This window comes from Manacus candei, unplaced genomic scaffold, assembly GCF_025592945.1.
Source record: "Manacus candei isolate 608988 ecotype Guabito, Panama unplaced genomic scaffold, ASM2559294v1 h1tg000015l, whole genome shotgun sequence".
In the NCBI taxonomy this organism is placed as follows: Eukaryota; Metazoa; Chordata; class Aves; order Passeriformes; family Pipridae; genus Manacus; species Manacus candei.
The window spans coordinates 31257-287859 of record NW_026138063.1 but is presented as its reverse complement, the minus strand read 5'-3'; the positions used below and the strand labels follow the sequence as shown (position 1 = coordinate 287859).

Below are 256603 nucleotides of genomic sequence, written 5' to 3'. Positions count from 1 at the left end.
AATCTGATTATAATTAAACTACTAGCTTTGTTTCCTGGCAAAATCCACATCAGAAAACCCTCTCCATGTACATGCAGTTTATTGACACAGAAGAAAATGTATCTTTCTGCAAGTTAAATTAGTTATGCTAAAAAAGCATGTTTTGTGCTGGTGTGATTCTCAGCACTGCCCTGTGCTGCCCTCCTGCCTTGAGACAGCAGAGCTGAGCTGCTTTTGCTCTGCAGCCACTCCCTGTTTCAGCCCTGTTGGCCAGGTCATTGTTCTGGGCTGTTGGCAGTGTGCACACAGGGACTCAGGCTGACAGAGCTACTCCAGAACAACTCAGGCCAATAAGATCACACTGTATTATAATAATTTCTGTATTTCTTTTTGTAATTCTGGACTTAACTCTGAAGCAGCAGATCAGGTCCCACTTTATCTTACGTGACTGTTTTGGGACTTACTAATCCCACTGAATTTGGCCAAAAATCATCTTCCAAATCTGCCTTGAGTAACTGAAAGTCTGAAAAACTGGCAGGTTTTTTGTCCTTTAAACATTGCCACCGTTTCCACAAACGAGAATTCATTTCCTAATTCATTTATGTGTGAAGTCAGCTATATTAGCAAACCTCATTGTCAGCAGCACTTAGAGGTGCCTGAGACAAACCAGTGATGGCCTGTCTCTGTATTTGTTCCCCTGTCTCTTGGGAGAGGGCACACTGAGTTCAGTCAAACAGGCAGCTGGAGCATGGGGACTTCTGACGTGGCTTCAGCTGTTTGCAAACTCCACAGTGCAGCTTTCCTGGGATCCCCACGGCAGACCCTGTCACCTGCCTTTGCTGGGGAGGAGCAGTGTCTGCATGTCCCATTCTGCTGGCTCTGCTCTAAGGCACAGTCTCTGAGACTCAAACACTGCTGCAATTTTTTGGTTAGAGCAGCTGTTTCCAAAATGAATGTCTGAGCAGTCATCTACAGAGATGTCCACACAGCTTGCTCGCCAGTAAAATTACATCAACTTATAAAACAACATGAACTGAGCTGACAGAATGGGGTTTTTTGCTAGCAGCCTGCCCACACCAGAGGTTTTGCTGTCTGAGGAGGTATATGCTTATACAGCTGCTTTGAGGAAACTCCTAACAGACACCAGGTTTTTGTATTAAATAAACCACAGCACAGTTGCCTACATAGGGCATGCTCTGCGTGCATCCTGAGATGCCAGCCAAAGTCTTGAAGCTGTCAGTCACCTGAGGAACAAACAGCTGGGAAATGCACACAGACAAAAAGAAGCATTGACCCCTTTGTTAACAAACACACTGTATTTACTGAAGTACACTTTTGCAGAAGCCTCTTGAAAATTAGATTAATACAGAACTACTAGCAAGAGCAGAATACACAAAAAAGTTTATCAAACGATACCCTGTAGCCATAAGAACAAATAAAAATTATTTGCATGACAAATTGTATGTTTTTAGAGTGTATGTGTGCACATATATACCTTTTTATAGCCAAACTCCATGAAACATGTTTACTGTTCCATTGTGTTCCTTCTTCATTATTTAGTTTGAAGGAACACAAGTCTTCTGTACCTATATGGCTTTTCAACTGACACACATGGAGCACCCAGCAGTGGTTACTGCCCACCCAGAGTCTCCTTGCACAGAACAAACTCAAAGCAGGGGCAGAGCCCAGGCTGTGCTGTGTCCCTGTGCCTAGGTTACCCAAAAGCACAAGGCTTGCCCAGGGACCCTGAATGTTTTCTTTTCTAACAGATATCACACATGCAGCTTCACCTATTTGGGCTTTCTCAGAAAAATTAATTTATGTAGGGCTTTGACACAGGGCAGCAATGGATCTGGATTAAAAATTACAACATGTGGTATTGTTTCTTTTAACTCATTAGATGCTCATCATCTAAGGGAACATTTAAAAGTGCACTTATTTCTTCTGAGCTATTTGCTTGGGTTTCCACTGAAGTATAGATTGAAGTTGCTCCTAGAAAATCCACAACAAGTAGGGTATACTCAAAGTACTGGACTTCAGTAAATCCTTCAGTTGAACAAAAAAACTCCGTACTACTCAAAAACATTTGAACAGCATATTAAATTGAGAAAAATAATGTTATTGTCTTACTTTTTTACAACATAGGATCTTGTAACAAGAATAAAAAAGTAACGATAAGGAGCCTTCTATGTCACATTAGTGGTTTGGTTCCTATATCACTTAATACAATCCCATTGTGATGGAAGTGTCCTTGTCTCCTATGGACTTGAACATATTGAATCATTTGTTCTAAAAGCTGGTGGTCATATCTTTGTGTCCAAAGAAGGAAGTTAGTATTTCTAAATAATAATGACAACAATATGAGAATGTATTCTTACAGTTCTAATCACTTTCAGATTTGTGGAGAAAAATTCTTTAGCCTACACCAAGTGGTACAATAGCAGATAATTGTATTATTCAGTAAAAACTGCAGCTGAAATACATCTCACTGAAGACAGTTCTAGCTGTAATAAATGCTGCTTAGGTTTAGAACAAATGTGCATGTCCTCACAGGATGCCACACTCTCTTATGAAGGTGGTCTAATTAACACAGACAACATGGCCTCATGAATGAGACTGTCAGAGCCTTCCCTTGAACGGGCTTGTCACCCAGAGAGGACTGGAACAGGTAGAGGGGTGTGGGGTGTCTTTACTCAAGGATACAGAGGCCTGGAGGAAGCAAAAAAGCCCTTTTAAAGGCTGTATGAAAAATCACTCACGTTCAGATCATTATCTGTGCAATAACCACGTGCACACACAATCTCATATCCAAAGGTTTTAAATCAGGAAACTGCAGGAAAGAGAAAAAAGATATGTAATGTCTGCCTAACCCTGGAGAGTGGGTGCTGTGATGAGCACAGCTCTCTGAGCTTGTTGCAGCAAGGAACACAGTAAGGAAGCAGCAGGAGAGTGGTACAAAAGATAACATGGAAAATTCTTCGGGAAGGGAAGCATAAATAAGTCTCAGGAGTACTGGGTTTCCTGATCAGAAACACAGCATATATGGGGGGAAAAAAAAAACAAAAAAAGAACACAAAACAAAGAACAGCAAAGGAAACCCCAAGGAGGAGATCTGCTGAGCCAATGGAAACATGGACAGGAAATGTGAGGAAAAGTAAACGAAAGGGAATATTTGTTGAAGCAAGGCAATCAGGAAGTGCACAGGATCTGTTCCACAGAGCTAGCTGATCCTGATCCAAGTTCGTGTACAGGCTTAAACCACCGCTCTCAGAATCTGCATTACCAGTATTACATGTAACACTGATTAAGAGACAAATGTGGTTAGGTCAAGATCAAGTCCTCTGCTGGAGAAGCCAAAAGCAGTTCAGAAAAGTTCATGATTCTTTTTAAGAAATAAGTATGTTCAGAAAAAAAATTACCTCAGACTTTTCTGGTGTAGATTCTGATTTGTGAGGAGGATGTATTCTTATCGATCAGCATAGCCTGGAGTCTGTCCAAAATGCAGAAATAAAATGACAAAATGCATTACTTAAATTAATGTGTTTGTGTAGCCAACATGTTATATCTCTATATGGGTAGTCACAAAAACACTGTATGCTTCCTTCTGTAAAAACCAACAGTGAAGTTGGAAAGTGAATAACACTGTTCTTTATTGACACAGCTACTGAATTTAAGCTGGTCATATCACCATTCAAAAGTTGTTCCAAGTGCACCAGAAAATTAGACAAGATTTTAAAAAAATTATATGTATTAATTGTAGAAAACCTCAGCAATGCATTTTGATGACAGCTCTGGTTTCTAGTATAGACTAAACCAAGGACAAGTGACTGTGAACAGGCAATCAGCAGAGATCCACAAAGCATCACGTCTGCATTTGAAACAGCCCCTACGGAGAGGGAATTAGAAAATACATGATACAGCTTTGCACTGGACTCGTACCTGACTGCAAAGGGCCAAACCTTACCTAAACTACAGCGACGTGGTTACAGTCCATGTCACCACCAGTGCTGCATTCCTCCCTCTCATCACTAAATCATGCCATTAAGCTTGTATGCAAACTAAGTTATGCATCATTTTTCTTCCAGAAATTAGCATAGCCTCTGAACTTCCTGAACGATGGTTTTGGAGCAAAGCTCACTAGCTTGGCAGAGACAAAGCGCTCCGAGGCTCCCCAGGCCCCACGGCCCCGGCGCTCGGGCCGGGCCGGGCCAGCCGCTCCCCGCGGCTCCTCGGCGGGCGGGGGCGCGACGGGACAGGACGGGGTGCGGCGACGAGGGAGAGGAGCAAGGAGGGGAGCAGGAGGGGAGCAGGGGCACAGCAGGGCGGGCTCCGAGGGACCCCCCGAGCCCGGCCCGAGGGCCGTCCCCCGCCCGAAGTCTCCGCGGCAGTTGCATAACTGCGGGCGGGGCGGGGCCGGGCCGGAGCCGCCGGGGGCGGGCGGGAGGGGCCGGCGCTGCCCCCGTCCCGCCGCTGCCCGGCCCGGCCCGGCCCGGGGGCCGCCCCGCCCGCCCGGGACACCGGCGCTGCTGGCGGGGCCGCAGAGGCGCTGCCCGCCCGCCTCGTCCGCTCCGCTCCCGCCTCGCCCGCTCGGTCCGCGGGTCACGTCCTCGGCGGCGGCCGCCAGCGGGGCCGGCCCGGCCACCGCCCGCCCGGGACGGTTTGCCCGCCGTCGGGGCGGAAAATGAACCCCGCGGCCGCGGCCCCGCCGCCGGGACAGCAGGTGATCCACGTCACGCAGGACCTGGACACGGAGCTGGAGGCGCTGTTCAACGCGGTGATGAACCCCAGGCCCAGCTCCTGGCGGAAGAAGATCCTGCCCGAGTCCTTCTTCAGGGAGCCCGACTCGGGCTCGCACTCGCGGCAGTCGAGCACGGACTCGGGCGGGCCCCCGCCGCGCCCCGCGCCCGCTCACGTCCGCTCGCACTCATCGCCCGCGTCGCTGCCCGGCGCGGTCGCGGCGCCGCAGCACGGGCACCTCCGGCAGCGCTCCTGCGACGTGACGGACGAGCGGCCGCTGCCGCCGGGCTGGGAGATGGCGCTCACGCAGACCGGGCAGCGCTACTTCCTCAAGTGAGTGCGGCGGGGCCCGGCCGGGGTCGGGGCGGCCGGGCGGGAGCTGCGCTGCCAGGCGGCGGGGGGACCTCCGCGTCCGAGGGGGATGCGGCATCCCGGGAGGAAACTCCTTCCCGGGGCAAGAGGGAGGCGAGGGAGGGCCGGGGGGCGCTCCCGAAGCCGGGCGGGAGCCCTGTCGTGCCTGTCGCTGCCGTATTCCTTTCGTGCTTGCCCACACGTCCAAGATTCTGAAACCATTTTTTTTTTTGAACGAGTTCATTAACAGTTATTCCAGGGAGTTTCCGGCATGTGGGAGCGGGGCTCTGCGTGTCCGTACCTGTGGGAGGCAGCGGGGGCTGTGGGCGTGCGGGGGCTGCCCGGCCCGCTCCGGCCTCGGGGTGTTCAGAGCATCCCCGGCCGCGGGGACACGGTCGGAGCCCGCCTTGTTCTGGTGACAGATTTTGAGAAATGTGGTAACACAACTGCCCATATCCTTTCTGGCTGGTCATGTTTGCCAGAGTGCTTTATTTGTTACGTTTGGTATTTGATTCAAAACAGTCTAATAGGCCTGAAAAAATGTAGTAATTGTAATACGTGGTAAGGCAACAGTGCCTTATTTTGGTAGATTTGTAACTCAGCTCCAGATTCATTGCAAATTAAGTGGCACTGCATTAACCTGGTAAATAATGCAGTGACAAAATGTTTGCTAATGAAATAAAATATTTACTAGTGAAGCTTCTGCCTAAAGGTGTTGAGGGAGTTCCATGAGGTCATTTCCTTGCTACAGCCTTCTCTGTCAGAAGAGTAAACCACGTTCATATTAGACCACGAGTAGGTATTCAACCATCATAAATGGCTTATAGACAATGTGTGAGGGGAAAGAGAGACAAAACTGTTTAGAAAAATGAAAAAAAGTCATAATTTACATGATTGTATAGTGATTTCTTTGCATCGTGGGTTTGGAATCTCCAATGGATTACTCAAGAGCCCAGTCTTTAAATTACTCTGCGCAGAGTTTAGATTTTTTACTTTTGTCACACTCAGAGCTACCAGCAAAGCACGGAAATACATTTCTGTCTGTCTCTGTATATCGTTTGTGATACTGAGTGGACGTGTCCAAGGGTCCAAACTTAGGAGTTTGTTATTGATCTAGTTTATCACCTATATGAGAAGATCTTGTGTCTTCACACTTTGCATGTATTTTTCTCGAGAGAACAAGGACAGAGAAATAGGTGACTGACAGGAGCACTGAAACAGACCATTCATAGATAAATATTAAATATGAATTCTTGCTAGGGTTTGGCTAGGGGGTGTTTTCAGATACCTCTGCCTAAAAATTGCATAACATAATCTTTGTCTGCTCTTTGTTTTTTGACTAATACCAAATATCAAAATGAGTTCATGTGGTTTCACCTTCCTGTCACGCATTTCTGACCTAGAGACAGAGTTTTCCAAGTAGACGGATTCTTGTTGCTTAGGCTAAAAATGCAAGGCCTTTATTAAATAGAAAGCATGGGTAAAAACTCAAAATGTGTTTATTTTTTTTTCCCAAATCATATCAGCAGTAATACTCCAATTAACCGCATCCTTTTTGATATAAAATACAATATTCAATTTGTTACCCAAGATAGTCTTTGTTTTGTTTCCCCAGTTTTACCTATCCAACAGAAGTTCCCTCATTTATCTAAAAATTAATTGGAATCATGCATTTCTTTACACGTGATGTATTTCTTTATACCCCAATGCTTTGGGGAGTAATATTTCGCTATAAAATACTAACATATGAATTATAGTATTTTATAGTGGTGTAATGTTTTTCAGGTGAAAATATAGTTTTCTGCAGAAATTTAAGATTGTTTATGGAAAACAACATTTAAAACTATGTTCAGTAACATATAGGATTCAAATCAGATGATGTGCTTGAAAATCATATTTGGTTAAACCAGGCATACAAGGTTACATTTCCTTATATAAAGAAAAAAAAGCCAGTGCTTTCCAGCTTGATGATAAAGATTTGTTTGTAGGCATTAGGAAAAGAAAACTAAAAAATGAACTAAGAGTAAATAGCTAAATTAGGTCCTGTTAAAGCCTTTATTATCTGTTGAAGCTTATAATGCAATTTGTTGTATTTAAACATATTTTGATGAATTATTAAACAGAAGTACTAGTGGGAGTTTCAATGAACAGTGAGCTGACCTTGTTGACAGGGAACCAGCTACAACTTGAAGCAGTTGCACTCCTGCATGTCAGTTCTTGCAGAAATTTTCTGGCTGTGACTGGAAGAAACATAAGTAGCCTGGGGACCACTCCACCCTGTAATTAAATACCGAACAGCACAAGTGGGGGGTGGAAAACAGACTCATTAACACACACTTGCAGCAATGTTATCTAAAGCATTTTTCTGTGTGTGCATGTGTGGAAAAAAATTTAAGTGTGATTTATTTCTGATAAAAAGAGTTTCTGGAAAGACAGGCAAACTGCCTTGCATAGCTCTTGTGCTGGTGAGTGGGAATATCAGTGGGAATATCAGATCCTCATGCTGGGCTGTGTACACATATCCTGTAAAAAGAATGTTTCAAGTATTACTTTCCACCGATTTGGGTTTAGGTGGTAAAGCTTCATATTTCAAATGAAGACCGAGGTTTTAATGTTTCCTCAGTGTATGTAGAGAGCTTCTTGCTCAGACTCTCCTAAACAGAATATGGAGAGTTTGGTGTCTGCACTGCGCAGATTTGTAAAACCATTCCCACTGTTGTCTTGGTCACACTGTTATTTTTAAAATATTACAAGGAACATTTACCTTACCAGGACATATTGGCCATTAAATTCTGCTTGAGTGAAAGAAGGCTAATTCCTTGCAATATTTGATTTAATCAAAATGTTCAAAAATTTTTTTACTGGTTTTTGTTGGTGGAGAAACTTGATTTAACACATGATCAGTTTTACAAAACTGAGCATGTTCAGCAGGACAGCAGAAGAAAAGTAATATAAATAGAATGAAAATACCTTTTTCCTGAGAATGACAAAACAAATAATGCTAAGACAGTTGACGTACTCCAGTGATTTTCAAATATGGCTTTTCCCTGAAAGCCATTTGTGTTAATTCTGTAGAAACTTTTATTATTTTATACTGGTGTTGTGCTTCATCATAGAGAAACTTTTCCATCTCAGGAATGTAGTTACACAGCTGGAAATGGGGGAGGAGATGGACAATGCATGAGGGTTACTCAGTTAAGTTCCCATAAGAATGTGGAAAGCACTAACACCTTTGTAGGACATGTTTGCAGTGTTGTCCCACAGTTGTGGTCACAGTCCCATGTCCAGCAAGGGGGGACTTACCTCGCTGTGGCTTTCCTTGGTCCTTGTAGAAGAGTGGTGCAAAGCAAGAGCCTGTGCATCCCTGCTGGCTTTGCTGTTGTGCATTAGAGACACATTTCACAGAATCGTGCAGCTTTTGGAGCATTTAATCCCCACCTTGAGGCATTTGCTTTGTTCCCCATCACCAGTGGTTGTTTGTCTGGGACTTAGTGCCCGAACTGCTCCCGTTGCCAGCATCCCTTTATTAAAAATAAGTTATAATGTGCTAGAAAGTACCAAGATATATTACTACCGGTGGCTTTTATCTGGAATTAGTGAGTGTATTAAAGAGTTCCTAGCAGGCAGGAAAGCTGTGATACAACATGAAGGTTTAATTAACGGAAATTCAACTATAGCTCACCTTTGTAACTCGTTTTAGAGATGCTCAGGAAGTTTTGAGATTGGAATGTGCACATCAAAACTAAATTTTCAAGCTGTGATTGTCTGTAATTCAAGTGCTGATTTAGTGATGGTGGTGGAGTTCCACTTAAAAGACTACCATGGATCTATGAGCTACTTTTTCTCCTCTGAATTTGGCAGTAGGAGCAGCTACAGAGTTTCTGATGAAAGCTTATATTTATTAATTTTCTGGTCCAAGATCATGTCTTTTCATGATCAATAGACTGTTTTCTCAGAATCTAAAATCATGTTGCCTGTGATGCTTAAAACAATTTAGTGGTTAATGTGGGGCTTATTAAATCTGAGGAGAGAAGCAACACTGGAATAAAATTGCTTCAGGGACACATTTTGGTTTGCAGAATGTGATCCAGTTCCCTCTCCCACTGAGTTTTCTGAGTTAGGAAATAAGCTACATTTTAGATTCATCTGTAACACATCGGTGAAGAAAGCTTTAAGTAAGACTGCAATGACTCTGGAAGTGTTACCAAGAATGGCTTCTTTTGAGGAAATATTTAATAAACTTATTGTAAAGGACTGTCTAGACACAGAAGTTGCATTAAGTTTTTGTGTATGAATTTCTGAATTATTTAAGGAATCGGTGATAACACACTGTTGTGTTGATATATAGAATTTGATATATTGGACCGATGTATACTTTTAAGCTAATAAATTAGTAATGAACATGCAGAATTGTGTTGGTTTAAAAAAACTTGTCTTAAACTTGTCCTTTAGTTGTAGTGTTAAACCCAAAATCCAGGAGTATTTGTGCATTAATGAATGACAACTGTCATGCATTCATCTCATGATGTGAGCTGAAAATACAATTGCTTTATGCATTAGTCATTAGGAAATAATATCAATTAGCATATTCTTAGAAAGACATGTATAGAATAGATACTGGTGTTAATTTAAGAATGCTACCATGAAAACCAGATGTTTTTTCTGATACCATCTGAAAAGGTTTTGTCTTTACTAATGGTTTGGGTTGTTCAAGGAAAGAAAATGAATAGTAGGCTTATTTTTATCGTGAGCTGCTATAGTCAACATCTAACAGTTGATCTGCCTGGCCATCTGTATTCCATAATTGGTAAAGGACAGTGTGGAGAGCTGTCTGCTTCCAAAGGTGATGGATGTGTCCAACTTTGAACAGGCTTGACAATGTAGGATCTGTAAAGTCTGCCCTTTCCAGCTTTTTGCTGTTCGCTCCTTCAAATCGTGTTGGAAGAGCTGGAGTTTGGGCTTTGACTTGTTTCCTTTTGGAAGCTTTGGTTAAAGCTGAAAATTCTGTCTCTGATGGAGGTTACTACAGGACAAGAGCTTCTTTGTAACAGTGTATTTGGGGCTCGGGGGCATTGCGTGACTAGCAGATACAAATTGTATGGAAGCAATTAAATCCAGAGGAAATGTCATGTCGGCTGAATTTCAACATACAGACTTTTGGCATTTTCCCCCTTCGTTTAGAGAGAGAGAGAGAGAGAGAGAGAGAGAGAAACTGGCATGATGTAGGATGGAGGTGGGGTTTTTTTTGCTTTGGGGATCTTTTTCTTTTCATTGATTGATAACTCAAAGTCCAGACCTAGAGTGAATGCTGCTGCCCATGACTGTTGTGTGAACTCTTCAAGAACAGAAATCTTGGGAACACTGCACTGTCCCACAGTATTCCCTACCTTTGACTGTTTTAAAGGCAGATGTGATGGAAGCTACACTGCAGAGACAGATACAGGCTTGCTTAGAGAACTGAGCAAAATGTATTATGTTAAGATTGAAATCATTGCTTAGAACGTCACCAGAACCGAATGCAATATGAAGGGAGATGTGCTAGAGGAGTAGGCTGTCTTGCACCTCCTTCTGGCTGACAGCATCTGCATCGGCTGTCAGGCTGCAAGCACAGCAGTGGTAGAGAGTCCAGGCACTGGTTTTCCCACAGTGACTTATTTGTCTGCTCATACATCTGCCTGCCCCTCAGTGTTTTCATGGTCAAAATGCTCATTTTTATTCACTGGGTATTGATCTGTCCCTAGTCATTTTTGGGTGCAAGATTCTGACAGTCTTCCAGGATTGAGAATAGCAGGGCACTTCCATGGTACCTTTGAGTCTTTTCTTGTATGATGAGTAATCCTTTTTTATTACCTGCAATCAGTTTTCCTAGTTTGGCTGCTGTTGTTGTTTTTGTAAATGTACTACATTCCTGTTTTTTGGTGTTTGATTGGTGAGCAAAGGTGCAAGCATCATGAAATGCAGTAACAGTCTTTGGTCAAGCAAGTCTTAAATTGTATGAAAGTCTTTTGCTTCTGAAACAAAAAGTAGTATTTGAACTGTGAGCCTTAAATTCATGTGGGCTTTTAAAGAAGTTCTCAAAACTTCTTGATTGAGGTGTTTTCTTAGTCTTCACCTTCATTGTGAAGCCCTTGACTGCAGCAGCATCTGAGCAGAAGGAAGTGCAAGTCAGTGGGAAGCTGCCCTGGGCGGGAGGGAACAGTGGCTCGGTTCCTGTTGTGCTGTGACTCTGCGGAAATCACGGAACCTCTCTGTGCCTTCGCTTCTGGGCTTCATTTCAGCATCTGGTCTTGTTCGTGAGAAACTTCTGTGTATTGAAGCAGACAGTGTACAGGAATAAACCTGAAATATCGCTCCATGGAAGTTGTTTCTTACAATGTAAGCTTACATCCTTTTGCAGTGTTATCCAGCAGGAGTTTGTTAGATTTTCAGACCATACTTCCAAAGGTCTCTTTAACTGATAAATCGTTTGGGAGATGTGAGTTTGGAGTCACCTTTTTTGACAAAGGAAGAAAGAAAGAAAGAGAGAACAAAACTAAACTGTTTATTGTCACTTGTTTGTCTAAGCAGCCTTTTGTAACATTAAGGTAGAAATGCCAGAGTTGTTTTCAGAATTTTCTCAAACTACTGTATTTTCAAAAGCTTCAGGAATAAACGTAATTGCCACTTAAGAAAGGCTTTGTGTTGTCTGCTTAGTCAGACAGTCTGGACAAAAGCAGCTCTTCTAATCTTGACACATGTTCCATGTGGTTTCTTCCAGAGAAACACAGGCAGTCCTGTCGTGTGGAAGCCTCTCTCTGCAGCCTCCTGCCAGTGCCCTCACCTGGGTGAGATGTCTCAGAACTTGAACAAAGCAGGCTTTGCATCAGTAAATGAGTGTGGCCGTGCTGTGTGGGCAACACCGTGCAGCTCTGCAGGAATGCAGGAAAAGGTCAGCGCTTCGGAGCTGACAAGAGCACAGTTTAGTGGGGGAGTTCTCCACAAAAGCTTTTTTTATTTTGCATTTGGTTTTGATACTGCATTTCCCTAGTCATGTTTTACTCATTCTACTGTAAATATTTAAACAGAAATATAAGTGCTTTTGCCATGAGAGGTTGGGAAAAAATATTTTTTTGCAAATGTATATGGCAGAGTTGCATCAGCACATGCCAAAACTGAGGGTTTGACGTGAGTAAGGTTGATGTGAAAATTGTGGACCAGATTTTAATGTTGAATAAATGTGTGTCTCTACAACCTACAACTCCTCTAACTGACATTAGGACGGGTACAGTGATGCCAGCAATTCTTGCCATCCCTTCATACTGCAGAGAATGCACCTAGTGTAATGTTTTGACAACCATTCCTTTAATGAAGACTGTTCCAGTCATGGGATGATATTTTCACAGATGCTGCCATCACTGTCTCTCAGCCCTGACATCACCCTAAGAGTATATTAGAATTTTAGATAAAACTTAGTTTTTATTAGAAGTGGTGAACGGTTCTACTTCTTTATTCAGGTTTTATAGCTGCCATTTCAATTTTTGTCTGCTACTGAAAGAATTTATGGCAATGGAAAATCAATGAAATTATGCCATTGCAAGAGAGCAGACAATGTAAAACTTAATAACTAGCATAAAAGAGATTTCTAGTGAGACTATTTGTGACTTACTGAAAGTGCAACAGTAAATCACTGATAAAAGAAATGAAGGTTTTGCTAAAGATTCGGCACTGAGAGTATCAGTAAAGGTATGTTGTAAAACATACTTAGTCAAAGCTAGGAAAGATCCTTGTTTGAGGTTTGTAACTTCACAAAAAGCTTTGCAATTCTAGTCCATGTAAATAAAAAAATAGCTCTTGGTATTAACCATGCCAATGCTCATCCAAATCTATGAAGAAACATTATTTAAGCAGTCATCTGCAGTGACAGAATGATGCACATTATTAGGTTGATTTTATTTCTATGATAGACTTGCTCTGAGGACAGAGGGTAGATCTAACTTTGATTTCTTAAATTCTGTGTATTGTATGTCTTGTGAATTATTTGGCAGATTTGCCATGCTCTTCCATTGTCAGACATTTGGCTGAAGTGCCGTGCTGCTGTGGCAGGTCCCTGGTTTGTGTTGCAGCATGGAAATGGGTGAGCAGTCTGTGGCACCAGAAGGGGTTTCAGATGCTGCACATTCCAGAAAGCAACTCCTGTGTCGATTCTCTTGTCAAATAGTTGTCAAAACCTAGGTATTGTAATTGATCCCAGTACTGGTGCTATATATTTATAGTCAAATACTTCTCAAAACATCCATTACATTTTGGGAGTTTGACATGCTATTTTTTACCAATTACTACAGATCTTTATTATAAATAAGAGTCGGACAATAAAATGTGAAAGAGAAGCATAACTTGCAGATAAAACAAATGGGGATGCAATTAAGACACAGGAGCACTGTCAGTTTCCATTTTGTCCCACTTTTCCTGTAGATACAGACATACATGTTTGCATTTATTTGAGTAGCTTTGTGGTACTGTCTGGTTTGCTTTACTAAAAGCATGCCTTCTGCTGAGGATATTGTCTCATGAACATTTCCTTTTTCTGTCAGGATGGCTTCTACTAGAACAATATTTTCAGTGGTCTTTTTTTATCTTGAAGAAACAAATGTCTGATTCATTTTTCTAGAAAAAACAGGAAGCTGTAAAGAAGACAGACTGAAAAAGAAATGCATGCTGTTACTTACAGTTTAATTTATAAAGGTATAAAGCAAACTGGAAGTAACTCTTTGTTAGATACTGAAGGGATATTGCAGTTTTGCTGTTCTCCTCCCTGTTATCTGAACCTCATGTGAAGAACAATTTAAGATGATCTTGTCAAAAAAAAACATACAAAAAACCACCTACACACACGAAAACATCAAATGAAAGCAGCTTCAGCACAGCAGTGTGTATTTTGAGAGCATCCAGCCTGTGCACCTTTGTGAGCAATGTGTTCTGTGCCCCTGTTCAGTGCTGCTGCCCTGGGGCTGGCACAGCTTCTGACCACAGCTGAGTACTTCTCAAAGCAAGGGAAAAGACCAAATGGGGAAATTTTAGTTGGGAGTTCTTTCTGGCCTATAGGAATGACATAATTAATGGATAAAATGTTCCAATTAATTTTAGTAGACTGAAAGAAACATGCATATTAATAATCCAGTTACCAAGCATGGCTTTTTTTTTTGCTATAGAAATCATTAATCCTAGAGACAGATTTTTTTTCAGATTTGCATACAGATCTGTTATTCTGACCTTCCTGGGTACTGGACTTACCTACAGACATTTTGCACCTGTAAGAAGCAGAATGACTGCATGCAGACAGGGAATTAAAAATCCCATACCAGAGGAACCACTGCAGTAGGATTATGGTTCTAAGTACATGCAATCCCAAGCAATAACTCGGTGATGAGGTGTTGGTGCTGTGCTGTATCACTGGTTCTAGTCTTGACCTTGCTGTGCATAACCTAGTCCTTCACACCAGTACCTTTGCTACTGGTCTTTTTGTCTGGGGCCAGTAGTCTTTGTTGTTGCAGTAAATACAAAAATTAGAAATTATTGAAGAATTATTCCCTTAGCACAAGCATTGTGAAAACTTAAAGATTAGTCCTTCATGTTTTAATACCCATGACAGTGGGATGCATCCTAAGGAAAAGTCAAGCTAAAAGACTTCTGTTATTCTCATGCTTTTACCCTCTGTCAGATAGGAGATGAACTTCCTCAAAGCTGTAATGAAATAACTCTATTGAAAATATGTGACGTTCAGTTTGGGCTTCTGCAGGTAAACTAATTACTGTGTGGAAAGATTATCTTGAGTGCATTTATAAAGCACCTGCAAAGTGCAAAACCATCAGGCAGGACTGACCCGTGTAGCTGAGGTCTCTGCTGGGCAGTGCTGGGAGCAGCTGCAGGTTCAGATCCCAGCCAGGAGTGGGGCCGCTGGGTCAGGCCTTGGCAGATTCACTGCACAACAACCTGCCTCACTGGTACCAGCTCAGCTCTCTCCATATCTTGATCCCAAGCTCCAAAATTGCTTTTAGGCTTTTGATTGCAGAAAGCAAATTTTCTCGTAATAAATAAATTTGTCCCTTTTGAAGTGGTGTTTTTTTCCCCTTGATGACTGTACTAGAAACAACAGAGAGGAAAAAAAGGCTGAATTAAAATTCTTCTTGGGTCCCTGTTGCAGCTTGCATTTTAGGTACTGGCAGACAAGAAATGTTTTCTAGTCGTTCAGTTTCCAGCATTTTTTACAAAAAAAGAAAAGTTGCAAGGGCTAGTTTTTGGTGTTTGGTGTTTTGTCTTAGGGGTTTTGAGACAAAGCAATGTCAGTCTTTAAAATTTAATTGATATGTGACTTTTTACATAAATCACAATCTGCTTTTTTTTTCTTTTTTTTTAAAGTTACCTGCTGAGAGATTGCAGTTTACAATTAACTTATTACTCTGAGACATTTGAATGAGTATTCATTTTATAGTGTAATTCTGGATGGGATATGCAACAGTCTTGACCTACCAGATCATCTCTGCTAGGCCTAAATAAATCCTGTAAAGTCTTCCCTTATATGGAATTCTCATTTTAAAAAATGTTTATTTCAATTTAAAATCCTGATAAGATCACCTTAGTTAAAGCATTTAAATACAAGTATTTCAAAATCCAGATAAAAATTCTACTGATTTGATTTAATTCTATGAAATTGGATTTTACAGAGCAAAGTTTTGCTTTCATGGATATTAAAGAAGAAATACATAATGCAAACCATACGTAGGTTTGTTAAGTTGTATGGTGATTTGGTTTGAAAGAAAGGTCATATACATGAAGTTTTCTTCCAAAAGAGGGCTTTTATGGAAAAAAATGCCTCTGTACTTCAATGCAGTCTGCATGCACAAAGGAGGAAGTTTTTCAGAATTGTATATAAAGAGTTTTGTGTTTAATTCATGTGTCTGGAATTTTAAAAAAGAGTTTTTATGAAGATCAATAGCAAACATTTTAAATAAGCATAAGAATTTGATGACAACACTATTTTTTAAATATATTTTGTAATGGATTGTTAGACCCATGCAAAAATATTTTGAGTGTCTTTTAGCATATTGGTTTCCAGTGGTTGCAACAGGACTGGGAGCAGCTGATCAGCATTGTGTTCCAGTCCTTCACTGCGTGATGATGGAGTAGAACATTTGGTCCCTATTTCCATACATTTTTCTTTTTTTTTTCTCTTGGTGAGCCAGGAATTTTTAATACTAACTGAGATCTGGAGCTGCTGAATCTGAGTCCCAGAGGTATTTAATTGGAAAGTTGAGCAGAATATTGTTTATCATTATAAGAGACTTGCAGGATCTTTATAGAACTGCAACTGAAATTGGTGGATACAAACCATTATTTTTTCTTTGTAGTTTTGAGAGTCACCTTTAACAGATCCATTCCTTTGTATCACATGTCATCTTGGTGAGATTGAAATATTAGCTTTTTTTGTTGACATGACATTTATAATTGGTGTAATGACTAGACTGTGCCTTAGTCTGTTATTAAGATAATTCTACTTTCACTTCATGCTTATTATTTAAAATAATCTAAAGCAAGATGATGATCACTTTAAACATAAGCGAGGCATACATACTTGTTCTTCAGTTCACACAGCTGGTTTGGCCTTCCATTTCTGTATGAGGTCAAACCTCAGATATTTGGGTTAATTATGCCATTAAAAGGGATACAAATTTAAATCCAGAATTGATAAATTACATTTCTCCTGCTGCTTTATTAGGTCCAGTTTTTAGTTTCCTGTGTAACCTTTATTTTTACCCCTTCATTTTGAGAGGAATTAGAGTAAGCACTGAAAGACAAGGCCTTCGGTGGAAATAACAGGTAAACAATGTCCTTGGTAGTGGAAGATACTGTGACATTGGAAATAAAACCAAAAACCAACCCGTGTAGGGTTGGTTGAACCCAGTAGCTGCGTAAGACGAGAGCAGATTTGAAGGGCAGTGATTTGGTGGCTCAGCTGGCAGTGGCCTGGGGCTGCCCTTGGGTTCTCGCACTCTGGCTCTCCTGGGCTGTTGCTCAGCTCTCTCCCTGGAGGAGCAGGGAGCTGCTCCCTGTCCCCGCTGCTCTTGCACTCTGGAGGGAAGGGGCTGCAGAGTGTCCTGCTGCCCTGGCTCTGGTGTGGGCCCTGGCACGGGGGCTGGTTGCTGAGGCAGGGAAAGCAGCTCTGCCTGGTTCTCTGTCCTGGCTCCACTGTGTGCCAGAACAAAGACAGCTGTGCAGAGCCGTGTCAGGACAGCAGTGCAGGGCTCTGACTGCAGCCGGGTTGGAGCTGTGGCTTTAGGGGCACAAATCTGCTGTGTAGCTCGAGTCCCAGTTCAGTTGTTTGCCCGAGGAAAAAGGCTCTGTGATTTTGTTTTGGCTGATGAAAGCTGAACTGAAAATGAAGATACAGGATTATTGCTCTCACCATTCAGTGAGGTAATAATATGATTACTTTCATTATTGTAAATTATGAAAGTGTCAGCATAGGGTTAAATTTTACCAGATAAATTTTTAAATAAGATTGCTTTGTTCCTCTCCTCTGAACTTACTATGCCAATAAAACATCGCAGATTTTCATTAAGATGAGAGAACTCCTTGCAGGCTATATCTTAATTTGCATTCTCACAGAGTTTCTTTTGCCTCCTAGTAGTTTAGTTTTGGTCAGAGGTTTCCCTTACTGTTTCTTTGAACTTGGATATTACGAAGTCTTTGCCCTTTTTTTAAAGACTGTAAAGGATTTTAAGGCTTTGAATAATAAAATACAGTCCATCAAATTATTTACAGTGTGAAATTGTAAAGGAGGGCAGCAAAGGTGGTGAAAAGAGTGGAGGACATGACTTGTGGAGAGCAGCTGAGGTGCTGGGTTCGGAGGAGGCTGAGGGGTGACCTGTGCTGTCTGTGGCTTCCTCATGGGGGGAGCAGAGGGAGGTGACAGGCTCTTCTCCCCAGGGGTATCCCACTGGGAAAGGACAAAGGGATGGCTGGAAGCTGTGTCAGGGAAGCTCAGACTGGATACAAGGAAAAAGCTCTTCCCTGGGAGGATGGTCAGCACTGGAACAAGCTCTCCAGGGAAGTCGTGATGGCCCCGAGCCCACTGTTGGTCAAGAAGTGTTTGAGTGACTCTCAGATAGCTGGTTTAACTTTTCAGTTGTCCTGTGTGGAGTCAGGAGTTGGATTGGATCATCCTTGTGGGTCCCTTCCAGCTCAGGATATCCTATGTTTCTATGAAATAATTCTGCATTTCTATGAAATAATTCTAGCTGAAATATAGGGAGACTTTTCCAGGTAAGAAGCTGGTTTGAAATATTTCATTCCTACTAGATTTTAATAATCAGATTTTAGTTACCAGATTTTAAGTGGCTTATTAGGAAATTTTACAACACTCTATGGCACTGCCTTTTTAGTTTTTTTTTTCAGTCAATGACAGCATTTTTTGTAGCTATGATACAGCATTAAAAAAAAAAGCCACACTTTTTCTGAGGGTAGCAAGCCTCTTTCTCCACCACACCACCCTCTTCCCCTCAAAATTGTATTTGTTAGCCAAGTTAAATGCATAGGCTAAACATTACCTGATCAGTCACTCTCTTGCATTACTAAATAATAGGCTTAGGGACTGATTTACTAATAATGTCATTAATTTGTGCTGCTTCCATATCACAGCATTATTCCTTTTGAATACAGCCCAGCGTGTTCCTGTGACATGAGCCCATCTTCTCATGCTCATGCCAGTAATCCTCAAACACGTGTTCCTTGCACCCCATTGGAAATCAGTGAGATGCACCTACATTGCTAAACATCTGATATTTTTACAATTATTCTCAGCTTAAGTGGAACCTTACTTGTCCACATTTGTACTTAAAATTTAAAAAGATTTCTTTTCAAATAGACTGTGTTTGATTGGAATATTACTACAGTGTCAGAATTGACAGAAATTCCTTATGTTCAGCTAAATCTTATTTGAAATTCTGGTCTTGTTTTAAAATTCTCAGGCACAGAGAGCACCAGCGCAGGACTGTCACCCTTCCTCAGCTGAGGTCAACTGTCAGCTAGGAGACATTGTTTCTTTATTTTGGAAAGGTTTTGTTTGAGAAAAGACTTGGTCTTTTAACCAGATCCTGCTTTTCATCTGTTTTTCATGGCACACGATCACATTTCCCAACCATTTACAAACAGGGACTGTCTGGCAGGATTTCCTGGATACACAGTAGTTTGAGATTGTAAAAGGTCAGCCTTCTGAACTGTGGTGATTACTGTGGTTATTTGTCCTGCCTTTTCTTCCATGGGAACTAGTCAGCTTGTATGGAAGGTAGAAACAGGGTCCAAGAAAAATTCATCTGCTAATCACCTCCACCACGAATCATTAAGAAAAAAAGTAGCCCAAGTAGGACACCTCCTGACCTTTGTATACTAAAACTCTCTGAAGAGCTGGAACCAATATATTGGGAGTCAGAGTTTTGTGAGAAACTTCTGAAAAGGTTATTTATAACCTGCTCCTGTTTTTGTCTAGTAGAGTGAGGTACTGAGGCCCTCACAGCACATAACCCGTGAGCTGAAGCTCTGTGAGCAGAGGGCAGTGGATAACCAGTGCCGACTGTGAAAAGAACCATTTCTTTATTAGACCTTTTTTTTAATATTCTAAGCCGACCTTCAAAATTAAAAGTAAGGGGGTAATAAAAACAGGTAAACCCAAAACAGATACTATTAGAAATTTGACCAATTCTAATTTGTTTCCTGTGAGTCAATTCACTGGAAGAAGTGATGGGATTTTTCTCATGTCCATATGCCGTGTAAGAGATTGAACCCTTGGAAATTTTTCTGTGTCATGAGGGAACCCCCTAAATGGGTAGTAGGGAATACTAGAGAAGATGCTGATGTTGATGAAAGACAGGGTTTTGGCATTATTTGCATAGAATCCATCAGACATTTCTTCAGGTCCTGAAAGTGAGGGTGTTGGAATATCTGAAGTTCTTATAGATTTCTTAATCTTACAGGGAAGAGGAAGGAGCCATGCTCCACTTCCCTTAGCTCCAGCAGTTGAGTTTGGTTGATTGCTTTTCTTTTCCTCGCCTTATGAGGAGTTCAGAAGAGGGCAAGATTCTGTTTTACCTTCTGTCTGTTAAAAAATGTTTCTCCTGAATTGTCTTTTGTCCGTACTGTATTCTCAGTAGTGATAAAATGTTCCGAATGGAGGAAGTAAGATAAGTCCTGATGCATTCAAGGTCATGGTTGTCTCAGTATTCATTTAAATGAAGCAGATTTTCTCCCACAGAATTCATTTTACAGAGGAAATGTCAAAGGCATCCCAATAGCTGCTTTCTCTGCCCATGGTGTCTGGAGTCTTTTTGCTGCTGTGTGAATGAGATCTAAAAGTTTTGGGGTTGCAGGATTGGGAGGGGAATGACAAGCTGCTTGACTGACTGTTTTTTAAATAGGTATGGATTCTCCCCCACTCTGGTGTGATTGTCTGCAAGAACATCACCCGTTGTAGTTTCCACTGGCTCACAGGTGGGTCAGTGCAGACCCTGTCTGGGAGAGTTCTCAGACCTTGCAGAAGTGCTTGGGCAGTACAACTCCATCAAGTAACCACGTGGCCATGTCCTTATGCACATAACACACATGATAAAAGAGATTTATAGTGTTTATTTAACTTTAGACACATAGGTTTTGAAACAGTGGGTCTTATGATTCTGTGATTATTCTACATCATATAACACTGAAAGGAGAGCAGACACCAAAAACCAGAATTTGTGGTTAGATAAAAATAAAAGTGGGATGCATTGAAGCATGGGAAAGTGAATAAAACTTCAGCATTTACAGGTATCAGTCACAAAGTTGTTCCTGACAGTTTTTCAATAACAAAAAAATTATTTTCTAAAATACTGAGAGATTTGAGTGCCTTGATATTTGAAATAATTCTAGCTACCTCGTAGCCACTATTATGGTAGAAAAATTTATGGTAGATTCAAACTAATTTTATTAATCTAAATAGTTATGCTTTTGATATATTGAATGAAATATGTTACCTAAACATTATTTTTAGTTGCTTATATTGTAACTAAATCATAGAAGAAAATCCTTTTGCATTTGCTCCTTGGCAAGCTAAAGTCTTATTGACATGATATAGATCTCGGTCTGAAGACTTAGAGATTTGGGGCTTGGAGCAAAAACAACCCCAAAAATATGTTTTAGTATCTAGTTTGGCTCTGCATGTCTGTTGTGCTGTAGCCATTGGCATTCCTATTAAAATGCAAAGATTGCTGCCCGTGAAGTTCAGAGGGCAGAAGTTATTCTGACCTTTTTGGAGCTTAATAAATGTACTGACCTGAAAGCTGAGGTTGTGAGAATGATCTCACACTGAGAGCTGCAGTACCAGGAACTGCTTTGCAAAAACATGTGTATTTTGAGCCAGAGTGCTCAGTTTCCAGTGAAGGAGAATTGTTTGGGAAAAGCCAGTCGGTGTTACTGTTTGGAAACCCTGACCAAGCAGAACTGGAAAAAGAGAGCTTGTCATAGGAAAAAGTTAGAACAACTGCTGTGCATTTGTGGAAAGAAATTCTAGAGACTGTGGTGACACCATTTTGTTGTCTTTTGAAGAAATACTGGTCCCTGTATGATTTCAAAACCAGAAGGGAGGCAGGATTGCAGATGTGCCTACCAAGGGAATAGAAAATTATTTATTTCTGCAACAAAAACCTTTTACAAAAGTGTACTTGAATATATTACAAGGAGCTGAAGCTCTTGACAAGTTATTCTTCGAATTACAGAGAGAAAACAGTGTGTAAGTGTTAGTTAAATAGCGCATAAAAAGTTTTGTTGGTATTACGATAATTACTCCAACCCTATTAATTCTCTGCTCAAAAGGGCACCGGTACTAGAATTTTTGTCTGTTTGTTTGTTTGGTTTTTTGTTAATGCACATGCAAAACGCACAATGTCCTGGAAACATTAATGGTGATTCTCTGACAGAGTTAGAAAGCAAAGCATGACATAAAAATCTAGACTAAAGAGGAGAATTCTGGAAACAAATTCTACAGAATCATACATTTCTCTGCCTCCAGACCATGCAGTAGAATACAACTTTACAAGATAATTTTCCTATAACTTCATAGGGGTTTTGTGTCCTGTTTTCATCTGGTTGTTTTTCTGTCCTACCATCCACTCTTACCTGGGGAAGATTTTCATTGTGTCCCTGTCAGGGGATTCTGTGTAGTTGAAGGGGGGTTCTTGTTTGCCTATTTGTTAGTTTTTACTGGAATGCAGAATGTATTAAAGTAATAACAGGTTGTCTAGAAATGCCATCATGATTGTCAAAGAGTATTTTTTAGGTTGGGCCACTTCTCCCATTCTTGTTACAAGACAGCAGCATTTTATATTTTATGTATGTAAACCCTGACTATTCATAAATATGGTCCCTTTTGACTTGGCTTTTATATTGGTAAACAGAGGCATTCACAACAAAACCTGATGATAGCCTTCTAGCTCAAGTAGAGGACAGTTAATTTTCTTTCATTCTGTAACCTATTTAACAATTTTGGAAACCGCACAAATCTGAAAATGTCATGTATCTCTCACAAAGGAATACTTTGTCTTCAGGGTATTATATTTCCCCCAAAATAAAATAAACGTGGTTTTTATAGAATCATTAATCTGTCTCTTTAAATATAAGTGCTACAGGCACTCATCGAGTAAACAAATGCATTATCGTCATTATATAGTGTATACATTAAAAAATCCCTTAAGAATGTTCTATATAATAACTTCATTCAGTACCTTTTTTTCTGTCTCCCAAGATTTGGGATTTCATCCAAATTCTAAAGGTTAAGTTCTCAATAGAATTCAAAGGGTGTTTTGTTTTAATTTGTGTAACTAGTTTAATGTGTTTTAAGGCCTCTGTGTACACCAACAATGGAATCAGTCAGTTACAGGGGAGCTAGCAGGACATTCCCAAAGTTCTCTTCTCAGTAGCAAATTACGCTGAAACTAATTCAGGGAAAGAGCAACTCTTTTCACCGAAGAAGTTACTTACCATAGGATAATAAATATGCAAATACAGATGTAATGTTCCAGCTTGAAGATTGGAGATGATGATGAACATGCATTAGAGAACAAAGTCCGTGGTTCAGTCAGTTTAATAATTACATTATGGCTCCTTGTTAAAGCTTCATGAAATTTTCATGAAACATTATTGGTGTCTGAAAAAGCAAGTGCCATGAATTTGAGTAGCTAAACCTTCAGGTCAGTATATTGCAGAGCTTCACCGGAGCTCCCACAGCAATGAGTGGTTGAACTGTTAAATGTTTTTAATTTCCGCACTCTAAAGGAGAAGTGATTGAGAGATACTGGATTTTATGTTTGTGTGTTTTTAGTGATGTCAGGAATGATAAGTTCTTATTCTTTCCAACTGTTGAATAGCAACTGTTGAATGGAATCAGTAGCATGCAGCATGCAGCTTTAAGCTCTTCTGCCTAATCGGTATTTTCCTTTCACGTGTATATACTGTGTGCATGATTTTTGCAAAATATTATTGACATGATGGCTTTGAATAGGGCAAAATTTTTTGCCTTCCTGATTAGCAGTGAGTAATGTCAGCATATAATTAAATTGCTGAGGCTGGGAAATAATGCTGAACAGCTGTTGTGGCTGTGCCACCAGTTGTTTCGAGGTGTCGGGGCATGGGCGTAGGGGCGGGGGAGTGGGATGAGCACCCTGAGTGCTTTTGCAACAGCTGTGGACACGGACTGGCTCCACCAGGTCACTCCAAAGTGCCAGTGAGTGTTTTGGAAGTGCCCAAAGTATGGGCAAAGTTCTTCCTTTTCAGAGAGGGAAGTTTTTTATACTGAAACCTCAATAAAGCATTTGTCTTTTGATGTCTGATTTTGGTGTAAAAAATACCACTGTAGATTTTTGTTAATCTCTCCCATTCTTCCCTCCTCCGTCAGAAATCACAAGACAGGGCAGACTGTGGAATAGGCTGACACTATCCCAGCTGTCTCACAGTTGACTCGTCCTGACTGCAGGGCATGCTGAGAGCAGTGGCCTGGCCCTGTCCTTCTTTCCAAATATTTTTCTCCGATTTGTTTTGACTCACATGGGGCTGCAGGGTCAGGCAGATCAATCTGTTGGTGTAGCTGAAACAGTCAGCCGGGTTTGTTTCTGCAGGTTCAACACTTTAACCAAGGTGCTCACCCAGGTCACTGTGGCACTGCAGGCCCTGGAGGAGCAGCTGTGCCCTCAGGCCAAGGGAGCCCAGTGTAGGCTGCCTGCTTTGGGCTCTAATGTAATCCACTGAGATTCAGTTGGGACCTGAAACTGCCTCAGGAATCATTTGTGATTTAGAACCGCAGAAAAATAGAACAGACTTTAAACCAAATTTTATTTCCAACAGCCCAAGTGTCCCATGGTCTGCCTCGGACATTTGGAAACATCAAGAAGCTTCAATATGTCAAGGCACCGTGCAAAATAGCAGGAAATATACTGTATCTATCTGATTTTCCCACCCCGCAGTGTTGTCCCACGGAAGGAGCATCTTGCCCATTTGCCAAGTTGACCCATGTTCTGTACCATATTCCCACAGCGTGGCCCTGGGCACAGGCCGGTGCCAGACACTCTGTGTCTGTCCTTAGCTAACCAGATGGACACCAGTAGTCTAAATTATCCTGTCTGGTTCTTGTGTAGCACCATCACCAGGTTTTCTTTAGAAGAATTCATAATTTCTCATATGTCTTTTTAGAGGAGATGGGACCCTTCTAAAAATAAATGTACATTCCACTTGTGTGTATGAGAAAGAAGGTAATAGCAGTCTTCTCTGCATACCTGGAAGAGAACTAGCCCTATCAGCTTTTTTTTAAATGATGTTGGAAAGTGTCAGGCTAATGGAGAAATACATGTTTTGCAGATAGTAATAATTTTTAATGTGGTTGTTACAGGTGATAAAGCTACAAGGGAATGAAGTGGGATGTGGTGAATGTTGTCTCTTGGGTATGCTATTTTTACTCATTATTTGCTAAAAATAGTTTTTTGAATTATTGTATCTTCACAAAATAGCCTAAAGAAAGGCTCTAGTCCTTCATCTTCTGTTGATCTGTTTTAGTGCTCACTGAAAGAAAAAGGCTTTTTATCTCTATTTAACTGCATGAAAGGGTGTATGTGTTTAAAAGTAAGAACCCCTCCAACCTACACTAACCCCCCAATGACTTCCTGTGATTTATAATATGCCAGGCACTCATAGTGGTGGCTGAAGTCATTGTAAGCTGTGTTTTGAGCACAAAAGCGATACCTATTTTGTAGGGTCAGGGCCTAGATGTTTCAAAGTGCTCCCTGAAAACACTGGACACTGCTAAATATGTTGTACCTCTGATTTGTAGAATGGAGACAGCCTTACAAAATCAAATGGAGATCTCTGAAGTTGCAGTGTGATGATATACTCATTATCTTTTAAAGATTATTACACCTGTCACTAGAATAGAGTTTCAAAATTTTGCAGCAGGTACAGGATGAAGCTGTGTGTTAGTTAAAGAAAATAATTCACAGCACCTCAGAAATGGAGCCTTTGAATAGTGAAATGCATTTAGTGAGTAAAGCAGGCACACTCTGGAAAAAGTGTGTAATTAGATGATTAACGGTGGTATCACAATGCACAACCATGAGAGGACCAAGAGAGGCTAGCACTGAGTTAGCTGTGTTCATTGTATTAAACTTTTCACATTCCTTTTTTTTGTGTGTAGTGTAAACATAAGCTGAAAGAAAAGACTGAGACAACTGCCAGCCTAATGACATTGATGCTTTGTCTGCACAGTCTGGCATGTAAACTGTCAGTGCCAATCAAGGGTTTTCTCCAAACATGTTCTGTGTGGGCTCATGCCAGAGTGAAGCTCATTGTCTTTAACAGGATGTGATTCAGATCATAATTTAACTCAGTCGCATTTCCACTTAAATTTGCATTTAATGGTGCTGTAAACAAGTGACAAGCCATAAAAATTGGGCTGCCCTAGTGAAATCATTGCATGATTTTCAAGCTTTACACCTGTAGAAGTGACTGTCCCTTATGTGTTTGAAGGAAGCTCTCACATCATGAGAACTGTCGCAGTCTACTTTACTGAGTTACAGTTATCAAATGCACAGGTGAGTGCGTGATGTTAAGACATAGTGCTGTATTTTCTGTAAAGTCTTTTTATGCTGTGATGAGAGCAGAACTTGGCTCTTGAAATTTTCCAGTTCATGGTGAGAGAAGGGGAGAAGCAGCATGGCAAAGCAAGAGATCCAACTGCTTGCTACAGACAGGCAGTTGTTGAAACATGTCCTGCCCTTCTTTTGTGCATATAAGAGCCATGGGGAAGACAGAATATTCACAAAGAAATATTTTGCTAATAATTAAGAAGAGTGCTTAGTGAAGGATTCTTAAAAAGAAGCATTCACAGATTCCTTTTCCATATCCAAGGGTTATTGAACATAGCATATGTACAGGTTTTTTTATTAGAGGCAATCTAAAATGTTTCTCACCTACTGTTTTTAGTGAACAATAAGTTCCTTCTCCATTTAGGATTAGAAGGATGACAGTGACTGAAGTGCATCCCCAGGTCTGCAGAGCCAGCAGGTGCTGGTACAAGCTGACCCTGGTGGGACAGGGGCAGGGCTGAGGGTGACAGGCTGGGCACCGCCTGGCGAGGAAGAATTTTGCTACGTGTTGTGGTGCCCCCAGCCAGACCTCCCACCGGTTCCAACAGCTGCCAGAAGCTGCTGTGAAGTACCACCTAATTATAGAATTTCCTTGATTCTCTTCGTCTCCTTCAGAGATTCCTGGTCCCACCCTTGGCCAAACTCACCACTTAAGGCAAGGCACTCACGGAGGCATAAGAGTGGCACCGCTGCTGCTGCCATCCCTGGGGAGCTGGTGGTGTTTCTGTAGTGAGCAGTGGGTCTGGAGGTCTCTAAACACACCAATAAATGTAACTACTCTTGGTAAGCATTTAAAAATACTAATTTGTGAGTTATTTTTTTGCCCAAAACAGTATTTTTATTTTTCGATACACAGTGGGTGTCATCTTTCTACTCCTGAAGTTTCCTAGGAGCAGACACTAGGCCTGGAAATAATTTTGAAGTGTGTGAGGGAAGTAAGATCAAAGGTTTTCTTAAGAGAAAAAGGTTATTTTTATATGCACAGTAATTTTTTTCATCTTAATTGTTACACAGAACTAAGTACTTGCACACTTTTTTCCCCCATTTACCTTAAAGTAAAATCATGCTTCTGAAAGCCACTTCACGAGTTTTTTTTTCCTTAGGTGAACTGAAATCTTGTGACTTACTAGTTTTTCGAAATGAGACTGTACTAAGTAGATTTCATTTCTAGTAATGGTTTTTGAATTCCCTGTTTACTGACAAAGAATATTTGTTCTGTGGTCTTTCCTTTTGAGCTTATTCACTTCTGCGATGTCAAAGATCCCAGATAGTGAAGGACCTTGACAGCCCTTTCCTGGATTTTCTTTTTTAGCCCAGTTTGATAGTGCATTGTCATATATACACACATATTCCATTAATTTCCGTGAGAAGTGGACACCTGGACATAGGGTAATTGTTTCTAAAACTAAAAATCATTTCTATTCATATATTAAGTTTTGCTCGCCTATGACTGCAAGACATAAAGGTCACTTAAAAAAGAATAATAGAACCAAGGTTTTTAGGAAGTAGATGATACCAGACTTTTACAGGTGCCCAAGATTCTGTGAGCTTATACAGTTTCCTTTTGCTGCTGGATCCTGCATGGTGGTGGTTACTGGAATAGTGTGGGGCTTGGCTCTGGCTGTCGTTTTCCCAGAAATTTCACTGCAGTACCACGAGCAAGCTCAGACAATAGACTGGGATGTTTTGGCCCCGAGGTAATTTTGTTGAATTTAAAAAACTTGCCATCTGTATAAAGGCCTATCTGCCACATGACAGTGCCAGAGCACTGTGAGTGGGCTCTGACTTCAGATACACTTCCTTTTTGTCCTGTTTTTGTTTACGGGGAGCAGAGGGACAGAGAGAAGGTTGAGCAATGCTTTGGCTCTGTTCCAGGAGCGGTAAACAGATTTCCCAATGTTTGGCAATGTCAGGGTAGCTGGAAGGGGGTGGCTGGAGCTGCTCCAGGGCAGTGGGATCATGGTCCCCTTGGGGCGGCTCCTGAGTCAGAGCGTGAGGGCTCTGGGTGCTGCTCAGTCACCAGGCCCCACTCAGCAACAGCAGCTTCACTGTGATGTGGCTCAGTCCCAAAATCCACACTCAGTCCCTGTGTCCAAGCCCTAATAAAGGACCCCAAGAAGCTCAACAGTGTTAGGCAGACTCTTCATTTGTGTTATTTCAAGTGAGAGTGCACTTACAGAATAATCTGTTCATTCTTCTCAGTTCTCCTTAAACCGTTTTTAGATGAGTAGCTCTGAATTTCCTAGTACTAGGAAAAAACCAGTCTGAAAATAGAAGCCACTGAAATACATTTCGTGTCCTTCATGCTGCTGCTTTCTAATTTAAACTCACTGAGCTGTCTTGGCACAGCTGCAGTGGAAGTGGGGGATTAGAGCCTCGCAGTTAAAAAATGCAGGACATGGCAGCAGCACAAATTCTGGAGAACATTGACGCTTCAAAGCAGGAGGCAGACACCCAAACAGGAGGCATTTAACAAAAGCCTAAGGTACAACAGATGGAACAGAATCACAAAGTCCTAGTAAAATACTCAGCTGTTTAGATCCAAGCTTTGCTTTAATTTTTCTCTGATGAGGGACCACCATTGGGATGCAATTTGCCACTGGAGCATCACAGATTATGGGTGGGAATGCCGTGATTTGGGCAGTTGGGGCCGTGGTTATGATAGCACGTTCTGCATCAGAGTTGACAGATTCTTGTGTATCTCCTTTGGGTTGTAAATATTTAACTTTCCCAGATTTCAGTGAGAACATGGAAACTTCTTTTTTGCCTATGGAGACCCCCATCATCTCATCTGTGATGCAGAAATAGAAGCTAAGATTAACTCTGCTTTCCTGTCCTGCTTATTTATGAATGAAGACCTTGTTGAGAAATGGCCTACTCTGACACTAGGATATATAATAAGAAGTGCAAAAATTGCTCATAAAAAACTTGAAAGTGAGAATTTGAATATGGAGTTTGGGGCTGCTTTTTCATATGTTTGACTATGCCTCAAAAAGAATCTTATAAAAGCAAGTAATAAAAGTTCCTTGCATATTTACATAATTCTCTCTGTTTAAATATTATAGATGAGGTAAGATAGCGTTAAAGTTTGGGGCTCTTTGGCTTCATGCACAATATACAATAATTCTTGTACTTGAAATGTAAGTAAAAAGAAGAAAAGCTGGAATATAATAAAGGTTTACAATGAGGGGAGAATAAAGTGTTTTAATGCTAGGGAGAAGCAATGATGAGTGGTTTCATTGTGAATGATAACAAATACTTCAGAAGCTGTGAACAAAGGAAGTGACTCAGCAGCTTAGAAACTTAGAAGCATTGACTTGAAAGTGGGATCTTCAGTTAGGGTTTGGGAACTGTATATTAAATGTAAAATATTAGAAAAAGAAAATGACTACAGACTAAATAAAGACAGTGACACTTTTTTCTATTTACATTCCTTTTTTTTTCTCTGCTTGTAATTCACATTATTTTTAGTAATACCTGAGATATACATTACAATATACATGGAAACTTACTTGTGAAATAGTTCTGGTTATCAGCTGGGTGTGAAGTGGTGACAGCAGTGGTAGCTATGCCACCAGTGTCAGCAAAAGCAATTACAAGCTCAAGACTGAGCACAGTAAAGATGATGTTACACTCTGCTTTCATGAAAGTTGGATTGAAATGATTTTCCAGACACAGAATATTTAAATTTTTATTCTTCTTCACATGTTCTTCTTAAAGACACTTTTAACAAAAAACTAACAGAGGAGAACCCATCCAAGTACAGACAGTAACCCATGGCCTGGTTAGTTGGTTGGGCTTGGAGCCAGGCAGTCCCTTAATAGATACCAGACTATTGATTTCTTTAACACAGTTCCTTTTCTTGTTTCTTGTTTCAAGTGGAATTACACACTGATCCTTAAAATCCTTGTCCCGATAAGTTTCTTTCAAAACAAATGCATTTCAGTGTTAACTCTCAGTTGCAACAAAACCACAGTTCCTTCCCCACTGAATTCTGTGGTCAAAAATATTTTACAGTGATCATTGTTATAGTCATCTTCCTGTAAAATCTATGTGGATTTATGCACAAATCCATTGCTTTCAGGGTAATACACATACATGAGGGTCTGCTTACTGGAGGGGCAGGTACATTGCTGGCTACATTGCAATAAAATCCGTTAGTGCCTTTATAGAGAAATTGGGGATTACACATGAGTCAGGTGGCTGTCATCTGCCAGGTTTGATAGTGGGAACATATTCTGTATTCTTGGAGACATACAGACAGACTAGTTTTCATGGTGTAGGAAGGAACAAAGCAGTTGGATTTGGCAAGACAAACACTTGCCTTTACAAAACGCAGAGCAAGACAACTATGTATTGCTGAGTGAGGAATGGCCAGATATTGAGTATGTAGAAGAAGACTGGTAGGACAAGAGTAAAAAACTTTTGGACAATTGAATAATCTGGAAGATGAGTGTATTACAGATTTTCAGTATCACAATAGAATTCACCAGTTATTCAAGGAAAAGTAATTATTCAACAGTAGGGCAAAAGGAGTTAAAACAGCAGGGGCAGAAGATCAGAAGCAAAAAATAAATGACCAGATAATAGATAATTTCAAGTGGGTTACAGTGAGATGAGAAAGGCAGACAGATGTGGGATAAGAAAAGCAAAAAAATGACATTATGCCTAACTTTGTATATAATATATTGAGTTAATTTTGTTAAGCTTGTGTTTTTTCTTTCTCAGTCACATAGAAAAAATTACAACATGGCAAGATCCTCGAAAGCCTGTGAACCAGCCGCTGAATCACGTTAGCCATCATCCTGCAGCCACGGCCACACGAGTGCCACAGAGGCCCATGGCAATGTCTCAGCCAAATCTCAGTGAGTACTGGATGACATCTCTCTGAAAACACAAAAGAGATAGGAGAGACACCTTCTCCTGATTTGCTTATCAAAGTAATTTTTGGTTCAAGAAGGTAGCTCTGATTTTGCTGTCAGACCTAACAGTGTGTTTTCCCCTTCATTTACTTAATTTTCCCTCTGTAGAGTTGGCAGCAAGTGAATTTGTACTGTTTGAGGTGAAGTTCTAAATCTCATGCATTTTAGTTTAGAGCCTCTGTGACAAATTTTTGATATAGTATTAAACATAGAAAACATAAAAAAATAAGCTCTTTCTGTGCTTTTCCATTCTGAGGTGGTATAGAGCCCTCACAAGCCCTGTGTCACGTCCAGGCTGTTGGATGACCTGTTCACAGCTAGTTCTGTGTTTCTTCAGGTCAGAGGATGTAGATGGTTTGCTTGGTAGTTTTTTGATGGTTGTAGGGTTTTTGCATAATGAGGTTCTGCATTGGAAGCAACTTGCAAAAAGTCTGTTTTTCAGTATGAATTACCTACAAACTTTTTATAAGTGGTCTGATTCCCTTGATATTCCTGTTTAGCACTTAAAGTGTAAATTTAATCAACTTACATTAGTCTGCCATTGCCAGATGTGAACCTTAGTGAAAATAAAGCCATTAAACCTGAAAATTTTAAAGAAAGTATATAAGTGGAAAAAACCAATACTCCCTAATATTTCACTTCTTTAGCTTTAACTTTTCTACTGCTCAAGAAAATGAGAACAGATGGATGAGCTTGCAGGCTCAAGATCACAAAACTGTGTCAAATAGGTAGTCTTAAAAACACAGCAGATTCTTGTTCTGGTTAATTTTTGGTAAGTCGATCTCATGATTTCTTGATTATTCACTTGCAGTGTGGTTAATCAGGGCATGTCTCTTCACATGCCAGGAAAATGGTGAATGTTTGTCTGCTAATGGTCACCAATAGAAGTAGTGCAATATACATATTTACTTTTGTCTTATATTTATAAGAAACACCTAGGCTGACTTCTGAGGTAATTAACTTCAGTTCTTTCTTCTGCCTTTCTCTCAACCCCTGCCCTGCTGGAATATATGCAGTAAGAGTGTTGGTTATGTTCTGTGAGTTAGTGGGCAGTAGCAAATCATAAAGTGAGGGTGGATATCTGCAGAAGAAACCTGTGTAAAATCTGACAGGTTAGGGTGTCTGCAGAGTGTCACAGCACACGGTGAAACAATTGCTCTGCTGTGGCTTCCAACCAGCTGTGTGTGGGTCACTGTTTATAGCAGTGCTGGAGTGGCCCAGAGGTAAGAATAGGACAGTGGGCTTTTTGTTCACACCAACTCCTCTGCTTATGTTGACATCTGTTACATTGTCCCTAGGTAAAAAACAAAGGAGATGCCCTAAATCAGGACAGTGTACAGCACGCTTTTCCCCTCAGTTGCTTAGTGGAAGTGAATCAAAACCAAATCCTGTATAAAATACATGTATACTGAATTTTAGAGGAAGGTCTTACTTGAGATACAAAGAGTTAGAAATAAAAGTGTACACCTAATGAAGAGACTATTCTTGAAGGGACTTCAGGTGCCCAAAAAGGGCATTTTCACAGACTTCAAAATCTGTCACATCAAATGCAGACTCTATTTCATTCAGCATCCTTCACATACATATATGATGAAGTTCCACTTTTTGGTAGGTATTTATGGAGTCCTTGGCATAGTGGTTCAGATCTGTCATTAAATTTCCCGCTAGAAATAGTATGTAGAAATTTACAGAGTCTCCATATTTGTTTAATCAAGAAAACATTTTGTCAATATGTCTTGGTGAACTTTTTCTCATTCCGGTGGCTTTCAAAGGCATGCTGTGATGCTTTGGGAGCAAGCAAATCTGTTTGCACAGCTGAGTAGCACTTCCAGCATCATATTATTTCAGCATCACAGTCCCTGATTTTCCAGTCCACCTGTTTGAACACACTGTGACAATATTTTATGAAAAATATATCTTAAAAGTTTTAATCTAGAAAGTGTGTGTGTATATGCATATATATACACACAGAAATGACACAGAAAGATTGCAATAATCTGAACAGAACACAGCAGCCTCTGAATACTTCATATGGCAGTTTAAAATACATGTGACTGCAGTTTCCAGCACTAAAGTAGAATGTGTCTATTTTTAATTTGCCATAGCCAAAAGGAAGGGCCCTTCTGCTGCTCTGTGGTGCCAGCAGTGTTACTGCTAAACCTGCCTTCCTGGGTCTGCTCTGGGCTGCAGGGAGCAGTGCTGGCCTGGCAGTCAGACCCCTGAGCCAGAAGTCAATGTGCCAACATCCCACAGACATCAGAGGAGAAGGGGGAACTGGATACCCAGCGAAGCCACTCTTCCGGCCCTCATTTTGTGACTTTTTAGCAAATGAAGTCTGTGCACCTGTCTTTCGCCTTAGCGGGTTTTTTTGTACTGTAGGAATTAAAAGAAGTTTTTCTTTTGAAGATGTGCCACTTAAAAAAAAAGGATCTAAGTGTTTCAGGTCTGCACACTGGTCTGCACTTCCGATTACTAACACATGTGTTTTCCTTGCTTTATTTCTTATGAAGAGGAGGAGGATGTGGTCTGTTCTGTACAACTTATTGCTTCGGTTTATAAACTGCTTTCAGCAATATTTGCTGGGTATTGTACAAAGGCACAAACATTTCATCAAAGCACAGAGTGTGACTTAGTGATACCAAATCATAGTATGCTTGTGCTGGAGGCATACAAAAGCACATGGTGAAGGTTGATTGAAGTTAGTAGTCATATCTTAAAAAACTGCTGTATTTTTCTACCTTTTTTCTTACTGTGGTTTTATGTTGTATATTCATGAGCTATACATGAAGCTACACACTTCACCAGTGTTAGTTTTCATACTAACATTTAAAGCACTGCCTTTTAAATGTTATAGAACGAAGGCATCAGAAGCGATCTCTTCCTTTGATGCAGCTCGCTCGGCAAGTTTCTGTGCTTATTTACTCACCACCACTAAATTCAGTGCAGTTTCATGAATGAAAAGGGAAATTTGTCACAGAGATGGAAAGCATATTCTTGCGGGTTACCATATATTCAGGCTTGTTCAGTCTGCTTTTTCTTAACATTTTACCATTGTTATTCTTCTAAGACAGTTTGTAGATGTATATACTAAGGAAAATACAACATCAATAGGAATCTTTTAACTGTATGTCTTGTTGTTGGCAACGATAGGGGAAACAATCAGCCTTTGACTGAGAACCAGCAGAAACACTGTATTTCTTGTGTCTTCATAAGGACTTCAGAAATCACATTGACTGTGATGCTGAATCTGCACAGATCTTAATTTTCTGCCCATTCTAAAACAGAGTCTTTTTCAGCTGATTGATAAGGTATTAACTATCTATTGCCAGTCAATTTTCGCCCATCACACAAGGGCCATATGTGGAAGGAGGGGTTATTGTACACCCTTATTTTAGGCATCAGGTCTAGGTCCCTGAATAGGAAGACGAATTCCCAGGGATTCCCTGTGCCCAGGAGGAAGGGGAGAGCAGTTGCAGTGCAGCGAGCTAAGGCTCCCTGATTAAAGGCTCCTGTGGGAGTGCCCGAGTCCGAGCTACAGATGCTGTTCTGCCTTCATGGCACTCCCTGGTGTAAGAAGATTGTGAGGAATGATTTTGAGCTATGTGTAACAAAATTTAGGGGGAAAATAAGATCTTACAGAAGTTTCTTTTGCAACATTTTTTAATTAAATGCTGCTTGTTTTGTAGTCTTTCTCTATTCTGCATTATGCAACACTCAAATCCATTGTTATTTTCATCTTTCTTCCTTCAAACTGTTTTAAAGAGATTTCTTTCGTGATCGTACTTTTCATCCAGTGGGTGAGCACAATCTGGTCTTCATTTAAATGTTTTCCAATTTAACAGTTTGCAACTTACTTTGACGTAAAATAATAAACCCCTCTAATGGCATTTATGTTTTCTGTAGAATTTAACCTGAATTGATATGTGAGTTCCTTAAAAAGCTCATACTAAAAGAAAAGACTATCTGCAAAAAACCTCAGAATACTTGTGGGTGAAGTGGCCCACCCCCGTCGGACACAGTCGGAGGTGGGATTGGGGCCTCGGAGCAAACAGCAGCTGCAGGCTGGGAGGCACAGTTACTCTGCCCACGTGAGGGATTGAGATGTGTGCTAAGCAGTGCCCAGAGTTTGGTGGTTTGAGAGTTTTGGGCACTCTGCCACTTTGTGAAATGCCTCTGAGTTTGTTAGGGTGTGGACAGGGGCTTTCAATTTATCCAACTAGAAACCATGGTTAAGAGGGGTGTTTGGTCTGACTCAAGCCACCAGCCGGGTGGGATGTCCCTGACACTCCCTGGTGCCTGGCCCCCATCATCCCCTTGGCCTCTCTTCACAGTGGACAGTTGAGGACCAGCAATCTCAGAAAGATATACCTGGCTTTACCCCTTCTGGTACACAGGAGAACTTTTGTGACTCATCAAACTGTGCACAGAGATAGGATTGATGGGCAGAAGGGCTTTTAAATGCTGCAGTCATGACCTGACTGTCAGGGAGGGAGTGACAAGGGCTGGAGCACAGAAATTAGTAGAACTGTGTTTGCATGGGTCCCTTATGTGTTAGAACTGGGACATCTATTACCCTGTCTGGTTTTTTCCCTCGTGATGAATTATTTTCCATGTAAGTATGGAAAGGTCCCTTCTGACTGGGGCTGTTCTATGATGATGGTTGATAACTGGATGATTTCACAACTCATAAATCATGATCTTAGTGCATAGTGTCTGTTGGCCCAGGTAATGCTGCCTTCAGAAAATGTACCGGATCTCTCTTAATTCTGTACACTGACGTAATACCTCGTAACTATATATTCTCTTAGGTTCTGTCAAGATAAGTTCATTAATATGCCCATTTTCAGGGAAAAAAAATCATAAATATTCTTATTGTTATAGTTTCTGAGGTTTCCAATGTTCCTGTACTCTGGAGCAGATTGTTTTACTTTATCTCTGTGCTGCTGTTTTATCAGTTATCTGCTAGTGACATCCTCAGAGGGGTTTGATAAGAACCTGTGGACTCTATGAAGTGTACTGAATGGAGGGACAGCTGCTGGGAGATCACTATTAATGCTGTGAGCTCACAAAGGTGAGGATGCCTGTTTTGAGGTAAGGAGAGCAGCTGGATGAGTTTCCACACAGCTGAGACCTTGCACAACAAGTTAAGACTGTGTCCATCACAGAACATCTCAGGTGGGAAGGGGCTTTGTGAGGTCTCTAACCTGGCCTCCTGCTGAAAGCAAGGTCAGCAGTGGCACCAGAGCAGGAGCTCAGGGCTTTGTGCACGCAGGTGCAGAAATCCTTTGTGACAGAGGAGAAGGTCCTGGTGTAGTTCTCATGTGTTCATCAGGGAGGAGACTGGCACCACAAAGGAAATGGGTGCTGTACCATCAGCATCAGAATGTGTAACACACACACACACACTTAAGAGCAGAGAAGAATGTCTGGCAGAGGGAGAAGGGTGCTACATATACTTTAGTTTCCACTTGACACTGCACTTTCACCTGATCAGATCACATGTAAATATAGAGTATAAGAAAATTAAAACAAAATGATCCATATCTGGTAGAAGCTGATAATATTTATCTCCATTTTATAGATCAAGCAGTTCAGGCAGAACACAGTGGAAAGCCCGATGTTAATTTGTTTAGTATCAGTGTATGTGTTGATCCTGAGAGTTCAACCACACTAACTTTTTGTATCAAACTCCAGGTGAAGAACTATTTGATTTTTGTTTTTCCCTACTGAAGAAGAGAATCTTACCTCTGCCAAGACCCCCCAGCAGGCATGACCCAAGTGATACAAGCAGGCATGACTTTCACTGTTAAATCACTGGTTCTCTAAGATGAAGGACATCAGGTATTGCACAATAGAATTTTTTATGAAGAGCCTCTTAAACTGACAGCTAGTTATTTAACACAATATCATCCAAGAATCTAAGTTTAGCTTTCAGCTGTATCGCTCATGGTACTTTAACTGGGAGTTATAGCACTTTGCCTCTGCTTTAATTTTTTAAAATCAGATAGGAAATCCAAGCAATAAAACAATGCAATAATCCTGTCTGGGAGCAATAAACACATGAACCAGAGTTTCCATATCCTGCCGTGATAAAAGAGGTGTAGCTACTATTGTTTAAGGATGATAGAAGGCAGTTTTAGTTACTGTGTCAAAATCAGTCTCTGGAGGTAAGAATGCAGAAACTCCCAAAGTGTTCAAAACCAGGTGGTATGTATTTTAGTATTAACTAACATCCATGAAATGGTCTGGATTTTGCAAGGCTTGGTTTGCGTTGGCTGGAAATTTGGATAGAAATCTGTGACACTGAGGGGAACGTTTTTCCCTCCGTGTAGCCTGTACCTTCACACCACCTGCATAGTGAAAAGGCTTCCTGTTCCAGGTCATTTTTAATTACTGGATATCCTGAAAGAAGCAAACACAGCTTGTTTGTGGTCGGCATGAATAATCTTGGCACCTACTGCTGGTGATTACTTACAGGAGACCTGAAAGCGTTGTAGGGGACTTGCCCATTCTGTGGGAATGAGAGTTTTGTGATGCAGCTCTCAAAAGAATGAAGGAGTTTTGGTTGTTTGCAATTAAAGCCTCTAACAAGTAATTTATCAATCAGATTTCAAATGGAGTAATTTATTTATGTTTTAAGGACAGTGGTTAATAGTTCCAGAGACTAGTAGGAATTAACTTCAGTTCCAGGTAAATTAAATCCAGGTGTCTCAAAGGACACACACCTTTAAACCAGCAACTGACTATGCAGTAAATCTGATGTGTTCAAGAGAGATGTTGGCATTATTTCAAAATCTAGTAATTTTTAATTTTGACACAAAGAAGTTCCTGTTGGTATAATCATTTCCCCTCAAGGTTAGTAATTCAAACATGTGCCAGTGCAAGAGTGGAGGGTCGTTTCCATAGTTTCAAAGTGAATGAAATGCAAAAGCTGACGATTGCACAAAACAAAAGTAAAGGTAATTTAATAAATATTTCAAATTTTAATGGTCATCAATAATTAGTCATTAGCATTAAAGCTGTCAACACTCAAGCAGCCCCCACCATTATTTATTCTTACTGATTTATTGCTAAAAGTGTGTGCAGAGTAAATCTCTAATCTTTTAAATAACTTCCTGCTAACTCATAGCTTTGATGTTGCACCTGCAGGTCATTCGTTTGGGGTTTTTTAAGCTTAAGTCATTGAAGATGGGAAAGATTAGTTAAATGTGAATATCACAGAACTTAACAGTTGAAACTGTTGGGAAATTTCTGTATAGCTATTTGCAGCTCAGAAATCTGAATAAAGGAGTCTCTGTGCACTGGGATAGGGCAACGTTTTGCTTTAATACTTTACAGATTTTTGGAACAAAATGCACCAGAACTGAAAAGCAGCATTTTTTGCTGACCTTGTTGGAAAGCTAATGCTGTTTCTGGGAAATAAATGAAACAAGCAGTTCTTTGTTGGCTGAAGTGGAGAGAGAAAAGGAGGGCAGCCCAGTCTTTTTTTCTCCACAGTGTCGTGACTAAGTCAGAACTATAATATGGCTGGGTTCTTTTTTTTTTTTTTAACCTCTGTAGACATTTGTTTTTCATCAGACTGTGTTGTGTGATACCTGGTGCTGACCAGTTTATCTGAATTCGGCTCTGGGCTGCCTATAAACAGAGCAGAAAGATCTACAGTTACATCCAGACACTTCTGATACTTAAATAATAAAAGTTGGCACAATCAGTTCAATGCATATGTCAGAAATAATTTACACTTGCATGTTTTGGCTTCTGCAACTTGCAGAATCCCTTGCCCACAAAATAATCCTCGCTTAGTCTATATCCAGCAAAGTCAAAAGAAAGGTCCCCTACAATGTCAAGAAACCAAATTCACTAGAATATCATTATTAATTTAAAAGCAAACAAAAGCAATAAAAGCATTCTTTCATTTTTCATCTAATTGGTAAAACAAAATTACATATGTCTAGCTTGAGATGTGAACTAAATAGTTGCAACTTCATGGACTTTATGTGGGCTTTGCACTATCTACATGTAAAAAAGCTGCTTTTAGACCCAGACTGGCCCTAGAGATAGCCCAGGACTAGTCCACGCCTGGTCCATGCAGCTGGGCCTGATCTGCATCAGTGATAAATCTGGGTCCTGAACAAACCATAGAGTTAAGATTTTGAAAATTCACTGTGTTTCACTCCTGGCTTATCTGGAGGATATCAATGCTGGATGCTATTCTTAGCAGCATAAACAGGAAGAAATTTGTCTTGGTTAAGTCAGGAGTCTGCACAGTGTCCTTGGATTGCTTAATATCAGAAGCGTTGGGCTTGCCTGTGCAATTGCAGACTTTTTCACTGGAAATGCCTGATACCAACAAACACTACGTTTACACAAAACTATGAGGTGCCCAAGGGTTTTGTGGCACCAAAAATTTTAAAGTGGTTCTGTTCCTCACAGTCTTGGACTGTTGTGTACAATATGAAAATTTTCACCACTACCTTCCTATGGTCGCCAGGCCACATTCCCAGTCAGCCTATCCATTTTTGAATTCCCAGCTCCTTTAACTGGAACCAATGTGCTTGTTCAGCATTCTTCATTTTTCTGTATATTTTAGTTAGATTTTCCCTGGTGCTTAAAGACATTTTAGGATCAGTTTACTATGAGAAACAATATTTCCTGAGAGCCACAGTGTTCCTTTCTGTGGATGTTTCTTGTCTTGAATCAGAGGCTCTTCTCATAAGTAAGAGGACCCATGAGTTACTGTCTCTGTAGTATATCTACTCCATCTGTATTACTTTTGGGGATTATTCCCATTAATACTGTCCCATTCATTTTTATACACTTTTCCCAGTGAGGCAATAAAATCTTTCCACTGTTTTGTCTTCTTTATGTTCTGTGGTCAGTTCTGTGTACAGAGCGAGACCTTCCCATTATTGATTCTGTGTTTGCAGAGTGGGGTCGGGCCCGGCTGTGGCTGCTGCTCCTCTGCAGGCAACAGCTCTTTGAGCTTCTCCCCCATCCTGTGTCTCCCCAGGAGCACACTCTGCACCCCTCTCTCGTCCTGGGACACGTGTTACTGAGTGTGAGACCCCGCTTGCAGTTCACACACAGCCTCCAGCTCACCACTGCTGATTGCTGCTGGTGTGAGGCGGTGGGTCAGCGGGTTCTGCACAGCGAGAGGAGCTGAGTGAGGGAAACACCACACACACAAAGGGTTTATCTGCTGCCTGCGGGCGTTTGCTGGTGCACAAACTGTATGGAGGCTTTTTAGTGCTCAAATCACCTAATGTGGGCCAAGAGCTGTGCTGAGGAAAATGCAGTGGCTGCAGGGTGGCTGTTGGCCAAGGGTAGAGGGCAAGCACTTCACCTCTGTGCTCAGTGTGTCCTGGGCCTCGTGGTATGTCCTGTGGAAGAGTTTCAAACTGGAGACAATCTGCTGCATTTCATATGGCCCAGGCTCCAGTAGCCCCCAGGAGGGTGATGGGCAGTGCTTTTCAGATGTCTGAGGCACCATTTGGACAGGCTGTTTGGCAGAGAACACGTTCCATGTGTTCATGTGTGAACTGCTGGTGTAGGAAAAGCCCTACACTTAACACATTAACTGAAGGCTCACTTGTTGAGCACTTGCAAATTGTCGTGATTTAATTACTCCAACTAGTTCCCAGAATCAGCTGTTTTATTACTGCACATGTAGTATTTTGACGCTTAGGATGTATTTTTAGAGCAGCTGAATGCAGCAGTTGTTGTGGGAAGTGCTGCAGAATTCCCCAGGTTTTGGTTTAATTGTGTTTTCTGTAATAGATACTGAAAAAGAATCACCTAACAGTCTTGTGTTTTATACTGTTCTTATTTCCATTTAGCATTTATTGTGAGCTATGCCAGATTAACCTAACGTGCATGTTATGTATGCATGCACACATCCAAAAACTAGATTTGACTTCACAAAATAGACCTCATATGTCCTGAATTTGCTTATGGGACTTTATTGTGATTGCACTCAAGAGTAATTCAAGTGGAATGATGCTGTTATGCAGTTGGTAGGATCAAACCCTGGGCCTTAGCATCTCTGTATTTATAGACTGATTTTGAATTATATTAAAAAAAAATTAATCACCATATCAATTTAATGTTGCATTTTAAGTTAGGCTTCATAAATACCCAGATACCTCAACAAAACTATCTGTGCTTGTTTGAAAGCACAGATATATGACTCCTTACTTAGTGTTTCTGAGTCTCTCCAGTTTGGGTTGTTATGGAAGCATTCAAACTGAATGAAGAGCTACCTGAATCCTATTTTTCCTTAAAGCAGTATATTCTGGAGGAAAATGTGGTGTCCATGGGTTCAAATGACTTTCAGCAAGTTTGTCTCTGTGACCTAAATCAATGAGCCATTCCAATGAGTGGTAGCTCTGAACAGATCTATTTTTCTATGGACCTGTGTCTAGAGACTGAAACCTACAAACCTCAGAGGAGAAAGGTGCTGACAGAGAGGAGCAGAACCAAGCAATGCAGATGGTAGAGTTGGCTGAGGATGGCTCCTGCCTCCGTCTTTGCCTTACACTGTTCATCTCCTGCGCTCAAACTTGCAAAAGTGTGCCCTAACTAGCTTTAGTTAACCCAGATGATACAAGTAACTGGCTTTGGGAGTAGAATGGATTTTTGTTGTTTCTTAGAAATATGATTACATCTTTATGGAATACTTGACTTGTAGGAGACTCAGTGTGATGTAATTTCTATAGTCCTGGTTTCAAGGCATGGGAATGCTGACTTTACTCATTGTACTGAGCTTCCTGTAGTTCTTTGATGGTATGTGTTACAACCTGCCCCAGAAGGTGAGGGGTAACCCTGGTTCTTGTTAATAGATGCCTTGGGGTGGATTAGAGCGAAACAACACTAAATTATCAATCAGTGTGTGTAAATATATATATGTAGGGTTCATTTTAGAACAATTTGGTTGCAATGGAAGGCAGGTATGTAGCTGTTTTGGTTATTATTTTCTATAGTAATATAGCAATATAGCAATATGAAAGCATAAAAATGTCACTTAAGAAAATGTATAAGGGAAGAGAAAGAAAGAAGCAGCAAGCATTAGAGTAGAACGATCTCACCACCCATGGATCCAGCAATGAGACCAGATTTTTGCAATTTCGATGTCTGTCAGTCAAAGTGATGGTCACACTCCTGATCCATTGGGGGGAGAAGGGAAGCTCCCAAAACACAAAGTACAACAGGTTAAAATATGCTCAGGTTCAGGTGGGAACACCCAGGTACCTCCCCCGGGCAGGGGAAGCTTTCAGTCCTCTGGTGAAAGGCATCAGAAATTAGTCTGGGGACACTTTGGGGGTCTTTGATGGTTTCTGACACGTTCTAAGACATGAGAGCTGCCTCTCATGCCAGCGCTGCTGAGCCAGTTCTACCCCATCAGGAGGGATGAAAACCCTCCAGCCTACATGTGAATGTCCCAGGTGAATGTGACCTTTCCAGGGGAGGAGGGTGAGTTTTACAACTGAGAGAGTTGGGTAAGGGAGGACAATCGGTATGATAAAAAGCACCTGGTATGATAAAATGATCCTGTCGCCACAGGGTCTGCCTCTTATCTGGCTCAAAGCCTGGCTTGTAGCCTCTGGTGGTGGGTGTTCATCCCCTCTGTCTTGTGCAAATCACCAACACACACCCAAAAACTCACCTCCTCCCTCCTGAGGGATGCAGACTGGCCTGAGCAAAGCACCCTGCAGCCTCCATGAATGGGTGAATGTTTTGAGTCATTAACCATTAACATTTCCATCTTTCACAGTATGTAACAGTGGAGAGTGCTGCTTGAAGGAAAAGTAATTTACTCCAAGGTATAAAGTTCACTAGACCAAAATATTTTTCCTGTCCCCATGAGAAGAAATTACTTGGAGGATTACTGGGGAGGGAGAAGTACTCCTCCATATTTGCCTGTTGTCTCGTTCTTTTCCTTCTTGCATGTATAATTTCAGTTGTGATGCAACATGATGAAGAAGGGAGTATTTTATATAGCAAAGGCAACAAATAGCCATGACAAATATATTCCTGCAGTTCAAGCCCTAACCCTGAATGCATCCCAAACACATCGTACGGGCTGTTAATCTTTACTTAGCTTTGCCTGGTTCTATCATTTGCATGTGATAGTCCACCCGGACTCCTACATTGGTTGCACATAAGGAGTTTCATGGCTACCCAGTTATTTTTGCTGGGAACTGATCTAGCCAGAAAACACCTTTTTATCTCCCAGCAATTTTTTAGTTTGCCTAAAATTTTTTTCAGCTTTTTTCAGCTCAGTAAAAGGGCAGCATATGGGCAGGAGTGAACAGCTGGGTCTGGAAGAGATGATGGATGGTGTGATGTCATTTGTGTGAGTACAGCTGTTTGTGGCCCACACATAGGCTGACTCCATGGAAAGGACTGCTTTTAACTCAGATTATTTCTTGAGATGGATTTGCCACTGCAGCTAAAATATCATATAACTGCATGATCATATGATTCTACAGTCTCTACATACTGGACCTGTGTGATACTGGATCACCCAGAGGAAAAATTTAATTCAGATTTGATAGGAGCACATGTGAATATTTCTGTCAAACACAGCAGAGCAGTTTGTGCTGGCTGAATGCCTGCACACCAGTGTTACTGAAGCTGCAGAAAGACAAGACAGTTCCTGATCTGACAGAAGACTGTCTAGCATAAAGATTTTAACCTGGAACTGGCCAAGTGAGTGAAGTTCAGCATTTTGAAATGTTTGGGTATCACACATTTGATCCAGGCTCTAAAATCAACCCATTTCTTACAATCACATGTTCTGTGACATCCTCCAAGGTCAGGCATGGGCACAGCATAAATATGTTCAGGTCTTTGAGACTGAGAAATGAGTCGAGATTTAGTTCTCACTTGGTAAGAACAAGGAGTGCAAGATAAAAAGGAAGATAAAAATCTATCCTTTGGATAGAAAAATACTGTATCTCTTCTAGAGAGTGTTTTACTATCTGGAGTATTCTTGTTAAAAGGTAAGAGCTCTGTTAATTATGTTGCTGCCCCTTAAGTGAAAGAATCCTTGCAGAAATGTCAATTAATTTTTAAAGCAGTACATGGCTCCCACTTGTAATCCAGACTGGCTTTAGGTACTGTGTATGTTTTTTACTGGAAATATGAAGATGGGGAAGGAAAAGAGGGAACAGTTCCCTCCATGGTTTTGGATGGTTTTTGGATTGCACTGCTGGGAACTGATACATTTGACTCAAAAATTAAAGCAGGTACTAACAGAGGCTATGCAGTTTCCCCTCTCTGTCTCATTTTCCTCCTGTTTTTCCCAATTCTGTTACTGAGAGGGAAACATTGCTAGAGGGTTCTGTTTCCATAAGCAAGTGATACCTGCTGTCTGAGGTGCCTTTTAACTTTATGGCACGGTGGCACCAGACTGACTGTGGATCTACACAGAGACTTGCAACTTCTTTCATAGAAGTTCTATGAATAAAAATGTCCATACTACTGAGAATTCTGCTCTGATTTATAGATTCTGAATTTGATCAGAAAAGATGATGTTGATTTAAATAACATTAATAGTTTAAGCGCATTAAGTTGCTCAGCAGCAGCCTTCTCTCAGCAAGTGAAAGGGTTTACCTGGGTGTAACTCAGGTTTGCTTACAAAAGGTCCTGTTTTTCACCTGCCATCTATGGAGTTCTTTCCCTGCCGAACTTTGGGAATATCCTACCAAAGGTGGGGAATTAATGATGGGGTTATTTCCAAATCTGAATACCCTAACAGATAAAGTTCCAGTTGTTAATCTGCTGGTAGTTATTCTTACAATAATTAATTTAGATCTGTCAATAAAGAAAATGTTAAGTTGAAAACAGTTTTACTAGCTTACTGCTTATATATACACATTTGTGGAGGAATTTTCAATTACAAAAACCTTGCATGTAATTTACTACATCATTAAGTAAATATTTGAACGTGCCAGGATGAATATAAATATTCGCTATATTGTAAGCTTTCTTGTTTGATACACATGGAACATTAACAATCATTTATTAAGCAATTGCTAGTGCATATCTTGCCAGCTGGAGTAGTTGTCTCAGTCATTTGAAATGCAGTACCTCTAGTGCTGTCAGTGAGCAGTGTCAGTGCAGTCCCAGGCAGGCTGAGCTGTCGTGTCTCCGCAGTGAACAGCGCGGTGCCGCTGCCCCCCAGCCCAGCCCTGCCGCCGCAGAGCCGCCCCCCGCAGCCCCCTGCCCTGCTGGCCCTGCCCGGCACGCTGACCACGCAGCAGCAGCAGCAGCAGAAGCTGAGGCTCCAGAGAATCCAGATGGAGAGGGAGCGAATTCGGATGCGTCAGGAGGAGTTACTGCGACAGGTAACGCCAAGGATACTCTTACTTTGTTCAAGAGATTTTAGTTCAATGCATCCAAATTTTTACCAAGTACAGTTAGTAGCGCTGTTATTTTATGTCAAAATTAACCATGGTTTTAGGTAAGGATAGCCGAAAAGCTAATATAAATAGATAATTTCATTTTTTTCTCTAAAATAGCACTGAACAGAACACAGGATGGTCATCAGTCAGAAGTTACAGAGCTGGAGTCTTTCTTACCGAGTCTAATAGTCTTGTAAGAACCAAACTCTGTTCTGCATCTGTTTGTGAGCAACTAGAGCAACTACCACTGATTGATTGGCAGATTAGCTTGGTTTGCACAGGAAACCATGTTCGTGCTTCACTGAAAATAAAGGCAGAACATACAGAGTTGTTCTTGACTCTGATCCCAACTCTCTTAATTTGTGCCCTTTGCCTTTGAGTTAAAATAAAATCACATTCACGTCTTACATGAATACCTCTGATCTGAAAACTTGCCAGAGTTGGTTATTTGTGGATGTTTTGTTTATTGTTCTATTTCTTAAGTTTCAGCTCTATATAATGACTCACACTGTACAAAATAGATAAGTTAACTTCCTTTAGACTGCCTAAAAGAAATAAAGTTTTAACAATTGTGTTCTGTTTGTTATGGATGACTCCACTAGTGATGTTGTGTTTGCATGACATATTAATCAGATTCCTTAGTGAAAAAAAACAACCTGTTTCTCTCAGCAACAGCATGAAAGAAGTACAGTCTATCAAGAAGAATACTATTATTTGTGGCCTTGCAAATGCTGCAGTTAGCAGTTCTAAGTACCTTTAAAAATAGTAACTTTCACAAGATCAAGGTGGTGGTTTCTGACATGGGCAGTAGTCTCAAGTCTTTTGCATACCTTTGCCATCAGGAGCTCAGAACGTGATAGAAATGGGTGTGGGAAGAGAGTGGGGATATCTGGTATGAGCTTAGTCATCATTGTCATCATGCTAACAACATTTTTAGCTATTTTTACTCTCTTTGGCTCTGTTCTTGCTTCAGGACAAGAGCAAATTAAGCTTCAAAACAGTTGTACTCAAGGGCTGGTTTCCCTGCTTTGCTGCCTTTGAAAGTGATACATGCACAGCACTCTGCAGCTGTGCTGTACTCAATCAAGCCTCCAGCTTATTATGCCCAGGGACACGCTTGTGTAGCTCTTAGGGAAGAAAGCAAGATGCAAAATCCATCCTTCTTAACAGAATGCTGTGAACTTCCTGCCAGTAACCTGGGCATCCTGAACCCTGGCAGCTGAGAAGGACGCGATGAACTCCTCTGGAGTTGCCAGTGTCCAAGTACAGTTACTCCCACTCTGACCCTCCACCGCTGTTTTTGCTTTTCTAGTGTAACCTATCTAAGGGAAGAATGCTGAGTAAGTGTGTACACTGCTGCCAGCAGCTGTGAGGAGGCACAGAGTGTTTGAGTGAGAGGGGAAGGATTCTTTGGAGGGTCACAAACCTTTCAGCCCAGCAGCAGCTGCTGGCTCCCCACAGCCATTCCTGGCAGCAGCTGATGAGGTGGAGCAGCATGCCCAGCTGGGAGGAGAACACTGAAAGCAACGCTTCTCAGAGGCTCCTTTCTGATCCAGGGGATTCTACTGCATAAATGCATCCACAGAAAGTTACAGCAGTTCAGAAGAGGCTGAAAAAGCAGTGGGGGAAAATGCAGAGGAACATTTATTGCTGTTTTGTCCTCACAGAGTAGACCCTGGCCTGCTGTAGCCTCAACAGAAAAATGCCCCTCTGTGCTCCTTTCACAGCACACACTGGCCCAGGGTCTGATTTACCGGTGGCACAGGCAAGGTCTACATCTCTTGCTTTCCACCCTAAGCATGAGGACTGGCAAAAGAGGAATTGCAGCGATCAGCAATGTAAACTCAATATAAAAATGCTCTCACTCATCTCCTCCAGCTGGAAACAAGGGTTTGGCAACTAAGGATGGAGCTCAGATTAGTTCTGCCAAGGAGGGTTCCAGGAAATGTGACAAAGATTTCCTGCATTTGTCTGGCATACAGCTAAAAAGAAGTTTACATCAGAACTGTGTTCAGAGGCTTTGAATCATTCAGCTCACTGCAGTGCTGTGAAGCTTTTAAAGAGTTTTGCAGATAGCTACTGATGAAGCTTTTTGACATGGCTTTGTGATGTCAGAATACGGTGGTGTTTTTAATTTACTCTATTTTGTTATTCATTTTGAAAGTCCTCTTTGGGTTTTTAAAATAGCGTGTGCCATAGCGCCAAGCAGATCTTTAAGGACATTTGGTCCTTTCTCAACTGAATGCCAGAGATTGTCTCTGCTGGCCAAAGGGGAGGGACCCTCCTGCATTCAAAGACTGAGAGCTCACTAGTCTGACTGAGGCTGTAATAACATTGCTGCTCAGAGGGTGTGGGAAGTCTCTGGTATTTTTTGCCAGACTTTTTTAACCTAGGATAGGGGATTAACAAATATTCCTCTTAAAAACCTTGTAGTCATACTTAGAATAGAGAACAGGACATAGCAGGCTATCATGCATCTTTGGGCGTTGTGTACTTGATCTGTTGCTACTGATCATTGCTGTGATAATGTCAAAGAGGTGAAGGAATCTGACATCTCTAACAGTACTAAAACTGCAGTGTGACTTCTGAACAAATGACCTGCAGCAGAGGAGGATCATACGTCATGTATGGTGGAGCCAGTGCTCTGTCTTCTTCCCCAGTCAGTTCTGACTCCAATGTGCAGGAGTCTGTTGTTCCACATTTTAAAGTACCCATGGAGTTAATATAACAAGCGATATGCAATATGTTGAAATAAAGACACGGGAGGTGACATACCATTCCCCAAGGGAGAGTAGATCAAGTATAAATGTCATGTTTCTTGCAACAAAGAAGAGACAGGAACTTAGATTTTGTAAATGATGGTGTGAGTTTTTCTTGAGGGTGCTGCAGGTTTTTCACCTCAGAAGTGTTTTGCTTTGGAAAGTCTGTCTAAATCTTGTGTGGCGGTACCTGTTATTCTTATATTTTAAAAAAGTGCTGAGAATATCTGCATGTAGACAGTTAAAAAAGACACCTGCCCATTCTCTGAGGTTTGTGCTTTTTCGCAGACTCCAGATGATTAAATTCTAAATAGAAACATCACCATTGTAATCATATACATGACCTATCATAGAATCATAGAATCAGTTGGGTTGGAAGGGACCTCCAGGATCATCAAGTCCAACCCTTGATCTACTACCACCGTGGTTACCAGACCATGGCACTGATGCCACATCCAGTCTTATCTTGAAAACCTCCAGGGATGGAGAATCCACCACCTCCCTGGGCAGCCCATCCCAATGCTTGATTACCCTCTCTGTAAAGAATTTCTTCCTAATATCCAACCTAAATCTCCCCTGGCACAGTTTAAGACCGAGCCGTCTTGTCTTGCTGATGGTTGCCTGGGAGAAGAGACCAAATCCCACCTGGCTACAACCTCCTTTCAGGTAGTTGTAGAGAGTGATGAGGTCTCCCCTGAGCCTCCTCGTGCATAAGCTGTTAAGAATCTTCAGACAGTTCTTAACACTTGCTAAATAATGAAACCATCTAATGTAAATTATAATTTATCAGTAAATATATTGATAATTTTATTATAAAGAAGAGATCAGACCACTCCTCCTCAATGAAAAGAATCAATTGAAAACATAGTAAAACATCATATTCTAGACTCAACAACCTGTTAATCCTTTCTCTACTTGGGAGAATGAATGACTGATTCATTGGGAAAAGTTTTCTCCTAGGATTTAAGTGAAATATTTACTTTGCTTATTTCATTAAAAAAAAAAGTTGAAAAATTAGGTTAAAAACAGATCCAGCTTGATTATTTTAAGGTCTTATTTGTTTGGAACATCCTGCTGGAGCCAGACGACCTCTGTATAGAACTCTGCACCACTAGATGTCATGGGTGTTTTGCAGAGATAATGCTGGAAGAATTTATCTTTCAAGAAGAGTTGTGAAACAAGTTTCCTTTGTCTCTGATTGCTTGTTTGTCATCCTGCAGACAGCAGACATGAGACAGGTCATGAGGCAGATGCTTATTATGAGGCAGAGAGTTTGTCCTAAAGATTATTGGGTCACAGTCTTGGTTCCAGCAGTTTTCTTCTGGCATGTTCAGTACTTTATGGTTGCTGAACTCTGGGACTGGCTTCCAGATGTGGTAAAACTGACAGAGGTTCTGTGGGGCTTTAATCCAGCACAGGTGGGTGTGAGAGATGCTGTCTGTCTACATCAGGATTTTCTTCAAATCAGTGTAAACAAATAGTCATCAGTGACATCCTTCAGAACTACTTTCCTCTTGTGTATATGTTATGTGGTCACTTGTTACAAGACTGCAGTACTTCTGAGCTGTTGGAATAACCCTTCTTGTATATTTATTTGCCTTTTCAGGAAGCTGCTCTATGCAGACAACTTCCTATGGACTCGGAAAACATGGTCCCAGTTCAGACAGCTGTGAACACCCCTGCCATGACACAGGACATGAGGCCTATTACAAATAATGGATCCGATCCTTTCTTGAACAGGCAAGTTCCTTCTTCATTAGGCAATTGCTTCTGTTGCCTTCTCTAGACTGTTAAAGCTGTATCTCTAAAGTAGTTCCTGTATCATCTTCTTTTGCACTCACTATAAACAGGGGATGTGGCTGAATGGCTGACCCAAAATATTTCAGTTTATGCTTCAAGAAGGAATCTTAGAAAAATTAATAAATTGTGACAGATGGTTTTAACTGTACTGTTGGGGTATGTGGAAGACATTATGTAGAATATTATCTAAGTATTAATACACTCAATTTTTTAGGCTATCAGAACTGGGTTTGTGTGTATATATATATATTTATATATTTTTATATATATATATATATATGTGTGTGTGTATTTCAAAATTTAAGAGTGGCCTCACTGCAATTGCTTTGTTATTTGGGCTGATGTGACCCAAATATGATGTTGGCTAATCAGTGGCCAACAGTTGAGAGTGAGGCTTAATGACTCAGTATCTAACTTTAAAATGGAACCTCCTGTGCTCTCTTCCAACACTGTGCTCAGGGACTGTGTCTACCAGAGCATCTTTACTGAGGCTTTTTCATGTTTCAATTTATAGTGGGCCATACCATTCCAGGGAACAGAGTTCGGACAGTGGCTTGGGATTAGGATGCTACAGTATACCAACAACACCTGAAGATTTCCTCAGCAACGTAGATGAGATGGATACAGGTAGAATATTCTGATTTAGCTTAAAGTATAGTCATATTAATAACTTTGTGCTATAACTAGTAATGTTTTGTAATTGCATAACTGAACAATAATCTCTGGCTTTCCTATGTGAGAGAACAGCCTGAGACTGAGGGAGGAAATGCCCAGAAGGTGCTTGGTGCCCAGAAGGTTCTCAGCTTTAGCTTAAGTCCAGATTCTGCCCTTTTACCTTAGACTGATATTAAACAAAATGAGTAAAGTTGAAAAATGTGAGCCTTAATTTCTGTTTTCATGCCATTGTCCAAGGTAGGAGGAGTAAGAACCTGGTCTTGGGTTACATGTACAAATCACTGCATTTTCTAACTCTGGGAAATCAGTCTCATTAGTACATCTCTTACAGTGGCAAAGTTGGATTTGCCTTCAAACAGAATGTATTTTACTAGTTTAGGTTTTGGTATGTATTTATTTTATATTAATGTCCTCATGGTGTTTAGAATACTGAAATAAATTACTAGAAAACCAACAAGCTTTTTTCCAGAGAGTGGAATTCTCAGAACTTCCTCACCTAAACTTCCTTTTGAAGTCATCAGAAGTTCTAGATTATGCAGAGAGTGAAAGGTTTCTCTATTAAAGGCTTCCATGCTTGTTATTATTAATTTATTTTAAAAAAAAAGTACTATTATAGAGCTAAATTGCTGTAAAGCATGTTTTTCAATTATTCCCCATGGACAGCATTGCCCTGGTGCAGAGAACAGGATGGATGTGTACATGAGGCTCCTCTGCTGCTCCCTGGGCGGACCAGGGAACAAACTTGGAACCGTCCTTGCCTCCAAAGTGGAAGGCCAGAGCTGGGTGCTTTGGGCACTGCTGAAAGGGCCTTTCATGTTTTTGAGAGCAAAGCAAGGATGTGAAGAGTACTCTTAGAAGAATGTGCATTCTGCAAATACAGTTTTGAGTAACTCCTATCCCATGTGGTGGTAGGAGTGCTCACAAGTGTTCATGGGAAAGGGGGAGTCTGAATTTTAAGTCAGTTCTGTTGTTTTAAGTCAATTTTGTTGTTTTAAATTACCCACAAGAACAGTTTGGTATTTCAAAAGTTCTTCTTTACTTTTCCTAGGAGAAACTATACCACAGACAACAATGAACATAAATCCACAACAAACACGTTTCCCTGATTTCCTCGACTGTCTTCCAGGAACAAATGTTGATCTTGGGACTCTAGAGTCAGAAGACTTGATCCCTATTCTCAATGATGTGGAGTCAGTACTCAACAAAAATGAGCCCTTCCTTACCTGGCTGTAATCAGGCAATGCTGATTGGGCCTACAATGCAATTCACATTTCTTATTCCTCTTGAGATAGAAGCAGAATATCTGAAAATCCTCAAGAGATACAACGTACTGCCTTAATGAGTTTTGCTACGTCATCTTTATGATCAGTTTAATCTCTGCCTGGATTTGATTGATAACAATTTAAATATAAAATACGTATTTTATATATACACACACACATATACATATATATACATATATGCATATATATTTCTTTTTAAAAAGCACACTACTTTAGACATCTGTGTACTTCTTTACCTTTTCAGACCAGGCAGTAATGTTTCACTTTAAGGACAGAAAGTGGCTGATGTTTGTGCATGTCCGTGACTGATCTCCTGGGTATTGACTGACATCACAGACCCTTTGTGAACCACAAAAGCTAACTGCTAGGTCAGTTGGTTCAGAAAACATGCACAGCATCAGGCCAGGAGAGCAGTTTTATTACTGTGTTTATGACAATAGTATCAGAAACTTTTTTAAATCAACTTACTTAAGCCTTAAAAATCTTTTTTTATTAGATCTTAGTAACTAACTGTGCTGTATGGAATACAGATTAAATCTGATCCATATGAGCCATAGTAATTATCATTTTATATTTATAAAGGCACAAACAATACTATAGCAGTTTCTTTTTTTCAGTATATTACTGTATAGTTTTCAGAAAATAAATACTTCCAATCTGAAAGTACCAGAACTGTTTAGCAACCTTTTTACACTAAAATATTGTTGCAAAATAAACCAGGCTGGTACTGACTGCTGCCTTTTAACAACAAAGCAATGTATTATAAACAAGCATTTAAAAAAAATTCTTAGATTTTTATGTTTATTATATTAAGCACTACAATTTTGTAACTTAACACATGAACAAACAATTTTTTATATATATATAAAATCTGTGGCAAGTATCTTAAGTGAAAAAATATTCTTTTAAAGTCAGGGCTGGAAAATGTGGCACAACTCGTTAATGTTATACATAGTGGGAAAAACCCCTTCCTCATACTGTTTTCAGTAATGTTTTTAACTGACAATGTCAAAATACATGTAGTTGTATACATGAAAAAATGCAGTAACTTTATCAGGGTACTGCTGAAGCAGCATTGGGACGTGCCTGGTAAAGCTGCTTAGTTCTTGTGTCTTTCATTACTGTAATTGGTGCGCAGGACACGAGGCACGTGCTCTGTGTTTCTACCTATTATGTAGCCTACAAACACCTCCTTACCAGAGGTTTGGGACTGAGAAGGCATCAAGGACATTAAGCTTGCAGTTCCCCTGAAATGCAAATGAAGTCCTGAAAATTCTTAAATATTTTGAAATTGTTTTATTTATAATCTATGAATTTACATTTTTTTATATGGAAAAATAGATTTGTTTATGAAAGGCATTAAAACTTTTCTCTAAGCTTAACCCAGGCTATATAAAGAGAAGAGATGTAGCACTAAGTGTAAATGTGTGTTTACCACGTCTGATAACACTTAACAAGATCTTACTGATGCGCCAGAATATTGATCACTAAAGACTTTTTTCCATCTGGTTGGGTGAAGGTAGGTGAAAAGGTCAGAGATGAAGTGGTGGTAATACAGAGTAGGTTTGGAAGACAAATGATGAGGTAAAAAATGTAAATCCTTGCTGGGAAGGGTGGCTGCAGACAGGGACACAGCAAATGGATCTCTGGTGTTCAGTGAAAAACGTAACTGAAGCACTCAATAAACAACCCCGTCTGTGGTGAACTGCTGGGTGTACGTGGTGTCACAGGATGGAAAATAAAAAGCACACATATTGACATTTTAGAAAAAAGATGGAAGGCAAAGACCTACAGTTGTGAAGTTTTATTACATAGGGAAAAGTAGCTTTTTTAAATGTTTTTGGTTGGGTTTGGGGTTTTTTAAATAGAAAAAGAGATGTTACAGCAGGGTTGTGTCTGCACAGAATTTAATTACTGAATGGGCATTGCATTTCTTTTACTCTTTTGGAGGAGCTATTACTTGGGGGGGGGCATGTTAATTATTTTTACTAGTGCTAACTTTTGAGATAGCACAACATTTCTTTCCAACAAACAGGGGACCGGGCAGGGCTGACCAGTATTACTGTAATTAGGTTTAATCTCTCTCTTTTAAGGATTTCTTCAGGTTGTCAGCCTAAATGAAAAACAGATGATCCTAGGGCTTTGTTCTTTAGTGCCATGACTGGCACTAAAGAATTGGAGGTCTTTTGGCCAACGTGCAAGGCCAGGTTGCCAGCACTGCTCAGTTGGTGTGAGAAGCTGATGCTGTCACTGCTGGAAGGACCCGCAGCAGCTCCAGGTCTGAGTGCTGGTGTGATCCAGAGGATAGTGCTCATCAGCAGATTATGGGTAGAGAATGCAGTTTGTTCATTTGCTAGCAAGTCTGCACCATTGAACGTGTGAGTTTGTCATAATAAAAGCTATTCCGAGCTGGTTGGCTCTGGGCTGCTGGGAATGCTGATTCCTGCCTGGCCCCACTCACTGTTGTCAGCCGAAGGCTGTACTTCCTACAGGGAAGACTGATGCAGCTTTCTAGTGAAGTCATATCAGATATTTACCAGAATTGTGAACCTGCAAGCTTGATTCCTTTTCATTGGTGTTTCTGGTGGTTGAGTGTCTTGGTGCAAAGACCTTAAAACGGTAAAGCAATCATAAACTGTGTTTCCATGTTACTTCCATAAAAAACCAGCAGCAGATCTGAAACAGGAGGGTGCTGTGCAGAACAGCACTTCAGGGTGAAACAGCTGCCAGAATCTTAGGTCAGATCTTTACTCAATCATGAAGCAAATTGTGCTTAAGTTAAAAGTGATTCTTTATGCTGTCAGCTTCTAATTTTTGTAATTGAGAGGGTGTATCAGGTGAAGTGTAGCAACAACAAAATATGTTTTTCAATGTTCTCTTTTTTAAAAAGGTTTTGGCTTTAAACAGGGTTGTGGCAGAACTTTTCAGTATTCAAAGCATGTGTAATATGAAAATAAATTTATTGCTGACAATATTTCACTGTGTTATTTGAGATTTTGAACATTTACTGTACTAAATGTACACTGTCTATTTGTAGTATAAATACAACCAGTGTGCCAACTGGACAGTTTTGCCGTGACCATCCCTGAGGGTGGCATACGTAAGTCTTGGTGATACTGAAGTAATGGGATGTTGTTAATTACAGTTTGTATTCTGGTAATACTGTTAGAATGTGACTTGGGGAGGGATTGGATCTGACTTTTTGACAAATGCTGTTTGGGGGAAGGGAAGGATTTAAATGTCTATTTTAATTACAGAAAAATGTGGGTGGGTGTTCAAATAAACTTGTTTCCTAATATATACATCCACATACATGCTAGTTCTTTAACTATTTTATTTACTTTTTTAATTTTGTTATATGACATGTGTGAGCATTTGTTTATAATATTTAGTAACTTGCAATAGATTGTATGTATCAAAAGCAATGAGATCAAACAATCAGATCAAACTGTAATATCCAGGGTTTGATTCTGGGATTTTTTTTTTAAATTATTTCTTTGATCTTGTACATGAAAAACAAATACAAATGAACTTGAAAGATTTTTGGATGCATATTGGTTTTTTAAATGTTTTGTTTTGTTTTGTTGGGTTTTAGTTTTTTGGCAGGTTTTAGTATGTGCTTCCCAGGGAATTGTACAACACTGCTTGGAATAAAGGTGCAGACATACAAATCTGTGAAAAAGGCATAAATGTTGAATAAAAATATTAGTACTTAGCAAGTCAAATGGTTATTTTACCGTTATCTTTCAGTTTATTAGTAGTTGTTGTTATGGCTGTTAGTGGTGGTTACAATTTTACTTGGAATGCTTATAACATACTCCCCAGTGCCACCATTACTTGTTTCTTTTAGTGGCACCTTGTAATTCATAATTCACTAACAACACAAGTGCTGGTTTATGATTTGTTTAATACTGTTATCTCTAAGCAGAATCTTTAGCACTCAGTCCATTGGCTGTTAAATGCTGCTTTGGGGGCTTAAAAAGTGCCTTAAGTCTGATCCCTTATTCAAGAAGTTTCTTAAATTCTGCATTAAGAAAATACCTGTCTTCTTTCCTAGGAACAAGCCATGAAACCTAAACATCCTGGGATTCTGTTTGAATGTCTGGTCTTTACTGTCAGGGCACGTGACATGAGTCATTCAAGATCCAGTTCAGCTGTTACTATTAATTAATTTTAATAATTTTTCTTGAATCATTCTCTTCCATAATTTATTAAAGTTAATTGTTAGAATGTGTCTTAACGGTATCTTGCATTTACATAAAAAAGATCTGGAGCCTCCATCGAACATAAATGCCAAGTGTATTAGCTTCTGACTGTGTTTGGAGACGTGATTGCTAATTCATGCTTTATTTACTTAGGAATATTAATCAGGTTTCTTTGGCAGAAATAGTGAATGTGTGTTTGTAAAGGTCATTCAGTTTGTTCCTAATGGTACCAGCTCACAAGACTTCAGAAGGTCTCTCCTTCCAAGCTGCTCAGCCATGCTCGCTACAGCCTTGCTGCTGCTGGGTGTTGTTACCCAGGAGCTGTGCTAAAACCACTCCTTCGGGAGCGATTTCCTGAGGTTGGTACGGCCTGAAAATCCCCGTCCTTTCAGAGGCCTGCCCGCACCGCGGCTGTCCCAGACGGAGGGTGGAAGAGCAGCCCCGGGCGGGCCCTCCATGGGTCCCTCACGCCAGTGCAGGTCAGGCCGCACCCACAGCCCCAGAGCCGGTGTCTGTCCCGGGCTGGCGGCTGCACATCACTCCGGCATTCCATGGAGGCCCCTTCGGAGGGCGTATGGTATATGAAAATACCAGCAGTGCTATTACAGTCTTTCTTAGCTGGTCCCCAAAACCTCAGTCTTCCCTCAACTATTAACAATGCTCGTGTCCCCATCAGGTACCTCATCATTCCTAAAAGCACAATGGCTGGAGTCACACACAATTTCCCGGAAAAATTAAAACTTTGGGGTAGGGTGGGGTTGGCTTTGTTTTGTTTTCTTCAGAAAACAAGAATCATTGTCAACAGCTGTGTCCAGAATCCTCTTCGGAGCGGGAGGGTGAGGCCGGGCAGGAGGTGGGCCCGCCCGAGGTTCCTCACACCGCTCCGCCCGGCCGGGCCGGGGCTGCAGCTCCCGCCCTCAGCGGGGCCGGGGCGGAGGAGCGACGCCGGCAGCAGGTAGGAGAAGGCGGCCGTGACCGTGGTCCGACCTGCGGGAGATCTCGCGGGTCGCGTGTCCTGAGCGCCCCGCGGGGCCCGGGAGGCTCCGAGCGGGCTCTCGGCCCCGCGGGAGGCAAAGTGCCTACGGGACAAAGCGGGAGAGACGTTTACTGGTGCCGCTTTCTGCACAGACCTGTTTCCAAATAATGCCATAAATTACTCTAACTAGCACAGTTAATGAGCAAATTGTGTCATCTTCAGCGCCTATTGAAGATTCTTCCTGGTTTGGATTGTTAGGCTGCACAGGTGGGGGCAGTCTGTATCTCAGCAGAGTCCTGCAGCAAACTAGCAATGAGAGGTGGAGGGTAACGGTGCTGCTTCTCAGGTGAAGATGTCTATAAGAAAGTCCCATTGTGTTGGCAGAGCTTTTGTAATTTCAGTAAAGCAGTGTGTCCTGATCTAGTGAAAAAGTAATTTGGCAAGAAAAAAGGTCAGAAGTGTTTTATCTGGGTTCTTATTCATGTTCAGTACTGTGATACCAGTGTCTACCCCCTGTGGTAAAGACCCCACCTGTATCCGTGTAATGGAACAAGTCAGCCTTCCCACCCTCGGACAGCTGGGGTTGCTCCAGGGTTTGCCATTGTTTGCCTTGCTGCTGGTTATACCATGAGTAATGTAGAATCCATGAAGGGGGGGGCTAAAGTTGAACTGGGAACCAGTAATGAGCTTTCAAGACTGGAATGATATTAGAAAACATCCCTTGCTCTGGGCTGAGCAATTTTTTTTGAGGTATATGTGAAGTATATGTTACTTCACTATTTTAGAAATGAACCTTTTGCAGAGAGTTGCCAGTTAAATAATGCATCATTCCCTGGCAAGTCACACTGTGCTGTGGTTAACGTATCATTTTGTTGCAGTCTATTTATTGGAGATGAGCAATGAAGAGAACTCTTAACTGTATATACTTCAGCTGTGCAGGGACACCAGTTTTATCATGCTGAAGTGCGTGAGCTCAAAATCACATGTGTACACTCCACATGTACTCTGAGTTGTTTAATAACCGATGTGTTTCCTTTTAAGTAAGCTCTTGGCTGAAACAGTGCCACACAATGTCAAAGTTGCCGTGCTCTCAGTACTCTGGTCATCTGGTCACTAAGCAGGCAGTTTTTATGGGTGAATAAGCTTCAGTTAACATGAGCATGTCTTGAGATTTTACGAACAATAATAATATTTTTCCTTTCTGCTACTAGGATTTCTGCTTCTGTATTTTTGTATGTATGTTGATATTTGTACACGCTACAACAGAGTGTGGTGTTCAAGTTGGTCAGGGCTCCTGAGGTCTGTTTTAACACTTTCAGTTATCCCTGGTTGTGATTTCTCTCTTGCCATCATCCTTCTGTTCCTGCCTAGCACTGCCCTCTCTTTAACTGTGACTTCTCTTGCAGAAGCACCACTGGCCTGTTATTTCATTCTCTGTTATAAGGATCTATGATCAATCACTTTCCTTGATTTCACTGGACATTTAGCTCAGTAAAAACACAGAGCAATCTCCAATTACTGCAGAACTGACACTGAAACTAAGTGCTAGGGGACAGCCTCAGATGTTAGCCATAACTGAAAAGATTTGGGAATACTGTTGTTGCCACTTTGAAGTGCGAGTTCAGCTGAGCTGTTGCTTCAGCTCCTTTTCCCTTGTTGGATACACCTCCAGGCCAAGGTGTGAATGGAGTCTGGATCACCAGATGAAATGTGTGTGCCTTGTGTCAATATCTCCTGTGTATTAGCTCGTGTTATAAAACCACCATGTAGCTGGATGTCTCTTGGAAGCACTAACTCATGAAGCACCCGTTTGTTTTGGTTTTAGGTATCATAGCTTGCTGTCTGTTATTTCTTATCCTATGTCCCACAAAGATTTATGTATTCTGTTTATTAATATATCAAAGTTGTAAACTATGCAGCCACCCATCCCTTTGTTGAATGCTGATGAGAAACATTCCACGTCCCCAAAGGCTTCATATAAATAAAACAAGACAAATGCAAGATGAAGTGCAGGCCAGCTGTCACCACAGATGAAATAGATGTGAGATGGTTGCACAGTGGGTGGCAATATAAAGGGTACTCTCAAATTCCTGCGCAGTGCAGTAGAACAGGTGGGACATACAGCTGTTTCTAAAGAGGGGTTTTTATAATTTAGCATCTTGCACAATGTATCACTGAGGCCACTTTGCCTCAGTTAATGTAACTCTCAGTACCTAAATCAAGCTATTTAACATTTCTTACATATGGGTCAAGAACTCGCAGTGCTTTTGAGTACTTTGTTCTTCAGATATCCCTAACATAGATACAAAGTACATGAAATACATTTTCTGGTTTGTGAAAATTTGTTTCAGAAATTTTGTGTAGAAGCAGTTGATTTGAACCCCTCAAATGTCTCCAGTCCCTCTTATTTCCTTCTTGATTTCTTTGGAAAATAGGTTTTTCTTTTAAAGTTTTAAAAGTTCTTTCTGAAAGGTATTTTTGCCTTTGAGCTCTCTATTGCCTTTCCTATCTCTTTCATAGCACTATGCCAAACACAGCTAACTTGAACTTCTGCAAAAAAGATTAATAAATAGCATTTGCACTCGTGTGTAGATTAGAAGCTTTGAAGAGTTACAAGCTACGTAACAGACCTGAATAGAAATTGTAACCCAAAATTGTATTTTGCCAGAGAATAGGCTCTTTTTAAATGGAAGCTGTTTTACAAAAATAAGTATGAATGTGAGAGTTGAATTTCACTTATTTTATTCCACGATGAGGGGTTTCACGAAGGCTAGAAAGGGAGTCAGGGCTTCATAACGTTGGTGAAGGGAAGTGCCCTTCATTCTCATCTTCTTAGCCAGAGCCAGTGCATCTCAGGGCTGCTCTGTGGAGGGCTGCAGAAGGGATCTCCCAAGGTGAGGAGGGTTGTCTGCAATATTCATATTCTTTAGACAGTTCCATCTCCCTGGAAGAATAAAAACATGGAGGTAATTTAGTTGCTGTGACTTTGAAAGGATTTTATTATTTCTCAGTGGCAGCAGCGTACAGTTTTGGCTGTACTTTAGGAAACATGATTGTGGCACTGGATGAAGGCTAGTTTAGTTTTTCAGACTGTCAGCTAGTCAGATGTACATATAACTGGTCAGTACACAAAATAACAGAACCATCAGTTGCTCACCCCACAACATCCACAGCATTTGCAGTCCCCACAGAGGGTTCCAAACAGCCCATTCACCACCTGAATACCACAGAGCACACCCTGGATCAAACTCATGATCAGCAGCAAGGAGAAGAGGGTCAGGTGCCATACGACAATATTTTCGGGTGCCAGACACTTGTTCCACAAGGAATGGTCAGTGAGGTAATCCCTACAGGAGAACAAACAGGAAGAAGACAATGTTAGCTCACAGAGCGAGGGGTCTCTCACAGCTGACAGGTTGTGTCATGGCCGAGGTTCTGTTCACTTTGGCAAGAATTTCCATTGCCACACTGGTGCTACGTATCTAGAACATGATTTCAGTTTAGTTTCTAGATCAGTTGAAGCAATTGATTTGAAAAGACAAGGCATCAGAAGGGAACAACTGGAGACAAGTTTTTTAGACATTTGAACAATTTGGTGTTCTTGGAAGAAAAGATCATAGTCAAGCGTGTGCCAAATAGGTGTTATCTGTGCCAGTGTTTTGCCAGGGGTGTTTTTGCTGTTTTTACTCGATTACAGCATTTTTTGTTGGGGATGGAAGGGTGGTCAGGCATGCAATCCATTACCTCAAACTACAGTTGGGAACAAGGAAGTACATTGAAATAAAATCAAAACAATTGAATTACCAAAACTAAAACATCAAATGCTACAAGACAAGTTGCCTCTTGCCCACCAAGCTAAAAAGAACAGCGTTTGCTCTTCAACATGCCTCATCTAAAATAAAGGTCAAAGTGTTTTCCATAATTTTTACCTTCACATTCTGATTTAATTGTGAACTGCGTAACTACTTACTGTATTTCCTCTGCATATTGTTAGTGCTGTTTTGTTTGTGATCTTGTCAAGTGATTTCTTGACTGCAACCAAAACTATGTTTGAAACAGAGCACGTTTTTCCAAAGACTCCCAGAAAGAGACAAAGGGACTTGGTTTCCAGCCCTCGCTGGCCCATGAACAAATAAGGTATATCATACACCTTTATACTTCTTGTTTTCTTGTTTTTTTTTCTTTTTAACCTGAACTATAATTTTGTAGTGTGTTATGCAAGAAACACTGCCAGCTCGTTCTTGTTGAACATGTCTTGTTTTCTGTTAAACGTGTCTTGACTTCAGCCTGAGCAGTGAGATTGCTGGGGTTAAGTGATAAATATACATGACAGTGAACACGTATAAGTTGAGAAGCGTGAGGAACAGGTAACTTCCAAATGCCATAGCCAAGATAAAATGACATAAAGATAATAATTATTTGAATACCATCGAGTTTCAATCCAATCATAGAATCACAGAATGGTTTGGGTTGGAAGGAACCTTAAAGATCATTTTGTCCCACCCCCTTGCCATGAGCAGGGAGACCTTCCACTAGCCCAGGTTGCTCCAAGCCCTGTCCAACCTGGCCTTGGACACTTCCAGGGATGGGGCAGCCACAGCTTCTCTGGGCAACCTGTGCCAGGGCCTCCCCACCCTCACAGGGAAGGATTTATTCCTAGTAGCTGATCTAAACCTACTCTCTTTCAGTTTGAAGCCATTCCCCCTTGTCCTGTCACTACATGCTCTTATAAAATGTCCCTCTCCATCTTGTCACCTCCCTTCAGATACTGGAAGGCCACAATTCTGTTTCCCCAAAGCCTTCTCCAGGCTGAACAATCCCAGTTCTCTCAGTCTTTCCTCATAGGAGAGGTTCTCCATCCCTCTAATCATCTTGGTGGCCTGCTCTGGACTTGCACCAACAAGTCAATGTCCCTCCTGTGCTGGGGACCCCGTAGCTGGAGGCAGCACTGCAGATGGGGTCTCACCTGAGGGGGCGGAGGGGCAAAATCCCCCCCTTCCCAGCCGCCCATGCTGTGGGATCAGCCCAGCACATGAGGGGTTTCTGGGCTCCCAGCGCACACGGCCGGGGCTTGTCCAGCCTCTCACCCACCAGCACCCCCAAGTTGTTCTCCCAGGGCTGCTCTTGATCTGTTCATCCCCAGCCTGGACTGATACCAAGAGTCACCCTGACCTGGTGCAGCACCTTGCACTTGGTCTTGTTAAACTTCATGAGATTCCCACTTCTTCAGCTTGTCTGGGCCCCTCTGGTTGGCCCTGTCCTTCAGATGTCACCTGCACCACTCAGCTTGGTGTCATCCACAAACTTGCTGAGGGTGCCCTTGATCCCGTTGCCTGTGTCATTAGTGAAGATATTAAATAACACTGGTCTCAGTAGGGACCCCTGAGAGACACCACTTGTCACTGATGTCCATCAGGACTCTGAGCTGTTGACCACTACCCTCTGGATGAGACTGTCCAACCACTTCTCCATCTAACAGTTCACCCATCAAATCCCAAATCACCTCCCTGTCCTCCATGTGCCTCAGCACAGCTTTCAGGAGGGTCTGTTCCATGATCTCCCCAGGCACAGGGGTGAGGCTGACAGGTCAGTCATTCCCAAGGTCCTCCTTTCTACCCTTTTTAAAGATGGGGACAATGTTTCCTCTTTTCCAGTCACCTGGGATTTCACCTGACTGCCAGGACTTTTCAAATATAATGGAGAGCGGCTTGGCAACTGCATCAGCCAATTCGCTCAAGACTCTGGGATGTGTCTCGTAACATATCACTTCTATTCATCTAGGTGGAATTTATCCCCTTATACTGCTTATCATGCCAAGAGTAACCTAGGAGGAGGCTGCACATTTCTCTTTATTGGCTCCTTTGAAACTCAGTAGTTCTAATTGTACTTGCTGTTCTCTACATCCGTGCTCTTGAGCCTTACGAAGTGTTGGTCTGTGTTGCTGGCAGTTCTAAGAGCTTCTGTATTTTAACCAAACAGTATAATTCCCATTTTTATACAATGAATTTGGAAGTTGAATCATGTCACAAACTTAAAATATCCTTTTTTTCTGATTGCCTTGTCTTACCCATCCATGAAAGGGTAGGTCCAACTGCTTCCAGTGTTACATTTAGGGCCTTTGTTTAGGGCCACTGCCGACAAAATAAAGCAGTATCCAGCTCCCAGAAGTCCAACTGCAGCAAATATTATAGAGGAAAACATCTGATGAAGAGAAAAATAACGTTATTTTTGTTCTTACTCAAACAATGAAATGCATCCTATTCATGTCAGTGTAAGTTCCCTGAATTCAGCTGTTAACAATCAAATAGTCAACTCCTGAACAGCTAAAACATATTAGTTTGCAGTTGCATAATAAATGTGTAACGCATATGTAATAGGTTTGCAGCATACCTGCATTGGTATGGAAAAGCTTTCCCAGCGCTGATGTCCCGTACCTGAGGAGGACAGGCCGGGCGCCGGCAGCAGATGGCACTGCTCCCCTCTGGGCCCGCCTGTCCAGGCTCCCCTTCCCCTTCAGCCGATGTCTTTCTCAGGAGATTACAAGCAAGACTGAAGCCTTGGACAACTCAGGGCATTTAAAAAAAAAAATCTACATTATCCCTTTACAAGTTAGCTTTGATATCCTGGTCACATTGGGACCAAATAATTATATTTTTCCTTCCCAAGTCTCCCTTCAGGTTTCATATTAGTATACTTTTATCTCCTCACAAGTGCTTATCAGTGCTAGTTCTAGTACAATGGGGATGGATTGGAAAGTATGTCTTTATTTTTCTGGCTTTCTATTACAGCGTTTTCATTTTTACTTACTAATATGTAACTAAATCGTGCAAAAACTAATGCCCTGCTTGAATTCTGAAGCACTTATAGCCATTGTATTGGTCTGCAGTGAGTTGGGAATGCAGTGCCCAAATGCCAGAGTAATTTTTAAAACTGCCAGCACAAAATGTCTAAAGAGAACTGTTATGCTCTGCAAAACAGAACAGTGCAGATCTTTAAGAAATTAGTTTTAATTGTGATAGTAACTATGAGTATCTTGAGATAGCAAAAAGCAACAAGGCTTGTTGCTTTGTGGTACCTGTGGCACAACATCAGAGGCATAATACAATTTTTACAGCCTGCTATTTCCACTTCCCAGCACTCAGACAAATGGCAGGGCTGTGTGTCCCACACTTGAGACAGCGTCTGTCTGGTCTCTCAATGACTGTGAGAGGGAGATACATATATAATATCCGTAACAATTTTGCTTTTACTTTATTTGCCATGTTTCCTTTCACTTACCGCAAACCTCTTTCCACAGCTCTGATTACCACAGCATCCACAGCAATCATTATTCTGAAGGCCCAAAAATACCAAGGCAGGGAAGATCATCTACCAATAACAGAAATACAGTTTGAATTGGGATTAATTCAAGTTACATCTTCTTTTAGATATAATAGTTTTATGGTTTTTTTTTCTTATCACTAGATTAAGTTACTTATTGCCAAACTGTTGGATCACTTATAACTTATTTGTTTATCAAAGAGGAATTTGCAGTACTGAGAAAATTCAACAATGCAAGTCACGACTGGGGGGGGAAGGTAAGAATGTTTGAATTCATGTACTTACCAATACACCGGATCCCAAGATCCCTCCGAAGTACCAGACCTCATTTGTAATGTGTGCATTCTCTTGAGCCACTTTTCCTCCAGGGAAAAACAACAAAATGTTAGCGAGGGTGCAGAGCACAGCCAGGGGGATGAGAACGGTTCCCAGGCACTTGGCACAACCTCCCGTGCACATGCTTCTTTAAAGATATTGCAAACACAATTGAAGGCAAAATAAAATCTCTCAGATGTTCACAGAAAACTACTTTATAAGAAGGAGTTTCTCAGTGTACTTTGCAAAATCCAGTTTCTGCTGTGCCGTTAGAGGGGCTGAGAATGCTCCTGTCAGTGTTCCTGCAGTCGATCCAACATGCCCTGTGCTGCTTATTTATATGTCCTTGCAGCCGTGATGTCAATTTTCTGAACGTCCATAAATGAAATTACGTTCAATGCAGCCTCTCATTTTACTATAACAACCCACAGCCTCTGTTAATATTTTACTAAAATGGTTGAGACACTTCATAGTCTGGGCTCAGGTTATGGGTAGATATCTCTTAGTTCTGGATCGTCATTTTTATGACACATGGTACTTCTTCATACTACAAAATATTTCTTTGGGAAGACTGACATGAAAATGCATGATGAGTCAGCTGATATTAATAACATACTCATAGTCCAAGTTCTTACATGTCATGAGATGGTTCTGTAATTGAAATAGTAGATAAACTAGCTGATACAAAGGTGAGCAATTATAGACTGATAAAGATACACATTCACAAATCTGAAAAAGTTCTTGGATTGCAGCAGGATGAGAAGCACAATTTTATTGCTGTTAGACAATTGGACTGTGTCACAGGGTATGTGTTTCTCCATATCTGGGATTAAAAGGTTGATTTTATATTTATTTTGTGATTTTTGGAAATTGTGCTACAGGATGGAAGACTGTTCGCAGGAAAGACTGAATTAGAAATGCTCTAAGATTTAAAGGCCCTCTTCACCAAACATTGAGTCATATGGTGAAGATGAATCAAAACCTCAAAGTATTTTCTGTAGATTGTATTTTGAAATTACGGCATATGCTGCATTTTAGGATAACTCACACTTTTTTTTTCCTTTCATAGGAGAATGCTTCGTATCACACATACTTAGGCTTATTCAATAAAAGATGGTAAGAAATGAATAATGATATGCATTCTTTAATATATTAGGAAGACCAGAGAATAGTTTCTTTGTGAGGACCACTCCTAGGAACAGACATGTCTTTAGTGCTGAGTGGACCATGATTTCTGAGGAAATCACACTAATTTACTTTGTAAAAGGGTTTATTCAGGTATTTATTAAGATGAATTTTGAGTGAGTTCTCATGTTTGCTTATAATGCATGGAGTCAAGGGGATGTTGGTGTGAAGCACAGATCTAGCAGAACAGCCTGGACAGTGACAGTGATGGTTCCTGGTGAACTGGAAGATCCCCACTAATCACAGTGCATTCCATGCTGTTGGCACAGAAGCCAGTAGCTGACGATTCACCAAACAGTTCCTGGGAGTTGGACTGCATTTGTTTTTCTTGCCTCATCTCATCCCCTCTTAGGCTTTTTGCTAGGAGTGGTGGAGTCCGTGAACGACACGCGCTGTTTGGTGCACGTTTAGAAAGCATGGCCCTTTGCATCCCACACTGCTCAGCCAGAGCAGCTGCCTCTGCCAGGTGCTGGGAGCTGCCCATGTGCTGTCCCAGCCATGTGCTGTCCTGCCCGTGTGCTGTCCTGGTCATGTCCCTCCTGTGTGCTGTCCCAGCCGTGTGCTGTCTTGCCCATTGCCCATTGCATGTCATGCCTGACCTGGGCACGGGACCTGCCTGTCCTCCACACAGAGCAGACACCAACAAAGGCATTGCCACTGATTGTTGATTGATTGGGCCCTGAAGGAGAGAGGTCCCTTCTGTATAACAGCAACATGAGCCTGGCCACTGAGGAGGGCATTTTGAAAGGCTCATTCTCATAAATTTACATTTCATCCCAAGAAGAACACCTATTTTGCAACCAAAGAGCAGATAGAGAAAAAAAGTCCTGACTGAGAGCACTGGTGTTCAGCAGGATGTCAGTCGGGCCGATGTAAGCAGTTTTCATGGCTTTCGACAACCAGCTATTGCTTCTGTGGCAAAGATTCAGAACCTGAAAACTCTCCATGTGTCACCTGATACATTAAACTTTCATGACATTCCCATTTGTTATTCAGCATCTGTAATTTGTCTCGCACTTGTAGTGGCTCTGTTAACAAGCACAGAGAAAATGTTTGCTGTAGCTGGAACATAAATCTTACTTGGCTTTTTCCCCCTTCTTTGTTGTACTAGAATGTGGCTTTTTTGCAGTTGTGAATCCTGGCTTGCAAGAAGGGGGAAAGCTTTAAATTGTATTGCATCCAGCACCCTGCCATCTTGATTCACAGCAAGTGGCTCAAAGGCAGATGCTTCCACCAGGTCCTTGCCAGGCTTTCACAGCACAGCATTCCTCCTCTCTCCAACACTGTCAGTGCCACTGAAGGCCACAGGCCCCTCTGTTCAACTATACTCATTTATGCATGGCCTTTTTAAACTATTGCCAACCTTTATGTGAGGGTTTAAGTTACACTTTTTCCTCAGCAGGTGTGGTGGTTTAAGGCAAACTGGCATCCAGCCTGATCTGGAAAACACCACTTAGACTGATTCAAGTTTTTCTCCCAGAGAAAAAATGAATGGTTTGCACCCAATTCCTCTGAAAGCAGAGTTCTTCCCTTCTGTTCTAAGCCCATGTTTTCCAACTCTGACCATTTATCTGGGAGGAGGACCAGTGACCATTGTCAAGCATTAGCCATAATTGCTTGTCGCGGAATAAATGCTTCATCTTGGAGACTCTGAGGGCTGATAACTGGGGTGGTGCCAGTCTGTGGGTGTTGTGTCATCCTGTCCTGTTGAACAGCATTTTTCTAGCAATTGTGGTATCACAATGGAAGGCACTCCTTTCTGATGTGCTATGGGAGGGTGTTTCCTCTTCTCCTTACCTCCTGAGTCATACAAAGCCTATGCTGTGCAGAGAAAGATGAAATGACATCTTTTCCTTTGGAAAAATAATAGGAATAGAAGGCCACTCAGATAGTTTTGGTACTTTCAGGAAGATGTAAGCGGTGACAATACCTTACCAATCTTGTATTTTGATGTCTCTATTAATTTTTAATTAATAAGTATGTAGATAGGTGTGTCTTGATCAGTTTTTATGTCAGTTACTGAACTCGTTAGACAGTTACAACCAAAGGTCATGAGTTCTTGCTCTTGTGATTTGTGTAGCTGCTTCCATATTCGAAATGTAGTTTGGATATCTGGAGCTTCATAAGGTTCTGTGACAAGTACTGATCCTCCCTTAAATTAAGCCAGGGAGGGTTTGGGTAAGACGGGATTTACAGTAGCGTAGTTGAAAACAGGTCTGTTCAAGCCTCTGCTGCTGCAAATAAATTTGTGTGTGTGTTTGTAATATTTATATTTTATGTATCTGGTGACACGCTGATACCAAGCAAGAAATACAGAATTTCCTGCATAAAATCCGTCTTAAAACACTTAGCATGGTGTTAGAGTTGCTTTGTGTTGTGCAGTTCCATTGAGGGCTGGAGAGAGGCTGATAAACTGTGGACCAAGTTCCTTTTCTTTGAAGAGAGTGTGGATAAGAATGAGCTGAAAAATATCTCCCTTCATGTGACCCAAATCTTCATTGCAGTGAAAGATCATTTTAGTACAAGCTCTCCTTTGGATAGCTCCAAAAAACCCTCCAGCTCTGGTAGCTGTGTAGTGAGCACAGCCGGGTGTACTAAGGGGACAGACCCCGCTCCTCTTGCTGATGATTCAGCCACTCTTTCCCTGTGACATGCATGGATATGAAATGTATATTGGCAAGAAGCTGAAAGAGTGGAGCTGCGTATGTGCACAAGTAAAAGTCATCACACCCATATACACAGCTTTGAGAGAAATTCATCCCCTTTCGTATTCCCAGACTCCTCTGCCAGACCTGGGGGACTGGCTGTGTAGGAGGCACCTTAGAGCAGAGAAGGGAAGATGCCTAAGGAAAAGCTAGGTGACATGGGCTTACCCCAGATGCCAGACTCCCCCAGACTCTGAGGACAGATTGGTAATGTGCAGCGTTTCCCTCGTGTCTTTTTGACCTTAGATCTCCTCCTGATGTTTCTATGCAGATAAGAGCTCATGACAGACGAAGCTTGCACTGGGTGGTGTTTTAAGGGACACATGGACATCACGGTGAATACAGAAAGGCCACATATACTGATGAAGAGTGTTTAGGAGAAGTGGGCTGGAAGGCATGTTAGAACTAAAACAAGCCCAGATTCCTGTCCAGTGTAGGCAGTTCTGCTGCCAGTAGTCAGGATTTAGATGTGATTTCAGCTTCCAAGAAAGATAAAACTTATTAGGTCCTAGAATGCTTGTCTGCTATAGGTGGATAATTACCAGCTTAGAGTGGGACACTGCTCTGCCTCTCTTAAGAATGGAAATAGGTCGGATGAAGAAGCCTGATAATTCCTGTTTCCGTTTTGGATCAAATCTGAAAGACTGTTATAGTTTTGAAGTTGTTCAAATTTAAGGGCTGTGGTGGCTCATTCCAATCTATATGTCTCATGTACTCACACACAATTCTGTGCTGCTTTTGATTGGCAAAAAGAATGCTGTTGTATACTGCATTCTCTTTAGTCCATCTGGTGTGAGACTGGGATGTTTAATGCCTCATAGTTATCTTACTCATAACTACAAACATGCTTCCAGCTGGCTAGTTCATCCCCCATGCTGATTTCACAGGACGTTTGTTAAGAATGGGGTCGGAGTCCATGTTTATAATTTATTTCCTCTTCAGTTGTTTGCTTTGCTATCCTCGTACTGTAATTCTATTCAAAAGAGAGATTTTCATGACTGAATAGTATTTTCTTCTATGCTGAGCTCCTCTGATAGCAGTAAAGTTCTAAAGGAAGCAGATGGTTGGGTTTTAAGCTGTGCCTAGAACTCACAATTGTGACTTTTTCTTTATTTTTCCAAAATAAGTAAAACATTTAGTTTTTAGTTAATACATTAAGAATCTAGTAGCATACCTTGTACATATCCATGGTTCCTACAGAATTCTATGGGAAACCTTGCTAGAGAAGAAATTAATTATCTTACCAAAATCCTTCTTCATCCACAATTAAAATGGCATTATTTTGCCCAACATGCTCAAATTGCTGGTGGCTTGACCTTGCAGTCCCTGTATTCCTGTTGTCAGCATTAAGCTCCGTAGGCTCGTGGAGGGCTCATCCTTGTGGGTGATATGTGACTATGTGTTATTGGCCTTGCCAGCAGTGGATTTATTCCCCAGTCACTGCTGAAATGGAGAGCTGAGGCTGAGCAGTTTGCCTTTGCACTGTTGTAGTAGTTCATTGATTTCTCAGTTAACAAATAAATTAAAAATGGAGACAGATCATGCAATGGCAAGTCTAATTTTCAACCAAATCTGTGAAAGTCTGTATTTTTTTCAGGATCCAGTTGAAAATGTGTAAAGACTTGTGTTCTTATAAATTGTATGTTGTTTATTGACAGCCCCATGCTATCCGAAGAAAAGCCCATGGAGCAAGGACATGACATGCAATGCCTGTTATCAGACTATTAGTGCCTTTTTTTTAGCTTGGATTTCTTAGCTAGAGTTTTGGAGGGAGGACAGGACACCCCCTACACCTCAGTTCTTCCTGTGCTGTTGCAGCTTTGGGAGCTTACCCTGTTCCTATGTCTGGAGCATCCACAGGAGTGGGGCTGCATTTTCCATCTTGCTCCCTCACCCTCCACTGCATCACTTTGCAATCATGAAATCTGCATTAGGTACAGCAACAAATTGGTTGCTCTGTAAATAGACATCCAGATGGTCTAAGGCAACTGTTTTGTATTAAACACTGTTTGTGCCTGGTAATTATGGATCAGTTGTTATCAAATTTGCCAGGCTAGGACTAGAATTATACTGCTGGTTACAGTATCTACATTAGGCTCCAAATGATCCTTAGCACTGGAAATCTTGCCTCTGGGTGTGCCGTGTCCCTCCTTACAGCATAATTCTTGTCATTGTCACTATGCAGTATCTCTTTACACAGGACTCTGTTGCTGAATTGTTACTAAACATATAAGGATATTCTAGCTATCCCCTCTTTTAGTTACACTTCCTATTTGTTTTGCAGACAAAGTTAGTCCCAGTTTGAAACTGAATTAGCTGTTCCTCCGTCACTGAAAGCCGATATGCTTTTTAGGTATAGTGTGCCAGTATCCTGTCAAGTGCAGTTTGAGTATGTTAACTATTTCACAGATTTGTCTTTTATTATACTCCATAGTTTAAAGTTGCTTTTATTTTCTGAGATTTACATGGACCATTTCATTTTGTCAACATAGTGATTGAAGACATTCACATTATGCTTTTCCAAAAAATTTTAGCAGTCTGGATTTCAGAAGTGAAAACAAATTTTAAACTTATCTTTTAAATCACATCTTTTTGTTTCAAAACACGTAAGACAAATATTAATTGCTTTTGTCAGGAAGAGTTTACATACAGTTTTATAGATGGACCTTGTGTGCTCAAAGTTGACACAAATCATGAATTCCTTTTCACCACTTCAGTTTAAACTCTATCATGACTTATGAAAAAGTGGTGCAAGACTATCTGCTGATGCATTTCTCACTAAAGCATGGAATATACAAGAAGAGAAGAGCAGCTGTATTTTTCTTGTGTCATTGAAATGATACCAACTACATTTGATGAGAGGAAAAATGGCTTTACCGTAAATAGGTTAATTAATGGAGGTTTTACAGCAACCTCTGCTAAATTGGTTTTATTTCCATGGTAACACTTTCTGCTTCCCGGATAACTTCGTTTCAGTAACTGTAAGACTGAAGTGAGTGGAAGATAGGCCTTTCTGTGTAGTCTTAAGTGGGCAACTACAATAAATTTCCATATCATGAACAGATAAATATAGGCACTTAACCTTGTTGTGTAGGGAATGTAATGTTACAGGTTGCTGAGAACCAAATGTCAGCAAAAGTAAACACATAATTGAGAGTGAGCCTGTTGATAGTGCTAGTTCATCCAGACTAAAAGCACATACAGAATCTCAGCTGCAGGGAACATAATGCAGTGCTCTTTTGTTTTCTTTCTTTCTGATGTGAATTTTTATTGTGTTTAGGAGCAGGACTAGAGCTAGGTACCTCTTGATCTATTCTATAAAAAACCCTCTTGCTCCTGTTTCTGCTTCAAATTTGATGTTGGCTATCATGCAGTTGGAAGGCCTAGAGAGACGTTTACCAGGATGCAGTTTATTTCGGAGATATATCATGTATGAGTTAGTGGTTTACTTTGTTTTCTGAAGACATGGAAGTAATCCAGTTTGAATGCAAAACACTGGGTTGTGTGAAACTCGAAGAACTGCAAGCTCAGGGTTGGTTACAAATTTTTTTCTTTTTGTTTCCCAAACAGCAAAATAAAATTTGGATCTTTTTCACATATATCTTTCCTCAAAAACCTATAATGTACTATGTCTTACAACAATTTATGTGCTTAGTCTTGATTTTTTTTTTTTTTTGGTAAATGGTTAAAACTGTGGTCAGAGTTGACTCACCTTGAGTAGATTAGTTATCGCTTGTGTTAATATTTAATGGTATGGTACCAGGCTGTACCCTGTTCCTTTCAGAACACTCCCATATTGTTTTGACAGATAATGCATCTCCTGCATTAACACCAGGGATCTGGGATTAAGCAGGCTGTGTGACCTCAAAGGTGAACTGCTGTCTTTGTGTAAGGGCTGCAATGGATCCTAACAGTGCAAACATTCAGAGTCCAAGAGCCTAATTCCCGTCTTATTCATAGTGATTAGCAAAAAGCCACAAATAGATTGAGGAAAAAAAATAGAAATCATTCTAGTTAGTTATCTGTAGCTCATTCTGAAAAATATACTGAGCTTTTTGAAGCTGGTCCGAGGCCCGGAGACTGTGGCAGCTCTTAAGAGTTCTTGTTTCCTTTCTTTCTTGTCTGCCCCTTAAGCTGTCTTTTCCACCATCTCCTTGTGTAGTCAGTGCCAAGGTCAGCTGCACTCCTGAGATGGGCTGCATTCTGCTGCCACTTCCCTGGCCATGGCTCTGCCCTGCCAGCTGCCTCCTGGCTGTGCCCGTGTCCCCTGCGTGGCACAGTGTCCCCTCTCTGCAAGCGAGACACAGGGGCAGTGCTGCAGGAACAGGGATCTGAAAAAACACCACAACGATGTACAGACTTGTCCTCTCTGGCAGTTAGGTAAGCCTCTCCAATTTTTCACCCTGCTCCCTTTGTTGTGTTTTTGGTACTTCACCAAGAGGACAGAAGGCATGTTTTTGGCAGGGAGGAGTGCCCTGGCTGCCCCTGCAAGGCTCGTGCCAGTGGCCTGGGTGGCAGCGCTGGGCCTCCTTGGCCCGTGTCCACCCGGGCCTTCCACCAGCATTGAGGGGAGGGGGCCTGGTACTGGCTCCTGGGCAGCAGAGCCATTCCCCTGTGCACAGGACCGATGGGCTGATCTGGCTGAAAATGAGCAATTTGTAGTTTCCACCCCAGGCTGGTTTTCATTCATGTTAGTTCTGTGCTACAGTCCAAGCAAGGCTGCAGGAATGCCAGGACCAATATTAGCGAAGAAGCAAAAGTATTTAGCTGCAAGTAGAGAATGGGACTGAATCTCTAGCAACAATTTTCAGTTAGATCAGTTTAAGTCAAGTGTTTAAATTGCATCTTGAGACTGTGAAGCTAACTTGTGGTATTGGGCACCTCCCTGCAGTGACATTACTAAGTAGTCAGTAAGTTTTATGGATATCTATTTTCATTAAGAGAACTTTTTCCAACCTTATTCACTTAGTCTCTGTGGGTTCAAGATAAAACAAGGCAATGCTGGCTGCAGCTTGTTCTGTTCAGGTGGTCTGAATCTGGCTTGATTAACAAGATCCTTAGTAAGGAGGATGTTTCTGTCCTTGATGGAATTCAGCTCCTTTAAAGTGAGTGTGAATGAGACCCAAGAGAATATAGGGAGTTTACTGTTGGAGGCTGCAGTGGTAGGCTGGGGTGCACCAAGCTCTTGTTGACAAGAGAAATCCCTGGATGTATTCAGTGCAAATTGTTTGTTTAAATTCTTTTTGAGGTATCTCTCTCTGTTCAGCTTTCACTTTTGGACTACTAGCAGTGTGGAGTGATTTTAGGAACTAAGAATGGGCTTACATATGTGGTACTAATAGTCTGGTTTAATAGTGTCTCTTTTCAAGTTCAATGTGTGTGAATTGATTTTATTGCTGTATGTTTGTCAACCTGTTGGTAGCTAATCCTGACATCATTTAGAGCAAATTTAACCAGGCATCTTGCTCTTCTGGAGTGGGGATTAAAATCTTTTTTAAAATGGTGAATGTATTTCAAAACCTCAGTATACTTTACAGTTTGGTTATAGCAAATTAGGTTCTTCTAGATCATCACCAGTATGTGTCATTATGTATCCAGGTTGTGCTTAAGTGGCCTGACAGGATTCTCCTTGGCTCCTCTGATGGTCATTACTGTATGACCTTGTCCAAGGGCTTCAGCTGTTGTCACACCCTTGCCTTTTTGAGTAAAAGTATTGGGTACTCTTGCAATATACTTATCAATACTAACTCAAAGCTATCTGACTTGCTACATGAAGTGTCCTCTTAATACAGTGAAGTCTTTATTACCAGCTTCATCTTTGTATTCTTTTTTGACTGACCTAGTCTCTTAAATTAGAGTGTAGAGCTCATCCTATACGAGATAGACCAACATGCTTGCAACAAACGTGGGTAGAGCCCTTCCCAAATCTTCGTTCGCGAAGCCTAGCCATGATTTTGAGAGCTCATCCTATGAGTTTGAAATGTGCTAAGCCCTTTTATATGTGCAGGTACATGAGATAAAATTGCCATTTCTCCAGCATTCAAGAGCAGAAGTTCTGGCTGGATAGCTGTTTCAGAGCCACAGGTAGAGAGGTTGTTTGCAGGTAGAACCAGTTGCTCCCAGACACAGCAGATCTACACTTTGACTTTGTCAAAACTCCTGCTTTTCAATGGCATGCTTTTCTTAGGTTTTTTTCTGTCTTCAAATGGAAGTCACTGAGGCACATGGTTTTTTCTATTTCTAATTTCTATTTAGGCAACAGAGTAAGGGATCTAAAATTCAAGGTGCTGAAAGTCGCAATACAGTAGTTGATAATTAGTTGAGTTAGATGTGTGAGCTGCAACTTTCACCATGAACAGCAATTGCAGTGGTTGTATGTTTTTTCAAGAAACACATGTAGCCCTCATGCAGAGATCTTCCTCTGCAGTTAGCAGTGTTACGAACTGCTCGGTACTTAGTCTAGCTCGGCATTCCTTCACTGTTTCTGCGCAGTCCCTGTGCTGTGCTGCTCACACAGGAGCATTCTGTTTTCCCTCTGAAAACACTGTACCTCTGGCCTGATGCTTTTCAGGACAAGCTCAGGTGGTTACTTTCTGTCTGAAACTTTGACTTGTCAGATGACATTGCGTGTCTGCTCTGACTTCTCCCTTGTGGAGCCCATAGAAATCACTGAGGGATGCATGTGCTTATTCAGATGTGTTGTGCTGCAAGCAATGCAGGAATGCACTGGGCTGAGCTTTTTAGATTCAAATGATGAGAAATTTGCTTCCAGTGTTGGTGGTCTGTACTCAGTGGTTATTTCCCACTTCAAAACAAGAGATCATCTTAATACTGCTGGCAGACCACAGAAACGATGCTTCCTTAGTGGTGGTGCATTTTGGTGATATCCATAATGAAGTGGAGACAGGTGTTTTCACCAGTTCTGCTAGTCTTTAAAAAGTAACAAATATGAGAGTGTTAAGATAAAGACTTTTAAAGAAGTGATCTCTGGTTTTTTTGGCTGTTCCAATCATCCCTGACAATATGCATTTCTGCTACATGCAAAACAGTCGTTACAATGTAGTAACAATAATGAGAAAAAACTCACAGAAAATACAGTAATACTTTTAGTTCTACATAATATTCTAGGGCATATGATACACACAGAGTTTGATCCCAATTTATTTTTCAGTTGGAATACTTGTAGTCCAAAGGTGTAGATATGATCATATCTAAGGATATGAGACTGGATGTGGCACTAGTAACCACGGCGGTAGTGGATCAAGGGTTGGACTTGATGATCTCAGAAGTCCTTTCCAACTCGGCTGATTCTATGATTCTATATAGGTATGCCTTGTAAGTATTATGCTTGGAAAAGCGAAATTGCATTTTTAATTTCTTGCTGATTAGATATTTGAGTTTTGCCTAGTTAAACTTTCTAATATTCCTCATACTTCTGAAATCTTGAATAGTTCTGTTTTATAGCGAAGCTGTATAACAATAGTAGGGCTGCAAGAAGTATAGGAAAAGGGAAGGATTTTATTAGAGGCTATTACTTGCATTGTCTTAGCAGGCAGGTCAGCATACTCTGCACACCTGCCTCTTAGACACTGTATCCTGTAACACAAGGACAAGCATTCCGTCTGTTCCAGGGCTCGCAGGAAAAAGTTATTAGTCATTCATTGAGTGGCACACCCATTGCTTACTAAGAAATATTTTTAGAAAGAAGCAGAAGTCCACAGCATGGCTTACACAGACTTTTTTGAAATACTTGGCTACATGCACACCCGTGCCTGTAGCCTTTACTCAAGGAAGCTTTTTAATTACATCCATGGGAGTTGTGTCCAAGTTGAACAACTCTTGGGTGTAATGGGCTACCTGTTGGGCAACTGAATTTACTGTTTTCAAAGCAGGAAAATTCCTGTGCTGAGCAATACTAGAACCAAAACATCCAGATACATAGCAGCTCTGGGAGCAAACACAGAGCTTCACTAAATTCTTGTAGACTTAGCAAGATAATTTCGGTTAGCTTGGTGTCAGGATGATGCTGGAAGATGAATGGGAAGTGCTTGATCTGACATGGTCTATGGTGAGACCTGCAAAGGCACCTTGGAACTGGCACTGACTTCCAGCAGCTGCTGGGATGCCTGTGCTAGAGCTGTGGCTACCTCGAGGCAGGGAGAGGGAATTCCTCTGAGAATTCTAGTGGGATGGATTTAGCTGGCTTCTTGGGTACGATGTTGGCCAGGAGGAGGAGTGGGCCATGCCTTGATCCTGTCAAAGGAAAGAGGAGAGTTTTGGAGATTGTGGCAAATCAATGTACAGAGGCACGTTTTAAAAGTGGAGCAATCATCACTGCTTTTGGGACACAGATGTAGAAAGAGTTGACATGCCCAGTTCTTAACAAGAGATTATTAAAATGCCTCCCCAACATGAGGAAAGTCGCAGGCCTTTGTTGACCTGACAACACGTTAAACCAAATTTCTTATTCCATGTCAAACCCCTTATCAGTGGACAGGTCATGCTCGTCGTGCTGCCTTCTTATGTGCAACCTTGAATAGCAAAAGGTTTTGAGAGGCCCCTGGCTGCAGCAGAACAGTAGCAGGGGCCCAAGGAGCTGTGTCCTGGCGCTCAGGACTAGGGTAGCAGTTGTCCCACAAAAGAGAGGTTCAGATACAAGTATATTTGGCAGGATTTACAGGGTCCCTTGCTTCTACTGATGTCCTCTTACGAGCAAGCAAGACTGGCTCTCCAGGCTTTTTTCTTTGACAGGTAGCTTATAGATCCTGTGCTGAAGGCAAAAACCAGGCTTTTCATACTTTTTACATGTTTCTCACAAGCCATTTTGACTGTTACATGTTAAGTAACCTTCAACTGCATTATGAAAAATGCCCTTCTGTAACTTATCTGCAGTTGTAATCTTTTCTGTGTGAAGGAGCAAGACTTCCCCCTATGTAGCAATAATGACACTATTAGCACTTTCTTACATTGGATTGGGCAGCAGATAGGCTTCCTGCTGGAAAACACTGTGCTAATTTATAATGCTTATATCTTATTCTAAAAAATTGAGTTAGAGAACTGGGGAAAGACTGTTGGGAGTTTGTGTTATGAAGAAATATCTTCACTCTTTGATGGTTTTAATATAAATTTTTAATAATGCTTTTTGTTGTTTAAAGGAGGGAGAAAAAGCTTTTTTACCTCCCTGTAATGTGTGAATGTTTGTGAGATGCCTGCAAGTGGAGAAAGAATCACAGCTTTGACCCTAAACATTTTGGAGAGTTCTAATGTTAAAGGTATGGCTTTTATATCTAGTAAGAGGTTTCAGAAGCATGTGTTTGTTTTTCAAGTCTGACCAACTCTGAAAGTCTGACTCAGACACAGAAAAATGAATACATAAAAATTTCCAGCCATTTGCAGTTCAGGAGAAGTCTTCCTTGATGCCTTGTCAAAGGCAAGACTTCAAGTAAACTATACAATGAATAGTTTTCTACTACTAATCAAAGTGTGATTTAATTGGAGAGAGGTTCTTAGTATGAAGCTGTTTTCATTTTCATGTTGAAAATATTATGTTTTGCAAACTACAATATAAACTTCAAAGAAAATCTACAGTATGATTTAACTGATTTTTATAAACAGCTTTATACCATTTCAGAATTTCTCATTGCTAACCACTGCACAATGCTGTGAACAAAATGATGAAATTAATACTTATGTGAATAATGTGTGGATACACAGTGCTCTTTACTATGCAGTAACACAGGACACATTAAAAAGTGTGGTAAATGTAATGCAATTGTACCTTTGCTGCTGCTGCTTTCAGATATGGAAAGCTGACTCTGCATGTGCTGGCTGAGCTGTGGAACTCAGCTTCACTGATACAATCTCAGTCTGTGCTGACCTGACAAAGGTTGGGCACCTAGGAAACCAGCCTGCCCAGATCAGATGCTAAGGAGTGTTCTCAGCTGATTAACTTTTAAAAGTATTTTCTCTTCCCTTGCATGCTCTGTAGTATGAGGAGAAATTCTGTCATTGGAGATTTTAATCTGCCTCTGGACATACGATGGTTGTAAGACTTCTCTCAATTATTTACTTTGACATAAGTCTCTGTAAAATAATTTGGCTCAAAAATTGTTTGTTTCTATAACACTAGCTCTAGGGGTATATCCATGTGCTACTTAAAAAAAAATTAAAGTAGTTGGAAAAAGCATATAACGATTGATAAAGTAGTAAAGCAGTAAAGACCTATTAGAAACAACTAGTCTGCATATTTTAAATCAACTAAAAGGTATAGAAATGGAAGAGGTGCACCAATGTCTTAACCTAATTTTAAGCAAAAGGCTTGAAAGTATTCAATTAAAAAATGACTGCATGATGGCTACATGATATTTTCCTCTTGCCTTACAGTAACACTAAAAATTTTGCTTGGATAGTCAGAGACCAGTAGAAAATGAGAAAAATATGGCTTAAACCTCAGCTCTCAGTCAGCATGATCAGAGAAGCATAGGGATGCTCTGGCACAGCCTGGAGTTATCACACCTCTGTGTCTATAGGTGCCTCTTGGCAGCTGCTTTGCTCAGAACTGATCTCTGTCAGGGCAGCACCTGCAGTACCAAGAGCATCTCACCTGCCGTCTCTCCCTGGGGCAGAGGGGAGAGGAGTGGACCTGCCTTCAACCAAAGATGACTGCAGCTCTGCCAAGGGCTCCTCTGCTTTCTGGGGCAGATGTTCAGGCCCAGAATTTCCGTCCCAAGCTGAGGGCTCAGCATCACAGGAACTGTACCAGTGTGTGTGGAGCAAAGTGTGGAAGGTGGACCCTGCAGTTGAAGCTCTCCAAATCCCCTCCATGTGGCTCTGCTTCCCAACCAGCTGGCTGTCAGCACTGGTCTGTCTGTTTAATGGTTTTGTTTCATTAGTGTGTTTGAAGGGCAGGAATGAAATACTGGAGGCTGATGGGGTTTGCAGTCAGGTTTCAATACAGTAAGGTCCATGCTTAATAAGATCTTGGAGCTAAAAGTCATCTTAATGTTTTGTACAGTGACAGCCTTACTGAAGGAACATAAGAAAATCCATAAGCACAGTGCAGAGGTAGAAATTCCCATGTGTGTAAGTACCAGGCTGTGTTAGTCTGGTTTTGTGTACTTTAGATAGATGTGTTTACTTTAATTTATTGGCAGAATTGTGTTTGAACTTAACCAATTACTAGTTATAAAGTTGAAATGTCTTATGGATATAGGCATTACATGACTGTAAGAGGACTTTGGCTCCATCCAGTACTTTGTCTTTCATAGGCTAACATCCATAATTTCAAAGTGTCCATCTAAAGCTTGGTGTGTCTCAGTTGTATCAGATTATCACAGAATCATGGAATCATTTAGGTTGGAAAAGCCCTCTCAGACCATCGAGTCCAACCATTTCCCCAGCACTGCCAAGGCCATGACTAACCCATGTCTCCAAGTGCCAGATCCACACTGCTTTTAAATCCCTTCATGGATGGTGACCCCACCACTGCCGCAGGCAGCCTGTACCAGGGCTTGACAAACCTTCTGATGAAGAAATTTTTCCTAATATCTCATCTAAACCTCCTTGGCACAATTTGAGGCCACTTCCTCGTGGTTTATACTACAAATTTAGAGTTACGCTCCTTAAATTTCCTCCTGTTTTGTACTAGTGTGAGGCGTCTAGCCTAATACAGCCTTTTGCTTTACTAAAGCGAGTATGGATTAGGATCCTATTTTTGTCACTTAGCCTATATGAATATACCCTCTGGTTCCAATAGGACAGTTCAAAAGATGGAGCGAGTTATATCTTGTAGGTATATGGTGGTTTATTTTAATTGAGAAAGAATTTTTATGGGTGCTAAGCTTTATTTTCTGCATTTCAGAGCAGTAGGAAATCTGGTTCTGAAATGTCTTCCCATTAGAACTGAGATCATTTACTGTGGTGGATCCTCAAGGCAGTGCCTGCTCTCTACTCAAGTGCAAGGGCTTTGGAACAGGACTGGTTCCAGATGGCTGAGGACTTACACTGCAAGTGAGGAAGTATTTTCAATAAACATGTTCTAGTATGTGTGAAGACTTAAAGAAGAGGATCAGAGAGTCCAAGCTGTACTAATCCTACAGGACGAGATAGTTAATTTTCAGATTTTTAAAAATACATATTTTCTGTTCTTGTTAAGCTCTGCCTCACTAAAGGAAATAATTTTTGTTTCACACAAAGCCTTCTTTGTGCAACAGGAGAACAGCAGTGGAGTTCCAGCCTCTTCTACCTGTTTTCTCGTTCTGCAGAGTACATGTGAGATTCCAGGACAGGACAGGCTGACAGACGTGTGTTGGCCTGGTCCAGGAGGTGAGGGTGTTGCACATCTTCACCAGCCTCAGCAGGTCAGCCTTGTGTCTGTGCACAACTATGCAAATGCAGCATTGGTGAAGTATTCTTGGGATGCTGTGGTCATAGTCAAGCCTTTTTACTTTAAGGCAAAGAAAGACAAAAGTGTCTGCCATGACTTCTAACCTACTGTGACACCCTTATCACTAAGATAAAGTGACTCCATTAGCAGTGCAAGGTTACATAGCCCTGACATCTGTGTACCCTGTAATCCCTACGTATAGAACTCTTGTCTGTAACCAATGGTGATTACTTTTCTTTTTGCTCTTTGGAAGCATAATTTACCATGTTAAGGAAGACCTTTGAGTTCTTCACAAAATGATCTTGTAAGCTCTAGATCTTCACTTTATTTTGACAGAAAAGTAGAAATGTCTTATGTTTCTTGGATTACTGTTTTATAATCTTAACTCATTAAAAACAAAATCCAAATTCTGCCTTGGCAACATTTATTCATTCAGAATCCCAGAATTATCAAGACCAAGTTACTAATGATAAACTTTAATAGAATCTTGTTGCGTATGTTACTTAGCAACATACTGTTTAGAAGCTTGTCATGGTTTAACCCCAGCTGACAGCTCAGCCCCACACAGCCACTTGCTCACTTCCCCCTCGATGGGATGGGGGAGACAGTCGTAAGGTAAGAGTGAGAAAACTCATGAGTTAAGAACAGTTTAGTAATTAATAATAATAAATGGTAATGAAAATTGGGTGGAAACTCACTTCTGTTGTGATAATCTTTTTATATTCATTGCAGGTTAATCATATGCTGGATTAATCAGCAACCCACTTACAAAGTCTGCTTATGAAAAATGCTGTAATGGCTTTGTAATTGTAGTGGTTCCACATCTTAATTTTCCCTGAGCCCTTTGTATGCCCCTAAGTAGTGCTCCTTTAGTAAGGCCTATGTCTCCATTTTAGGGCAAGTGTAATTGATGGAAATCCTGGGAGTTAATGGAGAGTTAACACAGAAAACCCCAAGGTGTTTGGCCTGACAGGCAAGTGCCACTGTTGACGTGGCTGCAGTTTCCTCAGACAGTGCCTGCCTTTTGGGAGGAAACTACCCTGTGACTCAGCACAGACACCAGGGAAGGGCTGTGGTGTTTTGGTTTGTCAGGTTGTTGGTTTTTTTTGTCCTCACCTTTAGTGGAGGACAAAATACCTTCCAGTATTTTTCTTTTGTTTCCTCTGACTTTGTGCTTATGGCGAGTCAAGAGTGGGACTACTTGTCTGCTGTGAAGATCTGGTTTACTTCCCTTTTTACCTTACCATTTATGTCTCTTATTGGAAGAGCTCTCTTTTGGAACCAGTACACAAACCAAATCCGGCTCTGCCAAAGCCTTCAGATTTGACTTGGAGGGCACGATGCCTTAGTTCAGTTGCTGTTGCTGCAGAGTGCCTTGTGCCTTTGCTGCTGTGCCACCAGGGGCTGTTACTGGGCGTTGTCGTCTTCTGCCGTAGGCAGGTGCCTGTCACCTGAAAATGGTATTTCAGGAGCTGCTGTGGAAGATTTGAGAGCCAGAGGTCATGAGAGGCAGCGACGCACGAGCGAGCACAGCAGAACCTGTTTAGTCGCAGCCTAATTATCACTAGAGGGAGCTGGTGGAATTCTTGGGACTCTTCGTCTTCTGAGCACTGGCAGAAAGTCCCGCGGGCAGGACCCGACCCCAGAGGAGACGGCTGTGTGAGGGAACGCTGCTCTGGAATGAACACGTCTGGAGTTCTGCAGCATTGACTTCTGTGTTTTGGTGCACGAGTGACACGACTACTTTTAGCTGTAATTATAGTACAAAGGAAAACTCCTAATTCAGGAACTTAGTCTTTCCCCACCCTCCAAGCCAATTGCGGTTCATTAGAATGGCACCACATCTTTGAGTCTGAAGGACCTTGTGAAAGGAGCAGCCGCACCAAAGCACCGTATCTAGTACAGGCACTATACGGCAAACAGATGTTTTGCAGATTTACACACAATAGTCTCAGTTGTGTTGTTCCAGTATGTTACCTTAAAAAAAGACTAAGAATTAATTAAATCATAATCAGCATTAAATGGTACTTTCTTCTGCTTTTCTCTGTTAAACGTTGCTCAAGTGAAAAGGCATCTTCGGTGGTCTGATTTATTATTTAACCATAGTTTTTAATTGTTGGGGGGGTTATTTTTTGAATAATTTTTAATAATGTTTTGAGTTTTTTAATAATTCTGTCCTATTAAATATATATGCTACCTTTGTATAGCATTTTTGAGGTCTTGATGGACCACTTGAAGAAACATGACAGAAATAGTTGGCTTTGTGATTGACAGCCATTTTAAGGACCAGCTGGTAGAAAAAATTCAGTGCACTGTGTATATGTTGTTAAGTGGACTTCAGAGTCCTAACTGAAATGATGATAGCAAAGGTTCATGGAAGGGTGGGACTGAAGTTTAGGAAATGATCTTTCAAAAGTCTTGTGGTCATGTCTGATTTGCTTTTCTCATTATGATTCAACTACTACCAGTACCGAAAGATAGACAAGGACAGGCAGCATGCTGCAGTATCAGTCGTGCAAAGGTGAAAGACACATTCAGTTTACACATTCAATTTTACATCCTTCTGCTATGGAATCAATACATAGACTGTTCTCAGCCAAGCAGCAGTTGTGGGACTATTCAGCAAGAATCATTTAAAAAATTTGATATGAACTTACTAACGGCTAATTCCAGAGGCAAGACTGTGTGAGCAATGCATGAAGCATATGCTAAAGAAACAAAATGGGGAATGAATTTCTTTGTTTTCTGTTTTCTTCCCTTTTTTTTTTGAGCCTACAGACCTAAAATACGTGGTATGATAGGGGTGATCTCTTTTTTGCTAGATTGTAGCCTCACTACCCACAGGATCACTATATGAGAAACAGAAAGGTGCTTAATGTCTGACTTTAGTACCACAAAAGCCAAGACATAATCATGGTATTTTTTGTTCCATGTTCTCAGTTGACTGTCTTTTACTGGATGCCTGGTTTGTGCAGGTTGCTGCAGGGAGTGGGAGACACCAGTGGCACATGGTGAGTCTGAAGACTCTGTTCATCATGCTGGGCTATGCAGAGATCGTATGCTGAGCTAATGCCAATTTTCTAATCCATACAGCCATTACAAACACACACTGCAGAGCAGAGGATGCTTATGGTGATGCAGTGATGGTAAAGCCTCATGCTTGTTTAATTTTTGCAAGAATGTCACACTTTTAGGGATAGACTAGAAACAGAAAATGCAAACCTGTGTGTAAATAGTACAGTACAAGGGAAACAAACTTTTGTTGGCTATTTTGCATGGCCAAGGTTTCGCCCACAGGCTGTGACAGAAATAAAAATAGCATTTGATTGTCCTATGTCCTACTTTTATCATCATAACACTGTTGTAAGAATTAATGAATGCAGGCTACAGCATGGTTTTTGTATGTCACCAGAAAACAGTTTTTGAAGTGGTTTATTTGATCATGGCATTGCAAGTCTATGGTAGTAATAGTTGTTTTTAAGTAAGGTTTATGGGTTCTTCTTTAGAGGGAGGAATTTCTATACACTCATTTAGTTGTAGCTCTGCCCTGATTGTAAGCTTTTGAGTCTCCAAACTGGTTGGTTAAATGTCAAAACTACTTTTGTTGCATCATTGCTGACTCCTCTTAGGTCAGCATTGTTATTAATAAATTAATTCTTCTCTGTATGTGTCAATGTGTGTTGTTGCATAGAAGTGTGGGCAGTCACTCCAAGCTGACTTCTATGGCTCAGATCAGTTTTCTCTCTCGTGGTGGCAGAGGTAGCAAGCAAGCACACGCACGTTACACCCGTGTAAGGAACAATTGCTCTCATGTGCTCATGGCAACAGGTGGTTGCTTGTTCTCATTAAGTAGCTCATTAGTTCATCTGAGGAGCTGTGAGGTAATTAATAAAAGTAATCTAGAAACTTTCTTCTGTCTGTGGCCAGGAGACCACAGGCACCAAGGACTTCATGGGGAGCACTTTCCTCTCACGACCGTCCAGGTTGAGTTTGGCAACCAACGTGCATTTGGGAGGTGGAGAGGACAGTCACAGCTACAGCATAGTGTTGTTGTGGATGATGGCTGGAAAACATGGGCGATGCATCACTTGGACATGGAGAAATGGACAGGTCAAAGGGAGTCAGGGCTGTTCTAAGGTCACCAAAGCTTTGCCTGCATAGCTGGCCATGAGCCTGCCCTTAAATTAGCCAATAGGTGACTTCACATTCCCGGTACTTTCCCAGCAGTTGTCTGAGCTAGTATTGGCCTCTGTGAGCAGCCACCTACTAAACAGTAAAAGAACAGATGAGAATGGCTTACAAGGGAATACAAGTGAGAATTCATAACCTCTGTCAATACACGTTGTGTTGCCCAGTCTTTCCAAATGCATCAGTGCAGCCCTTGGTGTTATGACTGGGTCTCATCTGCAGATGCCTGACAGTTACCACACCCTGCCAGTGCTTTCACAAGAAGCATTTCCCTCCATTAACCTTTTACTGATGGTGGGTGGGACCAGAAGTTCTGCAAGAAAAGTTAAATATTGAGCCTTTCTTGTAGAAGCTGTAGCATAGGGTGTCCAAATGGCAGTGGTGTTAGTGAAGTCCCCTTGATTCACATCCGATCAGGTTTTATAATGTAAAAAAATTGTATTTGCTTCAAGGCTTCTTATTTGTTTCTCTCTTTGTATTGTTTTCAAGGCAGTTGGAAGACATGTCATGTGTCTGTTTCAGCTGTGTCTCTTGACTGCTGTCTTTTAGCAAACTGTGCCCAGGGGTGTCTATAAGGCAGCGTAAAGCAGTAGGACTGACCATTTGGAGTGTTAGAAGAAAACTATTGGGATCATTGTTGCATGTTATGTTTTTCAATTCATTTTTCTGGCATCTTTAGGTCAGGAGCTTGCTTATATTTGCTTGGAAAACACTGATGCAGATGTTTTATCCTTTGTCTAATTATAAGGAATGAGAACCTGTTCCGGTGCTAAAATAGTAAAAGAAAAAAGCCAACAACGAATCATTGAGTTGGGGAGGATTAACAAGCTTAGTGCTGGGGACTCGGCATAGCTGAGCTATAGAAATCTAATTTCCATGAAGGGAACAGCAACCAGACTGTCCTGACAACGTGGCAGAGGGCTGAGGAAAGAGGATTCTGTGGCATCCTCAGCTCACAGGAGTCTTACAGCATCAATGTGCAGCAGGTTCAAATGCAGTAGCCCAGTGTCCAGCTGGGGAAACTGAGCTTGGTTTGCTTGACCCTGTTGCTGACAGCATGCTGTCTGGTGTCATGGGGCTGGGGCAGTCTGTCCAACTGGATACTTATTTTGCAGATAGCCTTCCTCCCGCCCTGCTTGATTTCCTCTTTAGTGGAGGGATGTAGGTGTTTCCAGGATTACTGTTGGCACTAAAATATATTAATGGAGTTCAGGTATCAACTTTTTTTGTGTGACACTTTTCTTTGCTGTTGCAACTCACTTTCTTCTGTTGATTATGATGAAATCCCTTTGGGAATCTGGTTCAGGGTGGAGGTGCTAGATGTGGTTGTAATTTACTTTTGTAGGAGAAATATGATACTTCCCAGTTTTCTTTTTCTTGATAAAATTCTGTGGTCTTGTGGGGTTTGGGTAGGGGCTTTTTGATAAACTGCTCCTCTTTACAATAGGTAAACTTAGGACTTGTCCAAAAATATAGCAAGTGTTTCCAATACACTGTTGAGCTGGAGAAAGTAATTTCTGTTATTTCTGTTGGGCTGGTTGAGGAGCTGATACAGAAAGCTGGAGAATATTCAGCTTTTCAGAGCTTAAATGTAGAGAGCTCTTCTACTGTTTTTGAGATCTTCTGCTTTTTGGCATCAGGAAACACTTGTTTCTTTCGAACATCTCCATTTTGTGAAAGAAGTAGACTTCCGTCTTCCTGCTGCAACAGAAGAGCCAAAGCAACAAGGACTATTGAGGTGGGGGGGTTGTTTTATAGAGGGGCTGCTGGATCCTTCCATGTGAAAATAGCCTTGGTATGAGATACTTCAATAATTGGACAAGGCATCTAATTTTAGCCACTTCTATGCATGGAGGTTTAGTGTCCTGCCCTATGCAGCACTGTTCTGCTGACAGACTTTAACCTGCAGAGTTGATGACCTGGGGACACAAGCCAGTTGCTGTAATTGTTTATGAACTGTCTTGTCCTGCCAGGGGAGGATAGGGAAATCTTTGGCAATGGTCCTACCTGCTGGACCTTAGTGTGCTATCAAAATTGCTTCACTACCCCTTTGATGATCTTGTCCTTCCTGTACCACACTGCTGTAGGTACTTCTAAGCCAGAGCTGAGGGCTGGACCTAGGATCTAAACTTAGGATTTAGTCTAGACTTCTACTGGATTTAATAACAGTGGGTACTGGATTTTAATACGTGTTCTTTGTCTGTGGTAGGCATCAGAGCTACAGAAATTGTCCTGTGAGAGAGAAACAGTGGAGTTTCCCATGGGCCGTGGGGAAGCAAATGTGAGAGCGTACGCAATTATCTCACCTCTCCAAGTGCAAACTCTGGTTCTTGTATAAAAGACTCAAAACCCAATTCTGGTTTTGTTTACACCAGTGTAAACTCAGATGGTGCTGGAGCATGTCACAGGCTGCCGCTTGGGCCCTGCTCTTTCTCAGGTTCAGAAGCCTGGGTTTGCCTACTGCTTGTCTGTGAGTACATTTCGTAGTTTAAAACTCAATATGCCCACGATGCATTCCAAAAATCCACTGCTGCTCAACTTGCCAAGCAGTAAAATTAGGATTTATGAAGCAAACAGACCTACAAAGTAAAAAAGCTCAAGATTTTTGTAATCTATATGAACTACTATTATATTGTTGGAGGGGTGTTGGTTCTAACTGCAGCCTGCAATGCCTCATATGCTTTATTTTAAATATAGAATTGATTTTAAATATAGGAAATTCTTGATTATGTAAAATTTTATTTCAATCAAGTGTTTAGAAAACCATTAAGTAGGTTATAAATAGAACAGTTTTTAAACCTATGTCCCTGTGGCCATCTGTATGCTGTGGTTGTTGAGGCGGGAGGAAGGGTATTGGGTGGGGTGTTTTGTGGAGGAGTGGTTTGGTTTTTTTTGGTGTAACACAATAAAAGGACTTTTCAGTTGAGCAGCCATCTCCTTCTGCAGAGGAAACTTGCAGGTTAATGTTTATGCTTGTTTTAGTCATCAGAGGTGAAGTGCACAATAATGGCCAGCCTGTGTTTCTACAATTGGAGGATATTTCTCATGATGAAGGAAGTCTCCAAGGTCAGCAGCTACAATACCCGGAGAAGTTACATCACAAACATCACAGGCCCACAGCTGCACCAGGCTGCTCTCTCCCCACCCCTTCCCCCTACCTTTTCTTTTTGTACACTCTCTCAGCTTAAGTGTTGCTCACATCTCTTGCAAGTATACCGTGGATTTGATTTGGGCTTGTGTTTGCTGTGTTATTTAGCTGTTAAACACCTTCCCCCCCAAAAAAACCCAAAACCAAACCTGAATGAGTGTTTTTGAAAAAATCTCACTATAGTTCTCTGATATCCTGTACATTCCCAAATTCAGTTTGTCTACTTCTGTTTTTGCAGTGAGAATTATGTTGTACTGTGATGATAGTAGCAGCAGCAGCACCTCCTGGATCTAGTCTGGGCCTGTGCATTTTACCTCTTGTCATGTGATGGGAGTGGGCATGACAGCTCACACCTCTCTGTTGAGCTGCATATATGTGAAGAAGAAAACTTTGGGCTATTTTAGCAAAATCTGCATGAGGGAAAAGATAAAAGGCTAGATCTTAATTTTTATAGGTCACTTTGTATCTCTCTTTACTATGAGAGTTGATCTTACTGGTACATGTAGTTCTGGAAACTCCTGATACAATCTGTTTCTCTCTTGGTACTTTTGTGTGTGTGTGTTTCTATACATGATATTTCAGTGCAAGGACTGTCTTTTATAATCCTGCTTTTTTAAAGTAGTATTTTTCACCAGTGGTTCAGCTATTACCAAGCTCCTTACCAAATGGCTATTAATCTAAATTCAGCTTGTCTTATAATGGCAAGAATAAGGACACTCCTTAGAAGCCTACCTGTTAATTTTATTTGTTTTCTAACCTCCTGGTGAGGTTTGCTGTTGTTCCATCAAAAGGACAGCACAGTGAGAGATTGCTCTGCGTACTCCTCATTGCTGCAGACCTTATTCTGTTTATACCCAAAACTCTGACTCAGTACTGTTGATGTCAGCTCAGTCTTTCCCTGGCTTCATGTTGTTCTGAATCAGTCTATAAACCTAAAATTCAAAGCTTCTTCTAACAAAGAAAACAAAACCTTTTTTCTTCAGTTCTCAACAGAACTTGTGTTGTGGTTTAAGCCTGTTGTTCACGTCTAATCATGTTCACCAGTGATCATTTCAAGCATCATATATTAGAGTGAAATTACCTAGTATTCAATATTTCCTTGATTGCGTTTGGTTCATCAACAATTACTGCATTTAAAAAGGGCGGTGGCGTTCTGCCGTCCCTGCTCCCTCGCTCTGCAATTGGGAAGGGTGGTTAGGAAGGCTTGTAAACGTCATCCAGGTAGCTAAGGTAATCCCTGGTATTTAAGGAGGTGAGAATAAACACTGGTCTTCTTTTAGGCGTGGACAGGTATGAGATTGACTAGTCCGATCCAACCTAAGGAGAATTTGTAAAGCTGAGGACATGTGTTTTGGAAGGTGTGCTAGATGTGTTGGTTATAAGTTGCTCATCCTTGCCCTGCTCTGCATCGTGGCCAACATTTTACTTTATTTTCCCAATGGCGAAACAAGATTTGCTTCAGAGCATCACCTTGGCAAATACGTAGAGTGCCTTCATGGCATTCTAGGTGGAGGCTTTCTGGTAAGTAATGACCTGGTGGCTTTTTGCAAGTTTATTTTGGAGCTATTTGGTATGGCTCTTCTTTTACCAATTGCATTAAATAATTCATATCTCATCAGCAGGAAACTCTGTAGTTGTATAAAAAAAATTAGCTATATTATCCTAGAGGTGTTATTAATTACTGTTGGTTATCTTATCTGCAAGATTATGTCAGTTTAAAGCTAAAAAAATCATAGGGTCTAGGTCACAGAATCCAAATGCAAGCCAAGCCTCTCAGGTCACAGTTTGCATAAAGGGATATTTTTTTTTTTTTTTGTTATTGAACCATTGTCCTTTTAAATCTCCCTAACTAACTAGCATTTACTTACAATTCTTTAGTTTCTGTTATCTGAGAGGTTGACAGTTATTTCTCTGCCTTAGCTACTTATTGGACTTGATGATTTAAGGGTTGGACTTGATGATTTCAGAGGTCTTTTCCAACCTGGTTGATTTTATGATTCTATTCAGAGGAATCGAGTAGCAGTTGTCAAAGCTTTGCATTTGAGTAACAGCAAAGGATGAAGAATCGAGTATGTTCATTATATGATATTGTTAATGTGAAGCTATTATTTTCTACCTTTTCAGTTTTGTGGACCACATTGTAGCATATTTAACTCCCCTGACTCCAGGCTTCCTTTTTCATCTGCTTTTAAAAGGCCTCAGAAAGAGGCTACAAGTCCTTTTCAACCCTTAACATTCTGTGCTTCTGTGATCTTAAGGCATCTGCAAATCACAAACAATTGTGCTCTATGTAGTGAGAGGAGTTTACAGAGTGTTACAGCCCCATTGGAACCTAGACTGAGATTTGCAAAGACTGGGCTTCACACAGAGAATAATACAAGTGAAATCAGTGGAACTGCTCCTGCAACACACTTGTACATTTTCTTCTGGACCTGCAGCACTGGGGCTCAGCAGTAGGTTTGAGTAAGGGCTGACAAGTATGTGTCTGTTCAACTGGATAGTTCTTATTTTAGTTTCTTGTTAAATAAGTCTATGCAGTTTGCAGGTAACTCTTTACTCTTTCTGTATGATTTTCCAGAGTACTCCTGGGTGTAGATTCTTTATAAGTGGACTCTATTAAAGTGCTGTTTGTGCTGGTGGGAGGATCCTCTTTTTAATCAGCTCTGCTCCTTCTTAATTTTATGCTAAAAGCTCTGGAGTATGGATAATTTATGTTTCTTACAGATAGCTTCTGCTCTGTTACTTTGCATTTCTGTCACTGGAAACTGGTTGCGAAAACTTGGAGAAAGGTAGATATCTGTAATGAGATGTTTGCCTGAATTGGGCAAAATATTGCTAGACTTTCTACACCAGTCAGACTGGTTTGTCACACAAGCAGTGATGACTGCTCTTAAGTAACTAGTATATTGGCAGTAGCTGTTTTTTAGATAAATAATTGAGACATCTTGTAGGCTCATTTAGCAGAAAGTGAATGCCTTCTTTTGCAAAGCATTTTGTTTGCAGGATACAGCCTTAAATGTGAACAAAAGCTTTCAAAGCTGAAATACTTTAAATGGAACAATACATCAATAGGCTCTTTCTGCACTTACGTGCTGTGTATAAACAAAGTGGCAGTAGAAATACACCTGTCCTGGGGTATCCTGGCAAGACGACTACTGTGTTAAATAGGAGTAAAGCTGAATCACCTGTACAGGCTGACCATCAAGAAGTAACATAAATGAATGCAGTGTGAGGACTGTGTTTTATCTGCCCTCTCTGTGCAACCAGAACGAACGCTATGTTTGCTCCATACCCAGGTACTCATTCCAGCTGCAGTGTTCATTGGGCTGCACAATGGGGACTGCTGTGGCTGCTTTGGCCATGGGGGCTGTGGGAAGAGCTGTGTGGTAAGTGAGCCTGTACACCCCAGTCCCGGCTAGTCCCAAACACAAGATGATGGCCGTGCTGAAAGTTCATGTTTGTCTGCTGTGCAGATGCTGTCCTCGGTTCTGGCAGCTTTTGTTGGGATCCTTGGCTCTGGATACTGTATAATCATTTCAGCACTGGGCTTGTCTCAAGGACCATATTGTTTTACCCACCTACAGAGAAACTGGATCTATCCTTTCACTGATTCCTCTGGAGGGTAAGTTGTCTGTTCTTGAGGATGTTATATCTTACCCCACGTACACATGGGCTTTATTCCAGTACCTTTCAGCAATAACCAGTAACCATATATCAAGATTCATTCATAATTTTATGCTTCTTGCTCACTAAGAGCTAAACAAATGGCATCAGTTACCCACACTGCTATAATATGAAACCAAATCAATAGAAAAAAAATATAATTATATATATAGTATATAATATATATACTATATACTCTATGTATATATTATATATATGTAATTAAATCTATATATCATATACTGTTCATGTCCCTGAACATCTCTAACAAAGTATAAAGTTTTATGACTTTGAGGGATTTTCAACCTATGAGTAGTGGTTGTTATGAAATTTGTCATATGATTTGTGTAAGAGTCTGCTTTGTCAGGCTTGCTTCTGAAGTTGCTTTGTGTTAGCATGAAGTGGTACAATGGCTGACAGAGCTTAAGGAGTGTTTGGACGATACTGTCAGGCACATAGTGTGACTCTTAGGGATGGTCCTGTGCAAGGCCAGGAGTTGGACTCGATGATCCTTGTGGGTCCCTTCCAACTCAGCATATTTGGTGATTCTGTGAAACTTTGCATGGAATAAACACTGATTTTTCTGTTCCCACTTGGAGTGAATATCCCTGGTGCAGTTACAGACTAGGCATAATTTGGTTCTAGTGTATGATAAGCATCCGCTCTGACACAATGTTAATACACTTTTAATTGCTGTGTACAGGTACTTGTTTGAGTATAACAAGTGGTCTGAATGTCAAGAACCTCAAAACATCGTGCAGTGGAATGTCACCCTCTTTTCCATCCTCCTTGTCTTGGGAGGAATAGAGTTCATTCTGTGCTTCGTACAGATAATCAATGGCATTCTTGGAGGACTGTGTGGGTTGTGCAGTCACGAGGAGGTAAGTTGGTTGTATTTATAACCCCACTGCTCGGATGAACATGAAACAGGATTATTACTGATGCTACTGTGGAGTCTTACTCAGCAGTTACTTTTTAGATATTCATAAGCAACAAGTTCCCTGTGCAACACATTTTATAGCCCAGTTGTGTTTAGCATTTTCATGTAGTGTTTGGCCACGTGCGTTCAGCTGATTTTTCAGCTCTCACAGTGACATTAGTCTGCATGGGAGCAAGGAGCTGGAAGGCTTTTGTCTGCCCAGTGGCACATGTGATCATCAGCACTATATAGGTGATATAACTGAGACACTGATCTCTTGGTGGTTGTGGTCTTTGCCTAAACCATGGTTGCATAGTGTAATGCTTGTTCTAACTATATTGCATTAGCCTTGTGTTTTGCCCACAGCAGCTCATAAACTACTGATAATATGCTGCATGTAATGAAAAGTGCAGCATCCTGGCCTTGCTTAGTAAAAGTAAGATAAGAGAAGGAATTAAATTTTACAACTAATAAAATCTGCAGACAGGTCTGAAGGGTTTTTGAAGGTGGATTTTTTTGAGTGAGGAAAGGGAATTTCCTCCAAATTTCTTTAAAGCCTTGTTAAACAGTTTGAGCATATTGTTAAAATCAGTATCATAGTGGTAGTGTTGGCTTAAGGTATGAACCAGATATCATTTGTATCACACGTTGTAGGTAAGAATGTGTTTCACATTTTTAATTGATATAGTTGAGTGTTGGGGCTTTTTCAAAGCTATTGCTGTCTTCTTCCTCCTGTCTTTCATGGTCTAACTGCAGTACAGAAGAGGCATGCTATGGTTGTCTAAATTTGGTCAGGTTAATTTTTTCATTTATATTTGGGACACAATATTAGCATTCTTTCCATTAATATGTTAATATGTTTCTTTCTTTTTGTTCCCCCTGCAGACATATGTTTGCTAGAAACCTGACAATGCATTGACGTCGGTGGGTGTGTGTATAATGTAATGAGTATTCTGTGGATTTTTTTTAAACATTCCATGCATACTGAAATACACATTGTTGTCAAACTGTGCTGTTGCCATCAATTTAACTGACTTGGGGCCAGCCTTTGTTATTGGAGTTATATGCAGGTTTGTCACTAACCTGCCTGTACTTAAAGGCAAAATGTATCCTGAATTTCTTTGGTTCATTTGATCTTAGTACAGGCAGTTGCCTGAACGCATCACTAAAGAGGCTTTATTTATTTTTTTCTTTATACTGACACAACGGCTCTGTACTTTATCTCGCTTTCCCAATAAAGTTGCTCTTTCATTCTGATCTTGGAATGAACACAAACCAAATCTAGTCTGGCCTGGATATAAATGAATACTGGGGTTTGGGTAGATACATGCACTTCACCTTTTCAGGATTTTTCTGAACTTCCCCTGTATTTCACAAATAAAGATTTGTATTAAAAATACCCATCAGGTGTCAATGATTCCTTCCCTGCCCATGCTGAAACACTGCTTGCCTGGTCTTGGAGTAAAGGACAGTGGTGGCATGAGAATGTGGATATAATGCAGTCAGGTTATAACCTGCTTTTCCTCTCCAACAGGCTCTGCCAGAGTGGAACTGCTTCACTGCTTGGTTTGGATCATTTAGCTGAATCAACAAGGGTTCAGCAACAGCTCTGTGACAGATACAGCCGCACATGTGGAATCCTAGTCCTGGCTGGCAGTTCCCAAAGGGGTCCCTGTGCAGCTGAATGCAGCTATGAGTCCTCTCTTTCCCCCCAAGGGGGATCACCTTCTGACTGCTCCATTAGAGGAGCATTACAGGACACAAAACAAAATGTGGGCCTGACTCTTGTTTTTTACCTCACTCAGTAGACCCTCAGGCCTCACAGTGTTGGGGGAATACAGTCCAAATTCAGGTCAGCAGAAACAGATTAATCTGAAATACCTGACTTCACCGGTAAGCAACCTGGAGGCATCATTGTAAGCTACTGTGCAAGAACCTCTGAGGTATATATAGCTTGTAGCATATTAGAGTGAATGTTTTATCACAAGTAAATCTGAATAACGTGCTGCCAACAGCATTGCTGGCAAGGTCAGTATGCAGCTGGTAGTGGCAATTTTCAAGTGAAAACCAAAATGTGACGTGCTATTTACTTCAGAGAAATGAGTCTCACTTTTGGTATTTAGCTGTTAATGTTGTCTTTGAAAAGAGGCAAGTTGATTTCTATTTATGGGAGAAAAGCTCCCATGGGTGTCAGTGCATCCTTAGGCCATTTGTAACTAGGAGGATGGTCTTTAAAGGTAGCCAGAAACTTGAGAGGTATCTCAGGCTGTCCACACAGTCGAATCTGCCCTGTACAAATGAGTATCTGAAAAAAAGAAATTAACTGTGAAAACAAAATTGTACACACACATCCACAGCAGCAAAAGAACTCACAGATGGGAAGAGTTTGTGTTTAGAATCTCAGGATACATGATTTTTGCAATAGCATTTATTCATACCTAAATACATAGAAGTAGTTGAGAGTTTTAATGACATTTGTTTGTTGTATTTATCCCTGTCTTGCTCTGCTATGGGAGGAAGGAAGGACAATATGTGCATGCACATGTGTATACAGACAAAATTCCTTGCAGCTGTGCAATAGTGTCTTTGTATGTGAAGAAACACTGTTTGAAAAAATATCTGCAAGTTTAAATGGGTGTGGAAGGAGAGAAGCGGAGAAGAGGATCCCCAGTGGAACCAGGTATAATGCCATGCAACTCAGAGATTTTTGCCTTTATGCTTGCATAATGGTTATTTGTCTTTCTGGTACACACAGTTAATTAAAGAACTGAAACAATTTTAGAAATTGCAATAGATGGAATGACTAGGGTAGATTAGGATTTAAAACTTCAGCTCAGATCCATGTAGCACTAATGCACAACGCTGCTACTCATTATTTATGTTGTTATGTAAAAAAAGGACAGTTGGATTCTTTTGTTGCCTGGTGCCTAACACAGTGTTTTGGGAGGTTTATCAACTATATTGTGGAGAAGCAGTTGGTTTAGGTTGTATTCATTTCAGCTGGCAGAGAAGTCACTCATCCAGAGTAAACATGACTTTTCGGTAACAGTCTTGGCATCAACTCATGGATAATGACAGCAACAGGAAAGCAGTGCTTGCAACACTTGGTAAGATATTTGAGAAACTGTCTTATAGATTTGCTTAATTCTTAGTATAGAATGGTTGCTTCCTATTCTAGTGTTTTGTGTGCCAGCAAAATAACCACACTAATATTTGGTATTTGCAGAGCTAAGTTTGAATACAAACTAAGTTGTGATCTGGACTGCTGTACTGCAGAACAAATGCTGCTTCAGGCATTGTTTCCCAAGTTAGTTTCTTCTAATCAGAACAGCTTATAATAGAAGTAACAGCAAATTTCTTTATAAAATAAGCTGCTTACTATTAATTTTGGCCTCTGCTTTTAGGAAAAAATATTTCAGCCTGTTACATGATCTCTGAGTTTTTAATAAAAGATCAGTCATGAAGATTTGATGTGTGTACTTTTAATGCAGCTGTTTTCTCTGCTATATAAGGCACAGCGTTGATGAGAGGGGTCCTGTCTTTGCCTGTGAGTCTGAAAAGGCAGGTTTGCTACTACTACTGATTAGAGGGAGACCTGAAAAAAAGTGTCCATAGTGATTAGAGAGTAAAACAGGAGATATGGGAAGATCAAAATCTGGATCAAAACAGGAGATATGGGAAGATCTTAGAAAAAGAGGAAAGTCACAGCAGAGAAGGGTAGAAAAACAGTGTAATTGTGTGAGTACCACCATGCCCATTTCCTTGTGTGATCTCATTCAAAGCAGTAGTATGGTATTAGTTACAATATGCAATCCAAAGAGCTTTTATGAGATGATGTGAGAAGCCTCATGTGTGCAGAGCCTGAAACAGCTCATGAGGAAACAGAAGGAAAATGTATTGTGACATCATTGCTTCTAAAATCAACCTTCCTGCATTTGATAGAGCCCCATTTTTTTGTTCTCTGACTACAACTTTCCTATTGAGTAAAGCCTAAGCTCATTCTAGAGTTACTTTTCTGATGACTCACAGGGGTGTAGACTGAAGGCTTGGGTCAAGCTGTGTTCAGACCACTCCAGCTCTGTGTTACTGGCGTAGATGTTTAGTTGCTCAGGGGTAAGGGAATGATGACATGTGACAGTGGGGAAGCTGTGTGACTTTGGCTTTGCACAGTGCAAACAGCAGGCATTTCGAAAAAACAGCCAGACCTTTTGTCCTGCACAAGAAGTCACGTGTACGTAGGTTAGGTCTGTAGCTGTGCAAGCTCAGCTGTAAGCACAGAATGAAACAATTGGAGAAATAGCAGGATTTGATTTGAAAAACAGTTGAGCCATGTAATGCTGTGCGAAAGAGTAATTGATTAAAAGTGTGACAGTAAGTCTGCCTGGCAGTTTCTAACCAGTGTTATTTGGGCTTCTGTACTCTCTGCACGATGGCCCAGACTCAGCCTGGTGTTTCTGTGCGACTGTCCCAAGTCAGCAACAAGTTTCCCCTTAGGGCTCTGTTACTAAATCTGTCGTGGGAGGCAAAGTGTGGCCTTCTATACAGAGACTGAATATTTCTCATCTGAAGCCCCCTTCCCCATGCTGCATTGAGGCTGAACAACGTGCCTCTGTCACAAACTGTCTGTGTTACAGTTTGTATTCTGGGGCGGAGGAGGGCATTTTTGAGCAGTCACTAGGAAATGAGAGCTCTGAATTTCCTTCCTGAGTCTGACTCCTAGATATATTTCATTTGGAAGATCACAAAGGAGGATCTTTTAGAAGGGAAATGGCTACTTAAAGAAGTGCTTAGACAGGACAGCGAGTTTACATAGCGATATTCATCTGTTGTTCAGCTAACTATTAAGCACTTCTGTCCCTGGAATCACACCCCAGTCACTGGTTCCTGTGAATATGAAATGACTGAAACAGGCTGGGGAGGTCAAAACACTTTTTATATTTAAAATCTTGTAATCTTTTGTTAGCTTAGAAGAGCAAAATTTCCAAAGTTCTTGAGAGATGGCTTTAGAGACATGTGGAAGCTGTTTGAGTTGCCTGCTGATACCTCTTGCACTTTGGAGTATTGTTGTGAACATCCTCCTGTACTTCCCGAATGGGAAAGCTCTGCATGCAGCCAGTTACCAGCTCCCCAGCTACGTGTGGTATTTTGAAGGGATCTGTTTCTCAGGTGTCATGGTAAGTGCTCATTCTATGGGTTTTTAGTGAATTGCATTCTACTGCAAATGATATTGGGTTACTCTTCAGCAATGCAATTGTGCTTTTAAAGAATATATGGATTACTTTGGCAAAATCACCGTAGGCAAAAACTCAATCAGATTTAAAAAAAAGTTAATATACTGAATGACAAGCTAGGTAAACTATTTAATGTGTATACTATTTAATGTGTATACTATTTAACATGAGTGATTTTGCAGGGTGGGTTTTTTTCTGCTGTCTTTTTGTTTATGCGTAATTTACGCTTGTATTATGAAGGCAAACACTATGTTGATTTAGTCCTCTAGGAAGGTTGAATTAGAGCTCTGTTACCAAAACCAAATGAAACAAAAACTTCTCATAATGGTTCAGATGTTTTTAAGAGCTGTATGTAGTCCCGTATTTAGAAGACTGGATACAGTTCACAATGCATCAGATGCCACTGTTGTCAGATTGAATACAGAGAATTGTCTCACTGTGATTGTCATAGTAGGATTTTCCCCATTACATTTGTAGTATGTTCACCTGCAGTAATAAACTACCATGGAGTTGCCCGCTGTTCATGCTGATCCCTATGTTCATAAAGAACTGTATACTCAGGGATAGAAAGCAGTTATGTGATCAAAGTGCATTACACACAATCAGTGCTTAAAAAGGGCTCATCTGCATAAGTGAGGTTTTTTTTATGAAGATGCTGAAGAGAGAGTTACTTCTTTTGAAATTGTGTATTCTCCATAAAGCAGAAGAAAAATCTTATCTTTTCTAGCAGAGGAAAAAAACCTATCAGACAGAGGATTCAAACAGAAAAACAGTTGCAAATTTGGGAAAAAGTTAACTGCAACAGTGATATTGATATTTTGAAGCATTTTTAGCCTTAGGATTATTACCAATTTATTAAAAATGTATATGTCATTGTGTTACCAACAGGTCAGCAGCATGCAAGAGGATAATGCTATGATTCGGAAACATTCCCTTCTCATATTTCCCCTTTCAAACTAGTGCCTCTCTGAGTGGCAGTTTGTGGTTCTGGAGTCTAGATCCTATTTATCAAAATGATTCTAGGATCAAGCTGAAATAATGCAGTAATCTGAGAAAATCAGTATAGGTACTTGAAAGAGAAAACAAATGAAAGTCCAGGTGAATTTAATTAGCAGCTTACACTACTGACTTTTTCTAGCGTGACTGTGTTGGTAAGGAAGGCAATACCCTGATCCGTGTACCTGTGTCAGCAAGAAGCTGTTGAACTGATGTGGTTGTATCAATAAAACATCCTTCCTTTCCTTGGTATTGATTCTCTTACTTGTGACCTTGGTTTCATTGTTTCGGGTTCACTAGTGTAGCTGCGCCCAAGCTCATAGCACTTTACTGTGGTGGGAGACACTGTGCTCTTGTCTTTCAAGCACAAGTACAGTGACAGCCTAGTAAAGCCACTCCAGTTCCATGTGTGCCTTGAGTAATTGTGCTCTCCCACAGATCAGCTTTAAAATCTCAAGAGAGCACAAGAAATGCAGTCCCTGCTTTCCATAGGTAAAGGAGTCTTTGGCTTAGTATCTGCATTCATCTCACTGACCTTATGATGTCCCCTTACAGATCCTTCTTTTGGCAGTAATTCTGATGACACTGGAGTGTAGCGTATTCTATCGGTGCTGCCAGAGTGAGAGCTGTAACAAAACCTACAGAGTGAGTCTATGTTTTATATCTCTGCATCTCCTTAGCTTTTGTTTTGAGTGCCTTCCTGCTCCCATGGTTCCAGCACATCCTTCTGCCCCCTCTACTGTTCGTTTTCACTTCCTTTCGAAGAGAAGGATTCTAAATTGGATTACAAGGTCACAGAAAGTGTAGCTTCTTCCTTCTGATGCATAAGCAGGATGAAAGAAAACTAGACACATACTCCCCCTAAATCCTTGTAAAATAAAATAAGAATGTAAAAGGCCTGACTATGTCAATAAAGTGCCCCAACTAAATAGATTCATGCCTTTGCCTGTCTTATTTGGAAGTTATTTTTTCCACTAATGACTCAATATATGCTATCTGGAATGCAGACTATTTGATACACGGTTGGGTTTCCTGTTGTATTTTGGGAAAAATTTTACAAAACTGCAAGTTTAAAAAAACCCACCCAAACAATATTGTAACTTATTATGGAACTGTCTTAAACAATGTCTTAATCTTTATTTTGCATGTGTGTGCTTTTACTATTCTTTACCTGCTATTTTTCTTTTTGAATTTTGAATATTGAAAAAATCAAATGTGAAATTCAGCCCCAAGGAAGTAGCTAGGCAGACTGAATGACTGTTTGCTGTGGACACTGCCCCTCAGAGTAATATTTCTCTCTCTTTACTCCAGAGTTTTATTTCAATTGTGCTAGCCCTGCTTGGAGTTGCTTTCTCAGGATACAGTTGCATCATTTTTACCCTGGGTTTGATTCAAGGCCCTTTCTGTAATTCATCAAGTGGATGGGATTATATTTTCAAAGACACTGCTGGGGGGTAAGGAACATCAGTGTAACTCTTCTGCAAGAAATTGTTCATCAAAAAAATAGTCAGACACATTTTTCTTACTTCACACTGGTGTTTCTCTAACAGGTACCTCACAGATTACCCTGCCTGGTCTCGATGCACAGAACCTGCTAACATAGTGGAGTGGAATGTCATTTTACTCTCCATTCTCATAGCTCTCAGTGGGCTGCAGCTGATCATCTGTTTTCTCAAAGTGGCTGCCGAGTTGAAGCGAACGCTCTGTGGGACCTATTCTGTTTTTGTCCAGGTAACAAAACATCTGAGGTTAATTTCTTCAGCACCTCCAGGTCAGTTTAGCTACAGAAACTTCTCCTCCTACCCTTTTGGTTTATGCATTCTCTATGCTAGTGCATTTTTTTTACCAGAGGTTATGTATTGATAATACATTTTTTGTTTTTGATTAATCTGCTAATTCTTTGTGGTATACAGGAATTGGTGGCTGCTCACTCTGACCTTTAGGGCTAGGACTGAGAAAAAAAAAAGTGACTGGGAATTCAGCACTGATGCCAAGTCCTTTACCCCTATGTCAGCAGAGTACTTTGCTGAGCACCTTTCTTCAAGCATTCAGTTTACAGACATTCTTACCATCATTGCTGTGAAAGCCATGAGATTTGCACTTCCTTTTTTATTTGCAGGCTGGGATTCTCTGAAAATGGGGAGGAAATTGTCACTGCTTCTCCCCCACCACCAGAAAAAGAGAGATGGCCTGTCCAACATCCGTGGTGGTAGATTTGAGTGCTACAAAGACAAATGAAACCTTTCTCTTCAATCTTTGTCTCTCAAGCCTCTCTGTTTTGGATGAAGCTGTTTGAACTGTTTGACATCTACATTTTATTTTGCCTGTCTTGTTGTCCCTGGCAGGGACTCTTCAGTTTTTTAACCTCCAACTTGTTGTCACAATAGGGATGTTTGAATACCATGGAACTACTTTTGTATTGAAACCACCTTTCTTTTTTTTAATAAACTGCTGTAGAACTACTTTAATACTCCCCTCTCATTGCTTAGACCATATGAACATTTGTGGTTCCGCAAGGGCCTGATTCAAAGCCCAGTATATCAGGAGGGGTTGTTAGTGCACTGCATGAAGCCATGATTTCCTAAATAACTGAATTTGAGTTACAGAGAGACCACGATGGCCATGGAGGGCAGAGCTTACCCTGCTCTGAAAAAAAATCTATGAAGTCTTCTTGCAGCAAGAAAGTTAGCCAAGTCTGATTGACAGATTAAATACACAGCTCTGAAGTCAGCTGTGCTATTGGTACATGTTAGTAGCTGCCCAGGGTTTCTTTTCACGTTATACTCAGAGGCAAAGGTTTTTTTCATTTTAGTCAAGTATGGTGTGACTTGACGGAGCATATGAGGAAAACTTGTGAGGACCCAGTGCTTGCTTATTAATGCTCTTCTAAGTGACCTGATGCCCTGACCTTGCTACAAGGGAAGGCTCAAGTTCTTGACAGTAATGATCAGATGAAAAAGAATAATCTGTATTAAATTAGCAGCTAAAAGGTACTTTTACTTTCTCAGAGAATTATTATTTCGTTCCCAGTGAAAATTCAGGGATTCACAATGAAGTGGACATCTGACTCATTTGCAGGTGCATGAGCAAGATTTGGCTGTATTCAGCACTCTGATTGTGAGAGAATGAACAGCCAGTGGAAAGAGAAATATGGACTTCAGACTTGCAGTAATGCACATATCCCTATTACATCAGAACTAGTGGGATTCAGGTATATCAACGTCCAATATGAAACACTGTTAGAAATGCAAATCATACAATAAGTGTCAGCTTTGGATAAGTTATTTATAAAACTATAGAATATATCAGTCATTTAATTCACTTTAAGACAATATTAAGATTTTGCCTTCATATTCCTTTATCAGGTTGTTTTGAAAAGCTGATTTCTTCCTGTAGGATTTGATTTTAATTGCTTAGTTTGTATTAAGTTGCAAGAAGTAATAAAATAATTAATGATGTTTAAGAATGGGGCTAGTCTTTTGGGAGATGGTTTGAGGTGGCATAGCTGGTCAGAGGTGCATGATAAAAATACATGATTATAAAATGAGGACTCTGTCACTGCATACTTGTTTTTCTTTAGGCTTAAATATGCAACATATAATTTATCTACTTAAATGCTAATCCTGCATTCTCATGGATTTGTGAATACTGTTTGTGGGGAGAAGGAAAAGAGAGAAAACTTAACAATCAACCCATACTCCTACCAAACATCTTGGACAATCTTAAGGATTTCATGCCTGCAAACTGTGGAGCTGTCTTTAATTCATCCTTTTTTATCTGATTGTGTCTGGTGAATTTTCATTTCCACTCTACCACAGGCATCTCCTATTTTAGGGGCTTAAATTAAAGAAAGAAACATGTGGTTTATGTCTTGGTGAACTTCCTGATCTTGCAACCCCCTTTATTCATAATCCAGAATTTGCCATCTCCATTGCCATAGTCAGATTCAACTGTGACTTGACAGTTCAGCTTTTAAATGTTCAGCTTATTAATTTGAAATTTGTCGTAAGAATACTAAAGGCTAACAGTTGTATTTCCAAATTTAACAGCCAGTTGCATGCAGGGCTTTTGGATGTAAAGCAAAGTTAAATTTGATCTAATCAATATAAGTCCTGATTCAATCCTAAATATTTTGTCTCTAACAAGAGATGCTATGAACTGTGCCTGGTAGCAAAAACAAGATTCCTGTAAAGAATATTAATTAACTGGCTTGAAATCTAGACAGAAGCAATTACCCCGGTGGTGGTATTGGAGGCGAGGTGATCATCCAGCTGCAGGACACGGACCTCCCCCAACAGCAGCAGGGAGAAGTGGCCCCCAGAGGCACTACAGGGCTCATGCCACACTGGAATGGGAGAAACCCTTTTTTGCACAAGTGTTCCTGAACCTGAAGTGCATATGCTGCCTGCTGAAATCCAGATGTAAAACACCCCAGGTTCACCTGGAAGAAAGCTGCAGTTTTGAGTTTATAAACTCCTGCCAGGGAGCAGTTAATGCTGAATCTGGCAGTAAGAGTTTCAGTATTATTTGTCCCTCACAGCCAGTGCATTTTGCGAGAGTATTGGGATGCTGTGTCTGGAAAAGTAATGCCATGTGTTTAAAGACTGCAACTGGAAATTGCTGTAGAGACTTGGTTTTGACCACAAGTAATTGTGGGCAGAGCTTTGTGGAACCCCATCCACAGCTTTTCATTTTGGGGTATATTAATCCTTATGTAGGTAAAAGTGACTCTTGCTGAAGTACCATTTCCTGATTGTTAATTCTTCTCATGTTGGATGGTTTTCCACATTGAGGAAGAATAGGGGAGGTGCCCCAGATCTTTAAAGGGTGTTTGACTGTAGAGGTTTGCAGGTGGCCAGAGCAGCAGCACAGGCAGCAGGAGATAAACACACATCATTCAGATCTAGGAATTGTTAAATGGTGGGGGTTCAATTCAATTTCACTGGGAGACTTTATTGAGACCTCTCTGTCAGAATGTTCCATTTTTGGGTTGGTTTGTTCTTTTTTCTTTCAAGAAAAATTTTTGAAGTAAAATATCAGCTTTGTATTTTCAATGCAATTTTGGGGATTTTCAGCAGCTTCAATATGAGAAATAAGGTAAAGTGGTTTAAAACAATAATGGGATATTCATAACATGAAACTGCAGACTCAAAATTTAACCAATTAAATCAGGTCTTTTTAGGCCCTGCCTATGAGAGGAGAGAGGTCCCTGCTCTTCAGACGCCCTCTGAAGATAATACAGGGTTGGGAAGCTCAGGTACTTTGGTCAGTTTTTTGAGTTCCTCAAGAAAAAGATAATAGGAGTGTGCTTGGGCACACAGATGTCTGAAAGTTTGGAGGAGGCACCATTAAAAGTGAGAATGGAAAAATCTTACCTTTCAGAAGTTTTTGCTATATTTTAAATAAGAACAACGTGTAGTTCTTTTGCAAATCAAGTAAGAGTAATTTAGAGGATTCAAGGGTCTGAGGAAAGAAATGCTCATATTTTTACCCTCAAATAAATGTGGAGATTTCAAGGGTATTGCTTGTTTGCTTTTTTGTCTTCCTCAATCCAATGGCAACCTGAAGAAATATAAACCAAATAGGTCACATATGTATGAACAACTCTGTTAGCTGAGAATTTAAGTAGTGACTTTGAATTTAAGTAGTGTAACATTTTCTCATTTTTACCTCAGTTAATTTCCAGATGGGTCACATGCAACCGGGATAAGCTGATCTTTCCACTGCACCACTGACCATCATCCATGGCAAAGAAAAAAATTCCTACAGAAATCATTTTGAGCATGTGTCACCAACCCATGAAACTCCAGAATTTCATCATAGATTTGGTCAGATTTCAAAATCTTGGCTTTGGCCACAGTAATTTAGGCAGAAGCAGAGTCCTCCATTTAGTGCAGATCTGTAGAATGTTCCAAAAGGTGAGATTATGAAATTCAATATTCTGACAGTGCCTGATTTTTTTTATATGAATGGTGATTAAAATTGGTAATTTATCTGTATACCACAGTCCTGGTAAACAAGGCTTAGATTTGTATATCATGAAAGGAAAGCTGCTGTACTTTAGTTATATTCTGAATCTTAGTCTTCTATCCAAAATAATAATAATTTTTCTGACCAGTATTAAAATAGCTTCAGAGAAGATTGTGGTTACTACAGGTATTTTTGAATTGCCATACAATGGAAAATGTAATTTAGAATGACTGTGTCAGTGCTCAGAGCACAGACAAGATTTTTTAAGAATTCCCAAGTGACTGAAAATACACGTTTTTCTTAATAGAAGTTTACAGGTGACTGTGTTTGTCTAAAGCTTCAGACACAACCACGTTGTATGAATATATGCTCAGAAAAAGTGCCATTGCAAGCTTTAGTTAGGTGGTTTTTAAACATTCCGTATTTAAGGTCCAATTTAGTTCTTAATTTTCAATGAGACTAACAGATACAAAATGATTACAGAACTTGAATCAAGCAAAAGAAGCATTTGGCACTGAGTAGTGCATTTTGATAATGGTTGTAGTTGAGATTATCTGGATCTTCTGATTTTAATCATTGAGGAATGTGGCTTATCCTGTCTGCAACAGCCTAGGAGGCAGATGACACAGGGAGGTAGTTTTGTGGAATTCGTGAGCCTCAGTTGAGCAATACTAAAACTGCTTGAAAAGGGGGTGCAAACATTCCCCACCTCCATCCCTGAATAGCCGGTCCTTTTCATCTCTGGCAACACATGCCACACTTGGTGCTAAAATTACATTTCCAAGGGAAGTGTGGTGTGCAGTAGAGCTGACCCAGGCATGCCCTGATGTGCACACTGGTCCCAGTGACACCAGTCCTCCCTTGTCTGTCAGTTTGGTGGTGACTGTGCAGAAGGGAGGAGTAAGATCTGTGGGAGCAGAACAAGCAAGGGGAACAGGCAGATGCAGGCGTACCTTGGGCTCCCTGTGTCAATGCAGAGCAGATACACAGGGGAAAGGTGTTGCTTAGAGCTTTCCACAACATGCTTGAGAAGTTGTGTTCTTGTGCCACAGGTCACAAGAATTATTTTCTCAGTAGCACCCGAGCTACAGAGAGAGTCATGAAGATAGTGAAGAATGTAATTAAGCTTAAGTCTGTAAATCCATTAAAATCTACTTTCAATTCAGTGACAAGATTTACAATCTATGACAGTCTAAATGGTGATAATGATCTAAATGTGCAGGATAGTAGGCTGGCAGAAATAGAAAAAATTTCTTTGAAGATTATCTGAACTGACAAGGTTACCAGAATCTTTTGTTTGCTCTTGACACAGAAAGACATTGTGCAATTGGTGTTATTGTGTTCACCAAAGCAAACAGCAGCAGGGACGGGGAGGTAAGGAAGTGGGGAATGGGAGACACAGTAACATATAAAGGGAAATTGCATAGGCCTGTCCTGCATTTTTATTTCACGTTTTCCACAAGGTTCATGAATGCAATATGAAGCTATTTCTCCTAAACTGCTTGCTGTTTTCTTGCTGTTGGCAAGCTGGGGCAGTGAACCGTGAGTACTACTTGGGCATTACAGAGACTGTGTGGAACTACACGCCCGGCAATGCCAGCGCCGTCTCGGGGCAGCTTTTTGCAGAAGAAGAGTAAGTAAAGCAGTTCACACTGGTTGAGTTTGATTTTACAGCATCGTCTGGTTTAGGCACCAGGGCCACACTGGTGAAGGCAGTGAAATGAGTCTTGTTGGTGTCAGTGGATTTTTTCCTGGCTTGCTTGAGAACTTCATTCCAATGTTCTGCTAATTAAAAGCATTTGAATATGTAGGGGGGTGTGAATTTGTTGTAATGAAACATTTACTAAGAAGAGACTAGAAAAAGACCCCGAAAGTCTAATGTTTAACTTTGAATGTCTAAGATGCCAGTGCCAAAGAGATGACTTTTGCTGTTGTTTTTAAATGCAGAAGCTTGACAAATTTAAAACTTTCCTACTGTGCACAAGTTTCCTTTTTAGCTGTTCTTTTTTAGCAGGGGTGGTTCTCTGTGTGGCAGCACAACTGGGTCCTTCCACCACTGTGGAGGAGCTGAGTTGCCTGTCACAAGGCAAGGAGGGTCCTGGGCAGACTGAGTGCAATGAATAGGCTGAGGATAAGTACAATCAGGAGGAGGAGAGCACCCTGGAGGTATGAATAATCAATAAAGAAAACTCAGATATAAAGGGCATCAGAGAAACATTTGAGAGAGAAAAAGTGTTCCTCCCTTCTATTTTTTCAGTGCCTTTAAAATTAAATATGACTATACCAAAATAAAAACAGTGATGAGAGAAATCAGAAATTGGAAAGATCTCAGAAATGCAGTTCTCATTTAGTCTGTGGATGAGGGATTAGATGATTTCCTGTGGTTTGTTTTCTCTAGTGAGAGCCAGCTCTCTCAACCACAATCTACCACTCCATAGGGTGTGAGATGAAGCAGACAGCTTTTTTTCTTTCACCCACAAACTGCGTGAGGTATAAGACACTGTCAGTGATTCAGCAGGCTACTAATTCTGATCAGGGGTGGAAACAAGACACCTTGTCTGAGAATTCCAAAGCTGTGTTGTAATACGATGAACCACTGCTGTTCACTGCACTTTCACTGCTTTGCTCTGCTCTGTGATGACCTGCAGCTTGCTGCATTAATTCCAAGTTTTCAGTGGTTGTATGCCTGTAGTGGAGCTGGTCCCTTTTATTATACTTCTCATTTTCAGGTCCTTCAATTCCTCTTCTCCTGAGCCCTTTAACTATGAGGCTCTGTGTGTGTGGAAATTGGTGTTTATAGGGGCAGGGAAAAGCACAGTGCAGAAGGAATACTCTTTAACTAAATGGTAGCTGTTTAAACAGTCCAGTAAGAGCCATAACCTATTTGTTTGCTTTCGTTTGCAACTCAAAAGCCTCATACACTCAGACTTCTACTAACTGAGCCTTTGCAACTGAGTTTATACTCCTCAAGTTTCATGGAACCCCGAATTGGCATTTTAATTCCATTTCAGGTCTGTGCTTGCCAAGGTACATACAATTCCCTCCCCACATGCTCAAACAATACTCAGCCTCATAGAAAATACCTTGCATTTTTGGGAAGTATTAACTTACTTCACGTGGCTTGCTCGTGGTTGTGCTCAGTGCTATGGAGGATGGGTCTTTACTTGAGACTATTAATTTAAACCATTAACATATAAAAGAAGTACCTGACACTACAGATGTGTTTGTGTATTTTCTTTACAGGCAGGCTGAAGTCTTTCTCAAAAGAGGACCACATAGGATAGGAAGCACTTACAAGAAGGCTGTCTACACTCAGTACACCAATCATTTATATGATGTGATAGTTGACAAACCTTCCTGGCTGGGTTTTTTAGGTCCTATAATTAAAGGAGAAGTTGGCGATTCCATTACTGTCCACTTGAAAAACTTTGCTTCAAGAAACTACACACTGCATCCACATGGTGTAAGATATACAAAAGAAAATGAAGGTAGGCTTGATTCCGTCCTGTCCCAGAATTTATCAAAAGTTAATCATCCTTCTGAGTATAAGTGATATTCTCTTATCAGAGAGAACACTCGTCAAGTAAATAAAGATTTAAATTAGGACACAATCAATTTAAAATAGGAGCTAAGAAGTTTGAGAATTTTTTCCAGAGTGAAATACAAAGCCAAAAGTGGCAATTTTAAATCAACATTTTACCTGAAATAACAGTATTTGTGTTTCAACCAAATTAAGGGTATAAAGGAATATAAGAGATTCAGGTATGGATACACAAAAGAAAAATTGATGCTGTTGTAGAGAAGATATTGTTAACAGTGATAACATACAGTTCCAAATTCTTAACACTAAGTTCGTGTATATGGTATATGAGACACAAGAATCTCTTAAAATGGAAAAACAGATATGACTTAGTAATTAATTAATTAATGAGATGAAAGTCTGACACACTTTAAGATGTATTTAGGGGTGCCTTTGAGATTAGTGATGGCTTGTCCTTGCAATAGCCAGTCTTGGCACACTCAGACAATGGGGGATTTTCTGCACTGGATGGCACCAGAATATGGCTTTTATTAGTGGGCCTTAAAAACAGTGTGTAAATCATTGGGAATATGATGTCTCAAAATCAGTCTTTAAAAATCTTTCATTAGAAAAATGTTATGAAGTATCAGCCTACCTTCTAAAATTTTGTGAACTTTTTCATTACAACCAGTATATATGTTGATATAGCCACACTGTGGAATCAGAACAGTATGCTACGCAGCAATACATGCACTTTTGAGAACTTTTTTCTGTTGCTATCCTTCCAGCAATATTTTAGAACAGTTTCCAAGATTAATATTTAACAAATGTTTTGCAAATATTTGAATTGTTATCTTTTTACCAGAAGTACATAGTCCCCTTCCAATAAATAAAGGATTAACTTTAATGTGCCATTAATTGAAGTACTCCTATAGACTTCAAAGGCAAATGAAGAGATTTCTAAAGAGAAAGAAAACATCTATTCCCCTGATTTAAAAGTTGTGCTTTTTTAACCTATATCCAGATGTTCAGTCCATTTTACTGCAACACGTAGTGAACTTGAAGCATGGTAGGTGCTATCCTGACACCCTGTTGTGAATATGTTGTGGTAACAGTGGCTGTGTGGCATCTTCAGGTGCTTTTTATCCTGACAACACCAAAGATTTGCAAAAGAGAGACGATGCTGTGGAGCCTGGAGGCCAGTACACTTACACGTGGGACGTGACAGAAGATCAAGGTCCAGCTCCAGGAGATGCAGACTGCATAACCAGGGCTTACCACTCCCACATAGATGCTCCAAGAGATGTTGCCTCAGGGCTTGTTGGGCCTTTAGTAATTTGCAGGAAAGGTAAACCATAAATAAATAAATGAGTAAACAGATATGTATGCAAGGTGATTGATAATGGTCTGATAAATATCAGTGAAATAATTTACTGGAAGAGGAGAAGATTACAGTTGATTCTGAAATAACAGCTTTTGGTCTTCTCGATTAGCTGCCTTCAATAGTATAGGAAGTAGTTTGATTTTGTGTGTGACAGTGAATATAATTTGCAGAATACTTTGTCCACAAATCCAAGAGTGAGATGTGTTCATACAAGGAAGTGTAAATACTGATATAAGAAGCAGATTTACGTGCAATTATTTTATACTATCTATCAAAAGGGATGTTTGTTTCCTGAGTGTGTCTGTAAGTTTATGTGTACAGTCACACTCAAGAAAAGTGGCAAAAACAGGGTCCAGCCCTACTGAGACTACAGTTAAAACTGACAAAAAATGTCAGTTACCCAGGATTTTGAATATGACTTTGAATATACTGCTTTCTTTTTCAGGTACAATGAATAGGGACAGTGATCAACACTTTGATGCTGAATTTATCCTTATGTTTTCCGTGATGGATGAAAATCTCAGTTGGTATCTAGAGGAAAATATCAGAACATACTGTTCTGAGCCTTCCGAAGTGGACAAAGACGATGAGGACTTCCAAGAAAGCAATAAAATGCACTGTGAGAGAACATTATATATTAATGTTGCTTGTCACTGATATGGTGAAATAATGTATTTGTGTCTTGTCTCTTCTAAAGATGAATTGTTGATAATCTTTTTTTTCAATCAAGGGTTTTTCTTGGAGGATTAAGAAAGATCCTTTTAAATAAACAAAAAAGGCAAGTATTGTACAGTCACACCTTTGGAGTTGTGATATAAAATTCTTAGGGGCCAAGAAGCACTTTGCCAGTGTAGTTTCCCAGGCACTCTAGAGTTGTGTTACTTTGTTCTGTTTCTTAGTCCTGAGTTTTGTACTACAATATCACAGTTTAGAAAAGCAAGTTTTACTGTTAATGTAAACAAATAAGATACCTTTGGCTCTGACCAGTGGAATTCCAGAATCATAGAAGGTAGCTGTGCAGATGAAATGTGTGTCTGGTATTGGCTCACCTTCAAAGGTGTGGAGCTTTCTTTTGAGCCTCTTTCTATTTTGAAGAATAGAGCAATGGTTGTATGATAGCTACTTTTGAGGAAAAGATCCTAAGACCTGTGAAGTTAACTGTAATAAACAATATTTATTTTAGCCATCAATGGGTACATGTATGGGTACCTACCAAACCTCACGATGTGTGTGGAAGATAAGGTAAAATGGCATCTTTTTGGCATGGGTAATGAAGCTGATATCCATTCAGCATACTTTCATGGACAGACCTTAATAGAAAGGCATCATCGAGTTGACACCATCAGCCTCTTCCCAGCCACATTCGTTGATGCTGTCATGACACCAAGGAGCCCTGGGGAATGGCTGCTTAGCTGCCAAGTGAATGACCACATTGAAGGTACAGTAAGAGTTTCAGTGATCAGAATTTTTTTAGCTTGAGCTAAGAGCTTACTGACTCACTTCGCCAGGGCTCCTGACCTGGTTATATTCTCCTCTGGGTAACAAAACTCTGTTAGTAACTGAAATGCCTACAAGTGCATTAGATGGGCTTGAGCATGTAGCCATGAAAATCAAGGGCATTCTTATCTCTAACAGAGCTGCAATTAGCACAGCTGCACTTTTGCAAGCCTCAACTTTGGACAAAAAACCAGCACAGTGTTTGCCTCTTACTGAAAATAACTAACCACAATTTTCTGTTTGACAGCATAAAAGCTGGGGCTCGCTCCATTTTTATCAAGGGGCAACTTGCCTGCAGACAAAGACATTCCAGAATTGGCAAATAAACTGAGATGTTCTGTTCTCTTCCCTGTGTCTTCCTGTATTTTCAGGTTTTGATAACCATATGAAATACTTAGAAGCTGATTCCATGCTTTTGAATTATCTGTATCCCTATAAGGGAGAGAAGTAATTTGTCACAAAAGTGGGAAAGAACATAGAACTGAAAATCCTTCTCCAAGATTTGAAAATTCTAATATAAAAAGGAGTATGTAACTTACAGATTCAACAACACAGAGATTATAAACTTTGAAATAGTTTTCACATCCAGCAACATCCTGATATGGTTGAAGCATCCCGGGCAAAACTTGAATCCTACAAGTTGACCTAATGTATGACTGTAAAAGGGCTCTCTTTACTATATTATTTGTATCTCCAGCAAGCAGATTTGCTAACAGACCACTCCCTTAGTGCAGAGACCCAGCAGTTTCACAAGTAAGCTCTTGGTTAGATTTAGATGGAAGATGGTCAGTTTGGTAGCATCTGACCTTGGCTGAAGTGCTCATCGACAGAACTGCATCCACCCTACCCTGATCTTCTCTGCTGTGCCAGTTGCAGCTTTAGAAGCAGAAAGCCCTTTACCACACCTGTCTACCTGCTGTAGATACCACAGCTGGGTCTCTCCTAGCTCAGCTGGCATGCATTCTTTTATAACATTCATCTTCTTCTCTGTTTGTGATTTGCAAGTCCATCAGTGGTGTGGGAATTCTCCAGGGAAGAGGACAACTGTGGGAAGCAGGGAAAAGGAAAACAAAGTGCATTTCCTTCTCCTTAGGTTTCTCTACCTCCTCTTTTTTTTCCAGGTGGTATGCAGGCCCTTTTTAAAGTAAAAGACTGTAAGAAATCCACACCAGCTCACAATGAGAGTACAAAGATAAGACAGTATTTCATTGCTGCTGAGGAGATCATCTGGAATTATGGCCCATCGGCAATGAACCATTTTACAGGACAAGAATTAATCATTGACAGGTAAAGGCTTCTAATTAAAGAAGCATTGTTTTCCAAGCAGAATTGATTTAAACATGCTAAATAAGGTAAGACGTATGGTAGAACTGACTTTTAAGCAGAATTACTCATTGTCCTTACCTCTGCTTAAATATTAATGCTAGAATAAATATCAGACCAAACTAGATCTATTGTTTTCCTTGTAATCTTACTGTAAATTCTGCTGCTATGTTAGTCATTTCACCGGGACTAAGATTAACTATTATATCCCATGTAGGCAGTGACCCCCGATGATTCAAGAGGGTTGATTATTCTGAGTAAGAGAACAAAGCTAGGAATTTATGATCATGGCCTCACTGATGGAAATCATGCTAACAGCATCTCATCTAGGAAACAGCCTGCACAATATAGCTTTGCCCTTTGCTCTGTGTTTACATATTTAAAACCTGGACCAATCGCTGAATACACTGATTCCTCAAATTTTTTATCTGTGAGTTAAACACTCACCTCCTCCCCAAGGGGCAAGGCACAGTTCATTGTTTGAATAGTGTTTGTAAAACACTGAAAGGTCCTTTCTTGAAGAGTAGAAGTGTAGATTGAATCTTCTCACTTTGAATTTAGATGTTACATATTCTTGGTATTTTTATCTGCTGTTGTTGAATTATTTATAGCATTTAATTAAAAGTAAACTCAAGGTTATGAAATGTTGACTAGAAATCATTGTTGATGAGTCTCTAAGCACACAGGCATTTTAAGGGCAACACACCACAGTGGCTTTTTCTTAAAGAGAAATTAGTGAAGGATAATGGATTCCTGCACATCTTAATGGGACTACGTGTAAGGGTGTGGCCAGACCACTGGAAAGAGACACACTCGGCATGTCATAGTTCAGAAAACAGGGTTGAGGTCCTGTCTGCCTTTGGACAGCTGAGCATTATGACTTTAACTGTTTGTATCTATTGCAATTTGTTTTACACAGTGAATCTCGCATCTTTTTTGAACAAAGTGAGACAAGAATTGGTGGCTCTTATAAAAAAGCAATTTACAAAGAGTACACAGATGGTTCTTTTACTGAACATAAAAAAAGACTCGCAGAGGAAGCACATCTTGGACTCTTAGGTAAGATAGTCTAAAATTTTTTCATGTCAAAGATTTATGAGAGTAAACAGTCACTTCCACTAGTTAGCAAGCAGTGCCCCCACCTCAAAGGAGGGGTCCTAAGCTCTCCCTGCCTCCTGCAGATGCTGGTGCCTGTGGCTTCCCCCAAGAGACACCCCAGGGTATAAGGAAGCTCTTGGAGGCAATGCTGTGGTGGTGCCCAGCTTCCCTATGGGAGCATACCATGCTCTGCAAAAGTCGGGTTCTGAACTACAAGACCAGGCTAGGCAGGTCTAGTCCTATTGATAACCAGTCTGCTTCTGGCAGATGTTGGTGCTAATGTCTGTAAATCCCTTTCCAAAGGGAGGAACTGTCCTGAAAGTCGCTGGGCCTCCACGTGAACTGGGAATGGCTGCTGCCGGGCTACCACGTGATTCAGGCCATGTGCCAGGGACCTGGTCTGTGCCACAGAGGCCTGGGGCATTCCCCTGCGAGGGGAAAAGCAGCCAGACACTGATTGCCACTAAGTTCGTGGTGACCTGTACACCACTTGATAGAAATGTCCTGTAATTAGACCGTGTGCTCTTTTCCAGGGCCTGTTATCAAGGCTGAAGTGGGCGAGCGCATCAGGGTGACCTTCCGGAACAACGCCAGCCGCCCGTTCAGCATCCAGGCCCACGGAGTGAGTTACGGCCGGAGCATGGCAGGGACACGCTATGGCCCCCTGCCCAGAGGTGTGCCACAGGCTGGGGGGAGGGCTGCAGCACCTTAGCATGTGCTGTCTCACCTCTCCATGTGTTAAAGGGGATAAAATAATGTTCACTTGACATAATTCCCAGTGGTGATTTCTGTGATAGGTACCGAATCTCCAGCCTCTCACGTGAGTCCTGGTGCTACGTTTACGTATGAGTGGAATGTGCCAGAAGATGTGGGTCCCACAGACCAAGACCCAGACTGTTTAACCTGGCTTTATTACTCAGCTGTGGATGCAGTCAGAGACACCAGTTCTGGCCTTGTGGGTCCTCTCCTGGTGTGCAGGAAAGGAGCTCTTCTTTCTTCTGGGAAACAGGTCAGTCAAAGTAGAAAAATGGAAGCATTTACATCGTCACAGCTCTATCTGCTTTCTTCTCCTGAATTGCACCACCTCCCCTCCATGTCTCAGTCTCACCCATGTGCTAAGGGGAATTCAAAATGTGAAGAAAGTGGGTTTGGTTTTCAGTCTGGCTCCAGATAGTCACTTCATTGTGAAAACACCATTGTTGTGAGCAGCCACTGGCATTCGAGTCTCAGCTAGGATGAGAATGTCTAGGAAAATATAGAGATTTTAAAGACAAATTCATTTCCAGAGGTGGTTCCTGCTGGTAAAAAGAGCATTAGCAGCAAATACTCACAAGATACAGCAATCACAGAGCTTTGAGAGGATCAGAATGAAGTATCAATGTATGCATCTACCCTACTTTGTGACTTATAAATTATTATAAGCAGAGATTTTTTTGTTTCCTGACATTTTCTGTTCACTCATTTCTATTTTCCTTTGTGCTATTTCTTCTTAACAGAAAAATGTGAACGTGGAGTTTTTTCTACTTGCCACAGTATTTGATGAGAATCTGAGCTGGTACTTGGATGACAATATTTTGATGTTTACATTAAATCCTGATAAAACTGACAAAGATGATGAAGATTTCCAAGAATCTAACAAAATGCACTGTAAGAAAATTATTAGTTAGCCAAAAATAATTTCTACGATAAGGTTTTACTTTTATGATTTCATGTTGGAGGCTAAAAAAGTGTATAGTGGCAGAGATATTTCATTCCTTTCCAGTGGAAAAAAACCCCAAAACATTTCAATGCGATTCAATTTCAACTAAATGTGGTAGTTCAAAGTACAATGCCAGCTGTTCAGTGTCTTTCATGGCAGTTTAGGATTTACATGGTTATGTATCACTTTGAGCAGACAGGAGGAGAAGTTAGGTCTTCAGCCCATGTGCAACCCCTATGAATGCAACCAGGCACCAAGAGCTACATCATCTGTAGCCTTACAGATGATGTAGCTGAAAGGAGGTTTTTCACAGGATCACAGAAGAGTTGAGGTTGAAAGGGACCTCTGGAGGTCACCTGGTCCAACGCCATGCTCAAGCTTGGCCACACAGAGCTGCTTGCCCAGGACCACATCCTGATGGCTTCTCAATACCTTCAAGGATGGAGACTCCACCATCTCCCTGGGCAGCCTGTGCCAGTGCTTGGTCACCCTCACAGTGACAGTGTTTTCTGATGTTTGGAGGGAACCTCCTGTGTGTCACTTGGTGCCCATAGCCTCTGGCCCTGTCCCTGGGCACTGCTGGGAAGAGCCTGGCTCTGTCCTCTTGGCATCCTCCCTGCAGGTGTTTGTACAGGTGGATGAGATCCCCTGAGCTGCTGCTTTTCCAGGCTAGATGATCTGAGCTCTCTCAGCCTTTCCTCGTAGGAGAGATGCTTTCTTGTCCCTTTGTTGTCCTTGTGGCCCTTTACTGCCCTCCAGTATGTTCGTGTCTTCTGTAGCAGGGAGCCCAGAACTCAGCACAGTCCTGCAGGGGTGGCCTCAGCAGAGCTGAGCAGAGGGGAGAGATCCCCTCCCTCGACCTGCCTGCCAGACTTTGCTTCAGAATGAAAGTCTTTGCTTCTTTAATAGAGCAGAGCTGAGTTTCGCACTGATTATATTTTGGTACTGCAGAAATATTTTTCAAGTTTCCTGTTAAAAAAACATTTTTACCTTCAGGGCCCAGCCCTGCCAATAAGTCCTACTCTTTAAGCACATTTACGTGAGTGCTTTCTTAAATTTTGCTCTCGGGGCATTGCCACTATTTACAGACCATTGGTGCTGAGCATTCAGTGGTACCTGTGAAGCCCAGGATTTGAAAGTTTTGCACAGAAGTAGCTAGAAAGGGTTAGTAACTCAAAAACCCTTCAGATTGCCTCCACTATATGGCTGGAGGGGGTCACAGGGTATAAAATGGGATGCTTTATGCATCCTGAATACTTGACAGGAATAAAGCAGAGGAAATTCCAGTTGGTTAAGGCAGCAACCTGTGCTTTAGACATTAAAAAGGAGAACAGTTAGAAATTATTTTTCAATACTGGGGTTTAAAAGTTGTTTTGCTTGACTCAATTTTCTAGTTTTGTTGATGTGATGAAGTATTTTATTATTGATATTTCTGTCAGTCTAAGGCATCACATTACATCTGAAGTGTTTATTAATTAATCTGTATTGCAGAATTAAATCATATGTTAATAAAGGTGGGTTTTGCTTTCTCAAATCTTCTACAGCCATTAATGGTTATATGTATGGAAATCAGCCTGGTCTTGAGATGTGTAAAGGAAGTGTGGTTTCTTGGCATTTGATGGGCTTGGGTTCAGAAGTTGATGTCCATGGGATATACTTCTCAGAAAACACATTTGTAACTAAAGGAACAAGAAGGGATACAGCAAATCTGTTTCCACATACAGTTCTTACAGCTATTATGAACCCTGATTCTGAAGGTAAATGTCTTGTTTAAAAATCCTGTTAGTAATGCAGAAACTGTTACCAATGAACGTTTTATGCTTAGAGACAAGCCTTAAATAGATGGTATTTTGATCCTGGTGCTAAAACTGTGCACAGGTGTGTTTGAAAGGCAGCAAATTGTAAAGATGTGTTCTTAATGCTAAAGCCTTGATTTTTCCAACTTCTCTGTGTGCTGAATTTTATTACAAGTAGCCATACTGCACAAGGAGTTTGTACCTTATATGAGCAATAGCCTGTGTGTCAGTCTTTAAACACTACATCAATATTGGTAATACAATCTTAAGGTAACAAACTTTTGTCCTCAAGTCTTTATTTCTTGTATGACCTCTAGGAATTTTTGAAGTGTCCTGCTTGACAACAGACCACTACACTGGGGGCATGAAACAGAACTACAAAGTGAAACAATGCCACTGGTGGAATGTAGATCCATCTCTGTATTTGCATGAAAAGACTTACTACATTGCAGCAGTGGAAGTTGAATGGGACTATTCTCCCAACAGGACATGGGAATTTGAACGGCATCAACACCATGAGGAAAGGTACTTTGGAATATACACAGGGGAAAAAATGCAAAACAAGCGAAACAGCAACTCACTTCTCCTCTGAACCTTTTCCTCCTCCAGACATTTCTAGACACGCTTTATTTTCATATATATTTTTAGGGCTCACTTGAATTTGTGGTCCTTCCCCTGTACTATTGCCATGTAACTATGAGCCAGACAGCACGATGTTCAAGAAGTAGTCCAGCATAGACCTTCTGTGGGACAAGTTTATATTTTCATGATTTCTGGATAGTGCATGTGCGTTTATTATTTACTGATGTTGGTAGTCCTTGATGTGGAAAGCTTAAAACGTTCATCGTCATTGCAGCTACGATGACTGCTTTGTCCTGATAATTGTTTACTTACAATCTGTAACAAGTCTTTGTCTCATGTTTATTTGTAGTCTGAGTAAGGTTCTTTTTTACTCCTCTCAATTTCATGAGATCGCACAGCATACGACATGACCTAATCCACTCACTGTGAAGCTTGTTGTCTGGTGTTTTGTTTCCAGTATTTGAATCTCAATGAGAGAGAACGGATTGGGTCAAACAATTCATGCCAATTAGCAGAAGAGGCTAAACAAGAACTGATGATTTTCTGTGTTTCACCTGAATAATTTCAGTTGAGGTTAAAGTAGCAGATTGTAATAGTCTGTATTTTGTCATTAACTTAATTTTATTTTCTTCTTTTTCCTCAGCTTGATAGCACATTTCCTTGCCCTGCATACCACAGTGGACTCTGACATAGTACTAAGCACAAGTAATATGGACTATGCTGTTATCAGACTTTTTTTTTCCCCCACTGTCTCCAGCCCCCATGATGTCGGGAGAGAATCAGTCCCTCACATTTAATTTCATCAAGGCATTTAAGCTTTACAAGTTTTAGGCTTCTTTTCAGATTACAGAAATCACTGAGGGCTCTGTTTTTCAGTATACAAGTTGCTGTGTGACTTCCTGCAATTTGAAATATCTGCCAGGCCAAGTGCTCAGCATTCTTTCAAGTACTATATAGACTTGGTGTAATTATAGTGAGTTTTTTAACCTTTCAAAGAGAAACCTTCCAGCTTAACGAGAATGTTTTCATGTTGAAGATACCAAAAGTTTATGAGATTACTGTTTCACTGAGCTGGACTCTTGTTTGATAGTTAATTGACATAACTGCAAAAGATGTTTTAAAATACATGAAGAACTGTTTTGGTTTTTTCTTTTGGCAGCCCTGGCAATCCATTTTTAAATAAAAATGACAAATTCATTGGCTCAAAATACAAAAAGGTAGTATATCGCGAATACACTGATCAGACATTCAGTACTCCCAAAAACAGATCAGAGGAGCAGCAGCACCTGGAAATTCAAGGTAGAGTCATCATAAAGTTCAGTTTTGAAAATGTGAAAAATGCAGTGACACAAGCCAAAAGATACTATTTGAATAATGTTGAGTATAGTTCTACCCACACAAAGTGCCTAAACCTATGTGGAAACCCTACATAGAATTCCTACTTTTATTATGGTGTTTTCCCTGCAAGATTACATTGCTTGCTGTAGAAGTTAAAAACCCTTCTGGTTTGCTGCCTGATCAGAGGTCAGTATTTCCAGCATAAAGCTGGGTAGCAACATCCAAACTGACTTCAGGTACACAGTAGGTGCTCAGAACTTTTGAGACCTAGAGGCTTAACTTCAGCATCTCAGATTGGCAAGTCATAGTGAACAACACTATCTGTATAAAGTTTTCTGTTGACTTATAAGCCAATAGTATGAATTTGAACACAACAAACTGTTTGCTCTGATCTCTTGTAAAACCAAGATCATCTTTCTTTTCAATCCAACAGGGCCACTGCTTATGTCAAATATCGGAGATAAAATTATAATAGTTTTTAAGAACTTAGCATCGAGACCTTATTCTATCCACGCCCATGGAGTGAAAACAGACAGTTCTGCTATTGCTGTAACTAACCCAGGTATCAATTATTTCTAGCAGGTAACATCAAGACTTCTAGTAAGGTTTATTTCAGATAGTAGGAAAGACATTGTTTTTGTTTGTATGTTTTACCTCAGGTTCTTAAATTTTTGATGTCGATTATGACAAATATTTCTACAGTTCAAATGGCCCTGCTAACTACGGCTATGTATCCTAGTCCTTGACTGGTCAGTAATTTTTTGACACAACGTGGCTGCACCTTTCATGAAAGCAAACAGATTTGGTTATGTAGGGAAAGCATAGCTTATGCTATTATTTCTGAAGTTCCTCTGTGATCTTTACAAAAGATACAGTTGTCTTTATTAATATGGTAAACTGAACAGGGAAGACAGACAAAAAAACCCAAACACTGTCAAGAAGAATCAGGGGTCTGCAGAAGTTAGCCAGTGCAGTAATTGGGAAGTTCAAGACATATATAAGCTGTAAATGGAGATAGCAACTGTTTCAAAATGACCTCCTGTAGGTCAGCATACTGAAAATTTCTAAAATTCATTGATACTTATTTAATTCAGGTGAAACAAAAATCTATGTCTGGAAAATCCCAGAGAGATCTAGTCCTGAGAGAGGAGATCCACATTGCATTGCATGGGCATACCATTCAACAGTGGACATCATTAAGGTATATAATTAATATCAGTGTAAAAGGTTTTGTTCATGACTCCAACATGGATATACTTACAGAAAAAGGGAATTCGAAATTCTTTCTGCTTTCTCTGTCAGGTTATTTCCCCCATTACCATACCTTTGAATTTAAATGTTTCTTGAAGTCAAGTTGCAGGAAAGTCAGGGCATAATTTGAGAGTCATGGCCCTCCATGTTCTTGCTTTCTAGTTTTTCTGCTGCTGGTATAATCACCTCACTCAGATTTCCTTGTTGAAGCTAGCACTTTATAGCTTGCTCAGTATCTAATCAATCATGTGGGGGAAAGCTAGCATGCAACTGTGAAACACAACTCTGCCATTTCTTACCAAGCATGCATTAACTTAACGACTAATAATTTTTAGTGGAAATGAATGTACTCTTGCCTTCATGTCTCAACAAATACAAATAAAATGTCGAGAAGTATATTTTGAATGTAAACCAAGCTCAAAATGATAAAATTATAAAAATACTTTGGCAAAAAAAAAGAGCAAGAAATTAAATGGAATGAATGCTTATTTCTAGCAGGAGGTGAAAATGAGGCAGTCAGTCTTCAATGAGGTTGATCCATGGGTAGCATGTAACAATTGAGAAATAGCCTTGTTTGCCTGACAATGGCTGCCTTTATTCTCAGCTACTGACAGCTGTAAAGATAGTAAGAGGATTCAGGTCTGTCATTAAATGTGCTTCTGCTTAGTTAAATCTTGCAATTATGTGGTTTTTCATTTGTCATTTCAGGACACTTACAGCGGATTAATAGGCACACTTGTTGTGTGTCACAGACATTATCTGCCATCATTTCATACTAAAAAGAAAGTTCAATTTGCTCTTCTTTTTATGGTTTTCGATGAAAATGAATCATGGTACTTGGAAGAAAACATTAGAACCTATTCTGCCAACCCACATCTTGTTGACAAAGAGGATGAGGACTTCCTTGAAAGTAATAAAATGCATGGTATGTTTCCCAATTTAGTTAATATAACTCTGGGAACTCCATAAAATTATATATTTGAAAGTACTTCACATAAATTTGACTTCCTCACTGCCCCCGAATTTACTGTTCCAGTGCAGAAGGCCTGAAAAATTTTACTCAAACTGTTTGAAAACACTGTTAATGCCACCGAATTACTTTTTTTCCCACAGATTAAAGAAAAAAAACCCAAACAAATTCCCCCCCCCCTCCAGATATTCCCATGTTGAAGTGTTTCGGTGTCAGCAAACAACTGTTCTGAATAAGCTGGAAAGGCTATGTGCATCCTGAAAGCATGTCCTGGTAAAGCTTACCCCTTAAAAAGAGCTGTGGGAATTACAGATCTTTAAGAACTGCAAAATTACCAATGGTGTACAGCAAAGAAACTTTATTTACCATGTTATTCTTTCTAATTAAATATGGAGTATAAACACACATGTTTATAATGTGCTGTCCAAAGCCATTACTTTTGTCTGGCACTTGCTTTCAAATCTTGTATTACATGAAAGTTTAGAGATCAACAATGCACACAATTTATTTTCTCTGTCTTGTTCTTTCCTTCTTTTTAGCCATTAATGGAAAGGTGTTTGGAAATTTGCATGGCCTGACTATGCATGTTGGAGATAAAGTCAGCTGGTATCTGGTGGGAATGGGCAATGAGATAGACATTCACACAGCACACTTCCATGGCCACAGCTTTGACTACAAGGTATCAAGTCCTTTTCATTTATTTCTTGCTGTGTTAAGAACTAGAGGTAGGTCAGTTACCAAGGACTGTAATCTATTGTGAAAAGTCACGTTACAATATTAAGCAGGGCTTGTAAATTGACTGTAAGGTTTTTATGCCCCAAACCTTTATTTGATCAACATATATGAGCCAGAGAATATCTGCCAGTAGCATTTCCTGACTGGTAACCTCACAAGTTGCTTTAACATGTCAGCTGTGAACTTCTCGTGACTGTTGCAAGACAAAAGCTGTAGTTGTCCTTCATTTTCATTTAGCTGATAGATTATTAAACTTTGGAGCATGAAATGGATGTACAAAAGTGATGCTTCAGTAGAAATGACACAGGTGTCTTTTCATTCAACTGTGATTGAAATGTTTGGTGAGTAAATGGATAAAGCTTAAATTACTGCCACCTGGTAATGCCACCGTTTAACTGTTGCTTGTGTTTGTCCTGAAGCAAACAGGGATTTACCGGGCAGATGTCTTTGACCTGTTCCCTGGGACATTTCAAACTGTGGAAATGACTCCACAGAACCCTGGAACCTGGCTGTTACACTGTCACGTCACTGACCACATCCACGCAGGCATGGAAGCAACCTACACTGTGCTCCCAAAGGAAGGTAAGAGCTCTCGAGCTCAGTAATGGTCATTATGTTTAAAGGTGCACACTGGGGCTCACAGACACTCCAGTGTACTCAGAACCAGTGCAGACATCCAGAGATATTCCATGTCTAGAAGTCACTTGGTCATACTTCCCTCAAGGCTGCTCAGGAGACCAAAGTAACTAAAGGACTGGATGTTAACTGGCTATTGCTTCAGCTTCCCATCCATGTAAAGTGACAGATTTTTATTTAAAAAGAATTCTTCATGAGACAGTATTTCTGTACCCAAGAATTGCCAGTAGTGTCAGACTCCATCTCAATCTTTATTTAAAACAATAAGAACAGTTGGTAAATAAAGCTGAATTCATCATTCCTACACAGCTGAAGTACTGAAAAATTAAAACAGTGTTTTCTTTCTCAAGAACATGTTTTAGCTTTACAGACACTATTACCTTGCTCTAGCAATATTACCTGTAAAAAATCTTGAATCTTGAGGAATTTTGAAAGCTCGTTTCTACAAAGTTAATACAACTTTAAAAGCAACTCTTTCCAGTACTCAAAAGATAGAGCATAACAGGTATTCCTTGTAATTGACAGAAAGAGAATAATAGGAATCTTAAAAAATATGTGTATGTATATGCATATATATATATATATATATATACACGCATATGATGTTTATTTGTATCTGTACTAAAAATACAGACTGGAATGTTAAACAGAATCTATTTTATAAACCACTGGCATGTAAACCACAATCTAGTTCTATTTTATGAACCCTACTGATTTAGAGAGTACATTGTGCCAAACCTGCACAGACAATAAGAAGGCTGATTTGAGAGTACACAGAAAGAGATGCAGAAAGAGACTTTAACTTGTAGCAGCAGTAGGTTGGATTTTTCATTATTAGCCATCTAAAGAGCATCAAAATGTACCCTACAGTGCATCTTAAAGCTGTTTTTAAATCTAACTCACAATGTCCAGAAGGTACAGGGATCCACTGTGCTTATTTTGGACTCTGCTGGCCACATGCACAGACTGTTCTTTTGGTGAAATGCGTGTAAAAAAAGCTATTTTCCCCCTTACAGATAAACGGTCTTTGTTCCCAAGATTATTCAATCAGTTCAAGTGTAAAGGCATGGCAGGCACACAAGAATGATGAAAGCATTTTAACACAGTGATTCTCCAAGGTCTATCTTCAGTGAACATTCTTGGAAAATATTCTCTTCTGATCAACTCATCTCCACGTATGTTTTGGAAAATTTCGTGTAGTGGCCACAGGTACCAAAAGGGCCATAGACTAAGACAGCTGAATGGATATGACAGCTCATAAATGTATTTTTCTCTAAATAAAAGTTGTATCTTGCAAGCTAAACATATTCTAGCTGGTGCCTAATGCATGTTAATTAACAGCTGAGGAACATGGAAGAGCCTAATGAAATGTACCTTTTTTTAAAGTTTGAAAATAACCCTGTGTAACAGCAAAATTTGTTTTGTGTATCTGCCATCACACTGTCACATTTTACTAGACAGATATGGTAGTAGTTATTACTTAGAAAACAGGAATTTGGTTATCACTTTATCCATAAGTTGACACTGAAAATACATATAGTATTGTATAATTGAACAGTTAACAAAATAGTTCTGTTATTTCTGTTGAATTATTTTATAATTTTATCCAGTAACACCTTTCAAGATGATTGGTACATTTAAAAGATGTGATGACTGAGGGATCACGGTTGCACAAGATGTTTTTCTTTTTCTGTTATGAAAATAATTCTAAGGCAGACAAAACTATGCTGCAATAAGCCTGATGAAATGAGACTGTGAAGGGCAAAATTTGTTGATGTCTATACTAAAGAGCTTTGCTCTGACAACTCTGAAGTAACTCCTGTAGTGGAATCCCTTTGCTGTTAGTTACGTAGTGCAGCCCTTGGCAAAGGTAAAAGGAAGTGTTTCCTGACAGATGGAAGCAGCAGCAGTATCAGTGCTTGATACTGGTGATGCTGGTCAAAAATAAAAGCAGTAAGAGCAGATAGGGTCGTGCCATCCAGTTGTTTCAAAAGCCCAGCTCCACTCACCTTAGGCCTCTATCTAACAAGAGGGAAGGATGTATGGGACGGGCAGGCAAAGCAAAACATCTTGGTTTACACCTATCAAACAAAGTTGCTTCTCTGTAACAAACCTAAATTGTTTTGGCCTTTTTTTAAGGTAGAAAGATTATACTGAAACCAGCGCAACACCTACCAGTAAATTATTAATTGATTTTAGTGGTAGCAGGAATGCTACATGGGTAACTTAAACTACTTTCAATTTATCTTTTTTTTGTTAATGTATTTTAGCTGAAATATAGATGATCTCTTCTGCCTGACTTCTACAGGTTTAAGTAACATTACAACTTCAGTGAAAACAGATTTAATAGAGTCAGTGTCAGCTAATTAGGTCTTTAGATGATTTATATGGTTATGGGATCATGGGAATCATTGTATTTTTGGTAGATTTTTCAAAAAACCCAAACGATATTCATAAGAAAGTCATAAACATTGTGACAGTTTATTATGACTGAATTCCAGCTCTGAAGGAACAGAAGTATGCTTTCTGTTCACGAGACAAACATCAGTATATACATGCACAAGTACCCCAGATGCTTAGCAAAACACTGGAAGAAATAAGAGTTTTCAGCTGGATTTATGGCCTAGTGATACTTCAAGTACTTTTCTACTAACTGAATACAACAGAAGAAAGAAAACTAAAACCAGCAAGCAAGCAGTAGTCTCCGTCTTCCACCTCTGTTTCTCTTGGATCTATGGCCTTTTCTTGCGAATTGCTAAATGAAAACATTTTCAGTGTGACACTCGCATGGGTATGTCCTTAGGATGACAGAGCAGCTGACTGATTTTGCCATTCAAGGGAATGAATTCCAGTATTGCAAAATGAAGTCAGTAGGGCCCAATTCCACTTGGAAGAGTAAAGTACTTACTTTTACTCATACAGGTAGACACATGCCTGAGCCTGAACTCCCTAGGTCAGTGATCCAACTAATACAGATTTGAGACTGACTTCCTGCTTTACTTTCAGTGAACACTGTATGTCCAATTGTACTGTACAGTATTTTCCAGTTGCCTTGTCACCACAGTTAGCTTCAAAACAGTTGCTTTACCTCAGATGACAGTTGTCCTTCAGTAGTTGATGTAAGATTTCAATGAAGAAGTAAGATGATTTATGTGAGGGTAGTCCCACAGTACCTTTTATGCAGCTCTGCTGTTTCTTTCATTTGCTTCTTTGTTTCATTTGCTTTTTTATTCCAGCACATTCTTTGTATTTGAGTGGATAGTAGACTTCATTGTTTTAGGTCAGCAGCTTCCTCTGGCTGCAGTGAAGAACATGTGGCAGGAAAAATGCTGCAGTTCCATCCTCTGGTAGAAGACTGACAAAATCCCTTAGTTCCAATTCCATTGCAACAACTGATAAAGTTTCTGCTCAGAGCAGGGGAGAAAAATCTCATTTAGGTATTTTGAGTTTAGAACAAAGAAACAAAAAAAGTCATCAACAATGTAATTATGAACTGAAGTCATCAAATTATCTAAATATTGCAAGTGGAATGAAATTTGAGACATACCCATTTGGATACAAATACAAATATAGAAAATCTCAAAAGTAAACTGAAATTCTGACTTAAATTAAAACCATACCTCTATCTTGACTCATCAGGTCTACACATGGCACAAATGCTAATGAAAGTCTGATCTAGTACTTCACATGTTTTGTATGAAATGCAAAGGAAGCCCTGGAAATCTTATTAGTACCCTAACTCAGCACTGTCTGTAAAACTGGATGTTTTGCAAGCAGCTTCTCAGACCAAGCTGTTTAATATGTTCTTAAATGACTACAGGACAGTTATTGCATGAAAAAAATTCCAAAGAAAAACTGCTGGCACCAGAAACTAGAACTTTATGATAAAGCACGGCAACCTGTGCAGCACAATGCAACCCCTTGATGCTGTTTTTCTCAGGCATTCCATTGGCATACTTTTAACAATGTATGTGCTTTATTCAACATGCTTAATTTGTCAAAACAAACACACTGGCCCCTCAGCTATACACAATATTATTAACTTCCTACAAACATGTAACAGGACTACATAACTACTAAGGTGGATTTCTCTACTTCTAGTAATAACACACTGTGTTTTTTTCAGTCTATGACCTAATCATCAATACATACTTAAGCCTCCCCTGTGTTATCAATAACAGCCCGTTACCTAAGAACAATATAGTCACTTAGCAAAGAAAAAACAAGAAACAATCACAAATAGCTCTATTTAGTAAGTTTTTTTACTGGTGTCTATTCTTGATCCATACAGAAACAGTATGATTACAACGAGTAACTGTTTTCGATACAAAAGGAATGCCGTGATTTTTATCTGAGGGTACAGTGCATACGTTGCACAATCTCTTGCTAATGACCAGAAAGACTGCTAAACTGTATTGGCTGTAGCTGGAGAAAAAGGTCCCCTTTTCTTCCAAATTACCACATCAGTTGTCCTTAGTCTGAACAGTTATTAAGACTGTTAGCTGACATACAAAGGCTTCTGGAGTTGAGTTGCAACCAACAGATTTACCTTTGAGTGCTGAAATGAGAACGGGGCAGTCATTTCCCATAAGTCTAGTTCTCTTGCAAAGTTCAGGAAGCAGCTTGTTCCACCACAGAGCCTAAATCCACAAAAACCCACAGTAAAAGTGTACATCAACAAGGACTGCAATTAAGAGTATGAAAGAGCTGCTAAAAATACAGATCAGTCACGATGAACTTAATGCCAGGAATGCAGTGATTTTGCATATATTGTATTTTTCCATCTTAAGTGCAACCTTTTTCTGCTCAAAAATCTTCACACAGTGCCCCTTATACCTCTATAGACAAAAGTTTAGAAAGCAAAAGTCACTGGCAAGACCGATGCAGTCAGAGAATTTACTTTTCCCTCTAAACAGCTCCAGGCAAAGTGGTAAACAGCATTACTCTAAGAACATTGCTCTGTCTCCTGACCTCATCTGTCTACTCCCAACAGCTATAGCAGTGAATAAGGTTTTGTGTACAGTTTTGTTGATAAGAATGCAGTGAAGAGAAGGGACTTCTTTCCTCCTTTGAACTTGGTAACTTTTCTTTCACCTGCACTCAGATTCAGTACTGCAACCTCACATTCAAATCTAATGTGGAAACAATCAAAGAAACTGCTTTCAGATCTGAATAAAAAGTTCAGATCTGGTTTTAAACAGAGTTCTAGTACATCCATCTAGTAGAGGATCACCTTTACTGACTCTGGTCAGTAAAGCTGTGTACAATTAATTGAGCAGCTGTAATTGGCAATGGAAGTAAAGTCCTGTACTCCTGGAACACTGGAATAATACCAATTCCAACATTAAAACTGTATAGAGGGATAACAGGAAAATGGGAAATAAAGACATAATCGTTCCACTAGTGCATCAGTACCAGTCTGATGTTATAAGGTCAGAAGATGTCACTACAACACAGGAAGAACATCATTTAAGTGTGATTTTCTTTGAAGGACCATGTTCTCCTATCAGTTAGCTTATCAGTAAGATTTCACCTGTAAGCACTGCCAATTTAGAACACCAATTAGTGAGAAACAAGGTAATTTTTCATTTACAGTGGAAAAAACCCATATTACTCTCCCTTTTCTGAGACAGTCTGCCATCTGAAAAGACTATGCTTTAAATTTACTATAATGAATACAGTAAGTGACAGAAGAAACTGGAGGAAAAAATACTCCATTAAAATCAGTGGGGACCGAGTTAACAAATTAAAACACCAAGCAAGAGGTTCAATGCAAGCTAAGCCATTCACTTTGTCTGAAAGCTGGGCTGTGATCCATCCAGAGTCCATCTGTACACAACAGCATTTTAGTTAGGAAAAAACCCCAGAAGACAGTGAACAACTTTACTGAAAGTAGCACACCTGCTTGTCACCTCTGAGCTCGTGCTGAGCGTAGAGCACGGCTGCACCAGGACACCTCGGCAGGAGCTGCTCAAGGGCTTCCTCGCACCTGCCCAGCCGGGTATTGCAGAGCACGCCGACGGCCAGGCCCACGGTGTCAGCCTCTGGCAGGGGCTCCAGGACAGGCAGAACTGAAGCCACATTGATTGACTGACTACATAAAAGAGACTGAAGACAAGAACAAAATGTATTCTTTGGATTTAAGACAAACTTTGCAAAAAATGCTAACTATAACCTTAGAATGGAAGCCCTTACTTGTCAGAATAATTCTAAAATAATACTTCCCTTAATAAATGTTGCTGAAAATTGAGAAAACAAGTTTAGAGAGGATGCAAATGTAAATATCATTGTTACCAACAGATCTCTTTAGTATTTTTTTCTTCCATTGTTTCAATTGGCCTTTTATTTCAACTTGGATAACTTAGGGGGGAAGGAGGAGAAGAGTCTGCTGGAGAAAGTTGTTAATACATATATGAATATTTGCAGAATGACTCTAAGTTGTAAGCAGTAAGAGTTAATACCTGTTTCATACCTGTAGTCTTGAGATGTCTTCATGGTAATCTTTATCAGATGAACATCCAGTTGACATTATGGAAGTCACCCATGGGAAAATCAACCCAAAATGATTACAGGAATTTATCTATACAAGAAAGAATCAAATTGCAATAAAAGAAACATTTCTGTTAGTGATGGTTCCATGTGAAACTCTCCACAAGTGAAGAAAATCTTAATCTCAAATAGTGTAATTTAGAAGAGCAGCTACACTTCCTTCTGGTTCACGCAACTTAGTAACAAATAAACTGGAAACTTTTATTCAGTTCTGTATTTCAGCTTTCCCATTCATAATTCTTTAGAATTCATCATTCACACAATTTTCTCATTCAGTAAGCTTTGTGAAATTGCAAACACTCCACCTGACATATTCTCATTTTTCATTTTAGCCCTTACTTCTATCCAGAGCTGAGATTCCTGTTGGAAGTATATTTGCAAATGTCCCCAAGGAGTAGGACTGCCCTGAGCTAGCAATACCAATCTGTAACTGCACACTACCTTATTTGCTTTCAGTCTTGCTTCTTTTAACAGATAAACTGTCCAGAATTAAAATAGTAAGGATGGTATTTGGACAGATTTTGGAGGAACACTGCAGTCCTAAAGCCTCCTCTGAGTGGTTACCACTTACCAGATCCTCTGTTGTTTTTAACGGCTTAGTCTCAGGAAGTTGCTTTTTTGATATCCTCCAAACATACTGAGAAGTAAGCCTCAGCAAGAGCTCCTGAAGTATTTCTTCCTGAGAGCACACTACAAGAAGAGCTTCCCAGAAGTCCACCAAGAGCTGAGGAATAGTGTTTTCACTATTACTACACAACATCTAAGAACAAAAATGACAGAAGACAGCAATTTAACACAGACTATGGTGATTATTAGTAGTAGAAATTAGAAGAAACAGGAGGAAGAGTTTTTACTTTGAGAAGCAGAATTTTCATTCCTTTTTTATCCTGTGATTCTACATAATACACTGCTAGGCAAAGTAAAAAGTTCATGGAATGATTTTAAGGTAATCAATTCTAAACAAGAGATTTGATTTCTTCTTCAAGATTTACTCCACTGCCAGAAATATCACCACCATCAGCAAATATTTACAGATTGCTAATTTGGAGAATTTTATATATGCCAAGCAGGTGTCTTCAAAAGAGAACTATAGAGGCCATGATGAGAGATGCTGTGTAGCTCAGCTGGGTATCATGGCAGGACCCACAAGGGAGATGTTTTAACATGTGCTATGTCAGCAAAAAGGACTTTTATTTGGTACCCAAATAGTTTTAAACAACAACACTTGTTCTAATTTGAACTTTATGACTTGCTATTTTTGATACAGGTTTTTCACAGTAACAGGTATAGTAAGACTGCAACATACCTACATTGAAGAACACATGTTTTAACCCAAGTAAGTTATTTATTGAAGAGAAAAGAAAAAAAGGTTTGTCTAACTCCCAGTTAAAGCAAACTTCAGGGATGCTAGAAAAACTATTCTGTTAATATTTCTTCTCATAAACTGCAGAGACACATTTTTCTTTCAGGAATTTATAAAGAACATCAGAACATTATATACCTTCATATTTAAGTCTGATTCTTTAGAATTATGTTTTAATCCCAATGATTTCTTCAAAAGGAGCTTATGGAATTAATTTATCTACATTCTGTTAAATTTTATTAGCCTTACGAAGCTCAGTCACTAGGAAGCCATTGAAAGACCACTGAGATCAGAATATTCTCCATTCAAATGACAGAGTAAAAACAAGAACTTAATGAATTTTTTGGGGGGGGGGGTGTTGCATCATTTAACCAGTATTTCTTTCCAGAAGGTCCAGTTTCTGACTCTGTAATCATCTATCATGACTGGAATATAACCCTCTTTCTGAAGAAGTGCTGAAATATGAGTGAAGGAGCAGCTGAGCCTGCTTTTCTTACCAATAACATTACTATGAAAAAAACAGAAGCAAAAAAAATGATCACAGGCCAACCTTGAAAAAGGTATCTGCTTCTTCCAATTCAATTTTTCTGTTCTCATGTAAAGCCACAGTGGCAGCAACGAGTAAACCAGGCTGCATCTCCTTCAGGTGAACAGCAAACTCAGTTGGCATAACAACTCCTCCCTTACGCTGCCTCAGGAGTTGTGGTTGCCCAGTGAAGCCACAAGCCAGCATTGTCTACAAACATAATCAGATATAAATCAGGTAAGGAATTCAATACATACATGATTCAACCCAATAAACTCAGTATTTCCTCAGGCAGTGAAGTTTAGATAGAGAAATGAAGGAAAGTCAGGGGAAGAAAACAAATCCTTTTTCATAGAGTAACTGAGCTCCAAACTGCATGAACACTCCAAAACAGCAGGCCTTGTGCCTGAACACTGAAAGTAACATGCTGTTGAAAGCTGGAGTTACTGTGCACATGTGAAAGTTGAATTTTGCAAAGAAATCCAGGACATACAATACACACGGTGCTTTGAAAAATCACTGGCTGAATTTCCAATAGACTACTTTGCTAAATTAGTGTAAATTACTTTGCTAAAGTATGATTTTCATTTTGAAAATACTCCAGAAACAACAATCAAAATGTGCTGCGCTTTGTGCAATAGTAAGTTGTTTCTGGGTATGTGAGTGCTTTTGAAGGTAACCATAACAAGGTGCTATTCCCACTTTAAAGACAGCGGAGAAATGATGCCTAAGAAAATTAAATTAATTACACAAATATAAGGCAGACCTAGGAGGAAGATTCAGATTTCACCCTGCTATGAATACAAACTATTTTTCCTTTCTTTAGTTTTCTAAAAGTGTTAGTTTCTTCTACTTTGAAACAAAATGCTTCTTTAAAGGTGAACTGCAATAAAACGTATTTAATATGATCAGATTAAAAAGAAAGAAAGAAAACCCAACCAAACAACCCAACACCCATATCTCAGCCACTTTCTATATATAAATTCTGTTCTATTCTATAAATAACAACCATGCAGTGGAATGTGTATGTTTGCTCACAACATGGCAATTTCATATGATCACACTGCAAAAGCAGATGATGCTGAATATAATTTTTGAAAGAGCTTCCCACAGTTCCCACCTTGCAATTCAAAAGCTGCTGATTTTAAAAGCTCTCCAGGACTTCTTCCACCAAAGCACGGTATCTAACTTTGGAACAGCTATCCATGTATTTCAAAAGTTTTTAGACTTCCAATATCTCACTCTAAGAACAAGTCTGTATTTCAAGCTCTGTCACCTTTGAATATTCCACAGTCCTGATCAACCTTACCAAGAAGTAATTTACAGACTGATCTCAGTCTAAAACCACATGTGAACATCTATGGCAGAGACAGCTCCACTAACATTTCCCTCCCCACTGATGAGGAATTCTTATTTTGATAGCACTGAAGTAGATTCTGATCTGGTCTTAGTAAGGGTTAAGTGCTTTGATGCCACATAAGAAACATGTGAAATTGTATACTGAAATTTCAGTTTGTGTGCACAATGGATGAATATCCTGCTTCACGAGCAATTTTATAACGCATGTTTCCATAGAGATGGTGTTTTCATGGGTGTATCACATATTAACTTCAGGTGTAGGGGTGTAGAGATGCTACTATACAACCCTATACTGCTATACAAGCCAGGCAGCTGAAGAGCACTGGCTCTGCAGAGCTTGTTACCTCCCAGTAAACAGTATTTAATTTATCAAGAATTAAGAGCTTCCAAACTTTTACTTATTTGGTAAGGCTTTGCCAAGACAATACCCTACCTGCAGGGTAAACTGTACAGTCCCAGTGTGTGCCAGCCCTCCGTTCTACTGCCATTGCACACATTCAGTGGAGCCTACACAGCACATCAGGAGGAAGGGGAGTCACTGAAAGTTTCTTTTACTGTAAAATGCAACTACAAGTCAAACAACTGACCTGGGCTTTGGCAAAGTGTGAATAGCTCATGCTCTCAGCATACTTTACCTCCTTATAGGAGTCCATCTCATGTTCATACATTATCAGGTCTCCCATTTTCAGAGCCAAAAAAGCCTTAGTAAGTGTCAGGACCACTGATGGCATCATCTTTTCTACTTTCTGAAGATACTTCACAGCTGTCAAAGGACACACGTTTCTCATGCAGGGGCTGCAAAGGATATGAGGCAGCTGCACAGGGTCAGCGAGATAGAATATCTGGAGAATTTTATTTCCTGATTCCTATTGAAATAAAAGCCATTTGACAGTTTAGACCTTTTCAGGTATACAGTCTACTATTGCATATGAAAGTAGTGCAGTTTTGTTGTTGTTTTGGTGGCCTTTTTTTTAAAACAGACAAGTACAGCTTAGCTATCAAATCACAGTGCCTCTCCTGCCTCTCTCCTCCCTACTAATAAAAATAAAGGATCACTAACTGGTAGTGATTCAACCCATATTCTGGGGTGCTAGGAGAACCCCACAGTGAATTGTTTTTACCAAACTGTACAATTTGGCAATGTTCAAAGAAACAGTTTGTTTTGCTACAGAAATGGGAAATGAAAGAAATCTGAGGCAGAGCTTTCCTAAACCAAAAGTGTCTCTGTGTGCAAGTGGGAAACAGATCACTACCAACATGCATCATGATAGCCAAATCCATAATATGTTGCTTGAAATCAGTCCAAAGCATCACAAGTGCTGCTTGCTATTTTTTCAGTGAAAATGGGAAAATAAAAATAATGTGAAAAAGAATAACTGTAAAACTAAATAAGCAGCTCATCATTTTCAATGAGAATTTGATTAAAATTGGATACACAGTTCTTAAAATCAGAACTAAATCAACAGATTACAAAAAAACCCCAACTTCTTTCTACCTTGCTTAATTCTTCGTTCAAGTCTTCATTAAGAGAGTGAGTTAAGTAAAATATAAGCCCTTTCTCATATGTCTGTATTTCATCACCTTCTGAAACTAGTCTCTTTAAAACTTCAGTCATGGATAAACCTGACATTCTGTAGTATGGCAAAGCAAGGTGGTAATCCTTTGTGTCAAATCTGTAAGCAACAGAGAAGGGAAAAAATTAACAAAGCAACTGAGGGCAACACTTTTGCCATCACTCTTGGTAAGAACTAGAACAATACATCAAACAAAGTCACAGACACATCAGTTATCTGCATATTCATAGTTCATATTCACATAATGGTTGCATTCTGTGTTTAATGACAGTAAAGACAACCAGACACTGAAGAGATGACCAGATTAAGCTGGTTTTGTAAAATACAGAGACTTATATTACATACGTAATACTTATGTAAAACAGCAAAGAATTATGGATTTTCATTTTAAGGTTACATTAGTGGAAACACAGCTCACCTATACCACTTCAACATCTAAAACATACCTGCTGTAGCAGTCTCCTAAGAACGCACAACTTTCTCTGAATGCTCTTAGAAGTTCTTCTTTCTCATCTGATTTAAGGAAATGAGGGTCCATTATAGCTGCTCGGATCAGTAAGTGAGCCTCACTCAAAAGATGGATGCAGCTCTCAGTTTTAACATTTTCGTAAGTTCTACTATAATCTACCTAGAACAGACACAGGATATACTTGAGCTACTGGCAAAAATTAAGAATATACAGGAGCAATTCTAATGAGGAAAGCAGCCATTTGAAATAGGATTACGGGTTGTACATGAGAAATACATTACATTATATTCAGCAATAGCATGAATCAGAGATTAATTAACAGTACTTATTTTAGTTAGCAAACAACAAAAGCAGGAGTCGGGCAATACCATTTCTCTGTAAAGCTGAATGGTTGAAACAGTGTTTATAATATATAAATTCCAACCAGGTTCTGACTCAGAATTTGTTCTGGATTTGATGCTGTCAGCCTTTCTGGAACTAGAGAGGAGGAAAAGAGTTGAGTTGTCAGTATCAAAATAAACACTATGCAGCCAAAACACCACTGCTCATTTGATAATTCAAATGCATAAATACGTATGTTTGCAGACTAGTAAATGCTGGAGAGTTAAGCTGTGAATTTAGGTCATAACAGCTAATAACAAAATAGGGATAGGCATGTTCATACACCAGGAACATCATCAGAACTGTATACTACATCTTCTCCAGTGCTTAACACCAGGTAGTGTCAGGTACTTACAGGAATCATAGAATCATCAAATGGCTTGGCTTGGAAGGGACCTTAAAGATCATCGAGTTCCACCCCCCCGTCATGAGCATGGGATGCCACTCACTGGAACAGGTCAGACTGCCCAGGGCCCCATCAAACCTGACCTTGACTATTTAAGTACTTTAAATTAGCTAAAGTGTTTATGTACATTCTGTAAGGACTTACTGCATGTTTGCCCCTGCGGCTCTATCAAAGTGTTTGCCAAGATATTGTGTAAAGAAATCTCTAGGTCTGTAATGCCCATAAAAACACCACAGGAAAACACAGACTCTTTTTGTTCTGCTTTTTGGTTTTAACTGTTCTGGGATATTTACATCTTTATTTTCAAATTATGGTGCTAAGTAGCCCAGTATTTGTTCAACCTATGTCCTTTACAGAAGGCAAAAAGAGTATCTTCCTCAAATGCCAATCAGAATATTTGAAACAACACAACTGGCAGAAGAAAATGTGCTTTAGTCAAGAAAACTACAGTATTTTGAATAGGCATTCTCCCTGATGGACTTAACCTTATCTTCTCCTGAATAATGTCTGCTCTAGGCTTTAAGAAATACTGGTTCACATAACTGCTTCAGTCAACCATAGCTGTCCCACTCTTGTTAATTAACTTGAACTGACTTTAATAAATGTGGGTTCTGAATAGCTGTTTAGAATAGCTCCTTAGATGTTTTATGAAAAGCCCTCAAAAAAGAAGGGGAATAGCAGTTCCCATGGAAATTGGTAAAAAGTAACATATGCCTCTGGCTACATACATGCTACAAGAGTAACTTGGGCCAAAGTCTGATCTAACTTTTGTCATGGATAACTGTAGTGATCATAACTTTTCTTGTAAAGAACCCCAAAGATAAGACATTATCATTTTGTGCTACAGCACATTTTGTAACCTGTAGCTTTGGTACTCTACACAGTATTTTTGTTTCTCAAGACAAATATTTTTTTCTTCTCCGGCTAAATTCTTAGTAATGTTATTTTAACATTTTGTTGATTTCAAGCATCTGTGATCCTACTCTCATTTCTTCTGCATCAGTTAATACAATAGAATTAAAAAAAAAAAAAGCTTGATTTCTGTTCTCATTCACTAAGAATGGAATTATTTCAAACACTTTTTCCACAGAGGAACCACTCCAACTGTAATACCCACAAATTCAGCACTGTACACAGAGCTGTAAGTACCGTCTCCCTAAAAGACAGAAATCCTTACAGCATCCTTCTTGTAGGTTTTCTTCTTTCAGTAATATCTTCTGTGTCTGCCTTAGTCAAAAGAATTATATGGTTTTTGAAATGACAGATAGCTCTTGGTCCTATAAAAAGCTGCATTCTTAATGTGCAGACATCCAGTGTAACAGGTGGACAAGCCTATAAAGGAAAGGGATTGTTTTGTCATTTCAGTTAGTATGTACCTTGAGTCTTTAAATAAATCAGGGAAAAAACTAACCTTTGTACAATGATCTGACAATAAAAACATTCCCTGGCTTTCCTAACTTTGAGTGCTTCACTTAAACAAGAATAAAAATACTCATAAAAGCATGACAAGAAATATTTAACAATGAGTAAAAAAAAATAAATTATTTCCCTCTTCAAAGCTACTACAGTTTTAGCTATATGTCTTATAGAATCATAGAATCGATTGGGTTGGAAAAGACCTCCGAGATCATCGAGTCCAACCCTTGGTCCAAATCCAGTCCATTTACTAGATCATGGCACTCAGTGCCACGTCCAATCTGCGGTTAAAAACCTCCAGGGATGGTGAATCCACCACCTCTCTGGGCAGCCTGATCACTCCCTCTGTAAAGAATTTTCTCCTGATATCCACCTGAAATTTCCCCTGGTGGAGCTTAAGCCCGTGCCCCCTTGTCCTGTTGCTGAGTGCCTGAGAGAAGAGACCAACCCCCACCTGGCTAGGACTTCCCTTCAGGTAGTTACAGATGGTGATGAGGTCACCTCTGAGCCTCCTCTTCTCCAGGCTGAACAGCCCCAGCTCCCTCAGCCTCTCCCCATAGGACTTGTGCTCCAGTCCCTTCACCAGCCTTGTTGCTCTTCTCTGGACCCGCTCCAGCACCTCAATATCCTTCCCGAACTGAGGGGCCCAGAGCTGAACACAATACTCAAGGTGTGGTCTTAAAATAATGCAGCCTGAGCCAGATGTCTGATGTGCGAAACTTAATCCCAAATAGTCTGAATTTGACCAAGTTGTAAAAGACTGCCTGGTTATAAAAGTCTTGATTTCAGTTGCTTATAAAAAGCAATTACAGATAGAAGTATTATATTTGCTTGCCTATTGTTACATTACATATTCCATATTATATCTCCAATTTGTTCAATATACACCTTTCAGGTAAAGCTTACCTTATTACACTGGACTAAAAATTGAAAAATGCAACCTCATTTGCACAGAAATATTCTAAATTTACAGCTTTAAAAAGATAAAATACTACATTTACAAATTAACATACACAGTGAAGCAAGGCAACACAGTATTATACGTGTAACCTGGGTTTTGAAGACACCTCAACATTTCTTGTAAAAGGTGGAGGCCTGCAGGGGTGACCTAGAGACTCTAAACTGCCCTGGGCTAGTTAGAACCAGAAACAGAACCAGGCAGCTCTTAAACTGGTGTAAAAAAACAGCAGGAAAAATAATAATAGCAAATAATAAAAATAACCATCATCATCCTCACACTTCAAACTCCTGGAGCCCTGTGGCACTGGAGCCCATGGAGGATCTGCAGCCTGTGGACAGCAAGCTGCAGCACAGACATCCGTGTGAGACTGCAGCCTGCACATCCCTCCAAACCTCCTCTGGAGGCAGGAGGCAGCATTTGGATGACTGGAGAAATTGTGATGGACTTGAATGTAACCCACAGTGAAAACACAGAAAGCTGAGACTGGAGAATGGACAGGATAGATTATGTCACATGTTTGTATTAGTTATCTAGTACCTCTCTGGAGAGCAGAGAATATGTGTTTGGCTCTTGAAAATTTTATAAAACTTCTACTGTCCTATAGATTCTTTATGTCTGCTGCCTGCATGCTCAACAGAAATCCTTAAATGCTAACATAAAATACACCTCAATCTACCTTTCCTACTATGCTTATTAATGTGTATCACAACCTTTACAATTCAATAGATTTTTACTGATAAGCCATTTAAGGAAGGGGAAAATTAAGACCTCCAAGGATCAAAAGCCCTCCTCCTAAAAAGCATGCCCTAAGTATGTGGTAGCAGACTTGTTTGATTGTCTACACTCCTACAAAAACTGGTTTTTCAAGGACACCTGAGAGAGAGAAACATCATCAGCTACAATAAGGGAAAACTCTGCACCCTTCGTTCAGTTTTATACAGAAAAGCATGGAATTTATAGCTTAAAAAAGAAGTGATTTTATAGCTTTTGATGTTTTTGAAAACATTCTACTCGTGGTCTAGAATTTAAGATGGCAATAACAGATTGTTTCATTGAGACATCTGTAGACCATCAAAATACGATATGCCATAGATAGAAGTAAAATATTAATTTTTGATGTTACTTCATTGGTTCAGCCAATAGAAACTAAGAGGATTTCAAAAGGAAACTAAGTCAATTAAGTGCCATACCACTACCCCAACAGTTTTAGTGAGATAACAAGAGGTGCACCTTCACAGTCGTATCAATATAGGGATCCTCATCACGAGCTGCTGCTGCACTGCATCTCACTGTGAAACACTGCAGGTTCTCACTAGAGGGAAATACGAAAATGCAACAATGAAGGAAAGAAATTAAGACTTGCAAAAATCAAGTAGCCAGAGAATCAGCTCTTTTTCCTTTGAAGGGCTTTGAAGCCTAAGCAGGAGGGCCCACTGGACTAACATATAAGTCTGCCCAGAAATTTCCAGACTATGAAGGATGTATCAGAGTAAAAAAAAAAAAAGGGTAGCAGCATAGAGAAACATAGTAATAGTATCAGCAAAATCATAAACTTAGTACCTTGTAATGACGTGCAGGAACTGTGGAGTAAGGACTGCCTGCTCTGACTTCTCTGAATACTGATAAGTAGAAATTACTTCTACTACCTTCCCAATAGAGTAGAGATATCCAACATGAGGTAAAGAGAAAAAGCAAAAGAGACTCAGTAGTTCTCTCTTGTTCTCAGTTTCCTCATAGGCTGTCAAAGAGCTTCCTAGATGTAACAATAAGAAAGACATTTTATATACTTCATAAATCCAAACCTGGCAATTCCATTGCAAGCCTGATGCCTAAAAGATACTACCAAACCTGCCCAAGTTTCAGACTGGTTTTGTTAGTAGCTAGTAAAAAGAATTATATGAAGTTATTAGAGAGAGACCAAGGGAGGGCCACTAAGATGGTGAAAGGCCTAGAGGGGAAGCCATACGAGGAGTTGCTGAGGTTACTTGCTTTGTTCAGCCTGGATGAGTCTGATGGGAGACCTAATAGCAGTCTACATGCAGTTCCTAAGGGAATGGTCTGAAGTTGTGTCTGGGGAGGTTTAGGTCGGACATCAGGAAAAGGTTCTTCCCCCAGAGGGTGGTTGGGCACTGACCAGGCTCCCCAGGGCAGTGGGCACGGCCCCAAGGCTGACAGAGCTCCAGGAGTGGTTGGACAATGCTCTCAGGGACAGGGTGGGATTGTTGGGGTGTCTGTGCAGGGCCAGGAGTTGGATTCAATGATCCCTGTGGGTCCCTTCCAACTTTGCATATTCTATGATTCTATCCAACTGCTAACATGCAGCATTAAATTCTTCCATGGGTCTTTTGGGGTTTGAGCTAGTGAACCCCTAAAATTTGCATTCATCCCTTCCCTTTCAATTAAAGCCTGTCAGAAAGGTAACCTGTATCTTAAGGTTTACTACCCTGATTTCCTCTGTGGGCTAATGAGTAGCAGTCTAGTACCTTAAAACACTGAGGATAATTTTATTAATGCAATGTAAAGAGTGACTGTTTTGCAACACAAAATTAATCTGTAGAGAACTGATAAAAGCTGATGTAGTCTTCCTCTTTTGGTGTGATGAATTGGTATTTTAGTTCAAGGTTTATGCGGAACTTGGAGAAATTTAAAGACTTTTTTTTAACAGAAGCTCAGTTTAAATCATGGAAAAGGGAGGAAAGATCTGAATTTGAAAAACAAATCATACAGAAACAGCGTACAAAAAAGGATATACAACGAAGCTCCTTCCTCTCACAGTCTCCTATGATACAGCCCATTGTGCCTTCGCACGTAGCCATTTACCTGTCTGATATACAGGGAGCAGTTGAACAGAATGCAACTTCGTCTCTTCACAAAACCCAAACGGTGACTGGTCGGGTGTAAAACGTCTAGAGAAAAAAATCCAAAACAACAACATGGGACCACAGTGAGATTATGATGATCTACTTTGGACAAGTAAACGGCACTGGTTAGAACAGGCATAGCTCATGTTTTAACACTCAACAACAATTCACACTCCTAGCAATGCCATTAGCATAGCAATGCCAAGAAGCACAGGGCACAGCTAGATACAACTATCTTGAGTTCCTGCAACCAGAATCCTCTTTCTTTGCTTGTCTGCAAGATGCATGTCAAAGTTTGAGATCACTGGAAGACATGTTGCAATTGATTTGGACCTCAATTTAAGCTTTTTTTCAACCCCTCTCTTTTTATTCCACTGAGCTGTATGTAACGTCATGTCATCTCCAATCCTACTTTTCTTTCCTATTATGTGTCATCCTTGTCCCTGCTTTGCTTTGGAATTCACTGCTGGACTGTGACATCAATTCTTCCTCGGTCTTTGATAAGAACGTTAATAGAAGAGGAAGACTAAATCAGCTTCCTGAGAAGGGGACCTGGAGAGGGAGATGCTGAGCTCTTCTCCCTTGGATCCTGGGACAGGACACCTGGGAAGGGCTCAAAGCTGTGCCAGGGGACTTTCAGGCTTGACATGAGGAAGCATTTTCTTACCGAGAGAGTGGTGAAACACTGGAACAGGCTTCCTACAGAGGTGGTCAATGCTCCAGGCCTGTGATTGTTTAAGAGGCATTTGGACTGTGCCTTTAGTACTGCGCTTTACCAGTAGCTAAGCTCAGAAGTGGTCAAGCGGTTGGACTAGACGATTATTGCAGATCCCTTCTAAGTGAAATATTCCAATATATTTTAAAAAGGGCTTTCTTTGGTATCCCATTATTTCCTCAGTTCAAAAGAAACCCTGACCCTTATAAAAACCCCAAAAGTCAAAATACCAGTTTTCTTTCAGAAAGATGTAATCCACAACTCATTTTGGTTTCTTGTAGTAAATTAACCCATAAAGGGGAAAATACATTTGTAATACCTGAAAAGCAGATACCGCACTTGGAAGCACTTTGTGTCTTCAGTAGGTAACTCTGTGGATTCCAGTGTGATGGGTATCTCACATAGCTTACTTTCTTCCCCAAGCAGTTCCACTGGCTTCTGACATATGATGAACTCATCTAATTCAAGCTGCAAAGTATGTGTTGAAGGGCTTTCATCTTTCACACCTGAACAATGAAAATGTTATCTTAATTGTTCAAACCATTCCATTCAGCACTAAGAAACTGGTATGACACAGTATCAATTAAATAGTCCAATTACAGCTACTTAGCTAGCATTTGCTTCCTCAAACCATGAGATTTTGAAAACAGCCATGCTAGAAGACAAGAACAATTCCTTAATTGCCTCAGCAGTCTGAATACCTAGCAGTCAAGATTTTTGAAAAAACCTCCCATGATGTAAACTGTTCATTAGAAAGCAAGTCCAAAGCAACTTGTGCTGCAAATGATTGGTCATAAAAAAATGTTGTCTTTTGGCTGGAGAGGTTTTGAGAAGGAAAAGGCAGCAATCACAGAAAGCTGTGTTCTCTTAAACTCAAGTTCTGGAAAGCAAATCCTAACAACACTCAGAGAGAAACTGGAACTTTTCTATCTAGTTTTTAGTAATAAAAACAACTAGGGGTAGAATGCCATGATCTGAGAAAAGATCCACCTTCACTCAGTGAAGAGCATTCCATTTATATTTTCCCTATGACAAGTCTTATTTACCTTTTAATCTTTTTGTAGGTGCAGTTTCCATTTCTAAAAGACCATCCTTCTAAGTTTCTTTAATTATAAGCGAAGGACTTTCCTAAAGTTTGTTGGTGTTCACCTGATATGTATACTTTTGGAAAGGTGGGAACTGATAATTGATTACATATGGATTGATTTCTTGCAATATACAGGAATGATGTACTGAGTACATCTATTTCTGGGATTTCTAGGATTTTAAGGCAAGCCCCTGAATAAGAAGAAGGACTGAAACAGGAGAATTTGCTTGATTATGCAGGTTCTGAGCCTACTAACAGTTACAAAAGTACACAGGCATTGCCACAGAAACACTCTTAAATGTGTAAGCTGGTTATTTAGGCAGTGACACTGACAGAATAATTTTTCTGAACATAGCACATTAAACTACTACCACTTTAGTTTGGCCCATGGTAGCATGCCAAAACAGGGACCTAATTCTCTATCTGTAGAGGCTGCACTATCCTGAAAGTGTGCAGAATGATGGCATATTCATTTGAATTGTTACCTCCAACTGCAGGTTGGTACAACTTTTCATGCCCTAGAACATTCAGCTGACAGTCATAGGATGATCTAGAAATATGTGCTGAAGGGCAAAGACCTTGTTTGAGCCTACTTTCAGAATAACAGGAATCAGTGAGCAGATTCTTAAAGATACAAAAAAAAAATTATTTCTGCACTTACCTCCATCCACAGTCTTTTCTGGTACACTGACTCCTTGAGCACATTGCTCTGTCCTGTCTGCACTTTGCTGGGCCAGTTCCAGTTTCAGGATTAGAACGTCCAGCTCTGTTGTTATGGCTATATGTCTGGCACAAAATGCAACTTCAGCAGGAATGAGATTATCAATGTGCAAAATTAAGGAGCGTTCAAAATCTAACACAGTCAAATTCTGGTTTATGACCAGGTATTTCAAACAGAATATGACTAGTTTATTCTTGCAGCCCACAAGAAGATCTCCATTTACGGGACAACATGAAATGCACAGTGGAGGGTCTGAAAGTGGCATTTCAACAACTGACATCTGTTCTTTCAAGGTTTCACTGTATGACTCTTCCATCTTGTGACCAACCATCCGAACGCACACACGAGAGCTCCCTGCAGACATACATCTCCAGTTCGTATATGCTCTTAGGAAAGTTGCTTTGCTTTTTTCTTCAATTGTCACCAGATAGTCTCCTTAAAAGAAAGCAGTGATACTGATATATCATTACAGAATAGATGACAATTTTTGAGCTCTTTACCTTCTGTAGTTCGTTACAAAGAACATCTTAAAGTCTCAACTCAAAATTCCAAAACCAGTTTTCACCAATTTTCCTCTAAATTAAATACAAAGTGCAACTTTTTTTTGCTGGGTGGCACACACTTAACATACCATTAAAAAAAAGAACTTATACATCTAGGTCCAGAATAATTCGTAAGTGAATCCACTATATGAGTTGTATTTGCAGACCAAACCCGCCTCCTCCCCCTCAGCCTGCGTCCCCAGTGCCGTTTTGTTCTCTACAGACCAGGGAAAGCAATAGACTAACAGAAGAGCTGTGGGATTGGCTGGAACGACCACCCGCCCCGTGCTCTGAAAACCAAATCCCAATAAAACAAAAGCAAGGGAGAGAGCACTGTCCCTACCCTGGGCGGACGCAGACGGCAAACAAAGGGAGACGCGGCCCGCGCCCTCCCCACCGGCCACAGGCCCGGCCCGTGGGCCAGCCCGCTCCAGCCGCCGCGCCCGAGCCGACCCCGGGCGGACGGAAGGGCGGGTGGGAGCGCCAGGCCCTCCTCCCGCGGCGGGACCCGAGCGGCGCCGCTCGCCCGCCCCCGCTCCCGGCCTCGCTCCCCCCCGCCCGGCGGAGTCTCGGGGCCTCTTCCCGCACTCGAGCCGGACACGTCCCGGCCTCCCCAGCCACGCACCCCCGGGAACCGGCGGTCGCCGGGACTGACCTGCCGAGCTGTGCGCCATGCGCAGCACGGGCCCCAGAGTGGCGAAGGAGCCCAGGGGCTCGCAGCGGCCCTGGTCGCGCACGGCGAACACCTCTACCCTGCAGCTGGCCGCCGTGCTGGCCACGAACAGCACGTCCTGGCCGCAGCAGAAGTGCGCCGGCTCCTGCTTACAGGGCACTACTCGCTGCGACCCGAACGGGTGCAAGTTGTAAAGCTGCACCATGGTCCCGCAGCAGCGAAGTGCGCCCCGGAGGCCTCTCGGGGCGGCGCCTGCACTTCCGCGGGGGCAGAGCGGGCAGAGCCACCTCCCCCGGCGGGTTGCGGGGCCGGCTACGCCGGCAGCGTGCGGCTGCCCCGGGGCAGGTGGCCTAGCACGAGGGGCTCTGTGGCCTTAGTGCGGCTCCGTTGCTGTGTGAGCACTCCCGGGCATGCTCTGCCATCGCAGAGCAGCGCCGTGCACTGCAGGAACTCCCGAGTGGGAGCGTAAGTTGGAAGCGATCATTAAGGTGAGATGGGACTGGGAACGGCGGCTCAGGAATTGTTTGGGTGGGAGGTGCGTGTGCGGAGCGGATTTGCCGTGGGCGTGGCTCGGAGCAGCTGCCGCCGACGAGCAGCGAGGGTAACGTCCCAGGCTGCTGAGACCTGGCATCTTGCAGTCTCCCAGATACAAACACAAATACTTTTTTGTATTTAAATGCAGCAGTTCTTTCTTCATAACTCCATACGCTCTGCATACACTGCATGCTCCACGGATACTAGTTACAAATACTTCTGAAAAAAAAATCACTTCTGGTATCTTTAGTATGTGTTGCCCCTTTTCTCTCTCCTGGTTTTATAGAACATGTAGGCAAGAAAAAAACCCCAAAATGTACAACCCACACCCAAACCAACAACCCCCCCCAAACAAAACTTAAACTTTTGTCTCAGTTTCCAGATTCAGGACCAAAGAAAGTGTATTTCACAGAATATCCTGAGTTGGAAGGGACCCCTAAGGATCCAGTCTAACTGTTAAGTAAATGGCCTGTACGGGGATCAGACCCATGATCTTGGTGTTACTGGGACCATGCTCTCACCAACTGGGTCAGTGGTTTTTACACAAGCCAAGTGCCCTATAATTAACTGCTTCCATATGTCTCTAAAGCTCTATTCATTTGTAAAGGACATTAGATTTTTTTTTTTTTACTAGGTGAACGTAGGAATGTGAAAATTACAACACACTTTTAAAGCAGGTAACAGATCTGCTACCAAAACCTGTAATCTCAAATGGTCCTTCCTTAGTGAATACACACATTAATTAAGTGAAGAAGAAAAAACAGAGATGGTAGAATCTTTAAAACTTTATTTGAAAACACATTTGAAAACTTTATTTAAAAACAAACAAGTGAACAGGGTTCTGCAATTCTTTTTTTTTTTTTTTGGTAAATAAATTTTTCCAGGCTTTAGTTTTCTCAATATTCATCTCCTTCTTCAGCCTCTGCTTCTACTGAGTCTAGACCAACTTCTTCATAATCTTTCTCAAGGGCAGCCAGATCTTCCCGGGCTTCAGAAAATTCTCCTTCCTCCATCCCTTCCCCAACATACCAATGCACAAAGGCACGCTTGGTATACATGAGATCAAATTTGTGGTCGAGCCGAGCCCATGCTTCAGCAATAGCAGTTGTGTTACTCAGCATACACACAGCCCGCTGCACCTTGGCAAGGTCAGCACCTGGCACCACAGTTGGAGGCTGATAGTTAATGCCCACCTTTAAGACAACAAATGAAAACTTTCCTTAGGAGCGCTAAGGTTTAAAGGCTCATTTCCGTTAACAACCAAAAATCACCATAGTTATAATTAAATAAAATAGCTTAGAGTTATTCTGGACTTTATCAAAATATTTAACAGGGACATTACAATATTTTAGCATGACTGTTATCTCTGAGAACTACACAATTGCTAATCATTCAGATATTGAGGACTTAAAAAGCTACGTACCTTGAATCCAGTTGGGCACCAATCCACAAACTGAATGGTACGTTTAGTCTTGATAGTGGCAATGGCTGCATTGACATCCTTGGGCACGACATCGCCTCTGTATAACATACAGCAGGCCATGTACTTGCCATGGCGAGGGTCGCATTTCACCATCTGGTTGGCTGGTTCAAAGCAAGAGTGGGTAATTTCAGCCACAGATAACTGCTCATGATATGCTTTTTCAGCAGAGATGATGGGGGCGTATGTTACCAAGGGGAAATGGATTCGTGGGTATGGAACCAGGTTAGTTTGAAATTCTGTCAGATCTACATTAAGGGCTCCATCAAAACGCAGTGAGGCTGTGATGGATGAAACAATTTGCCCAATTAATCGGTTTAAATTTGTGTAAGTAGGACGGCCAATGTCCAGGTTACGACGACATATATCATAAATGGCTTCGTTATCTACCATGAAGGCACAGTCTGAATGCTCTAATGTTGTGTGGGTAGTTAGAATGGAGTTGTAGGGTTCCACTACAGCAGTGGAAACTTGTGGTGCTGGATAAATTGCAAACTCCAGTTTAGATTTCTTGCCGTAGTCAACAGAGAGCCTTTCCATAAGCAGTGAAGCAAACCCTGAACCAGTGCCTCCTCCAAAACTATGAAATATAAGGAAACCTTGCAGCCCTGTGCATAGATCAGCCTATAATGGAGTGGAAAAAAATGGGAGAAAAAAACCAGTTAGTGATGGTTTTGGAGAAATCAGTATTAAAATAATCATTCAAAAGCATTTGTCATAAGTTTGTTAGTTTGACATTGTTATAATAAAAAAAACCAGCTTTCTTGAAAGGTCCTGGTTTAACTGGCTGAATTTTTATTTAAAGGGGGGTGGGACAGGCAAGGAAATAAAAGGTTTATTGTGTTTTGTTTTAAACAATTAAGTATGCACAAAATTCTTAGTGAAAAAAAAACAGAAAACCATCAATATAGATAGCTATAGAGCTGTATCAATTATTTTAAATACTAACTTGCAGCATGAATTCTTACCAGTTTGCGAATGCGGTCTAGCACTAGATCAACGATCTCTTTTCCAATGGTATAATGGCCTCTGGCATAATTATTGGCTGCGTCTTCTTTCCCAGTAATGAGCTGCTCAGGATGGAATAACTGCCTGTATGTGCCTGTACGTACTTCATCTACAAAAGACCCCAAAACACCACATCATAAATTTGATCTGTTCGGTTCTGTGTGTGCTGCCTAGTGACAACACACTAAGCACATGTGTCAAAAGAGTGCAGACAGCATCTCTTACTATGCACAGCTTGTCTGACTAGTCTAAGAAGTTGGCTCAACTTCAGCCACTTTTTTTAGGGGTAAACATCAAGCACACACAAAGCAGTATTTGTACTTGAGGAACACAGAGGTCACTCAGAAAACTACATTACAGGTACAGACGAGGTACTGGACAACCATCAAACAGAGCTCTGGATGCAGTGCAGCAGTCTGGAAAGATTATCCAGATCGTAGAAAAGTTCTATCATTTTCCAAATAGTTACCTGTAGGCCATTATTTAATTTCTTTCAAATAACAATAACCTCAAATGTCAAAACAGCATCCAGACACACATCTTTTAAAATCTATAGTGTTCTTAACAGACAAAAAAAGACAGTAGGTAATCCATAAAGGATCCTCACTTTTTCACTGAAGACCTTTAATGCTGGGTACATACCAACTACGGTTGGCTCTAGGTCCACAAACACTGCTCTCGGAACATGTTTACCAGCTCCTGTCTCACTGAAGAAAGTGTTAAATGAATCATCTCCACGTCCCATAGTATTATCACTAGGCACTTGACCATCAGGCTGGATCCCATGTTCAAGACAATACAATTCCCAACATGCATTGCCAATCTGAACACCAGCCTGACCAACGTGGATGGATATGCATTCACGCTGCGAAATTAAAACACAACAATAATAAGACATGGAGTTACCTGCTTCTATATTTTATTCTCATTATAACTAGCTATCTGTGGGTTGTATTTTTCCATGATCTTTCTCTGGTGCAATATTCCCTGGTTTCTCTTGAGTGACAATTTAAAGAGAACAAATGTTGTCTGTTGCTAGCAAGACACTACTCACCTTAGTTGACCTGCACTGACTTTGAGAATATTGGAAGATCCTAAAGGCAACCTAGTCTCTATGAACACATCCCTTATGATGCTGCATATATATCTTTAATATTCAACCTAGTCTCTTTTTCACCTTCTTTTAGCTTTTGGAAGACTTCTTTATATAATATCCCCAAATTTCCTTGACTTGTTGCCAAACCACATACTGGGTAACTGTTGTAAGAATCTTTCATGCACAGGACCACTCAGTACGTTTTTCTTTATAATAAGCGTAGTGGTATTTAGCCCCTGACAATTTGAATGTATTTTTTTTCATACATATTCTTATGTGAAATTCTCCAAGAGTCCCAATCAAATGTCATCTGCCCACTTTAAGCCAGCTCCTGATTCTAAGCAACTGCCATGTATGTTTAATCTCCCGATACCTCAGTTTTGTCTTACACCCGAGATGGAAATAAGCTGCATTTCTAGTTTACTGTTACAGTGTATCTAGGAAAAAGCAGAGCTGGAAAAGAAAGAGCAAGGTGTCTGGGCTGCCCTTTCCCGTTTTCTTGGCAGCTGCATCCAGCGCAGTACCCTCGGCTGTTTCCGTTCTCATCCCCGCAGGTCCGCCCTCCGCCGGCCCCGCCCCTTCCTCCGACTGGCCCTCCATCGCCGGCGACCCCGCCCCCCCTCTGATTGGCCCTTCACCACCCCCTCCTCTGATTGGCTGCGCCCAGCAAACAGCTCCTCCCGGCACGCGCCGCCCGCCCGTCCCTCACCGCCGCCCCCTCATAAGCACGCGCTGTGGCCTCTGCAGCTTCGCGCGCCAAGGAGGCCCGGAAACGGCGGAAGGATCCGGCTGCTCTTTCCCGCTGTCTCTCTGCTGCCTGGGTCAGGTTTCAGTCTGCCTCTCGCCCCTTCGCACGGGAGGTGCTCGCTACGAACAGCCTTCCGTTGCACTTCCACATAGCCCTGGCTAGCCACGGGTCACTTTCTGTGCCTCGCCTTCCTTGAACTATTAACCTTTACACTCCTTCTTCTCCCCAGTCCTTCGGCCTTAGTGCTACCGCGGGGACTTCAAGCAGAGACTGCCTGCAAGTCCCGCCACAGTACGTGCAGTCACAAACTCCGCCGACTGCCACAGCAGAAGCCCTCCCAAACGTCCTTCCTCCCCCCCAGCCGCGAGGATCCCGTATCCCACCATGGTGCCTTGCTAAGCTGACGAACTCCAGCTGCGCCACAGCCCGTCTGCCGACGCTCACCGACCGGTACCAACTGCCGGCCGTTAACGGCCTCAAACCCTTCGCCTCAAGCGCTGGCTCCCCATTGGCCCTTACCCGCGCGGGCTACGCGCGAGCGAGCACCGCTGATTGGCGGGGCCGTTCTTCTCCCGGCGGGGCGGGAGCGGCTGCCACGTGCAGGGGCGTGTCTGGGGGCGTGTCTGGAGAGGTCTCGGGCGGGGCGGGATCTCGAGGCGGGAAAGCGGCCGCGCCGGGGCGGGAAGGGTTCCTCCGGTGGCTGGGGGTCCTGTCGGGCAGAGCGGGGCCGACAGTTGGACAGGTGCCGCTGGATGGCCAGAGTTGAAGTGAGCCAGCTCTGTTGTTTTCTCGAGTAGCAGCCTTGCCACTTATAGGGGTTTTTCCCTCCCTTTCTTTCCACTTTTTCCCCTTCTTTCCTCTTTCTTCCTGTCTCCCCAAAGAAAAGCAAAAGATTTGCTGTTAATAACGAGAACGGGTAAAAATTTAAATTAAGAAATTGCTATTAATTAAAAGAGACAAGCTCTTTTAGGCTTCTCATAATGCACATTTTTTTAATTCCTTAATGCTGCCTAACTGAAGCTTATCAAGTTTATTTCTCATGTACTTTGGTGCTTAGAATTCTGCACAAAACTGTATACCATTAATTCTACTGTCTGCTGGAAAGAGTTGTGCGTACATATACCAAGATAGCTTCTGAATGATAAAATTATCCCTTTATCATTGAATGACTTGACTGTATTCAAGTATTAACCTTTTATATTTGTCAAACTCCTTTATATGCTCTTAGTTAGAGACTTTCTTGTACACCTTCAGCATTCTAGCCTGATAGGTCATATGAACTCAGGAAGATTTTTCGCCTTGACTCTTCATGGACATAAATCTTTTTTAAAGGGCAGTTAACCTAAACCTATAGCAATGACTGTGCCATAGAAGAGAAAAAAAGAGGCCTATGCAGCATTGCCAGCTTATGGTAATGATGGAAAAAATGTTGAGCAATGACAAAGGGAGAAAGGAGAGGAGGCATCATTGTAGACCATTTCTTTAGGAAATGAGTCTGAGAAAGTAAGTTCTCAAAAATATCATTTGTAAGTGCAGACCCTCTAAGAGAGACTGTTTATTCAGCCTTTCTCATGTATTCTTTAAAAAAGGAATTACCATTAAAAAAAAGTCCCTTAAAAAAATCTGCAAGGACTCAATATTCCATCATCACCAGATATTTTGTTTGCTGTGGTGGGCAGACCCTGGCTGGATGCCAGGTGCCCACAAAAGCTGCTCCATCACTCCCCTTCTCAACTGGACAGGGGAGAGAAAATATAATAAAAGGCTCACATGTTGAGATAAGAACAGGAAGAGATCATTCAGCAATTACCATCACAGGCAAACCAGCCTTGAGCTGGGAAATTAGCCTAATTTATTGCCCAACAGATAAGAGTAAGGTAAATAGAAATAAAACCAAAATCTTGAAACACCTTCCTCTCACTCCTCCTTCCCTTTTTCCTGGGCTTTGCCCATTTGTATAAAGATGATAATCTTTATACAAAATTTATTGGCAAAGTTTTAAGGATAAGTTAGTGAAAAGCTGGGATTTTGCTTCCTTTTATTGGTGGTGGTGGGTTTGGTTGGTTGTTTTTCTGGGTTGGTTTTTTTTAACATCAACCTGCATCTTTAGATGAAACTATATAATTTGCATCCAGGCTTGTCCAAAAAGACTGCTACATAAATCCCTGTTTTGCAAAACATTTATTTCAGTGAATAGCAGCAGCTGCCTTAGTGACTTTGTGAAAATATTTTAGTCATTTAATGGAATGGAATGGCAGCCTGGTATGCCGTGTGACAGTATGCAGTTTTTAGAAAATGAAGCTTTTAAAACTCACCCTCTTTTTTTCTTCTTTTTTTTTTTTTCCCACAGTAGCCTAGTGAAGAAGAAAAATGCTGTTTCCTTCATCTGTTGTTGGCTACGACATGTATCTATTTGACTTGCAGCTCATTCCATTACAATTTTTAGGAGAAGCTGTAAGAGACTTCAGAGTGGTTTCACTTAAGTGACATGAAAATATTGTTTCAAAAGGCTCTATTCTGCAAGGTTATAAATGTTTTTAATTATCACTGACCATGACTATTTGTGCCTAAATTAGTGTACCATATGCTTTTTATCTTTAGTAGTAGAGTTGCTACTTTCCAAGTCAGATTCTTATTACAACATAAAGCTTCAGAAAATCACATTCTGACAATATCATGCTTTGCCCTTTGCATCCTCTTTTATTTTCTTGGCATCTTTGCAAACTCGTAAACATTCTGTCTGTAACTGACGGCTAACTGCACGTGTTCTTGCCACTGTAGACAGGTTCTTTTACCATTAGCACTTGTCGGGTAAAGCGTACATGGCCCGTGGCACGGCCGGATACCCCGAAGAGGGTGCCGGGGCAGAACCCGGGTACCCCGGCGAGGGGCGCGCTGGCAGTAGCGGGGCCCCGCAGAGGGGTTCGGGTACCCCGGCGAGGGGCGCGCTGGCAGTACCAGGGCCCCGCAGAGGGGTTCGGGTACCCCGGCGAGGGGCGCGCTGGCAGTAGCGGGGCCCCGCAGAGGGGTTCGGGTGTCCCGGCGAGGGGCGCGCTGGCAGTAGCGGGGCCCCGCAGAGGGGTTCGGGTGTCCCGGCGAGGGGCGCGCTGGCAGTACCGGGGCCCCGCAGAGGGGTTCGGGTATCCCGGCGAGGGGCGCGCTGGCAGTACCAGGGCCCCGCAGAGGGGTTCGGGTATCCCGGCGAGGGGCGCGCTGGCAGTAGCGGGGCCCCGCAGAGGGGTTCGGGTGTCCCGGCGAGGGGCGCGCTGGCAGTACCGGGGCCCCGCAGAGGGGGCGCTCCCTGCCGGCACAGCCCCGGCCGGCGGGCTGGGAGGGCGGGAAGGCGCCGCCTCTTCCCGCCCGCGGTGTCTCCATTGGGCAGCGCCGTAGGCCCCGCTCGGCCATTGGCGGCCGCCGGGCGGGTCTGGGCCGCGCTCCCGGAGAGCCGGGGCGGCCATGGCGGGGAGGGGGCCCGGGTGAGCTGGGCAGGCGGCGGCGAGGCCCGGCCGGGGCGGGGGGCTGTGCAGGCGGGCGCAGGAACGCGGAGCCCCCGAGGCCGTGCGCGGGGCCGCTGCGCTGTGGCTCCCGGAGGGGGTTTCCGCAGGGCAGTGGCATAAATGGCTCCTGGTTAGCCCCTCACGGGCTCAACTGCAATGAGCTGAGAGCAAAGCCTCTTAAACTGTTGCTTCTTTTCTGCCAGAGAAAATGGAATGCCGATAGTACAGTAATTAGATATAATTCGTAGAAAAATCCCAAAGTTTGCTAGGCAAGGCTCTGAATAGTATATGGAAGCATTTTAATTGATTTTACTCTTAAATTAATCCAGCAGCACAGTAGGATAGTTTTGGAATCTACCAAAAGATATTGTTATTCCATATTGAGATTTTACTGTTATGTATTACTCGATTGAAGCAATTGTTAGTGTCACCCAGTAATGTGAGTTTCCAGGTGGATCCCTTCAACAAGAGGGGACCCGCCCTGACAGAAGTTTGTATTAGAGATACATAGTGTAATTATCCGGGTTGGGTTGGAGTAACTGATTAGCTCTGAAGTTTATAATGAATTAGCAGTAGATGTCAAGGTGTGCAGGTGTAAACTAAATAAATACGTAGGGAACAGTTGTTTTAACATTGTTCGACATTTGTGGATACAGATGTAAAGTTATACAGAGTTAATCAGTTACAAACAGGTCATTTTAGCCTTTTTCTTAGATGAGAAAAAGTCATGTTAAGCAAATACAAGAGAATTTTGCTGTGCCAGGTATAATTAGAGATATAACTTAATGTGGAGAAATCTTAACATTGACAAAGATAATCCTGTGAGGAAAAATAGGAATACACAAATACTGCAGTTTGATCAGTTGTCAGCTCTTTATTGTAATTGGCTTACATTAATGTGTTTGAGATTAAAAGTGGCAGACAGTTTTTTCCTAGTAAAAAACTTTTTTGAATGTTTCCAGGTAAATGTTATCTGAGTAAAGTGATAAAATGAGTTTATAGATAGCCTTACATAAAGGGATAAAAGATTACAAGGAAACAACAATAATAATTACCGTCCAGTATGTCACATTTGTCTTTGCAGAGACTGTGCAAGAGGATGCTCTCAAGATAACACCTGCAGAGGAGAGAGAAACTACTCCTGCTCTTCCTCTTCTGACTTTTACTCCAGTCTTGGATTGAAAGACTTTGACTTTCTAGGTGACACTTCTGTAGCAGAGGAGGATACGGACTCAGCTATCTTATATGGAACTTTGCGAGGAAGCATTGTTGGATTACGATACTACACAGGGATTGTAAGTGCCTGATAAATCACAAAGCAGAAGATAAAGTTTTTAGCTTCAGAAAATAAGATTTAAATAAATTTCAAAAATTCATAGAACTGCTGACCAGGTATAATTCTAATAGTTGGTGCTTTTTTTGTGTTTTTTTCCCTTACTTGCGGTATTCAGCATTCTTAATGGGAAGTTCTTAATCTAAAACTTTAATTCAAAATTTAATTAAGATAGCAAGCTTTCAATTCTAGTTTAGTTGTTTGGTAGCTCTGCTCATCCACATAAGGCAAATGAAAGTGACTGAATACAAGAAATTAGATAGATTTTTAAACTGTTTACACAAGCAAAAAAAGGATGTTTATTACCTTACAAAACATGTTAGCAATTGAAGATAGTTCTTGCTCTCAGGAATACTTTTGAAATCACTGACATCTATCAGGGAACTCTTCTGTAATGTGTTTGGTATTTTGAGGAAGTAGTAGATTATTGGACTGACTGAACAGAGCGCTATGCCAAATTAATCTTTAAGCTTCATGATGTTTAAGTTCATGATGTTATGTTTCTTTAAATAATTTGCAACTAAATGAATGCATTTTGGTGTTTGTCTGTTTTGCTTTGTTAGGTTAATAACAATGAAATGGTTGCACTTCAGAGGGAGCCCAATAATCCTTATGATAAAAATGCAGTGAAAGTAAATAATGTGAATGGAGACCAGGTAGGCCATATCAAAAAAGAACTTGCGGCAGCATTGGCAGGGATTATGGACAACAAACTAGCAGTGGTTGAAGGGTAAGTGTGAATATGATGCTTTTGATTCCACGAATATATGGAATAATTTTTTTTGTTGCTACACTAGCAAATTCTGAAAACTATTTGTAAGTATTCTCTTTTGACAGAAATTACGGCTCTTGGTAATGTGCTTAAAGCTTCATATTTTCAGATTCTTTATTCTGTTGAACTATTTGCATACAGTTTGTTCTTTCCCTTATATAATAAAATGTAGAAACAGTATTGTGAGCAAATTCCTTAAAGATTGCTGTGGAACACTTAATGGCATGTTGTAGTTTGTATAAAAGGTTTACGCAGTGTGATTACTATCACCTATCTGGAACATTCTGTGTTTTGATGAAAATAAGCACTTTGAAGGACCTCTTGGTCAAGAAAGGTTTATTATTAAAAAAATTAAACAATTAAAAGATTACTGCTGTGGGGTTTTTTCCTGGTCTTTATCAGGATTGTCCCTTACGGAGCAAAAAATTCCTTCACCATGCCTGTGGAATTGAGCTTTTGGGGAAGAGAAGAAAACAAGGAAGCAGTGCTAGATCAGCTAAAAAGGCATGGATTTAAATTGGCTCCTCCTCTGAAAGGTAAACGTTGAAATTTTGGGCTTTTTCCTTTTAAAAATGTTTTGATTGAACTTGACACTAGTTGGAAGAAATGCTTATAAGGGCTTAATCTTCATGTTAGTCTTGTCATTCACAGAATGATTTTTTAACTTAGTTGGGGAATAATGCAGAACTCGCAGCTATTAATTTTAAACTTCATAAGAAGTATACTTTTGTGTCCTGTCTTTTATGTTACCTGCCAGCAATTGGAGAGGCATTTGAGCATCCTCAGAAATATAGTAGATTATGTAAGTTCCTTAAAAATCCATAATGATCCCCTGCATCTTTCTAGACTTGAAAAAAATTTTTAAGAAACAGGTTAAGAAACACCCTTTCATGGTGAAGGTTTCAGGGAAAGTGCTGCTTTTTAGCAGAGTGCTAGGATGTGTATCCTACTAGTGAGAAATGAGCAAGCGGATGAGATGTCTCTGAACAAATAAGTTTAGCAAACCTGATGCTTTTCAGAGTGAGCCTGACACAAAAAACCACCTGTGGCTCCTGGACCTAGACTCTGTTCAAGCAGTGGTAGTCAGGAGTAAGGATGCTGCAGAAAGAAACATTTAGTGAGGGATAGATGTGTTTTACATATAGCAAGATTTCGATTTTTGTATTGTAGGTTCTATTATGCATAGGTAACAAAAAAAGAGTTTGGAGCAAAAAGGTATTTTGTGTTATCATTATCATACTATCACCAAGTCAAATTTCACGTAATGCAACAATTTTTAAGAAACATGGTTGCCATCTTGAAGGATCCCAGTCCATAGCTGTGGGTCTTAAGCTTTGTGGAAAACCTTTGCAGTCACTGAAAGTCAAGGATAAATTGAGGCTAAAAGACTAATGGTGAAAGATACTGTTTGATAGCCCACAGTCTGACCGGCATTGTTGCTCATGAGCCAGAGAATGTGGAGATTGGGAAGTCATGGTATCACTGAATTTCAAAGTATTATCTTTTTAATGGCAAGTAGGTTCAGAATATGATTTTGGATCAAAGTGGATTTCTGGGAGAGCTGGTCCAAGCTACAGCGCTCCGGTTCATGCTGCTGTGCCGTTGACAACTGAACAGGTTTGCATTTCACACTTAAACAGCTGGGAGCTGCAATTTTAACAGTGGGAACCCTTAACTTTTTCATTAATAAAAGAGTGCTTCTGAAGTGGAAGTCTGTTGCTTTTTTTATTTCTTTTCTGACCACAGATGTCTTTTGAAGTCATCTTGAACTTTTGAATTTTTTTCATTTTTTGTACTGTAGGCAGACATTTTAGCTATGACAGCCTTGAGTGCTGTGTGATTTTGGGAGGTTTTGGTTGTTCAATAGTTTTTTTACATTGTTGTGGCATGTTTTATTTTCTCTGACCTAATGCTTTACCAGATAACAGGTATGTTAAGTTCTCAAAATAAAATGAGACTTCCGGATTTTGTCTTCAGGTTTGGTCTAGGTTGATAGGTGAAGGGTTGGGTGGTGCTTTGGTTTTGCTCTTTGTTTGCTCTTTCAAACTAGAGCGAAATAGTTACTTTAGTGAGTATTGGACAAGGATGTGAATATATTTAACCATTCCTTCCAAAGCTCTTGCTCATATTGGCTTGCATTTTTCTTGGTAAAACTGAACTTATTTTTTATTTGGCTGTAGTATAGCAAATCAGGTCTAAAATGGTAGACCTATATTTACTGATTACTGTATGTCAAGTAATTGTAAATTAATAAAGTAATTGTTTATTTAGTGAGGTTATTTTTAATTGCAATACTTTTAATTGCAATTTTTGTGTTCATTTATTCAGCTTAAAGGTGAATTTGACAAATTGTTTGAGGACCTAAAGGAAGACGATAAAACTTGTGAAATGGAAGCAGCAGAGGTATTTTTTAAGCTAGAAACTGTTCTTTTAAAAATACAATTACTTAAGCATCTAGATGTATATTTACTTTTGTCTGGATACAGAAGATACTTGAATCAGAAAAAAATCAAGTAGATACAGAGGACTTTATAAAAAAATTTTCTTCCAAAAATGGAGTGTCATATTTAATATGGGAATAATGCATCATGTATATCTTTGACTTGCAGGCTATTGGTACACTTTTACTTCCCCATCAGAAGCAGGCTTTAGGTTGGATGGTTTCACGTGAAAACACTAATGATTTGCCACCATTTTGGGAAGAGAGAAGTAACTTCTATTACAATACACTGACAAATTATGCAGAAAAGAAACGACCTAAAAATGTTCTTGGAGGAATACTGGCTGATGATATGGGACTGGTAATACTTGCCAAGCTTGAATTCTTTTTAACAGAATGTGTGTGCATGCTTCTTGATTGGTTGATCATTTGGTTTGTTTTCGTCTGTGGAAAAGATGATGTTCTTTTCTATTATGCAGGGTAAAACACTTACTACTATTGCATTGATTCTCACAAATTTTCAAGATGGCAAGCCCCTTCCTGTTGAAAAGATCACAAGTGATAAGTTTTATGAGGTGAGATGAAAGAAAAAGATTGTTTTAATGGTTGATACAGCAGTTAAAAATACCTGTGCACAGTAAGTTTTTGTATGGTGAACTTTTTATACGTTTTGTAGAAAAAGTTATTCAAATATGCCAAACAAGAGGAGTTTGGGTAGATGAATTGAAGGTAGGTAGACTGTGTTATTTCAGAGTGTTTAATTGAGCTGTAGACTGTTACCTTAGGAGCGTATGCTTACATATAGTCTAGGGAAGAATTTAGGATGACATAAATGTCTTTGCTGTTTAGAGGTTTCTTACAGATTTCTCCTATAGGTAAGTTGTGGCTGCACAAATAGACGTGGTGTTTTTTCTGGGAATGGGCATGCATAATTCCTGTGTGGTTTGGAGGAAGTACCTGAAATGACCAAAGCGAGCAGAGGGTCTTGATGTAAAGTAAATAAATCAATCAATCTCAGTTTATATTTTTGCCCAGTATTTGAAATGAGGAGAGAAGGGGAAACTACAGTTGGTGAACTAACACCAGTGTACAAACTCTGCTTAGTTAGTGTACTTAAGTGCTTTTTGCTTTCATTATGACATGATTTTCAAGATGGTGAAATAAACTAAATGCTAGAATTAGTTGATGTTTTATGCAATATTCCCTGACAGTGTTAAGGCTAGGGGTTTGTTTTACCATACTCATCTAACTTTAACAAAATAATGCTTTGTGTTTGACCTCAGAATGTTAAACTGGGAAATGTTATTAGTGTGTTCTGGGACAGCTGTGTAGACTGAGATTCTCTCCTCTGCTTCTGTACAGTTGCATTTAAACTCTGTATGTGGCTGCTGAAAAAAACAAGTTTATCAGTACCTTTGAGTGACTGACTTGCCACTGAGCAAGTCTTTCATGTTTCAGAGAAGTAATTAATCGATAGTCATTTTAGTGTAATAACATTGGCATTTTTTCCAGTTGCTACACTAAAGAATAAAAGTTTCCATTCCTCAATAGGAATCTGCTGCTAACAGCATGAACAGCGTTGGACACGGACTTTGTAAAGGTGACAGCAAACTAATCTACTAGTCTAGTAATGTTTGCATGATAATTAATGTTATTACCTGGGGCACTCTTTGTCTGTGGTCAGTGCTAGTCTTCACAAACCCTTGACAAACTATCTCGGAGAAGTAAATAAAACGTACCTTTAAAGTGTTTCAGTTGACACATGAGAAGATTAAGTGCCTTGTGATAAAATTGCACCCTGCTAGGAAAGTTACCACGTTCAGGAAATGGATTCTGAGATCTTTTTGCTTTCCTTTCTCCTTCCTTGTAAGTAAAACAGGAGCACTTATGCATCTGTTAAAATCTTGTTTATTTAAACAGTAAATATCAGTAGTTAAATTGTAATTAGGTTCGGTATTAAGTCACTTTTTTTGGAGGTATTTTAAGGTAATGAGGAAATTGCAAGTATTTAGAAAGATTTTATCACACCTCTAGTTTTCAGGTTGTATTAGGAGAATTTATAGATGTATATAAAAATTATACATGCTTGTTAGTATGTTTTATAACTCATCATGCTCTTGAAAATGACTGAAGAAATGTATGGGGCTTGAAGTTTTCTGGCAGTAACTTTTGCTCGCTGTCCTCCCGTGGAAGGAATTTTAATATAGATGGTAGCACATGAGAAATAAAAGGGACCAATAAGGAGAGAACACATTAGTATGAACTGCTTCTGGTGAAAGTTATTTTTGTCAATTCTCTGGAAGGGAGAAAATGCATACTTTAATGGGAGTCATATGAGTGTCACCAGAAAATCATAACCTTTACCAAAGCTGACATGGCTAGCAGCATGCAAGATTTTTTTTTTTCTAGAGCATCGAGCATTTTAATGAAATACTGTTTACAGCAGTGAGAGAAGAGCCTGTTTCTACTATTATTTAATCTGAAAAAGTGATGATAATGTCTTTCAAAGCCTTACACTCTCCCGCTCCCATTTCTGATTCTGTTGTACATTAAATTGATACCTATTTCTTGAATCTTTGAAAATTTTGCCCTCTTCAGGATTGTATTAAACTTTCTTTTAATTCTACAAATATATTTATACGTATATTTACTGAAGTTTAAATCTGGAATTCGAGAACGAATTTACTTACCTGAGTTATAGCAAAACTATTTCTGCAAGCAATGTTGCTTTCAGTTTTGATATCAACTCTGTTCTAATGTCTTTTTTTTGTATGTTTGCTTCTGGTATGCTATTTTCATCAGGGTTGCAGAGGTGACTTTTTGTTCACTTCGTAATAGAAGACCTTAAAAAACACCCAGCAAAACAAAATAACATCTCCTCTGCAGTCTGTAATGTTGTCAGGTTTTAGGCAATGTAGATATCATTATTAGTATTTAGAGGTGTGATCTGTAAAAAACCTTTACAATTTAGTGTTATTTAAAACTTTACCCTTACTGTTAAATGTACAATGCTTTCATTTGCTTTTTCCTATTTCTTGACAGTTCGGTTTTGACTACCTGCAAACCCAGTACACATTTTATGACTTTTTAAATATTTAAGACTGTTTATTTTTTCCTTTGTGATCATAATATCAGTAAGTAACACTTGTCCCATGCAGTAGTAAGTGTTGTTAAACAGCTAAAGGTTGTTTTATTTGAAGTTTGTACTTGTTCTTGATCAAGTTATGCTAAAGTTGGTTTGATAACCAAGCTAAAGGCTCTGTGTATTTTTCATAAATACCCATTTTTTCTTTGTGAAGACTCTAGCAATGTGATGAAGCCTGGTGTTTCTAATGTAAAAAAGTTCGGAACTACTCCATTGAAATACCCAAGTTGTCTTCCTAAAAGGTATATAGCTGGAATAGTCTTGTTGTTCGTTTGCTACATAGGTTTTGAGTAAAATTAAAGTGGTACTTGATTATAATTAATTTTAGTCTAAAATACGTACTTGTTCTCTTCCTCACCTTTCAATATTCTATGCTTCTGCTTACATTTATCCTAACTGTTCTGTATTTGAGTTGCACTTTGGAACATATTAAAAAAGCATTAACCCGTTCTGTGTGGCTTGTCACTGCATGCTTGTATATCTCATTCAGAAGTAAAGGTGCCTAATAACATCTATGTAAGGCATCTAAAAAACTGGCTAAGAAATAATCTTCCTTTTAGTATCAGTTGGGTTTTTAAGTGGTTAAGAAATACTTTGCAGGCATGCTTATGACAGAGACAGCTTTGGTCTGATGTTGTGAAGCTTATTAATGGGTCTGAACCTTCCCACCACAATCTTATAATTGATGTGAACTTCAGTGATAATCTATAGCAAGTTTTATGAGTATCATTCACTCTGCAGCTGTTTCCTGTGCTTTCCCTTTTTCTAACTCTTCTGAAGAGAAAATTTTCAAATCACGGTATCTTGTTTGCAACATGAAATTAATTTGCCTTCTGCTCGTGAGATTTAATGTGTAAATTCAAGCAATAGTAGACTTGTGGGTTTGTTTTGTTCTGTTTTCATTTTTTCTTTCTTAATAATTATATCTTAGAGATAAAGCCAAGAAACCCAGACATTTGGGAAACAGTGACTTGGAAGAGTCTGAAGAATGGCTACTGCAACGAACAGAAAGTAAGTTGCAAGGATGTTTTTGTGGTTTTTTAATTGGTTACTGTGACACCTGGTGTCTTCCTTTCACAGCCAAACTGGAAAGGATTTCTGATTAACCAGAAAAGGAATTAGCTAAAATACTTGGGTTTTTTCTGTTGTTGTTTGGTTGGTAGGTTTAGGGGGTTTTTATTTGTTTGTTTTTTATTTAACCAGAACTTTAAGCATAAAATTTTAGAAATTGCTGAAAGGGAAAGCAGTATTTTAATCCTAAATATTTACTCCAGTTGTAGTTTGTATTCTTTGCTGAGTGACTGGTGGTGTAACAAGCTGTGAGCAGGGTCAAATGGATGATGAAAACCAGAATTGTTAAGATTTTTAGAATTTGACATATTGACAATTGATATTGTTGTGAGGGCAGTAGGGTTTGAAAAGCATCTGTTGTAGCAAATACCTGAAATGTGATCATGAAGAGGTAATAATATGTCATTTGTTGAACTAAGTGTCTTGCATGGAAAAAAAATATTAAGGTCTGCAGGTACTCTGGAGTAAGCAGTTAAGTTTAGATTTAAAGCACTTGAGGTGAAACCTGTGCTAAACTACATATTTTTAAATGATTGGGAAACTGTGTTCCTCTGAAGATTTGTAACTTAAAATTGATGTATAATATACCGTATTTTTGCACACATGCATGTCAGATGTCAAGGAATGTCTGGAGGCTGCTTTTAGCCATATGGTTTCGTTTAGGCAGTCCTGTGAGGAACAGGGAGTTGGACTTGATAATCTTTATGGATTCCTTCCAACACAAGAGACTCTATATTATTGTACTGGAGAGGCGAAGTACTTTGGCTAACAAATTTGACTTTTATGAAACGTGTCATAAAAATAAATTTAGGCACATGCTCTGCATGGTGTGAAAAATCTGTTTATCTGGCTTTTTACAGCAACTTCTTGTGTTAACCAAGAAGATCCAGTATCTGTTCTTCTACCTTCATCTGGTTGTTTAAAAAGACAAAGAAAGAGAAAAGGTAACGAAGGGCTGAATTGGTGATTTCTGTGGGTTTTTAAGCTTAAATATTACACAGTTAATAAATGAAGCATATGTCTTTTTAAATTGCTTTAATGCTCTTCAGGTGAAGAACTTCAGGGATCCGTAACTTCTCCTTTGCTTTAAAGTGAACTGTTTCACCACTAAATGGCTTCTGTTTTCTCAGGTACTGCTAGTGTTCATTCAGTTGAGAAGAAATATTCTGATGATGGCCCCAGAGCAACACTGATTGTGTGCCCGCTGTCTGTCCTAAGCAACTGGATTGTAGGTGCTAAGCCATTTTAATATGTAAATGTAATCTATATTGATTATGATGCTGTAGAAATAGTACTCCCTGTAGTCTCTCATGATAGTAAAAGGTCGTGGTTTTCCTTTTTTATGAAACAGCTTCTTTCACAAGGGAGATTGATTTGATAGAAATACAAAACTGGACTAGTATTGTAAGGAGAGTGCAGTTCCATCAGTAGTGAGCTCTCTTTCCATTCCCTGCTTTTGACTAGGCAGATTCACTTTGTCACTTCTGGAACTTGTGTGATTTACCTCTTTAAACAAGCTGCGGAAGGGGGAGGAAATGGGTCCTTTTTCTTACATGCTCAGAATGAAATGTTCTCGTACTTCATTGATAACGCGTGTGACAGTTGATTTACTAGAGGAGTTCAGTAATTTGGTGACTGATCAGTAACTGGTGCTGATCTGTGGGAGTAAATCTGCTATGGGGAAAAGGCTGAAGGACTGTTCTAACTCTGTCTCTGCATTAGTTAAATTTTTTGTTTTCATGACATTTTGAATACAAATATTAAGGAGATATCTTTAGCTTGCAAGTTGTATTCCATTTGGAAGATTTTACTGTCTGTGGTTAGAACATTAGTTTAATCTTTGTAGGTGAAACATGAAAATCATATAATTGAGAAACATCAGATAGTGTAAACAAAGTACTTTTTGTCAATTCAAGACAAATTAAGTATTTTAAAAGAAAACTTGAGTCTGGTGCTTCAGAAATAAAATTGTTGATTTTTATTGTCTGTCAAGATTACTGTATACTGAGTCTTTCACAGAACAAATATAGAGAATATAAACACTGGTTTTACAATTAATATTTGAATTTTTTTCTAACAGAACTTTTTTATGCTTAAAAAAAACTTAGCTGGTTAACCCAGTAATGAGAAGTAGGAAAAAACAAACAGTAAAAGAAGAAACAAAGAGATGTTTAAGGTAGAAAGTGAAAAAGAACATAAAAGCTCTTCCTTACAGTTTGTAAGGAACAGTGCATTTTGCAGTGCATATACCATCAGTTTGTAAACCAATACACTGTAAGAAGTAAACCTAGAGTTACCACAATGCGATACAATGTCTGTTACTAATGATTGAGGTGACTACTTCTGGTCCATCTTCACACCTGGGTGGAGAGTAAAAAGCAACCCAAATTCAAATTGCTTTTGTTGTATAAATGGATGTAGAGCTAGAGAAAGTGGGTTTTAGGTAAGGCAACTTACAAGAATAATATTACTAATAATAACTTACAAGAAGAATAATTCCAACAATCATTTAGTAACACAATACGTTTTTGATTACTTTTCACAACTTTTCTTTCAGGAGCAGTTTGAACAACATATCCACCGTGATTTTGATGTAAAGATTTATGTTTATTATGGTTCTGACCGTAGCAAAGACCCATCAGTTCTTTCAGAACAAGACATTGTATTGACAACATACAACATTTTAGCTACTGAGTATGGGGTAAGTAAATGAGAAGGTGTTTGAAGATTCCTTACTGTTAAGAACTCGTAGTGTTTGGGCTAATGATGGCAGTATATTCAAGTGCTATTCTGGTAGGCAGTCAAAAGATTATAGCTGTGGTTTTACTTTTACGTACTTTCTTATGTATTCACTGTGGTAACAGAGTTTTTTTTATTAACTGCTTCTCTACAGAAAATTATTTGATTGCAATTATGACAACTTAAGGAAAGGACTTTTTAAGGATAGAAAAGGGTGTCAAGTATGCAAATCTCCCCAGATGTTGGTGGCATGAAGCTCCCACTTCTGTTGTCCTATCAAATTTGAAGAATATGGAGCATATAAAAGTATAACTTCATAGTTCTTGTTGCACATGGGCTTCAACCAAGTAGCTCATTGCATGAGATGTATTTGTAAAGTCATGTTTTCATAGAAATGACAACCATTTTTAAAAGCTTGAAGATTACATCTTTAAATATGATATAAACTTCTAATTTGCTCTCTGATCCATTTTCCATATTGAAACGCTTCTTCTTTTCAGCATTAGCTTATTTTTACTGTAACTCAAGTATGAGGAGATCAGTAGCATTTTCCAGGAATCAATAAATCTAAAAGCAGGAAGGCCTTACTCTTAGTTTTGCCTTTCTGTGCAGATAAATAAACAAGATGCAGATAAATACTATCCATTTTTAACTGTGGGATTGTTGTATTAGTATCTTGCTTTATCCAAATTGAAAGAAAAGGTGTTTTAACTTGAATCAAAGATTAAAAAAAATGCTGTTTTTCAGATCAGAGGTGATAGCCCTTTGCACAAAGTCAAGTGGCTGAGAATTGTGTTGGATGAGGGGCACACTATACGAAACCCAAATGCTCAGCAAACTAAAGCTGCCTTAAATCTGGAGGGACATAGAAGATGGGTACTTACAGGTAAAATATTTGCCGCCAGAGGAAATGCAATGCAAACTACCGTAGTAGAGCACCATCTTGTGTTTCCCACATGGTGTTTCCATTTTGACTTTTTTGGAAATAGTTAATGTCTGCCTATCTCAGGTTCATTTGGAATGTTGTCTTTGAGCAGTGATTTAGTTGGGTCTTCATTCAGTGGTTTTTGATTTTGTTTGCTTGGTTGGTTTTTTTGTTTTGTTGTGGGGTTTTTGCTTGGTTTTGCATATTTGTTTGTTTGGGGGTTTTGTGGGGGTGGGCGTGTGTTTATTTTTTTGTTTATTCAGTTAAGGTGGATTGAGAACTGTCTGAACGGCAGATGCCAGGGAGTCGTAATAAGTGGCACAGGGTCTAGTTGGAGGCCTGTCACTAGTGTTGTCCCCCAGGGTTCAGTGCTGGGCCCAGTGTTGTTTAACTTGTTCATCGGTGACTCGGATAAAGAGGCAGATGCCTCCTCAGCAAGTTCGCTGATGACACAAAGCTGGAGAAGTGGCTGATTCCCAGGGCTGTGCAGCCCTTCAGAGAGAGACCTCGACAGGTTGGAGAGATGGGCAGGGAAGAACGCCCCAAATTCAACAAGGGCAAGTGCATGGTCCTACACCCGGGGAAGAATAACCTCATGCACCGGCACAAGCTGGGGGTGACTTGCTGGAGAGCAGCTCTGTGGAGAAGGACCTGGGAGTGCCGGTGGACAGCCAGCAGCTGTCCATGAGCAGCAGTGTATCCTGTGGTCCAAGAGGGCCAATGGGATCCTGGTTGCATTGGGAAAAGCATTGCCAGCAGGTCAGGGAAGTGATCCTGCCCCCTGCTCAGTGCTGGTGAGGCGCAGCTGGAGTGCTGTGTCCAGGTCTGGGCTCCTCCGGACAGGAAGGACATGAAGCTCCCTGAGTGGCTCCAGTGGAGGCTGTGGAAATGATGAAGGGATTGGAGCATCTCTCTGAGGAAAGGCTGATGCAACTGGAGCTGTTCAGCTTCAATAAGAGACACTGAGAGGTGACCTCATCCATGTCTGTCAGTGTCTGCAGGGAGGGGTCAGAGGGTGGACCAGACTCTGCTCAGGGGTGCCCAGCTATAGGACAAGAGAGAATGGTCATAAACTGATGCCCAGGAAGTTCCACCTGAACATAAGGAAGAACTTCTTTCCTGTGCAGTGACCGAGCACTGGAGATCACAAAGGGTGTGGAGTCTCTCTCATGGGATCTGTCTGGACACAATCCTATGCCATATGTGCTCTAGGTTAACTCTGCTTGAGCAGGAGGGTGGGACCAGATGACCTGCTGTGGTCCCTTCTAGCCTGACCCATTCAGTGATTACAGAGAAAATTCAAAATAACTTTTGATACACAAGTTTGGTGGCAGTACAAGTGAAAACAGACCTATTTATGAAGTTAACAAGTTACATTTGGTTAGAAGCTTACACTGATACATACTTATCCAAACCTCAGTAGCTTTATGAAATAATAAAAACTGCCACAGGTCATGCAAGCATATGACCCTTAAATGTAATTTAAAGATCATGACCACTGGTGGTGAAGCTGAAATGGAAAGATAACATCCAACATCCTGACACTGAGAGCTGCAGTTTGCTCACTCTTATGTATTTAAGTGTTTTGTAATATTTTACTTAAAAAAAAAATATTATACTTAATGACATGCCAACCTAGTTTTGAGATTAGGAGAAAGCACACAATTTGCACTTCGGTAAAAATTTGTGAGTTTTAGTTTCCTTGAGGTTTTACTGTCTTCTTTTTCTGTTTAGGCACTCCTATTCAGAATTCTGTAAAAGATTTGTGGTCTCTTATTTCCTTCTTAAAACTGAAACCTTTTACTGATCGAGAGTGGTGGCACAGAACAATTCAACGTCCAGTCACAATGGGAGCTCCAGGAGGACTTCGGTATGAAGTGTTCCCAAAGGGTTTGTGAATGAGTATAACTAGCAGTGCTTGGGCCACACAACAAATTCATGTTTCACATTTAAATTTGAAATGCATGTATCATCAGTTCTTATTTCATTTTTTTTAGTTCAAATTAGTAAATATCAAATAATTAAAATTGTTTATATTTCAGATTAATGAGTTATATTGTACTATGGGCTTGAAATTTGTACAAAACATGAATTTATGCAGTAAACTGAAGAAAAAAAACCCCAAAAACCCAAACCAACGCCAGTTGAGTAATATATTGTCTATATATGTATATTTTAGGCGTTTACAGTCTCTGATTAGGAGTATTACCCTTAGAAGATCTAAAACAAGTCAAGTTAAAGGAACACCCATTTTGCACTTACCAGAACGTAAAGTACTTATTCAGTATGTTACGCTTACAGAGGAGGAGAGACAAATCTACCAGTCTGTGAAGAATGAGGGCAAAGCTACTATTAGCAGGTACGTCAGAGGTTTTCTTTATCCTGAAGATCGAAATTTAATACCACAAATTTATATTTCAGAAGTTTTGATTATGTTAGCTGTAGTAGCCAAGTGTGTCAGTTTGTATGTTGTAGGCTAATAATTGCAAATTATCTTCACATCTGTTCAGTTCTGAAGAGTGAAGCAGAGAGTGTTACAGAACTATATATTAGAAGTTCTGTCTTGTGAGAACTGGGAGGAGATACCAGATATGTAAAGAACGGCCTTAAAGCTTTTGTCACCATGTGTTAACGTTTCTCCTAGTAGAACATACTACGGGTAGCATTTTGTACCTTAAGAAGAGCATTTGAGAAAAGGTAGTCAGACCAGAAAGTGAACAATCAAATCAGAACATCATTGTAACAGCTAAACTCTTATCATGTAATGTCATCTGTTTTTTCAGGCTGTAGTATTTCACACTAACCATAAAATTCTTACTCAGACTTTTCAGCGAAGGGAATGTACTAGCTCATTATGCTGACGTCCTTGGTGTTCTGCTCAGATTAAGACAGATTTGTTGTCATCCTCATCTTTGTATAAATACCTCTGCTAGTTTTTCAAATGGTGAGTGAATACTTTTTGGTTCCTGTGGTTTTTAAGAACAAGAACTGGCACTTTGTATTCAAGAACAGAAATATATTTGTGTTTTCCAAGCTCTCTAGCTTCAGCCATCCTCTTTTCAGCATGGATTATTGAACTTTCAGCTTCCTTCAGTTACTTTATTTTTTTGTACCATAATAGGTTTGAATATGTTTCAGGAGGGGATACTCGAGCACATTCTAACATATGAATGAAGTAATGAAGTATGAGTAGTTATGAAGGCCAGAAGCAAGAGTTAATAAGCTTTGACAGCCCATACAGAAATGACCAAAGAGGACCTCTGCAGAACCAAATGCAGAAGGCTCGTTAAAAAGCAGCATATCTGTTGTTGTAATAATTTACAGAAGTGCTTTTATAGCAGATTTTTTTCCTTTGCCTCAGGAGAGAAGATGTAGAGGAGATTTGGGGAATGGCTTGTAAATTGATAGCTGTGTCAGCAGAACCATTGCCTCTTCAGCAGAATAGGACACTGTTGACTTTGTCACAGCTGTAAGGAAGGGTGAACACAGAGGACCGAGAGTGAAGTTTTATTTTTGACAAGCCAGAACTGTACAACTGCATAGCATTAAAAATAGCGTTAAAAAACAGACTATACTTTCAGAAGAAAGTATAGTCTGTTTGAAATACTTTAAATTTGAGAATTTGCAAATGTAATATTTAGAAAAAGCCTACTTTGAGATGCCATTGGCATGGGTGTGATTTTTCAGGAAACTGAAAGACCAGTGATATGGTCAGAACCTTTTTCAGGAGGTTGCTGTTTATCTTCCTTAAAATTACAGGATGGAGAAATTATTTGATAATTGTTCCATAATTATTTAGAAATTAATTAATAACTAGTAAGTATTAATTGAATTTCTTTACTTAAAAAGAAGCAATTTTAACTATAAGTAGTGTCATATTCATAAGATTTTTGCTACTTGAACAGCTGCCACATGAAAATTGCTTGTTCTCATTAGGCATTGTGTTGCACATATACTTACCACTGAGCATACAGTTGAGGTTCTTTGAATTCAAATTACTGTTTTTCCAAGTATGATTACTCATAATGTGTTTTGAATTAGTAGGTTAAAATTTTCTGTAGTATGGGGCATCTTGTGTTTTTATACATTGTAGGCTATATCCTCATTGTGTATAAACTATTCTAATTGCATTTTGACCAGTGGAGCTGTTTTGATGCATGAGAGTTCAGCGTGTTTCCTTTGTGGAAATCTCTGGGTTTAAGTACGTTTCTATATTTCCAGATAATAGAACTCCCGAAGAACTGCATGTGAGACTAGTGAGTAAAATGAAGTTGGTTCTGAGCTCTGGTTCAGATGAAGAATGCGCAGTTTGCTTGGAATCATTGACTCTTCCTGTGATAACACACTGTGCACATGTGTTTTGTAAACCATGTATTTTTGAAGTCCTCAGAAATGAACAGGTTGGTTGTTCTATGATTACAATTAATTGTAATAGCTATTCGAAAGCAATGAACTAGTATCACCAGGAGGCCATCTAGCTATTGTTCTTTTAAATCACGGTGAACAGTGTAAATGTAGTTATCAGCTGGCTTATAAAAGCTATTGGTCTGAAGTCAAACTGTGGGGAGAGTAGCTGTCAGACTGAAAATACTCATGGACCTTACCTTACCACTGATCAAAGACCGATTCCGTAGTTCTCACCTTACTTTGTCCCTAGGGTCAAAGTGTGCAGCACTGTATGCCTCCATGTGGCTGGATGCTTCTTCACTGCTTGTGTGTGGTGTCATATATGTGTATGTTGTGCTTAAAAGAGACTAAAGCTGTGTATTGGAAGTTGACTGTTGAACAAAAATCACATCCGTGCTCCATTTTCCAAGCTGATAAATTTCTACAGTGAAATAGCTGCCTTGTTAGAGGGCCATCTTTATGACCCTCTCTGGACTCTATCCAGAATAAACTTGTGGATGAGCATCTTTTAATTGCTTTTTTGAAAACCATAGTATTTATTTTTCTTGTATGCTTCTAAGCTGTGCTTTTCTTTCTTGTTTGCCCTTTCCTTTCCTATGGTAGTCTTACCATATGTATTGAGTGCTGCTGCACTTACTCTCTGGAATTGTTCTGCCTCCTCCTAGCTAGAGTAGAGCTGCAACTGCCAGCTTAAACCTGGGTGTTCTTTATTAGGAGACGGCAGGGGACAGATTAGTCCCTGCTTGTGCATAAGCAGTCAATTAGATAGAGGTGGGTAGTGTTGTCTTTCTGGCTTGTAGATCAACTTTGTTCCGTTTCCAGATACATAAGGTTCTGATGCAGATATCCCACTCTAGAGTTTCTGAGAGATTTGAGGGAAACTAGTGTTGTGAAATTATTCTTTAAGGAAAGAGCACTTTCCAGAGGCCTTTTTCCAGCGCAGAGGTTCTTGATGTGTCTGTGTCAGAGTTGGTGCCCCTGCTGAACCATCAGGTGTTTTTAACATGCAGAGAAATAAATTGGGATATGATGTGATGGAATTATTATAGTATATTACTTGACTTTACAGTCAAGTTGCTTACTATGTTTTACCTAGAAAGGACTGTGGAATCTCCAGAACTAGTGTCTTTGTCCAATACCATGTTGTTCCATAGATTACTTTCATAGTAGTGAAGTCTAAACAGAGGTGGGTGTAACTTCTTTTGAACTATCATGAGTTTCTATAAGCCTTTCTTACCCTCAAAATGATTCCTGATTTAAACCAATTCCTAAGAAAGTTCTTGCAGCTTCCAGCCAGAATGCTGCCTGTGTTGAACACTGACTGAAAAGGGGTTGCAAGCGGAAGATTTGATGAGGGGATGTTTTTCTTTAGCTGTGTTTGCTCAAGATACCTTTGCAGCTGAGAGTGCTAAGAATAGTGTTTCACTGTGGGAATTTTCATGCCCTGTGTTTCCTTTGGATTGTTTCCTGTCTGTTGAAAGAAATGGAATTTTCACAAGGAAGATAACAGAACGTTGTTAAAGACTTAAAAGCATTCTTTCCCACAGACATGGGGGGAAGGGGGATAGAGAGTTCAGAGTTGTGAAAACGAAGGCTGGTGACCCTTTTCACACGCATTAGGCTTTGGTATGTAAGTAAGGCAAGGCTGGGGCCTTCCTGGTGCTTTTTGCCTCTGCTAAGTTTGGACTCAGTAGTGTGTATGTGTTCCTGCAAATAATGGAATAAATCTGTCTTCACACTTCATCTGTGAGTGGTGGCCGTCTTGGTTAATCTGCATCTATCAATTTCCACACTGGCACACATCTAAATTCCAAAGTCAGTGAATTCAGTGTTTCCACGTGATAGGTATTTTTGCTAGTACCGCATCTCAGTTGAATAGTGGTGTGCCTGAATGTTATAAATCAACTCTCTCCTAGTAAATAGCTCGGGGAAGTACTTTTAGGTATCACCTTAAAAACAAAGGAAGCCAGCAAACTGCATACCCTCTCTCCAAAACAGCTTGTGTTCAAACAGGATTCTTCCAGGCAAGATGCCTGTGCTTTCCATTATTAATACAAATGACAGCATTAAACGGTCAGTGAGCAATGAGATGTGAAGCTGCAAACACAAAACTGCTGAGTGAAAAGTTTGGCCTTTTGTTGTTACTATGAACTTGGAGACCGTTTTATTTTTCTAATGTTAACCTAAAAGTATTTACCGAAATTGGAAAAACTTTTTAGTAGTTAACAGCTGGAGAGTGACCACCACCTTCATTTCAATCTTCTGCTAAGGCTAAATTCAGAGTCGTGCAAATAAGCGAAGATCCTATGCAAAAGTCCCAGTAAAGCTATAAAACGTCTACAGTAATCTAATGTCTTTGTGTATTAACTGCATTCTTGTAAAAACTTGCCAGATATGCATTAAAACGTTTTTTCTTCTTTTAGCTGTTGATTGTGAGACATTTCTGGTCATTTTCATATGCTTTTACTGCAAGTGTTTGGTGTCTCTGTTGGTACTGTTTAGCTGTGTTTTGTGTTTTGTTTATAATTGCAGTACTAAAGTGGAGAAGGGATGCAGAAAGACATGAGCTTTGTATTTAAAAAGAAAAAAAAGTCTTTATGAGCACTGTTAGGATTTTTTTTTTCAGAAAACCTTTTTCAGATGTAATAGAATTCATTTATTTTGTCTTGTCACTGGAGGATTTTTGGATTGGTGCCAAATCAGGAATGGTTCATTGGTTCACTACATTTAGGAGGCTGTTATTTCAGATTTGTTTGTGTTAAGATTCTGTCTCTTGAAAGGATAGCTTTATTGTTGCAATAAATTAATGTATTCAGACTGTGACTGCCGGCCTCTTTAATTGGCTGGCAGTTCAGTCCGGATTAGCAGCCCCCAGTATTCCCGTGGTTTGTGAGCTCTGCTTTGTAGCCTGTCTAAAGATGCCTTGGGTCTGTGGCCAGATTGCTATATAAACAGAACTAGCTAATTTTAAAGGGTTGCTCTGTTAGGCAAAGGTTTTTCATGTCTGTCATTTTTGCTTCACAAAGTTCTGTGTTTGTACAGTGTACACAGTCTTTTTGTTAAATTTTGTGAGTCCTATGAAAGTGCTATTATATAAATTTTGCTTTATCCAGAGTATACTTCAGAGAAAAAAGCTTTTGGTGTTAAATCATGTCTCGTTTCTCATGTCTGCTGGGGAAAAAGAGAAGATACCCTGCTTTGTCCTGACAAAGCATATTTCATCAGACTGCTGTTATTTCTGTGCAGGCTTTGAAGAAAAAGGGTAAAAGGTCATTCTTTGTTTGTAACTAAGAAAGATAGTCTTTGAAGGATGGTTTATTTTTCTGATATTTGAAATAGTCTATCTCCCCATAGCCCAAATATTTGCTTGCCTTAAAATATTGAGTTACTTATTTCAAGTATAAATATGCTCAGAAAGAAGACCACTTTTAAGGAAGGCTGAGTGTTTTTAAAACATGTAGTGTTTGTCATGTTAATGTTCTCACAAGTAAAATATTGTGACTGTCATGTCAGAAATGACAGTGTGTTACAAGAATGAATCTGAGGATTTTTTTACATGAACATCAATATAATATTTGTAAAGGTGTTCTTTAGTATTCACTATAAACAATTTGATTTAATATGTTTCTTGTAATGTTATTTGGGCTTTTTTGTAGCCAAATGCCAAATGCCCTCTCTGTAGGAATGAACTTCAAGTAGAGCACTTGGTGGAATGTCCCCTAGAAGAGGAAATAGACTCCAGTAGTGGAAAGAAGCCTGATCGGGAGTGGATATCCAGTTCAAAGGTACATTCCATTGTGTTTTATTGGGCTTTTGTTATGGTTTTTTAGGGCATACTCTATTATTGTTATGTAAATATGCTGAATATATTATACATGTGAATAACATATTTAAAGTATTATTTAAAAGTCTGCCCAGCATGTCTAGCCAGCACAGAAGAAAGTGTGTAATAAAATCCCACTGCAGACAAATTTTGCAGCAGGGAAACAAGACAAAAGGAAGACTAGTTGTGATTTGATGCTGGTCATTGTTCAGTACATAGATATGTATTAATTAAATAAAACTTCGGTAAAGGGCTTTGTCTTTTGTTTCAGTTTCTGAAGATAGAGCAGTTTTATAGCCACTGACACTTATCCAGCTCTAAATTTACTTTTGGCAACAAAATCTAAATAAATCCTTCTTTCTTACATGTTATATAAAGAATATATATTCTACTCTAGCGGGGAAAACTAAATGGGCATCATATAACACTTGCCAGATAAACTGCTGAGATACTGTTGTTTTACTTTGCAGACCTGTTTGTCAAGGTCTGCCACATGATTTTTTTTTTTGCCTAACTTTCGTTGTGCATTTTCTGCCAGAAATTAAATCTTCCTGCTTGTATTTTGACCTTTTTGTTTTGAGATTGCTTTTCTGCATGTTACTTTTAATGAAGTAGTTGTTCTTTCAAATGCTGGTTACAAATTTATTCCCTGAAAATCTTTCTGTGGAGACCTAAGAACTAATTTAGGACATTATGCTCTAGAATAAATTAAGATTGTTTGTTTGTTACCTGGTGCTGTTACTTGCATTCTCTAGCTAAACCTTACATGAGAAAACTGGCAGTGTTCTTCTGCCTCAAGTCCAGTTCCTTGTTCCTTTTGTTTCTTATGCTGGTTTCAGAGTGCTTCTGGTGTGTCCTTTTTCCCTGTCATCCCCAGCCAAGCGTCTTGCATAGCTTATTTGCCTGAGTATTTCTGGGGGAAGCCTTTCTCAGTTCCTGACTATTGCTGTAGTAAAGCACTTGCCTTGTGGCTGTCCATTGCTTATGCCTTATTTTTTGGAGTTCCACTACTTTGTTCCTATTTTCCATATACCCTGGAGATAGGGGACTTGCTGCTTCCTGACAGTGGGAAGTATGTCTGGAAAACAGGTTGTGACCAAAGCACCCTCAATATCACCCTGTAGTTTGTGACCATTAAAAATGCTCAACCCTTGGTTTCCTGTGGAAATTAAAAGAAACCCTACCCACAGAATTGGAGATGAGTTCATTTAACAGACATTACTGAACAGGGATTTCTCTCAGTTGATACGAACTTTATCAAAGCCACCTGTAGGAATAGAATCTAAGTTCATTTAATTTCAGATAAATGCTTCATTTAATTTCAGATAAATGCTTCATTTAATTTCAGATAAATGCTTCATTTAATTTCAGATAAATGCTCTTATGCATGCTCTGATAGAACTGCGGAGGGATAATCCAGCTGCTAAATGTCTCGTCGTTTCTCAGTTTACAACTTTCCTGTCGCTGATAGAAAATCCCTTGAAGTAAGTAGAACTACTGTTATTTTTAATAAACATGTGTTTTTACAGTGTCTTAGAAAGATCTGTCAAAGAAAATAGAATTTTAAATTCACATTTCAAAGTAGAGGTCAGGATTTTAATCTGTTTATTTCCTGTTGTCACAGAAAATGGCTTGTTAAGTTGAACATTTTTACTTTCTCTTTAGAGAATCAGGGTTTGCCTTTACTCGTTTGGATGGGTCAATGGCACAGAAGAAAAGAGTGGAAGCAATTCGGTGTTTCCAAAGCAACCAAGCAGGGTCTGCAACTATAATGCTTTTGTCTCTGAAAGCAGGTGGAGTTGGATTAAATCTGACAGCAGCTTCCCGAGTGTTTTTAATGGATCCCGTGAGTAATGGGTTGTTCATAATGATCTGGCTTAATCTGGGGGAAGCTCCTTTGGCGTTTTCCTAAGAGGTAGAAGGAAAGCCCCTCTGAGAATGAATTACACTGATGAGTATTTGTTAAAGGGCAAGTAGGACTTTTCTTCATTTGTTTCCCTGGCATCTTTTTGATTTAACACTGTATTTTTGTGCTGTCCATTTATTTACTGTGAATGAAAAGAATGCTAGTAGGACTACTAAAAGAGTGGTGTGACACCTTACAGTGTAGCATATGCTATCTGTTCCTTCTTTATTTCTTTCTGATATTTTTGAATGTGGTTTTCTGTTTGTTGTTTAATAACTTCAAAAGCTGTGAAGTGGAATTTCAGGAACAGTGTATATTTAATGCAGTGCTTGTCTGTTCTAGTCTCTTCTGATGTTATTGTGAATTTATTGATAAATAAAGACGTTAGTCTGAGGTTACTTTTTGTAGTCTTAGAAGACTGGTAATATTTAAACTTAGGAAGTTTTTTTCCTTTCATTAAAGCACTCAGGAACACAAAACTATTTGTAAGGAATTAAAATGTAAATTACATTTATTGATAGCAAAATGGTATTCTTAACAAAATTGGTTCATGTGTTGTGTCATTGTACAAAATCAAAGTTTTTCTGTTCACTTCCTCCACCACTGTTAACTCCTCTGATGTCCCAGTTTTTTGGCAGTTGGAAACTAAGACAAATTCTGCACTTAGAAACAAAACCAAAGTAAATGAAAATAATGGGGTAGCTTTAGACTTGGGCATCTGTTAATACCAATAGTAAAGCAAAAGTACTAGCTTGGACATCAGGCTAGTGTTAATAACAGCATAAAGGCAAAAGCTATTTATTTAATAAACTAAAGGAATTAAATACAAGTAAGAGTATGGAGAAGTTTTTCCTGAATGGCAATGCATCTTTCCCCACGTTCTTTCTGGGTGCGTTGCATTGATGGGTGCAACTGGAAGGGACGTACATGACCACAACGCCATCTAGTCCAACCACTGCACTTTGGGTTTTTTTAACAATTCTCTGAATATTTGTGGAAACTGCAAGAGAATTTTAATTTTCTGTGAAGATAGTGAATGAGATAATGCATTGAGTATTGCAGCAAGCAGTTGTAAGAAAGTAAGCTAAGCCTTGTTAACACTGAATCATCTACAGTATACGGTTGTACCTAACAAACCAGAGCCCAATAAAATTGCAGCCTTTGTACACCACTGAACAGCCTCTTCTCATCCTGCTGGTAACCATCCTGTGATGGTTACCATCCCAAGTGGCAGTGGTTGACTACTTGTATTAGATGGAGGGATAGTGGGACCACGATTCTTTATTGATCTCACTTTTGAATAGTCGGTGCCGAATCAGATCCAGTCGCACATCAGCATTCCTTGAAGTGCATTCCTACAACAGTAGGAATTAAGAAGCAGAAATACCTTGAGCCAGTGGAGTAACCAGTTTTTCAAATTCTGTGGATTTGTTGTAGCACTGTAGCTTAGAGGTCTGCATTCCTTCTCTGAGAAGTGTAATACCACAGTGCAAGGGAGGAATATTTATCCAGCCATAGATTACTTTCTCTCTCCCCCGCTTTTTTTAAATTGTTTGTTTGCTTGTTTAAATACAATCATAGCTGCTGAATTCTCACCTTTAGGAAGAAATACGAACCTTTAATGTAAGAGTATCACAAGTATGCAGATGTTTCTCTGAGGCTCAAGTTTCTTCATATTTTCCCATGTAAAATACAGTATCCTTTGTATGAGCTATTGCAGAAAGGGATAGAGGTACTGCAATTCACTTTTCCTTTGCAGGACTGATGAGAGAAGAGTAAAGTAGTACATTTTGGTCTTCCTCAACTACAGCAAAGATAGAATGGAACATGCTTCTGCATGTTTGGGCCAGGTCTTTCTTCCAGACATCATCTTGTTCATACAGTTAGATTAATATTAGAATGGTTTGCCATACGTAGCTTGCCAGGAACGTTCATCTTGCAGTGACAAAGATATAATTTGTTGTACTTTTGATCACTACCATAGATTGGAGAAACAAGACTTGTTTGGATTTTTATCTTGCAACTTGATGTCTCTGCGTGTGTGTAGGCATCAGAGGTTCTTAGAATCTAAAATGAGTCATTAAGAGTACTTAGGTAACTTGCAGTATGTGGATGACATGGCAAGGCGAGCCCATTCAATGAGACTTGCTTAGCAGAGACAGAACGCTATTACAGTTAGGTAGATTTAATTATCTATTCTGTGAGAACTAGTAGTACTGTACCTTTAGATAGAAAGAACATGCTGGAAAAATGCAGACTTGGCATTTCACAAATCCTTATATTTAGTGTTAAATCCTAAGCATAAGCAGGAACAGCTACACTATCATTTTGTGTTCAGCAAAGTTTCTTGTTTATGTAACATGGTGATTATTGTATATACTAATGAAAGAGTAAGTGGGTTTACTTAACAGTCCAGGGACTTAGTTTACTTCTAAGTAACTGCGTGAGTTCAGCTGGTTTAGATTTTGCTATCAGGAAAAGAGTACTGAGGCAGTTAATATATGCAGTGTTTATTTCAGAATTAAAATAACAGGATTGTTTTGATGTCTTTTAGACTCCTGACAAACTTTGTTTTTAAAGCATTTACCTGAAGTTCTTGCTTGTTATGAATATATAACTGGAAGTTCTCAAAGCTTTCTTTACAGCAGGATACTTAAGGAGTGAGACATTAGGTTGGGAGTAATTAATCTGCCAACAATATTTATTCAAGTGGTGATGGTACAATATCTGCTTTGTGATTCTGTGTGCATATTATTAGGTACTTTGAAGTGAGGTTATTTAACTTGTTCATTGCTGCTACTGCTAGGCTTGGAATCCTGCTGCAGAAGACCAGTGTTTTGACAGGTGTCACAGGCTGGGTCAGAAGCATAATGTTGTTATTACTAAGGTGAGTTGAGAGATGATCCCAACAGTTTCCTAGTTATGAATAAATATTTTCAAAAAAGCTTTACTATATTATAAAAATAATTGTGACATCATAGTCTCACCAGTAAACATAAATTGTGGTGGGATTGTTGAAGTATGGGCTTTGGATTGTAAAATTTTAATATTAGAAATCAGATGTCCCTGTTGAGCTATTTGGAGTGACTGAGATGGAGTAGTTTGCTGTTGCTTAGCCTGGCTATTACAGTTCATTATCTTGAAGGTATATAGAACATTTCTGCCATTGTCATAGCAGCTTGATTAGCTGTGGAAGAGAGCTGGTCTGTCTCGTTAATATCCAATCACAGATGTATTACTTGGAAAATTGAAGACAAGTTCTCTTCTAATATAAGAAGCAAAGAAGAAATAGATATCCTTCCAATAAATTAAAAAAAAATAAAAGGTTAAAAAATTAAAATGCCAAACCTTTTCCTTCAACTGCTTTACAACCCTTTTCTTTGTGTTTTACTTACAAAGTAGTAACTAAATAATGTAACTGTACTTTAGGCTGCTTAGCATTTTTTTTCAAAATATCTTAATTTCTCATCTTAAACTTTTGTTTAAAAAAAAATTTAACATCTTTATTTCAGAGTGTTTCTGTTTGCTTGTTTGTTTGTTTTTATTTCAGTTCATTGTGAAGGATTCAGTGGAGGAAAATATTCTGAAAATTCAGAACAAGAAGAGGGAACTTGCAGCAGGAGCCTTTGCGACCAAAAAGCCTTCAGCAAGTGATGTGAAACAAAACAAAATTAATGAAATTAAGGCTCTGATTGATTTATAGCTTCATCCTGTGGTATTTTCAGTAAATAATATATTTAATGTTTTAGATAATACTGTTCTTCAAGTTATATGTTCCATGCTAACTTTCAGTTTTGTTCTCTTTGTGCTCAAAATATAAATGCTTCAAATAAATTATAAAAACAAATTTGCTCCTAAATGTTAATTTAGAAGCACACAAACTCCTGAAATTATTCCAGTGTTCATTTCTTCAAAAGGTTGCTTATTACGTTCAATGCTTAAGAATACATAAAAGTCCCTCAAAACGGAAATGTGTATTGATACATTCTAACTTGCAAGCATTTCATCTTTTTTTAGAGGTGAAAAGGTGATAAAAGGTACATAGTATGTGTTTCCTCCTTCAGACAAAACCCTTTAGAAATGAATTAGTTTCGTGTTTCTGTCTCAATGTTGCCTGATAAACAAACAGATCATCTGGATTGTTTGTTTCAGAATAGGTGGTCAGTGACACTTTGTAAGGAATTTTTACTTTTGCAGGCTATGTCCGAAGATGGTATTCAGTTAAAAATTTTAAAATATTTTGTACTGTTTCTGAATAATATACAGGTGGAGGAGGGAGTCCCTCTGTTGATTACTTCACAGGACCTAGTAAAAAGGAAGTACTTCAGTTTGTAAAACACTTTCTTTTAATGTTTTACTTACTCTTAGAAGAATTCCAATGATTTTTATAAAAGTGAAGGTTTTCTTGTTTGGATAAAATGCTAGAATCACAGGCATGTATTGATAACATGCTATCTGGTAATTTCAGTAGACACTTTGAACAGTAAGACTGTGCTATATTCAAAGTAGATAATAACCCACTCACATGCCAGTGAATCAGTACAATAAATTGTATCAATTTGTATAATTGTACAATAATTTAAACAAACTATTTTAATAGCTGCCAGCTTTCTAACAGTTTTCTTGCACTGCTTTTCCACTTGTAGTGGAAGAACTACGTGTTTTTCACTTCCATACATGTCTTTATGGAATGCTGGTCTGCATGCTGCGTGATTTATGGAGGAAGAATTTGGTAAGCTACTCATGTTCAGGTACCACAAACTAATAAATAGCACTGAAGAATCTCAGTTGAGTATTAGTTGAATATTCTTGTCTGTTCCTTTCTTTCCATTTGATTCTGGTCTTCTGATACGTGTGTACCTAACATTCTGCTGCCTTCACCCTAATGCTCAGACTTCACATTGGAGGCAGAGGTTGCTATATCTGGGTCCTGTTTAGATTTGGGAAGTGTACTTGGCAGAAGAGAAGTGGAATCTGACTTTGCTTGTAATGCCTTTCACCTCTTCTTATGTCCTAAGAATACCAGCCAGCTGATTGTAAGATGAATTGCAAATATAGGAAAAGGACTGGGAAAATAAAGGGAAGATGTCTACTATTTGGAGAAACAGTGAGCTAATGAAAGAAGTGAGAAAGGAATTAAAAATATGTAACTTAACAAGCTGATGCAGTTTTTGGGAAGCCAGCATCTTAGCTATGGAGAAAAGTGTGCTTTAAGTCTGTTAGAAAAGGAATCAAAAGGGCATGAATGATGGAAGACAGCATGAACCCTGGTGACTGGTTATCACTGGAAAGTTGACAAAAGATAAAAAAAACCAGAGCTAAACCTGATTGAAGTTGGTTTTTTTGGGAGTTTTTTTGCATAAAGTTTTTCTAGTTCAGATTCTGATATTTAGAGATAAGCTGGAGAAATAATTTGATTATGAGGGAAAGATTTGTCTTTGTTTCATTATTTCCATTTTCCAAGTTAAAATTCCACAGGAAAGAGACCCATATCTTTGGCTAGTCAAGCTACATCATTACTTGTGTGAAAATGTGCTGACATTTTGCAGAATGGCTTAGTTATCATTATGAAAACAGTTACTAGTATCTTTTTCTTCTATTAGACAATTGTTTCCATGTTCCAAAGCCATATAAAAACTTACTGAAGGTGGTACTAAGCTATATGATCTCTGCCAACAAAGTCATTAATGTATCTGAGAGAACAGATAGAGGTCAAAGCTGAGAACAGAAAAGTCCTGTTTGATTTGATGGAGCCCTTCCTTCAGTTACTCGGGTGGATAAAACCCCTTGTGTTCTGGTGGTTTGGAGTTTATTTCTGCTTTTCATGACCTCTAAGTAGTCTTTGGCTATCGGCATTCTCTTTTGTGGAGTTTGAATATGTTCTAGAAATGAGCTCTTGGAATTATTTTTAATTCCAAAGACTGAGTTAATAGTCTGTCATTCTGATTTTTTGGTGTTTTTTTACTTTGTACATAAAATAAAGATGTAAATGGAAAAAATGCTTCTGAACTCCTAAGAGTTGCTCTGAGTTGTCACCATCTAAAGAACACCTTAGATTATATGCTTTATAAAGGCAAATGGAGTTCCAATACTTGAGTTGCAATCTAAGCCGCCCTATGATTTTTCTGAATAGTGATGTTTTGAGTATAGTGCTTGGATTCAGTTACTGCTTTGAGTACCTTCCGTTTAGAGCAGAAAACTGCTTGATGAATCAAGTGATACTATTGCAAGAGAAGAAAAGGGATCTCTGCTTTTCTGCAAATACTGCCTGCAGCAGTTGTGAAGGAAATCGTGGCAGATAATGACATAAAGGTCATTTTATTGAGAATAAGCCGCATAGAATTTGGTATAGATGTCATACCTTTCACTTTCCTGAGGCTGTGGGTAAACATTTGACCATAGTATGAGTTACAGAGGCTAGGACAGAATGATTGTTACAGGTTTTCTTTCTTTACTAGCTATATTTGTTAACCCAAAACATGCAGGTTTTCATCTGATTCAGCATCTCTCCTTATCTTATTGTATTAACGTAACAAAACTTACATGCTAAACCAAATTTTCAAGCAGGTAGTAAGTCTCGTACCTTTACACATTCTTGGTTCTCTCCAACTAAGTTTAAAAAGAAGCAATGTACCTATTCTCTAGTATGAATACAGACAAGAGGAGGAAAACCTTTTAGCTGTCTTTAAAAGAGTATTTTACTATTTTCCATAGAGTATTCTGTGAGCATGCAGAACTCCAGTACTTGGTTGATATATTTTTGTCATTACAGACTGTAACTAGTAATCCCTCCTACTTTCACACAACTTCAAATTTATCTGTTTAAAAATAAAAAAAAAACCACAGCAAAAGAAAAACCCATACAGGAAAGGGCTAGTTTCAACTGTGAGTTCAGATACTATGTACTTTTAAATAGCTACAAGCTACTTTGGTTTGGACCTCATCTTTTAGCATTTTTCCTAAATGGTGACCAACTGATCTTAGAGCAATTAAGTAGTGAAAACAAGTTAAAACAGACTAACTCTCATACCCGTATTATGTCTTCTGCTTTACCAGCAAATTGTGAGGGCTTGTTGATTATTTATTTTATCTCTACGTTAAAAGTTTAGCACCCTCACTAGGTTCCAGCCAAAATCCTCCTCTATTAGAAAATAATGAAATAATATTTTCTTAGTGTTTCTGGACTAGTACAGGGTATAGCTGTCAAAGAACACTACTTTTGTTCTGTTTAGACTTTTGGCTAAAGGATAAATCTGAACCTTAATACAGATATCAGCCAATCTCTGTCATCAGCATACTTTATTTTTACTGCTTTCCCACGTATCTTGGAGTATGTGTAGCCTGAGTGTGGCAAAAAAAGCCCTTTCTTTTACTCTTTGCACACATGGAAAGAGTAGTTTTCCTAATCAGGAAAGTACAGTTACTTAAGCAGCTGTGTAATCTTTCTTTGCCAAAACAGTATCACCACTGTGTGTAAGACTAAGTTCAGTGTACAGGGCTTAAGTTAGAGATGATGTTTCTTTAGTCGCTTGAAAGAAAGAGGCCCTCTTCCCAAACTCCATGTTACTAATGTGAGTAGCTTCAGCAGGTACTTCCTCCACTGCTCTATCCTATACTTAGGGCAAGCTAATAAGGGGATTGGCCCTAAACAGCTCCCTAGCAAATTACTATCTACTTTGTAAATAATTACAGAACTAAAAGCTGGACATTTGCTAATGAGAGCCTGAGTAGCATTAGCAAAGCTTAAGGGTTATACCTCTTGAATATTTTAGTTAGCCTGCTTTGGATCTCCCTTTTCCTTAATTGCTCAAGAGTTTAGGGAAGACAGAAATGCATGACAACTTTTTATTTTTGTATCAAGTGCAACATTGCAAGGAACAGATAAAACTCAGTTTACTAGTCCCATAGTATACAGAACTGAAAAACGCATTCTGCCATGCTGTAGGCACTGTGCGTAAGAACCTGGTCAAAATTTCAGTGCAATTGTGACTGGAAGAGCAAAGCAGTGCTATTACTGTTACAACCGTATGTATCCCAGTGTCATTAATACATTTATGGTAAAGCAGAACGGCTACCACTCCAGTGTATGAGCAATCTCATGAATTAGATTTTACATCTAAAACAGCAAGCAAAGGAATCAATGCTAATCACCTTAATGAGGTGAGGCAACAAACCCAGTTTCGAGAATATCTTGAGCCAATTGATCACAACAGAAGAAATTTTAAGCTGAAAATACCTGGTTTTATCTAGTAGGGAGAATTGGAAATTGGGCAGTAATAGGTGGCCCAAGGAATTCTGCTTCCTAGCTTTTGCTCAGTGTTCATCTGTAGCACTGCAGAGGCCTTCAGCCAAGAAGTTTTTCATCAAGCTACTAGCAAGTGTAACTGACCACCATCTATACCTTTCTAGCTGTTAGTTCTGGAACAAGTCCTTGCATCACCACTGTTTGAGACAGGCATTTCTACTGAAGGTAGGTGTCAAGTTTCTTCTTGATGTTGTCAAAGGAATCCACTCCCATATAGTCAGCTTGGCCCTGTTCCCACCGTTCCTTGCGTTCTTCTGAAGATTCAGTTGGTAATACTGGTGATACTGATAAGTGGGACACTGCCTCTGTAACCTCTGCCTAAAAGGAAAGGCAGAGTAAAAATACAGAAATACTTTGCATAGCTAAAGTGAGCAACAGGCCATAGAAGAGTGGGACAACAAAGTAGATGTTCTCATGCGCAGTAGCAAGCATTGCCAACGGGCAGGGATTGTGCAGCTTTCCTAGCAAAATAACAAAGCAGAGTTACAGAAGTTAGCAAGGGAAAAAATAATTAAAAAAAAAAATAATTAAAGTTTAAGTTCTTCATACCTCTCTACAGAAGCCACAAGAGAAAGCCAGAGTATAGACCAAGCCCGATAGCTGCAAATAGTTTGTTAGAAAGATGCAAGATTACCAAGAGAAAGCACATCTTAAGAGATCATTAACTTTGGTATTGGAAAGGTTGAGAACTTAAACTGGCCCACGTACTAAGCTAAGACTAAGAAGTCTGCAGTCAGATGCAAGCTACTAAATTCTGAATGAGAATTAGAGTTCAAATCATTACTTTGGCTTTAATAAGTATTGGGATTCATCATTGCCATTTTATGTAAGTATTGATTCTCTAGTTATCCTGGGTTTACCTAAATTTGTTTCACCATGCGAGATCTGTATGTACCTATTTGCATGCTGAGCTGGGGTTCTTCTGCTTGAGAACCTTATTAGCTGCAACACATTAAGAGTTAGGTCCTTTCTCTGTGTATATTAAAGAAGTTACTGTAGTATAATATCTGGTGCAAGGTTAGCTTCTTACACTGTTTTAGGCAAGCATACAGCTATGTTCAAGACCACTACAGCATGCTTCTCTTCTGTAGTATTTTTTATTCCAAGCTTAAAAGAGCAAAACCAAAATACCCTGCATCCCCCAAACTAAAACACACCCATGCTTTGAGTTGGACAGAAGGAAGGAAAATCACTGCAATGGTAAATAACCCATCATCCATACTTGGGTATGGATGTACAAGATTATTAAAGCACGTACCATGTTTACACCTGTAGTAGTTTCTTTAACAATTCCATGCTGTTCTAGTAATGGTAAAACATCAGCTATGTAGGTATCCCACCACATGTTGAGGAATTCTGGGTGAACTATTTTAGGGTCGTCCATGTTGCCTTTTATGCTTTTTGTTCTGGAGTCATATGTGTAGTTCCATGGCTTTGTGCTTCCCAGGAAGTGCACCACTTTAGTACTGGCACCAAACCTGTTGGACAGAAACATTTTAGAAGCCATTTTATATATGTGTCTAGAAAATGAGTTTTGACTGGCAGACAGTTTTTTCTAACCTGCAGTTTCTGCATTTGTTCAGAAAACAGAAATATGAATATATTTAAGGGGCTAAATGCTAAATCATCAAACTGCCAATGCCTACTGCAACTGAAAGCATTGCTATAAAACAGAAAAAATGCAAACTGAATTCTACATTACACTAGTCAGAATATAGCCAAAACCTAATGATCTGGGCTATTTAAATACTTACAGCCAACTCAAGTCTTTAGAGTGGTGTCCATAGCTCAGGAGAGAGCAGTCTCAAGCAGCCGTTGCAATCGGAACTGGTTTTAAAAGTGAAAAAGATTCTACTCCAAAGTCAGCAAGCCAGAGAGTTAGGTATTACAAGCATTATGTAGAGAAGGGTCAGTGCTGAGTTACCCTTTCAGTTTACAGCACTGTAGAAATGGATCATTGGAAGGTCCTGCTACAGGAAGACCATGACCTGCAAAATGATAGCTTTGTATAACCCAGGCATTTCAAAGGACTCCTGATCTTGGTGCAGCAGGGTCCTGCTAGACAACCGTTATTTCCTAAATAACCTTAGTTTAGCCATGGGTGAGTTTGGTGGTGGGCTGGTTTTGTTTCTTTTAAAAACCATTTTAACTTAGTTTTCAATGTGGACTCTAGCTTTGTCCCAAATGTTTAGATGAAGTGTGCCTTGTCTCAAGTGAAGAACTTAACAGTAGCAGAGATGACAATCATTTCATTCTTCTACAGTTCCAGAACCAGATTTCAGCTTGAGTCAGTTTTGTGAACAAGCAATACCAGTCTCTCGAGTAACAGTGACTGTCTTGCCTAGTTCAATTTGTATCATGTTACAATTTCTTCTCAGCGTAATATGACTGGAATGGATAATAACACCGGAGCAGTTTGTCTAAGCACATGCTGGTCATCTTGACCAGGACTCAGGCATTTAAGGAGTGTTACATATGGAGAAAATACAGGTGTGTTTCAAAAGCTGTAGAATATTCAAACTAAGGCAGTATGCTTTGGGGCGGGAGGGGGGTTCCACACTATTGTAAGATCCTTGACTATATTTCAATATTCACGTTCAATGTTTTGAACACAACTGATCTTACTGCAGAATGAAGACCTACATGCATATGAAATGGCCAAGTATTTGCACTAACTGCAAGAAAAAAGAAGTGTCTTCAAGAGGTCAGTTACTGAGCTTTAACTTTAAATTCCATATGTCAAGATTTGGCATAAGAGGACTACATTAGTTTTATTAGCTGTCACAGTACTAAACAACCTGAGTTTTCATCTTAGGCTGCCGCTGTTCTGAAGAGACTCGTTATTGTTCAAAAATCTAGGCTATTTAAGCAGGAGAACGCCTAAGAAGTGTTATGCTACACTTGCTGCAAATGGATAAGTGTACTCTTGATATTCTGTACACTTACAGCCAGAACAACAGTTGACAGATGCCAAGCTTCTATGATGTTTTCAGTATCTGCTTTCTAGATACCTTCTGGATCTGCAATACTTTATTTTGACATTTAAGTTCAACTGTTAGGAAGCTTTATGTCCACACTGGCCTCAGCAACTAATCTGTCTTTCCCCATCTCCCAGAAAAGTCCTTCATCAATGTTTTGAAGTTAGAGAGCATTTGTCATGAATTGGCATTTTCCTTTGGAAAAAGGATTACTGAGGCTGCTGTGAAATCTAGTCTCGCTGTACAAAGCTGTAAAAACCTTAGCTATTGATGTCAGTAGGTTTAAATTTCAGTATATTCTAACTGCTGATTATCAAGAGCGTAGCTGCTGATCTAACCAAGGGAAATTATTCCACCTATTGAACGGGGAATTTTACTTACAAGGGCTGCACTTCCAGCATTCTACTTTTGAAGGTCTGATGAGTTCTGTTAGGCAACTGATTCAATTAGTTAAACGGAATTTTTGCCCCCAGATCCAAGTAGTGTTTTGTGGCAACAAAGTAATTTGTACAATTAAGGTTGCGTGACTAACAAGCCAGCCATGGAAAGAGGACGTACTTTACAATAGATGTTAGCTTATCAAATGCTATCCAGCTACTTAGTCATTCTGAGGCTTGCATATATTTCTTTAAATAAGTGTTCCACTTTTAGCATGACAAGATTCCAGATGGTATTCTGATCACAAGACATAGTTTGATCTTGAGCCAGCAACAGTCCTGCTTATGCTAGCCACTGCTTTAGACACTAGTAAACTGATGTCATTCAGAGATCAGATTGTTTTTATGCAATTGGTACTTTCTGTCCCCCTTGCCCCCAGCTTCTGCAGCTCTTAATAGATAAAGAGTTTCTGTGTAACATTTCAGCTTCCCTTGCTTCCCCCCTCTTCCTCCTGTGTTATTATAGTATTTTGACCCTGCCTCTGACATACAGTTTATGCACATGCCAAATGGAATACTGCTAGCTAGGGAGGATACAGTTTTCCTCACAGAGGAAACATGTAATGGTATGTGGCTGGCAGTAGACTTTGTTCCATGGTGCTGTTACTTAAAAATCTGACAGAGGTCAAGAAAGACTGTTGGGAGAGAATTCTAGTTTTATACAAGTCTTTGCTCACCACATTTATTTGAATGGTATAGGCTGATTAGATGAACTTTAACTACTGGTTATTAAATACCCTAAGTAACTTGAGTGAGAAAAGGACAAGTGGGAATGATACCAGCTCAAGTTGATTCAAGAGTCTACTGCCATTGGTTAGAACTGTACTAGACTGTATCCCATACTGGAGGAGTGGTTCTTCCTTTTGCAAGTGACTTGTCAAATGTACTTACTCTAAATTTTGGTGTTACTACCAGGGATGAGTGGTTTAAGCTACCGATACAGCTCTCTCTGCACTTATCTTGAGGTGACTCATTTGACTTACATTAATTCAAGTTGTTGTTTTTTAAGAGAAGAAACTACTATATATTCAGTGACAATGACAGTCTCCTTCTAGACAACCTGTGTAAGCTCACATCATGCCTGTTCATTCTGTTACAAGAAATTAGTTTATGTAAGCTCTAAAATCTTCTAAAAAATTTGAACTTACGCTTTAAATGCTGGAAGGTAGGAATATACAGAAGTGCTGCTCAAATTATAAATAAATGGTAGATGTTTGCTCATGTCTGTTGTTGCCCAGCTGCTGAAGAAGGTGTTTAATAACCCCTGATCTGCACCTAAAAGAGAAAGCATTAATAGGCTACAAGCATCAGATAGCTATTTAAGGATCTTTTTCAGTCACTTCAGTAAGTAAGAGTTGGTAATGCAGTTGTCATGTCCAGTAGAAGTTTGGCACAGAGCACTAAATTTCTATTTGTGAACAACCCTGTAAACTTTGCAGCCTTTGAAAATCCAAAAAAATGTAGAGAATGAAATAGATAGTCTGTGTGGGGTTACTTTTGCTAAAAGATAGCAAGCTGCTTACAAACTCTGCCATTCAGTTTCTTTTACAGCTGAAGTTCAAGCTGTATGAGGCAGAAAAATCAAAATAGACCAGGACAACTGAGTACTGTTCAGCTTCAGGAAAGCTGTATCTCAGAAGATCAAGTGGCAATAATTAGTTTTATTACTTATGCTTACAGATGCATAACCAACATCTCATTGCCAGAGTTAGGGTATCAGTGGCCTGTTAGACCTGCAGTCCCAGATGCATCTACCTCCACAGCAATCTGATAAAAAAAGGCACGTTCAGTCTTGGTGACAACTCTAGTACAACTTCATCAAACCCCATAACAGACAAGTTATGTTGCTAGTTCTGTACTAAAAAGCTGCTGAGTAACGGCTAAGTGAGGATAATATCTGTGTTGGGAGGGGCTACCTAAGTTTGCAAGTAGAGGTTGTAATGAGGTTAAGTCAGTCAAAAGTTGTTTGGTATCACAGTAGTAGAATAACTAAAAAAAAAACAAAAATAAAATAAAATAAAGCTTCCAGGCCACAGCAGAATAGTTTATAAGCAGCTATGAGAAGTAAAGCCCTATTTATTTATACTATTCATTCTTTATTGCAATGAATATAATTAGTTTTTAAGTGGTAATAATTCCCCTTATCAAGGAAATTGAAAGGAGTCCCTCAACTTTCATTTGCTGTATTCCTTTCACCTGTAACTGCATTCACAAGAAGCATTACTAAAGAGTACATAAACAGATAGCTTAGTTGTAGAGACAAAGTTTTATTTTAATCTTTAATTTTCTCAAGCACTCAGTCTCTGCTGACTCAGAAAAGGGTTTTTATTTGCCTGTGATTAGAGTTAGGGCAGTATTAAGGTTTACGCCATCGGTGCTACTTGAGCAGAATTTGCTTTTTGCAACTGAAGTATCTAGACGCTGGGCATAAACTTAGATGTACAGACAGTACACTGACAAATATAAATTCCAAGTATCCAGTTACAGCTGTCAGCATACATGCAGATTGCAGAGTGAGAAACTGCCAGAGGACTCAGTGCAGTAATTTCGAATCTCTGACTTGCCTCTCAGCCCCTAAAGGAAGGAAAGCACTTTTGAAAGAAGTTGTGTCCATCACAAGAGTACTGAAGGGGCAGCAGCAGTGTATTTAACTTACACTCTACAGGACTTCCTCTCACTCAGATTGTTTTACATACTCGTTTGTTTTTTTTTTTTTCAGATTGCATGCATTTGTGCTAAAGCAGACAATGAAAGCAGCATTTAGTTGTCCTAGTCCAGACTTCAACAATAGTTGTGTTATATAAACTGGATCTTAGACATAAGGTGAAAGAATCAGGCAGTACTTGTATTAACTACATATTTACAGATACAATATGTAAATACAAAGATATAATACAGCAAGACTGTAAAAGCAATTATTTTGGATCCCAGGCTAAAGAGACAGAGGATTATCAAAGCAATAGCAACGTTCTTAAAGTATCAGTACTACCAGATTTCTTTTAAAACTAAATTTTTCTTTCCCTTCCACTACTTTTAGATGGTATCTAGAGTTATTGCATGACATTGCCTTATATCTAGAAAGGTGAAGTAGACAAAGTGGTTGTCTACTTAAGTACCTATGATTCTGCCATTTCTGGACAACAGCATTACATAGAAGGCTCCTGTCTGCTGTTATAAACATGAAATACTCTGGAAAGTCTTGCATTCCCTACTTACTACTACTGCAGATGAGGCACTTGCAGCTTGACTTCAACTAACACATAGCTTGGTAGCTTGTTAAGTTTGTATCCCTATGTCCTATTAAAAGCAGTGACCCTTCACAGGTTTTTCTCTTATTAAAAGTTTCGTAGAACCTTTTATTACCGTCTAGGTCAATTTAAGTTTCAATCCCCTTTCTCCTCCACCAAGTTCCTGAGCTCAGCAGTAGCATATACAGATGGCCTAAGTCTCCGTGGTCTCATTACTCAGATCAGTGCTATCATTTAATAAAAACTAAGTAAATTTTAAAGCTGAAATACAAATTACATTCTAGAAATTCGATATCTAAACCATTAACCCGCTATTTTTGCTGTTAAGTGCTGCAACGATTATTTTGCATTTAGAACACTGAAGCAGTTTCACCATTGTGTGGCTTTAGCTTTCAAGTCGGAGAGTATATTGTGGAAGCAGTTCTATTCTTTTAAAGGACAGGGGCCTTCAAACTAGAAGATGGGGTCTGCTAGCAGTCAAGCACAGAGCTTGGAGAAGACAACCACCAAGTCTCAGATGGTGTGGAGCTACTCAGCAGTAAGTTTGCACTAAGATGTGTGTTTGTTTGGGTTTTTTTTTTTGGTTGGCTGGCTTCTGGATGTGTTGGAGTTTTTTTGGGGGGGCGCAGAGGGGGTCTTTTTGTAGGGGTTTTTTGTTGGTGTTTTTTGTGTTATTTTGTTTTGCATTTTTTATTTTGGTTTGTTTTTAATGTAACAATTCAGAACTATGCTATAGATTTTGCCACAGCTGGTGATCAATTTGCACCCAACATCTGAGAGTGGTCACAAAGCTACCAACTGCTGCTTTGTCAGTAGCAAGGTACAGACCCTTCACTACATGGCGATACTCATTTTCACTAGAGTCTATTCCTATGGTAGCATTAAGCATCCAGCTGTGACTAATGTTCTTTAGAAAACTACATACAAGAGTCCACACAGTAACAGGGATTATTCTGCAGACTAGGAGTGACTAGTGAATTTTTACTTTTTGAAAAGTGTACTGAAAGGTAAGTCAACAGGCTGGCTAATTACCTTCTATCTAAGAGCTCCATTTTATGGTCTTGTTTATGTAGTTTTCTGTACCTTGTTAAGTTAGACTTCGTTTTGTTGTAGTTATAGTGACAGGAGACAGCAATACTCAGAAGCCTTTAACTATAGCAGTCTCCAAGCAACATGTGCTTTTACTGCAATGGTAATAGATTTAGTAGACTTACAGAACAGCAGAACTTGGCTTCTCAAGCTTAAATCTGGTACAGTGGCCAATCTCAAGTGACCTATAGTGGGAAGCAGCCAAGGCTATATGCACTTGATATTGGGAAAGAGACAGCCACCGCCCTGTAATGACAGGAAGCCATCACATAGCATATGAAGAGAGAGTTGTATCTTCAAATGTTTGGTTCTCTGAAGCTGTGCTCAAGTTTACCAGTGCTATTTTTTCTGTATCAACTTGAGTTGGTGTAGAACATTCAAGCCTTGAGTGTTAGGAATGCATGAAGCATGGTACTGCAGTTTCATTTGCTACTGCATGCACTGTGCTTGCTACCTCTTAAGATTTCTTGTTATATGATTCTACATTGTTAATGCTTACAGCTGCTAGTTTGGATGCCAAACTCAGGGTTTTTATTTCATGAAGTTTAAAAAAAGTAATTTCACTACATATTGTAATGATAGCCTCTGTTTCTGAGAAGGATACAATTTTTGTGTAGTTACACTGAATTGAGAATTCTGTCATACAGAGTCCTCATGACATGTATGTAGTTACTGAGCCATCCCAACTACTGTTACCATTTTGGTCTAACATATTGAAATACAAATTAATACATACCATCAAAGCTGCCTTTCTCTGTGGCAAACTGTAACAGCTGATTGTATGTTTCAATAGAAGGTCGGTAAACAAAAACTCCTGAATTAAAACAGTCAGGCCAACCTGGATCTGGTGCTGCAGACAGCTCCTCTCTCTCAAAAAGCTCATCGATATTTGACAAAACCTAATTGTAAAAAGGTAAAAAAAAAAAGTGGTTTTAGATTAGGAATCGTGGTATCGTGTTTTCATGGATTATGACATCAACTTTCTTGTCTTAAAGTTCTCATATCAATGCTCTTGTCCTGTGGAAGACAATACTTTTTGGAAATAGTCCCCACAGACTTCATTACAATTAATTTAGATTAAAAGGCACACACATTCTTACAGTTACTAGTCCAACTAGTAAAACGCTTCTATTACCTCTACTCTTAAAAACAAACAAACCAACATAAACAATCCACAGAAAAAAATCCAACAACCCCCATACAAGGTCATTAAGAGGTACCAGGAGATACAGCTACTTACCATTGTGTCTGCATCCATGAAAACACACTTCGTAAACTGTGTCAGTTCCCAGCAGTGAAGCTTTGTTAGTGTGACACCTAACTCAGGTCTTTTCATTAATGCCAAGTGTGCTGAATCCCCACTATCCAAGATGTTTACCAATATGACTTCATCAAAGACCTTTTCCAGCACTCTCCTGGGGAAGAGTCAAGATTTAGTTCTATTGTTACTCCAGCACCAGACCACATGAAAAATTCCTTAAAGAGAAGTGGTATAACAGGGAACCTGGCAGCATTTCTTATTTCATCAGTAAGAGTTGACTGCATATGTTGAATGCAGAAGTTCCCCTGTCTGCCTCAAAGTTTCTAGTTTGTAATGGGCACGTTTTGGGGAAGAAAAAAGTTTGGTTTTTTTTCCACAAACAGGGCATTGCTACCAAGTCCAGTAAGTCATGGCTATGTAGTGCAAACTTTCCACAAAGCTTTTTTTTCATCCAGTCTCTGATTTTTGGCAACTTAACAGTCTACTTTGAGCAGGCAATTAAGAAATGGGAAGCTGTTGGAGTAGCTTGAACAGGACAGTAGCTGAATCCTAAACACCTGAAACAGAAGTTTCTGCAATAGTTACAACACTACTCTTCTGGATTTGTGACATCTGACTTGACCCAGTTGCTAAAACTTTCTTTATCCCAAAAAGTTTTTTCAAAACTGACTTAGTCATGGGTGTGGCTACAGAAATGTTTTGAACCAGTATCATGTTCACTAAAGAGTGACAAACTTTCAGGCAGCGTAGTGAAGTTTGGTGGCAGATATCCAACTTTTGCTTTACCATCAATAAAGCATTACTATTAGTTCAAGAGAGATTAAGGCATTCATGCTGCTTAAAATAGGAAGCATCTGTAAAGTGTTAGTATTCTACAGTGTATCTTGAATGCTCAGCAATTACCAGTGCAATTTGAGCCACAGAGCTTGTAAATGAGTTTTGGAACTCTGTCTTGCAAGGCTGTCTTTATACTGACAGTTTGGTGTGGACAGTTGCTTCTGAACTTAAGGCATACCCTGTTAGTGGAGACAGGGTGAGAAATGCAAGTTCTAGTTACGCCATTAGGTAGGTACGTATCAGTCTAAGGGCATAGTACTAGCTGGCTTGCACTAGCACAGAAGCACATTTAGGACTGATTCATCTTAAAAGAGCACACTCGCCTAATAGGCTGGCATGGATGTAAAATCTTAATGTTGATATGGCCGTTTAGTTGCCAGGAGACTGCAGGGAGAGTTAGACCTTTTTTTTTTTTTATTGAGCCACCTCTCTACTGTCTCTAAATATTGAGAAGTCTTTTCAGACGAACTTTCCCATGTAGAGAATCTTGACCTATCATCTGTAGTTTTACAAACAGTACAAACTAACTGTTTTGGGTTTCTTTTCCTTCCTTGTATATGTGGAAAGAGAACCCAGTCCCCTCCATGTTGAGATTATTCCAGAGAGGCTCTAGGAAGCAGTTGCCTGTTAATTTCACTTGTTGTACTGTGGTGACCTTGTTAGATGTCTTTTTGAGCTACTGATTTGATGTACTTATTGATAATTTAGTTCTGCTTGTTTTCTTCTCTCGTGATAAAATTTGATTTGACGTATCTGCTAGATTTCAAGAGAGCTTGTGTTATATTATCTCAATCAGGAATACTTCTGCAAAACAAATACCAACCCCCTACTCCCCTACTCACAGCAAACAGACAACGGTAAGGAACACACAGGCAATATTGTCGGACAATTCTAAGTAGGACAATGAAATAGCAAAGATCCAGATGAAATATCAGTATCAAGTCACAGTTTAGTAACTACAGTAACTGACTATTTGTTTAACTCATCATAGGGAAGAAAGAAAAAACAAAACCCCACCAGAACATAATAAACAGTTTCATGTTTGAAGGATGTAGAGAATTCCAGATAATATAGATAACTTGAATTCCACTAAACTTAGCTGTTCAGCTTCCACAGTTTTGAAAGGTTACTATTAAGGAGTTTAACTTCCATTTCTCAACCTGCACATCAGCAGGAACTGTAGCAGTTTGAAGTATGTAAGTGACCTTACCTCATAAGATCTGAGACCTGAGGAGTTATGAGCGCAGTCAGCTTCCTTGTTGTTCTGTACTGTTGCAAGGATGAACCAAGTACCAGTGCTCCTTTCACATAGGAGTCATTTGTGGCTAGAGTCACAAAAGACTGGTCTGGAAGAAATGAACTTGGTCAAGTTAGCGCGATCCACTACTTTATTCTGAGACGGGTATACTAGAAACCTACTACTGTTAGATAATCACACTGTGATAACTAAGATGTGCCTTTTAACTCCATATATAGGGCCTACCTACGTGGCTGAATGAAGTAGATTATACTTGCATAGCTATACTTGCTATAAGTAACTTGACACATGGCAAAATGCAGTAAAAAAACCCCACAAAATCAAGACCGTTGCAAGAGAAAACCAGTTCAAATTTGCCCCCGTTAAATAAATCACGCCAAATGTAGAGACAATCCAAAAAGTCTAAAGAGCTTTACTTTGGCCATTAATATGCTATTTTAACCTAAAAGCATTTGGATTCTGTGGGCTTGCATTTGGCCTGAAGTTAGAAGGGTGTTGTAGAGTTACTGTGGGTTCAGCTCTCAACCCTGAAGCTACGGCAGTGTAAAACTTGCATTTCATTTTCAAATGAAAGTAAGCATTGAATTAGATCTTGGACAACAGTTTTAAGTTTTGCTAGCTCAGGATTTTGCAGATGAGTTGTTCTGCAACCCACAGTTGCAGCTCTATCACAAGAATGCGAGATTTAAATGGGAAGTAACTAGTAATACAAAAAGCAATTTAAAATTTGCAGCAACAGTTTTTACTCTTCAAGCAAAAAAGAGGTAAGTTTGGATTATTAATGTAAAGTATAATCTGCTCCAACTGTATCGCAGAAATAGATGAAGATGTATTGTTTTGCCATATAGTGCTTATTGAGGCCATATAATACAAGCTTTGCATTCTTTCAATTGTCATGTTGTTTTAAACTGCCAGGGTGGGACTGACAAAAGCAAACAAGTAACTTACAGAAGTTCTTCAGTTCACTGTTAACTATTGTCATGTAGAACTCCTTTCCAAGCTACAGCTCTTTATAAAGTATGCTCTTTTCTACCAATACATTTTCAACACTATCAACAGAATAGTTTCTTCCTGAGAATTTCAAGGATAGATTTTGAGATTCAAGTTTATTTTAGCAACTCTGATTTCTTTTCTTTACAGAATTTGTTAGGTTACTAGGTTAGATCAGAGTGAGGGTTCTGGGCACTTAAAGGCTTACTATCAAGCCTCGTAGTAAGATTAAAATACTGACTTCTTTGGGAGAGATTGTTTGGCACAACTCCTAAGTTCATAAGGCAGTCATCATTAATATCTTTTAAATTTAATAGCACCTTAACTGTTGACGACAGAAAGTCATGTACAATAACTGTCTATAAGCTCTGCAAACCTGGTTTGCAAGATCTACAGACCAGCTGCAAAACCTTCTGTTTTGCTTAGCAGCAAAACCAACTAGTCCCAAGGGATTTAGATTATAGTGGTCAATCACAAAGATCAAAAAAGCTTCTATAATGCCAGGAATAAAGATATTTTGTTTCAATTCACTTTTAGCTACCTATTTGTACCAGTTCATATTCAGCAAGTCTACAGAACAACTTTATGTTTCCTTGAAATGGCAAGTATGTAACATTTTAAGTGGTGTGAACATCCTCCAAATAGGATAGGGTTTTTCACTAGTTAATTTGCACGTTACTACTCAATACATAGAAGTCAGCCACTCTATGCTCTCAGACTGCTCACTAAAAATCCAGTGTAGACAAAGTGGGATTGTGCCCAACATTCATCTGAATGTTGCTTTTTTTTTTTTTCCAGCAGTGTAAGACTAATTCTTAAAGTGACCTTGTCATTGAAAGACTAGTCTTTTTTCATTGACCTGCTAGCAGGTATACTTCTACCATGTCTTCTCATTTTATTGAAACTGAATATTCACACACAGAGGTCTGTCTTAGAGAAATAAAGTCCATTTAATGATGGAGTAAAGGCTAAGAAGCCCCCTATTACATCCAACTCCAGTAGGAGACTGTACAACTGCTTGACAGGAGGGGAATATTGCCAACTTGTAGACCATCCAAGTCAGCCCAGTTTTCCAAAGCTTTGAATTAACTGTGTTCTATTTCAGATCTTCTCTACACTCATAAGTACATGAGTCCACGCTACAATTCAGGCAAGACCAGTTCCTGATAATTATGGAAGTTACATCTGCAAGAGACTAGTCCATTCTACATAAACCACAGGTATTTCAGCTGTTCGTATCTCCCTTCTCAATTTTCTGTAAACATTTCCTCCACAGCATCTTAAGTTCACACAGCAGCCACTGTTGTGCCTGATACCTAATGACCTGTTAGTAACAACATGTCTGCAAAAACAGAGAATGAGATACAGTTGCAGAGTTTCATAACTGACTTATCCAGACAAAACCATGATACTTCAGAGACACCTTTAGCTGCCCAGTTCAGAGGGTAGAATATCCCTTTGTAATTTGCGCCAGCCCTTACACAGCCAAGAGCATCCTGGACGTCTGAGCTAGGAGCAATCTTTCATTTGACGGTGTGCAGGAAGTGACTGGAGTGCTTGCCCCAGATCTTTTCAAAATTTCCCCGGAAGCTTTTTCGTATGCATAGCCAGAGTTTACAGGTGCTTGCCTTTTCCCCTGTTCTTTGAGTTAGGTACTCGTACATCTGATTTTTTTTTTTTTTTTGATTATGGGATTCCTAGAGAGACAAGAGCATCTAATCAAGACATGCACCGGGAGGCAGACTTCCTGCAGGCTTCCAGATCTGAAAATGAAACCTACTCCGCTGACAGCTTCAGGTACGGAAAGAATCGGGGAAAAAAACGGAAGAAAAAGCCAGACGGACTTAAAGGGGCGGTCAAGAACTACTCATTTTAAAGTATCAAAATCACCGAAGTCGCACGCTCTCTATGGCGTTTCAGGAGAGAGTTGGGTTTTCCCCTGTGAGTCGCTGCGGCCCTACAGTGGCCCCTCTCGCCCGTCCTGCTCCCCGCCACGCTGGCTACATCCCTCCCCGTCCGGGGCCGGAGCCCGGGGCCGGGCACCGAGGCAGGCGCGGCGCGAGCCTGCACCGCGCCCGTCCCCTCGGCCCGCACGGCGGTGCCCGGCGGGGCGGCTCCGACCTCCCCGCGGGCAGCCGCTGCCCCCACCGGCCGCAGCCGCAGCCCTCCCCCGGAGCCCGCTCGCCGCCGGGACGGCCGCCTAAAAATAGGCGCGGCCGCCCCGCTCCCGCTCCGCTCCCGCGGCCCTCGCGAGCGGCGGCGCGTGCCGGGCGCGCACTGACCTGCCATGGTGCCCGTGCGCGGGTCGGCTGCGGGAGAGGCGGCGGCCGCGCTCAGGGCCGCGCTGAGGCCGCCCCTTATATAGGGGCGGGGCCACGAGCGGCGCGTCCGTGGCCGCGGGCGGAGGCCCCGCCCCGAGGAATCCCCGCGGCGCCGCGGGCGGGGCCCCCGCCATGGCCTTCTGCGGCGGCGGCACGTCACCCCCCTCCTCCGGCCGGTCCGCGGCCGCTCCGGGAGGCCTCAACCCCCCCGCCCACCCCGGGTGCCTCTCGGGTAAAGCGGAGCTTGAAAATACTCCACGGCGCGAATAGAGGGTAGGACCGTGTCAGGGAGCTGTGGCTCAGGCTGGCAGCGGCGGTGGCAAGGAGACCGTTGCTCCCGTGGCCGCTAAGCCCTGCGGGAAGAAGAACTAAAACCAGGCCTGGCCCAAAGCCACTCACAGCTACGAGGAGCGGTTTACAGTGTCCTCACGTGTCAGACATCCCCAGTCCTCCAGCCGCATTAGGGCTCTGTGGCTGCTGCTGGCAGCCTGTGCCAGTGCTTGGTCACCCTCACAGTGACAGTGTTTCCTGATGTTTGGAGGGAACCTCCTGTGTGTCACTTGGTGCCCATAGCCTCTGGCCCTGTCCCTGGGCACTGCTGGGAAGAGCCTGGCTCTGTCCTCTTGGCATCCTCCCTGCAGGTGTTTGTACAGGTGGATGAGATCCCCTGAGCTGCTGCTTTTCCAGGCTAGATGATCTGAGCTCTCTCAGCCTTTCCTCGTAGGAGAGATGCTTTCTTGTCCCTTTGTTGTCCTTGTGGCCCTTTACTGCCCTCCGGTATGTTCGTGTCTTCTGTAGCAGGGAGCCCAGAACTCAGCACAGTCCTGCAGGGGTGGCCTCAGCAGAGCTGAGCAGAGGGGAGGGATTCCCTCCCTCGACCTGCCTGCCGGACTTTGCTGCATGCAGCCCAGGATACTGCTCACCTTTTCAGCAAGGGCACACTGCTGCCTCATGTCCAATTCGGTGTCCCCCAGAACACCCAGGTCCTTTTCCACGACCCATTATCTTACTCAAGACGATGGCCTATACCTGCTTTTTGACCTCAATAGATTGAAGGAACTCTGTTAGGAAGAGGATTTCTTTCTAACTTAAAATGGCAAATGAGGTTTGTCATGAAAGGATTTTAAAAAAAACAGAAACTCTTAAGTGCAAACTGATGAACAAAGAACACTCCAAATTTCCCTAACATGGGAAATTATGTTTGAACTGAGACAATTTTTGTTTTAAAATCAAATTGCTTACTTTTCAAAATGCCCTGACTAACCACAAAAGACCCAAACAAAAACATGCTTTTCAGCATATCATTAGTTTATAAAACATCACGTGCATAAAAATGTGTGAATTATAATTGTAGGCAATGCTGGTAGTGTTGTATATGTATAGGGATTACTAATATTTTCTGGTATGCAACCCTTTTTCAGGTATCCATGGCTTTGACAAGCTTTCTCTGTGATCGTGTTAGGCATGGTTTGTGTCTGTCTCAGATGAAAGTTTTGAGAAATTTTTAGCCAGCACATTTCAGCTGTTGTCTAGCTTGTTGCTTTGCCAAGTTTTTGAGAGAAAACAATAGAATAGCCGCTGTTGGTGACTGCCCTCCCCCCGTCCCCTGGTTCCTTTGTATTATGTTAGAGTGGAGCAAAAGAGCATAATTCCTTCTGATTTCCATGTTAAACAATCAGAACAAAAACCCCAGAATTGCCAGTGTTTAGCTTGAAAGTGTGACAGAAGTGCTTGCCCTACCCCTCTGCACACACCTGTTTGCACATGCCTGTTTGAGATTTTTCTGATGTTCATGGGTGAACAGGCTGTAAATTCTATGGTTCCCTTCTGTGACTCGATTACATGTACATCTGTGCCTTCTACTGTCTGATTACACTCTTTTCTCCACAAGCTGAAGGGAAAAGTCACAGGAAGAACCTGAGAGAGAAGCAGGTGTCCTATTGGCTTTCAGCACAAATGGAAGAAAAGATCATGTGACATGAGGATAGAAGGAAAAAAGCCCCCTAAAAAGAGAAGAGGACAAGCTCTCATGAGATGAGGGCTTGAATGGGAAAACATCTAAGCCTAGGATAAGCTGAGCAAAAAAACCAGCTAGGCCTCAGTTTTGATGGAAGGGAATAAATTTGAGACCCAGTGAAAGATAAGTATATGAGGATGGGAATGAGACAGAGAAACAGTGTTACTTGTCAGCACACAGTAGGACTTGGTAAAAACCTAGTGAGGAGAAAGAAGGCATAGATTTTGCTAGATAGAGAGACAGTATTCGGAAAGAACAGATGAAGTGCTGCATAGCAGTTCATTAGGTGAGTACTGGAGCACAGAAGAAGGTGCAAGTCCTATGGAAAATGAACCCGTGATCGTGCGATTTAAAAGTTCCACCACCATGTATGTCACAGAAGTCAAATTGCACATTATAGAACTTTCTCTTTTTAATGACTAATAGTTTTATTTTAGTAGGAACTTGTTTATAACTTAATTAAAAAGGTGTTTCAAAACACCAAATACTAAGAAATAGCTTTGAAACATAGTTACAATTTATATAGCGGTAACAGAAACTGCTATCCCTGCAACTGGACCGTGTTAAGTGTAAACTTCTAAAGCACTTAATTAGCCATTTACACATAAGCTATTTAATAATTTTGCAAATGTGCACAGTGAGTCCAAATGTTAAATTAATAAAACATTCTAGAGAAAGTTTCACAATAAAACATTACTTCTGCCTCTGAAAAATCTAGGGGATAAAAACCCTAAACAACCCAGAACAGCTGATTCCATGTATCCAATCCAAGTTTAAAGTACTTAGTGGAATTCCGTTTTTGCAACACTGCGCTGAAATTGTAATCTGTCTGGTTAGGAAAGAGACTTCAACAGTGTGAAGTGCATAGCTGAATAGATGAAAAGAATACAGCCCGATTCAAGACTGTATTGAGAGGTTCGATTCCCATCTCTGTCTAGCCCTAAACTTGTCACAAACTTCTCTGACAGAAGCTGTTGTGGATCATTCCCTCTTCTTTTTGAAGCCCTTCTCACCTTGACCTTACAGTGAAGCTAGACTGGACATTTATTATTTGAGACCTTACGAGTATTTAGCACAAATTTTTCCTAGTGCTGGGATTTCAGTATAATGCAACTTACTCAAATATGACTGAAAAGGCCTTGGTGTTTCTATTTGAATAATCAAAATATTATGTTGTCACTCCAGCTTATTTCAAGCCTTCACATTCTCCTTTCCTAATGGGCATTCTCTTTACCCCTCCCAGAGCCAGTTACAGTTCTGGCCTTGTTTTTTTAAAAGAAATCCCACCTGTTACATAAATGTCATAGTCTTCTAAAAAGCTAGGCTCTGTCATTTGCTTGGTGCGTGTAACTTAACGCATGGCAGTGAGCACATGTTTAGAGGATTAAGGAATTCTTGCAATTTCTTCTAACTAACATGATAAACATTCTTATAAACAGTGAAGCAAGTAGGTCTCAGTTTCTTTTGTATTATCTTTTGGTTTGATTCTCAGTGGTCTACAATGCAAGCTACAACAGAATCTTTTCTCCTGGTTGCATAAATAACCTGGCATATATTGAGGTAAATTGCTGATGAGCCTTTCTTTCTCACAGAAGAAATAGTTACCTCTCTCACCAATCTTTACAAAACTGTTAAAAAGTTGAAGTGCTGAGACCTCCCTCTGCTTCCTTAAACTTAATAACAAGGTTTAAATATTAATGGAGAACACAGAACCATGTAAAACTGATTTATAAGCCTCCTTTCCTTCAGCAAATAGTCTAAACAAGGCATGTATGTGTGTTTTTCTCCTAAACTGGCCTCTGCTTCATCTCTGTCTGCTTCCCTTTTCTAGTGATTCTTCTGGGATGGGAGATCACAAGACCTACTGATTAGGACACGTAGCTGGGAGCAGAAAGCAGGAGTTTGTCACCAATTCCACTCCTCATTTGCCTGCAATAAGCGCAGGCAGTGCAGCTACTTATTTCTCTTTTTTTCCTCTCTTTACCACTTGACTAAAACCAGTAAAGTCCTCTCTTGCTCTGTATTTGTACAGAGGAGTCTCCATCATGTATCCAAATTGTAGCTGCTGCTGCCTCAGTAGTTAACAATAAATCTTACAGTTTCTTACCTCCACAGATCTGCTGAGCAGAGTTTTAGACTCTCTGAAAATAGAAAAATTCTAGTATCTCATCTGAACGTGCATTTTCTTCCTTACTGCAGGAAGTGCTAAAGCTCTTAAAACAAACTAGCAGATGATAAAATTCCTGGAGATGCAAAGTTCTCAGGGTGTAGAAATTCTAGCAGGGATTTGGGAAGAAGCAGTAGTAATACTTCCACAAAATTACTCAGACTTACAGCAGTGCTATAGTTCCATGCTAGCCTTGTGCTGAATTTCAGGCTAGTACTTCCTCCAGTCTAGACCATGTCATTAACTTTAGTTGCATGCAAAAATAACTAAAAAAAAAAATCAGGGTCATATACTGGGAATGACATTTATGATTAAGTGAATTCAATTACTCCATTTTGAAAAACCTTAGTATCACCAAGTTGAGATGTTTCAACCCCTTTCCTAGCTAAAGAAGTATAATAGCATCAGGAATAAAATAGAACAGTTAATTTGGAAGGGACCAACAATGATCACCTAGTCCAACTGCCTGACCATTTCTGGACTGACCCAATGTTAAAGCATATTATTAAGGGTACAGCCCAAATGCCTCTAAACACTGACTGGCCTGAGGCATAGAACACCTCTCTAGGAAGCCTATTCCAGTGTTTCACCACCCTCTTGGTCAAGAAATACTTCCCAATAATGTCCAGTCTGAATCTCCCCTGGAACAGCTTTGAGCCATTCCCAGGCATCCTGTCCCTGGATCCCAGGGAGAAGAGCTCAGCACCTTCTTCTCCACATCCCCTCCTCAGGCACCTGCAGGGAGCAATGTAGTCGCTCCTCAGCCTCCTCTTTGAACTAGACAAAGCCAGAGTTTTTGTGTAGGACTAGAATATTACTACATAAATTATACACTAACAATATCATCAATTACAGTTGTCAAAAATCTATACAAGCATTAATTCCCCATCTCCAAGTGGTTAACCATTACATAACCATTTTTACCGAAGAGATTATAGGACTCATTTAGGTGAAATGGGAAGATAGTTTGCAGTTTCTGCCAAAGCAACAGCAGTGTTGCTTGGGCGGTCCTTTTTATTGACTTCAAAGGAACTGTTTCAGCATGACACCATCAATTCAGACAACACTGGTCTTTCTTACATGACTTCCTCAGGACTGCTCAGAACATCAGCAATATAGATCTGTGGTGTAACAGCTTCCACACTTGACCTCACTGACAAGGTCTTCTATTCATCAGAGCTGAATGATGTGAGCCTAGAGGTACATACTCCTAGGTTCTTGACCAGATGTGCCAGTGTGCTCAAGAGCTAATTAGTAATGTCTTCTTTAAGTGGAGTTTTATCTTGGGATGTATAGGTTTGCATTAGAAAAAGGTCATTAGACAAGGTTAAAAGATGATGATCGGAAGTTCTTGTCAAAACCATCTCAGCACAGAATGGTCTATAGGTGTTGCACCCTACCTCTCTGCTAAATCCAATGCCATACGTGCTGAAGAACAGAGGCGTTATCACAGTGCTGAAAAATACTTAGGCTGGACATAAACAAATGCATCTGGTGAATAGTTAAAGGAGTGCCAACTGAGTCAGTCTTACGAATTCCTTGTTCACACTGATTGTGTGGTGTAGTGCCGTAAATTCCACTTAAGAGATCGGTAATTGTTTTTCTGTTGAAAATCTGCAGAAAACAACTTCTTGCTCTGTCAAATTTACATTCTTGTATTCTCGTTGGCTGTCCTGGATACATTTGCTATCATTCCAAGTAAATGTCCCCATGTTAAAAAGTTGATCCTTAATTTTACACTCTGTCATGGTTGCACTAGCTGTTAAATGCAGCTGCCTTGCAGTATATGCCCTATGAAGTGGATTTCTTAAAAATGTTTTGGGGCTATATTAGGAAGCTGGACGTAATTAGTTTGACAATACCTTCTCTTATGAATTGGTCCATGTATATCAGGCCTAGCTCAATGATGATTTTCTAGCTGCATAGTTCACACAGACCATAGCATTATTTATCCTGTGCAAACATTGAAACAACACTCATGCTTTTCTCACTGTACAGTCTGGTTATTTTTTCGTTGTCTTTTATCAGGATTTTCATCAAAGTTTCCCCACAGCTTCCAGATTGTTCACAATGCAGATGCAGCAGTTCTGTTCACTGGGCTGGGCAACGGCAATCACATTACCCATGCCCTGCATTCTTTACAGTAGTTGCTCATAGGAAGACAAGTAGTACTAATTGGGTATGGATGAACACTTGGTTGGTTGTTTTAAAACCCATGACTGACATAGTAGGAAGGCCTAAGCTCCATTTTCTTCTTTCTGATGCTTTTGGTAGTGACTGTTTATATTTTGATGCAGCCCATTGCCTATGAAGGTCAGTTTGGTATAGCAGTTTACACTGATGTAGCTCTTGTGGCTGGCACTTGAGATCTGAAGCAGGCGGGTTTGAGTGCATTTTGAACCTTAAGAGTTTTTCAGTACTTTTTTTGTGGCTGAATTTTTATTTTCCCTGAATATTTAAATAATTTAGAAGCCCTGCAATGCTTCTGATTATAACATCTTATGTATGACGTGAACTTCACTGGTTAACTTGAATATTTTTTCAGTGCTAAGTCTAGGCTACAGATCCTTCCCATTCTGTGTTCCCCAGTATCTTCTTCAAGTGAAATTTTTTGTGTTTCAGTAAAGGTTTAAGGCATCTTTTTTGTTATTTGAGGGATCCTATATGTTCTTCTAATAACCATTATCAAGGGATGTTCTGAATATTTTAAATCACTTAGGGATGACTGCTATGAAGTTTCTGGATTTTATTGCAATATTCTCTGCGACAAAAGACTGGTAGGAATTCCCAGAGAGTATTTTTCATCTAAATGTATATTTTATACCTTTTTTAAAAGCTGTAGTACAGAATTATTTGTGATATGATTCTTGCTTTAAAAAAAAAAACAAAAACAAACAACAAACATCCCACTTGTACATAAGTTGAAAATTGTTTTATTTAAATGTTTAATGGGTATAATGGTCCAGCTGAGAGACCACAGGGTTTAGCTTGTAGTTATTAAGCACTTAACATTGATAAAGCTTATGTTCAAGAGACCCATTTGGATAAAGCATTTATGTCAATGTATGTTGAGGAAATGTGTTTCATTTAGAAAAAGGTACAGCCAAGAGTAAACCTCTCTTTATGAAGCCAGTAACAATTATGAAAAGCAGAGTAGAAAATGTTTTGGTTCCAGTGTCTTCTTTATTCCTGGCACATTTAATGTCCATCGCTTCCCTTAAATGAATGTGTTTTTAATTTCTAACATTTTAGGTATATTTAGAGCACAAATAATCTTCAAATATTATATGGAAACCTTTAATGAGACCCTTTTGTGATTACTTGTACTACAGATGGCAGAGTTTTGTTCTGAAGGAATAGAAATTAAGGAGAGAGCACTGCATTTTCCTAATAATTACAATTTATACATTGTTTTTCTGTTCAATTTGGTCTTGCTTCTTAACTGAACTTGGAGACTTAAGACAGATCAAAACTGTGCATTGGTCCAGATAAGAAGTGAAAGAAGAACAAAGGGCAAGAAATGAGGCGGCAGCAGGAGCAGCGATTTGGGGTATCTATGATAGGTGAAAGGCTTAGAAGATGTCAGATAATCAGTAAGAGAGCTCTTACGCGCTGCAGAATCATGCTGGAGAATGTGGTCATTAAACTATAAAGATGATAAACAAAGATGGACAGGACCAGAAGCTAGATATTACAGTAGCATTCTTTACATTTTTAATCTAGCTTTTTAAGAGCTACTCATGTTAAACATCTCTGGTAGGGAAAGCTGTATAATGCTTGTCTTGTAACTGCTCCTCACATCTTTTAAAGACCTGTGTCCAAATATATTTTCAGAGCTAATCGTGGTTGGTATGAAGAGAGTTTTAGTGCTGGTTGCAGCATATGGAGGAGTGAGCTGTGGAATTCAACTTAAATATGATGTTTGTGGCAGTGAAACATAACCATGGACAATACAGCAGGACATAAGAAACAGAAATTGTAGGTAGAAGTCTTTTACTAGATCAGCTGATTTAGTAGAAGAAAGCAGACAAACTTTTGGATGCACAAGACCTTCTTAAGTCTCAAATACAACAACCATAGACTCAGTAGCCTTACTAGTTTTATGGCATATCATAACATACCTCCTCATTAGCTTCTCTGTTAATGAGGCAAACCTCTTTCTCTTCCCTAACATTGTCCTCACTGTTATCCCCTTAATAACTTCTTTTTTATTTCAAAACTGTGAGCTATCTCTTCTTTCAGAGATGCACACCTAGCTAAACTCTGAGCAATTGCCTTCTAGTTGTATATAGCTCAGCTAATTTTTTTTAGGTCTACCACCTGATGAAGGCCTCTGAGTATTTTTAAAAGCTTGTCTTGTTTGGGGGGGTGGGGCGGTTTGGTGTTTTTTTGCTTGTTTGTTTGTTTATTTGGGTTTTTGTGGGTGTGTGTGTAGCTGTTGGTTTAACACAGCATAATACCTCTTGCCCCATCCCTGGGAAGTGTTCAAGATCGGGTTGGATGGGGCTTTAAGCAACCTGATCTAGTGGGTGGCATTCCTGTCCATGGTGGAGGAAGGGCAGGGGTTGGAACCAAGTGATCTTTAAGATCCCTTCCACCCAAGCTATTTGGTGATTATCTGTGAATCTAATGATTAATTTTTGAGGAAATAAATGAAGAAAAACTTGAATACATGCTGGACCCACTAGATTGAAAACAGCAGTGACATGAGTTTTACTTATTTAAGAACTGTTGCATTTTACCTTTGTCTTCAAGCCTTACAATTCCTTACCATATAAGGAAGCAGTCCAGAAATGCTGATCTTCATAATCCCTAATATAGGAATGTCTTACTCTGCACATTGTGAAGGCAAAAACGTTTCCAGGGCCATGTAACTTTTGTGACAGATCTTAGTATCATTTGCTGGTGTAAGTGCATTTATCACTCTTTTCTTGTCTTCTGAGGCATATTCATTGATACTTAGACCTTTGGCTGTACGCTGGTGAGTTTAGTGGGACAGAAACTTGTATTTTTTGCCTTCTAACACGCAGTCTTCTGAAACGTGCTGCGATATAGCAGGAGTAATTAGTGCAACTTCTACAGCTTTATTTCTCTTCTTCACAACATCAGGGTTATTGACCATCTCAGGTTTTCTAAGTACTGTTTTTTCAGTCACACTATTTATAGGAATAAATCTTCTGTAAAACAGCAAACCTTTATCCCATTTGACCAGGCAGGCTATCAGTATTTGTATAGATCATCTGTTACCACCTCCTGGCAGCAACTAGGTGACCCTAGTTCAGTTCTTGAGTAGACTATGAACTAACCTGGACAAGCAAACATGCATGCTCATGTGAGGGCCACCACTGAGGTTGTTCCCAGCCCTTCTTTGTTGCCTGACCTTTAATATCAGATCAAACCAGTAAAATGATACCCCACTCACCTTGGGGTAAATCTTTAAAGGGCTTAAGTCATGCACATTTCCGATGTTGTTTTTCTTCTCTCTGCTTTTCTTAACTTTCTGTTGGGACTCCACTGCAAGACTTGTAGTTCTTTGAAAATACATTTCACTTGGCTGAGTCTGCTAAGAATACATTCAGTGACAAACACAATGATAAATGCTTCCTTTATAATATCAAAACAGAAGTGTTTCATTTTGAGCCTTCTCAGCATCTGTTATATTGCTGTGTTGCAGTCTTTGAATGACTCAGAATGTTAGGACACTGTGACAGGAACATTTTTATTATTGTCTTAAAAGTGGCCCCAGTATTAATTACAGAGAGACATAAATCTTGCTCTACCTTTTGCTCTCACGGTACCAACTGAAACTGTCTATTTAGATTTCTCAGTGTTCCTTTTCAGAAAAGACAGAGAACAAGCACAGCAGATAATAGTTTCTGTAGGCTGTGGCCTAGCTCCCTGACTTCTTTTATTATGAAATGGAAGAGAGCAGCCAGGCCAACTAATGATGGAGCTCAGCTGAACTGAGTGGGACTGAGACTCAGTTGCTGGGCTTGCAGTGGAATAAAAAACAATTTCTCTGCATCTGTATAGTGAGGGTGAGTGCAGGAAAAGCTGTAAAGGAAAAGACTGGAAAAGAAAGGAAAGGTTAAGAGAAAAATGGGAGAGGGTGTAGCATAAATGAGAGTAAGTGAGAGACAAGAAAGGCTGAAAAGAATTTCAGCCCTAAGGAGTTTTCAGAATTGGAAAAGGAAGAAACCTGTGAGAATAAAAATAATGTTTCTTCCATGTTCTTGGCGAGGAGATGACAATGATGTAGTGAAGAGGGGAGAGACAAAATTGGGGACTTAATGTCTTTTCCAGCCTAGTTGATTCTGTGCTTCTGTGACTTTGGCTGGGATACTAAGTGAGATGAATTTTTAAAAGGCTTCAGTGCTGAGACTAAGATGATAAGGAAGCTAAAGAATTATAGGGGAGAGAAGTCTGAAGATATGTTGGAGTGCTTTCTTAGGCAGGGATATTTGGCAGTATCTCTTGAAACCATTGCCCTGAAAGACCTATGGAAAATAAGAGGGGGATATGCCAAGCCTCTTTATAGCAAGACCTTGCTAGGAAACCAGTGGATTGAGATATGTAAGAGTGAGATACAGTCAGCAGTTTCCCTTGGGCTGGCATACAGCTGCTAATGCTTCATGATACTTTACATCCCACTTTGCTTCAATTAAATTTTTTCTGCTCCATCTTTCCTTAACAGAGCTACTCCTCTGTTCACTTTCCAGTGAAGGAATGGAATTAGCTGAAACAATTCTTGGTGAGTCTATATGCAGCATTTAGTAGAGTGCTAAAAAAACCTCATTCCTTAGATAGCATTACCCTTCTTATGCTAATGGCTGAATAGCAAGAAACAAGTATGCCTCTTATCTGTCTCTAAATAAATTTTTAAAAATCTGAAAATTCTGCTTACATTTTCCTAAGTGTTCATTTTCTCAGCCAAGCTATGGGTCTGAAAACTGACAGGCACAGTAATTTTTTAAATTGTGCTTTCACTGAGGACTGAATCTTTTCTTTTTCATTTTGGTGAAGAGCCCGTCCTATATCAATAACAGTGCTGCCTGCAGAACAGTAAGAATTCACGAAAGAAGTGCTGTCAAGCCACCCTGTAGTTACCCACACAGTATAAAATGTATCCCATAGGGAAGGGTAATTTCTGTCCATCAGCGTGGAGGTGAAGGAGGAGATCCAAATCTGGACAGCACATTTAACCACTCCAGAACTTCCCCAGCCATTGCTCCTTGTAGGAATCGTAACGTGGTTTTAGAGATTTAGAATTTGACTCTTTGCCTCAACCGTAATCCATGTGTACTGAATTTGGTGTATAAAGTTGACAGATTTCATTAGCTGGGTTCAAATGATATGGGTTGACAAAGCTTCATTTGTATTGAAGCCCCTGTATGATTTTGATGCTTGGCCTGTACAGTCAGTCTCTCCTCATAAATCTCATTTCATGAGCAAAGATTTGAGTGCAGCTGTGTTTAAGAATGGATGGGGAAAGTACTGTTAATGAAGATGAATTATCTTTGGAATCCTTCTTTCTATGTTGCTGTGTGATGTTTTTGTCAGAAAAAAAGATTTGCATTTTGCCTTAAAGAGCATTCAGTTGTTCTTGCTTTTCTGACCACTGTAATTTGTTTGTAGTGCAAGATTTGGTTAAAGTATCTGATATAACTTAAGGATGTTAGATTTGGTTAAAATATTGCACAGAAGAGGAACTGTGCTAAAGCCACATGCTGTTGTGTATTGTCAGTTCTTGACTTTCTGTACCTGCTATTCAGACATGGGGAAAAATGTAACTCAATTCGAAGTAGCATATTTCTGAAAATTCTCTTCATGGTTTATGCAGTTAAGTTGCATGTGCTGTATTCAGACTGACAAGTAGAAGACAGAGGAGGCTGCCTTAATCCTCAAAAAATCTTGTATGAGACAGAAAACAAAAATGGTCTGCAGTCTCAGTTTACCTCATGATGCCCAGGAGCATGGTCTCCTCCTTGATTTGTGGCTGCCAAGGACCAGACCTAAGCATGTTTTGTCTCAAACATTTTGAGTATTGCTACAGGGAAGGTAATCGGAGGAGAGAGTCCCGTGGAGGTGGGGCAGTGTGTTCTGAGCCAACTCCCTGCTCCAGCATGGGACTTGTGCTCAGTTCCCTCATGCCAACTCACTGCCTGGAGGAGGCTCAAAGGGGCTGTGCATGTGCAAACAAAACGGCATGAAAAATCTAGTTTTACGTAAGAGGTGTGCATCAGGTTATGACAGGGAGCAGACTGGGCCCCCTCAGTCCTTTTCTCTCCTTTTTTCCCCCCTCTCTTTTTCTTTCACTGTCTTTGTCTCACAACCCCAGCTCTGGATCATCCTCGTGGCAGAACCAACACAAGATCTGAGGACTGGTAATATTCTTTGTTTTCTTCCCTTGCTTTGCTTGAGCAAAGCATGGCTATCATACTCTGCTCTGTACTCTGTACTGAACTCTGTTGTGGAAGTGGGGAGCTTGTAGAAGTGTGTTGTGGCTTGCTAGCCAGCATCTTTGCGTAGCGGTGTTGTGGTTTGCGTGCCAGCACCTTTGGTTTTGTGTTATGCCTTGTGAGCCAGCACCTTTGAAGAGTTTGTTGTGGGAGTTGAGAAATTATTGAAGTGTACTTTATAAATTTAAAGGCTTGTTAGCCAACACCTTTTGAGTCTAAGCAGTGGGCTGGTTGGTGGAGTTATGGTGGCTGTACAATAAAAGCATAAGAGTTCCCTGACGTGTATCTGGTGTCTTTGTTCAACCTGATGAGAATTTATAACAACCATCATGGCCCCTACTGATGGGTTGTGACAGTGGCCAGTGCATGTGCAGTGCCTGAGAGCGGCATGGCAAAGGGCTGGGCCTCCTTCCCTGTAGCAGGAGCAGGTGAGGGTCAGGGACATCAGTCAGGGGAGCAAGGCCTTCAGCAGTCATTCCTGCCCAAGGTGGCTGCCTGGAAGTGGAGATGCAGGCTTGGGGGGGGGGTCTTGGCCCAGCCCGCTCACTGCAGGAAGCTGAGAGCACAGGTCTGACTTTCCCATCCGTTGTCCTGAATTTAGGGCCCTGGTTCCTCCCAGCCTCAGCCAGTCTGTGCAGTCGGCTCTGTGGACATGGACAGCTGGGAGGTGTGTGGTGGAAGGCAGGCCCTGGGGCAGGATGTCAGCGTGGGACTCTGGTGGCTGAGTGGTCCCTGCCTGTGAGTGCTGGTAAGCGACAAGAGAGGTTAAAATTGCCTGGTGGTTTTCAGTGACACTGCTATGGATACTGGACCATGGAGCTGAAGAGACCAAAAATACTCTTAATTGTCTGTAATGGAGATGAGTTAGTGCTTGTGGTGATACTGGTAGATTCAGTAGAAGTTCACCTTACAGCAACCCTCTGGATTGACTCTTGCATATTGTGGCTAAAATCAGACCTATACAGCATCTGCAATACATTCCTGGTATATATGCTCCTGTTCTGCTACACTTCCAAAGGAAATGGAAACTTTAAAAGCTCCAGACAAAATTTCCTCAGCTTCTTTTACTGTTTTCCTGCTTTTATGTGCTGTGGCGTGCATTGCTTTAAACTGAGAGTTCAGTCATGTTCTTTCAGCTGTTTAGAGTTGTTTACAGTTTCTCACTCCAGGGTTATGGTTTATGACTGTGGGACTCCATATCTGTCAGTCAGGGTTTATACTTTACTTGCTGACTGCTTAGGGTATGGGTTTTAAAATCTAACCTCATCCATAAGTTGTAAAGTACCGACAATCATTTGTGTTCCAAGATATGTAGTTTAACACTGAAAGTTCAGGGTTTACAGCTTACTGTTAAATTAAAAGGTCCAAATCCTTTAATGATAAATTTGTAAGCCCCGAACCCTAAACAGTAGGCTGTGAATCATTTGGGGGAGTTAATTTGTTTCCCCTGGTACCACCCAGCATTCAGCAATGTGGTCTGATCTGAGGCAATGAGCAGGAGGGAAGCAGGCAGGTTTGAAGAAGTGGGTCTGCTTGTGCATGCCTGAATTAAAAAAGGAGTGTGGCATGGTTATGCCAAAAATGTAGACACAGGAAGTTCCTGAAAGGTTAACCTTGCAGAAAACTCAAATGTTGTGGTAGTGTTCAAAATAGGAGTGGAGGGGCAGTGTTTGTGGCTTGTGTGTTCTCCTTTACCGTGTTAGCGTGTATTAGATTAGTGCGTAGGTTTGTATGCTAAATTTGTTTTCTTGAGTTTTTCTGTAGGGTTTTCAAATTTTGCATTGCTTTATGTTTTGATAGGAAGATGTCTTTTACTGAGTCAGCAAGCAACTGATCACAAAGTACTGTCACAATGGATACTAAGGCAGAGGAGCTGAGAGACGCTGGTGAGTGCCTGCTAGCCTTGAGCACTAGACTTTGGTGCTTTACGGCTCACTTGGCTGGACTCGATACGTATTCTTCAACAGCGGAAGTTCTTTCACCATTCTTTGTCCAGAACCCTGGCTCTCTTTTTCTACTTCTCTGCCTGACCATCCTTCCCACCAACTCTAGCCGTCTGTCCAGCTTGCACGCCGCCCTTCACTCCCTGTCCCGGTGGCTCTATCCCGGTCACTGTCCCTTCTCCGCCATCAATCGCTCCCGCTCGCGTCGCGCTGCCACTCCCGGACCTCGCGCATGCGCAGTGCTGCAGTCCCCACGGCCTCCAGCGCAGGTCCCGGGCCGGGGCTGAGCGCGTTGGGGGCACCGGGAGGGCAGTACGGGGGTGCTGAGCGCGTTGGGAGCACCGGGAGGGCAGTACGGGGGTGCTGAGCGCGTTGGGAGCACCGGGAGGGCAGTACGGGGGTGCTGAGCGCGTTGGGAGCACCGGGAGGGCAGTACGGGGGTGCTGAGCGCGTTGGGAGCACCGGGAGGGCAGTACGGGGGTGCTGAGCGCGTTGGGAGCACCGGGGTGGCACGCTGCAGAGGGTAAGCCTGGTGCAGGACCAACCTGTGAGTGCCGGGGGCGAGGGGCAGAGAACAGGAGCGATGTGGTACTGTGCTCTCGCCGCCTCTCCCTTACCCCCACCGGCAGCGTAGCAGCCAGTGCAGGCGAGGTGCTTGTGACCAGCATGACGGTGGCGTTCGGGCCTCGAGGGATCCTCTGTGGTGCGTTTGAGATCCTTCAGTGGCCGCGGGCTTGGGGACACGTCCTGTCTGCTAGGGGCAACACTTGCAGCAAGTTGAGGGTCTCAGCCCAGCCACACTCAGGCCTGGGGTGGGTGGTAAGAGTTTCCTGCTGAGTCTCTCCAGTGTTTAGAATTTTTAAAGGCCATGGCTTTATTTCCTTGTCTTTGCTGGATGCTGCTTTCTGAGCAGTTTGAAGATGACCTAAAACATTGAGTGGTGTCAGTGTTGTGTGCCTGTGTTTTCTATGGGAGAAGGGCTAGGGCTGTGCTAAGTGAGGAAGTGTGGGTTGCATGTAGAAGATGGTGAGCTGGAGAGGTGGCTCAGGACTATCTGGCTTCCTTGGTGTCTGCGTGGATGAGAAGAGTATTTCTGATGAAATCTCACTGAATGTGTAGTGCTGTCAAGCACAGTGTTGGGTGGTCACTTTGGAGTCTGAAATCTTTGCTTTCCTTCTGTCTGTGTTGAATGAGAGGATGGTTAAGTCAGTAGGGACTGTATATTTCTCCTTTCTGTTTGACCTGTGTAGAGTTTTATGCTGAGTAAGACAGACTTCCAGCATTGCAGTGTCTGTGCTCAGTCACCATGAGGAGTGCCATCTGACATAAGCTAATATTAACTGGATGCCTGAGCAAGCCTACTATCTGTGAGGACTGCTGTGGCATCTTAGTGATGAAACAGAGCCTGAGATCATGGCTGAAGTGGCACAGTGAGTCAGTTGTAATTGTGGGAGCAATTATGGGCCTTGGATTTGGGATAGTTCTGAAAGGGCTTTGCAGTTTCTTGCTCTCTTGGTAACAACTGTTCTGGCCTTTTGCAGGTGCTAAAGCATAGTTTGGCAATTGAAGCAGCATCACAGGTCTGTAGGATCAGCAGCCAGATGCAAAGAACAAGCTCTGACTCGCAACGTGCGCACAGCTAAGTCCTGGCAATGCATTGTAGTTGAGAGAGGCTGGGTGGGTGGAAGGTGGTTGTGCCCTAGTTAGTAATGAGACAGACTTGGTGGCAATGTGGGTACTGCTCAGTGAAGGGAGCTGGAAGTTGTGCCTGGGAGACTAAAGTTTGGGCGTTTGGTGTGTGATGTGCAGGCCTCACAATGGCAATTTGCTTGATGTGCCAAGTGGTTAGGTGTCTTGGACTACAGATGCTCAGCATGTGAGTAATAGGCTAAAAACCCCAATCTGTTTTACATAATAAAAAGTATTTTCCCAGCTGCAGTGTTTTATCCTTGTTTTGGCAACTCTGTGAGACGTTTTCTGATCCTTCTTTAGAGTGGGATTAGCTGGACAGAGGAGAAGGCTTTTGGGGTGGTGTTAGTGACTGCAGGAATGGTATTATCAGTTGTCACAAACATTTCTCTCTCTCAACAGGTACCACTTCCCTTAAAGAGAGGCTGATTGGTGGTTAGAGACGTCACTGGCTCTGGATATTTGCCCACAGAGATGAGACGACCATAAATATTAATTGTCTTAGTAATGGTACTGCAGATTTAGTGCTGGCTGTGTTGCAGGTAAGTTTAATGGAAGTGCAGCTTAGTACAGTGAGTCTCACATATGGTCACATGAATGGTGGCTGAAATCAAACCTATAAACAGCAATTGCAGAGTGTTTCTGGTGTGTGTTCCATCCTGCTGCTCTTGCAAATGAAAACTTGTAAAGCTACAGGCAAAAATTCTCATGTTCTTTTTACTTCTCTCTTTACCATTTTCTTGCTCTCATATTCTTTTGCATTTCTTGCTCAAAACTGAGTGTTTTGAGTTCTTCACTTACGCTTTATTGTTTAGAGTTTGTGGTTTGCAGTGGTTTCTTACTTATGGTAAGAAACTTAGTGGTTTATTACTTTATTTTGCGAGGCTCTGTATTTATTATGATTTACTCTTTACTTATTTATAGATTGGGGCACCAGATGTAAAAATGTAATCTCATCCATAAAATCTAAATCCCCAATGACAAGGGTGCTGAGATTTGTAGTTTATCATTTTAAGGCTTACTGTGCAAAATGGAAAAGTTGAAGTCCTTGGATAACAAACTGTAAGCCCTGAAGCTTAAACAGTAGGCTCTGTGAATACACTAAGTAAGGCGCTAAGACTCTGTAAATTATTGGTAAAAATTTATTGAATCTAACATCAGGAGGAAAAAGAGCATAGTATAATCTTACATACCTTCAGGTGCTGGGAACAGTCTTCTGCAGAATTGGAGAGATCCCTAACTGAGGTACAGCCCCACAGTGCAGCTTCTGTCTTCTGTTGACATCTTGGTCTTTGTAGCTCTTGTGGGATTTTCTTCTAAGAAAATAATTCTATTCACTGTAATTCTTTTACTGTCAAACGAGAGTGTTCACTTGAGAACCTGCTGCTGTGCTTTCAGATCTGAGATCTTGGTTTGACCCTGTGCAGGCATAACACGCTGCCACTGCTGGTGCATGAGTTGAGAGCTGTCAAGCTTCTTGCAGGGCTGTACTCTAGGTGTAGGGCAGAAGCACAGACAGGTGAATTTAGGGTTTTTCGTTGAATAACAAAGCTGAGTCCTCTCCTTGAAGGAAAAAGCAGACTGACAGTAATACCTCTTGGTGAACTTCGAGAGGTTCATGTCAGCCCATTTCTCTGGCTTGTTAAGGTCTCTCTGGACAGCAGCATGATACTCTGGCTTATCAGCCACTCCTCCCAGTTCTGTGTCACTGCAGACTTGCTGAGGGTACTCTGTCGCATCCTCACTGGTTTGTGGTGTGCTTCAGGGACCTGTGTTTTTCTTTCCATGTCGCCCAGGGCTCTCCGTTTGCCTCACGTCCCAGGGTGTGTTTGCGCTCCTCATCCCCGGGCCGTGGGGTGCGCTCTCTGCTGCCGCCCGGCGACCACAGTGTGGTGCTGCAGGCGGGGCGGCGCGGATTCCCCCCCATCGGTCTCGGTGCTGCCGTCAGGGGAGCCAAACACGTGCGTGACCTTCACCTTCCTGCTGACCTTTGACCACGGGTGGCATTTGGCTGTTTTGGGCCACTTTCGACATTTCCAGTGACCTTTGACCCCTTCGTGACATCAACCTATTTGGTGACCTTTGACTTTTCAAATGACCTTTGACATCTGAACTACCTCTTCCTGTGACCTCTGACGTTTTTGTGACCTTTGATCTCTGGATAATGACCTTTGAGGTGTGCCTGTTGACCTTCCAATCTCCACATTTGAACTTTAATCTTTTGAGCTTGACATTTGACCTGGTTTCTGTGTCTTTTATCTTGTTTGCTGTCTCTGTTGCTCTCTTACTCCCTTGGCTTTAGAATATTTCTCCATATGCCAGTGCTGTACTGCCCCTGGTTCTAGTTCTCTGCTGACTGTCCTGTCCCTCTTCACATTTCAAGTTTTCTTCTGTGTCCTATCCCTGTTTTTTCTTTCTTTCCTGTCTGTTCTGTGTCTGGCGTTTGGGTCTGGGGGGGGGGAAGATGGGCTGTGGGGCTGAGGTGGTGGCCCCCTGTTCCCAGTGGGCTCCAGCTGTGGGCTGGGACAGCCTAGGTGGCGTAGGCAACACGAGCAGGATGTTGGAAGACATGGGATTTCCTTGAAACTTAACCTGTTCATTAGCTTTCCTCCCGTGGCTTGAAGTCTCTTAATTTGTGACCCGTGTCAGGTGGTGGGGTTTCTTTGGTTTGGTTTTGTTTTTCTCGATCCAATGAAAAGGGTGGGTTTTACCACAGGAAAGATTAAGGAGGTTTTAAGAAACATTGGAGAGAGTTGTCTAATGATTATCTGGGCATCCAAGCTGTCTGCTGTCAGCACAGAAAGGCAGGCAAGCTGCAGGGTCATTATTGGCAAAGGAATGAAATAACGTTTATTGTTGATTTGGCCCTTTATCGTTCTTAAAAATGAAGGAAATACTTCCGAAAAGCAACGTCGGTCTTGCAGGACGTTTATTTTTGCCAATCTGCGCTCCGGGAGTTCTTGAGGTCCCTTGGAGGTGAGTGGGGGGGGCGCGCGGCTGCAGTGCCGCTCCCGGCCGTGTCCGCCAGGCGGCGACTGCGAGGCAGGGCCCGGCGCTCGGGGGCGGGCTCGGGAACGGCGCCCGCGGAGAGCGAGGCCTTGGCCGGGCCGGGCCTGAAGGGCAGTGGCGGCGACCGGCCGGGGGCGGGGAGGGGGTGTGGGTGGTGGTGGGAGGGGGGTGGCCGCCTTACACGGGCTTTCAAGAGAATAATAACGAAATTTAACGATAAAATAAAAATTTAAAAAGACGACAAAACCTGAACGTTTTTCTGCAGGAGGTGGGCTGTGACGGGGGAATTGTCTCCAAGGCGGCCCAGGATCGGGGCGGGCTCTGTGGCGGGGATGACTGCCGCTGCCGGATGAGGAAAGGCACCTTCCTCCCCCCTCCCAAAAAGCTGGGAAGGGATAACCTCTGCCTGTAGCTGCCTGGAGTTGCTGTTGGCCCCGTGGTTTCTGTGCCACTCGTGGCCACGGGCTGATGGTAGGATCGCTCCAGCCTTGGGACAGACGGCCTGAGGGGTTTTGGCAATCTGACCCCTCAAAAGACTAAGTGACCTCTTCCAACAGAGGAAGACTGAAGCAAGTGGTGCCAGAAAGAACTGGAGTTTCTGGAGAATAAAAGCTGCAAGTATCCCCCTGAAAATCCCCCCAGGTGGTCAGTGGTCTGACTTGCACAGACCAGGGGCCTTGGCCAGGAGCGGTCCTGCGGGAAGCGCCTTTGCCCAGGCTGTAATTTTAATTCCCATTGGATGCTGGCAAAGCCCCTCTGGGTGAGCCCCAGTGCCTGGCATGAGCGGAGCGGGCTTCCAGGGCACTCATTGCAGGCGTTGTGTTTAAGGGAAGAGCAGGGGAGCCTTTCTCTGGCCCAGAGGAGCTGCAGCGTTTCCCTGTCTGGAAGACTAAGAACTAAAAAGATAAAAACCAAACGAGAAAGAAAAGAAAATGAAAAATAAAGAGAATAAAAAATTAACGAAATAAAGAAGGAAATGTAAAATACAATAGAAAATTAAAGAAAAAAATAAAAGCGAGCAAACTAAAAAGGCAATAAAACGAAAAGTGAAATGAAAGAGAAAAACAACCCTTCTTGGGCACCCTGTTTACTCCCCCCTGTCCCCGCCCTCCGCCCCGTAACTTGGGGGTCACCCCTAAAATGTGAGAAGGGGACCCCAAAAGGTGGGTGAGGGAACCCCAGGGAGCCGAAAAAGCAGCGGAGGGGGAGCCGCGAAATGTGAGGGAGGGGCCCCCGAAAAGCGGGTAAGGCGCGCGCAGTAAGAAAGCGAAGCCGGGCGGTCAGGCGGTGGGAGGGACAGCCATGGTGGCAGCGCCGGCGCATGCGCAGTCGTTGGCAAGACGCCGGCGATCACGTGGTAACTAAGGGCAGCAAGGAGAGGGAACGGCGGCGCATGCGCAGTGGCTCTCGTGCCGGTGCAGCGCTCCCTGCTCGAGTTAAGGGCCGGTTCCGGCGGCAGGGCGGGACTCGCGGTCTCCCGTCTCTCCCGGGGTGTGTGGGGGGGGAATAACGTGAAGATATTTGGGGTGAAAGCGCACAAATAAGCGAGGGACGTTTATCATCAGCTTTTACTAAAGAAAAAGCAAGCCTTCTCGGCTGTGTGGATATTACAGGAACGAAATGATTCCATTCATGTAGATAATGATAACAGAGCCAAAACAAAAATATTGTAAGTGTTCTATGTGGAACAATATACAGAATTTCAAAAGGGATTGTAGTGGTCCCATATACAGAACTAACATACTTCCTGTTCCTTATTTGCTGATCAGGTCATATTTATCTGCCTGTCAGGACTGTTGGAGCACTGGATGGAGAGCAGGTCAAATGAAGAGGATTACAGAGTAAAAGGTAGCTTGTACTGAAGTGCAGGGAAAGTATAAATATTTATATATATTGGCACAGTGCCTAACCTTAATGCTTAAAACCCGTTGGAGAGCTGTCTGCATATTTACTGTATTAATGATCAAATGCAAGGCTGTGTTGGGAAAGGTCTTCCATTTGGAAGTCAGTAGTTGAGACTGTCTTGCCTATGAAAAAGAGGGAGAATTTTCGTTAGAGGATGTAGGATTCTGGCTGGTAATAGTCTTAATTCAAGGTATTTTTAGAGAACTGATTTAATACAAGCAGAACAAATGGCCAGAAGTGTAATGAGAGACAAGTTGAAATTAGAAAGTAGATGTGCATTTTGAATGTATTGTCATAGCAACTGATTAAATTCTCCCTCTCTTGCTGTTCTGGGGACCTTTTAAATGTGCTTTGGCTAAATAAAAAGTATTAGACTATTTCAGAGCCAAAAGGTCAGTTCTTGTTGTCTCTTTTGCACTTTAATTCTAGTACACTGATACTTGCTAACCACTTACAACCCTAGATGCAGAATGAGAACTTGGGTTATTAACAATAAACAAGTAAACAGCAGAAAGACTTGACCTTTCTTTTGAATTGCCCTGTGGTGTTAAAAAATACCAAACAAACCTCCTTCCCCAAAGAAACACCCCCCAAAATACCCCAACAGCTCACCAAACAGAAAATCACCGACAACCAAAAAGCAGAAGTAACAAACATGAACACCAAGTGGAGGAAGAGTTTGAAAGCAGGATGGACAGAAGCAGAAGTGTTACTGCCTGCTCTTAGGCCACTGTGATGATTAAATGGCTGTTGTTAGGTTTAGATTAGTAGTTCGTTGTTGTTGGGTTTTTCGGTGGTGTTGATTTTTTTGTTGTCGTTGTGGGAGATTGTTTGTTTGTTTTTATTTTGTTTTTTTTCTGTATTAAAAATCTGGCTCAGTTACTCTCTAGTTCTGGTGTGTTTTCTTTTCCAGTTCTGGCTGGTGTTTCTGCAGTGTTTGGCACAGGACTGGGGGAGATTTTTACCCAGCTTTCTAAAGCTGTAGATGAATAGGAGAGGTAAGGGGATAACTTCTGGTCCGCGACCCAGTGACCACTTCCTGAAGGTCCTGATTCATGAGTCTGCTCCTTTGATTTGAAGGAGTGTACAGTTGCCATAGCCAAGGTAGCTTAGGGTGTCCAGTATCAGCATAAAAAGCAGCAGTAAAAAGGAACTATTCAGAGATGAATTTTTGTGCTGTTCTGTGAAAAAGTAAAAGCTATCTGTGCCAGCAAGTCTGTGAAGTAATTTTTTTCTTGTAATTCCATACCAAGTTTTGAATTGTTGCTGTTTTAATGAAGTATGTTCATTGATTTTGCATCCATTGGTTTCAGAATCCAGATCTGGGGAAAAAAGTACTGTTAGTCTTTCTGAAATGTCTCTCAAACATGAAAGCCTAGAGAAAACTTTTTTTTTTTGAGTAAAAAGAAGCCTCCAGGATGATCCTTATGCAATACAAATCATGTGTTTTTCATACTGAATGCACTCCCTTTATTCACCTTTTCAGAGAGTATCGTCCAGAATACGAGCGCCTGAGAAAAACACTGGTAAGTGTTTTTAGCTGTTTCACGCCAGAACAGTGTGTCTTGGGTCACTTTTATGCACACAATTGCCTTTATGTTGAGAGGGTCTAACATTTCATTTACTAGTCGTACTCACTGTGGGAAAACTCCTGTCCTGAAGGAGTCCACCATTTGCCTTTTTTTTCCTAGATGTGGTGGAGCATATCTTTACAAAACTAAAGATTTTGTAAAACAGATGTTGCTCACTGGTTTAGTGCTAATATTTGAGCTAATTGTGTGAAAATGATTGGGAAATAAGATTGTGTCTTCCATTCAGATGGATAGAGAGTTCTTAAAACTAAATTTCCAAAGGGATTTGTTGAGACTATCCCTGTATCTTCCTGCACTAGTGAAGAGTACTAGTTTGACTTAGTAAGAAAGACTGAATTGCAGTGCCAAAATCAGTAACTCTGCTCACCTTGAGTTCTGGCTGTCCACAGGACAGTTCTCTGCAGGCACAGCTACACAGAGTTTGGCTTCCCGGCGCTGCTGAAAACGTCCTAGAATCCCACCTGACTGGAGGTTGCTTTCCATGCTTAGTCAGAAGTTCTGTGTAACCTTAGTTGAAATGCAAGACCTGCATAGTGACTTCTGCTCTCTGACTGGGGGACAGGCTGCTGGGTTTAAGTGAGGTTTCTCTTCTCCTGATGTTTTAAATGTTCTCAGAATCCACATGTAAATCTTTATCTATGGGAGAAAGCTCAAAATAAACAAAAGAGAGAGCAGCTGGAACACTTGTGGAAGGACATGGGCAGCATGTGTGTGCAGGGCAGCACACTGGCAGGTACCTCCCCAGGAAGATAAAGTTTACTGGAGAAGTTTTCTGAAGAGTTTGCCTTGTGAAGTAGTGTAGTGCTTCTTTGTCCTCACAGCAGAAGTGTGAAAGCAGCTCCATGTTAGAGGAGCGGGGCTTTAGTTCCTGTGGGATTGGTCACACTCAGCTCTTCCTGTGTCATTCACAAGTTTGGAAGAAACCCCGTTGTGTAGCTAAAGCAGTGGACCTACTAGAAATAATGAAATACTTTAGAAAAGGTGAAACAGTCAGATCAGAATATGAGAAAGCTCTGCTGTTGGCTGCTCTGTTCCTTAGATGAGACGAGTAGGTGCTGATGGAGTCTGTCCTGTGTCTGGGATCCACAAGCAGCTTTCTGTCCCCTTAGAACAGGTGTTCATTGCTGGGTTTCTGTGCAGACAGAAGTTGTCAGTGCACACGCTCCCTTACCTTTAGCAAGCTGGTTTGTGTACAGCCGTTTCTGTTCCCTTCAAGGACCTGATGCTTCTGCAATAGGTCCCTCTGAGCTAATACTAACACGAGGAACTCTCGATGAAGAGCAAGAAGAGAGGGAGAGTGACGCTGATGGCATTGACCATGAAGGTAAGGGAATGAGGTCTAAAAGCTGCCTCTCAAGAAATCCCCTCTGTATTTCATGACCTGGATGGACTGTAAGGAGAGCCTAGAAAACAAGCAAACATTCAGTCACCTGACGTGTCAGAATCTGTAGCAGAAGCTCAGCTGCAATGGTCAGTGCAGGGATATCACTCTGTAACCTTTGTGAAAGTTCAATTGTAAATTTTCTATTCAAGTAATTAATAGGTGTATAACACACATAAACCAGAGAACTCGTTAGGCTTGGGGCATGCAGTGACCTCTGAACCTGATTGATGCACAGATGTGTCCATCATCTTTTTGGCCTTACAGTTTCTGCCCCTGGCTCTCTTCCCTTTTCCTGTGACTATGGTCTTGGAGCAATCTTCTAAGTTGTTACAGTGTGATTTTTCTCTTCTATAGCTCACAGACTTAATCTTCATTCTTTCCCTGTTCCACTGATGGGTAGGATCACTTATTTCCTTTGCCCTGTAATGTAGTTGAAGATGGAATAGACTTTCTATGTTGCTTTGGCTATCCTGATTCTAGCTTTTTTTCAGAAGCACAAGTAGAAGAAGTACTGAAATAGCGCTGAACTTCAGCAGCAGCGGGGACTGCGCAGGAGAAGGAGGGTGGGCAGCGGGCCTGGGGCAGGCAGGGGGATGGGGGTGGGGGCGGGCACTTAAAAGATTTCGGCCAGGGAGCTGATCTCAGCCAGCACCCAGTCGGGGCAGTCTAAGTCCCGGTACAAGCAGAACTGCTGCCTGGGGAGAGGCGATCAGAGGCGCACTGCCGCTCTGCGTCCTCCCCGCTCCCCGCCGCCGACTCTCGCCCTACCACGTCGCCGCTGCTCCCCGGTCCCCCATGCCGCACAGTCCGCCTTCGCGACCCGGAACCGCCCCGTGTGCCGGTGGGGGGCTCCCCGAGGGGCTCTGCAGGGGCCTTGGGGCCGGGCCCCCGGGGGTGCAGCCCGACCAAGGGGCGGGACAGGGGACGGGGTCCCGGGAGCGGGACGCGGGGCGGCCACGGACCCGCGGGAAAGGCCCCTCCGACACGGCCCTCGTCCCTCCTCCCGACCACCCGAGCACCTCCCGCCACCCGCGGCCGCGGCCCCGCGGGCTCCAAGGCCCGCCAATCCGGGCCCGAGGCAGCGTCTGGCCCGCCAATCCCGGCCCGCCTTTCTCGGCGGCGTCCAATCACAGCCCGCCTTTTCAATCCGGCAGCGGTCCCGTAAGCTCTGCCCGCTCAGCCGCGGCGCGGCCCCTCCGCGCGGCACCGTCCCCCCGTTCCCCTCAGGCTCTGCTGGGACCACGGAAGGGCGGTGGGAGCTCCGCGGTCACGTCCCGTTCGGGAGCTCTCCCAGGAGAAGGGGAGGAAGGCGGGGAGCGGGCGGGAGGGGCTCCGGGAGCGGGGCCTGCGGGGCCAGCGGCGTTCTCGGGAACGGGCGGGCGGGGATTGGCGGGGCTGGCACGGGGGGGCGGGGCTATGCGGGCCGCGGTCTATAAATAGCGGGGGAGGGGGCGCGGGGGGGCAGTTCGGCGGCGGAGGTGGAAGCGGCGCTGGAGCGGCGGGAGCCGGGGCGAGATCGGCGGTGAGCTGGGGCGGGACTCCCGCGGCTGCCGCTCCAGGCACGTGGCCTGTCTTGGGCACAGGGGCCGCTCTCTCGAGGAGGTTCTGGTTCCCGACGTGCGGGTCCGATCCCGGCCCGCCACTCCCAGCCCACTTTTCTCCGCTCCGTCCAATCGTAGCCCGCCCTTTCAATGGGGCCGCAGTCCCGTAAGCTGTGCCAGCTCAGCCGCGTCGCAGCGCCGCCCCCCTTCCTCACGTTCCCCTCAGGCGCTGTAGGTGCCGGCGCCTTTGCTTCCGGAGCCGCGCCTGCGCTGCCGCAGCCCCCGACAGGCCCTGTTGGGACCAGGGAGGGCGGGTGGCACAGCTCCGCGCTCACGTCCCGTCTGGGAGTTCTTCCGGGAGGCGGGGAGGGGGCGGGAGCGGCGGCGGCCCTTTCAATGGGGCCGCGGTCGAGCAAGCTCTGCCCGCTCAGCCGCGGCGCGGAGCCCCCCCCCTCTCCACCTCGCCCCCCGCGTTCCCCTCCGGCGCCGGTCTCGGCGCCTTTGCTTCGGGATTCGGCGGAGCCGCGCCTGCGCTGCCGCGGCACCCGCAGGCGCTGTTGGAAGGGCGGGCGGGAGGTCCGCGGTCCCGTCCCGTCCCGGAGTTCTCCCGGGAGAAGGGGAGGGAGGCGGGCAGCGGGCGGGAGCGGAGCGGCCCCTGGGAGCGGGGCCTGAGGGGACAGCGGGGCTCTTGGGGACGGGCAGGGCGGGAACGGGCAGGCGGGGATTGGCGGGGCCGGACGCTGCCGGACGCTGGGATTGGCTGGGCTGGCACGAGGGGGGCGGGGCTGTGCGGACCGCTGGCTATAAAGGGCGTGGGCGGGGGGGCGCTGCGGGCAGTTCGGCGGCGGGGCTGGGGCGGCGCTGGAGCGGCAGGAGCGGCCCGGGAGCGGCGCGGCCGCTGGGCCGAGGAGCGGCGGTGAGCCAGGGTGGGACCCTCGCGGCTGCCGCTCCAGGGAGCGGTGGGGAGCCATGCGGCAGTACCCCCTCGGCTGCCGATCCAGGGGGAGCCGGGGTCGGTCCCCCACAGGTGCCGAGGCAGGGCGTTGGGCAGGCGGTGTCCCGGGCAGCTGTGCCGGCCAGCTTTGGTCAGTGCTCAGTGGGGGAGCAGCCCATGCTCAGGGGTGCTCCCCCGAACTAGAAGGACTAGGATGCAGCCTCTCAGCGGGGCTGGTATTGAAAGTATTGTTACAAAGAAAAGTAATAAAAGATGTTTCATTCTATTATAATTTTATTTTACTTTTATTTTCATCTTTGACTACTTGATTGTTTATTCTATTATTTTGTTGCTGTTCCCCTTGGGATGGGTGGGACAGCTCCTAGAGATATTTGAGTGAACGACAAAGACTGATTTGTGATCTTGTCAACAGCCCCGGGCTGCAGAGATACCCAGGAGCAGATTTAGGCAGAGGCAGCAGAAAGCTGAGGCAGAGGCAGCAGAAAGCTGAGAACCTGGAGCTCAGGCAGCAGAGCTGGTGGAGACATAAAGACGGTAGGACTGTGGGCAGAACAAGAGTGGGGCTGGATTAGGGAGCATGGGCCTGGCATAAGTACTGCAGGGATGGAGCTGGGATAAAAATAGTCAGGCCTGGCCTGGAATGTGGGCTTGAGAGCTGGGGTGGAAAACTCAAGACTTTTAACAAAAGAAAGCTGCTAGGATTGGAACCTGCAGCAGCTTTACCGGGAGCTGACAACAGAGCTGGCAGAGAAATAAAGGTTTTGGGTCTGGGTATGGGATAGGGAGAGTGGTGCACGGAAAGGGACTGTGGCACTGCAGGACAAATCACTGTAGGATTGAGACAGGGACTGGCACCGTCACTGAAACATCTGTGTGTCTGTAGAATAGGGATTGATGAGCGGGAACATGGACTGGGGGGGAAGAGCTGAAATCAGTCTAGGGCAGGGATCTGGACTTGGGAGTTAGGATCGGGTTAGTGGGGCTGGAGGAGCAACTGGAGGACTGGGACTGGGAGTGTGAGGTGGGAGCTGGAAAGTCACAGAGCTGGAGCTGAGATGAAGATCCTGCAGTGAGAACCTGGAGCAGCTTCCCGTGGCGGCGCTGGCAAGATGCAGAGCTACTGCTGAGAGAGCAGAGCTGGCAGTGCAATAAAGCTTGTGGGTCTCGAGCTGAAATCACTGAGGGGCTGGGGTAGGGATGGGTTCTGGGCTTGGGACTGTAACACTTGGGCAGGAATCAGTGTGGGGCGGAGATAGGGCCTGTGGCACCGTCGCTGAAATCCCTGTGTGGCTGTGGAATAGGGATTATAATTGGGAATGTGGAGTGAGAGGCTGGGGCTGAAATCAGCATAGTGCTAGGATTGCATCTGTGGAGCTGGGAGGGTGTCTGGAGCTCAGATAGGGCCTGTGGCACCATCACTGAAAGACCAGTGTGGCTGTGGAATAGGGATTAATGGGTGGGAATGTGGACTGGATGGGTAGAGCTGAAATCAGTCTAGGGCTGGGCTTGTGTCTTTGGAATTGGGATAGGAATTTTGGGGCTGGAGGAGCACCTGGAGGACTGGGATTGGGAGTGTGAGGTGGGAGCTGGAAAGTCACAGAGCTGGAGCTGAGATGAAGATCCTGCAGTGAGAACCTGGAGCAGCTTCCCGTGGCGGCGCTGGCAAGATGCAGAGCTACTGCTGAGAGAGCAGAGCTGGCAGTGCAATAAAGCTTGTGGGTCTCGAGCTGAAATCACTGAGGGGCTGGGGTAGGGATGGGTTCTGGGCTTGGGACTGTAACACTTGGGCAGGAATCAGTGTGGGGCGGAGATAGGGCCTGTGGCACCGTCGCTGAAATCTCTATGCTGCTGGAAATGGGATTGTAAATTGGGAATGTGGACTGGGCGGGTAGAGCTGAAATCAGTCTAGGGCTAGGCTTGTGTCTTTGGAATTGGGATAGGAATTTTGGGGCTGGAGGATCACCTGGGGGACTGGGACTGGGAGTGTGAGGGTGGAGCTGGAAAGTGGCAGAACTGGAGGCAAGCTGAAGATCCTGCAGTGAGAACCTGGAGCAGCTTCCCGTGGCGGCGCTGGCAAGATGCAGAGCTACTGCTGAGAGAGCAGAGCTGGCAGTGCAATAAAGCTTGTGGGTCTCGAGCTGAAATCACTGAGGGGCTGGGATAGGGATGGGTTCTGGGCTTGGGACTGTAACACTTGGGCAGTAATGACAGCAATCACTGTGAGATAGGGCCTGTGGCACCGTCCCTGCAATGGCTGTGTGTGTGATATAGGGATTGATGGTCAGGAAGGTGGATTGGGTGGGTAGAGGAGAAATCAGTCTAGTGCTGGGCTTGTGTCTTTGGAATTGGGATAGGAATTTTGGGGCTGGAGGAACACTTGGGGGACTGGGACTGGGAGTGTGAGGTGGGAGCTGGAAAGTCACAGAGCTGGAGTTGAGATGAAGATCCTGCAGTGAGAACCTGGAGCAGCTTCCCGTGGCGGCGCTGGCAAGATGCAGAGCTACTGCTGAGAGAGCAGAGCTGGCAGTGCAATAAAGCTTGTGGGTCTCAAGCTGAAATCACTGAGGGGATGGGGTAGGGACAGGGTTCTGGGCTTGGGACTGTAACACTTGGGCCAGGAATCTGTGTGGGGTGGAGATATGGCCTGTGGCACCGTCGCTGAAATCTCTATGCTGCTGGAAATGGGATTGTAAATTGGGAATGTGGACTGGGCGGGTAGAGCTGAAATCAGTCTAGGGCTAGGCTTGTGTCTTTGGAATTGGGATAGGAATTTTGGGGCTGGAGGATCACCTGGGGGACTGGGACTGGGAGTGTGAGGGTGGAGCTGGAAAGTGGCAGAACTGGAGGCAAGCTGAAGATCCTGCAGTGAGAACCTGGAGCAGCTTCCCGTGGCGGCGCTGGCAAGATGCAGAGCTACTGCTGAGAGAGCAGAGCTGGCAGTGCAATAAAGCTTGTGGGTCTCGAGCTGAAATCACTGAGGGGATGGGGTAGGGACAGGGTTCTGGGCTTGGGACTGTAACACTTGGGCCAGGAATCTGTGTGGGGTGGAGATATGGCCTGTGGCACCGTCGCTGAAATCTCTATGCTGCTGGAAATGGGATTATAATTGGGAATGTGGACTGGGCGGGTAGAGGTGAAATCAGTCTAGGGCTGGGCTTGTGTCTTTGGAATTGGGATAGGAATTTTGGGGCTGGAGGATCACCTGGGGGACTGGGACTGGGAGTGTGAGGGTGGAGCTGGAAAGTGGCAGAACTGGAGGCAAGCTGAAGATCCTGCAGTGAGAACCTGGAGCAGCTTCCCGTGGCGGCGCTGGCAAGATGCAGAGCTACTGCTGAGAGAGCAGAGCTGGCAGTGCAATAAAGCTTGTGGGTCTCGAGCTGAAATCACTGAGGGGCTGGGATAGGGATGGGTTCTGGGCTTGGGACTGTAACACTTGGGGCAGTAATGACAGCAATCACTGTGAGATAGGGCCTGTGGCACCGTCCCTGCAATGGCTGTGTGTGTGATATAGGGATTGATGGTCAGGAAGGTGGATTGGGTGGGTAGAGGAGAAATCAGTCTAGTGCTGGGCTTGTGTCTTTGGAATTGGGATAGGAATTTTGGGGCTGGAGGAACACCTGGGGGAGTGGGACTGGGAGTGTGAGGTGGGAGCTGGAAAGTCACAGAGCTGGAGCTGAGATGAAGATCCTGCAGTGAGAACCTGGAGCAGCTTCCCGTGGCGGCGCTGGCAAGATGCAGAGCTACTGCTGAGAGAGCAGAGCTGGCAGTGCAATAAAGCTTGTGGGTCTCGAGCTGAAATCACTGAGGGGCTGGGGTAGGGATGGGTTCTGGGCTTGGGACTGTAACACTTGGGCAGGAATCAGTGTGGGGCGGAGATAGTGCCTGTGGCACCGTCGCTGAAACCCTGTGTGGCTGTGGAATAGGGATTATAATTGGGAATGTGGAGTGAGAGGCTGGGGCTGAAATCAGCATAGTGCTAGGATTGCATCTGTGGAGCTGGGAGGGTGTCTGGAGCTCAGATAGGGCCTGTGGCACCATCACTGAAAGACCAGTGTGGCTGTGGAATAGGGATTAATGGGTGGGAATGTGGACTGGGTGGGTAGAGCTGAAATCAGTCTAGGGCTGGGCTTGTGTCTTTGGAATTGGGATAGGAATTTTGGGGCTGGAGGAGCACCTGGGGGACTGGGATTGGGAGTGTGAGGTGGGAGCTGGAAAGTCACAGAGCTGGAGCTGAGATGAAGATCCTGCAGTGAGAACCTGGAGCAGCTTCCCGTGGCGGCGCTGGCAAGATGCAGAGCTACTGCTGAGAGAGCAGAGCTGGCAGTGCAATAAAGCTTGTGGGTCTCGAGCTGAAATCACTGAGGGGCTGGGGTAGGGACAGGGTTTGGGCTTGGGACTGTAACACTTGGGGGCAGGAATCAGTGTGGGGCGGAGATAGGGCCTGTGGCACCGGCGCTGAAACCCTGTGTGCCTGTGGAATTGGGATTATAATTGGGAATGTGGAGTGAGAGGCTGGGGCTGAAATCAGCATAGAGGTAGGATTGGATCTGTGGAGCTGGGAGGGTGTCTGAAGCTCAGATAGGACCTGTGGCACCGTCGCTGCAATGACTGTGTGTCTGATATAGGGATTGATGGGCGGGAAGGTGGTTTGGGCGGGTAGAGCTGAAATCAGTCTAGGGCTGGGCTTGTGATTTTGGAATTGGGATAGGAATTTTGGGGCTGGAAGAGCACCTGGGGGACTGGGACTGGCATGTTCGGGTGGAGCTGGAAAGTGGCAGAGCTGGAGGCAAGCTGAAGATCCTGCAGTGAGAACCTGGAGCAGCTTCCCGTGGCGGCGCTGGCAAGATGCAGAGCTACTGCTGAGAGAGCAGAGCTGGCAGTGCAATAAAGCTTGTGGGTCTCGAGCTGAAATCACTGAGGGGCTGGGGTAGGGACAGGGTTCTGGGCTTGGGACTGTAACACTTGGGCAGGAATCAGTGTGGGGCGGAGATAGGGCCTGTGGCACCGGCGCTGAAACCCTGTGTGTCTTTGGAATTGGGATTATAATTGGGAATGTGGAGTGATAGGCTGGGGCTGAAATCAGCATAGAGGTAGGATTGGATCTGTGGAGCTGGGAGGGTGTCTGAAGCTCAGATAGGACCTGTGGCACCGTCGCTGCAATGGCTGTGTGTCTGATAGAGGGATTGATGGGCGGGAAGGTGGTTTGGGCGGGTAGAGCTGAAATCAGTCGAGGGCTGGGCTTGTGTCTTTGGAATTGGGATAGGAATTTTGGGGCTGGAGAAACACCTTGGGGACTGGGACTGGGAGTGTGAGGGTGGAGCTGGAAAGTCACAGAGCTGGAGCCGAGATGAAGATCCTGCAGTGAGAACCTGGAGCAGCTTCCCATGGCGGCACTGGCAAGATGCAGAGCTACTGCTGAGAGAGCAGAGCTGGCAGTGCAATAAAGCTTGTGGGTCTCGAGCTGAAATCACTGAGGGGCTGGGGTAGGGATGGGTTCTGGGCTTGGGACTGTAACACTTGGGCCAGGAATCTGTGTGGGGTGGAGATAGGGCCTGTGGCACCGTCGCTGAAATCTCTATGCAGCTGGAAATGGGATTGTAAATTGAGAATGCGGATTGGGTGGGTAGAGCTGAAATCAGCCTAGGGCTGGGCTTGTGATTTTGGAATTGGGATAGGAATTTTGGGGCTGGAAGAGCACCTGGGGGACTGGGACTGGCATGTTCGGGTGGAGCTGGAAAGTGGCAGAGCTGGAGCCAAGATGAAGATCCTGCAGTGAGAACCTAGAGCAGCTTCCCGTGTCGGTGCTGGCAAGATGCAGAGCTACTGCTGAGAGAGCAGAGCTGGCAGTGCAATAAAGCTTGTGGGTCTCGAGCTGAAATCACTGAGGGGCTGGGATAGAGTTGGGGGCTAGAATATGGACTGGATATTTTGGTCAGGGACTGTTGGTTTTGAGTAGAAATTAGTGTGAGATTGGGATTGTATTTTTGTGCACTCTGGGGAGTGTAGTAATTCTATTGCAAGCCATTGGAGGGAACTGGGAGTACTGGGTAGAATGAGCTGTTCTATGGAGAAGGCCCAGGTGTTAACAATGAGGGGGAGGAGGGGCCAGAGTTTGGGCTCAGGCCCCTCGGCTGTTGTTCAGGCTCAGGAGCTGTAGCAGGACTTCTTAGACCATGACTCAGGTGAGTCTGTTTCAATTTCACCTTTCCAGTCCCTTCCCACTGTCCCCAGTCCCTCCCCACTGTCTCCAGTCCCTCCTAAATCCCTCCCAGTTTCTCCCGAGTGCCCCAAACCCCATCCCAGTGCAGTCAGTTCCCTCCCTGTTCTTTCCCCAGTGCCTCCACTCCTTCCCAATTGCTCCCACTGTACCCCAGTCCCATCCCAGTCATCCCTAGTACCTTCAGTCCAACCAAGCTCCCTGCGCAGTTCCCTCCAGAAACTCCCCAGTGATCCCAGTCCTTCCCAAGTTGCCTCAACCCCATTGCAGTCCCTCCCCAGTGCCTTCAGTCCCATCCCAGTTCCCTCCCCAGTGATCCAACTTGCTCCCAAGTGCCCCCAGTGCAGCCCAGTCCCAACCCAGTACCACTGGTAACTCCCCAGTACCCTCAGTGCCATCCTAGTTCTCTCAGTCCCATCCAAGTGCCTCCAGTCCTTCCCCAATGCATCCCAGTGCTACTAGTCCTTCCCAAGCGCACTCAAGAGCCATCATCAGTGCCCCCAGTCCCTCCCCAGTCCCATCCCAGTCCCTCCTAAATGATTCCTAGTCCCTTCCCAGTGCTCCGAATCAAATCCCAGTCCCTTCCCAGTACATCTGTGCCCCATCCCAGTGCTCCCAGTCCCTCCCCAGAGATTCTCAGACCCATCGCAGGCACACTCTCCAGTCCCCTCCCCAATGTGTCCTAGTGCCTCCCCAGTGCGTCTCACTCCTATCCCAGTGCCCCCAGTCCCTACCCAATGACCCCCACTCCCATCCCAGTGCTCCCAGTCCCCCCCGCCCCCCGAAAATTTCAGTCCCACCCCAGTATCTCCACTCCCAGCCCAAATCCCCCCAGTGCCCCCAGTCCCTCTCCAGTGTCCCCAGTGCCATCCCCATCCCTCCCCACTGCCCGCAGTCCCTCCCACTGCATGCCAGTCCTTTTCCCCGATGCATCCCACTCCCTCCCTAGAACATCCAAGTCCCATCCCAGTTCCCTCCCCAGTGCCCCTGACCCATCCCCAGCCCTTCCGTGACCTCAGTCCCTCCCCAGGGCATCCCGGGTCTTTTCCCCTGTGCATCCCAGTCCCATCCCAGGCCCACTCCCCAGTCCTGCCACAGTCCCCTTGCAGTCCCTCCCCAGTCCAATGCCAGTCCCTGCAGTGGCTTTCCCATTGCTCCCAGTCCCTCCCCAGTGCATTCCACTCCTTTCTCCCATGCATCACATTCCCATCCCAGTACCATCCCAGTTCCCTTCCCAGCCCCCTTCACAGTCCCTCCCTGCTCCCTCCCCAGTTCCCCCAGTCCTACCCAGTGCCACCAGTGCTAGCCCAGTCCCACCCCAGTGCCCCCACTCTCATCCCCCCAGTCTCTCCCCAGTTCCCCCAGTGCAACCCACCACCTCCTTTCCCTCCCAAGTGTGCTCTCGCAGTGCAACCCAGTCCTTCCCCAGTTTGCCTAGTCCCATCCCAGTCCCTCCTAAGTCATTCCCAGTCCCTCCCCAGTCCCTTCCCAGTACAACTGAGGCCACTGGAGAGGCCCTGGGGGCACTTGGGGGAACTGGACTGGGACTGGGATTCTCTGGGGAGGGACTGGAGGCACTGGGATAGGACTGAGAGGCACTGGAGAGGCACTACGACACACTGGGCCACCACTGGGATAGGACTGGGATCACCGGGGAGGGAATTGGAATGGGACTGGGGGCAGTGGGAAGGGACTGGGATGGGACTGGGCGAACTGGGGAAGGACTGGGTTGCACTGCAGGAGGACACTTGGGAAGGAATGGGTGCGCTGGCGTGCACTGGGAGAAGTGGGAAGGGACTGGGTTGAGAATGGGGGCACTGGGGTGGGACTGGGAGCATCTCCAGTGCCCTCAGTCCCATCCCAGTCCCTCCCTACTACCCCCAGTCCCGCTCCAGTGCCCGTAGTCGCACCCAGTGCATCCAACTCCCTTGAAGTGTCTCCAGTCCCATCCCAGTCCCTCCCCGGTGCGTTGTGCTCCTTTTCCCTGTGCATCCCATTCCCATCCCAGTCACTTTGCAGTCCCTCCCAGCTCCCTCTCCAGTTCCCCCAGTCCTAGCCCAGTGCCACCAGTGCTCCCAGTCGCCCTACTCTCATCCCAGTCCCTTCCCACTTCTCTCAGGGCACGCCAGCACAACCATTCCTTCCCAAGTGTCCTACTGCAGTGCAACCAAGTCCTTCCCCAGTTTGCCCAGTCCCAAACCAGTTCCTTCCCACTGGCCCCAGTCCCATCCCAATTCCCTCCCCGGTGATCCCAGTCCCATCCCAGTGGTGCCCCAGTGTATCCTAGTGCCTCCCCAGTGCCTCTCAGTCCTATCCCAGTGCCTCCAGTCCCTCCCCAGAGAATCCCAGTCCCAGCCCAGTTCCCCCAAGTGCCCCCAGGGCCTCTCCAGTGCCCTTGGGCCCGGCCCAGTCCCTCCCCAGTGCGTCTCACTCCTATCCCAGTGCCCCCAGTCCCTCCCCAATGACCCCCACTCCCATCCCAGTGCTCCCAGTCCCCCCCGCCCCCCGAAAATTTCAGTCCCACCCCAGTATCTCCACTCCCAGCCCAAATCCCCCCAGTGCCCCCAGTCCCTCTCCAGTGTCCCCAGTGCCATCCCCATCCCTCCCCACTGCCCGCAGTCCCTCCCACTGCATGCCAGTCCTTTTCCCCGATGCATCCCACTCCCTCCCTAGAACATCCAAGTCCCATCCCAGTTCCCTCCCCAGTGCCCCTGACCCATCCCCAGCCCTTCCGTGACCTCAGTCCCTCCCCAGGGCATCCCGGGTCTTTTCCCCTGTGCATCCCAGTCCCATCCCAGGCCCACTCCCCAGTCCTGCCACAGTCCCCTTGCAGTCCCTCCCCAGTCCAATGCCAGTCCCTGCAGTGGCTTTCCCATTGCTCCCAGTCCCTCCCCAGTGCATTCCGCTCCTTTCTCCCATGCATCACATTCCCATCCCAGTACCATCCCAGTTCCCTTCCCAGCCCCCTTCACAGTCCCTCCCTGCTCCCTCCCCAGTTCCCCCAGTCCTACCCAGTGCCACCAGTGCTAGCCCAGTCCGACCCCAGTGCCCCCACTCTCATCCCCCCAGTCTCTCCCCAGTTCCCCCAGTGCAACCCACCACCTCCTTTCCCTCCCAAGTGTGCTCTCGCAGTGCAACCCAGTCCTTCCCCAGTTTGCCTAGTCCCATCCCAGTCCCTCCTAAGTCATTCCCAGTCCCTCCCCAGTCCCTTCCCAGTACAACTGAGGCCACTGGAGAGGCCCTGGGGGCACTTGGGGGAACTGGACTGGGACTGGGATTCTCTGGGGAGGGACTGGAGGCACTGGGATAGGACTGAGAGGCACTGGAGAGGCACTACGACACACTGGGCCACCACTGGGATAGGACTGGGATCACCGGGGAGGGAATTGGAATGGGACTGGGGGCAGTGGGAAGGGACTGGGATGGGACTGGGCGAACTGGGGAAGGACTGGGTTGCACTGCAGGAGGACACTTGGGAAGGAATGGGTGCGCTGGCGTGCACTGGGAGAAGTGGGAAGGGACTGGGTTGAGAATGGGGGCACTGGGGTGGGACTGGGAGCATCTCCAGTGCCCTCAGTCCCATCCCAGTCCCTCCCTACTACCCCCAGTCCCGCTCCAGTGCCCGTAGTCGCACCCAGTGCATCCAACTCCCTTGAAGTGTCTCCAGTCCCATCCCAGTCCCTCCCCGGTGCGTTGTGCTCCTTTTCCCTGTGCATCCCATTCCCATCCCAGTCACTTTGCAGTCCCTCCCAGCTCCCTCTCCAGTTCCCCCAGTCCTAGCCCAGTGCCACCAGTGCTCCCAGTCGCCCTACTCTCATCCCAGTCCCTTCCCACTTCTCTCAGGGCACGCCAGCACAACCATTCCTTCCCAAGTGTCCTACTGCAGTGCAACCAAGTCCTTCCCCAGTTTGCCCAGTCCCAAACCAGTTCCTTCCCACTGGCCCCAGTCCCATCCCAATTCCCTCCCCGGTGATCCCAGTCCCATCCCAGTGGCGCCCCAGTGTATCCTAGTGCCTCCCCAGTGCCTCTCAGTCCTATCCCAGTGCCTCCAGTCCCTCCCCAGAGAATCCCAGTCCCAGCCCAGTTCCCCCAAGTGCCCCCAGGGCCTCTCCAGTGCCCTTGGGCCCGGCCCAGTCCCTCCCCAGTGCGTCTCACTCCTATCCCAGTGCCCCCAGTCCCTCCCCAATGACCCCCACTCCCATCCCAGTGCTCCCAGTCCCCCCCGCCCCCCGAAAATTTCAGTCCCTCCCCAGTATCTCCACTCCCAGCCCAAATCCCCCCAGTGCCCCCAGTCCCTCTCCAGTGTCCCCAGTGCCATCCCCATCCCTCCCCACTGCCCGCAGTCCCTCCCACTGCATGCCAGTCCTTTTCCCCGATGCATCCCACTCCCTCCCTAGAACATCCAAGTCCCATCCCAGTTCCCTCCCCAGTGCCCCTGACCCATCCCCAGCCCTTCCGTGACCTCAGTCCCTCCCCAGGGCATCCCGGGTCTTTTCCCCTGTGCATCCCAGTCCCATCCCAGGCCCACTCCCCAGTCCTGCCACAGTCCCCTTGCAGTCCCTCCCCAGTCCAATGCCAGTCCCTGCAGTGGCTTTCCCATTGCTCCCAGTCCCTCCCCAGTGCATTCTGCTCCTTTCTCCCATGCATCCCATTCCCATCCCAGTACCATCCCAGTTCCCTTCCCAGCCCCCTCGCAGTCCCTCCCTGCTCCCTCCCCAGTTACCCCAGTCCTAGCCCAGTGTCACCTGTGCTCCCAGTCCCACCCCAGTGCCCCCACTCTCATCCCCCCAGTCTCTCCCCACTTCCTCCAGTGCAACCCACCACCTCCTTTCCCTCCCAAGTGTGCTCTTGCAGTGCAACCCAGTCCTTCCCCAGTTTGCCTAGTCCCATCCCAGTCCCTCCTAAGTGATTCTCAGTCCCTCCTAAGTGATTCCCAGTCCCTCCCTAGTCCCTCCACAGTACAACTGCATCCCATCCCAGTGGCAGCAGTACCATCCCAGTGCTCCCAGTCCCTCCCCAGAGATGCTCAGGCCCATCCAAGGCATACTCTCCAGTCCCCTCCCCAGTCCTGTCAAAGTCCCCTGGCAGTCCCTTCCCAATCCTATCCCAGTCCCTGCAGTTCCTTTCCCAGTGCTCCCAGTCCCATCCCTCTGCCCACCAAGCGCATCTCAGTCCCATCCCAGTGCCTGTAGTCCCACTGTCCACAATCCCTCCCCAATGACCCCTGTCCCATCCTAGTTCCCCCAGTCCCTCCCCTGAGAATCCCAGTTGCAGTCCAGTGCCCCCAGTGCCAGCCCAGTCCTCCCCAGTCCATCTCCAGTGTCCTCGGTCCCATCCCAGTCCCTCCCTGCTACCCCCAGTCCCTCTCCAGTGCCCCTAGTCTCAGCCCAGTGCCCCTAGTCGCACCCAGTGCATCCAACTCCCTTGAAGTCTCTCCAGTCCCATCCCAGTCCCTTCCCACTGCCTCCAGTGCCATCCCAATTCCCTTCCCGGTGCTCCCACTCCCATCCCAGTGGTGCCCCAGTGTGTCCTAGTGCCTCCCCAGTGCCTCTCAGTCCTATCCCAGTGCCTCCAGTCCCTCCCCAGAGAATCCCAGTCCCAGCCCAGTTCCCCCAAGTGCCCCCAGGGCCTCTCCAGTGCCCTTGGGCCCAGACCAGTCCCTCCCCAGTGCATCTCACTCCTATCCCAGTGCCCCCAGTCCCTCCCCAATGACCCCCACTCCCATCCCAGTGCTCCCAGTCCCCCCCCGCCCCCCTGAAAATCTCAGTCCCATACCAGTGTCCCCAATCCCAGCCAAAATCCCCCCAGTGCCCCCAGTCCCTCTCCAGTGTCCCCAGTGCCATCCCCATCCCTCCCCACTGCCCGCAGTCCCTCCCACTGCATGCCAGTCCTTTTCCCCGATGCATCCCACTCCCTCCCTAGAACATCCAAGTCCCATCCCAGTTCCCTCCCCAGTGCCCCTGACCCATCCCCAGCCCTTCCGTGACCTCAGTCCCTCCCCAGGGCATCCCGGGTCTTTTCCCCTGTGCATCCCAGTCCCATCCCAGGCCCACTCCCCAGTCCTGCCACAGTCCCCTTGCAGTCCCTCCCCAGTCCAATGCCAGTCCCTGCAGTGGCTTTCCCATTGCTCCCAGTCCCTCCCCAGTGCATTCCGCTCCTTTCTCCCATGCATCACATTCCCATCCCAGTACCATCCCAGTTCCCTTCCCAGCCCCCTTCACAGTCCCTCCCTGCTCCCTCCCCAGTTCCCCCAGTCCTACCCAGTGCCACCAGTGCTAGCCCAGTCCCACCCCAGTGCCCCCACTCTCATCCCCCCAGTCTCTCCCCAGTTCCCCCAGTGCAACCCACCACCTCCTTTCCCTCCCAAGTGTGCTCTCGCAGTGCAACCCAGTCCTTCCCCAGTTTGCCTAGTCCCATCCCAGTCCCTCCTAAGTCATTCCCAGTTCCCTCCCCAGTCCCTTCCCAGTACAACTGAGGCCACTGGAGAGGCCCTGGGGGCACTTGGGGGAACTGGACTGGGACTGGGATTCTCTGGGGAGGGACTGGAGGCACTGGGATAGGACTGAGAGGCACTGGAGAGGCACTACGACACACTGGGCACCACTGGGATAGGACTGGGATCACCGGGGAGGGAATTGGAATGGGACTGGGGGCAGTGGGAAGGGACTGGGATGGGACTGGGCGAACTGGGGAAGGACTGGGTTGCACTGCAGGAGGACACTTGGGAAGGAATGGGTGCGCTGGCGTGCACTGGGAGAAGTGGGAAGGGACTGGGTTGAGAATGGGGGCACTGGGGTGGGACTGGGAGCATCTCCAGTGCCCTCAGTCCCATCCCAGTCCCTCCCTACTACCCCCAGTCCCGCTCCAGTGCCCGTAGTCGCACCCAGTGCATCCAACTCCCTTGAAGTGTCTCCAGTCCCATCCCAGTCCCTCCCCGGTGCGTTGTGCTCCTTTTCCCTGTGCATCCCATTCCCATCCCAGTCACTTTGCAGTCCCTCCCAGCTCCCTCTCCAGTTCCCCCAGTCCTAGCCCAGTGCCACCAGTGCTCCCAGTCGCCCTACTCTCATCCCAGTCCCTTCCCACTTCTCTCAGGGCACGCCAGCACAACCATTCCTTCCCAAGTGTCCTACTGCAGTGCAACCAAGTCCTTCCCCAGTTTGCCCAGTCCCAAACCAGTTCCTTCCCACTGGCCCCAGTCCCATCCCAATTCCCTCCCCGGTGATCCCAGTCCCATCCCAGTGGCGCCCCAGTGTATCCTAGTGCCTCCCCAGTGCCTCTCAGTCCTATCCCAGTGCCTCCAGTCCCTCCCCAGAGAATCCCAGTTGCAGTCCAGTGCCCCCAGTGCCAGCCCAGTCCTCCCCAGTCCATCTCCAGTGTCCTCGGTCCCATCCCAGTCCCTCCCTGCTACCCCCCAGTCCCTCTCCAGTGCCCCTAGTCTCAGCCCAGTGCCCCTAGTCGCACCCAGTGCATCCAACTCCCTTGAAGTCTCTCCAGTCCCATCCCAGTCCCTTCCCACTGCCTCCAGTGCCATCCCAATTCCCTTCCCGGTGCTCCCACTCCCATCCCAGTGGTGCCCCAGTGTGTCCTAGTGCCTCCCCAGTGCCTCTCAGTCCTATCCCAGTGCCTCCAGTCCCTCCCCAGAGAATCCCAGTCCCAGCCCAGTTCCCCCAAGTGCCCCCAGGGCCTCTCCAGTGCCCTTGGGCCCAGACCAGTCCCTCCCCAGTGCATCTCACTCCTATCCCAGTGCCCCCAGTCCCTCCCCAATGACCCCCACTCCCATCCCAGTGCTCCCAGTCCCCCCCTGCCCCCCTGAAAATCTCAGTCCCATACCAGTGTCCCCAATCCCAGCCAAAATCCCCCCAGTGCCCCCAGTCCCTCTCCAGTGTCCCCAGTGCCATCCCCATCCCTCCCCACTGCCCGCAGTCCCTCCCACTGCATGCCAGTCCTTTTCCCCGATGCATCCCACTCCCTCCCTAGAACATCCAAGTCCCATCCCAGTTCCCTCCCCAGTGCCCCTGACCCATCCCCAGCCCTTCCGTGACCTCAGTCCCTCCCCAGGGCATCCCGGGTCTTTTCCCCTGTGCATCCCAGTCCCATCCCAGGCCCACTCCCCAGTCCTGCCACAGTCCCCTTGCAGTCCCTCCCCAGTCCAATGCCAGTCCCTGCAGTGGCTTTCCCATTGCTCCCAGTCCCTCCCCAGTGCATTCTGCTCCTTTCTCCCATGCATCCCATTCCCATCCCAGTACCATCCCAGTTCCCTTCCCAGCCCCCTCGCAGTCCCTCCCTGCTTCCTCCCCAGTTACCCCAGTCCTAGCCCAGTGTCACCTGTGCTCCCAGTCCCACCCCAGTGCCCCCACTCTCATCCCCCCAGTATCTCCCCACTTCCTCCAGTGCAACCCACCACCTCCTTTCCCTCCCAAGTGTGCTCTTGCAGTGCAACCCTGTCCTTCCCCAGTTTGCCTAGTCCCATCCCAGTCCCTCCTAAGTGATTCTCAGTCCCTCCTAAGTGATTCCCAGTCCCTCCCTAGTCCCTCCACAGTACAACTGCATCCCATCCCAGTGGCAGCAGTACCATCCCAGTGCTCCCAGTCCCTCCCCAGAGATGCTCAGGCCCATCCAAGGCATACTCTCCAGTCCCCTCCCCAGTCCTGTCAAAGTCCCCTGGCAGTCCCTTCCCAATCCTATCCCAGTCCCTGCAGTTCCTTTCCCAGTGCTCCCAGTCCCATCCCTCTGCCCACCAAGCGCATCTCAGTCCCATCCCAGTGCCTGTAGTCCCACTGTCCACAATCCCTCCCCAATGACCCCTGTCCCATCCTAGTTCCCCCAGTCCCTCCCCTGAGAATCCCAGTTGCAGTCCAGTGCCCCCAGTGCCAGCCCAGTCCTCCCCAGTCCATCTCCAGTGTCCTCGGTCCCATCCCAGTCCCTCCCTGCTACCCCCAGTCCCTCTCCAGTGCCCCTAGTCTCAGCCCAGTGCCCCTAGTCGCACCCAGTGCATCCAACTCCCTTGAAGTCTCTCCAGTCCCATCCCAGTCCCTTCCCACTGCCTCCAGTGCCATCCCAATTCCCTTCCCGGTGCTCCCACTCCCATCCCAGTGGTGCCCCAGTGTGTCCTAGTGCCTCCCCAGTGCCTCTCAGTCCTATCCCAGTGCCTCCAGTCCCTCCCCAGAGAATCCCAGTCCCAGCCCAGTTCCCCCAAGTGCCCCCAGGGCCTCTCCAGTGCCCTTGGGCCCAGACCAGTCCCTCCCCAGTGCATCTCACTCCTATCCCAGTGCCCCCAGTCCCTCCCCAATGACCCCCACTCCCATCCCAGTGCTCCCAGTCCCCCCCCGCCCCCCTGAAAATCTCAGTCCCATACCAGTGTCCCCAATCCCAGCCAAAATCCCCCCAGTGCCCCCAGTCCCTCTCCAGTGTCCCCAGTGCCATCCCCATCCCTCCCCACTGCCCGCAGTCCCTCCCACTGCATGCCAGTCCTTTTCCCCGATGCATCCCACTCCCTCCCTAGAACATCCAAGTCCCATCCCAGTTCCCTCCCCAGTGCCCCTGACCCATCCCCAGCCCTTCCGTGACCACAGTCCCTCCCCAGGGCATCCCGGGTCTTATCCCCTGTGCATCCCAGGCCCATCCCAGGCCCACTCCCCAGTCCCCTCCCCAGTCCTGCCACAGTCCCCTTGCAGTCCCTCCCCAGTCCAATGCCAGTCCCTGCAGTGGCTTTCCCATTGCTCCCAGTCCCTCCCCAGTGCATTCTGGTCCTTTCTCCCATGCATCCCATTCCCATCCCAGTACCATCCCAGTTCCCTTCCCAGCCCCCTCGCAGTCCCTCCCTGCTCCCTCCCCAGTTACCCCAGTCCTAGCCCAGTGTCACCTGTGCTCCCAGTCCCACCCCAGTGCCCCCACTCTCATCCCCCCAGTATCTCCCCACTTCCTCCAGTGCAACCCACCACCTCCTTTCCCTCCCAAGTGTGCTCTTGCAGTGCAACCCAGTCCTTCCCCAGTTTGCCTAGTCCCATCCCAGTCCCTCCTAAGTGATTCTCAGTCCCTCCTAAGTGATTCCCAGTCCCTCCCTAGTCCCTCCACAGTACAACTGATCCCATCCCAGTGGCAGCAGTACCATCCCAGTGCTCCCAGTCCCTCCCCAGAGATGCTCAGGCCCATCCAAGGCATACTCTCCAGTCCCCTCCCCAGTCCTGTCAAAGTCCCCTGGCAGTCCCTTCCCAATCCTATCCCAGTCCCTGCAGTTCCTTTCCCAGTGCTCCCAGTCCCATCCCTCTGCCCACCAAGCGCATCTCAGTCCCATCCCAGTGCCTGTAGTCCCACTGTCCACAATCCCTCCCCAATGACCCCTGTCCCATCCTAGTTCCCCCAGTCCCTCCCCTGAGAATCCCAGTTGCAGTCCAGTGCCCCCAGTGCCAGCCCAGTCCTCCCCAGTCCATCTCCAGTGTCCTCGGTCCCATCCCAGTCCCTCCCTGCTACCCCCAGTCCCTCTCCAGTGCCCCTAGTCTCAGCCCAGTGCCCCTAGTCGCACCCAGTGCATCCAACTCCCTTGAAGTCTCTCCAGTCCCATCCCAGTCCCTTCCCACTGCCTCCAGTGCCATCCCAATTCCCTTCCCGGTGCTCCCACTCCCATCCCAGTGGTGCCCCAGTGTGTCCTAGTGCCTCCCCAGTGCCTCTCAGTCCTATCCCAGTGCCTCCAGTCCCTCCCCAGAGAATCCCAGTCCCAGCCCAGTTCCCCCAAGTGCCCCCAGGGCCTCTCCAGTGCCCTTGGGCCCAGACCAGTCCCTCCCCAGTGCATCTCACTCCTATCCCAGTGCCCCCAGTCCCTCCCCAATGACCCCCACTCCCATCCCAGTGCTCCCAGTCCCCCCCCGCCCCCCTGAAAATCTCAGTCCCATACCAGTGTCCCCAATCCCAGCCCAAATCCCCCCAGTGCCCCCAGTCCCTCTCCAGTGTCCCCAGTGCCATCCCCATCCCTCCCCACTGCCCGCAGTCCCTCCCACTGCATGCCAGTCCTTTTCCCCGATGCATCCCACTCCCTCCCTAGAACATCCAAGTCCCATCCCAGTTCCCTCCCCAGTGCCCCTGACCCATCCCCAGCCCTTCCGTGACCTCAGTCCCTCCCCAGGGCATCCCGGGTCTTTTCCCCTGTGCATCCCAGTCCCATCCCAGGCCCACTCCCCAGTCCTGCCACAGTCCCCTTGCAGTCCCTCCCCAGTCCAATGCCAGTCCCTGCAGTGGCTTTCCCATTGCTCCCAGTCCCTCCCCAGTGCATTCCGCTCCTTTCTCCCATGCATCACATTCCCATCCCAGTACCATCCCAGTTCCCTTCCCAGCCCCCTCGCAGTCCCTCCCTGCTCCCTCCCCAGTTCCCCCAGTCCTACCCAGTGCCACCAGTGCTAGCCCAGTCCCACCCCAGTGCCCCCACTCTCATCCCCCCAGTCTCTCCCCAGTTCCCCCAGTGCAACCCACCACCTCCTTTCCCTCCCAAGTGTGCTCTCGCAGTGCAACCCAGTCCTTCCCCAGTTTGCCTAGTCCCATCCCAGTCCCTCCTAAGTCATTCCCAGTCCCTCCCCAGTCCCTTCCCAGTACAACTGAGGCCACTGGAGAGGCCCTGGGGGCACTTGGGGGAACTGGACTGGGACTGAGTTCTCCCTTGCTCAGTGGAAATGAGTTCTTTGAAGTGGTTAAGGTCTCAGAGACCATGTGGGTGACCTGACTAACCTTTTGTTTTTTGTTGTTTTTTTTCAGATAAGTGGACACAGTGTACCCCAGACCGAGACAAGTTGAAGCAGCCTAGGAAGAAGGTTGTCTTGGGTGTTGGATGAAGGATGGCAGTTTGAGCAATAGGAGTCCTTTACCTTGTGCCTTTTTGTTTTTTATTTTCCAGATGGGGCCCAAGCGGTCTCGAGGGGTAGCAGCTCAGCAAGGAGACGAGCGAGGTGAGAATTTTATTCCCCAGTCGAATTTGGAGTTAGTTTTAGGATGTTGTCTAGTTGGTCAATCTATGCATATATGTTGTAACTGCTTAATTTTTTTTTCCATACATAACCCTTTGCCCATCTGCTGAAGGTGCCGAAGGTCCATCCGATCAGAGGTCAAGCTAAAGGAGCCCGAGATAGCCAGTATGAGGCAGTACGTCAGCACAAGCCTCCATGTCTGGGTTGTCTTGCAGCGGCTGTCTGTCCACTTCACGGTGTATAGCAATGCTTCAGCCTGCAGTCTGATGGGGTTTAGAGGTTTTTGGCTTTCCTTGTGAGCAATCCCTAAATGTTTGAGAGCTCAGTGTTTGAGCATTTACCCATTTCATTTGCAGGGGCGATCTTGGGAGCAGCTGAAGAGAGAGGAGCCTTCTAGGTGAGTTGGGGAGGCAGCAGGAGGAGCGGGGATTCACTGCAGCTTTAGAGATGCCTTCGAATTTTGTGTCTCACTCACTCAGGTATCCCGGAAGGTGACAGCCACAGTGTCGGACTCCGGTCAGAGTCTCGGTGATGGTGAGTAGGGGGATCACTGGGGTTCGAGCTCCGTGCCACACAACTCACATATCGCTTATGGTTTTCTTTCTTGTAGTTGACTCCAAGTAACCTCGTGACTGCAGGAACCACCTCACGATGGGGCGACTGACTCAGATTGGTCGTCTTGAGCTGTCCTTGTCTGCAATCTCCGAGTTTTAAAAGGATGAGCAGCGAGGCACAGAACTTTAGTGATGGCAACAGCCATCCGGGTAACGTTTGGAAGCGTCCAGGCATTGGAGGTGAGTCGGGGATGCAGAAGGAGGATCGGGGATGCACTGCAGCTTTAGAAATAACCTCTATTGTTTTCTTGCTTTTATTTCTTTTGCTCTCTTCTCCTGATTTTAATTCTCTTAGGCTCTTCTTCTGATTTTAATTCTCTTAGGCTCTTGTCCTGATTTTAATTCTCTTGGGCTCTTGTCCTGATTTTAATTCTTTTAAGGCTCCTGTCCCGATTTTAATTTTTTTAAGGTTCTTGTCCCAATTTTAATTCTCTTGGGCTCTTGTCCCGATTTTAATTTTTTTAGGGCTCCTGTCCCGATTTTAATTTTTTTAGGGCTCTTGTCCCGACTTTAATTTTTTTAAGGCTCTTGTCCTGACTTTAATTCTCTTAGGCTCTTCTCCTGATTTTTTTTTTTTAGGCTCTCTCCCGATTTTCATTTTTTAAGGCTCTTCTCTTGATTTTTATTTTTTTAGGCTCTTCTCCTGATTTTTATTTTATGGGATCTTCTCCAGATTTTAATTTGTTTAGGCTCCTCTCCTGGTTTTATTTCTCTTAGGCTCTTCTCCTGATTTTTATTTTTTAAGGCTCTTCTCCTGATTTTTATTTTTTAAGGCTCTTCTCCTGATTTTTATTGTTTTAGGCTCTTGTCCGGATTTTTATTTTTTTAGGCTCTTCTCCGGATTTTAGTTTTTTTAGGCTCTTCTCCGGATTTTAATTTGTTTAGGTTCTTCTCCTGATTTTAATTCTCTTAGGCTCTTCTCCTGTTTTTTTTTTTTTTTAGGCTCTCTCCCGATTTTCATTTTTTAAGGCTCTTCTCTTGATTTTCATTTTTTTAGGCTCTTCTCCTGATTATAATTTGTTTAGGCTCCTCTCCTGGTTTTATTTCTCTTAGGCTCTTCTTCTGACTTTAATTCTCTTAGGCTCTTCTCCTGATTTTTATTTTTTAAAGGCTCTTCTCCCGATTTTAATTTTTTAAAGGCTCTTCTCCTGATTTTCATTTTTTTAAGGCTCTTGTCCTGATTTTAATTCTCTTAGGTTCTTCTCCTGATTTTAATTCTCGTGGGCTCTCCTCCTGATTTTTATTTTTTAGGCTCTTCTCCTGATATTCATTTTTTTTTTTTTAGGCTCTTCCCCTGATTTTAATTCTCTTAGGAGAAGAGCCTAGAGAATTAAAACCAGGAGAAGAGCCTAATTACACCAGTAAATTTTCAAACCGCTCAGCAATTACAAGCCAATTATCCGATTTCCCAAAAGAACTACATCAACAAATACAGTTATAAAACAAAAAAAAGGCAATAAGTAAAAAATCGCATAGCAACACTGCCATCTGTTGACACAGAAAAAGAATTGCACATATATCTGATATGAAATACTGCCACCTGCTGACGGAAAGCAAAAACTGCATTGAAAAAATATTAAACAACGCATGCGCAGTCGTTGGCAAGACGCCGGCGATCACGTGGTAAGTAAGGGCAGGCAGGAGAGGGACCGGCGACGCATGCGCAGTGGCTCTCGTGCCGGTGCAGCGCTCCCTGCTCGAGTTAAGGGCCGGTTCCGGCGGCAGGGCGGGACTCGCGGTCTCCCGTCTCTCCCGGGGTGTGTGTGGGGGGAATAACGTGAAGATTTCTTGAAGTGAAAGCGCAGAAATTAGCGAGGAGGGACGCTAATTTGGGTAAAGTCGGTCACCGGAAGTAGAGAGCGACCGGAAGTCCTCCAAGGCCCCGGCCCGGAAGTCCGCCAAGCCCACAGTAAAGATGGCGCCGCCAGGACCGCAACGACCACACTAAAGATGGCGGCGAGAGGCCCCCTCGCCTCAGAGAGGCGTTTATCCTGTTGCCTGACCTCCGCCGCGACCCGGACCCCCGCCCCGCGCCCGCAGCGCTGTCTCGCCGCGCCGCTTCCCGCTGCGGGGGCAGGGCGGGGCGCTCGGCGGCGCCTGGCGCGGGCGGCAGGTTCGTGGGCGGCGGCAGGCACTGGCGCGGACAGCCCCCGTCTCAGGACCCCACGCGCCCACGCCGCGCCGCGCCGCGCCGCGCCGCCCGCTCGTCCTGCTCCGCTCCGCTCCGCTCCGCTCCCGCTCCCGCTCCCGCTCCCGCCCCCGCCCCCGCCCCCGCTCCCGCTCCCGCCGTGCCCTGGAGATGCTATCGGGGCTGCGCCGCCGCCTTCCCCCCCCCGGAAACGACCCACGCAGGCAGATCCGACGGAGATCGGCCGCGGGGTAAGCTGGGCGCGTCGGAGGGGGGGCACGGCCGCTCTTCTGCCTCTCCGGCGGCCATCGGGGACTGCAGGCCGGGGAAGCGACAGGCAAGTTGCTCGCCTCTGCGGAGAAACTTGCACCTGCGTGCCGCCGCAGGGGAGGGTTCGGATGTGCCCTGGCATTGCACACGCACCACACCCCCCCGCGGGGAGGGTCTCCGCTGCCGGGAGAGAGAAATCCTTTGGGAAGCTGGGCTGGAAACAGCAACTCTGTGAATTGCTCAGCTTTTTCTAGGCAAGGGCAGGTTTTAGGGAAGAAAGGCCCGTACGCGCGAAAGGCGCCGCGGGTCTCGCCAAGGGGGGGGGGGCGCGCGGCTGCAGCGCCGCGCGCGGCTGCAGTGCCGCTCCCGGCCGTGTCCGCCAGGCGGCGACTGTGAGGCAGGGCCCGGCGCTCGGCGGCGCTCTTGCAAGCGACGCCCCTGGCAAAGCGGCGCTGCTTGGGCACTGCCGGCCTTCCCCCGGAGTGCCCGGGCTGGCCCAGCACCTGGCCGAACCTCTTAGGGAAGAGGCAAGGAACAACTGCGCTTGTTCTGCCCTTTCTTTAGCCAGGGACTGGAACACAGACAAAATCAAGGGGCTCTTGGACCTGTGCAGGCTCCGAGCATTTTGCAGCCTTCCTTAGCAGGGCATTCTCACCCTCTGAAAAGCTGAAAGGCTTTAACATCTGGAGACGCGCCTGCAGCTGTGCAGATTAATGTAGTTTCTTTTAGGAAACGAAGGGGAGGTTTTCCTGTTGTGAGCCTAAATACCGAGTCTACTCTGCTTTTTCAATCAGGTGACGAAGCTTATGGAAGAAAAGACTAAAGGCCTCGAGGTGAGTACGTTCTACCGAGTTCTGCTTTTCTGGCATCGTTTTGGGAAAATCCCATGAAATTCTAAAAAGCTTCTCTCTGTGTTTTCTAGTTGTTTTTTTCAGCCTTGGTGTAAGTTTCATGTAGAAAAGGGCATAGAATTATTAGAACAGACAAACTAGACTTTCTCGGGAGAGATGGAAGAAAAGTCTGCTGATTCCAGTTCTGCTTTTCTTGTCTGCCCTTCGACTGTCATTTTCTCTCCCCTGCTGTTCAAATAGGCAGCAGTTAATTGCTCTGCTGAAGAGTTTGCTGTCCTAAGTGTCTGTCAAATTGGTGCCTTCAACTCAAGATAGCACCTGCTCCTTAGTTACAAAAAGTTCCTCACAGGAAATTTTCAGGCGTGCCCATAAATCTCCTCGCTGTTTGTTTGGGAGAACAGGCTTTTCTCGTCTGTAACAGAACAGTCGTGGCATTTGCTATGGAATGCTGGTGGCAATCTAGTCAGAAGAGGACCCCGTGCTTCACTAATTTTCCCTTTTTGTTGTTGGGGGTGACTTCTTCCCAGGCATGTTATTCTTGACCCCCCGGGGCAAGCGGAGGTGTCAGCGTCAGGAGCCATCCCAACTGAGGCCCTGGGAGGTCAGTGCTTTTTGTGTGACTGGACGGTGAAGCTGTCTGTGGGAATGCCCTGGCTATGGCTCAGTGTAGTCCTAATTAAGGTGTCTTTTACTCCGTGTTCCCAGGCTCCCTCTTTCCCTTCGGTCGCCGTGGGTGTGCCGGACGCCTCTGGCAGGACTAACCCTGTGGCTTTTCTGTCCAACGTGCTGTGCTGTGTGTGCCTGCAGGTAAGAAAAGCTGGGAGTGCAGTCCCTCTGCTTTGATTGCTGTGTCTCTTTGGGAGTGATTTTGGAGGGGAATCCCAGAGCGATTTGGTTTGAAGGGGACCTTCAAAGGCCAGCCTGTCTTCCGTGGGCAGGGACACCTTCCACTGTCCCCGGTTGCTGCGAGTCCCGTCCAGCCTGGCCTGGAACACTTGCAGGGATGGGGCAGGCTCAGCTTCCCTGTGCAGTGTGCTCTGATATCTCTCCACTGGCATCCTGAAAAATTTTGTCAGCACGTTTTGTGTGACGATGGTATGCGGGACCTGGGTGAAAATTGGGGTTCTCTGAGGTGCAGAGGGAAAGAATTCTCCTTTGAAGTCCAATGTAATTCAGTTTTGCACAAGTCTTGTCTGCCTTATGTTTGAATTGCTTTCTATTCTAGGCAGTTCTTTTAAATTAAACTTTTGTGTCTTCCCCCCCCCCCCCCAGTATCTCGTACGAGACAAAGCTACCTTTCCTTGTGGGAACGGACTGGCCGGGCTTTGGCAATCTGGCCCCTCGAAAGACTAAAGTGACCTCTTCCAACAGGGGAAGACTTTCTGGCAAGCGGTGCCAGGAAGAACTGGAGTTTCTGGAGAATAAAAGCTGGAAGCGTGCCCCTGAAAATCCCCAGCCCTGCGTGGTCAGTGGTCTGACTTGCACGGACCGGTGGCCTTGGCCAGGAGCGGTCCTGCGGGAAGCGCCTTTGCCCAGGCTGTAATTTTAATTTCCCTTGGATGCTTGGCAAAGCCCCTCTGGGTGAGCCCCAGTGCCTGGCAGGAGCAGAGCGGGCTTCCAGGGAGGTATTCACCTGCTCAGCGTCAGGAACCATCCTACCTGAGGCCTCGGTGAGTGCTTTTTGGACGACTGGACGGTGAAGCTGTCTGTGGGAATGCCCTGGCTATGGCTCAGTGTAGTCCTAATTAAGGTGTCTTTTACTCCGTGTTCCCAGGCTCCCTCTTTCCCTTCGGTCGCCGTGGGTGTGCCGGACGCCTCTGGCAGGACTAACCCTGTGGCTTTTCTGTCCAACGTGCTGTGCTGTGTGTGCCTGCAGGTAAGAAAAGCTGGGAGTGCAGTCCCTCTGCTTTGATTGCTGTGTCTCTTTGGGAGTGATTTTGGAGGGGAATCCCAGAGCGATTTGGTTTGAAGGGGACCTTCAAAGGCCAGCCTGTCTTCCGTGGGCAGGGACACCTTCCACTGTCCCCGGTTGCTCCGAGTCCCGTCCAGCCTGGCCTGGTACACTTGCAGGGATGGGTTCCCTGTGCAGTGTGCTCTAATATCTCTCCACTGGCATCGTGAAAAATGTTGTCAGCGTGTTTTGTTGGACGACGGTAAGCAGGACCTGGGTGAAAAGGACATTCTCTTAGGTGCTGGGAGAAGGAGGACTCGTGCGGGCACCTCCAGAGACAGCGGGAACGGGAGCATGCTGCGGAGAAGGAAAATTTTAGGGGTTGGGTGCCGAGAAATTTGTCCTTCCCTCGCCCTGTGCTCTGCACTTAGCGATGGGTCGAGTGCAGAAGTTTCCTGGGGACCCTGGGAAATGATGCCGAGTCTGCTAAGAAAAGTGGGGCCAAAGGAGCAGGACCTGGGTCTGCCAGCGTGGGAGAAACAAGGGACAGGTCATCCTCTGCCTCCAGGAGGGAGGGCAGCAGGAAAGGCCACGGACTAAAGCACTGAAGTGCCGTTCCCCAGGGAGCCCCTGCCCAGACCTGAACTTGCTTCTGCACTTGCTGTCCCTTTCCCAGCGGAGCCGAAGCGTCGGGTGCGGCTGCCGGGGGGATGGAGCTGCCAAGGACAAACTGGGAGGGTGTTTGCGAGGGAAGGGGGTAGAAGGAGCTCTTGATGTGCTTTTTTTACTTCTTCATCCCACAGAATTGCCACGAGAGGAAATACTTCAGAGGGGCTTCCCTCCAGATAAGCCCTGAATATGCCAGGAGGTTTCAGCCGGGAGGAAAGGAGCTGTGGAAGAAAAGCAGCCTAAAAATAGCCAGTGGGGATCATCAGGTTTTCCAGCCAAGAAGAACAAGGAGAGAGATGAGGGAATCGGGTTCCAATTCCTACTGATTTGGTGGGTGCAGGAATGATTTCTGTGTGTTTTCCAGTCCCTTTGGATTCCTGGGATGATTTTAAAATGATGGCTTTAGCAATCAACTAAATCGCAGATGTTGTTTTTGAGAGGAAATGATGCCAAATAAATGCAGAGAGAGAGCATGGAATCATCCTGGGATCCTGGAGTGGTTTGGGTTGGAAAGGATCTCAGGGATCATCTGCTTCCACCCCCTGCCACAGGCAGGGACACCTTCTAATAGACCTCCAGCCTGGCCTTGGCCACTTGCAGGGATGGGGCAGCCACAACTTCTCTGTGCCAGGACACCTCCCCACCCTCCCAGGGAAGAATGTGTCCCTTATGTGCAATCTTTCCCTTTCTTCTCTGCAGGAAGTGGGCTGGGACAAGGGAATTGGCTCCCACGAGGCCGAGGATCAGAGCGGGCTCTGCACAGGGGACGACTTCCACTTCCAAACGGGGAAGGGCACCTTCGTGCCCACCCCTGGCAAACTGGGACAGAGTAACATCTACCTGCAGCTGGCTGGAGTTCCCGTTGGCTCTGGGCTTTCTGTCCACGGGCCCGGGGATCATGGCCAGAGTCCTTCAAACCTGGGGAACAGTGGCCTTCACACCATCCCTGCAGCCCGTCCAGGCCAGGATGCTGCCCATCGGCCCCTGATCACAGGTGGATGTAGAAGTGATGGTGTTTAGGGAATGCTGATTGTATTTCCCTGACTTTAGCCATGTGGTCATTAAAAAGAGAAAAATAACAAGTCTATGGAAATCCCCTGCACTTGGGAGCTTGCAGCGCTCTGGGTTAAATCTTGGCTCTCTAACGTTAAAACTGTGGGCGAGGGGCGGTGGCCGAGCAGGGCCAGCGGCGGGGCCGGACGGGGCCGGCCCGGGGGTCCGTTCCCCGCGGGGTCGCAGCCGCGGGACCCGCCCCCGCCCCGCGCGGCCCCTCCCGGCGCGCCCCGCCCGTCCTTGGGGGCTGCGGCCGCTCCCGGCGCTGCCGAGGCTGCCGGGGAGGGACCGGCCTGTGCTGGGGGCACGGGGTTCGTTCCTTGGGGTCGAGGGCGGCAGCGGGAGCGGCGCTGCGGGGCGGGACGTGCGGGAAGTGCCGGGTGAGGGCGGGGAAGCCGCGGCGGGGCCCGGGGGCTGCAGCTCTCTGGCTTCCCGACTGGCTTTGCAGACATTTGCCACCTTCAGAGGAGGCACAAATCCCCGCGGAGCTGAGCAAGGGGTGCGGGGAGTGCAGCGAGCTGGGACGGGGCTGTGACCAGGGCAGCGTGTGCGCAGTCCCCCAAAACCAGCCCGGAACAACCCCAGAGCCCAGAGCGAAGCGCCGCGGGATCGCGCCGGCCCCGCCCCTAGACTCGCCCAGGCCCGCCCCCCGGCTCGCGCCGGCCCCGCCGCCCGGCCCCGCCCTGCCCGCCCCCAAGAACCCCGCGTCCCCGCTGCCCGCCTCGGTCCCCTTGTCCCGGGAGAGCTCCCAGACGGGCCGTGACCGCGGAGCTCCCACCCGCCCTTCCCCGGCCCCAGCAGCGCCTGCCGGGGCTGCGGCGGGAGGCGCGCTGAGGGAACGGGGAGCGGGGCCGCGCGGAGGGGCGGGGTCGGGCTGAGCGGGCGGGGGGGGGGCCGCAGGGCCAGGCGGGCTGGGATTGGGCGGAGGCGCTCGAGTGCTGATTGGGCAGCGCTGCTGGCCCGCGTTATAGAAGGGTCGGCGGGGCAGGTGTGGCCGGTTGTGTGTGAGGGCTGAGGGTGGGGCCCAGCTGCTGCCCGGGCTGCGGAGGTGAGAGCGCCTTGTCCGCTGGGTTTATGGACCGGGGGAGCTGGGGGGCGTTTAGGTGCGCGTTGTGCTGGACAGCGGGGGCCGGGTAAGCCCGTTACCTGCCGGGTAACCCCGGGGAGAGCCGTGGCATGGCTGTGGGGCCTGTGCTCTCTGGGTGTCTCAGGTTTTGCTTTGAAATTCCAAACCCTTTCCCCGTGCAGGGTTATGAGGCAAAGACTGCTTTAACTTGGTTTTTTTGTGCTGCGTTAATGCTTTTTGCTCGTTCTGTGTCCATTTGCAGCCTCACTCGTGGTTTCCCCTGGTGTGGAGGCGAGTTGTGCTTCCTGCTGGGAGAGAGAACGGCCTTGGGAAGCTGCTCCATGAGCCACAGCTGTGCCGAGCCCGGGAGTCTGTCCAGGTAAGAGCAGGGCTTATACTCCCAGTGAGGAGCTGGGGTTTGCTGTTGGAAGATAGAATGTGCCCATGCCTTTAAATGCAAGGACAGGCAGAAGCTGGGAGGGGCCATGAGCAGGTTTGGTGGAGGTTTTGGCCTCCAAACCTCCAGGTTTGGAGGCCGCCATCTTAAGTGTGGCCTCGGCTAAGTTCCGGTCCTGGTGGCGCCATCTTGAGTGTGGCGTAAGGGTGGACTTCTGGGCCACGGCCGCCATCTTTGGTGTGGTCTCGGCACAGTTTTAAAAGACCTTGACTGTGGGGGAAGTGTCCAGGAAAAATGATTCCTTTTTTGCAGGGAGGCAGTTTGCAAGGACAGGTGGGTTGCTGTGCTCTCTAACAAAAATACTCCCCTTGGGATGTCCAGGGTGAGGAAATGTTGGCCATGTGTGGGCTTGAGCAAAGGTGTGTGGGTGCCTGAGTGTGACAGCCGTGGGTGTGCAGGAAGGGGGTTCTGGTGCCATTGGAGCTGCCAGGGAGCCAAAAAGGGCACAGTTGTCTGAAAAAAGCAAAATGTTTTAGCCTCTGTTGACACCTGTACCAAAGGAGATGCAAATTTTCCCTTTCTCATCTGCAGACTTCACAAAGCTCCCCAGGAAAGGAAGCTTTATGTTCCTCCCCAGCTTTATGCTAAAGGTTTCCTTCCTCCTGTCTCAGCACCCTTTCTGCTGTTGGGAGAGCACAAGGTGGATGGAGAGGATCCCCAGGCATCTGCAGGCACAAGGGACTCATATAACTGCGATTTTCCTATGCCCCTTGTGAAAGGGACTTTCAGGATACTCTTGGGAATGTGCCAGCTCTCCTGCTGAAGCTTTTCTATGGAGTATTTGAACACAAAGAGTAAAACTAAAATCAGGTCTGTTCTGGAGTATGTTACACTTGTGCAAAGCTCCTTTCCTCTGTTTATTTTCTGTTCTGGAAAGAACAATCTGGGGTTCCTGGGCACTTCCTATTGAGTGATTCCATGAAAATAATTTTGTACTGAAAGGGGAAAGGAGCTGTCTGTGGAAGGTCAGATGTACATGATAAAAGCTTTATGCTTTTCAAACAGTAAAGTCTTAAAATATATAGCAGAGCTATATAGGGTAATGAAGAGGATTACACTCAAATGCAAGGTTTTTAAATTTAATAATTTTGTGTGCTGTGTCGGTAAGGTACTTTTCTAATTTGTTATCTTGTTTTCTTTTCCTTAGGAGCCTTGCGTCTTTTGAGATCTCCTGATCATTTCAACTGCAGCTTGGTATTTTTTCACAAGTGTTATCCCATCCCGAGGTGAAGCTGCTCTGTGTTGAGGATGGCTACAGACACCTAGGTTTGCAAGTAGTCAGTGGGGGGTTACAGCCCAGAGATGGAGCAAGGGCTTGGGTGTCAGCTTAGGAATTGCCAGGGGTGTTTTGAAGGGAGTATGGGTGGAAAGCAGTGTCCAGGAGCCCCCTAAATGCCTGTGAAGGCATCCACTGACTTTTCAGATGTGCCACTTAAGTTTTCCTCTCGTTCACCCAGATATTCTGTGTGATTACAGCTGCAGTCTTTGGCTGCAGGCAGTGACCCTGGGTGGTTTGCCTAAAGAGAAGGGAGACTCTTTGAGCTCTCCCCATATATCTGGGTGACTTTAGTTAGGGTTTCTTTACCATGTCAGAGGGACAGGGTGTAAAGCAGAGTTGAACAGAACAGAGGCCAGAGGAGCAGAGCAAGAAGGTGGGTGGTCACCTGACATCAGCACAAAGACGTGGCTTTTGGCTCCACGTTTACTCGCTGTGTTAAGGATTTTGTTGTTTAGGTTTGTTTTTTCTTTGTTTTCAGATCCAGAGGCCTGGCCACGGGAGGCTCTAGGCACCGGAGGGGAGGTGATCCAGGTGAGTCCCGGTGAGCAAGGTGAGCATTGACTCCAGGACAGAAGTAAATGGTCTTTTACAGATGTTGTGGTGAATCTGTGCACATGCTTTGTTTGTTGTGTTTTCCAGGGGTTCTGCCACCTTCTAACAGACAGTCCAGTGCTTCAGGGCCCCTGCTGGTAAGAGGTCACTGTGGAGGAGAGGTAGGTAGGAGCTACCCCAGGAAAGCCATCCTTTCAGGCAGTATCTCAGTGTGTACATTTGCCTTTGGCTTTTTTACTTTGCAGAGAATGTGTGCAGCCTCAGAGGGCTGGAGCCACCTGCCAGTTAGGTTTGATGGTCTTCAGCTGTCCTTGTGAGTAATCTCCTAATACTACGAGGGTCATCAATTAAGGCTGGACCTTTTCCAGTTGCAGGTGCCATCCAGCCTGTGTTTGGCAAAGGAGGAGCATTGAGGTTGAGTCAGGGAGGTAGTGAGGAGGTGCTGGGGTCTCCCTTACTTTCAACACTTTTTTTCTCACTCCCCTAGGTACGGCACACGGTGATGGCAGCAGCCTCCGACTGGGGTCGGAGCCAGTGGCCCGAGAAACTCTCAGGGGATGGTGAGTAGCCAATTGTGGGGTTATCTCCCACGTGCTGCTGAACTCTTGTCTCAATTCCAGTTTTCTTTCTCGTAGCCGACCGAGTCAGGGATCACAGGACCCTCTGAGCCAGCCAGGTGTCCTTCCTTTACATGGAAGATGGATTCACATCCCCAACTGTGGGAAAGATAAGTGGAGGACTAGCACCTGGAGAGGGGATGAGAGCTGGGTCCAGTTTTATGGTTAGGAGGGAGGGATTTTCAAATGAGCACAGGGGAAAGGGTCTGCCCTAAGAGGCCCTTGGCACACATAGGAGGAGCAGTTTACTTTTCATCACTGGAGTAGAATGTGCAGGGCAGAGCCGTTCAGGTCTGTGTCGTGTCCTTTGTCCAGTCTGTGTTTTGTGTCTTAAAATTCACAATCACGGTGTCCTTTCTCAGAGTTCTCTCTCCTTGTTGCACCAGAGCACTTGTCGGGAAATGTGTCCTTGGAGTTTGTGTTGGACCTGGAACTGCTCTGCCCTGCAGTGCAGACTTGGGGGTAGGTGGAGTAGAAAGGAGACTTTCCAGTTAACCTGTGGATAGGCTTAGCCACTGAGGGCAGGGCCTTAAAGTTAGGTCAGTGTTTGTTTGTGCAGGCTGTCTTTGGACCCCAGATGGCTTGTCTAAGGAGAAATTAGAATTGCACAGCAGTTAAGGTCCCTCCATCTATATGGCTGACTTTGGTAACTCATTTCTATGCAGCGTCAGAGGGACTGGATGTAAAGCAGAGATAAACAGAAGAGGCTGGAGGAGCAGAGTCAGAAGGTGGGTTCTCATGTGAGGTCAGAGCCAAGACATGACTTTTGGCCCTAGGTTTACTTGATCATTTGGATGGTTTGGTGGTTTAGTTTTGTTTTTTTGTTTTTTTTTTTCAAGATGCAGAGCCACCGGCCCAGCAGACGATAGGCACTAGAGGGAAGGTGAGCCTGGTGAGGAAGGTGAGCAGGGACTGCAGGACAAAATTAGATGCTTTTTTGCAGGCGGTGTACTTGTGGTGAATCTGTGTACATACTTGTTTTTTTTGTTTTCCAGGCAGTGCACTGACTTCTGACGTACAGTCCAATGTGATGGGGACCCTGCCTGTAAGAGGTCACGGTCAAGGGGTGTCAGACAGAAACTGCCGTGGGGGCAGCAAACTCTTGGGCAGTATCTCAGTACTCACATTTGCCTCTGGGGTTTTTTTTGCAGGAGATGTAGACAGCCTGACAGGGCCGAAGCCAACTCACAATGAGGAGATGGACACGGTTTGGTCCCCTGGAGCTGTCCTTGTAGGTAATCTCTGAGTATTAAAAGGATCAGCAATGAAGCACTGAGCTTTTCTGATTGCAGGTGCCATCCGGGTAACCTTTGGGAGCAGATGAGCATTGGAGGTGATTCAGGGGGGGAGGCAGGAGGAGCAGGGATCCACTGCAGCTTTAGAAATGCCCTCTAATTGTTTCTCTCTCTCGCTCAGGTATCTCAGAAGATGACAGCACATTGTCCAAGTCTGGTAAGAGCCAGTGACATGAGGACCTGCCTCGGTGCCAGTGAGTAGAGGGATCGTCGGGGCTGGGGCCATGTGCCACACTACTCAGATATGGTGTCTGGTTTTCTTTCTTGCAGTTGACTCCGAGTACTCTCAGGATGACAGGAAACTCTGAGCCAACCCAGGTGCCCCTCCTCTGCATCAAAGATGGATTCACATCCCTGGCTCTCGGAAAGATAAGTGCAGGGCAAAGACCCAGAGAGGGGTTGGGAGTCGGGGCAAGTATGTGCATCGCCTGGAGGGATTTTTGCAATTAGTATGGTGCAATGGGTGTCCTGTAGCAGGTTATTTAGAGACCTCAAAGGAAGGGCTTACTTTGTATCATTGGATTCCCATGTGCAGGGCAGAGCAGTTCCGGTCTGTGTCACGTCCTTTGTCTCCTCCATGTTTGTGTCCTTCGTCTCTTAATTGTGTCACATGGTGTGTGTCATCACAGGTATGGGGTGTCTCACTT

General features: G+C 42.8%; 11 protein-coding genes and 6 long non-coding RNA genes across 27 annotated transcripts; 11 read left to right on the top strand and 6 right to left on the bottom strand.

The window, feature by feature from the left end:
• Window positions 1–1527: 1527 nt before the first annotated feature.
• On the bottom strand, window positions 1528–4375 carry LOC127468297 (uncharacterized). Its single transcript, XR_007903521.1, has 3 exons — window positions 3944–4375; window positions 3399–3469; window positions 1528–2688 (listed from the first exon to the last, which is right to left on the bottom strand). It is a non-coding gene; the product is annotated as an uncharacterized LOC127468297 (long non-coding RNA).
• A 69-nt stretch (window positions 4376–4444) lies between these two features.
• Window positions 4445–55651, top strand: WWTR1 (WW domain containing transcription regulator 1). The gene is made up of 6 exons (XM_051782226.1): window positions 4445–5049; window positions 30984–31120; window positions 45335–45525; window positions 49948–50081; window positions 50656–50768; window positions 51865–55651. The coding sequence occupies exons 1-6, from the start codon at window positions 4661–4663 to the stop codon at window positions 52047–52049; spliced, it is 1149 nt and encodes a 382-aa protein (XP_051638186.1). The 5' UTR covers window positions 4445–4660; the 3' UTR covers window positions 52050–55651.
• Window positions 55652–60005: 4354 nt separating this feature from the next.
• On the bottom strand, window positions 60006–65300 carry TM4SF4 (transmembrane 4 L six family member 4). Its single transcript, XM_051782231.1, has 5 exons — window positions 64886–65300; window positions 64559–64648; window positions 63348–63481; window positions 60438–60627; window positions 60006–60224 (listed from the first exon to the last, which is right to left on the bottom strand). Exons 1-5 carry the CDS (start codon window positions 65057–65059, stop codon window positions 60207–60209), a joined length of 606 nt encoding a protein of 201 aa, XP_051638191.1. The 5' UTR covers window positions 65060–65300; the 3' UTR covers window positions 60006–60206.
• Window positions 65301–76199: 10899 nt separating this feature from the next.
• TM4SF1 (transmembrane 4 L six family member 1) lies at window positions 76200–95655 on the top strand. Its single transcript, XM_051782230.1, has 7 exons — window positions 76200–81164; window positions 82627–90047; window positions 91823–91912; window positions 92000–92148; window positions 92893–93070; window positions 93994–94960; window positions 95629–95655. Exons 2-6 carry the CDS (start codon window positions 89871–89873, stop codon window positions 94006–94008), a joined length of 609 nt encoding a protein of 202 aa, XP_051638190.1. The 5' UTR covers window positions 76200–81164; window positions 82627–89870; the 3' UTR covers window positions 94009–94960; window positions 95629–95655.
• Window positions 95656–95663: 8 nt separating this feature from the next.
• Window positions 95664–101803, top strand: TM4SF18 (transmembrane 4 L six family member 18). 2 transcript variants are annotated; one of them, XM_051782234.1, is made up of 6 exons: window positions 95664–95788; window positions 98072–98282; window positions 99891–99980; window positions 100647–100789; window positions 100886–101066; window positions 101455–101803. In XM_051782234.1, the coding sequence occupies exons 2-6, from the start codon at window positions 98106–98108 to the stop codon at window positions 101467–101469; spliced, it is 606 nt and encodes a 201-aa protein (XP_051638194.1). In that variant the 5' UTR covers window positions 95664–95788; window positions 98072–98105; the 3' UTR covers window positions 101470–101803. The 2 variants fall into 2 exon arrangements, with proteins under 2 accessions (XP_051638194.1, XP_051638193.1); XM_051782233.1 differs by lacking the exon at window positions 95664–95788 and adding an exon at window positions 96122–96215.
• Window positions 101804–106651: 4848 nt separating this feature from the next.
• Window positions 106652–124299, top strand: CP (ceruloplasmin). The gene is made up of 19 exons (XM_051782218.1): window positions 106652–106938; window positions 108549–108793; window positions 109961–110173; window positions 110655–110828; window positions 111393–111647; window positions 112828–112993; window positions 113949–114088; window positions 114661–114801; window positions 114925–115136; window positions 115624–115774; window positions 117371–117583; window positions 117940–118147; window positions 119364–119503; window positions 119976–120104; window positions 120637–120743; window positions 121502–121718; window positions 122303–122442; window positions 122918–123080; window positions 124151–124299. Exons 1-19 carry the CDS (start codon window positions 106784–106786, stop codon window positions 124219–124221), a joined length of 3240 nt encoding a protein of 1079 aa, XP_051638178.1. The 5' UTR covers window positions 106652–106783; the 3' UTR covers window positions 124222–124299.
• HPS3 (HPS3 biogenesis of lysosomal organelles complex 2 subunit 1) lies at window positions 123373–145219 on the bottom strand. 3 transcript variants are annotated; one of them, XM_051782219.1, is made up of 17 exons: window positions 144720–145219; window positions 143463–143957; window positions 142034–142220; window positions 140959–141044; window positions 139699–139891; window positions 139369–139450; window positions 136939–137093; window positions 135343–135451; window positions 134952–135133; window positions 134427–134604; window positions 133567–133797; window positions 131597–131782; window positions 130255–130443; window positions 129607–129714; window positions 129036–129242; window positions 127684–127774; window positions 123373–126538 (listed from the first exon to the last, which is right to left on the bottom strand). In XM_051782219.1, exons 1-17 carry the CDS (start codon window positions 144940–144942, stop codon window positions 126411–126413), a joined length of 3030 nt encoding a protein of 1009 aa, XP_051638179.1. In that variant the 5' UTR covers window positions 144943–145219; the 3' UTR covers window positions 123373–126410. The 3 variants fall into 3 exon arrangements, with proteins under 3 accessions (XP_051638179.1, XP_051638180.1, XP_051638181.1); XM_051782220.1 differs by lacking the exons at window positions 135343–135451; window positions 136939–137093; XM_051782221.1 differs by lacking the exons at window positions 123373–126538; window positions 127684–127774 and having other exon boundaries at window positions 129146–129242; window positions 129596–129714.
• Window positions 145220–146041: 822 nt separating this feature from the next.
• Window positions 146042–150161, bottom strand: LOC127468735 (tubulin alpha-3 chain-like). Its single transcript, XM_051782225.1, has 5 exons — window positions 149987–150161; window positions 148402–148624; window positions 147720–147868; window positions 146695–147375; window positions 146042–146464 (listed from the first exon to the last, which is right to left on the bottom strand). The coding sequence occupies exons 1-5, from the start codon at window positions 149987–149989 to the stop codon at window positions 146168–146170; spliced, it is 1353 nt and encodes a 450-aa protein (XP_051638185.1). The 5' UTR covers window positions 149990–150161; the 3' UTR covers window positions 146042–146167.
• A 110-nt stretch (window positions 150162–150271) lies between these two features.
• HLTF (helicase like transcription factor) lies at window positions 150272–180725 on the top strand. Of its 2 annotated transcripts, none has more exons than XM_051782223.1 (24): window positions 150272–152127; window positions 154185–154395; window positions 154997–155163; window positions 155608–155741; window positions 156725–156822; window positions 157534–157608; window positions 157815–158006; window positions 158125–158220; window positions 159197–159245; window positions 160945–161032; window positions 161722–161801; window positions 162722–162805; window positions 162992–163089; window positions 164419–164562; window positions 165348–165486; window positions 167260–167395; window positions 167705–167884; window positions 168348–168469; window positions 169747–169925; window positions 173589–173717; window positions 175127–175239; window positions 175421–175601; window positions 178468–178548; window positions 179212–180725. In XM_051782223.1, the coding sequence occupies exons 3-24, from the start codon at window positions 155012–155014 to the stop codon at window positions 179362–179364; spliced, it is 2703 nt and encodes a 900-aa protein (XP_051638183.1). In that variant the 5' UTR covers window positions 150272–152127; window positions 154185–154395; window positions 154997–155011; the 3' UTR covers window positions 179365–180725. The 2 variants fall into 2 exon arrangements, with proteins under 2 accessions (XP_051638183.1, XP_051638182.1); XM_051782222.1 differs by lacking the exon at window positions 150272–152127 and adding an exon at window positions 152953–153079.
• A 1238-nt stretch (window positions 180726–181963) lies between these two features.
• On the bottom strand, window positions 181964–198455 carry GYG1 (glycogenin 1). 3 transcript variants are annotated; one of them, XM_051782227.1, is made up of 7 exons: window positions 198347–198455; window positions 195027–195162; window positions 192959–193133; window positions 192455–192617; window positions 188530–188656; window positions 185225–185444; window positions 181964–184284 (listed from the first exon to the last, which is right to left on the bottom strand). In XM_051782227.1, the coding sequence occupies exons 1-7, from the start codon at window positions 198351–198353 to the stop codon at window positions 184123–184125; spliced, it is 990 nt and encodes a 329-aa protein (XP_051638187.1). In that variant the 5' UTR covers window positions 198354–198455; the 3' UTR covers window positions 181964–184122. The 3 variants fall into 3 exon arrangements, with proteins under 3 accessions (XP_051638187.1, XP_051638188.1, XP_051638189.1); XM_051782228.1 differs by lacking the exon at window positions 198347–198455 and adding an exon at window positions 197955–197973; XM_051782229.1 differs by having other exon boundaries at window positions 184098–184280.
• Window positions 186541–211958, top strand: LOC127468742 (uncharacterized). Its single transcript, XR_007903663.1, has 5 exons — window positions 186541–186670; window positions 191067–191167; window positions 197170–197284; window positions 197766–197861; window positions 211630–211958. It is a non-coding gene; the product is annotated as an uncharacterized LOC127468742 (long non-coding RNA).
• A 2453-nt stretch (window positions 211959–214411) lies between these two features.
• LOC127468741 (uncharacterized) lies at window positions 214412–218952 on the top strand. The gene is made up of 4 exons (XR_007903662.1): window positions 214412–214614; window positions 215063–215202; window positions 217551–217636; window positions 217935–218952. It is a non-coding gene; the product is annotated as an uncharacterized LOC127468741 (long non-coding RNA).
• Window positions 218953–220904: 1952 nt separating this feature from the next.
• LOC127468432 (uncharacterized) lies at window positions 220905–223018 on the top strand. 2 transcript variants are annotated; one of them, XR_007903564.1, is made up of 2 exons: window positions 220905–221100; window positions 222404–223018. It is a non-coding gene; the product is annotated as an uncharacterized LOC127468432 (long non-coding RNA). The 2 variants fall into 2 exon arrangements; XR_007903563.1 differs by having other exon boundaries at window positions 222383–223018.
• A 327-nt stretch (window positions 223019–223345) lies between these two features.
• LOC127468291 (translation initiation factor IF-2-like) lies at window positions 223346–223990 on the top strand. Its single transcript, XM_051781292.1, has one exon. It carries the CDS (start codon window positions 223346–223348, stop codon window positions 223988–223990), a length of 645 nt encoding a protein of 214 aa, XP_051637252.1.
• Window positions 223991–226295: 2305 nt separating this feature from the next.
• On the bottom strand, window positions 226296–230456 carry LOC127468244 (uncharacterized). Of its 2 annotated transcripts, none has more exons than XR_007903509.1 (4): window positions 230333–230456; window positions 229632–229777; window positions 228249–228517; window positions 226296–226598 (listed from the first exon to the last, which is right to left on the bottom strand). It is a non-coding gene; the product is annotated as an uncharacterized LOC127468244 (long non-coding RNA). The 2 variants fall into 2 exon arrangements; XR_007903508.1 differs by lacking the exon at window positions 228249–228517 and adding an exon at window positions 227010–227277.
• On the top strand, window positions 227276–230424 carry LOC127468245 (uncharacterized). 3 transcript variants are annotated; one of them, XR_007903510.1, is made up of 4 exons: window positions 227276–227450; window positions 228276–228575; window positions 229690–229798; window positions 230360–230422. It is a non-coding gene; the product is annotated as an uncharacterized LOC127468245 (long non-coding RNA). The 3 variants fall into 3 exon arrangements; XR_007903511.1 differs by lacking the exon at window positions 229690–229798 and having other exon boundaries at window positions 228276–228690; window positions 230360–230424; XR_007903512.1 differs by lacking the exon at window positions 229690–229798 and having other exon boundaries at window positions 228276–228683; window positions 230354–230406.
• A 763-nt stretch (window positions 230457–231219) lies between the features above and the next one.
• Window positions 231220–237658, top strand: LOC127468290 (uncharacterized). The gene is made up of 3 exons (XM_051781291.1): window positions 231220–231228; window positions 234627–234940; window positions 235852–237658. Exons 1-3 carry the CDS (start codon window positions 231220–231222, stop codon window positions 236453–236455), a joined length of 927 nt encoding a protein of 308 aa, XP_051637251.1. The 3' UTR covers window positions 236456–237658.
• Window positions 237659–256603: the final 18945 nt, after the last annotated feature.

Bases quoted from the DNA above. Each gene is read 5' to 3' on its own strand.
- HLTF (XM_051782222.1), top strand. From the start codon at position 153,060: ATGGCGGGGAGGGGGCCCGG. The intron at 158,221-159,196 runs GTGAGATGAAAG...ATTCCTCAATAG, and splicing joins CAAGTGATAAGTTTTATGAG to GAATCTGCTGCTAACAGCAT. The intron at 175,602-178,467 runs GTGAGTAATGGG...TGCTACTGCTAG, and splicing joins GAGTGTTTTTAATGGATCCC to GCTTGGAATCCTGCTGCAGA.
- LOC127468291 (XM_051781292.1), top strand. From the start codon at position 223,346: ATGCCGCACAGTCCGCCTTCGCGACCCGGAACCGCCCCGTGTGCCGGT.
- LOC127468735 (XM_051782225.1), bottom strand. The intron at 147,376-147,719 runs GTAAGAATTCAT...ACTCCATTATAG, and splicing joins TAGACCGCATTCGCAAACTG to GCTGATCTATGCACAGGGCT. The intron at 146,465-146,694 runs GTACGTAGCTTT...GTTGTCTTAAAG, and splicing joins GGTGCCCAACTGGATTCAAG to GTGGGCATTAACTATCAGCC.
- HPS3 (XM_051782219.1), bottom strand. From the start codon at position 144,942: ATGGTGCAGCTTTACAACTTGCACCCGTTCGGGTCGCAGCGAGTAGTG. The intron at 141,045-142,033 runs GTATTACAAATG...TTTTTTCTCTAG, and splicing joins GTGCGGTATCTGCTTTTCAG to ACGTTTTACACCCGACCAGT. The intron at 137,094-139,368 runs GTGCACCTCTTG...TTTCCTTTATAG, and splicing joins ATATTGATACGACTGTGAAG to GCTTGTCCACCTGTTACACT.
- LOC127468290 (XM_051781291.1), top strand. The intron at 234,941-235,851 runs GTCCCTCCCCGG...CAGTCCCTGCAG, and splicing joins GTGTCTCCAGTCCCATCCCA to TGGCTTTCCCATTGCTCCCA.
- TM4SF4 (XM_051782231.1), bottom strand. From the start codon at position 65,059: ATGTGCACGGGAGGTTGTGCCAAGTGCCTGGGAACCGTTCTCATCCCC. The intron at 64,649-64,885 runs GTAAGTACATGA...TGTTATTGGTAG, and splicing joins TCTTGGGATCCGGTGTATTG to ATGATCTTCCCTGCCTTGGT. The intron at 63,482-64,558 runs GTAAGTGAAAGG...TCTCTTCATCAG, and splicing joins GCTGTGGAAAGAGGTTTGCG to ATGTTTTCCTCTATAATATT.
- GYG1 (XM_051782229.1), bottom strand. The intron at 193,134-195,026 runs GTAAGGTCACTT...ACTCTTCCCCAG, and splicing joins CAGGTCTCAGATCTTATGAG to GAGAGTGCTGGAAAAGGTCT. The intron at 188,657-192,454 runs GTATGTATTAAT...TTTCTCTTTTAG, and splicing joins AGAGAAAGGCAGCTTTGATG to GTGCAGATCAGGGGTTATTA.
- CP (XM_051782218.1), top strand. From the start codon at position 106,784: ATGAAGCTATTTCTCCTAAACTGCTTGCTGTTTTCTTGCTGTTGGCAA. The intron at 114,802-114,924 runs GTGTGCCACAGG...TTTCTGTGATAG, and splicing joins CTATGGCCCCCTGCCCAGAG to GTACCGAATCTCCAGCCTCT. The intron at 118,148-119,363 runs GTACTTTGGAAT...TTCTTTTGGCAG, and splicing joins CATCAACACCATGAGGAAAG to CCCTGGCAATCCATTTTTAA.
- WWTR1 (XM_051782226.1), top strand. From the start codon at position 4,661: ATGAACCCCGCGGCCGCGGCCCCGCCGCCGGGACAGCAGGTGATCCAC. The intron at 5,050-30,983 runs GTGAGTGCGGCG...TTTCTTTCTCAG, and splicing joins GGGCAGCGCTACTTCCTCAA to TCACATAGAAAAAATTACAA. The intron at 31,121-45,334 runs GTGAGTACTGGA...GTGTCTCCGCAG, and splicing joins AATGTCTCAGCCAAATCTCA to TGAACAGCGCGGTGCCGCTG.
- TM4SF1 (XM_051782230.1), top strand. From the start codon at position 89,871: ATGTGTTTTGGAAGGTGTGCTAGATGTGTTGGTTATAAGTTGCTCATC. The intron at 90,048-91,822 runs GTAAGTAATGAC...CTCCATACCCAG, and splicing joins TTCTAGGTGGAGGCTTTCTG to GTACTCATTCCAGCTGCAGT. The intron at 92,149-92,892 runs GTAAGTTGTCTG...TGCTGTGTACAG, and splicing joins TTCACTGATTCCTCTGGAGG to GTACTTGTTTGAGTATAACA.
- TM4SF18 (XM_051782234.1), top strand. From the start codon at position 98,106: ATGGCTTTAGAGACATGTGGAAGCTGTTTGAGTTGCCTGCTGATACCT. The intron at 98,283-99,890 runs GTAAGTGCTCAT...GTCCCCTTACAG, and splicing joins TCTGTTTCTCAGGTGTCATG to ATCCTTCTTTTGGCAGTAAT. The intron at 100,790-100,885 runs GTAAGGAACATC...TTTCTCTAACAG, and splicing joins TTCAAAGACACTGCTGGGGG to GTACCTCACAGATTACCCTG.